The sequence below is a fragment of the Grampus griseus genome, assembly GCF_964374135.1.
Source record: "Grampus griseus genome assembly, chromosome: 3".
Lineage (NCBI taxonomy): Eukaryota > Metazoa > Chordata > Mammalia > Artiodactyla > Delphinidae > Grampus > Grampus griseus.
In genome coordinates this window covers 40,075,415-40,363,772 of record NC_139019.1, presented here as the reverse complement: position 1 = coordinate 40,363,772, position 288,358 = coordinate 40,075,415, and the positions used below count along the sequence as shown (strand labels likewise).

General features: G+C 39.4%; 3 protein-coding genes across 7 annotated transcripts; 2 read left to right on the top strand and 1 right to left on the bottom strand.

Annotated features, from left to right (window-relative positions):
- Window positions 1-151,791: 151,791 nt before the first annotated feature.
- On the top strand, window positions 151,792-153,531 carry LOC309821061 (elongation factor 1-alpha 1-like). The gene has a single exon (XM_082652157.1). It carries the CDS (start codon window positions 151,841-151,843, stop codon window positions 153,227-153,229), a length of 1,389 nt encoding a protein of 462 aa, XP_082508283.1. The 5' UTR covers window positions 151,792-151,840; the 3' UTR covers window positions 153,230-153,531.
- Window positions 153,532-156,697: 3,166 nt separating this feature from the next.
- Window positions 156,698-179,244, top strand: MOCS2 (molybdenum cofactor synthesis 2). Of its 5 annotated transcripts, none has more exons than XR_014296550.1 (8): window positions 156,698-156,757; window positions 159,049-159,193; window positions 162,124-162,251; window positions 162,808-162,958; window positions 163,829-163,952; window positions 175,409-175,539; window positions 175,948-178,643; window positions 179,196-179,244. XR_014296550.1 is itself a non-coding variant. In XM_082651871.1 (7 exons), exons 2-7 carry the CDS (start codon window positions 159,096-159,098, stop codon window positions 176,024-176,026), a joined length of 711 nt encoding a protein of 236 aa, XP_082507997.1. In that variant the 5' UTR covers window positions 157,756-157,876; window positions 159,049-159,095; the 3' UTR covers window positions 176,027-178,656. The 5 variants fall into 5 exon arrangements, 3 of the variants coding, with proteins under 3 accessions (XP_082507997.1, XP_082507996.1, XP_082507995.1); XR_014296551.1 differs by lacking the exon at window positions 156,698-156,757 and adding an exon at window positions 157,756-157,876; XM_082651871.1 differs by lacking the exons at window positions 156,698-156,757; window positions 179,196-179,244 and adding an exon at window positions 157,756-157,876 and having other exon boundaries at window positions 175,948-178,656.
- Window positions 179,245-179,916: 672 nt separating this feature from the next.
- Window positions 179,917-283,487, bottom strand: ITGA2 (integrin subunit alpha 2; the record flags this gene model as incomplete). Its single annotated transcript, XM_082652420.1, has 30 exons — window positions 179,917-179,997; window positions 180,454-180,570; window positions 183,246-183,335; window positions 188,050-188,163; window positions 190,234-190,338; window positions 191,312-191,422; window positions 192,907-193,009; window positions 196,334-196,417; window positions 196,504-196,580; window positions 197,560-197,652; window positions 198,964-199,105; window positions 200,975-201,057; window positions 201,649-201,759; window positions 204,143-204,294; window positions 207,617-207,756; window positions 209,156-209,292; window positions 210,466-210,669; window positions 212,953-213,096; window positions 214,684-214,829; window positions 215,937-216,075; window positions 218,344-218,420; window positions 220,312-220,477; window positions 220,772-220,922; window positions 225,668-225,816; window positions 228,167-228,294; window positions 228,456-228,570; window positions 231,671-231,762; window positions 233,375-233,484; window positions 258,310-258,430; window positions 283,430-283,487. 30 exons carry the CDS (start codon window positions 283,485-283,487, stop codon window positions 179,917-179,919), a joined length of 3,540 nt encoding a protein of 1,179 aa, XP_082508546.1.
- Between the last annotated feature and the right edge of the window lie 4,871 nt (window positions 283,488-288,358).

Genomic DNA, 288,358 nt, shown 5'->3' with positions numbered 1-288,358 from the left:
TAGACCAATAGGAGATTACACACTATTTTCGAGTGTACATGGAACGCTTCATAAGGTAGAACATGTTCTGGGACATAAAATGAGTCTCAGTAAATTTAAAATAATTGAAATCATAGAATATGTTCTCTGTCCACAACAAAATTAAACTAGAAGTCAATAATAAAATATTGCCTAGATAATTCTTAAATATTTGGAAATTAATAAACACTTTTTAAAAATATCAAATGAAAATGAAGAAGTCATTGTGGAAATTAAAAATATTTTAACTTAATGAAAATAAAAAACACAGTATATAAAGTTTTGTTGGATGCAGCTAGAGCCATGCTAGGGGAAATTTATAGCTTAATAATGTTCACATTAAAATGAAGAAAGTTTTAAAAACAATGATCTAAACTTCCTCCTTATGAAGGTAGAAAAATAATAAAGGCAATGTAGAAGAAAAGAAATAATGAAAATAAAATAGAAATCAATGAAATAGAATATGGACAACATAGAGAAAAATCAATTAAACCAAGAGCTGGATGCTTGGAGCCATTAACAAAATTGATAAAATTCTAGCTAGGTTGATCAGGAAAAAGGAGAAAGGACACATATGACAAATATCAGGAATGAAAGACAGGATAGTACTACAGATGCTATAGAAATCAAAACAACTTCATGCCAGTAATTCAACAACATAGTGAAATTGATAAGCTTGAAAGAAACATTATTAAAACAGCTTTAAAAAGAAGCTTTCATATGTGAATAGTCCTATACCTAGTAAAAAAATTTGAATAATTAAATCCTTTCTGTAAAGAAAATTCCAGTCCCAGGTAGATTTACTGATGAACTCTACCAAATATTTGAGGATGAGATAATACCAATCTTACCAACTGAAAATAGAGTAGAAGGGAATATCTCCAAATTCATCTTACGTGACCAGCATTACCTTGATATTAAAAAAAAGAAAACTATAGACAAATATTCCTCATGAACATAGCTGTAAAAATCCTTTATAAAATATTAGAAAATTGAATCCAGTTATGTCTGAAAAGGACAATACACTATGGCCATATGGAGTTTATTTCAGAAATAAAAGATTGGTTTAACGTTAAGAAATCAGTAAATGTAATTCACCATGTAAGCAGGATAAAATATAAGAACAATATGATTGCAATAGATGCAGACAAAATATCTGACAAAGTTTAACATTTATTCGTGGTAAAATTGTCTGCAAGTTATAAATAGAAGATAATCCTTCAAAATGAAAAATTTATGAAACTTTATAATCATCATATTACAGACTGATTCCTAAGGTGGGCAACAAGGCAAGGTTATTCACTCTCACCACTCCTATTATCATTTTATTCAAGATCCTAACCAGTGCAAAAAGGCAAGAAAATGAAAGAAGAGACATACACAATGGAAAAGAAGAAGTAAAACTTTTGTTTTCAGGGCTTCCCTGGTGGCGCAGTGGTTGAGAGTCTGCCTGCCGATGCAGGGGACACGTGTTCATGCCCCGGTCCAGGAAGATCCCACATGCGGCGGAGCGGCTGGGCCCGTGAGCCATGGCCGCTGAGCCTGTGCGTCCGGAGCCTGTGCTCCGCAGTGGGAGAGGCCACAACAGTGAGAGGCCCACATACCGCAAAAAAAAACAAAAACAAAAACTTTTATTTTCAGGTGACATGATGGTATCAGTAGAAAATACTAAGGAATCCACAGACACCAGAACCAGAAGGAAAGTTGGGAAGGTATTTGGATACAAGGTTAATATACAAAAGTTAATTGCATTTGTATATACTATCAATAAAAATTTTGAAAATGAAATGTCAAAAATTTAAGTTTTAATAGCCTCAAAATCTGGAGTATTTAGGACTAATGATAACAAAATATGTGCTAAACCTGTATACTGTTCCAAACATGGGTAGGAAAACCCAAGTAAGACCTAAATAATTAGAGAAATATGCTGATTGATTGGAAGACTCAATATTGTTAAAATGTTAGGTCTTCCCAAGTTGATTTGTGTATTCAACCTAATCCCAATCAAAATCCCTGCTGGCTTTTGGAAGAAGTGCACAGATGGATTCATACATATATATATATATATATATATATATATATATATATATGTGTGTGTGTATATATATATATATATATATATATATATATGTATTTGTGCAAAGAACCTAGAATTGTTAACACAAACTTTAAAAAGAGAACAAACCTTTCAAACACAACACAACTTTGTTTTAAGACTTACTGTAGCAACATCAATTCAAGACAGTATATTACTAGCATAAGGATGCATATATAGGTCAGTGAAACAGAATGGAGAAGCCCGTTGGTCAATTGATATTCAACAAAGGTGCCAAAGTAATTAAATAGGGAAAGGGTAATCTTTTCAAAAAATAGTGCTGGAAAAACTGGATATCCATATGGGAAAAAAAATGAATCTTAACCTTTATACCATGCACAAAATTTACTCTCCACACATAAAAATTAACTCAAAATGGATCATAGGCCTAAACATAGAAGCTAAAATTATACAACTGCAGGAAGAAAAAAAACCTTCAGGACTTTGAGGTAGGCACAGATTTCTTTAAATGGCATACCAAATGCATGACCCATTAAAAAATTATAAATTGGTAATAATCAAGATAAAAATTTACTTTTTATGAGAGACTTAATTTAAAAAGTTAAAAGGCAAGTCACATGTTGAGAAACATTTTACAGTACAGATACTTTTCAAAAGATTTGTATCCAGAATATATAAAGAATAGTTACAACTCAATAATAAGACAAACAGCTCAGTTAAAAATGGGGAAAAATATATAGACACTTCAAGAAAGAAGCCATAAAAATGATGAATAAGCACATGAAAAAATGTTCAACAACATTGTTTATCAGGCAAATGCTAAATAAAAGCACAGTGAGATACCACTACACACCATGTTCCAGTTAGAGTGGTTAAAATTTAAAAGACGGACAATACTGAGAGTTGGTGAGGATACTGAGGAACTGAAACTCTCACATTGCTGGTAGGAATGAAAAACAATAAAACCACTTCGGAAAACAGTTTGACAGATTTTTATAAAATATGGATATATTTACAACAAAACCCAGTTATTACACTGCAAGAGATCTACAGGGAGAAATGAAACTATGTATCCACACAAAGACTTGTCTGTGAATAAAGACGTCTTTGTTCATAATAGCTCAAACTGGAATTAACACAAATTTCCGTGACCAGGTAAATGGATAAATAAATTTTGTTTATATCCATACTATGGAAGACTCAGTCAGAAAAAGAATGAACCATTGATACATGCAATGATGCATGAGTCTCAAAATATGCTGAGTGGAAAAAGTCAGACACAAAAGAGTACATGTTGTATAATTTCACTCCTCTGAAATTCTGGAAAAAGGAAATCAGGTAAATACTGATAGAAAAAAAATTAGTGATTTTCTAGGGAAGATGGTGGGGTTGGGGTTGACTGTAAATGGTAATGAAGAAACTTTTTATACTGATATATTTTATATCTTGATTGTGGTTATAGTTACGTGGGTATATTTGTCAAAATGCAGTTGTTGAAACTCATTGAAGTGTACACTTAAAATTGGTGCATTTTATTGTTAGTAAATCATATCTCAGTAAATCTGAGAATTAAATATGTATATCATTTGAAACAATAATCTAATTTCTCAGACTATATCATAAGAAATTGGAGGACTGTGGTAAGATATATGAACAATATTATTTATTGTCATTGTCTTTAAAATCCTTACAAATTGAATTCAAATCCATTTCTGTCAACAGGAGATGGCTGAGTAAGTCCGTAGAATAGGATATTCTGCAGACATTGGAAAGTATGAACTAAAGCTATGTGTGTGGACAAAAGAAGTTGTCCATAATAGATAAAGAGGGAATAATGCAGAATACAGGATGGATTTGTACATAAATTATAAATTGTGTTTATCTCTGTCTATATACACATATATGCATGTGTATTAAAGTTCTCCAGAGAAACAAATAGGGTATGTGTTTATACACACACAGACACACACAAACACACACACACACACACACACAATGAGATTTATTTTAAGGAATTGATTCACACAATTGTGGCTGCTTGGTGACTGTACAATCTGATGGGGGAGGCTGGCAGACTGGAAATTCATGAAGGAGTTGCAGTTTGAGTCTAAAGACAGTCTGCTGTAGAAACAAGAAGAGCCAGTGTTACAGATGAAGTCCAAAGGCGGTCAGGTGGAGAAGTTTCTCTTGCTCCAGAGAGGTAAGCCTTTTGTTTGTTTCGGGCCTTCAACTGATTGGGTGAGGCCCACCCACATTGTGGATGGCAAACTAATACTTGGAGTCCACTGATTTAAATGTAAATCTCATCCAAAAACACCCTTGCAGAACATCCAGAATGATATTTGACCAAATATCTGGGCACCCCATAGCCCAACCAAGTTTACATATAAAATTAACCATCTCAGTACACATGTGCTTATCCACAGAAATATCACTTCGTCTTTTAATGGTAGTGTGGTGACTTTCTTAAAAATCAGGAGCATTTTTTACATTTGTAATCAGAAAAATCATTAAGATAGTTCTATTTTTTTTAACTGTTTTCATTGCATTTATTTTTATTGAGGTAAAGTTGATATATTACACTGCATAAGTTTAAGGTGTATGTGTTGATTTGATACATTTATATATTACATTTTTTTTACCACACTGATTTATTTATTATAGCTTTACAACTTTTAAAAAATATTTGATGGGACTATTGTTGCTTCATGTTGCTTATTTTTATAAATAAATAAATAATTTATTTTTAAACATCTTTATTGCAGTATAATTGCTTTATAATGGTGTGTTAGTTTCTGCTTTATAACAAAGTGAATCAGCTATACATACATATATATCTCCCCATATCTCTTCCCTCTTTCATCTCCCTCCTCCCACCCTCCATATCCCACCCCTCTAGGTGGTCACAAAGCACTGAGCTGATCTCTGTGTGCTATGCGGCTACTTCCCGCTAGCTATCTATTTTACATTTGGTAGTGTATATATGTCCATGCCACTCTCTCACTTTGTCACAGCTTACCCTTCCCCCTCCCCATATCCTCAAGTCCATTCTCTAGTAGGTGTGTGTCTTTATTCCCGTCTTGTCCCTAGGTTCTCCATGACCATTTTTTTTTTCTTAGATTCCATATATAAGTGTTAGTATATGGTATTTGTTTTTCTCTTTTGGACGTACTTCCCTCTGTATGACAGACTCTAGGTCCATCCACCTCACTACAAATAACTCAATTTCATTTCTTTTTATGGCTGAGTAATATTCCATTGTATATATGTGCCACATCTTCTTTATCCATTCATCTGTTGATGGACACTTAGGTTGCTTCCATGTCCTGGCTATTGTAAATAGAGCTGCAATGAACATTTTGGTACATGACTCTTTTTGAATTATGGTTTTCTCAGGGTATATGCCCAGTAGTGGGACTGCTGGGTCATATGGTGGTACTATTTGTAGTTTTTTAAGGAACCTCCATACTGTTCTCCAGAGTGGTTCTATCAATTTACATTGCCACCAAAAGTGCAAGAGGGTTCCCTTTTCTCCACACCCTCTCCAGCATTTATTGTTTGTAGATTTTTTTGATGATGGCTATTCTGACCGGTGTGAGATGATATCTCATTGTAATTTTGATTTGTATTTCTCTAATGATTAATGATGATGAGCATTCTTTCATGTGTTTGTTGGCAATCTGTATATCTTCTACGGAGAAATGTCTATTTAGGTCTCCTGCCCATTTTTGGATTGGGTTGTTTGTTTTTTTGACATTGAGCTGCATGAGCTGCTTGTAAATTTTGGAGATTACTCCTTTGTCAGTTGCTTCATTTGCAAATACTTTATCCCATTCTGAGGGTTGTCTTTTGGTCTTGTTTATGGTTTCCTTTGTTGTGCAAAAGCTTAGAAGTGTCATTAAGCCCCATTTGTCCATTATTGTTTTTATTTCCATTTCTCTAGGAGGTGGGTCAAAAAGGATCTTGCTGTGATTTATGTCATAGAGTGTTCTGCCTATGTTTTCCTCTAAGAATTTGACAGTGTCTGGCCTTACATTTAGGTCTTTAATCCATTTTGAACCTATTATTGTGTATGGTGTTAGGGAGTGTTCTAATTTCATTCTTTTACATGTAGCTCTCCAGTTTTCCCAGCACCACTTATTGAAGAGGCTGTCTTTTCTCCATTGTATATTCTTGCCTCCTTTATCAAAGATAAGGTGACCATATGTGCCTGGGTTTATCTTTGGGCTTTGTATTCTGTTCCATTGGTCTATCTTTCTGTTTTTGTGCCAGTACCATACTGTCTTGACTACTGTAGCTTTGTAGTATAGTCTGAAGTCAGGGAGCCTGATTCCTCCAGCTCTGATTTCTTTTCTCAAGACTGCTTTGGCTATTTGGGGTCTTTTGTGTTTCCATACAAATTGTGAAATTTTTTGTTCTACTTCTGTGAAAAATGCCAGTAGTAGTTTGATAGGGATTGCAATGAATCTGTAGATTGCTTTGGGTAGTAGAGTCATTTTCACAATGTTGATACTTCCAATCCAAGAACATGGTATATCTCTCCATCTATTTGTATCATCTTTAATTTCTTTCATCAGTGTCTTATAATTTTCTGCATACAGGTCTTTTGTCTCCTTAGGTAGGTTTATTCCTAGATATTTTATTCTTTTTGTTGCAGTAGTAAATGGGAGTGTTTTCTTAATTTCACTTTTAGAATTTTCATCATTAGTGTATAGGCATGCAAGAGATTTCTGTGCATTTTGTATCCTGCTACTTTACCAGATTCATTGATTAGCTGTAGTAGTTTTCTGGTAGCATCTTTAGGATTCTCTATGTGTAGTATCATGTCATCTGCAAAGAGTGACAGGTTTACTTCTTCTTTTTCAATTTGGATTTCTTTCATTTCTTTTTCTTCTCTGATTGCTGTGGCTAAAACTTCCAAAATTATGTTGAATAAGAGTGGTGAGAGTGGGCAACCTTGTCTTGTTCGTGATCTTAGTGGAAATGGATTCAGTTTTTCACCATTGAGGATGATGTTGGCTGTGGGTTTGTCATATTTGGCCTTTATTATGTTGAGGAAAATTCCCTCTATGCCTACTTTCTGGAGGGTTTTTGTCATAAATGGCTGTTGAATTTTGTTGAAAGCTTTCTCTGCATCTATTGAGATGATCTTGTGGTATTTATTCTTCAATTTGTTAATATGGTGTATCACATTGATTGATTTGCATATATTGAAGAATCCTTGCATTCCTGGAATAGACCCCACTTGATCATGGTGTATGATGCTTTTAATGTGCTGTTGGAGACTGTTTGCTGGTATTTTGTTGAGGATTTTTTGCATCTATGTTCATCAGTGATATTGGCCTGTAGTTTTCTTTCTTTGTGACATCTTTGTCTGGTTTTGGTATCAGGGTGATGTGGCCTCGTAGAATGAGTTTGGGAGTGTTCCTCCCTCTGCTATATTTTGGAAGAGTTTGAGAAGGATAGGTGTTAGCTCTTCTCTATATGTTTGATAGAATTCGCCTGTGAAACCATCTGGTCCTGGGCTTTTGTTTGTTGGAAGATTTTTAATCACAGTTTCCATTTCAGTGCTTGTGATTGGTCTGTTTGTATATTCTATTTCTTCCTGGTTCAGTCTCAGAACGTTGTGCATTTCTAAGAATTTGTCCATTTCTTCCAGGTTGTCCATTTTATTGGCATATAGTTGCTTGTAGTAATCTCTCATGATCCTTTGTATTTCTGTTGTGTCAGTTGTTACTTCTCCCTTTTCATTTCTAATTCTATTTATCTGAGTCTTCTCTCTTTTTTTCTTGATGAGTCTGGCTAATGGTTTATCAATTTTATTTATCTTCTCAAAGAACCAGCTTTTAATTTTATTGATCTTTGCTATCATTTCCTTCATTTCTTTTTCATTTATTTCTGATCTGATCTTTATGATTTCTTTCCTTCTGCTAACTTTGGGGTTTTTTTGTTCTTCTTTCTCTAATTGCTTTTGGGGTAAGGTTAGGTTGCTTCTTTGAGATGTTTCCTGTTTCTTAAGGTAGGATTGTATTTCTATAAACTTCCCTCTTAGAATTGCTTTTGCTGCATCCCATAGGTATTGGGTTATCATGTTTTCGATGTCTTTTGTTTCTAGCTATTTTTTGATTTCTTCTTTGATTTCTTTGATTTCTTCTTTAGATCTCTTGGTTATTAAACAGTATATTGTTTAGCCTCCATGTGTTTGTATTTTTTATAGATTTTTTCCTGTAATTGATATCTAGTCTCATAGCATTGTGGTCAGGAAAGATACTTGATACAATTTCAATTTTCTTAAATTTACCAAGGCTTGAATTGTGACCCAGGGTATGATCTATCCTGGAGAATGTTCCATGAGCACTTGAGAAGAATGTGTATTCTGTTGTTTTTGATGAATGTCCTATTAATATCAATTAACTCCATCTTGTTTAAGGTATCATTTAAAGCTTCTATTTCCTTTTTTATTTTCATTTTGGATGATCTGTCCATTGGTGAAAGTGGGGTGTTAAAATCCCCTACTCTGATTGTGTTACTGTCGATTTCCCCTTTTATGGCTGTTAGTATTTGCCTTATGTATTGAGGTGCTCCTATGTTGGGTGCGTAAATATTTCCAATTGTTATATCTTCTTCTTGGATTGATCCTTTGATCATTATGTAGTGTCCTTGTCTCTTGTAATAGTCTTTGTTTTAAAGTCTATTTTGTCTGATATGAGAATTGCTACTCCAGCTTTCTTTTGATTTCCATTTGCATGGAATATCTTTTTCCATCCCCTCACTTTCAGTCTGTATGTGTCCCTAGGTCTGAGGTGGGTCTCTTATAGACAGCATATATATGGGTCTTGTTTTTGTATCCATTTAGCCAGTCTGTGTCTTTTGGTTGGAGCATTTAATCCATTTGCTTTTAAGGTAATTATCCATATGTATGTTCTTATTACCATTTTCTTAATTGTTCTGGGTTTGTTATTGTAGGTCTTTTCCTTCTCTTGTGTTTCCTGCCTAGAGAAGTTCCTTTAGCATTTGTTGTAAAGCTGGTTTGGTGGTGCTGAATTCTCTTAGCTTTTGCTTGTCTGTAAAGGTTTTAATTTCTCTGTGAAATCTGAATGAGATCCTTGCTGGGTAGGGTAATCTTGGTTTTAGGTTTTTCTCCTTCATCACTTTAAATATGTCCTGCCTTTCCCTTCTGACTTGCAGAGTTTCTGCTGAAAGATCAGCTGTTAACCTTATGGGGGCATTCCCGTGTGTGTTATTAATTGTTTTTCCCTTGCTGCTTTTAATATTTTTTCTTTGTATTTAATTTTTGATAGTTTCATTAATACGTGTCTTGGCGTGTTTCTCCTTGGATTTATCCTGTATGGGGCTCTCTGTGCTTCTTTGACTTGATTAACTATTTCCTTTCTCATATTAGGGAAGTGTTCAACTATAATCTCTTCAAATATTTTCTCAGTCCCTTTCTTTTTCTCTTCTTCTTCTGGGATCCCTATAATTCGAATGTTGGTGCGTTAAATGTTGTCCCAGAGGTCTCTGAGACTGTCCTCAATTCTTGTCATTCTTTTTTCTTTATTCTGCTCTGCAGTAGTTATTTCCACTATTGTATCTTCCAGGTCACTTATCCGTTCTTTTGCCTCTGTTATTCTGCTATTGATCCCTTCTAGATAATTTTTAATTTCATTTATTGTGTTGTTCATCACTGTTTGCTGTTTAGTTCGTCTAGGTCCTTGTTAAACGTTTCTTGTATTTTCTCCATTCTATTTTCAAGATTTTGGATCATCTTTACTATCATTATTCTGAATTCTTTTTCAGGTAGACTGCTTATTTCCTCTTCATTTGTTAGGTCTGGTGGGTTTTTCTCCTGCTCCTTCATATGCTGTGTATTTCTCTGTCTTCTCATTTTGCTTAACTTACTGTAATTGGGGTTTCCTTTTCACAGGCTGCAGGTTCATAGTTCCCCTTGTTTTTGTTGTCTGTCCCCAGTGGCCAAGGTTGGTTCATTGTGTTGTGTAGGTTTCCTGGTGGAGGGGACTAGTGCCTGTGTTCTGGTGGATGAGGCTGGACCTTGTCTTTCTGGTGGTCAGGTCCACGTCTGGTGGTGTTTTGGGGTGTCTGTGGACTTATTATGATTTTAGGCATCCTCTCTGCTAATGGATGGGGTTGTGTTCCTGTCTTGCTAGTTGTTTGGCATAGGGTGTCCAGCACTGTAGCTTGCTGGTCGTTGAATGGAGCTGGGTCTTGGCGTTGAGATGGAGATCTCTGGGAGATTTTTGCCGTTTGATATTACGTGGAGCTGGGAGGTCTCTGTGGACCAGTGTCCTGAACTTGGCTCTCCCACCTCAGAGGCACAGCCCTGACGCCTGGCTGGAGCACCAAGAGCCTGTCATCCACACGGCTCAGAATAAAAGGGAGCAAAAAAAGAATGAAAGGAAGAAGAATATAAAATATAATAAAATAAAGTAAAATAAAATAGTTATTAAAAAATTATGAAATTTTTTTTTAAGTAATAAGAAAAAAAGAAGAGAGCAACCATACCAAAAAACAAATCAACCAATGGTAACAAATGCTAAAAACTATACTTAAAAAAAAAAAACCAAAAAAACTAGGGACAAATGGTAAAAGGAAAGCTATACAGAGAAAATCACACATAGAGGCATACACATACACACTCATAAAAAGAGAAAAAGGGGAAAAAACATGACTTTGTTCCCAAAGTCCACCTCCTCAATTTTGGGATGATTCGTTGTCTATACAGGTATTCCAGAGATGCAGGGTACATCAAGTTGATTGTGGAGATTTAATCCGCTGCTTCTGAGGCTGCTGGGAGACATTTCCCTTTCTCTTCTTTGTTCTCACAGCTCCCGGGCTTCAGCTTTGGATTTGGCCCCGCCTCTGCATGTAGGTCGCCTGAGGGCGTCTGTTCTTCGCTCAGACAGTACAGGATTAAAGGAGCCGCTGATTCGGGGCCTCTAGCTCACTCAGGCCTGGGGGAGGGAGGGTTACGGATGCGGGGGAGCCTGCGGTGGCAGAGGCCGGCGTGACGTTGCAACAGCCTGGGGCGTGCTGTGTGTTCTCCCAGGGAAGTTGTCCCTGGATCACGGGACCCTGGCAGTGGCGGGCTGCACAGGCTCCCCGGAAGGGGGTGTGGATAGTGACCTGTGCTTGCACACAGGCTTCTTGGTGGCGGCAGCAGCAGCCTTAGCGTCTCATGCCCGTCTCTGGGGTCTGCGCTGTTAGCCGCGGCTCGCGGCAGTCCCTGGAGCTCCTTTAAGCCACGCTCTTAATGCCCTCTCCTCGTGCACCAGGAAACAAAGAGGGAAGAAAAAGTCTCTTGTCTCTTCGGCAGCTCCAGACTTTTCCCGGACTCCCTCCCGGCTAGCGCCCGAGCCTCAGCTCCCAGCCCCCACCCATCCCGTCGGGTGAGCAGACGAGCCTCTCGGGCTGGTGAGTGCTGGTTGTTGCCAACCCTCTGTGCGGTTATCTCTCCACTTTGTCCTCCGCACGCCTGTGGCTGCGCGCTCCTCCGTGGCCCCGAAGCGTCCCCCCTCCGCCACCCACAGTGTCTGCCCGCGAAGGGGCTTCCTAGTGTGTGGAAACCTTTCCTCCTTCACAGCTCCCTCCCACTGGTGCAGGTCCTGTCCCTATGCTTTTGTCTGTTTTTCCTTTTTTCTTTTGCCCTACCCAGGTACGTGGGGAGTCTTGCCTTTTGGGAGGTCTGAGGTCTTCTGCCAGCGTTCAGTAGGTGTTCTGTAGGAGTTGTTCCACATGTAGATGTATTTCTGTTGTATTTGTGGGGAGGAAGGTGATCTCCATGTCTTATTCCTCATCCATCTTGAAGCTCCCTCTCTACATTAGTTTTTAAATTCCTTTTTATTGTGGTAAAATATACAATACATATTTACCATTTTAACCATTTTTATGTGTACAGTTAAGTGGCAGTTAAGTACCTTCACATAATTGTTCAGCCATCACCACTGGCCATCTACAGAACTTTTTCATCTTCCTAAATTGAATCTATATTTTTAAAAATCTATTTGTTTTTAAGGGTGGCATAAATCAGGTAAAAGATACATCTGTATAATCCCAAGATCTGATTCTTAAAGTGAAAATCGTGTGTCAACAGCTTAGATTAACTGGATTTCAAAAATCCTATTTGCTTATATTGTGTCTCACCTGCTTCCCAATCCCCCTTTTAAATTAGATAGTCCATTGATATATGTATAATTTTCCAGTAACAGAAATTGAGAGCCTGCATTAGGTTTTATTAGGGGTAAACATTTGTTTCTCATTTCTGCTATTTCTTTTCATGTGAAAGAATCTTCTATGAAAATAATCTTGGCCTCTCTCTGCCCTTTTCTTCACTCTTCCCCAGGGAAGGAGAAGTTATTTTCTTATCTGATTGGTATATTTTGGGAGAAGGACCTCTCCCTATCTTTCTTTGAGATCTGCCTGTCTGCAGAAAGCACATGTTCTAACCTTTGCCCACTTGATAACCTGTGCTTTTCCGCTCTAATTATGGAGTTCAGAAATCAGTTTTGTAGCACATCTAAGCCATGTTCTCCAACATCAGCTTTAATGGTAATAAAACTTACATTTTGCTTTTCCTCTGTCTGATGTCTATCTCTCAGTTGGTTTTGAACACCTGTGCGGAACTGAAGGGGTGTTATTTATTTATTTATTTACTTACCTCCTTAAATTCTAACAGGGTACAATAGATTCATCTTCACTATGAGTAGATACGCTCTACCCCCATTCCTCACCATAGAGCTTCTTTGATGCATATTTGCTGATGGGTGGTAAGTTGCCACATGATTACATTGTTCATGGATGTATCACAAGAATGCTCTGAACCATGGTTCGCTTGGTTTTTAGGATACATGAAACCTAGTGAATGGCAATAATAAGTCATCACCCTTTACGTATGAGTTCCTCTGTGAATATTTGTACCTGTAAAGGGCATGAATTGTGTTCTTGAATAAAATGGTTAGAATATGAATTCAGCAGTTTATATATAGGATGTCACCTAATCAAAGCATTCAAAATTGAGGTCAGAATATTAAAGTCCTAAATTCATGTATAACCCATTCAACTACTCTGTTTTTCTCAAATGGATAAGTTAGAATATTTTTAATTTCTATCTGCATTATTTTATGCATTCAGGAAAACTTGCCAAATCTTATAAATAGACATCTAGTTTTATTAGCCCACTACATTTTTTCGAGCAACCTACATTCCAATAAAAATGTCCCTAGGTGCTAAAAATAAAAATTGATATTCATAACTAGTCATCCAACAGAAATCATTATTAACATTAGAAAATCAATGAGTGGCTATTGGTATGGCAGTACACAGATTTAAAATGGCGAAAACAATGAAATCAATTTTTGTATTGTTAGTAATTGAGATGGATGCTGGGAACTATGTTCATATTACATGTCAAATCCCATTATAAAATATGTCGTTAGAATGGAAAGGTACATAGCAAAAAGCATGTCCACACCCCTGGCCAATGGCCCATTTATTTCAAACAACATTCAATGCAAAACAGAGACATTTCCATTGTCTTTGGAATTCACTAATAAAATTTGGCTTTTATTGCCATATACCTCCTGCCAAAGGATTCACGTCTAGTGCACATTTTCCTGTGCATTGATCCTAGAACTGCATTCTTCATGAACCCTTTCCACACTCTCTTGAATTCCCTCTCCACATTCCTGCTAGACTCTTGAACTAGACCATGGATTTTAATTCTGTTGAACTTTTCAAAATGAGTGAAAAGTATTTAAGGCAAGCCAGGAATTCTCTAAGAACTTTGCTGAGATCTAATTATTCCAGATGATAAAGCATTGCCTTCCAGTACATGTCAGGATTGGGTAGCATAATCTGCTGATATCTAAGGAATGCAGCTCAGCAAACACTTTGGTCTTAGGGCTTTCAGAGGATTGATTTAGATGGGTAATCGTTCTAATGCTGAATCAGAATCCAATTTTAAAGACAATTTCAGCATCTCTGGGAATATAATGGAGCAAAATATAATACAAATGTCCAGTTGTACAAATTCCCAATATAGGAAGTAGCAACTAATAGTTGCTGGGAACTTAAACTTCTTTCTTAATCTACTGATTTTACGTACGAAGGTTGTCACTTAATTTGTAAAGTGTCTCAAGTGGTATATGAGGAACTAGATCTCAAAGAGAGAAGTATTCCTTGGTATTCAAATGGGTACAAATAAGAAAACACTTGAATGATATCTGAGAGGCTGGATTTGTTTTTTTTCACCTTTTTAAAATTTTTTATTTTTTATTGAAGTATAGTTGATTTACAGTGTTTCAGGTGTACAGCAAGGTGATTCAGTTATATGTTTTGTACAGGTCCTTATTGTTTATCCTTTTTATGTATAGTAGTGTGTATTTGTTAACCCCAAGTTCCTAATTTATTCCTCCTCCCCTTTCCCTCTTGGTAACCATAAGCTTGTTTTCTGTGTGAGTCTATTTCTGTTTTGTAAGTTCATTTGTATCATTCTTTTAGATTCCACGTATGAGTGATATCGTATGATATTTGTCTTTCTCTGTCTTACTTCTCTTAGTATGTATGATATCTCTAGGTCCATCCATGTTGCTGCAAACGGCATTATTTCATTCTTTTTTATGGCTGAGTAATATTCCATTATATATATATTTTTATATATATATATATAATTACCACATCTTCTTTATTCATTCATTGGTCAATGGACATTTAGGTTGCTTCTACGTCTTGGTTATTGTAAATAGTGCTGCTATGAACATTGGGGTGCATGTATCTTTTTGAATTAGAGCGTTTGTCTTTTCTGGATGTATACCCAGGAGTGGGATTGCTGGATCCTATGGGAACTCTATTTTTAGTTTTTTAAGAAACCTCCATACTGTTCTGCATAGTGGCTGTACCAATTTACATTCCCACCAACAGTGTAGGAGGGTTCCCTTTTGAGAGGCTTAATTTGAAAGAATAGCCAAAGCATGGCTGTAGCTGCTCAAGACAGGTGTTGTACTTGCCAATGCTAACTACAGGATGCTTTCTTGAATGGAGATTATTTTTAAAAGCGGCAACATATTGGAAAAATAAAAAGTATGGACTAAATCCGAATTTAGATTTATCAATCCATTGTGCCATTCTCAGCAAAGCATTGAGTATTTGCTTGTCAAATGCATCTAAAGGCTCTCTTGGTAAAGGAATAGAAAATTTGAAGGTATCTGGTAGTTGTAAGTGGTTCTTGTTGGAGGAAACAATAGAAAAAAAAAAGAAGCCCTTTTTTTGATGTTGCTTTTGTGTATGAATCTTCTATTGTATCATGTTGAAGCTGTGTGAATAGATTTTCCTAGGGAGAATAGCTCTGTAGCTCAATTCAATAATGTTCCAGAAGAAAAATGGGTAGGAGAGTTAAAAAAATATTTCCAGGCACCCATTGGCTCCGGTAGGATATTATGCCTTCCACTCTCTGTGGGGTTCCAAGGTTTTGCCCTTCAGTTGGTCATAACATGATTTAGTGCTTTTGATGCCCCCCCAAAGTTTTGTCCTAGATTTCTTGTCCAACAGATAACAATGGTTCATTGTGTCACTCCTGATATAAAAGGGACCTTGGGAAGTTGCAATCCTACTTATTTATCAAAGACCAGTTCAGATGCTTGCCATGAACCTGAAAGTCAAAGATTCAAATTCAACACCCAAAGTCCTTTATTTTAGTACCAGAGGCTTTTTAAACAGACCCTTGACAGCTCTCAAAAGACAGCAGGGTAATAGCAGCTTTTGTCCTAAGGGTTTGTCTATTTTTTTTTTTTTTTTGTGGTACGCGGGCCTCTCATCGTCACGGCCTCTCCTGTTGCGGAGCACAGGCTCGGGACGCGCAGGCTCAGCGGCCATGGCTCACGGGCCCAGCCGCTCCGCGGCATGTGGGATCTTCCCGGACCGGGGCACGAAGCCGTGCCCCCTGCATCGGCAGGTGGACTCTCAACCACTGCGCCACCAGGGAAGCCCCGGTTTGTCTATTTTTTGTTGTTAAAAATCTTATCATGGAGATTCTGCTGAGCGCACATTGCTCCTTACCAACCTGTTCAGTTGAAATTAGAATTTTCTTTTTCCAATAGCACTTAGTATGACTCCTTTGGATAGTTACTTTGCTTTTATTTTTCTTATTTGTACTTTCAAACTTCCAATTTAATCACTAAATTTCAGGGCATTAGGCCATTCTCTATCTCTCTCTAAAAACCGCCAGAGAACAACCTTCATACAATGTTTCACTTGCCAAAGGAGGTAAATCATGTCCTACATATCACACTTTGGTTATTCATTAGTCTCAGAATTGTTTAGGGGTTGGTTACAGTCCATAAAACCTATTTATATATGGATCCAGATTAAAAACCACTTTCCTTATGTACATTTATATTAATCAAATAGACCTTTGTGCAACTACTGCAGATTCCAAAATACAAATATCGGGCAGCTAAGGGTGGAGCCTACATCCATTGCCTTGCAGTGATGTACTGTCCAAAGCAGTAACCACTAGTTATCTGTGGCTTATTGAATATAACTTAATTAAAATTAAATACAATTAAAAATTTAGTTCATTGGTCACATTTACCACCCCGTATGTTTAGAGTCTACCATGTTGAGCAGTGCAGATATGGAACATTTTCAATCATAGATCAGTGCTATTCTAGAACACTACATATAACATAATCACAATTTTTACCTTTTAATAAAAAGAAACAAACCCACATTATAATGTGTTTTTATTATCTCAAAGGGCAAGTGATATATGTCCCATTGCAGAAATTCTAGGCAATCATATAAGAAGTCCTTACACAATCATGTGAGTTTTACTCTGCATTGTTTATCTTATTACACTTCAGAAAACACCAAGAGGTCACAGGACTTCTTCTGTCATCCTCACAAGGTTAGTGAGTGGCTCAGGTAGAATGAAATCTGACAGCCCAGACCACTTAATCTATGGAGAATCCAGGTGCCAGACACAATGGGGATAAGCATCACAAATGAAGACAATCTCAAATGAGCCTCTGAAAACCCATCAATACACTGTGCAAGTGTTTGTTTTACAGACTGAAATGGAAGCGTGTTTATTGGTTTTCTTTTCAAATTGTCCTTGGAACTGAAGGCTTATTCACTTCATTTCCTCCGGTGGACTTGCAGTGACTATAGAGTTTATGAGCAAGTTATTTAATATGGAAATATGCAAATGTAGGAAATGGTTTTACATTTTTAAACTTGAAGGAGGACATTCAGACACTACGAAAAACTAATTAGCTCAGCCCTTGGTAATAAAATAACTGACATGATTTAAAACTGAGGCAGTGGTATACTGGAACTGGCTTGTATGGGCTCACAAGAGCCCAGTGTTAAACTTTCATGAATTCTGCAAACTGGTTGTTAAATACAGCCATTAGTAAAAATTAAATTATGTAAGCTTATTTATAATATAAATAAATTGTATTAAACACAAAGGTAAAAATACTCAAGAATAATCATTTCCTAATTATTTAACTACATTTTACTATGATCTGCACTCTTCAGGTTATTTATATTTAATATATCTGTACGGTGGAAATACTATATTATGGTGTGCTACTGCACATCTTTTCCCAACTACCTGTAACTGAAATGGTCTATCTACTTGCTGTTTCAACTCACACTACATCTGGTGCTCTTTTGTCAATGAGTCATGACATACAGAGATGAGGAAGAATTAGAAATGCTTTCTGGAGTCCTATATCTGCTGTTTCTTTTTGTAAGTTCCTAGAGAGCAAAATGAACATTTGAATTGAGTCACCAAGCATACGGATGATTCTAGGAGTCAGAGAAAGGATTAAGGATGGTCTTCCAGATTGAAAAAAATAGTATGATTATAAAAGTGAAGGAAAAGAAACATAGAACATGAGTAATATTCAAAAAGATCTCTGTAACCCAGAGGTCATCTAGATCTTCCCACCGTTTTGGACGTGCACACCCCTCTCTCTCTCTCCGTCTCTCTCTCTCTCTCTCGCTATATGTACATATCTATATATCTATCTATATCTATCTATCTATCTATCTATCTATCTATCTATCTATCTATATATTCTCGCCGCCACGTACCCTTCATGCTTCTCAAATTTTAATGTGCATATAAATTGAATTCTAATTCTGTAAGCTAGAGTTGGTGCCTGAGATTCTGCATTTTTAACAGACTCCCAGGCAAGGCTGATTTTATTCATCTGTGGCTCACACTTCACATAGCAAGGACCTAACATATACATGCATCCAGATAAATATACATATAGGTTTGACATAAGTGTTTGTTGTTGTTTTTGGTAGAATTTATGGGAAGGGGCTAAATAACACTCTTGGATGATAACATGTGCACCGGGGAGTAACCTGCACAGGTTGGAAAGAAAAATCCCTAAACTCAGCTACTTTAAAAGAAATAGAGACTCAGATCATCCATGATACTGTTACTATCTTGGAAATTCAAAGATTTATTGGAGTAGAGCATTGGACTTCTAGATGATGTGGACTCAGGTGTTGAATCTATCCAAAGGAGTAGAAAGAACTAGATGACATCTGGGTTACAGAAACTTTTTGACCATCATACATATTCTGTGTTTCTCCTTCTCCACTTTTATGATCATGTTATTTTCTCAGTCTGGAAGACCATCCTTAATCCTTTCTCTGACTCCTGGAATCATCAATATGCTTGAAGACTCAATTCAAATGTTCACTTTGCTCTCTAGGAACTTACAGAAAGAAACAAATATAGGACTGCAGAAAATATCTCTAATTCTTCCTCATCTCTGTATGGCATGGCTCCTTGACAAGAAAGCACTGGATGTAGTGCAAGTTGAAACAGCAGGTAGACAGACAATTTCAGTTACAAGTAGTTGTATGGGTCCTATTTAAAAGTGTATTTGCTGAGTGGATGTAAATACATAAGCCTTGAGTATTGACAACCTTTGAGAAAAGTGAGATCAATGATTAATTTACATTTGTATCTCCTTAAATGAGGTGGTCAGACCATTAGCCTAAAAACATCTTTATGTGGAGAGACAACTTCTCTTTAGTCTCTTCGTCTGAAGTTGCTTTAGTAAATTATTCATAGACAATGATAGGTAGTCATGGAGAGCATTTGGGAGAATGGCTTTGACTTTGTATTCCTAACGAGTTAACAAGTAGGACTAGGTTCCATGCAGAGTCATTCAAACTGTGAAGAGAGGGCAGTTATATGTCAGGGAATGTGGGAATAGGGGAAGGGTGTGAGCAGAAACAGCACTGGCCACACAGTAAGAAAGTTCAGAATCTGGTATTGGCTCCAGCACTGAGACTGTTTGGACGCTCTGCTTATTTGCCTCTGCGTCATATCCCCTCTCAAAATCAATCACAGGACCACAGAATTTCCTAATTCACCAAGAGCCCTCAGTATTATTTACTTTGAGACCTGATGGGACCCTCAGAACGGCTACAGCTCCTCTGAGCTTACGCAGTATTGAATGCAACACGTTTTTGTAACTTAGAGACCAATGATTTTTTTCATCTGCCCATTTGAAAAAAAAAGAAAAACCTCTTTTCCCTGAGTACCTACAACACTTTACTCTTATCTGGGCTCAGTTTTATCAGCACTGCTACTTTGTTTCATTTTTTGGGATAGAGTGGATGCATTAGTTCCCTGGATTTGAAATAAAAGCTATATAAAGACATTTTTCATTTTTTTCTTGGTGGCGCTATAACCTGGAATAACCTGTTTTCTTTCCTGGTAACAATATTACAGGAAAACTAAGAATAATTATCAGATATCAGGAATAATTCTTACCCTCCAGAGTGAACTGAGGTTTCTTCTGAGTCCAGCCTACCAAAGTAAAAAACAAATGAATTATTGTCGAAAATCTGGTGAGGTTTACTTTTGACTTCCTTTTGCCTTCCCACAAGGATATATCTAATGATGAACCTTTTTCAAAGATGTGGTTTCCTCATATTACATTTTGCTTTTCTAAATCTTCCTCAAGGGCCTGTCATCCTAAAGTTATTGTCTGTGTCTCAAATCTCCCTCCTTCTCCCTCATTTCTCCTTGAATATCTGTTCGAATACTGGTCCAGTTAGAAATACCTGATAACAGAATTCACAATAAAATATTAATGACTTTGATCCTGTCTAGAAAGTTTACATTTTAGGGCCCTTGGATTTAGCCAAAACAAATGAATACCTACGTTAGAATAATCAAGAGACTAGTTAGCACTCCTAAAATCCAAACCAAACCTCCAATTTCTCCTACATTTAAAGGTGATCCTTGTCCCAAATGGCAATTAAGGACAACCCGGTGTTTAATAGGACACAGGGTCTAAAAGGCATGAATCAGAGCCCCTAGGAGACTGCTGCTCAGTTTAACTAGCATTATTTCTCCAGCATATTCAGATATGTAGTAGACTCTTGGTACCCACCCAGATCCCATTTACCATGCTAGTGTATACCCATCCTTCAGCTACTATGAGTGTTAGCCCCTAGCAACTCACAGCAGGCTTCTTCTCTAAAGAATTGCTCTCAGACTAATGGGAGCTGTTTCACCTTGGATGTTATACCCCTGGAGGGAGTGGGGGTGTTGAAGAAGGCAGCCCACAGACCCTTTGCCTGGAGGTAGGAAAAGATCTGTGATATATTCATGCTCTAGAATTCCTTATAAATCAGGCGAAGTTGGTCTGCAACTGAGACTACATCTTTGTTTAGTTTTACCATGGCAGTTCCTGCTTCCTTTACTCCTCTTCTCCTGAAAGTAGTCCCCCAATAAATCATTCTTATAAGAATTTTCATCTCAGGCTCTGCATCTAGGTTATTTGGTACTAGGAATAGTTCTAAGAAGCAAATGCTACAGATGGGATTCTAAAATTGGATCTCTGGCCAGGTGGCAGTGAAAACCCCATCCTGGCTAGGTGAAGCCCCCGTAGTTCCTGACATACTGTAGAAGTACACTTGATAAAATGTTTACCAATGGTAAACTGGCATGGGATATAGATGAAAGCAGGTGCACTAACTGATTCTGTGTCTCTGGCATTTGAAAGGTACAAGGAGAAGAGTAACTCTGTGGACTGTGGAGTGGTTTGCTTTTGCTAAATGGCATTTATGTGTTGAGTAGAGTTCATGATAATCTTCAGTCTATTAATCAAGTTTAAAGGAAATTGGGACTTCCCTGGTGGTCCAGTGGGTAAGACTCCACACTCCCAGTGCAGGGGGCTCAGGTTCGACCCCTGATCAGGGAACTAGATCCCGCATGCATTTTGCAACTAAGAAGTCTGCATGCTGCAACTATGAGCCCTCATGCTGCAAGACCTGGTGTGGCTTATATAAATAAATAAATAAATATTTTTTAAAAAGATCTTTAAAGGAAATTATGCGTCAGAGATCCTCCTTGGTAGCATTTAAAGAAACGCTAATTTCTAATTTCCTAATTTCCATAGATGGAGGGCAGACAAAGCTGATGTCTTGGAATAGGACTTAATTGTAAGTGGCAGAAAACTTTAGAGAAAGTTGAATTCTCAGCCTAGGTTAAGTCTCCTAAGCTAAACTTAAAACTCTGATAGGAAAGGAGTGGGAGACTGAGGTGGGGATATCTGGGTAGATGCACTTGAGTACCTGAAACTCCAGATTTCCCTGAACCTTTTTGGTCTTTCGACTTGACTATTACCTTTCATTGGAAGATAAAATTTCCTCTTCCCTGTTATAAAACCATGTAGAGGTCTCAAAGGAGACAAGCATCTTTAGGAAAATCTTCCTCATGAGCTGTTCTCTCCCTGCCTACCAGACCCATAACTTGGGTCAAATTTTGGGAAAATTAGATTGGGGAAGTGTCAGACTCCTAAGGGAGAAGAGGTGCTAAATACCAAAAGAGCTACTGGATTTAGTTAACATGTACTGGGAGGATCAAAGAGATAGTGCCTGGGAGTAGATCCTGCAGCTAGCAGGGAGTAATCACAGCTGGATGAGGGACAATGTATTGGTATGGGGACACTCTGGCAAGGGACCCAAGAAGCAGTTTTAATACTCTATGCGTATGGCTTGTAAAAGATTAGAAAAAGCAATGCCTTATGTCAAATGTCAGCAAACTTTTCCTGTAATGGGCCAGATGGTAAATACTTTACACTTTGAGAGTCATATGGCCAATATATAAACAAATAAGTGTGGCCAACAAATTGGGTGTTTCAATAAAACTTTATTTACAAAAAAAGAAGGGCACTGGATCTGGCTCAAGGGCCATAGTTTGCCAACTGCTGCTCTAGAGTTAATGAAATAGAGGTGCCAACACTTCTGTGGCAGACGATGAAGCAATATATTAAAAGGTTCAGGAAGTAGGCATGCTAGAATGGACCTATCACATAAGAATGGAAAAGCCACCATCTGACTCTATTCCTTGGGAGGTCTTAAAGGAGACTTTATTTATTAAAACAATAGGGAATGTGCTGGTGAGGGAGAACCAGTATCTTTAAGAAGCATTGAGATGGCTGTCCTCTGTGTGTGTGTGTGTGTATTATATATACATGTATGTGTGTGTATTATATATACATGTATGTATATATATATAAAATATACATATGTACTGATGGCTATACTTACCATCACTTCCATCGACCCATTTGGGGAACTTGTGCTTCTCACTCCTGAAACTATAAGCTCTGTAGGTCTGGAGGTCCTGCTTCCCAGAGGAAGGACTCTTCCTCCAGAAGACACAATAAGAATCCCAATAATCATTTGTTATATGGTCATTTTGGGGCTTCTAATGCCAGTAGATCATCAGGCTAAGGAAATAGTTACATAATGGTAGGATAACTGACTATAGTCATGAGGAGGTAGGACTGCAGCTACATAATGGGAGCATGAAGATACTTTTGTCTTAAGTTAATCAATTTTGGCATTTTGGGTTTTCCCATGTTCAGTTCTAAGTGTAAATGCAACCACAGCAATCCCGGCCTGATAAGGACATGGTCACTAGGAACTTTTATTCTTAGGGATGAGGACCCACCAAGCAAACCACCTAGCCCTCCCCTCACCCCCTGAATTTTGCAATTAGAGCTATTACATTGATATAATAATTTGTGAAGAGCTGAAATGAAAAGGAGAGGTAAGATCATCTGCCCTACAGTGCATGCCTTATTCTCTGTCTCCTGACATCACCTTCTCAATAAATTGTTGCATAAGAATCCGCATCACAGGCTCTCTTTCTAGGGAACCTGACCTAGGATTAGGTGTAAAGCAAACTTCCAAGAATCTTACTGGTTACTAATTTCAAGCACAGTTATAACAGAAGGATTTCTCCATAAAGGAAAGTTTGATCCAGCAGCTATCCCAGAGAGTTGTATACACACACACACACACACACACACACACACACACACACACACACAAGTATGTGTGTATACAGATGGGTGTATGTGTGTATAAATCACAGATATTTTGTATGTTTCAGTGGGTGAATAAGCCAAAGTCCTCCTCACCCAAATGGCTTGGGAACCTTTACCTTTTAGCATCCAGGAAAAGTAAAGGCTCAAATCCTGAGTGGTGGGCATGCTTGTTTTAGGGACTTGTGGGCACTTGTATCTTCTTCTTAGAAAGGAATGTAGGCTGTATGCCTGCATGGGAGTGCCTGGGATGAATGCATGACTCAATCGCATGTCTTGGAAAAGAACCAGTAAGCACATGGCCTGCTGAGTAGAGCACAGGTGAAGTAGTTTTGATTTATAAATGTACTTTGGGAAGATTTTATGTTAGGCAATAATTGTGACCATTAAACTAGGCCTGGATCTAATTCTTTGGACTTGGATATAAGTGGATGTTTGAAATTAGAGATATTACATTAATACAATACTTTTTAAAATAGCTGAAGTGAAAAGAATAAGGTCATGTGCCCTGTTGACACAGATACATGTATACCTTAAAAGTTACGATAAGAGAAGATACTCAATGACTTGCAAAAGTCGACATCTCAGCAGGAATAAACAAGATAGATCAGAAGATCTGAATCTGAAAACTGTCCCAAATAAAAAACGGCTTTATTTGCATGCTAGAAGCTTTACTGAAGCCACATGTGTGGTTATTGAAATATTTGATAAACGTCAACATGAATCTGGCCCAACATTTTAGTACATTTAGTTTAGTTTCATTAACTATTTAATTTTGAAGTTGGCCTTGTCAGCAATCTCTCATATGCCAAGAATACCAAAAGAAAACTGAGACATTTGATTTTATCTAATAATAAATGAAAATTGCTCAGGTCCTTTTCTGTGAAGGCAGAGATTCTTCAAATCCCTTGGGGGATTTACCAACCAAGTTACTTAGGATGAGAAGAACAGATGAAAAGAATGTCAAAGAATGGCTGGTGTAGAGCATGAATCAGAAGGCTCCATAGGTATGAGAAGGGGGCCGGGAGAACAATGTCTGAACATTTGCTCTAGAAGGGTGAAAATTTGCAGCACAAAAAAGGAGTTATGGGTTGCAGTCTTTATAGATTCTACTCACTAAGGGCCTGATGGAATTTCTTTCATATCTTTGAAATCCTTTGAAATAGCATTTCCTCCAAGTTCAGCTGTATGTGGTTGCCCTGTTATTCCTTCCTGCTTGACTGTTTCTCACAAACTTGACCAAGAAAATATCACTCAGGAAGATCACTGCGGCAGGCTTTCCTTTTCTATTGCAGAACGACTCAGATAACACAACCCCTGTCCTGAGTCATCCAGCATGGGTTGGAGGTTTGGAATCTGGACAGGAAATGATCTAAGCAAGTGATAAGCTGACATCAAAAGACTTGGCGCTCAGGTCTATGGAAGCACCTAAGAGGATGGACAATTCTCTGAACCCAAAATGCTCTTGAGAGCCAGCAAATCTGGACTGGAAATCTTACAATAGGATGATTTCCCATGAAATTTCTGGTCCTTTGTTTCCTCTCAGGTCATAAATGTCATGAGAACAGCTTTTCTTGCTATATTTAAGTTAATCCAGTGCCAGTTTAGGTCTTGGCCAAGAGCCAAACACTCAGAAGGGAGAGACATTGGAAGAAAAGAAAGTAATTGACCATTTTGGAAGAGCCCAGAGAATTTTGTGCACGTTCTGATCTAGGAGATGCTGGGGGTTATTCTTAACTTTTGTAAGCTGGTTGCCTTATCCCTCTAGCAAATGAAGAGATGTGTACAGGTGGTGGTTATGACAGGCATCTAGCTGAGGGCCTCTACCAGAGTCATCCCTCTGCTGAGGAGCAACTGTTTCAAGTGAGCCATTTTGGAACTCAACTGGAATCTCAACTGGCACATGTACTTAGACTTGTAAATCCTTAGTCATGAGTAAACAGCCAAGAAACACACTCCAGCTGAAGATTTAAGTTGTCTTCTGAAATGTGAAGAACAACTGGGCTTGCAATTTTGGAACATACAGGAATAAAAAGACAAGGCCAGATTGTGAAGGTGGAACATTGTACTGCGAAGGGTATAGATGGGACCCTTTGGGTACAGATGACTCCCCAAAGAGTGATGGGTGTGGGAAAAGGGAGGCTGTGGTGGCCAAGAGGGGCCTGAGTGTGGAAGAAGTATACCTTTGCTATAAGCCCCCTAATTCTCTAACGACATATCAGAATCCAGTCTCTTGGAGATTGACATCTGTTGGGATCCTCTTTTACATATGAATTTTAACTTTTTAAAAGCCTCTGAAACAGGGCTTCCCTAGTGGAGCAGTGGTTAAGAATCTACCCGCCAATGCAGGGGACATGGGTTCGAGCCCTGGTCCGGGAAGATCCCACATGCCACGGAGCAACTAAGCCCGTGCGTCACAACTACTGAGCCTGCGTGCTGCAACTACCAAAGCCCATGTGGCTAGAGCCGTGCTCTGCAACAAGAGAAGCCACCGCAATGAGAAGCCCGCGCACGGTACCGAAGAGTAGCCCCCACTCGCTGCAACTAGAGAAAGCCCGCGTGCAGCAACGATGACCCAACGCAGACAAAAATAAATAAATAAATTTATATAAAAAAAGAAAAGCCTCTGAAACAAATAGAAAAGAGGACTGTAGATGTGAAGGTAGCAAGCATCCTCTAATTGATTTAATTAACCCCTCGTTTCGTCTACTGGAAATTCCAAGTAAAGTAACTGTACAAAATGGCACATTCTTATTTTTCATTGCAAATGAATTATACTTTTCTCTATAAGATACTGGAAAATGGTAGGGTCTAATTGTTTATTGGTTCAGTCTTTTAGCATTCATTTCCTGAGTGTTTATTCTCAGACACTGCAATAAGCTTTGGGGCTACAAATGTGAATAAGACATAGATGGTTGCCCTCAGAGCAGGGCTGGCTGCCTGGGTATGCGTCCTTTGCAGTGACATAGGGCTCCACTCTTAGGGGGCCCAATGCTTGGCTTGATGCTCAGGTGTTACTGTCCTGACATTCTTAAAAATTTTTGAACAAGGGGCCCTGCGTTTTCATTTGAACTGGACCTTGAAAATTATGTAGCTGGTCCTGCCTCTGAGGCTTGTTTGAGAAAAAAACCTTGTTAATAAATAACTACAGTACAATAATATCTCATACAATGTGATCATGTTTTAAGAAAAAGAAAGCAATAAGCATATACTGAGTGCTACACTGTGAATCCCAGAAGACCATGTACATACACGTGTTTTGGGGAGGTTATATGTTTTAATTTAGGATGTGTTATTGTAGTGAGAATTTAATACAAATTTACACCTTATAACTGTTTCCATTTTGCCAAGACACTGCAAAGTTGTATGAATTTCCACTGATTAGTTTAGTCTAGCAAAGTCCATAGCACAAAGAGCCAGAGATTATGATTTGTTAAATAACTTTACGTGTACCTTGTCACAGACTGTTTTTGCTTCTTATTCCCTGTCGTATGCAGCAAGCCTTGAGGGGAGGGGACAGAGAATATGATGCAAAGGAATGTGAATATGTGTGTTTGTGTGTAAATGTGCACACAGCATTTCAGCTAGGGACAGATAGACATTTGGTTATTAATTGCTTTGCTTTGAGTTGGCAATAAGCATAATTTAGTAAACTCCAGTGACAGGATTATTGGAGGGAACTGGTAAGTGTAAGTGAAGGTAGGGATTGGGTGCTGATAAAGATCTGTATTTAGCGACAGAAATTTAGGATAGATAAGGATAAAGATAACAAGAAACTAAAAGTAATGAAATTACCATATGTACAGTAATATAGTAACTATGTTTTGTATTCTAATTAGTTTCTTCAGCAAGTTAACAACAACAGCCTTTTGTCCTTTCATCAAGGATTTTTTTTTTTTTTAGGAAGCAATTTAAATGTCAGAGTTGAGCACTGGAATACCAAAAATTTCCATTCTCTTCTAAGATGTTTTTTGAAGCTGTTGACATATATCAATAGATTTTCTTTAAAGATGTTTTTACTACATTATGTGAGCAATGCTTTTTTTTTTATTATAGGAGTTTCCCCTTCATCCAATATCATCCCTCTTTAAAACTGAGCTCTCCTGCACTTCATCACCTAAAATAAAAATTAAAAAAATTTAAAAGAAGCAGTCAACCCAAATGCCATACCATTCATAAAAGAAGAGTAACATTGCTTTTTCTTTTCTTTCCATTTATTTTAAGAGGATTGGTTCTTGCCTAAGCTGTAGACTACACATCTAGAATTATGTTTGGTAAAAGGAGGAAAGAATAGATTTTGAAAGAGACAACGGAGGCCTTGATAACAATTTAATATGATAAAAATGGAGAAGAGATTATAAACCTACAGGCTTAGGCAGGAGAAAAGAGGTAAAATCAGATACATTGGGACTATTGTGTTTTGGTTACAAGCATTATGATAAAATGAGCATTGTCACCTTCAGAGCAACATTTGCAGATCCAAGTTATGAAGTGAGATGTTTCACAGAGATAAAAAAATTCAACATAGATACATCCTACAGAATGTTGTTATGTCACACTGAAGAGTGTCTGTGCAGGTATCTTCTCAGAAAATAAAGCCCCTGAATAATTTCTACAGTTTTGCATATCAGAAAGATGATTGATTAAAATGTGTGTTGATTTGAATAGGCCAGGAGTATCTGTCCCAGTTTCATATAGATAAGCATATATAGGTTTGTCATTTTAAAACCAAGGTGCCCACAGGCAAGAGCATACAGCTGGCTTGGTGGCTCTTTAGCCTTTCTCATTATCACCATCATCATCATTGGGCAATAAGGACACTGTACATTTTGGGATGTTGAGCCCCCACAAGTGTGATACAAATATCAGCTGCTTGGATGTTTCCAGTACTGAGGTCACCCTGTGCAGTCTTGATGTCAGCCGGGAAACCAACATCCTCGACTACATTCCTTATCTCCGAAATCTGTAATGATTCTGGGGGGTGCTATTTCTTCTCATTAGTACTACCTCTGCTCTGAATCTTGCCATATGTGACTGCTGCTCTCTCTCTTCTCCATACCACTTTGCCCCATTCTGGACATGGCCTTGATTATTTCAGTTCCCCACAATGCCAATAACACAAAGCTGAGTGTGTTTTGCTTTGCAGGTAATTGATATGGACTGAATATTTGTGTCCCATGAAATTCATATTTTGAAATTTTAATTCCCAATGTGATAGTATTTGGGAGGTGGGGCCTTGAAGATGTAATTAGGTCATGAGGGTGGAGCCCTCATGTTGGGATTAGTGCCCTTTTAAGAAGAGACCCAAGAGAGTTTGCTTCTTCTCTGTATGCGTGCACCAAAGAAAGGCCATGTGAGAACATAGCCAGGAAGAGAGGGCCCTTACCAGGAACCCAACCATGTTGGCACCCTGATCTCCAGAAGAATGAGAAATAAGTATTTGTTTAAGCCACCCACTCTATGGTAATTTGTTATAGCAGCCCAAACTAAGACAGTAATGGATTAATGGAGTTGATTACACAGTATAATTGTGGAGACAAAACAAGAAATAGAATATTAATCATCACTGCTCTAACATTCATTAGCAATTTCCTATCCTTCCACATTTTTTTCCTATCTATATGCCCTCCTTAAGTTTTGACTGCCTTCATCTTTTTGTCTCTGGTTCCACTGTACCTGCTAGCCTCCAGCCCCCAAAATCGCATTAATTTTTTATGAAATATAATTTAGCTTTCTGCCCCTACTCTAAGCTACGCTATGATTGAGCACATTTTAATATAAAAGACATTCTGTTGTGCGTGACTACCATTTCACAGCACAAAGTTTTAAGGAGCTCTGCTAACCTAAAAGACTTTCTGTTGTGGGTGTCTAAAATTTAGCAGTGCAAACAACAAACAGATAAACAAAAAACTAGCAGAAGCTGTGAAATTTCACTTTTTTCTTTTAACATGATCAAAAGCTTAGACAAGATTCCGTCTTCCTGGTTAGAGCACAGACATGGGGTATTTTGTTCTCCTTCTTTTAGAAGCACAGATTAAATACAAGTGATGCTTGTAGTCTTAATGATTACAAACTGAGACAATTCAGTGTAAATTGAGTAAATAGAAGAGTCTATTCATACAAAAAACTTTAATTAACTATCAAACATTTAGAGAAGAGTTAACACCTATTCTTCTGAAACTATTCCAAAAAATTGCAGAGGAAGGAATACCCCAAAATCATTCTGTGAGGCCACCATTACCCTGATACCAAAACCAGACAAAGATACCACAAAAAAAATTACAGGCCAGTATCACTAATGAACATAGATGCAAAAATCCTCAACAAAATACTAGCAAACAGAATCCAACAATACATTAAAAAGATCATACACCATGATCAAGTGGTATTTATCCCAGGGATGCAAGGATTTTTCAATATCTGCAAATCAATCAGTGTGATACACCACATCAACAGATTGAAGAATAAAAGCCATATGATCATCTCAATAGATGCAGAAAAAGCTTTTGACAAAATTCAACACCCATTTATGATAAAAAACTATCCAGAAAATGGGCATAGAGGGGACCTACCTCAACATAATAAAGGCCATATATGACAGACCTACACCTAACATCATACTCAGTGGTGAAAGCTGAAAGCATTTCCTCTAAGATTAAGAATAAGACAAGGTTGTCCACTCTGACCATCTTTATTCAATGTAGTTTTGGAAGTCCTAGACATGGGAATCAGAGAAGAAAAAGAAACAAAAGGAATCCAAATTGGAAAATAAGAAGTAAAACTGTCACTGTTTGCAGATGACATGATACTAATATATAGAAAATCCTAAAGATGCCACCAGAAAACTACTAGTGCCAATCAATGAATTTATATATAGAAAATCCTAAAGATGCCACCAGAAAACTACCAGTGCTAATCAATGAATTTAGTAAAGTCACAGGATACAACATTAATACACAGAACTCTCTTGCATTCCTATACACTAGCAACAAAAGATCAGAAACAGAAATTAAGGAAACAATCCCATTTACCATTGCAACAAAAAGAATAAAATATGTAAGAACAAACCTACCTAAGGAGGCAAAAGACTTGTATGCAGGAAACTATAAAATATTGATGAAAGAAATCAAAGATGTCACAAACAAATGGAGAGATATACCATGTCCTTGGATTGGAAGAATCAGTACTGTGAAAATGATTATACTACCCAAGGCAATCTCCAGATTCAATGCAATCCCTGTCAAATTACCAATGGCATTTTTTCACAGAACTAGATCAAAAAATCTTAAAATTTGTATGGAGACACAAAAGACCCTGAATAGCCAAAGCAATCTTGAGAAAGAAAAAGTGAGCTGGAGGAATCAGGTACCCTAACTTCAGACTATACTACAAAGCTACACTCATCAAAACAGTATGGTACTGGCACAAAAATAGAAATATAGACCAAAGGAACAGGATAGAAAGCCCAGAAATAAGCCTACACACCTATGGACAATTAATCTACAACAAAGGAGGTAAGAATATACAATGGAGAAAAGACAGTCTCTTCAGTAAAGAGTGCTGGGAAAACTGAACAGCTACATGTAAAAAAAATGGTACTAGAACATTCTTTGACACCACACACAAAAATAAGCTCAAAATGGATTAAAGACCTAAATGTAAGACCAGATACTATAAAACTCTTAGAGGAAAACATAGGCAGAACACTCTTGGGTGTAAATTGCAGCAATATGTTTTTTGATATGTTTCCCAGAATAATGGAAATAAAAACAAAAATAAACAAATGAGACCTAATGAAACTTCAAAGCCTTTGCACAGCCAAGGAAACCATAAACAAAATGAAAAGACAACCCTCAGAATGGGAGAAAATATTTGCAAACGAAGCAACTGACAAGAGATTAGTCTCAAAAATTTACAAACAGCTCATGCAGCTCAATATCCAAAAAGCAAGCAACCTAATCCAAAAATGGGCAGAAGACCTAAATAGACATTTCTCCAAAGAAGACATACAGATAGCCAAGAGACACATGAAAAGATGCTCAACATAGCTAATTATTAGAGAAATGCAAGTCAAAACTACAGTGAGATATCACCTCATACCAGTCAGAATGGCCATCATCAAAAAATCTACAAACAATAAATGCTGGAGAGGGTGTGGCAAAAAGGGAACCCTCTTGCACTGTTGGTGGGAATGTAAATTGGTACAGCTACTATGGAGAACAGTATGGATGTTTCCTTAAAAACTAAAAACAGAGCTACCATATGATCCAGCAATCCCACTCCTGGGCATATATCTGGAGAAAAACATGGTTTGAAAGGATACATGGACCCCAATGTGCATTACAGCACTGTTAACAATAGCCAAGACATGGAAGCAACCTAAATGTCTATCGACAGATGAATGGATAAAGAAGATGTGGTACATACATACAACGGAATATTACTCAACCATTAAAAAGAATAAAATAATGCCGTTTACAGCAACATGGATGGACCTGGAGATTATCATACTAAGTGAAGTAAGTCAGACAGAGAAAGACAAATATGATACCGCTAATATGTGGAATCTAAAATAAAATGATACAAATGAACTTATTTACAAAACAGAAACAGACTCACAGACTTAGAGAATGAATTTATGGTTACCAGTGGGGGAAGTGTGGAGGGAGGGATAGATTGGGAGTTTGGGGTTGACATACGCACACTGCTATATTTAAAATATATAACCAACAAGGACCTACTGTAAAATAAACAAAACTTTAATTAAGAAACTATATAAGTCAGACCTTGTGCTCAAGACTTTCACGTACATTTACATTTGCATACATTTACATATACATACATTTCTCTTTAATTTTTATAACACCCTGGTAGATAGTTTTTAGTCATCTAATTTCACATATTGCTAAGATATTGAGTGTCATGTAGTTGGAGGTGTTGAATAATGGGTCACTACATTTCAGGATGTGTACTCAGTTTAACAAATTAATAATCTATACAATTTAATATACTCTGAAATGATCAGGATTATACCACCTAAATCCACAAAAGTCTGATAAATAATCCAGAATGCCAAAATTTTAATTTATAATAGGACACATCTATTCCCAATGACCATACCTTTGTGTATTTCATCCTTGGAAACTATTTTCTCCCTCCTGGAATAAATATATTTGGGGATCAAGCTATTAATCAGAAATATGTAATTGGAAAATAGAAAGAAAAGTTGTTTGGAGATATTTTACCTAAATTCAGAAAACCTTGATGAACTATTACTACCCCAATGTTTCTTCCAAGGATTTTCCAGTGCAGGCCACCCTCTTTTCCTTGATACATATTTTCTTAAGATCAATTATATATTACTCGTTTATACGTAATCAGGTCATTAATTCATGGGACTGAGAAAGAGGTCATTCCTCCGACTCTGGATTACCCCCAAATCACAGTTTATATACACTACAGAGGAAACGGAAGGCTGAGATTAAATGACTCATCCAGTGTCCCACAGATAACAGGTGCCGGTGCTTTTAGCTTCTACACAACAGAGGGAGAGCCACTGTTTAGTTAACTAAGAGAGGCTGCAGCATCAAGAGCTATTCTGAGGGATAAATGAAATCAACACAAGTGAGTAGCCCTTGATTTATAAGAGGAATAAAATTATTAATATATAATTGGGGCACAAAGCATTGTTTTTGTAGTCTGTCCCTCCTCTCACTCTCATGAGAGGAAAAAATTCTTACCCTCTGCATCAGTTTCTGGGCTCCCCTTTGGGGTAGAGAACCTTAGTAATGGGCAAAGCAGAGGAAAAAAGGAACAGAAATCCAAGAGGCTGAACTGATTTATGCAAGAGCTGGGGGAGAAGTGGGGGGAGCGAGGAAAAAGCTTTATGGGCTTGGTGTCAGGGAGAACATTTTTTTGATGCAAGATGGCAAGTGAGAAACAAAGAATAAGACTCTACATCAGCTTCTATGCAGGAGGACTGGAGAACAGAAACGAGGAGCTTAAAAATTCTTGCTTTGAATTATGAATTAGGTTCTCCTTATTAGTCTTTGCATAATGCAAGCAAAGAGTGGAATTATTCTTAATTACTCTTGGTTATTTTACTGTACTGTTTCTTTGAGCAAGACACCTTGGCAAGGATGGATCACTTGGAGCCCCGGGGTTTTGGGATCACAGTTGGAGGAGACACTTTGTTCCTGAAGACATTCATTTCAAGTAGGGTTAGGGCTGTCTTCATGGGCATGTGGTCAGTGCAGCAACATAGGTTCCTGTGCTCAGAGGACACCATGTTTGCCAACTGTAGTGTGAAATTCTTGATAAATTTATGATGTATGAATTTGTGTCTTGCGAGTGAAGTCTGATGGGACATTGGAGCATGAGTGTAGAGAAAAGAGGGCTGGTGGCGGTCAGGCAGCCTCTGGGAGCGGGGCATGGTGTCTTGGTCCCAGTGCCTGAGATCTAGAGCCACTAGGTGGCACAACAGAGTTTAACTGCTTGCCCACCGCGATCTAGAAACTGAGTGATTCCTGGTGCAGAAGTTTAAAGATCCTCGGGGTCTGCCCAGAGTTGGGCCAGTGGGAAGGGGAAATGCCCGACCTGACTTCCTCCAGGATAGCTGGTAGGAGGGAGAACCTGGCAGCGTGAGACCCAAGGGAGTGCACGCTGTGCTCCATGTCGCAGGGCCGGATCCCCAGGGCCTGGGGTTGGGGGTGGGACTAGGCTGGGGTCTGCTGTCTCCTGGCAGGTATCTTTGTGGCCTGGAGTACTCCCTTGACCAGCTCTGTGCTTTTGGGCATACTCTTCCTACTTCCAGCCTTCCTGAGTCTGACTTGTGTTTGTTTCTTCTGGTCAGCTCAGAGGGCCACTGGGGAGGCATCACTGAATACAAATTGGATAATTCTGGTGATTCCCCATACCAGTTAAATCTCTAATATTTCCATGTAATACTGGCACTGCACAATATAAATGGATGGTAGTATTCATGCCAGTAATTTAAAAAAAATTTTTTTTTTACTTAGGATGACATTAAATAGCAAATAAAAAACAACATAGCAAGTTGAGAGAGATCATTTGGAAGAAAGGACAAAGCTTTATATTTTAGTACCTTCAGTAGCATTTCCCCCCTAATTTTTGAGCAGGGGGCCCTGTTTTTTTATTTTGCACTGGGACTCACAAATTACATAGCCAGCTTCCAGGAGGGAAGTTTGTAAGATGTCATTGCTAGAAGGAGGGAGAGCTAAAACTGATTCAGGCTTAAGATATAAATAGACGCAACATGCTTTACCGCTAGGAATGATGGAATTACTTTGGGTGGATAAAGTGCTGCAGAACTCAGAATCTCTCTAGGATTCTATAGTATGGCAGATTTTATCTCAAACCATGACTTCCTACAGTGTATTTAAAGAACTTCATATTTTTTGGGAAATGAACCATTTCATCAGTTGCAGCATGGGGCATTGCTTGAGTATAGGGGCCATTTGCTTATATTGATATTTATTGAATTTTCCCAAGATCTTTACTTCTTTATATAGAGCCACTGTCTCCTTTTAGGATGGTATCTGTTGGATTTTCCACCAAAACTTGTGTTCCCCCTTCCAGTGTCAGCCCAGCCAGGGACTACATTTCCCAGTCTCCTTGGATCTAGGTGGGATCATTCTGGCCAGTGGAAAACAAACGAGTGAAAATACAATGTGTCATTTCTAGGCAAATGTGTTTAAGAAGTGGGTGTCCTTTCCTTGATTCTTCTTTATACTTCGTGGATCAGCTGCAGAGGAATCCAAGGCTTAGAGAATGGTAAAGCCATAAGATGGAGGAAACTTCTCTTCCCCAATTGACACATGGAAGAAAGCTACCTGGAACATGCCCATTGAACCTGGTCATGTAATAAATACGGAATAAACTTCTCCGGCGTTAAGCCTCTGAATTTGGGAGATTTCCTTGTAACAACTAGCCTGCTCAAGTAGCTCTCACCAAAATCCAAAACAGACTGACTTAAGTGACCTTTAAAAAAATTGCATCTATGCTTCTAATTTTACAGGTGAGGAAATCAAGGTCTTGGAAGTTAACTTATTTTCTCACATAAGTGTAAATAGCTGGTAGCAGAACCAGAGAGCCTGTCCTTTAGTCCAGCTCACTTTCTACTTTGTTGGTGATAAATTCTAAAGGGCACACTTAGTAAACATCTATCTATGACATGCTTTTGGAAGCATTATTAGGTAGAGAACTGTAGTAGCATTTCTTACTTAAAAATCTCAATAGAAGCAAACTAGTCAATATATAATTTTTTCATGGTGTGATATTGAGTATTATTCAATGTTGTTAATTACAAAATCAATCTTTTTCTTTTTAATATAACTTTAAAGGTTTCACAAAATGCTAATCTTTTGGTATGCGTGTTTAATTTTTTTTTTTGTGGTACACGGGCCTCTCACTAACAATTTTCTTTATAGCAAACTTCTGTTAGAACATATTCATTAACATTTCCCAAATGAAATATGAACTGCCAGTCATGAATGCTATAGTTTAAAATTGAATGGCATTTTTGGAGAATGTTAGGAGATTTCTATGAACTCTATCACCAAAGACTCTGCTCCATCAAACAAAGGAATCAGACCAGGAAGGGAAAAAAGCACAAGAGAAAGAATGTGGAAGTTCTCTCCCTGTTTGAAAATTGAATGGGGAAGGGTGAAAATAGTCTTGTGCTCTGACTTTTTCATAAAAATTGTAGTCAAAGAATAATTTTGTAGAGACTATAATGTATGTTAGTGTAACATATTTTGGGTGAGAAATAGTGATATGCAGTGAATGTTGAGAGTGGTTCTCTTTTGGGTGGAAGGATTAGGAGGTTTTCATCTTCTGTGTTAAGTATTTCTGTAATAATAGTATTTTGAGAATTAAATAACTGCTTCTGTGAACACCAGACTTCAATTTTGCACAGACCTGAATCAGACCATACACCATGTCAATTCTGCAAGATATTGATTGAAAGGTACTGAAAATCTGTTGTATCTCATAGTGAAGGAAACTGTCAAAGGCAAGATTTTAAGGCATAAAGTTGTCCATATGGGAGAATTTACACAGTGGTGACATATGGAGGCTTCTATGTAAATAAAGTTTGTTAGAATTGTGTTTGTGATATGGATGTGTCATCCTCCCCTTTACTCAGATCTCCTTTCCCGGTTATTCGAAACTTTCTCATAACTATTTTCATAGTTAACATTAGTTTCACTACGTTTTTAGAATGGGGGTGGAGGTGGAGACAGGAAGGAGTGTATTAACCAGGAGAGAAAGCACTCTTCAAGGCAGGCCATGATCTGCAGAAATCTCTCAGAGGTATCTCTCTAAGGCACTCCTGTTCTTAATTTTTGTTGAAACCATGCACACCCCTTTGATGTACTGGGTCTAGTAATACACACCTTCTTCCTTTGCAGCCAACCATATGAACTTATTTATATCACAAGTCTCTGCCAAAGGCCAGGAAAGAGATCTGTACAGTAATTCCAAACATGGTCAAAAAAGGAAGTGGCTCAGTAGTTTTCATAAAATTCAATGACACCTATCAAATGGCATTAGAAATATTTAGGAAGGACTATTCACAGTTGCTTCAAACTGACATGATAGTACCTGTCTCAAATGAAATTGCACATTACTGGATAGTTTTTAAAACATTCATCTGAAGTCATGCAGTCAGAAAGACAGTTTCAACTGCCCAGAAAAACAGATGTTAAGTGGGGATTGTGCTTTGAAATAGAAATGAAGTCAAGGGTCTTCCATTGCTTTTGAGTAAGTCAAGCTGTCTAAAAAGGAAAACAATTTAAATGAAAAACATTCTTTTATATTGTGGTTTTTTACTCATAACTAACATTGTGTTGTCTTTGTGTGCAATCCTATTTCTATAATTAGGAGAAAATTCTAAAAGCAAAGACTCTACATAGTATTGCTAGTAGAATCAGCTGTATAACCTTAGGCATCCACTCACCTTGTTATATTTTATTAAAGGTAGACTTGGTTATAAAAACAACTGTATGAGGGGCAGGCAAGCATAAGATTATTAACTGTTCAATTTATAAATTAAACAACAATAAGTATGCCATAATATATCACACATTTGTGACTCAATTTTTAAAACCAAGTCTTTTTTATCTAAAAAAAGAGAAATTTTTGGATTCTCAAAATAATACTGCCCTTTTAAATTTCGTCACTAATCCTTATGTGCTGAATTCAGACATGTTCAATAGTGTCAAGAAGCATCTTGCTGTCAAAGCATTTATTTTTGCTCAGTTGCATTCTTTAAACCAGTCTTAGGGTACAAGCCTCTGAAAGGCAGTTTGCTCTCATAATCTGTACCCCTGCAATATTTCAATCCTCAGCTTGGAATGTCTTTCATTCACTCTCTCTTGTGGAGAAATCACCATCCAGGCTTCCTAAATGAGGGCAGAAGGCTCACTCAAAATTTTATCCCTAATATGAGATATTAGGGAAAACAATATTCCTCATTGTTTTGAGGGCAGTCCAACTTCATTATTAAGATGAGATCTAGTAAGAATATAGGACTCGGGCTTCCCTGGTAGCGTAGTGGTTGAGAGTCCGCCTGCCGATGGAGGGGACACGGGTTCGTGCCCCCGGTCCGGGAGGATCCCGCGTGACGCGGAGCGGCTGGGCCCGTGAGCCGTGGCCGCTGAGCCTGCGCACCCCGAGCCTGTGCTCCGCAACGGGAAAGGCCTCAACAGTGAGAGGCCCGCGTACCACAAAAAAAAAAAAAGAAAAAGAAAAAAAAGAATGTAGGACTCATGTCTTGTTCTAGCATCCTGTGGAGTTTGGCCAACTCATGTGTGTATGTGTATGTATGTATGCATACATGTTGTATGCATGTATTTGTATCTTTAGAAGAGTGATATGGATTTACATAGCACACTGATTTTAGAGGACCAGTTGGTTTTTAGATAGTAACGAGTATGTTCTCCATAAGTGTACAAACCTGAGGTGCAATTTAGTCCAGTACTGTCTTAGCATGCAGAGCACTGACAGCCAAAATCCTGTTTACCAAATCTGAGGCTGTTGCTCATGTGTTTCAAACAGTTTTGAAAAATGAATTAGGGCACTTCCTTAGAGACTATATTAACGACTTTCTAATATTTGAAAACCAAAAATTTAAAATAATCAGCTAATATATCCAAATACCCAGATATTTGCCATTATACATTAACATGCCTGGATATTTTTGTAGAGAACCCTTAAATCCCAATGTTTGAAATCAGGTAGCTATGGTCTATGCCAACTATGAAAATAAGCATTGGTCCACAGTGGACTTGACTTTGCACAGAGCTTATAAATGATCATTGTAAACTCACAGGAATCAGGCAATGCGCTTAATGGAAATCAGGTGTCATGCCTTAGAGACTTTATTAAAGTAGCCTCTCTTCATCACCTAAACATGGGATTTTATGTTTGGAAGAATCCCATAGATACTAGTATTTCCTTGGACTAGGATCCACTAAATGTAAATATATGATGTTTTGTTTTACTTCTTTTTTTTTTAAAGACAGGCCTCCTCTCTTTTTATCTCCCCTTCACCAAGTTTCATTGGATATTTCTGCTATGTTCTAGCTTCCAAACGTAGAGAACTGAATGTGCTTCCTCAAAGGCCAGCCCTAGGCTCTTTTAAAGAACTTAAACTGACTACTTTACCTTAATCAACATTAATATTTTATGGCATTACCCTTTCCAGTTAAAATTTGCAGAATTTTAACGATGACCTTCTTTACATCAGCTTTCAGACTGGTAATGTGGTCGAACTGAAAAAAATGTAGAATTTATAGCCAAAATGTTTGGGTCAAATGCTGATTTTTCTACTTTAAGGAGGCAACCTTCCAGAACTTCAGTTTTTTCATCTATAAAATAGAAACAGAAAGAAGAAAATTCTGTAATATGCGAAACATGGCTGAGCCTTGAGGACATTATGTTAGGTGAAATATACCAGTCACAGAAGGACAAATACAACATGGTTACACTTATGAGAGGTACCTAAAATAGTCAAACTCATAGAAGCCGAGTAGAGTGGTGGTTGCCAGGGCCTGGTGGAGGGGGAAATGGAAGGTTGCTAATAGCAGGGACAAAATTTCAGTTATGCAAAATGAATAAGTTCTAGAGGTCTGCTGTAAAACATAGTGCCTATAGATAATAATACTGTATCACACACTTAAAAATCTGTTAAAAGGATAGATCTCATGATAAGTGTTCTTACCACAGTAAAATAAAAAATTTAAAAAGCCAGGAACACTTACACTTGCCTCAAATGTAGTGGACACATTTTGGGATGATCTGCTTAACTTATTACAATCCAATTGCTCTGAAATCGCTCCTTGCCCACAGGTGGGCCTTGGCAGCCATGTTGGCAGTACAAGGCCCCACTCTGCTGGCCAAAGACGGTTGGACCAGGAAGGGGTATCTTTTCAAACTGGGCTGATCAGAGCTACGCTCTCCTGGGAACTTGGAAGTAAGACCAAGTAATTGTAGTTCAGCTGGACTGGTCTCTTGATCAGAGGTTAAGTAAACTGGGAGTCTTGATGGTCAGGTTGGACACAATGAAAAAGATGTATGAGAGAAGCAGAGTAAGTGATGACAAGTACTGCCCTTCATTCCTCCTGGCCTTCCAGGTCCTTGTTCTAGCCTTATCCTGAGGCTGGTTGCCCCTTGGATTTTATGAAATGATGATGATGATGATGATAAAATGTCTTTTTCTTAAAGTTTGACATTGATTTCTGTTATTTGCTTCTAAGAGGATTGACTAAGCCACCTAAGATGTGCTATGAGTATTAAGCTATAATATTTGGAAGACTTTGTAAGCCATATTGAACTATATAAATACTATATGATTGTTATTGGAAACCTAATTTAAGGAGGGCGAATATTAGGTAGGACAGTGTAGGAGGTACTTGGGAGCAGATAGGATCCTTAGTTAGAACCTCTTTAATATGCTATGTAGATGGGTATTACTCTACTACCTCTGGTCAATTTTGCTTTTAGTCAAGTGATAACATGAGAAGTAGAAATAAATTTGGCCTAAATGTGAAGGAAAGTAACCCTGAAAAATTTGAGAAAGGACTAATTCAACATTTTTAAGCCAAATAATTTTTGTCCTCTAAATATTGTTGAAAGTGACTTACAAAAATCCAGTAACATAATAACCTAAGAGAATTAGTGGAGATCCTGAAGCTTCATATATAAAAAGAGATCAAGCAATAGAACTGAAATTAATGATTCAGAAATGGAAGTATAATAGTAATTACTAACAAATATTCTTTTTTCTTATTTTTCTCTGTGACATGTAAATATGTACTTTTGTCAGTGGTTTCTGACCTGAGGGCCAAGGATGCCTGGTCTGAAGGTGTGGGGTTGCAGAGAGATTTAGAGAAAATGATCCTTAAGTTCATATATACACCTGACATTATCCATAGATGTGATAAATATATTAATTTGTATTAAAATAACTAATACTTATTAAATAGTTGCATGGATTATATAATTTAATTCTAACAACAAGCCTAGATATTATCCCCATGTTATGAATGAAATATCTGGGATTTAGAATGATTTAGTAACTTGTTCAGTATCAAACAGGTAGTGAGTGGTAGAACTGTCAGTATGACTCCCGAGGTCTTAACGACCATAGTCCTTTACTTCCAGTATAAATATTATTAGGTTGAACCATAAGAAACTGCCGTTTGTTTAGGCTGAGGTTGAGAACCTGCAAATATTAGCAATTTCAGGATTCAACCTTATTCATTTTTAACTATTAGCTTATATAAAGCACTAATTCACTTAAACACATAATTGAATCTAATATATTTTAGCAATATGTGTTTTCTTATAATGCAGAAGTCGAAAATATTGTCATATGGAGGATATCTTAGCCTGGGTTTCCTAGAAAATAGAACTGGAGACAGAGATTAAGTTCTTTGGCTTTACTGAGAGGTGAAAACTCAGAACAAGAGTAAGGGAAAAAAAGAAGTAAAGCAGGGAAGAAAGAAAAGCGAATACTAGATTGTAAATTTCTGAGCTGGCCACAGCTTAAAACACACACACACACACACACACACACACACACACACACACACACACACACACACACACAGCTGGCTACTCAGGCATACAGGGCATCTTCTTCTGCACACTCTGCCAGTACGTACAGTTTTTCAGAAACATGAAGGCAAAGGAGTTCATCCACTGGTTCCTTCCTGTTTTTTGACTCTCACTGGTCAAAGCTCTTTCTTTCCAGGTTAATTTATCTGGTCTCTGTGGGCAGATCTCCCTCTTGTCATCCGAGTGTGGAAGTTGTAGAAGCCAGAGCCTATCATGGGTTCGGTCTGCTGGACTATATCTGCTATGGGTGCTGACACAGCAGGTTGACTGAAGGTGGTGCTGACACCCAGTTCTCACCCCAGGGGATCCTGAGACATAGCATTGGTACATGAAACCAAGGCAGCAACAGCTGAGGTGCTTCATTGAGTGAGGAGTTGATGCCCAGAGGGCAGGGTGAACCAAGCAGATCTGGGCAGGGTCATAAACTAGACCTGGTATGGAAGAACCTCAATTTTATTGGAAGGTTTGAAGAATTCCTGGTACTCAAACTGAAAAATCACAGAAAAACAGCATTTTTCTTCTGCAAATATGTTGATAATTTTTTTCTACTTTTTTGGGTTGTCTTATTATAAGTCATTCCTAATGAAACCACAAAGTTTTGGCGTTATGCTTTTGGAAAGCGGACTCCTCCCACCCCCAGCCCTGCTCCTGCCACAAGAACAATAGCAAACAAAAAAACCTAGTTTGCTATTCAGGAAAGATTGATTAAGAATCTTATCTGGTACGAAAAGGGAAATTGTATCATTTCTAAATATCTAGGGCTTATCTCTATTTGAGAAAAAATGTTTGTAATTTTTAAAGCCCTCCAGTGACCATGACTTTGCTCTTTACTCCCATTGGAAAGACAGTACCTTCCATAATACAGTGCCCCCAGACACTGCTATATGGACTAGATCTCAAGAATACTCAATTCCCCAGGCCACATTTCTATTGTTGTTGGATGAGTCTCATTTCAATATTGGCCAGAACTGACCTTTCTTAGTTGATCCATTCTGAACAGCCCATGGCTTGAGGTATTAGGATGTCAGCCAAACTGAAGGAAATATAATCTTAGAACACAGTGTATTGCTAATTTTTTCCTCTCTTTTAGATAGGTTTTCAAGAAGAGGCTAGCAATAGGAAAATTGAGTGGGGAAGAGGAGGCAAGGGGAAGAAGATTTTCCGTAATCCCATGTTCTGAGGTTGCCATTGTAGTGTGCAGCTGCATGACAGCTGTCAGTAGTATTGCCCCTACTGTCCAGCTCAGTGATAGTAGGACATTCCGTTCAGGTGGAGAACAAATGATAAGATGATGTGTTTGCCTGAGTAAGGAGCCTATGTGCGAATACAACAGAGCTACTCACTTCATGAAAAATCTTGCTTGTTCTTTTTTTCATGAGCAAAACCCCGTTTTCTACCTAAGACCTGCCACAGAACAAAGACATGATGGAAAATGTTTCTACACCAGGGAGTTTGGGGTCCCTGGAAACCTATTTGGAGTGTACCTCTCAAAACTACCAGGTTTTGTAGTTTTAAGACTCCTTGTTAACTTTAATTGTAATTCACTGTGGAGCTGGCTAAAATTCAATAGCTAAAAGGACTAAAATTCAATAACTAAAAGGTCAAAATATAATTTCATAAAGAATGGGCAAACTAGGTCAGTTTGGAATTGGCTCAGATTTTCTATCTTATTCTTTCATGGCCCCAGATTTGAGTACTTCTTAGAGAGGAATATTTAAAAATATATATATAAGAGGAAAATGAAATTAATTCCCAACATTCTATGGTGATATGACAAGCTACAGCATGATTTTTTTTTTTAAAGTTAATAGTAGAAACTTGGACAATATATTATTTCCCCTGTAATTTCCCATTCCTCCATCCCCAAAATTATACTGCTTAGTTCCTCTGTATTTCATTTTTGAAATTTTAGAAACACGGAAATGGTCAAATGCATATAGGTTAAAAAAAAGACTGAAATGTGAATATCTGGCTACAAGTTTATTGATTAGACTGTAACAAAAATTAAGTCTTAGAAATAGCTTAGGTCAAAGTCCTGGAGTTTTTATATAAAATGCCAAACCTTTAGAATCATTTAACTCAGTACAATGTTAATATTTTTTCTTCTTCTTTTTTTCTTAATATTTATTTATTTATTTATTTTTGTCTGCGCTGGGTCTTAGTTGTGGCACATGGGACCTTTGTTGTGGCCCGCGGGATTTTAAGTTGCGGCATGTGAACTCCCAGCTGCAGCATGTGGGATCTAATTCCCTGACCAGGGATCGAACCTGGGCTCCCTGCATTGGGAGCACAAAGTCTTACCACTGGACCATCAGGGAAGTCCCCAATTCAATGTTATTATTTTTGTTAACACTTGATGCCTGGCCAGCGATAGGCAATTTGGAAGAGAAGGTATCTGACTTTGTCGCTGCCCTTAAATGAAGCAATATGCAAAGATAATTAGTGACCCTAGGGATGCTCTTCTACATTTCTAAAGCAGTTCACACTTTCCCAAGACTCTTTCATTTCACAGCAACCCTGTGACCTAGGTGGGTCAAATGTTGTTTTCCTCATTTACAGATAGGAAAACGGAAATTCCAAGGAAATACTTTACTTGCCTAAGATTATACAAGAAGTAAGTGCTGTGTGGGACTTAGATATAGGCAAGGTAACATATTTTTCAGTGTGGAACTCCAGTGGTAATGGACACAGATGTTGTTATGAACCACAGGGCAAGACACAAACATTTATACAAAGCTACAAACATAAAAACAGTAAGTAGGTTAATGGCAGCTATTTATGAATAATTCTGAGTAAGTTGTTTCCTCTGCTGAAGCTAGAGCTGCTCAGCTGGTGCTCTAAAGTTCTGGCAGGTCCACTGCTAAAAAGAGTCATGAAAATTGACAATTCATGTACTCTGTATATGTGTGTGTGTGTGTTGGTGTATGTAAACATGAGCATATATATACATGCATATATTCAATAAGCTCAAACATACATTTTTGTGCCTTATCAATCATCTACATTGTGTCAGACATTCTAAGTGCCAAGAGTACAGTGCTAAACAGTAATAAAAATATATATATTAAATTTACAATAAGATATGTTTCTTTTTGGCCTCTGTCAAAAATTTTGAAATTATGAATTTAAAAGTCATAATGGGGCTTCCCTGGTGGCACAGTGGTTGAGAGTCCGCCTGCCGATACAGAGGACATGGGTTCGTGCCCCGGTCCGGGAGGATCCCACATGCTGCGGAGCGGCTGGGCCCGTGAGCCATGGCCGCTGAGCCTGCGCGTCCAGAGCCTGTGCTCCGCAACGGGAGGGGCCACAGCAGTGAGAGGCCCGCGTACCGAAAAAAATAAAAAAATAAAAAAAAATAATGGACACTCAGGTTACCGGTCTTGAAAACATCAAGAGGTACCAACTTTAGGGAAAGAATGTTGGTAATATGTATCTAAAGCATTAAAAATATGCTGTAGAGCCAGCAGTTCAACTCCTAGGAATCTATCCTAAGGACATAAGGATGCACTCAACTATATTGTCCATTTAAAAGTTGCTAAGAGAGTAGATCTTAAAAGTTCTCATCACAGGGAAAAAAATTGTAACTATATGTGGTGATGGATGTTAACTAAACTTATTGTGGTGATCATTTTATAACATATACATAGATCATTTAGGTGTCATACACATAAAACTAGTACAATATGGCAGTTATATCTCAATGAAATTTTAAAAAATGAGGCTGTAGAACAGATCAGAAATTGCATATCGGTGGCCTGAGGAACACTTGAAGCCCACAGGCTGCATGTTTTGGTTTGGTTTGGTTTTTTTGGGCAGTGGGTTGTATTAAATTTCGTAATCTTAATTCCTTTAAGATGGCCAGTTCAGACACTGGCCCCACGATTCCTTATTGTCTTAAGTCTGATTCAAACATTTATGTACTCGCCTGGTCCCTATAGCCTTTTGAAATTGCAAATTTTGGATTAAATTATCTTTGAACCAATGTCAATTATGTTTATTTCCCACTGGAACTCCCATGTCCCCTCCCCCTAAAAATGATGTGCTCAAGATTTAACTTCTAAGAAGTTTATTTTAGTAATGTTTATAAGAGAGGAAAACTATAAATTTGAATGTAAAACAATAATAGTAATAACAAAGATAATGAGAGTTATATTTATTATGTGTCAGCAATATTCTAAATACTTTACATATATTAATGCATTTAATACATGCTGCAATCCTACAGTTCTAACAATAGTGGTAAGAACTATTATAACCCTTATTTTGTGGATGAGGAAACTGCCACATAGATACGTGAAGTATCTGGCCAAAGATTTAGGTAAAGTGTAGGATCAAGATTTGATTCCAGAGAGCCTGCCTCCCTTTGTAACCAATATACTTAATTCTGGTATGTTCATAAAATAGAATTCTATCCAGCCATTAAATATGTTAGGAAAGTGTCCAGAAGAACATACTTTAAAGTGTTTAAAGTAGTTCCCTTGGCATGTGAAATTCTGAGTATTATTTCATTTTTTTCTCTTTCAGATTTTCTAATATCTGATATGTATATAGTATTTTTAAAATTAGAAATAAGAAGTTATTTAAAGGGGAAAAAGAGCCAAGAGAAGGTTTTGTATTAAAACAACAATAACAACTCAAACTGGGCTGCCTTCTCTGGTCTCCACTGTGACACGCCACCTTTGAATGTGCACAAGGCAAGTGCAAGAGAATCATCCCTTACAAAGCTTTAAGCCTAGTCTGAAACAACCCAAATGCTCGTATTCTTTTTCTGATGCAAACCATACATTTTGTTACACCATGAACAATAGCATATGAATGTCCCAAGTAAAGTTTAGAGAACAAACTGAAACACTTAATACTCCCCTACAGAAGAAGGAGGTGGAATCAAAACTGTAGGATTCACCAGAAGTCCTCATTTTATTATGATAGACACTAAAGCAGTGACCCTGTAAGTCATTGTATCTGAGGTTCCAGCCACAGCACACTGAGGACACTACCTTGAAGCTTTGCTTATTTCTGGAATATTGCTGTATTCAACTTAGGATGTGGTAACCAATATTAATGTCCTTTGTGTCATCCATGGCATATGGGTATATGGGAATAATAGACAACCTCAGGGAGACGTGTTTGGGATGTCCAATCTCATATATATGCTCAATCCCTTCAAGACTAGGACCCTCTGAGTATGGTTTATCAAGAACCACTGCTAAACAGTAACATCAGAAAGTAATACCATGGATCCCAGCAGGTAGTAGATTCCAAGTCTCCAGAGTTTGCAGGCATGTTTGCCTTCAAAAACAAAATATCCAGATTGAGCAGAGCACCAGTGAAGTGGAAGACGTGGCACCATAGCAAGAGAAATGTGCAAGTCTGAAAAAAGTTGTCTATGAGTGGAGCACAAATACAAACAACTGGGATTGTGTGAAGAGCCCACAATGTTGGGACCACTGCTGTACACTTAGTTATATTTCAAGGTTTGTGTTGTTATACAAAATTTAGGTGTGAAAAATGCCATTCAGAGGAGCTGAGTGAGTTTACTTTTAAAACAGTGGGCGTGTGCTAATTTGTGTCATATACCAGTGAGGTACCCAAAAGTAGGCAAAGGCTAATTCTTAATAACTATCCTCCCCCATTCAAAAACAGTAAAAAGGGGGAAATTTGGTGCATCCTGAAGGAATTAGAGCAGAATTGGTTCATGCTAATTGCTTAGTCCTATACCTAACCACCTGTGAGATCAGGCCCCATCACATGGAAATGTGCTAGACAGTCCAAAGCAGAGAGATTGAACTGTGTTACCTTCTACGTCACCAGTGAAGAGTGCTAGTACTCTACTGATCTTGAAACCACAAACGGCCAAGCATGACCCTTTCTTGAACTTCTGTGTTTGTTATATGCCCAAACTACTGCTTGGAAAATCATAGCAACGGTCCCTGTTTAACCGCAGATTTTTTTTTTTTTTTTTTTTTGGCGGTACGCGGGCCTCTCACCGTTGTGGCCTCTCCCGTCGCAGAGCACAGGCTCCGGACGCGCAGGCTCAGCGGCCATGGCTCACGGGCCCAGCCGCTCCGCGGCATGTGGTATCCTCCCAGACCGGGACACGAACCCGTGTCCCCTGCATCGGCAGGTGGACTCTTAACCACTGCGCCACCAGGGAAGCCCTAAACGCAGATTTTGATGATTCCCAAGGTAGTTGATGCTCACTGGAGAACCACTCACCAGGTTTGACAGAGACCTTTGGTTTTGCTTGCACTGGGGTCACCTCCATGAGCTGGGTTCTTCTGTGCATAAGTAGAAATATCCTGAAATGTTTCACTAGATTCACTGGAATACTAATATATGGGAATTTTGGTAAAGCTGTGAAACATCCTGATACACTATTATTGATATTTTTGGAAGGTTCAGAATGTTCAACCAAACCTTTAGAAAATCATTACTGTCCTGGAGTTTGTTAAATAAGTGGTGAGATCTCTGAGTTCACCAACTTGGAGGCTCATCACTTTCTTCCTGAAATCTTTGGGTGTTAGACATACTCAGGCTCATTTTCTGGGAACATGTGGCCTAGACTGTATCCATTGAACCCATAAGTGTCAGCAGCAAATGGATGTCTAAAATCAATTTCAGCAAGGAAGGTGAATTTAAGGGGCTAACAGAAAGCAATTAGTGCCCCACTTAGTCACTGAAAATAAAAGGCAAATTAAAGTGACCTTTAGATAAGTTCATCCCAAAGCTGTGGGCATATCTTAATACTTCGGGGGAGTTCTGCTCTCACTAAGCACAAATCAGCCTTGGCAATCTAGCACTGTTTCATCTTGCTTTCTATTCCCTTTATCTATACACCTGAGATATTTACCAGTGAAGTGTGAAAGGCTATAGAAAATGTACAGCATTCTTAACAAAGAGGGACCATTGTAGTCTATGTGTCATACTTGATAAAATTGTGATGATTGGTACTTTGGCTATGGTAGCACTTTTCCTATAACAGATTATAACTAAAAGAGGAATATAATTAGCAGCATCTCCTTTGCAGGATGTAGGACTCATGAATACCTTCCCTTGTTTACTTAAATGCTATTCTTAAATCAGAGGAAAACAGAATGGTTGACAGCAAATCTCATTAGTTAGGAAAATTGAATTATGCAAGGAGAATTAGGTAAAATGAATAGTCATGATCCCAAGATCAGGGAAATTGAGGTGTAAACATCAAATTCTTAAAAATTCTCTCTACCTTCAAAACCAGGTTTGGAGTCTCCACCCTAAAAGCCTCTGGACTCATTCTGGAAATGGATCTACCACATCCCCCATGACTGACTTCTCACACCAGCTCTCTCACACGATGTACCAGGCTTGATGGAGTTCAAAAAGATTCTGTAATAGCGAATCATGGGGCAGTGGGTATCTTCTTGCTCTCAAGAGAAGTAACCAAGAAGGCTGTCCATGTGTGTGACCCTTCACAGGATAATAAAAGGTCAGTTTTTCTCATTTAAAACAATATATTACTCAACAATAAAAAGACAAATAACCCCATTAAAATATTGGCAAAGGGTTTGAATAAACATTTCTCCAAAGATGTACAAATAGCCATTAAGCACAAGAAAAGATGTTCAACATAATTAGTCATTAGAGGAGTGCAAATCAAAACCACCGTGAGGTACTACTCACTACCCATTAGCATGACTGTAATAATAATAATTAAAAAAAACAATAACAAGTGTTGGTAAGGATGTGAATAAATTAGAACCCTCGTATGCTGCTGGTGAGATTGTAAAATGGTGCAGTCAGTTTGGAAAATAGTCTGGTAGTTTCTCAAAAATTTAAATTTAGGGTTACCATATGACCTAAAAAAATCTACACCAAGAGATGAAAATTTAGGTGCATAAAAAAGCAGGTATACAAATGTTCATAGCAAGTTATTGATAATAGCCAAAATGTGGGAACAATCCAAATATCTGTCCGCTGATGAGTGGATAAATAAAATGTGGTATGTCTGTAAAATGGAATATTATTCTGTCATAAATAAGAGTGAAGTATTGATTAATGCTACAACATGTATGAACCCTGAAAAATTGTGCTAAGTGAAAGAAACCAGACACAGAAGGACAAATATTGTATGAATTCATTTACATGAAATGTCCAGAATAGGCAAATCTATAGAGACAGAAAGTAGATTGTTTACAGGGGCTGGGAGCAGAGGACGTGGGGAGTGGCTGCTAATAAGCATGAATTTGGGGGGTAGTGATGAAATGTTCCGGAACTGGATAGTGGTGATGGTTGCACAACTTTGTAAATACAGCAAACCACTGACTTCTATACTCTAAAAGGGTGAATTTTATGATATGTGAATTATATCTCAATTTAAGAAATATATTATGGTGCTTCAAGTCATTAGATAATCTGGCTTTAGTTCAAGATTGGTGAGTTGTTGTTAGTGAATTTTTGGAGATGATGTGAAACCTAGAATGAGAGAAAGCGGGAAATGCTCTGCAGAAGGTAAATTCTGGTTTGTTAAATATTCCCTTACCCTGCCCCCACCCCCCCATACACATGCACACACACACACTGTGCAGATTTTATATTATACTTCCATCACATGTAATTTAATTTCTTCTTTTCAAATTAGTCTATCCAAGTAATCCCACTATAACATGACTTTTTCCTTTAAAAAAATGCTTATAAAATAGGTAAATCTTTAAGATTAATTATTGTCATTTATTTTTCTAATGTTTCCGTTAAACAGTGAGATTATTGTGATTTAAAATATAACGATATTCACAAAATTTTATTTGGATGTACCTTAAGACATGTGACAAAAAGGTCACCACTATATTATAATTGATCTTTTTTTTTTTTTTTTTTGGCCATGTCAGGTCTTAGTTGTGGCACATTGGATCTTTGTTGAGGCATGAGGGATCTTTCATTGCAGCGTGTGGGCTCTCTCACTGAGGCATGCGAGCTCAGTAGTTGTGGGGCGTGGGCTTAGTTGCCCTGCGGCATGTGGAATCTTAGTTCCCCGGCCAGGGATCAAACTCACGTCCCCTGCATTGGAAAGCGGATTGTTTACCACTGGACCACCAGGGAAGTCCCTATAATTGGTCTTCTAAAAGGAGTTGCAAACTGGCAGCTTCTGAGCAATAATATCTGGCCTGCAAAGGTATTTGGTTTGGATTTGCAGAACATTTTGTAAATCAAAAATCTTCATAAAAATTTTGAATTTCTAGTTTCTCAAAAAAAAATTAGAAGGCTTGGCATTGCCAACTTCATTTTTCTCCAAGGAAATAGTAGACTGGAGCTAAGAGGTGGATGCCCCCTTTGGATGGGGCCTTCAGTCTCTATTTTGTCACAGTCCCTGCCATTGCCTATTGCATCTCACATTCCCCTCCATGTCATACATTTACAGCAACTCTCTGATTCTATATGCATTTGAATTTATGACTTCTTTGAAAATTTGAGTTTATCAGAATTTTTAGTTCTTTTCTTTTTCTCCCTTCTATTTTTCTTTGTTTTCTTCCCTCCTCCCCTCCTCTCCCTCTCTCTTCCTCTCCCCTCTCCTCCCCTCCCTCCCTCCCTTTCTTTCTTTCTTCCTTCCTCTCTCCCTCTTTCTTGTGCATGCAGATTTGTGCTTGTCACCTAATTAGCTCAAATTCAGAGATTGGATTTAGGTTCATTAATTCCTTTATTTTTTGGTCAGCATAGCTCAACTTGAGTGAGGCCGTATATACAGAAACTCCCCAGTGTAGGTTTCCATATATATCAGGGTGATTCATCCCTTGCTGTATTATATTAAATTACTTACAACTTTTATTATAATGGTAGTGATAAAGGCATCAGCATTTTCTCTCCCACTTTAACTAAATCAGTCACAGTAATGACTTTCTCTGTTATATTATCCAAACAGAAACACAAAGCAGAGGCATTGGGAGCTTGGAGTGGCCAATGAGTTTAAGAATATTGGACAGTTTTTATAGGGAAAGATGGGCTGTTCTTTACTTACATTTTTCACATTATTTGGTTTAGTAAGATAAAGGACACTTAAATGTGAATCCAACATGATCACATGTTTGGTCTTTCTGGAGGGAGACTCTGAGACTGAGTGTGGTGTGTGGTGTATTTACTGAGGAGTGCCTTGGGATCAACACCCATGGAAGGGAGAAGTCAAGCTGTGATGCAGCCCAGGGGCAGTCATGGTTGACCCTGATGGAGCTCTGGAGCTAGAATGGCCCTTCAAAGTTGTTCCCCATTTAGCCAGGATGGCCAATCCCGTATACTCCCATATCAATAAATTATTAGATGTCAGTTGTCCTGGGAAAAGGTGACCTTGGGTGGGGTCACTGCAGCTAAGACAGTCCCTGAAAAGACTGACAGCAATAAGCGTCTGCTGACAGAACACCCAGCAGCTGGGGCAGTAGGTCCCTCATTGAAGGGGCATCTGGGTGATGCATTATGGTCACCACCACAGTTCACACATAGAGTATCAGTTTCAAGCAATCAACGAATCAATTAATAGATGGTTTATGCACATAGTAGGTATTTAAGAGAATGGACTTTATTTTGCTTTCAAGTTTGCTTTCAATCACTTGGTGATTGAATTTTAAGTCTGTTTCTCCCTCTGTCTCTGTCTCTGTCTCTTTCTTTCTCTTTTTCATTTTTAAGCTGGGAGTAGAATGTGCAAACCAGTGTAGACAGAAATGCCAACAACCTACACGTCAACTCTTTTGAAATCATAATAAGCCAGTCCAGGAATCCTCTCACCTAAATACCAATACCTTTAATAGGACTGGAAAGAAAAGCAAAATGAAGCCAATAAAAGCTGCTCTGAGAACATCCCAGATCTTTGGAAGCATGAGCTCTTCAGGATGTGTCTCAGTCATGATACATCTGCTTTACGTCTTCAGTAACTGACTCCTTGCGAATTTGAGTGATACTGTGACAGGCTCCTCACTGATGTGCAAAAGACTTGGTGAGCTAAGGAAGGACCATTTACTTCTATGCTCTTTTTATCCCTTTCTCCCTCTTCTTGTTTATTCCAACAGTATGTTTTGATGTTCTTGTTGCGTTTGGAAAACTCAAACAATAACTCACAAATTATTATTTATAATTTTTTTCCTTCTGTGCTTCATTTGAAATGATTTACACAGAATTTTCTTCAGTGGTAATCTTCATGTTTCAAAGAGTGAGATACTTGTTTTGGTTTCAAAATAGTCTCACAGTCTTTTTCTTTATAACCATGCTTGGTGTCTTTGCAAAGGTCAAGTCTTTTTTTTTTTTTTTGCGGTACGCGGGCCTCTCACTGCTGTGGCCTCTCCCGTTGCGGAGCACAGGCTCCAGACGCGCAGGCTCAGCGGCCATGGCTCACGGGCCCAGCCGCTCCGCGGCATGTGGGATCTTCCCGGACCGGGGCACGAACCCGTGTCCCCTGCATTGGCAAGCGGACTCTCAACCACTGCGCCACCTGGGAAGCCCGCAAATGTCAACTCTTTTACATAGGCTTTTCCTTATTTTATTGAACACCAAATATGCATGCATAAATAAAGTCTTCATATTACATTTTGAAGTATTATTAAGCTTTCTAAAGCTTTATTTCAAACATACCCTGGACATTAGTAGGTTCAGTATGCACACAGTCATTTAAAATAGCCCCTAAAACAGATTTATTTTCAAATTCAAGACTGCCAAAATCACAGTATGGACTTACAGTATGGAATATAGTTTAAGCCAGATAATAGGCTTTTTACACCTTCTTTGCAGCAGATTTTGCTCTGCATCATTTTTTTCACTTTATTTCTTTAGGTGTGGACTTCACGTGTCTTTTTTTTTTTTTTTTTTTTTTTTTTGTGGTACACGGGCCTCTACCGTTGTGGCCTCTCCCGTTGCGGAGCACAGGCTCCGGACGTGCAGGCTCAGCGGCCATGATTCACGGGCCTAGCCGCTCCGTGGCATGTGGGATCTTCCCGGACCGGGGCATGAACCCGTGTCCCCTGCATCGGCAGGCGGACTATCAACCACTGCGCCACCAGGGAAGCCCACGTGTCTTTGTTTTTAGCTCAGATGCCTCTGATACTTAAGAAGAAATCATCTTCAACAGGAAAAACTTATATTTTCCCCCAATTTACATTTTGTACCAACTAGTTCCTTTGTATAGCCATTACTGTTGCATTCCAGACTACTTGTAAACTTTCATTAACCAGCAGTCTGTTCTCATTTAAAATATTTCAAAATTTAAAAATAATAAATCAGTTTAGAGTGTACATTCCTCTTTGTGCTTGAAACTTTCCTAAATATTGACAAAATAGAACTTAAAGACAGTTTTGTCTACTATAAACTTATTCATCTAATTACAATACATGTAGTTGTGATAGTCATAAATGTATCATGACAGAGAGAATAAAAAGGTAATATTGATTAAATACAGATCAAAAATGCCAATGAGGGCTTCCCTGGTGGCGCAGTGGTTGGGAGTCCGCCTGCCGATTCAGGGAACACGGGTTCGTGCCCCGGTCCGGGAAGATCCCACATGCCGCGGAGCAGCTGGGTCCGTGAGCCATGGCCGTTGAGCCTGCGCGTCCGGAGCCTGTGCTCCGCAAACGGGAGAGGCCACAACAGTGAGAGGCCCACATACCACAAAAAAAAAAAAAAAAAAAAATTGCCAATGAACACTTGCTTGCCATAGGACATTTGAAGCTGAATTTTACTTAAGTATTTTACTTGGATTTGTTAGTGGGCTGAATTGTAATGGGAGCATGTACCTTAAAGGGCATGGAAAGATTGTTAGAGACTCGTTTGAGAATGGAGAAATTGAATGACAAATAGAAATCACTCACCTATTAAGTTTTTTTCATGTGCAAAAGGCAACATTTAAAAATATATGACTTTTGGGACTTCCCTGGTGGTCCAGTGGGTAAGACTCTGCACTCCCCATGCAGGGGGCCTGGGTTCTATCCCTGGTTGGAAAACTAGATCCTGCATGCATGCTGCAACTAAGAGTCTGCGTGCCGAAACTAAAACCCGGTGCAGCCAAAATAAATTAAAAAAAAAAATATGTGACTTTTATTACATCTGCTAAGTTAGAATAACATTTCTTCACTCGATGTCACGGTACCATATCTCTGCCTTTCCCTTTCTTGCATGCAGGGAAATTCCAGATAAGTTGAGGGAAATGAACCTCCTACTCTCCATAATCAGTGATCATGGAGGGAAGAGGAAAGAAAAGATTGACTTAATCAGTGAGAAAATATTTCATTTCCTAGAACACTGACATAAAAAGAGAGCAAACTCATGTACTGCTGCTGACTCAGTGTTGACAGGAAAGCCTACAAAGGCTTTTCTAACAGTGAATCATATGGTAATGTCATGTTAGGTAGCAAATCATTTAATTGCCCTTAATAATTTACAATTCCAGTGGTCAGCTTATATGTTGCAGATGTGAAATGCATAAAAACACATTTTATATTATTGCACATTTTTAGTTTGCTTTTTTCATAAAATCCTGAATGCTTTTCTCTGTCTTCTGTGCATTAGAGTTGAGTACAAAAATCCACTGTTTTTGTAGTACTGTGTCTTCAGTCCCTGCCTTAGTCTGTTCAGGCTGCTATAACAAAAATACCATGAACTGGATGGCTTAAACAAGAACCATTTATTCTGTAGTCTGAGCAGCCCAAGATCAGGATGCCAGCATACTCCTTGTTTGGTGAGAGTCCCCTTTTTGGTTCATAGATGGCTGTCTTCTTGCTGTGTCCTCACAAGGGAGCTCTCTGGGGTCTCTTATAAGAGCACTAATCCTGTTCATGAGAACTTCAGTCTCATGACCTAATCACCTCCCATAGCCTCTACCTCCAAATACCACATTGGAGATTAGTTCTCAACATGTGAATTTGAGGGTGGAGGGGACACACAAGCATTTATTCTACAGTAGTCTCCTATACATCTACTTTTTTTTCTCTTCACCGGAAAATATTTCAAAGAACAAAGATTGTTGTTTTTGAGGTACTCTCTGGAGATCCACCCCCCTCTAGTTTGTTTGGAACTGTGTTAGATGCTGTGAAAAATGTAGTAGAATTAAAACATGTGTTTCCTATTGGGGCTGCCCACAGCCTATAAAAATTCTTTGTGTAAATTTGAAAAAGGTGCCCCTTCCCCTGGCAGCCACAGCCCCGCAGGGCCCAAGGCTGGAGGGCAGAGCACCAGCTAGATTTCAGCCTCCACTCAGTTCTCATCTGGGTGCCTGCATGGGACGACCTGACCAGGAACACACAGGGCCTTGTTCCTATCTTCCCTTCAGGAGTCTTCACTGCAGTTGGGGAGAATGATAGATAGGCAACAGCTAGAATACCCTGTGGTGTGTAACTAAATGTGGGATAATGTGGTATGAACTTGGAGTGGAAACCTGGAGAAAATAAAAACAGTGGAGAGGAAGAGTGGGTTTCTACTCTGAGTAAGAGCTTTTGATTTCATTTCAAAACATGGAAGTCCATTTGGGTCTTGCTAAGCATGGTTCAAGATTACCCTGGCTACCACTTGTTGAGAAGCAAAGGCCCCTTTCTAAAGCGTAGGATCTCCTGAGGTTCATGTGCTTTCCAAGGGAGAAGGAAGGGGCTTTCCAAATGACTGATACTGGATTTTCCACCACGTTTTGGCAGATGGAGGTTCAAGCTGGTTCTAATTAAATCTGAGAAAATCAAGAAATGTGCCAGGCATTATGCTAAGTATTGAACATACATTTGAACATACACGTGATCCTCACAATACCCTTATGAGGAAACTGCTTTTCGTGTCATCTGCATTTTACAGATGAGAAAACTGAAGTTTAAAAGAGTTCAGTAACTTGTTGAGGGTCACCAGCTGGTAAATGGCAGATCCTGAATTCAAACTGGGGCAGCACCCACAGGTATCACCACGTGGCCACACTGCCTGGACTCACTAGGGCTGATTCCACAAGTCTTACACTTCACAGCAGGCCTACAGGCTCAGCAAGTAACTTTATGAACTAGTAGTTCTGGCACAAACTGAAGGACTTATGTTAAAATATTGGTATTGTGAATAGAGGAAAAATAGCAGTAACACATGACTGATATCCATATCGGTCATGTGCTTGTTATTCCGTGAGGTCAACAGAGACTAAACTGGATGTAGTTATGGCATGTAATACAAGATAAGCCTGTGTACATATGACAGATGTGGAGCATGTCATCTACACATGCTAATGATGACATACATAAAAACAGCACAAGTGTTTTTCAAAGCCCTTAAAGGCTTCCTAGGTCCTGTTTGTTAATTGGTGATCTTTTGAGTTAACATTTATTTTATATCTTTCCCACATATATTTTCTTTTCTTTTTTTAATTTTTAAAGTTAATTTTATTTATTTATTTTTTATACAGCAGGTTCTTATTAGTTATCCATTTTATACATATTAGTGTATATATGTCAATCCCAATCTCCCAGTTCATCCCACCACCACCACCTCCCCCCACCACCAGTTTCCCCCCTTGGTATCCATACGTTTGTTCTCTACATCTGTGTCTCTATTTCTGCCCTGCCAACTGGTTCATCTGTACCACTTTTCTAAATACCACATATATGCATTAATATATGATATTTGTTTTTCTCTTTCTGACTTACTTCACTCTGTATGACAGTCTCTATGTCCATCCACGTCTCTACAAATGACCCAGTTTCATTCCTTTTTATGGCTGAGTAATATTCCATTGTATATATGTACCACATCTTCTTTATCCATTCATCTGTCGATGGGCATTTAAGTTGCTTCCATGACCTGGCTATAGTAAATAGTGCTGCAATGAACATTGGGGTACATGTGTGTTTTTGAATTATGGTTTTCCCTGGGTATATGCCCAGTAGTGGGATTGCTGGGTCATATGGTAATTTTACTTTTAGTTTTTTAAGGAACCTCCATACTGTTCTCCATAGCGCTGTATCAATTTACATTCCCGCCAAGAGTGCAAGAGGGTTCCCTTTTCTCCACACCCTCTCCAGCATTTGTTGTTTGTAGATTTTTTGATGATGGCCATTCTGACTGGTGTGAGGTGATACCTCATTGTAGTTTTGATTTGCATTTCTCTAATAATTAGTGATGTTGAACAGCTTTTCATGTCCCTCTTGGCCATCTGTATGTCTTCTTTGGAGAGATGTCTATTTAGGTCTTCTGCCCATTTTTTGATTGGGTTTTTTGTTTTTTTAATATTGAGCTACATGGAGCTGTTTATATATTTTGGAGATTAATGCTTTGACCGATGACTCATTTGCAAATATTTTCCCCCATTCTGAGGGTTGTCTTTTTGTCTTGTTTTATAGTTTCCTTTGCTGTGCAAAAGCTTTTAAGTTTCATTAGGTTTCATTTGTTTATTTTTGTTTTTATTTCCATTACTCTAGGAGGTGGGTTGAAAAAGATCTTACTGTGATTTATGTCCAAGAGTGTTCTGCCTGTGTTTTCCTCTAAGACTTTTATAGTGTCAGGTCTTACATTTAGGTCTTTAATCCATTTTGAGTTTATTTTTGTGTATGGTGTTAGGGAGTGTTCTAATTTCATTCTTTTACATGTAGCTGTCCAGTTTTCCCAGCACCACTTATTAAAGAGACTGTCTTTACTCCATTGTATATTCTTGCCTCCTTTGTCAAATATAAGGTCACCATATGTGTGTGGGTTTATCTCTGGGCTTTCTATCCTGTTCCATTGATCTGTATTTCTGTTTTTGTGCCAGTACCATATTGTCTTGATTACTGTAGCTTTGTAGTATAGTCTGAAGTCAGGGAGTCTGATTCCTCCAGCTCTGTTTTTTTTTTTCCCTCAAGACTGCTTTGGCTATTTGGGGTCTTTTTGTATCTCCATACAAATTTTAAGATTTTTTGTTCTAGTTCTGTAAAAATTGCCAATGGTAATTTGATAGGGATTGCATTGAATCTGTAGATTGCTTTGGGTAGTATAGTCATTTTCCAAGAACATGATATATCTCTCCATCTGTTTGTGTCATCTTTGATTTCTTTCATCAGTGTCTATTGTTTTCTGAGTACAGGTCTTTTACCTCCTTAGGCAGGTTTATTCCTAGGTATTCTTTTTGTTGCAATGGTGAATGGGATTATTTCCTTAATTTCTCTTTCTGATCTTTCGTTGTTAGTATATAAGAATGCAAGAGATTTCTGTGCATTAATTTTGTATCCTGCAACTGTACCAAATTCATTGATTAGCTCTCATAGTTTTCTGGTGACATCTATACTATACTATGTATAGTATCATGTCATCTGGAAACAGTGACAGTTTTACTTCTTCTTTTCCAATTTGTATTCCTTTTATTTCTTTTTCTTCTCTGATTGCCATGGCTAGGACTTCCAGAACCATGTTGAGTAATAGTGGCGAGAGTGGACATCCTTGTCTTGTTCCTGATCTTAGAGAAAATACTTTCAGTTTTTCACCATTGAGAATGATGTTTGCTGTGGGTTTGTCATATATGGCCTTTATTATTTTGATGTAGGTTCCCTCTATGCTCTTTTTCTGGAGAGTTTTTTTTATCACAAATGGGTGTTGAATTTTGTCAAAAGCTTTTTCTGCATGTATTGAGATGATCATATGGTTTTTATTCTTCAGTTTGTTAATATGGTGTATCACATTGATTGAGTTGCATATATTGAAGAATCCTTGCATCCCTGGGATATATCCCACTTGATCATGATGTATGATCCTTTCAGTGTGTTGTTGGATTCTGTTTGCTAGTATTTTGTTGAGGATTTTTGCATCTATATTTATCAGTGATATTGATCTGTAATTTTCTTTTTTTGTAGTATCTCTGTCTGGTTTTGGTATCAAGGTGATGGTGGCCTTGTAGAATGAGTTTGGGAGTGTTCCTTCTTCCCCAGTTTTTGGAAAGGTTTGAGAAAGATGGGTGTTGGCTCTTCTCTAAACGTTTGATAGAATTCACCTGTGAAGCCATCTGGTCCTGGACTTTTGTTTGTTGGAAGATTTTTAATCAGAGTTTCAATTTCATTACTTATGATTGGTCTGTTCATATTTTCTATTTCTTCCTGGTTCAGTCTTGGAGGGTTATACCTTTCTAAGAATTTGTCCATTTCCTCCAGGTTGTCCATTTTATTGGCATAGAGTTGCTTGTTGTAGTCTCTTAGGATGCTTTGTATTTCTGTGGTGTCCATTGTAACTTCTCCTTTTTTATTTTTAATTTCCTGATTTGAGTCCTCTCCCTCTTTTTCTTGATGAGTCTGGCTAAAGTTTTATCCATTTTGTTTATCTTCTCAAAGAACCAGCGTTTAGTTTTATTGATCTTTGCTATGGTTTTCTTTGTTTCTATTTCATTATTTCTTCTCTGATCTTTATGATTTCTTTCCTTCTACTATCTTTGGGTTTTGTTTGTTCTTCTTTCTCTAGTTCCTTAGGTATAAGGTTAGATTGCTTATTTGAGATTTTTCTTGTTTCTTGAGGTAGGCTTGTATTGCTATAAACTTCCCTCTTAGAACTGCTTTTGCTGCATCCCATAAGTTTTGGATTGTCGTGTTTTCATTGTCATTTGTCTCTAGGTATTTTTTAATTTCCTCTTTGATTTCTTCAGTTATCTCTTGGTTATTTGTAATATATTGTTTTCCCACATGTATTTTCCATTCATATCTCTATTACCGAGCGGGAATAAAGCTTCGGTGTAGGAGTATGGGCAAGAATTATATATTAATTCTGAAGCCTGGGCAACCTGTACAAGGGCCGTTGGAAGGTGATGCTCAGCCAGGCTGAAGGGTGTTGCTGGCCTGCATGGAGAGCTTGAGGGGGCTTTGACACATGAACCCATGAAGTTTTCATTCTGTCCAAGGTAAGAGGAGAAGGGCTCTCAAATGACTGATCCTGAACTTCACATCAATTTTTTGTCAGAATCACATTCAAGTTGGTTTCAATTAAATCTGAGAGAAGAAGGAAAATGAAAGAAGGTGAAATTACCTCCATCGTGAATGTCATAGGAAGGGAGACCACAGAATTTATCATCCTAGCTGAGATCCTTTTGAGGGTAAAAGGGGATTCTATAGGCATGAACAAGTACGTGGAGCACAGTGAGAAGTGCAGCTCACATCTGCCATATCTATAGTTATTTTCCTTTGTACAATATTTTAGAGTTTGGCAGGGTATCCGTTTCCATATATGGAATGTAATAAGCATCCGCCACCATCGATGGCTGATGCTCAGGTGAACAGCTATCATATTCTACCTGGGATATTCCTTTTTTAAAAACATTTTTATTTGAAGCTTATCAAGAATCCTCTATCTCACCCATATGTATATTTGTCTGTTTTATGAATTGGGATATCCAAGATTTGGGCTAGAAAGTCAAAGGTAAGAGGAAGAGCTAATCAGGGAAGTCAAGTGCACTGCTCCTCCAAGTGAACTCCTTAAATGGATACTCCCCAGGTGGGTCTTCAAAGCCCTCAATAATGTATCCTGTCAGTCTTCCTTCTGCTTCTCTGCTCTCTCCACTGCTCTGCCCCCCAACCCCTACAACACTTACCTTAATCTGCCTACTAATCTCCAAAATGTCATACTTCTACCTTGGATCTTTGCTCAGACTCAGAACTGGAATGCACTTCACCCCAAATCTCACCTGCCCCGCTATCTCCCTAGCAGAACACTGTATTTTAAGTTTTAGTTCCAATGATCAAATCCTGTTAGTAGGATTATTTATATCTCCCCAATGCCATATGTGTCTCCTGTACTATTTATCATACCTTCTCTCTGTAGGGTAACTGTGTAATTTATCATCCAAACCAATATACTTCTGAAAGTGAAAGGATGTGCTAAAAATAATTAACAGGTGTGAATGAATATATAACAAGTTTGAAAAAAGTGAGATGTGTCATCAGCCAATTGGAAGTTTTTAGATGTGTGACTATTTGCTCTCGCTATTATGTGAGCTCCAGAAAGGCAAGTGTGTTGGTCAAGATAGGTCAGGTTTATTCTTCAGTAACAAACTACTCCAAAATGTCAGTGGCTTAATTGAAAAAAAAAAAAAAGATTATTTATCATACTATATGTCCAGCATGTGGCAGTGGGAAGAGCCCATCTATCCAGTTACTCGAAATTCCAGCTGATAAAGGCTCTACTGTGGAACTGCACCATCTAGAACAGCCTTCTTGGTTGTCAAGGAAGGGGAAGAGAAACAGGGAAAGTAATGAGCCAGCTCTTCTATGCTTTGGCCTTCCTTCCACTCACAGATCTTTGGCAGAGCTGACCACATGGTCTTGCCTAACTCCAGGGAGGCTGATAAATGCAGCAGAGCAGATCAAATATAGGGTGCACACCATTTTCTCTGTTAACGAAAAGATCCTTGAGGGCTCTATTATTGTGTATTTATATCCCCACAGTGCCAAGCATAGTGCTGTATATGTGGAAAACAGTCAATAATTATTTGTTGCCTTAAATATGTTAAGTAGTTTGCCTTGCCTTGCTTTCCCTTGTATATTATTTGCCTACATTAAGAGGAAACCTGACATATTGAAAGTCAGGTTTATGTCTGGAAAACTTACCTCTGTATATCAGAAATGAATGCTTTAACATAAAACTGAAAACAAAAATGAGGAAAGGGTGGGAATTGGTTCTTACCATGAGATACTGCCACTAATAAACATATGGAGACTCCTCTCTTTGCCAAAACATCTGTTTGCTGTTGTGTAGACATGGCCTCTCCGATGTGATCTACATTTAAAAGTATGTTATTACATATTGATCTATGACTAAAGGTTACATGTGGAATCTTGTAAAATTTACTGATGGCTTTATGACTGGGAGGTAGAGAGTAAAATCCATTCAAGTAACCCTCAAGCTGAATCTTAGAGATAGCAGGCAAAGAGCTGGAGATAGAAACATGTACTTGTTCTTTACACATGGGCAGAGGTATTTCATGTGGGGGGCAGGATTTCTGGTGCATCTGACTGTGAGAGGACCACATCTATGCACACTCTTGGATGGGACTGGCATGGGAAGTGGAAGGAATTGTGAAAGAAACAATCTTTGATACTGTTGACAGCCCCTTACCCCTTGATCTTCAAATTTTTTCCTCTTTTTTCTTGTGACTCTCCTTCTCCCTGTTTCTCCTCTTATCTCTCTAGCCATTTTCTCTCTTTTTTCTTCCCTAGCTCCTCTTCCCCCAGCTGCACATTTAATATAGTCCCCAGGGGAATTTTATCAGCTTCCATAGTTTTACGTGTCACCTTTCTGCAGTAGATCCAATCTATATATTTGCAAACAATAAATGAAAAATTCCAGTTTCCCAGTGCTCAGTGTCTAGCAGATATCAGCATAATTCAGAAGGTGTAAGTCTATTTCTGGTCTTAGCATTATCTTCCAATGTGACCTTGGGGCAAATTAGTTAACATCTCTGAGTGTTGGTTTCTTTTCATGTAAAATGGAAATAAAATTTGTTCTGCTTACTCTTGTAGAACTGTAGCGTGGGTAAAATGTGAAAATGGTGAGGATGTACTTTGATGTACAGAACTATTAAAAACATCACTCTAAATATTACCAAGGAAAACAGATCTAAAGCTATAGTCCCAACTACTCTCCTCACCATTAATTCTGAATTTTTACCTACTTGCTGGACACTTATCTCCACACCATTGTATTCCAGGCAATTTAAATTCAACATTTTCGGAAGCAAATTCTATCTTCCCTTCCCATGGGGCTTCCCTTCACCTTGTCCTCTGCATCCTGCATTTCCTCTATTAGTTCTTGGCCATTTTTCTCAACTGGGAGCTTTGGGGTCATCTCTAACACATGTCTGTATTGAATCTTCATACTTGCTTCATCCAATCAGTTTACACATCTTGTTGATTCTTCCTCTAAAATGCCTCTTGAATCCACCCCACCGTTCCATTTAGAATGCTGCTAGTCTTCTGCCCTGTTCAGATCCTGATCATTTTTCTTCTTCTTCCAATCTATCAACAGTATATTACCTCTATACCAGTTATGGCTCATTATGAGAGAGGATCAGTAGATGTTCCTGGGCCCTTCCCTTTGGCAGTGCTGTACACAGCCTGGCACTGCCAAAGGGAAGGGCCAGGTATTTTGGTCCTTTCTGATGTGACCATCTGCCTCAGAGTCTGCAGTCATGATATATTTCAGCCAACCAAAAAATATTCCCTTAAATAAAATACAGAGGCATCTTTGAGGCCCTGGTCCAGGGGATTTGGTGTGTAGTGAACCTATTGAGGGAAGAAATGGGCTGGTACGTTTCCTGTAGTGCAACCAACATCTTACCTACAACCAAGGACAACAATGATGGGATAGCAGCAAAGCTACAAAACTACACTAGTATCACTTGTTTCCAAGTTCCTAATGTCCATGAGTTACAATGGGGGTTTTGGTTACTTAAGTTCAGGCAATGCTTTCTACATCTTACGTTTTAAGCCATGCATCTTTGTGCCCTGAAATAAGTGTTCGTTGTAAAAAAATCTTGTGTTTACTCTGTGAGACGAGCAACAAATGAAGATAAAACAAAACCAGCCTCAAAACTTTTTAGTGTGTTTATTCTTTCATCTGTATGTCTTCTGAAAGGCCTTGTTTTTCACTTATTATATAAAAACTTGGGAATCAATTAAAAACGTCAGGTCTCACACATGTAAACAGAAGAATCGTTCTTTCTTCTCCACATGTTTCAAATTAGTCCAGTTTGTTCAATCGGTGAGAAATAAAGCAGTAGACTGAGTTCCTGGCAGAGGATAATCTAGGAATATCAAAGTACTGAAAGAATAATACAACATTAGGACTCAGAGTCAATAAGATTCCTTTCCTGGGAATTTCACTTGAGATTTTCCATAATGATGTATATTGGTATTTCTGAAATGCTATTTTTCCCACTTTAGGTTTAAGTGAGAGACTGTAAAGGCACTGACCTTTCCAGTTTTATCTTACTGCTAACGTTGTGTTAAGTATTTATTTCAGAGTTAAATTTGTCATCTTGAGATTGGTTCTGTTTTCTAACAAATCACAAAATTATAAAAATTAATTGTAGCTTTAAAGCTTCTTAGATAATTTATTCATTTACTTTCCAGAAAAAAGCCTTCTCTCTTTACTAACAAAAAGGAGTTGAGAAAAATTATAAATAGAGAATACATAGTTCTGATTCTGTGTCAGTTCTAAGCCTTTTACATATATGAACTCATTTAATAGTCACACTAACTCTAGAAAGTAGATACTGTTACTATACCCATTTACCTATGAGGAAACTGAGGCAGTATAAAAAATGAAAAGTGATGACTCCCCATCTTGCATCTCACCTTGCTTGAACATGGAACTCCAAAGACCCTCACTCTCACTAATGTAAGCTTATTTATTCTTGTGTTTATTTAGGTGTTAATGTGACATAATTCATTCATTCTACAAATATTTTTAAGCACAGACACTTACCAGACACTAGGTAGAGCTGGAGATCAAAGATAAAGGCACAGACCCTGCCATAGGAGAGCTTATAGTCTAGCGAGGAGAAAGACGAGCCAAAAGACAAGTGCATGAGTGAGACCAGAGTAAAAGAGCATGTAAATGGGACCCTCAAACCAGGGGTGGGGGTCAGGAAAGAGGGTGAAGTGACATATGTCTTTAAGGTCACGTATGAGAGGGCATCTGGTGCAGGGAGCAAAACATGGATAGTGGGGAGATGGGAAAATGCATTTGAATAAGTCTGTGGGGCTGGCATATAGAGTGTGAGAAAAGAGCTTCAGCTTTGGAATTCAACTAAACTTGACTTGTCTACCACTTATGTGTCAGGTGACTTCAGATACTTATTCTGACCCTCAGTTTGCTCATCTATAAAATAGGGATAGTAGCTACCACAAAAGGTCATGAGGATAAGTGCAATAGCATATTTGTGTCCTGTAGCTGTTATAAAAAGTTACCACAAATTTGGTGGCTTAGAACAACAGAAATTTATCCTCTTACAGTTCGGGGAGGCCAGCAGTCTGACATCACTATCACTGGGCTGAAATCAAGGTGTCAGCAGAGCTGCACTCCCTCTGGAGGTTCTGGAGGGAATCCATTCCTTTTTCTCTTCTGGCTCCTGGGGATGCTGGCATTCCTTGGCTTGTGGCTGCATCACTCCAATCTCTGCTTCCATGGCCACATTTTCTTACCATCTTTGGTATGATCTCCCTCTGCCTCTCTCTTATGAGGACACTTATGACTGCATTTAGGGCCCACCTGGATAATCCAGGATAATCTTCCCATCTCAAGATCCTTAACTTAGTTCCGTGGGCAAAGACCTCTTTCCATATAAGGTAACATTTACAGGTTCCAGGGATTAGAATCTGATTCTTTAGGGAGCCACTATTCAGCCTCCTCCAATATGTAAAGGATATTGGCAAACCAGAGGTCCTTCATACATTCAAATTCCTACTGTCCCACTATTATGCGTCCGCTAGGCCACTGATGGGCCTTAATCTCAATGGTCAGACTTTATATCTGCTGGCCTTTCTATTTCTAAGCAAGGGATAGACAGCTTGGTCTTCTAGACAAGTCTGGTCACTACACAAATAAAAAGAACACAAAGATGAATAACTTCATGTTAATGCAGGAAATAATTTTGTTTGTTGTGCTAATGAAGTCTAAACTATTAAGATTATTGTGTTGAGGACCCAGTGATACATTTCAGAGAGGGCTTCTCTTCCAGGCTTCATTTTGCCAGATATGGCAATGGGCTTTGTGTACAATTTAGAGTAGTTGTATATTGATCTTTTTTTCTCTAAGCATTACTCATTCTCCTTTGCCTGTCAGTGTATGGGAAGAATAGTCACTGCAGAGGCCAAGTAGCACTTAGGAGCAATTTAAGAGTCATAGCCCTTGGCTATGAACTTTGGGATATTGCTCAACTTTATAGACTCATCAACTCTTACATTTATTTTGACAAAGAGACAAATATTTTCATAACTCACCAATCCGAAGTCAAGAGGGAAAATCTCAAGGATTTGAAATAAAATATTCATTGCCCTGAAAAAGTAAAAATTTGAATTCACTTACAAAATTACTGTTAACGGAATAAAAAACAATTGGGTATCTGGAATGAATAATGACTAAAAGAATATATATGTCAAGGATGTGATCCATTCTAGGTTCCAATGGTTGGCTGACTTGAAATTCTTTTACTTTGGCCAGTGGGCCTAACTCACCACATTAGCGCTTTAATAGTCATCTGTTTACTCAGAACTGTACCATCTAACACATTTGTCTGCCCACATACTTGTCCCACTTTAGTAGTCATCTTTATCGGTCACTTTTTCCTTTCACTCAGATTATAACAATGGATATATCTTGGGTACCCTCACGTACTAGAGATGTTGAGCTTGCCTCTGAAGAACAGTTAGTCTTAACCTGATTTTCCCCTGAAAATAGAAGCTGAGGCAGGGGCTTGAGGACAAGTGGTTTATTTGGGCAGCTGATTTCAAGGAGCAGGAATGAGGCATTGAGAAGTTAAAACAGGAACTGAGGGAAAGTCAGTCCAAGAGTTGTGATCAGCTGGTTACTACTGTGGGCAATTGGGGCTCAATCCTCTTTAGAACCAGCTGAGAATTCATGTAGAATGTGCATTGGAATTTTTGGCTCAGGAGACAGTAAAGGGGGATATTTATGTGTTGGCTGCTGTCCCCTGTTGGTCAAGGATCCCTTGCACTTTCCATGTTGACATCAGGATGGCTGAGTGGGTCCCTGCTGCAAGGATCCAGAGTGATCATGGCAAAGGGGCCGTGGGGCTGAAAGTGAGCTAGTCCATTTAGCTGAGATGCATGAGGTGCCGCCAGGTTATACTGGCCATAGCTGATGGCTGCACCAGTGCCTGGTCTGAAAAGGTAAGCCGTGAGAACATGAAGCTGGGCACAATATCTAATACCCACATGTGAAGCTAAGAGTACAAAGTATAAATAGTAATTTATGACAGCTAGGGTATCGCATGCTGTGCAGAAGTTATTGCCAAAGGAGTGATAGAGACAGTAAGTATATTTGGGGGTTCATTATAGAGTCCTTCAGGCCTGCATGTTCAGAAAAGCTTACCTGGAAAGGATGGGTTTCAATCTAGGATCTGAAGGAGGGGTAATATAGTGGACATCAATTGTGTCTGCCACTCTGCATCCATTTGCCCTTTTTCTGATAACCAGATCAAAATCCCTCTCAAGAATGACTTCTCTCCCCTCAGCCTTGGTGCTTCAGCTTCCTCCAGCTCAGGGGTGGAGCATGTGGCTCGAGCCTATGAAAATCGGAGCATGGTGCTTCCTGGCCACTGGTATTGGCACGTGACCCGGTGAGAGCTGTTACAATGAAATGAGACTTTTGCTGAAATTGCTGGGCTTGCTCTTATTTGCTGGATTGAAAGCAAAAAGGATGCAAAGTTTAGACATGTTAAAGTTGTCCTGCTCCTTCAAGGTGTGAGGCTGCCTGAGGAGGTGGAGTTGAGAAATGGAGAGAGAGAAACTAAGACATAGAGACGATGTTTGAGCCCTGGCATTAAGCACTATTTGAAGCCAGAAGTTCCTCTGGACTTTTCAAGTCTATGAACAAATAATTTCCCTTTAATGTTTAAGCCAGATTCAAAGGGGTTTTCAGTTGCCTCCAACAACAAAAGCAGCAACAGATCTAATAACTTAGGTAACTTTTCGGCAATTTTGTCTTCTCTATAATTTATTCAATTTTTCTTACTTTACTTACAACGATGCCAGTGTTTTCTTCCCTAACTTTTTCACTGGAGGATGAATAAAGAGAGGAGAATGTAAACACAAAGAATCAAAATAGGGTAGGGGTAGTAAAGTGTGACTTGAAAGTTTGATTCTATAAATACAGTAGATAGGTCCGTGTGTGTGTGATATTATTAAATTATCTTGTAGCTTTATCATGTAGATGATAAATACAGTAAGACTATACTACCTTGCTCCATATGCACTGACCTTATAAATTTGTTGTTGGCTTTATTTGAAAACCGTGAAGGTTATAGTATTGACCAAAAGTCTAAACCAGACTGTTTCTGAAGGAGCTATGGTACAAGAGCTATGGTTCCAAGTGGTACACAAGAAACATGAAGATGAATTTTCAGAAAAGAAAATTTAGCCTGCATGCCAGGCTAGACATTCTAGACAATGAGATGGTTATTACTTATTTATCATATTTATTGGATTTGCCATCACTTACTAGCTTGTAGGCACAGTTGTGTATCAAAAAATCTAAAAGGTTGAACGTCCATGTCTGACATTATAGCTCACAGTCTATAGTACACATAAAAAGTAAATTCAGGATGCAAACAACATTTCAAATAAAGCCAAGCAGAGCCAGAGGCTTCAGGAAGGCAACTTGCAATGACAGTGCTGGTTTGTCAGCATTCCTTAGCTTAGGATGCTAAGTGGAAGGCAGCCTGGTCAACCTCACCTTTGCTGTAATTTCAGATTCTTAACATGAACTGGAAACGCAGCTGCTTTTGTATTCAGACATTACTTTTTCATCAGAGTTATCTAAACACTTAATAAGCCATGACCAGTCTACATAATCCTGACCTTCGGCCCCTATAACACACTTTGCTCTTATTAATATATTATAAACGAGTGAAATCACATGAGCGGCCATTTGTGCTGATCACACTTATAGCCTTTGTCTTATGGAAAACAGATATTGTATGGTCATTATTTTTGCCCAAAGTCATATTCGAAGCAGGAATATTACATGTAAATATCTACAGAGTAAACATTAAATTAGAAGGTTGGGGCTGTTTTCTTGGATCTACAATCTCTGGTTTGAAAGTTTAAACTGTCCAAATCAAGCTCTAGCCATCTTTTCTTTACCCACCGGATCTTTGCACGTACTTAGAGCTTAATACATATTTCTCAAGTAAATTAATGATATAAAATGTGAACCTTCTTTCAGTAGTAGAAATTGATATGGTGTTCAAGCCTCGAATGACACACAGCATTGTTTTTTATTGAACTATAGTTGATGTACAATATTATATAAGTTATAGGTGTACAATATGGTGATTCACAATTTTAAAGGCTATGCTCCATTTATAGTCATTATAAAATATTGGCTATATTCCCAGTGTTGTACAATATATCTTTGTAGCTTCTTTTATAGCTAATAGTTTGTACCTCTGAATCCCCTACCCCTATTCACCCCTCCCCCCTTCCCTCTCCCGACTGGTAACCACTAATTTGTTCTCTGTATCTGCGAATTTGTGTCTCTTTTGTTATATTCACTAGTTTCTTGTATTTTTTAGATTCCATATATAAGTGATATAACACAGTATTTGTCTTCTCTAGTTATTTCACTTAGCATTAATACTCTTTAAGTTCATCTATGTCATTTAAATGGCAAAATTTCATTCTTTCTTATGGCTGAGTAGTATTCCATTGTGTGTGTGTGTGTGTGTGTGTATGTGTATGTGTGTGTGTGTGTGTGTGTATATATATATATATATACACACACATACACTACATTGTCTTTATCCATTCATCTGTTGATGGACACTTAGGTTGCTTCCATATCTTGACAATTGTAAATAATGCTGCTTTGAACACTGGGGTACATGTATGTTTTCAAATTAATGTTTTTGTCTTGGGATTATTTTTGGTATATATAACTAGGAGTGGAATTGCTGGGTCATATTGTAGTTTTATTTTTAGTTTTTTTGGGAACATCCACACTGTTTTCCACACTGGCTGAACCAATTTACATTCCCACCAACAGTGTAGGAGGGTTCCCTTTTCTCCACATCTTTGCCAACATTTGTTATTTGTTATCATCTTTTTCATGATAGCCATTCTGACCAGTGTAAGGTGATATCTGATTGTGGTTTTAATTTGCATTTCCCTGATGATTAGCAGTGTTGAGCATCTTTTCATGTGCCTGTTGGCCATCTGCATGTCCTTTTTGGAAAAAATGTCTGTTCAGGTCTTCTGCCCATTTTTTAATCAGGTTGTTTGTTTTTTTGATGTTGAGTTGTATGAGCTGTATATTTTGGATATTAACCCCTTATCAATCATATCATTAGCATATATTTTTTCCCATTCTGTAGGTTGTCTTTTCGTTTTGCTTATGGTTTCCTTTGCTGTGCAAAAGCTTGTAAGTTTAATTAGGTCCCATTTGTTTGTTTTTGCTTTTCTTCCTTTACTTTAGGAGACAGATCCAAAAAAATATTGCTGTGATCTATGTCAAAGAGTGTTCTGCCTATGTTTTCCTCTAGGAGTTTTATGGTTTCTGGTCTTACATTTAGGTCTTTAATCCATTTTGAGTTTATTTTTGAATATGGTGTGAGAGAATGTTCTAATTTTATTCTTTTACATGTAGCTGTCTAGTTTCCCCAGCACTGCTTATTGAAGAGACTCTTTTATTTTCTCCATTGTAGATTCTTGCCTCCTTTGTCATAGAGTGATTGACCCTAAGTGTGTGGGTTTATTTCTGGGCTCTCTATTCTGTTCCATTGATCTATGTGTCTGTTGTAACACACAACATTTTGTTTCTGTTTAATCTTAAAATCCCATGAAAAAATAGATATTTTAGAGACAGTATTGTCAATCCTCAAACCTGACATAGTGTCATCTAATATGTCTCCAATTATTCCAATATGAAGCAAGAAAGTCCTAGAAATGATTTCTGAAACAGAGTAAAATTTCATTTTAAAAAAGGAATGCCATACAATATTTGGGATTAAAAATAAAAGGTCACAAAATCAAATAGCATGCTTCCTTCTAAAACAGCAAAGAATCATTGCCCTGAACCAATGAGGAGGTAGCTTGGTTAAACAAAAATATTTGGGATTATTTTGGCTTAATTTAGGATCTCAGAAATACCATGTTAACATGGGAATCATTTTGAAGATGATTTGGGTATTTAAAATTCTTCACTGGGGCTTCCCTGGTGGCGCAGTGGTTGAGAATCTGCCTGCCAATGCAGGGGACACGGGTTCGAGCCCTGGTCCGGGAAGATCCCGCATGCCGCGGAGCAACTAGGCCCGTGAGCCACAACTACTGAGCCTGTGCGTCTGGAGCCTGTGCTCCCAACAAGAGAGGCCACGATAGTGAGAGGCCCGCGCACCACTATGAAGAGTGGCCCCCCACTTGCCGCAACTAGCGAAAGCCCTTGCACAGAAACAAAGACCCAACACAGCCAAAAATAAATTAAATAAATAAATAAATTAATTAAAAAATATTAAAAAAAAGAAACTGCCAAAGTGTTTAAAAAACAAATTGCTCACTGAATGACTTTAATCCCTTCTGATGGGATATTTCACTACATCTGAGACCAGCTTGATTTTGTTAAACTTCTATGTCCCGTGTTTGGCCACATTAACCTGAGAACATGATTAGAGTTAGAAAAGCGACTCTGTACAAGATGTCACCTTCCTACTGAACCATATCTGCAGCTCCCCGTGTGTCTCTGGATCACATCTGTTTACTGACAGTGATCCAACCAATGTCCTCATTCACTCACACACAACATCAATGAGGGTTGCGTGCATGTTCTGACAGTACATGTTGACCCCAAACACAAGTTGTTCAACTGTTAGCCTTGGAGTCCATACAAAAGTGACCTGGATTCTATCTACTCACCTCTGTACATCATCAAAATAATGCCTATCCAAGTTCCTACCCCTGAAGCTTTACCTTCATGGTAGGAGGAAAAACAAATACTGCAGTATGCTTTTATTTTCAGATTTCAAGGAGGGCTATTTTAAGTTGGCTGAAATAATAAAGTTTGTCTTTCTAGCAAATTAAGTTACTTTGGTACAGGGGTAAAATTTACTGGTTAAAATTAAAAGTATTTCTTTCTTCAAAATGTATAAAGGTACATTTCTCCATAGTTTTTTCCCCACCAACCCTTGACACCCGCAAATAGAGTTAAATTTTTTTTTAAAAAAGAGGAGTTTTTGGAGTTTAAAAAAAAGAGTCTGAGACTTTGCCTCAGATAATCTCAGCATATTTTACAGAGAAAGGATATAGGAGTATTTGAATGATGATAGATGTGGAATCCTACCCTTATCTTCAAATGAATGGTTTGTTTAATGTGTTTTTCTTTATGATAGACAAAAGTAAGATTATGCCTTTTCCTTTCAAGACTGGCAAAATTTTCTTTTCTTTGGTAACTTTTTCTAGTTTTAAAAGTTAGCTTTTCAAAAATAATACCAAAGCATGACTATATAACTTTTACTTTGGTAACTTTACTTGCAGAGCAGCAGTGGATACACATGATTAACGTTACAGTCGGTGACCCAGTTTGAGCCAAATTCGTTCTTTTTGCTTACAAGAAAGAGAGGTCTGCAAATCACCACAGACTCATGGGCAAATGTAAGTAGGAGTCAAATGAGAGCTATGACTACACCCAGGGCACTGGTCACACACCAGTCTTTGCAAACACATTTATTTATGTGGGAAGTAGAGCAGACAAAAGCATCTTTTTTCAACATAATATTTCCAAGCTAGAAATAATATGCTACATAAGTAGTAAATATATGGAAGAGTAAATTTAGGAATTGAAATTTTTTTTTTGGCGGTACGCGGGCCTCTCACTGTTGTGGCCTCTCCCATTGCGGAGCACAGGCTCCGGACGCACAGGCTCAGCAGCCATGGCTCACGGGCCCAGCCGCTCCGCGGCATGTGGGATCTTCCCGGACCGGGACACGAACCCGTGTCCCCTGCATCGGCAGGCAGACTCTCAACCACTGCGCCACAAGGGAAGCCCAGGAATTGAAATTTTTAGATGATTGACCAATTTTACTTTTTTGTTTATATATTGGTTTCTCAAAACTTTATGAATTTCTTAAGGCTAGGTACCACATTGACTCACCATTTGGTGTGCAGATTACTAGTTAAGGATTTACAACCCATTCAGGTATTCACTGTGTATTTAGTAAGCACCTATTATGTGCCAGGCACTATGTTAAGTGATGGGTATAGAGTATTGAATGAGGAGGATGAGGAAGAAGTGCCTACCCCAGGTGATGAGGTTGTAATCTGATTTATAAATTTGGAAGAAAAAGTCAGACATATCTAATGCAATGTCTTCCATTTGGGGTCAGCCTACTGGCAGAGACAATGTTTTATGGTCTACTCTTTCATCTCTAGGTAAAAGTCCCTATTAGGGACTTTCACCTAGAGGAGGAGGCCTGAAGTTGCTCACCCAATGACTAGGTGAGATTCCTAATTCAGGAACAAAAGTATTGGCCTGCCCATTTGGTCTTATGCTTAAGATTTGTTTTCCCCAAAGATTCTCATCATTAATAAAGTTAACATTTTATCTGCATAACTCTTAAGTCTATCTCTCACTTGGTTCTAAACTTAAGTGGTTAAGAGCAGGGTAGTAATATTGACCCTTTAAAACACTAAAATAGGCTTACCTCTGCCATTAACTAGCAGGATGACCTGTGGCAAATTACTTAACCTCTGAGTTTCTCTATCTGTAAAATAAGACTAGGAAGTGATTTCTAAACGTCCTGGTTGTTCAAATATTCTGTGATTCTATGATTGTTTTTAGCAGAAATTGTTTAGAAATTTGATTGAAATTATTTTTTATTATTGAGAGTTTAGAAAATTTCTAGCTTCAAAACTTATTGGTTATGCAGTGCAAGTGTTTAAGACCATGGTCAACTTTGGGAAAATACCTATCAAGTTTCTTTCACATGTGAAATGTTACAGATATACTTGATTTTTGTTGCATTGCTGCTGGTGAGCCCTATAGACACAGGAATTCTGATAAATTTTGTTTTGCATGATTTCCATCAAAAAACTTTCAAAAGTATGGTGCATTTATCATTGTATTCACTGTATTATTTAGTATATTCCTAAAGGAAAGAACTTCCCTTTTGATGAAGCATCAAAGAGAACCAAATCTTCTGCTTCCAATTTACATGTATGATGATTAGACAAATTTTCCACAGACTAGCTTCTGGGTTCTCTTGAATTGTCCAAATACTTCCAACTGCTGTTGGAAGTATGTGAAATTGACCTTCCCGTGAATAGTACTCACGAAGTGACTATGAACTTCCTAATTATATATCACTAAACCCTAACTAAATATATCCCCAGATTGGGTTCACTTCACCTAGATCTCAGGTGTGCCCAGGACTACCCCTGCTCCATGTAACACAAGGGTAAATGTGACAGAGGGTGTCATGGACTGAATTGTGTCTCCCCCAAATTCATATCTTGAAGCCCTAACATCCAACATGACTGTACTTGAAAAAAAGGCCTGTAAACAGGTAATTAAGCTTAAATGAGGTCCTAAGGGTTGGGCCCTAATTCGATAGAACTAGTGTCCTTATAAGAAGAGGAGGAGACAGCAGGGATACTCGTGTGCATACTGAGGAAAGACTATGTGAAGACATGACAAGAAAGTGGCCATCTGCTCTGAGAGTCAGGAAGTGATGACTCAGGAGAAGCCAGGCTGCTGACACCTTGATCATGGATTACCAGCTTCCAGACTGTGAGAGAATAAATTTCTGTTGTTTAAGCCACTCAGTCAGTGGTATTTTATCATAGCAGCCCTAGCAAACTAAGTAAGACTGTGGGGAAAGTAAAGTGGAAAGAGTCAGTGATCTTAACTGATTTTGATTAAAATGTCTTAATTCTGCAACTTCTACAAAAATACGTGAGTGGAGGTTCTCCTTCCACTTAGGATGTAGGAAGATGCAGGAGAACATTGATCTCAACCTAACAACAGGTAAAATCTATACAATCTACATACTCACAACTTTTCTGGGGCCTATCAAGGAGTGAGATTGCAAGGCAACCAGGTGGACTGAATTCCAGTGGGTGACAAGCTCCTCTTATAAAAGATGGACACAGGAACTATTTCACCTTTGACAGAGCATTGGAGGAAGAGTCAGGAACCATAAAAGAGGGTAAGAAGGAAACAGCTGAAAATTCAACAAATTCTCCATGGTAGAGTCCAGGCTAACATGACAGTATAGAGCAAGGGTTAGCAAACCTCGACCCATGAGGTAAATCCAGCTTTCTGCATTTTAAAATATTTTATATTATTGGGAAAAACTCAAAAAATAATATTTCGTGACACATGGAAATTATATGAAATTCAAATTGCAGTGTCTCTAAATAAAGTTTTTGGGAACATAGTCACACTTATTGTTTATGCTTTGTCTGTGTCTGCTTTTGCACAATGGCAGAGTTAAGTAGTTACAATAGACCATATGGCCTGCAGAGCCTGAAATATTTACTGTGTGGCCCCTTACAAAACATGTTTTTTGATCCCTGATTTAGAGTCCTGTAAACCCAAGACACAGGAAAGTTGCACTTACTTGTCAGCTCTCTTCCATGCCAGGTCTCTACCATGTTCTCATGAGAAAGGTTGGGGGCAGGACAGGAGAGCTGAGAGTTCCTTGGCAGTGCACAGACATAAAACCACTTCCTCATCCCCAGAACTTTCTCTCATAAGAAGCAAAAGCTGCAAGCCACCATAGAAGTGCAAGGAAATACTTCTACACACTAGGCCAGGAGAAGATCTAACACCTATGGGGGAAGGGTAGGAGTAAAACCCACAGGACAGTATGGAGAGATAGGAAACTCTCCTTCTCCCCTAGTCTTCCCACTGAGGAAGAGGTAGAAGTCTGAGTGCATTGAAAGGAACTAAGTCAATGGCAAATCCAAACTCAGCTCAGGAATTGAGTAGATTGATTCAACTCCTTATACTAACAGCCTTTCAGAAGAAGAAATGTTTCCTTTTCCAGGTGTATATACTATTGACCTCAGTCTCTACTGCTTTTTTCCCCCACAAAATAACCAACATATTGTACTACAAAAAAATTGTCAGACATTTAAGAAGAAGCAAGGAAAAGAAAACCTGACCTACAGTCAAGAGAAAAGTAGTCAATAGAACCAGATGAAGAGATGACTTACATGTTAGAATTCTTATTATTTTTTTTACATCTTTATTGGAGTATAATTGCTTTACAATGGTGTGTCAGTTTCTGCTTTATAACAGAGTGAATCAGTTATACATATACATATGTTCCCATATCTCCTCCCTCTTGCGTCTCCCTCCCTCCCACCCTCTCTATCCCACCCATCCAGGTGGTCATAAGCACCGATCTGATCTTCCTGTGCTATGCGGCTGCTTCCCACTAGATATCTATTTTACGTTTGGTAGTGTATATATGCCACTCTCTCACTTTGTCACAGCTTACCCTTCCCCATCCCCATATCCTCAAGTCCATTCTCTAGTAGGTCTGTGTCTTTATTCCCATCTTACCCTAGGTTCTTCATGACATATTTTTTTCTTAGATTCCATATATATGTGTTAGCATACGGTATTTGTCTTTCTCTTTCTAACTTACTTCACTCTGTATGACAGACTCTAGGTCCATCCACCTCACTACAAATAACTCAGTTGCATTTCTTTTTATGACTGAGTAATATTCCATTGTATATATGTGCCTCATCTTTTTTTTTTAACATCTTTATTGGGGTATAATTGCTTTACAATGGTGTGTTAGTTTCTGCTTTATAACAAAGTAAATCAGTTATACATATACATATGTTCCCATATCTCTTCCCTCTTGAGTCTCCCTCCCTCCTACCCTCCCTATCCCACCCCTCCAGGCGGTCACAAAGCACCGAGCTGATATCCCTGTGCTATATGGCTGCTTCCCACTAGCTATCTACTTTACGTTTGGTAGTGTATATATGTCCATGCCTCTCTCTCGCTTTGTCTCAGCTCACCCTTCCCCCTCCCCATATCCTCAAGTCCGTTCTCCTGTAGGTCTGTGTCTTTATTCCTGTCTTACCCCTAGGTTCTTCATGACATTTTTTTTTCTTAAATTCCATATATATGTGTTAGCATACAGTATTTGTCTTTCTCTTTCTGATTTACATCACTCTGTATGACAGACTCTAGGTCTATCCACCTCATTACAAATAGCTCAATTTCATTTCTTTTTATGGCTGAGTAATATTCCATTGTATATATGTGCCACATCTTCTTTATCCATTCATCCAATGATGGGCACTAAGGTTGTTTCCATCTCCAGGCTATTGTAAATAGAGCTGCAATGAACATTTTGGTACATGACTCTTTTTGAATTATGGTTTTCTCAGGGTACATGCCCAGTAGTGGGATTACTGGGTCATATGAAAGTTCTGTTTGTAGTTTTTTAAAGAATCTCCATACTGTTCTCCATAGTGGCTGTACCAATTCACATTTCCACCAGCAGTGCAAGAGTGTTCCCTTTTCTCCACACCCTCTGCAGCATTTATTGTTTCTAGATTTTTTGATTATGGCCATTCTGACTGGTGTGAGATGATATCTCATTGTAGTTTTGATTTGTATTTCTCTAATGATTAATGATGATGAGCATTCTTTCATGTGTTTGTTGGCAATCTGTATATCTTCTTGGAGAAACGTCTATTAAGGTCTTCTGCCCATTTTTGGATTGGGTTGTTTGTTTTTTTGTTATTGAGCTGCATGAGCTGCTTGTAAATTTTGGAGATTAATCCTTTGTCAGTTGCTTCATTTGCAAATATTTTCTCCCATTCTGAGGGTTGTCTTTTGGTCTTGTTTATGGTTTCCTTTGCTGTGCAAAAGCTTTGAAGTTTCATTAGGCCCCATTTGTTTATTTTTGTTTTTATTTCCATTTCTCTAGGAGGTGGGTCAAAGAGGATCTTGCTGTGATTTATGTCCTAGAGTGTTCTGTCTATGTTTTCCTCTAAGAGTTTGACAGTTTCTGGCCTTACATTTAGGTCTTTAATCCATTTTGAGCTTATTTTTGCGTATGGTGTTAGGGAGTGTTCTAATCTCGTACTTTTACATGTACCTGTCCAGTTTTCCCAGCACCACTTATTGAAGAGGCTGTCCTTTCTCCACTGTACATTCCTGCCTCCTTTACCAAAGATAAGGTGACCATATGTGTGTGGGTTTATCTCTGGGCTTTCTATCCTGTTCCATTGATCTATATTTCTGTTTTTGTGCCAGTACCATACTGCCTTGATTACTGTAGCTTCATAGTATACTCTGAAGTCAGCGAGCCTCATGCCTCCAGCTCCGTTTTTCGTTCTCAAGATTGCTTTGACTATTCGGGGTCTTTTGTGTTTCCATACAAGTTGTGAAATTTTTTGTTCTAGTTCTGTGAGAAATGCCAGTGGTAGTTTGATAGGGATTGCATTGAATCTGTAGATTGCTTTGGGTAGTAGAGTCATTTTCACAATGTTGATTCTTCCAATCCAACAACAAGGTATGTCTCTCCATCTATTTGTATCATCTTTAATTTCTTTCATCAGTGTCTTATAATTTTCTGCATACAGGTCTTTTGTCTCCTTAGGTAGGTTTATTCCTAGATATTTTATTCTTTTTGTTTCAGTGGTAAATGGGAGTGTTTTCTTGATTTCACTTTCAGATTTTTCATCATTAGTGTATAGGAATGCCAGAGATTTCTGTGCATTAATTTTGTATCCTGCTTCTTTACCCAATTCATTGATTAGCTCTAGTAGTTTTCTGGTAGCATCTTTAGGATTCTCTATGTATAGTATCATGTCATCTGCAAACAGTGACAGCTTTACTTCTTCTTTTCCGATTTAGATTCCTTTTATTTCCTTTTCTTCTCTGATTGCTGTGGCTAAAACTTCCAAAACTATGTTGAATAAGAATGGTGAGAGTGGCAACTTTGTCTTGTTCCTGATCTTAGTGGAAATGCTTTCAGTTTTTCACCATTGAGGATGATGTTGGCTGTGGGTTTGTCATATATGGCCTTTATTATGTTGAGGAAGTTTCCCTCTATGCCTACTTTCTGGAGGGTTTTTATCATAAATGGGTGTTGCCTTTGTTGAAAGCTTTTTCTGCATCTATTGAGATGATCATATGGTTTTTCTCCTTCAATTTGTTAATACAGTGTATCACGTTGATGATTTGCGTATATTGAAGAATCCTTGCATTCCTGGAATAAACCCCACTCGATCATGGTGTATGATCCTTTTAATGTGCTGTTGGATTCTGTTTGCTAGTATTTTGTTGAGGATTTTTGCATCTGTGTTCATCAGTGATATTGGCCTGTAGTTTTCTTTCTTTGTGACATCCTTGTATGGTTTTGGTATCAGGGTGCGGTGGCCTCGTAGAATGAGTTTGGGAGTGTTCCTCTCTCTGCTATATTTTGGAAGAGTTTGAGAAGGATAGGTGTTAGCTCTTCTCTAAATGTTTGATAGAATTCGCCTGTGAAGCCATCTGGTCCTGGGCTTTTGTTTGTTGGAAGATTTTTAATCACAGTTTCGATTTCAGTGCTTGTGATTGGTCTGTTCATATTTTCTATTTCTTCCTGATTCAGTCTTTGCAGGTTGTGCATTTCTAAGAATTTGTCCATTTCTTCCAGGTTGTCCATTGTATTGGCATAGAGTTGCTTGTAGTAATCTCTCATGATCTTTTGTATTTCTGCAGTGTCAGTTGTTACTTCTCCTTTTTCATTTCTAATTCTATTGATTCGAGTCTTCTCCCTTTTTTTCATGATGAGTCTGGCTAATGGTTTATCAATTTTGTTTATCTTCTCAAAGAACCACCTTTTAGTTTTATTGATCTTTGCTATCGTTTCCTTCATTTCTTTTTCAATTATTTCTTATCTGATCTTTATGATTTCTTTCCTTCTGCTAACTTTGGGGGTTTTTTGTTCTTCTTTCTCTAATTGCTTTAGGTGCAAGGTTAGGTTGTTTATTTGAGATGTTTCCTGTTTCTTAAGGTAGGATTGTATTGCTATAAACCTCCCTCTTAGAAATGCTGTTTCTGCATCCCATAGGCTTTGGGTCGTCGTGTCTCCATTGTCATTTGTTTCTAGGTATTTTTTGATATCCTCTTTGTTTTCTTCAGTGATCACTTCGTTATTAAGTAGTGTATTGTTTAGCCTCCATGTGTTTGTATTTTTTACAGATCTTTTCCTGTATTGATACCTAGTGTCATAGAGTTGTGGTCAGAAAAGATACTTGATACGATTTCAATTTTCTTAAATTTACCAAGGCTTGATTTGTGACCCATATGATCTATCCTGGAGAATGTTCCATGAGCACTTGAGAAAACTGTGTATTCTGGTTTTTTTGGATGGAATGTCCTATAAATATCAATTAAGTCCATCTTGTTTAATGTATCATTTAAGGCTTGTGTTTCCTTATTTATTTTCATTTTGGATGATCTGTCCATTGGTGAAAGTGTGGTGTTAAAGTTCCCTACTATGTGTTACTGTCGATTTCCCCTTTAATGGCTGTTAGTATTTGCCTTATGTATTGAGGTGCTCCTATGTTGGGTGCATAAATATTTACAATTGTTATATCTTCTTCTTGGATCGATCCCTTGATCATTCTGTAGTGTCCTTCTTTGTCTCTTCTTATAGTCTTTATTTTAAAGTCTATTTTGTCTGATATGAGAATTTCTACTCCAGCTTTCTTTTGGTTTCCATTTGCATGGAATATCTTTTTCCATCCATTCACTTTCAGTCTGTATGTGTTTCTAGGTCTGAAGTGGGTCTCTTGTAGACAGCATATATATGGGTCTTGTTTTTGTATCCATTCAGCCAGTCTGTGTCTTTTGGTGGGAACATTTAATCCATTTACATTTAAGGTAATTATCGATATGTGTGTTCCTATTCCCATTTTCTTAATTGTTGTGGGTTTGTTATCGTAGGTCTTTTCTTTCTCTTGTGTTTCTTGCCTAGAGAAGATCCTTTAGCATTTGTTGTAAAGCTGGTTTGGTGGTGCTGAACTCTCTCAGCTTTTGCTTGTGTGTAAAGGTTTTAATTTCTCCATCAAATCTGAATGAGATCGTTGCTGGGTAGAGTAATCTTGGTTGTAGGTTTTTCTCCTTCATCACTTTAAATATGTCCTGCCTGTCCCTTCTGGCTTGCAGAGTTTCTGCTGAAAGATCAGCGGTTAACCTTATGGGGATTCCTTTATGTGTTATTTGTTGTTTTTCCCTTGCTGCTTTTAATATGTTTTCCTTGTATTTAATTTTTGACAGTTTGATTAATATATGTCTTGGTGTGTTTCTTCTTGGATTTATCCTGTATGGGACTGTGTGCTTCCTGGACTTGACTTGATTAACTATTTCCTTTCCCGTATTAGGGAAATTTTCAACTATAATCTCTTCAAATATTTTCTCAGTTCCTTTCTTTTTCTCTTCTTCTTCTGGCACCCCTATAATTCGAATGTTGGTGCGTTTAATGTTGTCCCAGAGGTCTCTGAGAGTGTCCTCAGTTCTTTTCATTCTTTTTTGTTTATTCTGCTCTGCAGTAGTTATTTCCACTACTTTATCTTCCAGGTCACTTATCCGTTCTTCTGCCTCAGTTATTCTGCTATTGATCCCTTCTAGAGTATTTTAAATTTAATTTATTGTGTTGTTCATCATTGCTTGTTTCATCTTTACTTCTTCTAGGTCCTTGTTAAATGTTTTTTGCATTTTCTCTAATCTATTTCCAAGATATTGGATCATGTTTACTATCATCATTCTGAATACTTTCTCAGGTAGACTGCCTATTTCCTCTTCATTTGTTAGGTCTTTGGGTTTTTATCTTGCTCCTTCATCTGCTGTTTGTTTTTCTGTCTTCTCATTTTGCTTATCGTACTGTGTTTGGAGTCTCCTTTTTGCAGGCTGCATGTTCATAGTTCCCGTTGTTTCTGGTGTCTGTCCCCAGTGGCTAAAGTTTGTTCAGTGGGTTATGTAGGCTTCCTGGTGGAGGGGACTAGTGCCTGTGTTCTGGTGGATGAGTCTGAATCTTGTCTTTCTGGTGGGCAGGTCACATCTGATGGTGTGTTTTGGGGTGTCTGTGGACTTATTATGATTTTAGGCAGCCTCTCTGCTAATGGGTGGGGTTTTGTTCCTGTCTTGCTAGTTGTTTGGCATAGGGTGTCCAGTACTGTAGCTTGCTGGTCGTTGTGTGAAGCTGGGTGCTGGTGATGAGGTGGAGATCTCTGGGAGATTTTCACCGTTTGATATTATGTGGAGCTGGGAGGTCTCTTGTTGACCAGTGTCCTGAAGTTGGCTCTCCCACCTCAGAGGCACAGCACTGACGCCTTGCTGCAGCACCGAGAGCCTTTCATCCACATGGCTCAGAATAAAAGGGAGAAAAAGTAGAAAGAAGGAAACAAAGAAAGAAAGAGGGTAAAATAAAATAAAATAAAATAAAGTTATTAAAATAAAAAATAGTTATTAAGGAAAAAATTTTTAAAAACTGAAAAACAAAACAAGAAAACGGATGGATAGAACCCTAGGACAAATGGTGAAAGCAAAGCTATACAGAAAAAGTCTCTCACAGAAGCATACACATACACACTCACAAAAAGCGGAAAAGGGGAAAAAATAATAAATCTTGCTCTCAAAGTCCACCTCCTCAATTTGGGATGATTCGTTGTGTATTCATGTATTCCACAGATGCAGGGTACATCAAGTTGATTGTGGAGATTTAATTTGCTGCTTCTGAGGCTGCTAGGAGAGATTTCCCTTTCTCTTCTTTGTTCGCACAGCTCCCGGGGCTCAGCTTTGGATTTGGCCCCGCCTCTGCGTGTAGGTCACTTGAAGGCGTCGGTTCTTTGCTCAGACAGGACGAGGTTAAAGGAGCAGCTGACTCGGGGGCTGTGGCTCACTCAGGCCGGGGGGAGGGAGGGGTACGGAGTGCTGGGCGAGCCAGCGGTGGCAGAGGCCGGCGGGACGTTGCACCAGCCTGAGGCGCGCCGTGTGTTCTTCCGGGGAAGTTGTCCCTGGATCCCGGGACCCAGACAGTGACGGGCTGCACAGGCTACCCGGAACAGAGGTGTGGATAGTGACCTGTGCTCGTACACAGGCTTCTTGGTGGTGGTAGCAGCAGCCTTAGCGTCTCATTCCTGTCTCTGGAGTCCGCCCTGTTAGCCGCGGCTCGCGCCCGTCTCTGGAGCTCCTTTAAGCAATGCTCCTAATCCCCTCTCCTCGCGCACCAGGAAACAAAGAGGGAAGAAAAAGTCTCTTGCCTCTTCGGCAGGTCCAGACTTTTCCCCGGAATCCATTCCGACTAGCCGTGGCGCACTAACTCCCTGCAGGCTGTGTTCACTCCGCCAACCCCAGTCCTCTCTGTGTGCTCTGACGGAAGCCCGAGCCTCAGCTCCCAGCCCCGCCCGCCCCGGCAGGTGAGCAGACAAGTCTCTCGGGCTGGTGAGTGCTGGTCGGCACCGATCCTCTGTGCGGGAATCTCTCTCCGCTTTGCCCTCCACACCCCTGTTGCTGTGCTCTCCTCCGCGGCTCTGAAGCTTCCCCCCTCTGCCACCCACAGTCTCCGCCCGTGAAGTGGCTTCTAGTGTGTGGAAACCTTTCCTCCTTCACGGCTCCCTCCCACTGGTGCAGGTCCCGTCCCTATTCTTTTGTCTCTGTTTATTCCTTTTTCTTTTGCCCTACCTAGGTACGTGGGGAGTTTCTTGCCTTTTGGGAGGTCTAAGGTCTTCTGCCAGTGTTCAGTAGGTGTTCTGTAGGAGCTGTTCCACGTGTAGATGTATTTCTGATGTATCTGTGGGGAGGAAGGTGATCTCCGCGTCTTACTCTTCCACCATCTTCCCCCTCTCCTTTCCATGTTAGAATTATCTAATGAAGGCTTTAAAATAATTATAATTCACATGTTAAAGGCTTGGTGGAAAAGATAGACAAAATGCACAAACATATAAGATATTACAGTAGAGAGATGGAAACTATTTTAAAAAGTCAAATGGAAATCCTAGGAATAGTTGGATTATTAGAGTTGAATAATTCTTTTGACAGGTTAATTAGCAGAGCAGACACAGCTGAAGAAAAAGAAAACATGGTTAGTCAATAGAAATTATCCAAATTGAAATACAAAGTGGGGGGGAACAGGAAAAAAGGTAGAACAGTGCCCACCATCAAGTGGGCTGACATGAGTAACTGGCGTCTCAGAGGGAGAAAAGATAGAGAATGGGTGGAAGAAATATTAAAAGAGTTAATGGCAAGAACTTACAAATTATGAATCTCAAGAATGAAATAGAATTCGTTGATATAGATCCTACAGACATTTAAAGGATGATAAGGGACTATTTTCTACCTTCTCCATTTCTGCTATTTCATGTACATATACCTGACACCTTAGAAGAAAAGTATAAATCCACTTAAAGGCACAAATTCTCAAAGCTCTTTCAAGAAAAAAATATACAATCTGAATAGACCTGTACTTATTAAATAAATTCGATTCATATTTTTACAAACTCTTTCATTGGTGAACTTTACCAAGCATTTAACGTTAAGGCTTCAACTTGGGGAGGGGGTCGCAATTCAGTCCATATCAAGGATTAGGAAGGGCACTTTGTAGAGGTGGCATCTAAGGATCTGAGGTTTGGGGTGGAGCCAACCATGAAGAATGAGGAAAAGAGCATCGTGGGTGGGGGAAACTATGGACATAGGACACCTTCACGTATTAGAATTTCGGGTTATCAGGAGAAAAAAATAAATCCAGCTATTTCTAGCCTGTCAGTGGTGAGAATTTACAGTCAAACCTCTCGTCTTCAGATTTGTATTCAAAAGTGACTGCACCAGCATTTGAAACTGGCATTTGGACAAGGTCAGGACGAATACTAAGAGACTAATTATGGGCAGATGGGAATTGCAGCTTTATTTCCATCCCAAACCAACACTACTACTCACTGAAACCGGTTCACTTAAAAGTCACCTCAGTGAAGAATGACTTCTTGGGATGTCTCAATAAGTCTTCAGTGGCTGTATGCCTGCTCCACTGATGGTGATTTTAAAGCATTACCCAATTCCACTGTGAAGGAAGATGCCTCAGAAAGCTCTAAAGTTCTCGTTGGCTAATGTTTACACAGATTCTTAATCTCAGTCTTTCTAAGTCAACTGAAAAATATTTGACATCACATGTTGGCAAAGACTTCTTATGGGCACCGGTTGAAGATTTTAGCTGTAGTTTCCCACTCTTTACCAAGCATCAGTGCCCAGCAGATTATGGTTGAGACGTGCTCCAGGCAGGAATGGGGAATGTGAAACACTGAAATCCTTCCACATCTATTCAACCACACCCCATTTTTATTATCTCCACACAGAGAGGTGAACAGAGAGAACTACTAAGTACAACAGTAGACATGGTTTGTGTTTGATTCATTCTTTCCTTCCTCTGATGGCATAATTATCAACAGTAACATCAGGGCACTATAAATGAGCATCTTGTTGAGTTCAGGCCCGAGGCAGTGTTCCTTTGAAGACAGGCCTTTAAAGGCTTGAAGTCTTAGCTTAATTCACTCAGACTCTTCATGTAACCTTACGGTATTACTTTTTAGCAATCCTCTAATCAAGAATTATATCTTTAAAAAATTATCTTAAATATCTTTACAGTGCATGGGATTCTGTTGTTTGTTAAAAAGAAATATACAGTATAGTACAGGGATCTATATTCAATATCTTGTAATAACCTATAATGGAAAATTATCTAAAAAAATACATATATATATATATATAACTGAATCACTTTGCTATACACCTGAAACTACTTTGCTATACACCTGAAACTAACACAGTATTTTAAATCAACATACTTCAATAGAAAAAAAAGAAATATACAAATATAATGCACACTATATGTTCTGTTACCAATGGGTAAATTGTATTCTTGTTTGATAGATTCTATAAGTCATACTCCTTTGATATCCAGGAAATGGGTTGGTTTCTTTAAGTAATGGCCAAGGAAAATTAAAATTTAAGTTTCTTTACATTGCATTTTGTACTTACACAAATGATAAATAGAGTAATTGCTTATCTAGTTTTCTGTGGTTTAATTTGTACTTGTGGTTTAATTTGATCTTTACTGGCAAATTGGAAGAGACTTTTAAGAATACTTCTGAAAATCTGTTCAATCGTAAGTATTACAATCAAACAGAATCTTACATTTTCCATCAAGAGATATATAAAAATATTTACTTACACATGAACATGAACCTTTAAAACTTGAGTATGTATGTTATAATGTATACATTTATTTAAATTTAGCTTCTTTTTAATGGACTATAATTTTTCTTTCTATTAAAATCATTAAGAATCATTTAAGCAATTATTTAGTGAGTTACATTGCCCTAAAACTACTACTGTGGATTGATCAATTGTAAATGACAGTTATTTAGTTGAAAAATCCACTTGCTGTAAAGGTTGTCAACAAAACCTGAATATTCTAGCTTTTCTCGAAGGACCAATTTTGGGATCTTTTTCTGTTTTTGGTTAGTACTAATAATCTTTTCTTCTTACAAATAATTCCAAGTTTACTTTGTTACAGATGGTATTTGTCTATAGCCAAAAACACTTTCCAGAATGCACCCTAGCTTAATAAACTAGTTTAAAAAGCATCTTTAATAAAATAAACAGAGATTAACAAGAATCAAAACCCCTAAGAGCATCATAAATGGCCGTTCCCACATTACTAGTCCTAGTTTTTTTAAAAAAAATCTAATCTAGAATACAAACGTATAAAAAAATAGAAAATTGATTGTGTGACTGTATACATGATTTAATGGGGCATGGTCACTTGAACGGCTGCCACCTCTGCAGTTTTAAAAACAGGATCTTGCACATCTCTCTAAGCAGTGCCAGATAAAAATGATCACTGAATTTACTACAGTTTAGATGGTTTAGGCTGAAATCCTGGACAGTTGGTTGAATAGACAGGAATAATAATTTTTCTGAACTCAGAATTTTTCTTTAGATTTTTTTTTTTTTTGCTGTACACGGGCCTCTCACTGTTGTGGCCTCTCCCGTTGTGGAGCACAGGCTCCGGACGCGCAGGCTCAGTGGCCATGGCTCACAGGCCCAGCCGCTCCACGGCATGTGGGATCTTCCCAGACCAGGGCACGAACCCATGTCCCCTGCATCGTCAGGCGGACTCTCAACCACTGCACCACCAGGGAAGCCCGTGTCTTTAGATTTTTATATTGGCAGAAAGTTGTGTTTTTAAAAAACATTTTGAATGCCCACTACTTGCCAGGCACTGAACTAGATATCCATAAATAAAATATATATGGTCTCTGCAATCATTAATTAAATATATAAAAACATCTGAAAGATAGTTTCATTCCTGATCATCTTTCATCAGTTATATGGCCAATGAATGGACTTTATAAAGAGATTGTTATTAGAATTTAAGAAAATGAAGTACAAACTCCATCTAAAAAATAATATGTTAAACTAGAAGTGTTAGGTTGTTCTGAACATGTACTGCCACCCAATGGAGATGTGCCCCAATGGCACCAGTTTGTAGGTTTGGAGACCATACATCCTTCTGGATACCATTGTGCAAATCATTCAGTGTGGTGGATGCTTTACCCAGAATGAACTGGATTGTCCTGGGAGAGAGGGTGGGGTGTGGAACTTTAGCTAAAAATGTTTTCCACTCTAAACCCAGCAAAAAAAAAGCTTCATTCAACATCTAATCTGAGATGACTATAGTGAAATAGTGAAATTGCCTATGAATATCTTGAGTGATAGCAAGTAACAGTAACCATTTCATAGAAACATTACTAACATGCTACAGATAACCTTTCCACGTTATGTATAAATTGTATCATGAATTGAGGCTGGAAATAAACAACAGAATAGACCACAGTTTTTATGGTCTGCAGGACTCTAAATTTTCAGCCTTATTCCTGATTTTGTTTTGTTTTATTTTTGTGGAATCACCCTGATTCTTATGTATCAAGGGCAGTTTGTTAGGAGTCCTGAGTACTCAAGAGGAGGAATGGACTAGAATGTTCCTCAGTGTCCCTTCCACCCTTGTGATTACATTATCAATGTCATTGTTCAAACCTCTGATAAAAAGTATTTAAAGGGAGGGAATTTGTAACTTACCTCAAAAGTTCTTGAAATCACTTGTATGTTAGGTGCTTTTAAAAAGATGTTGAATAGGCATTTTCATATTTTTATTGATTAAGAAATTGAGGTAGACTGTACTACCTAAAGCAATCTACAGATTCAATGCAATTCCTATCAAACTGCCAATGGCATTTTTCACAGAACTAGGACAAAAAATTTCACAATTTTTATGGAAACACAAAAGACCCCGAATAGCCAAAGCAGTCTTGAAAAGGAAAAACGGAGCTGGAGGAATCAGGCTCCCAGACTTCGAACTATACTACAAAGCTACAGTAATCAAGACAGTGTGGTACTGGCACAAAAACAGAAATATAGATCAATGGAACAGGATAGAAAGCTCAGAGATAAACCCACGCACATATGGTCACCTTATTTTTGATAAAGGAGGCAAGAATATACAGTGGAGAAAAGACAGCCTCTTCAATAAGTGGTGCTGGGAAAACTGGACAGCTACATGTAAAAGAATGAAATTAGAACACTCCCTAACACCATACACAAAAATAAGCTCAAAATGGATTAAAGACCTAAATATAAGGCCAGACACTATAAAACTCTTAGAGGAAAACATAGGCAGAACACTCTAGAACATAAATCACAGCAAGATCCTTTTTGACCCACCTCCTGGAGAAGTGGAAATAAAAACAAAAATAAACAAATGGGACCTAATGAAACTTCAGAGCTTTTGCACAGCAAAGGAAACCATAAACAAGACCAAAAGACAGCCCTCAGAATGGGAGAAAATATTTGCAAATGAAGCAACTGACAAAGGATTAATCTCCAAAATTTACAAGCAACTCATGCAGCTCAATATCAAAAAAAACCCAACCCAATCCAAAAGTGGGCAGAAGACCTAAATAGACATTTTTCCAAAGAAGATATACAGATTGCCAACAAACACATGAAAGAATGCTCAACATCACTAATCATTAGAGAAATGCAAATCAAAACTACAATTAGGTGTCAACTCACACCAGTCAGAATGGCCATCATCAAGAAATCTACAAACAATAAATGCTGGAGAGGGTGTGGAGAAAAGGGAACCCTCTTGCACTGTTGGTGGGAATCTAAATTGATACAGCCACTATGGAGAACACTATGGAGGGTCCTTAAAAAACTAAAAACAGAACTACTGTACGACCCAGCAATCACACTACTGGGCATATACCCTGAGAAAACCATAATTCAAAAAGAGACATGTAGCACAATGTTCACTGCAGCACTATTTACAATAGCCAGGACATGGAAATAACCTAAGTGTCCATCGACAGATGAATGGATAAAGAAGATGTGGCACATATATGCAATGGAATATTACTCAGCCATAAAAAGAAACGAAATTGAGTTATTTGCAGTGAGGTGGATGGACCTAGAGTCTGTCATACAGAGTGAAGTAAGTCAGAAAGAGAAAACCAAATATCTTATGCTAACACATATATATGGAATAAAAAAAAAATGGTTCTGACGAACCTAGGGGCAGGACAGAAATAAAGGTGCAGACATGGAGAATGGAGTTGAGGACACGGGGAAGGGGAAAGGGAAGCTGGGAAGAAGTGAGAGAGTGGCATGGACATATATATACACTACCAAATGTAAAATAGATAGCTAGTGGGAAGCAGCCACATAGCACAGGGAGATCAGCTCGGTGCTTTGTGACCAACTAGAGGAGTAGGATAGGGAGGGTGGGAGGGAGACGCAAGAGGGAGGAGATATGGGGATATATGTATATGTGTAGTTGATTCACTTTGTTATAAAGCAGAAACTAACACACCATTGTAGAGCAATTATACTCCAATAAAGATGTTAAAAAAAAAAAAAAGGAAAAATTGAGATAACCAGTATATTGTTCCATGGCGAGTTTTTAAATAAGATAGTTTGGTGTCAGAGGCTTGCTTTGTTAAGGGAATTCATCATTCAGGAAGAGTTAAAGTAATTTCCAGTTCAGTGAGAATGTTGCTATGAAGGCTCTTTATGTCCAAAACACCACTTCTGCTTTTCCCATAGGAAGTAACAGAGGAAATTGGATGGGACCCCAATGCATAGGAACCAGAGCTCCCTTTTTTTAAAATAGATTTTATTCATTTATTTATTTTTGGCTGTGTTGGGTCTTTGTTGCTGCGTGTGGGCTTTCTCTAGTTGCGACTAGCAGGGGCTACTCTTCGTTGTCGTGGGCGGGCTTCTCATTGCGGTGGCTTCTCTTGTTGCGGAGCACGGGCTCTTGGTGCATGGGCTTCAGTAGTTGTGGCTCACGGGCTCTAGAGCACAGGCTCAGTAGTTGTGGCACACAGGCTTAGTTGCTCCGCGGCATGTGGGATCTTCCTGGACCAGGGATCGAACCCGTGTCCCCTGCATTGGCAGGTAGATTCTTAACCACTGCGCCACCAGGGAAGCCCACAGAGCTCCCTTTTTAACTTTAGCTGTTAAGAAGGTATGAGCATAGTAATATCCTGATGGGCATGCTGAAAATTTTTTCAGGGCAGCAATTACCTTACTGAATTTATCATTTGATTACCTTAACACCCCAGTCTCCAAAGGGAATAATTACCTAACAATGTAACATGTGACTATTCAACTTATATTATGAAATGTGACAAGAGAGATTAAGTTGGTTTAATGAAGAATATTAGAATGTTAGGTAAATTTCTTGTATGGATTTCCTGAATAGGTGATTAAAGCTAGGCTTCATGGGGGCTTTGCAGAGTTTTCCTGTTTATCGAGGTGTCAGAAGTGATAAACATCATTTAGTCATTCGACAAACATCAGTTGCACACTTACTATGTGCTCTGTGTAGATATCTTGCTGTACATGTAGATATAAAGATAAGTAACGAGACAGAATCTTTGCCCAGTCAGGGTGGAGCACTACCACGTCTTGGCCAGCATGCGCTGACTGATGGTCTAAGACAGAAGTTAGTTCAAAATATGAATCCCACCTACTGAATGGAAGAGTGATGGGACATTACATTAATTGATCATCACGCAAATTAGTACAACATTGCTATAATTAGGAGCTACTCTGTTCCATTAAAAAATACCTATTAAATTTTTAACAAAAATTGTACCAAGGATAGCAGCTTTTAGTCAGCAGAAAGTTTCTGTGATCAAACCAGATTACTTTAATAATGATAAAGTACTCTGCTAAAAAAGTTATAAATGTTGTATGTATGTCAGATACATAGTGATACTCTAATGACAAACTAAACACATGGGAGTACAATTGCTCTGCTGGGTCCTCATGAATAAATTTGTCTCAAAGGAAGTTGCTAGAGGGCTACAGGGGAATCTACAGGCCTAGTCAAGAGAAAGGCTCTTCTGTCTCACTTGTAATTCATTGGAATTGAGAATCACTAGAGAAGTGCATGTAAATCATGACCCTACTTTTGACTTGCACGAGTCACAAAAGGATCTGTCTTACCCGCTATTTGTCTTACTCTTGGCCAAATTCTCCAAGTACAGAAGTCACTTGCATCTTAATTCTTATAAGCTCCTCAGGGTATCAGTTAGCAAATTCACTCTTTCACTAATAGCTCTCAAATGACATTGCAGTTGAAAACTTTCTAAAGTTGCCCAGCTGACTCCCAGGGAGTAATTTATGAACAGGAAGTTACTGGTTTTGATCTGTGTGGGGGCCCACTCTATAGATCAGAAGATGAATGGATGAATAAATATCTTCATAGACTGTTCATATTTTGGATCTTGATTTACAGTGTTAGAGTTACTTTAATTTGCCTAATTTTATTCCATTATATCTAACTTTGTCATCCATCATTAATAACATCAACTACACATCCACTGTTTGTAGAACCCTCTGTTATCCTTTTAGTTTTCTAACTCCTTTTAAGGGAGATATTTTGTTTTCTTTTGACAAAATTTATATCTGTTCTTCTCCCTTCAAGTGGACTGAGGAAACAAACTGTTCTGTGGGGGAGAAATATTTAATGTGAAAAGATTTCTATTCTACGACCTCATCTGGACTTTCTAATTTGGACAGTATACAATAAAACTTGATTACTTTGGAAAATGAAAAGAATGTCTTTGGATTGATTTCATTTATGATAAATCAGTGCTTTATGAATGGGTAAACCCCTCAAGTAGTTAATTAAGGAATAGCAGTGGTTCAAAAACCATGTCATACTTCATATGCCCTTAGTGACAAAATGAAAACAGCATTTTGAGTATTTATGATTTCTCCAGAGCCACCCTCATCCTTTACTCTCCACGGACCCACTCATAAAAATCACCTTGTCCTTTCTTTTGATTCTGAGGCTTTTTCTGTGTCTTTAAGACCATGCAGTGTTTCTTGTTTGTCTGTTCCTTCCTATGGTCATTGCCCAATGACACCAGGTCCAGCAAACTTCCATCCACAAGGATCTGAGTTTGCCCACAGCTATGTCTCTCATCTGTCCCTGATTTCTGTTCTCAGTTCTGTTTTCTGTCCTCAGCTGCAGCTTGTCCCTGGAACTAGTCCCAGTTTTAGGAACTAGTCAGAAGACGCTGACCAACAAAATGAGAGGAATAGAAGAGAGATTTCCTCAGCTCTCTCCAACTCTGTGGACCCGGGGCTGTGGTGGTAGGCAGTGAAGGGTATCAACTTCCAGCAATGCCCTTCCATTCTTATTATGGGCATTAGTCCCTTGAATCTTCACAACAACCCCATAAAGTAGATAATTCTTTTATAGATAAGGAAACTGAGATCTCAGGAGGTTAAATCACAGGCCCAGACTGGCACAGCTAGTAAGAATCAGAGCCAGCATTTGAACCTGACACTGGGTATCACGCTCTTAATCACTACAGGTCAGATACCCTATCATGTAAACAGCACCTATGACATTTGGGTTTACCAGCTAAAACAAATGAAATTTAATACAAATGACCTAATCAATTATGTTTTATGTTTGGACTTTAGAGACTCTTGCATTAATATATGAATTTATGGTAGCTAATATTTTTGAGTAGATATGTGCTAGACACTAGAGCTTTACATATATTTTCTCATTTGAATCTCACAAACATGATGTAGAAAGGCAGGTACTACTGTTATTTTTTTAATAAATATTCTACTGAAATAACACATATGGAAAAATGTACAGAATCATAGATGTACAATTCAATAATTTTTTACACATTGAAAGCACTATCCAAGTCAAAAAATGAACATTACCATCATCCAAGGAGACCCCTCATTCTCTCTTCCAGTCACTATCCCCCCACCGAGGTTGCAGTTACTACTGCTCTTTTGCACTTAAAATAATTGAAAACAGAGGCACAGGGTGCTTAAATGACTTGCTCCAAATCAAAGATCTGGGAAGAACTGAGGGTTGAACTAGATATTTCTTCTCCACTGTACTTTACCCCTTCTGATAGAATTTTATGGCTTCAATTGTAAGTGCTTCCTATGAGTAGGTATTAGGCAAAGACTTGTTTACTCATAATACATTGAGTCCTCAAATCAATCCAAAGAGGTAATAACTATAATTCACCTTTTACAGAGGAAGAAATCAAGGATAAAAGACTTGCAGTGATGCCTTCATAGAAAGTAGTAGAACTAGGATTTGAACCTAAATCTGATTCATTCAGAGTTGATACTTATGGGAAGTAATCTGAAAAATAAATAATGCCGCCCAAATAACTTAAAATTTCTGAAGAGGAGATTTCAAAAGAACTCCTTCATTCTCCTGCGAGTCCTTTCATCTCAGGTTTCACACTTGAGACCTCCACAGCACTTTTTCCCATGAGCAGCACCATTTGTATCATAAAAAAATAAAACTTACTCGACTGGATTCTGCCTATTGGTCATAGTTAAGCAGTTGTGGCATTAGCATGTTATTTTTACCTTCTATTTAAGGGATTGTATCATCCATTTTAATGCTTTGAGTCTTAATTGCACACAGGTTGATTGTCATAGGCAGACCATTAAAATGCCTGTCACTTGCTACCTATTCCATGTTCCCGGAGTCCGAAAACCTTTCTACTGTGTGTGGAAAGGCTGAGGCTATCGAATAGATTTGCTAATGCAATTCTGGCTTTTCTGGAAGTGCTACCAGCTCATTCTGTGTTGCTATTAGAGTGGCCTCACGTGGTTCTTGACCTGATGTGCCCTTCTGTGGTCTTGCTACAACGCTCTCAGCTACACACTCTGGCTCATATAATATTTGCAAATATGTGAAGTGGCAGATCCCATCCGGGAATGCAAAGTATTGTGATTTTTGTTACGTGCTCCATTTTCTCCCTTCAGACCAGATTTTGGACAGTTTCCCTGTTTTATATTATAATTCCCAATTGTATGGGCATTCATATTTCCAAGTTGAATCTCATTTCACGACTTTCTGCCATATTTCTAACCTCTTTTTTCCATGGTGCATTATATCATCTATTGTTACAAGTTCATACAGCTGCCAACTTTACACATTTATCAAACTAGCAGGGGATACACTTTACCCCCACCCTCTACCAAAAACAAATAAAGATATTAAATTAACCTGGGTCTACTCCAGTAGTATAGAGGCCTTACTGGACACCTTCCCCTGTCTGGGGATGGCCATTTATCACTGTTTTTGGATGCGATACTATGGCTTGTTTCCAGCCCATGAGACAGGGCTTCCATATGAATAAATCTACTTCAAGGGAGATTTTTGTGCTGCAGTATATTAGCTGTGATATTAAAGATCGGTTCTATTAGGTCTACTTAATACTTTCCTTTACACTAATTTTGGTAATTCATTCAAAAGAGGGATTAAGTGTGCCTGGCATTATGCACACTGTATTTTGTTTAGAGTTCCATTGTTACAGATGTGTAGAATAAGCAGATGTGGGCACTTTGGAAGAGAAAAGTAAAATATTTCCAGGCACCCCATTATGTGCATAAATGCTGGAAATGGTTGATGGCATATATATGTGAATCTCTCTATATACATTCATAGACATGCTTGTCTGAGAGAGCATATGGTGGTGTGCGAAGAGGAACCACAAAAGAGAGAAAGCACTGAACAGTTTGTCGCGAGATCTCTCTTCTACACCAGGCTCTGACACTGTTTGACCCAATTTAAAATAACTGATCTTATAAAGTCTCAGTTTCTTCATAAATGAAGTGTCTAGGTGGGTCAAAATTATTTCTAATGTCCAATGTGGCATCTAAATGTGTGGTTTTTTTCTTTTAATCTTCAGTTTTTATATCGGAACAAACAATATTCCTTTGAGATAGTCTGAGCAAACTTGTATATTGTACGACTCTGTGTCTTTTCTCTGCAGTACTAGATTAGGGGATTCAGGCTTTCTTGGTACATGAGCAGAAAATATTTGATTCTGGAACCAAACTATAGGGAATAAGTGGAGGAATTGCCAATAGTGTTATTTGCAGAACAGAGGAGTTACATCGCATACCCTGGACTGGAAGATTCAACCTTAAGTTTGCTCCTAAAGGTTCCTGACAATAAAATGGAAACTTCCTTGCTTCTGCAGAGCTTCTGCCTTAGAGATGCACAGAATTTTAGACAGGGAGGATATTTGAAGGTCAACTATCCAGTCCCTCATTTTAGGACAGCTAACTGCTCTTAACTTTCCTCTGCATGCTAGAGAGGGAGAGGCAAAAGTTCATAGCAGAGAGGTGGGCCTGCCTTTAAATTCCACTTGGAGCAGGAACCGGGGTCTGCCTCCCACAAGTGGGTCAGCAAGAGGCACAAAGCAACGCGTTAGACACCCTCCACATCTCCGGGGCATGGGTAGGGAAGACAAGGCCAACCAACCCACCTCCAAAGCCAGAGGACAAGACTTTGTCCTTGGATTTTCATCAGGCTTTAATTCACAATTTGAAGGTAAGACAAGTGGCCATGACCTCCCACCCTGGTTCATCTCTCAGAGCTTAGAGTTCAGTGAAAATACAGGTGAGGCAAACACTGAAGGGACATGTCACCCGCAAAGCATAAGAGAGTTGCGGAGTTGTTTATTCACAAAAGTGCTAAAACCAAAGAAAAGTCTGTACTTTATTTAATCAAATGCATGTCATTTAAAGCCAAGTTTCCCAGAGTAAATTATGTCAATTTCTATTACCAGTGAAATCTCTCTATCCTTTAATTAAGTGATCTGCAACACATGAAGTAATGAGATGCTGAATGTTTCAAAAATTATGCAAATACTTTGCAATCACTGGATCCTAAAAACAGTTCCATAAACTATCAAGTGTGCAAACTAGAAAAAGAGAAATAATCTCCTATTTTCATAAAAATGTATAATTGCATGGAAAGGTGACTAGGAGAATGCTCACCAAAAAATAAGGTGTTTACCTCAAGGTCACAAGATTTTGGATGATTTTTTTCTTTCTCTTTAAACTTTTCATGTATGGCTTAAACAGTTTAAGTAAAAAATTCTTTTGTACTCTAAAAAAGACAAACTTGTATTTTGAGAAATGTTAATGTAGAGCTAACTTTCGAGTATCTATAGAACACCTGAGCTTGCTGTTTGTGGCATGTACTTCCATTTCTCATCAATTCAATCTCTTCTTTTCTTTTCTTTATTTTTTTTAACATCTTTCTTGGAGTATAATTGCTTTACATTGTTGTGTTAGTTGCTGCTGTATAACAAAGTAAATCAGCTATACGTATACATATATCCCCATATCTCCGCCCTCTTGCGTCTCCCTCCCACCCTCCCTATCCCACTGGTCTAGGTGGTCACAAAGCACCGAGCTGATCTCCCTGTGCTATGTGGCTGCTTCCCACTAGCTATCTATTTTATATTTGGTAGTGTACATATGTTAGTGCCACTCTGTCACTTCGTCCCAGCTTACCCTTCCCCCTCCCCGTGTCCTCAAGTCCATTCTCTACGTCTGCGTCTTTATTCCTGTCCTGCCCCTAGGTTCTTCAGAACCTTTTTTTTTTTAGATTCCATATATATATGTTAGCATACAGTATTTGTTTTTCTCTTTCTGACTTACTTCACTCTGTATGACAGAGTCTAGGTCCATCCGCCCCACTACAAATAACTCAATTTCGTTTCTTTTTATGGCTGAGTAATATTCCATTGCATATATGTGCCACATCTTCTTTACCCATTCATCTGTCAATAGACACTTAGGTTGCTTCCATGTCCTGGCTATGGTAAATAGTGCTGCAGTGAACGTTGTGGTACATGACTCTTTTTGAATTATGATTTTCTCAGGGTATATGCCCAGTAGTGGGATTGCTGGGTCATATGGTAGTTCTATTTTTAGTTTTTTAAGGAACCTCCATATTGTTCTCCATAGTGGCTATATCAATTTAGATTCCCACCAACGGTGCAAGAGGGTTCCCTTTTCTCCACACCCTCTCCAGCATTTATTGTTTGTAGATTTCTTGATGATGGCCATTCTGACTGGTATGAGGTGATACTTCATTGTAGTTTTGATTTGCATTTCTCTAATGATTAATGATGTTGAGCATCCTTTCATGTGTTTGTTAGCAATCTGTATATCTTCTTTGTAGAAATGTCTGTTTAGGTCTTCTGCCCATTTTTGGATTAGGTTGTTTGTTTTTTTGATATTGAGCTGCATGAGCTGCTTGTATATTTTGGAGGTTAATCCTTTGTCAGTTGCTTCGTTTGCAAATATGTTCTACCATTCTGAGGGTTGTCTTTTCATCTTGTTTATGGTTTCCTTTGCTGTGCAAAAGCTTTTAAGTTTCATTAGGTCCCATTTGTTTATTTTGGTTTTTATTTCCATTTCTCTAGGAGGTGGGTCAAAAAGGATCTTGCTGTGATTTATGTCATCAACCTCTTCTTTTTCTGTTCCTCTTCAACCCCACTCTGATGGAACTCTCTTTTGAATCTCACCAATGATTTGTCCGTTTTAAAGACCTGATGTTCTTTTATCTTAATTCTCTCAGTTTTCTACATATAGCCAGAAACCAACTGGCTATATATTCCTTGAATATCTCTTCCCATAATTTTCAATGACACTGAAATTTTCTCTTTCTCCTTCATCCTATGTGAACATTCCTTCTCCATGCTACCACTGAAATGAGCTATTTTTTTCTCCTGCTCATCACTCCCTTCTTTTGTAAATCCATCCACTTCCACGAGTCTAACTGCTCAAGATTCCACCACATGGAAAGTGAGAGCCACTGAGTGCCAGGCATTGTGCTTGGTGATGAAGATTCAATCCCCAAGAAGACACAGTGTCTTCAAGGAACTCACAAAAAATGCAGCAGGAGCTATCAGCAGCATGGTGTTGATGAGCCTGGAAGGCAGGGATGCCCTCAGAGGGCAGAAAGTGGAGGACCTTATGTGATGTGCTAGTGCTATGGGCCGAATTGTGTCTCCACCAAAATTCATATGTTGAAGAACTTACCCACAATGTGACTGTACTTGGGGACAGGACCTTTATGGAAGTAATTAAGGTTAAATGAAGTCATAAGCGTAGGGCCTTCATCCAATAGGATTAGTGACCTTATAAAAGAGACACTAGAGGGCTTGCCCTCTCTTTCTTTCCACGATGTGAGGGCTCAGTGAGAAGGCAACCTTTTGTAAGCCAGGAAGAATGTACTCATAGAACTGCTGACACCCTGATCTTAGACTTCTAGTCTCCAGGACTGTGAGAAAATAAATTTCTGTTGTTTAAGCCACCCAATCTCTGATATTTTGTTATGGCAGCCCAAGCTGACTAAAGCAGCAAGGGAGTCTGGACTTCATCCTGCAGACCCAGGATTCTTCGCAGGGAAGTACTGCTGCCAGGGGCATTTTGGAAATTTGAGATAGGGTTTTTTGTTGTTGTTGTTGTTGTTTTTACTGTTACAGTGATTGCCAGGTGCTATTGGCATTTACTCAGTAGGGGCCAATGGTGTTAGGTGTTTTCTGCTTCATGGAACATTCCCATGCAGTGAAGAAATGTCCCACATCTACCAGACATTTATGTAGGTGAAAAACATGTTTATCCTTTCTGGGTCCAGAACCAATCTCCATTTTACCCAAAAATACCTAGTGTTTTTATATAATTTAATATACATTGAAATTTTCAGGAATGTCACTACCTGTAAATTGAAAAAAAAATTTTTTTAAATGTCTAAACATTATTCAGAATTTCAGAAAATCATGTTGCTACAATAAAGCGACTCTTGGTGTTCATGATTCCAATATGTATGCCTGTATCAGTCGGCATATATAATTGTCACATGTGATGGCTGAACACATAGATGTAAACATCTGTCTGCTTTATTATATCTTTAGTGTTTGGTGTCTGGGCTTTGACTATTGAAATATATATTATTTTGTTATAAGTACTTTCTTTATGTTTCTATTTCATAATACCATTAGAAAAAATTCTAGATTTTTGCATTGTTTTGTTTTAAATAGGTACAGGAAGGTTCTACTTGTCTATAAATTTTATTTCAGGGTAATGAAAAGGACATTGCAAAATATTTGTTATAAAAATAGGAGGATTAAGAACTACTGCTGAGGAAGATTGGGACCTTGTGAAGAATTTTAAGACAATGATGTAGCTTTTTTTTTTTTTTTTTGGTGTATCTTAATCTATTCAGAGCCCTTAACTTTCTCCTCTCTCCCCAAGGGGTTCAGAGGTGGACAAGACATAAAAGTCCCTCTTCCTGCCTCCCTCCCACCCCAGGGTGCTGTTGCCACAGGAAATCTGTCCAAGCTCCCACTTTGGAAGTCACTGAATTAAGGCCTTGGGCTTGACTATAGTGCCATAGACCAAACCTAGGGAGAGGCCACCACCCATTTCAATACTATGTCAGCCAGCTTCTTCAAAACCCTGCTCCCTGCTACTGTCAACCTCAGAGGGATGGTGGTAACCTGAAGAACCTTCTGTCCCTTCTGAAGATGTACTTATTTCAGGATGAAGCAAGTTCTGGGCTCGTGGGAGCCAGAAGGATATGTGGCCACAGTGGCTTTGTGTTTGGCAAGGGTACTAAGGATCAGGGTGTCTTTCAGCCACACTAAGTCACACAGCAACATCTCTGTGAATTGGATACCAGTACTACCTGAGGGTCCTACTGAGGTCACCTCCCAACCACATTGCATAATTCAGCTTCTTTGCCCAAATATAGCTCTGTGACTGCTGCTCTAGGAAAGACTTAGAACTGTCCATGCAATGACATAATAAAGCTCTGAAAACCCCACTTCTACGGGCTGATGAACTTTGCCTTGATGTCAGATATGAGACTGGCAGAAGTATCACGTTTTGCTCACCACCTCTTCCATCCATACCAAGAGGAAGAAGATGCTTTGATGCTGGGGATTCTGCCCCCTCCCCTCCCCTCTCACCAGATTCTGCAGCTGGAGCCACTTGTGCTGCATGCTAGGCCTCAACTCCCTGAAGGGGGAGTTACAGTTCCAGTGGATTTCCAGGAGATGGGGGTTGGCTCCAGGTTATGACAATAGAAACATTGGCATGGGCTGAACTTTGATTGCTAGTCCAGGCTGACTGTCTACATCAAGACTGTAGCATTTGGGATATACTTCACTAATGGTTGGGTTAGTGACCCAGGAGACCACATCCATTTAGAGAGGTGCGAGGAAAATCCTGAGATGTTAGGACCATTGATCACATACTCCCTACACCGTACTTCAGTCTTCACCTGCTTGGCTAGAGGTCCATGATTTGACCTTCTTGTAAATGAGCTACCCTTTCTGCTTCTTTTCAGACTTCTGCTAGCATGGACTAGGTTCTCCCACAAAGCCCCATGCAACCTCTGTTCCATAGGTTGTGAACAAACATGCCACTTATGAGGAAGCATATTCCCCAATGCTGGTCGCCTTGCCCTTATTTTCATCATGAATAAAACTGTGTGATTGACTTAGGGTCCATCTTCAAGGCAAGAAGATATACAAACTCTTTTAGACTTCGCAAGTGCATTGACACAAATTTAACAGAGTTTCATTGAGGTCCCAACCACTTTTGGGAGAAACATAGTATTCTGTTTGAAGAAAAATTTTGTGCAGCTCTGCTTCTGGAAATAGACCATGGCCTAAACATGGTCATACTCTTTTAACTGGTATCAATTTCCCTGATTCCTAAGCTCTTGGATCAGATCTTGGGATGCCCTCCAGAGATTTTTCAACCTCATCTAATTTTGGAACGGTGATAAATGGAAGGTCTTGCAGACATGCCTTGTCTAGTATGAGTATACTCTAACACTGTGTGTGGAGACTGTGGTGCCCCACCCAGATTCCCCTTCAGGAATGAAGGATTTATTACTCTAGCTGCTGGGTGTGCTATCAAAAATACTCTTTGGCTGTTAGCCTCCTTCAAGTTTGCCTCAGCTGAAGAAAACAGCCTCACTCAGTGCCATATGCCCTTCCTAGGGTGGTCAACATTCAATGTGGCGAAGAGATAAGGGCCTCGCCCTTTCTCCCCAACTTTTTATTGCTAAGGGAGGATCCCATCTTCAGAGTTACCTAGAGGATCAGCTGAGGCTTCTCTTGAGACTATATCCCAGTTCAGCTTTTCTGTCTGACCTATCTTGCTCCTTTCCACAGATCTTGGTCCCAAGAGCACTACCTAATAATATCCTATTTGCCAATCTTAGACTCAGGGTCTGCTTCCCAAAGAACACAAACTTCAGTAGTTGGTGCTAGGAGGGCTCTGAGAAAGCAGATGCTGAGATGTGATTTTTGGAGCTGAGTCACCCACGATGGTCCTGAGCCAGGAGCGTATGCATTGGGCTGGATTCTGAGGCTGTTGATCAAGGGAGGAGGAGCATAGGTTTAGAAAAGAGAGAGATTATCAATTTGGGATCGTGTTCCTAAGATACAGCATTTAACATCCAGGAGATGGTGTACACTAGTTACTAGGACAATCCTTAAGAGTTTGGGGAAAATGATGGCCCACAGTAAGTGAGGCAGAAGGGTCAAAATGCCATGGCTTGTGGGGAGAGAAGAGATTGAAAGGCTCAGAGAAGTGGGCATGCTGGAGTGGATATACCATCAGGCAAAAAACCCACCAAGACTGTGTTGCACTGGAATGTCCAGAGGATACACCATTTACTCAAGCAGTAAAGCATGTACTGGTGAAAGGAGCACCAGCGTCACTCGAAAGCTCCATCAATAGTACCCCTTTGTAGCCTGGGGGGATGGTGGGTAATGCCATTACAGAATTAGACCCAAAATAGTGATGTGGATGACAGGACTCTGAAACAATATAGGTGAGATAGATCACTTTACCAACAGAATCCTAGTAGTTGAAATGACTGTCATGAGGGGCAAGGAGGGTGCTAACCCACAGAGAGTTACGGATATGGTTAAAGGAACATAGTGTCCTTAATGACAGATAAAATCCAGGATGGGTAATCAAGAAACTGGGCAGTTTCCCAGTTTTCACATCTGGGGCTGTTCTTGGAACTAGAATCCATTGACTGAAGAAGAGATCAGGTACCCAGGAGGAAGGCTTTGCAAACAATGTAAACAATAATAATTCCCTAATCTTTCCCAAAGGAACCTACAGCCATTTCCTGAGGTAAATATATTCTGGGGAAAGAGTAATACACGTATATTTTGAGGACTTTTGGATACAGTGTCCGAGCTGACATTGATATCTGAGGTGGCTTTATGGGCCCTGGTTAAAGTCAGGGCATGTAAGGGGCAGGTGATAAATGGAGACCTGGTCCACATCTGGTTCCCAGTGGGTCTACTTAGGGTCCATGGACTATCCGTGGCCATTTACCTGGTCTCAAGTGCATAACTGAAATAAACAAATTGGTAGTTGACACAACCCATATTGGTTCCTGGGCCTCTGGGGTAAGAGCAGTCATAGTAGGGAAAGCCAAGTGGAGCCTCTGAAACTACCTTAGCTTAAGCCAAGAGAGTAAATCACAAATAATACATCTGGGGGTTGTAACAGAAACCAATGCCACCCTTAAAAACATAAACACTGCTATATTTAAAATACATAACCAACAAGGACCCACTGTATAGCACAGGAAACTCTGCTCAATATTTTGTAATAACCAAAATGGGAAAACAATTTGAAAAAGAACAGATACATGTATATGTAATACTGAATCACTTTGCTGTACACCCGAAACTAACACAACACTGCTAATCAACTATATTCCAACATGAAATAAATTTTTTTAAAAAAGTTGCAGGGGTAGTGGTCCCCATCGTATCTCTGTTTAATTCAGGAGCCTGGCTCCTGCAGAAATCAGACAGATCCTAGAGGATAACAGTAGAGTACTATGGAATCTTCCAAATAGTTGCCCCTATTGAAGCTACTGTGCTGGTTGTATTATTATCTTTGCTAGAGCAGATAAACAAATCCAGGAACATGATAATTTACCATTGATTTTGTGAATGCATTATTTTTTCATCCCTATCAGAAAAGAAGTTCAGAATCATTTTGCATTTATTTGGAACAAACCACACTATACATCTTCAGTCTTGCTTCAGGGCTATATCAATTCTCCTGGCCTTTATCATAATATAAAGAGACCTGGGCTTACTAGACACCCTGCAGAACATCACATACGGGCATCATGCAAATCAGACCCTATGAGTACAAAGTAGAAGGCCTTCATAAAATACATGTACTACAGAGGGAAAGAGATGAAACTTAACAAAAATTCAGGGGCCCACCACCATTTTAGGTTGCTAGTGGTCTGGGGCATGCTGGGACATCCCCTTCAAAGTCAAAGCCACATTATTGATTATTGTAGCTCCCACCCAGTGGCAATACCATGCCTATTAATACTGCTTCAACTAATATAGGGGGTGACAAAAAGGCTGACAGGTTTGAGGGAGGCCAGAGCAGGAAAAGACTCGGCATCAGTTCCAGGTTGCAGTGCAAGGAGATCTCCTCCTCTAATCATATGATCAGTAAGACATTATGTTATTAGAAGCATAGCTGGTGGGAACAGACACTGTTTAGAGTTTATGGCAAACTTCAATGGGGGATTCATAATACAGATATCTTCAGTTCTGGGGCAAAGCCATGCCATCTGCAGTGTAAAATTATATACCTTTCAAAAAATAAGGTCTATTGTTGAGCCCTGGTAGAGACAGAGCACATGACCATGGGACATCAAATAGCCACATCACCAGAACTACTCTCGTAAGTATTATCAAGCCTACCAAACCTGAGAGTCAAATGAGTACAGTATCAATCAGTCTTAAAATGGAAGTGGTACCTCCAAGATAAAGCACAAGTGGGACCAGTAGAGGAAGTGCAAGCATTGTGAGCAGGTAGCCCAGACTCCCATGTCATCTAACACTGTTGCACTTGGGCCTTCCTTGGTTTGCACCTATGGGGGAATTCCTTATGGCCAGGAAATGAAGGAGAATAAAGGCCCAAACTTGGTTCATGGATAAATCAGGTTAGGAATGTGAGCATAAGCCAAAAATGAATGGTGGCTACACTATAGCCTCACTCGGGCATGGCTTTGAAAGTCAGTGGTAAAGGAAAATCTTCATGATGGACAGAACTTTAGGCAGCAGGTCCACCTTTTTTAGAAGGAGAAGTAGCCTGAGGTTAGAGTATACACAGTATACATGGACTTACTGGCAGTGCCAAATGGTTTGCCTCAGTCTGTAGGAAGCTGGAAATGAGAAAGTTTCAAGCCAGAGACAAGTGGACCTATGGGAATGGACATAAAGGGTGAATATCTTTGTAGTTCATGTTGCTGTCTACCAGAGAGCATCTCTCACAGAAGAGGCACTAAACTGTTAGGCAATCAAAAGGACTTGGCAGTAGACATCAGCCAGACTGTGTCATTGGCCACCCCAGTGCTATCATAATGGACATGTGAATCGAGTAACCACATTGGCAAGGATGGAGGCTATTCATGGGCCCAACAACATGAGCTTTCAAGGCTGAACTAACTACTCTTGCTAGCAACAAAGATTAATGGTGAGTCCCCAGTGAATTATTAGATGTATGGTCTGGAACTTAGGAAAGAAGTGTAGGTTGGTGGTATACCTTTAGTACTTATTGGAATAGGATTAGTGTGTTATGGGGGAGAGAAGATGGTAAAGCCTAGGGAGTAACAATAGGTAAATTTATCTCCCTTGGCCTGCTAAAGGGCAGGCCAAGGGAGATAAATTTTAAAGGGAGGCCGAAAAGGAGAAGTTAGAAAAAAAATAAACGAAGAACCAAAGGAGGAGAGCTTTATAAGGAAAAAGGTATAGACAGGTAAAATTGGGATTAGAAAATATCCATTGGTTTTAGCAACAAAGAGGACATTAAAAAAAATTGGCGAGACCAATTTCAAAGCAAACTAGATAGAGCGCATGGAAGTTGAGATGTGATTGGGAACTGAAGAAAGGGATACAGTGAGCGTTAGTTGAATTTTAAAGCATCATACTAGTATGGGAAAAGAACAGATAAGGTGATACATATAGAGGAAAGTAGTATAGGTTTAAACTAGCTGCTACGGAAAAATAAGAAAGATAGCCAGCTATGTGCACATATAAAGATCATCACGTAGGCATGAAGCCAAGACAAAGTTGAAGTCCACAAATCAGCACAGGCACCAATCAATATCATTTATATACTTTTTCTCTGGGGATGCTTGACTCCCGGGGGTGGGGGGCTGGAATGTATATGGTTGGATTGGCCTAAGAATTGATATAAAGGTAAAGGTTGTCACTGTGAGTGTAGTGGAAAAAATGGGACCAAAAATGTTCAGGGTGCTGGCAAGTGAGATTATAGTGTGACTCACTGTGGTGGGAAGGACAGGAAACCACGAGGATGTGACAGTCTAGGAAGAAGAGGGAGGGCCCAGATGTCTAAGACCAAGAGCTCTGGAAGCTAGGGAGTGAAAGAGATGGCGAGATGAGAGGTTATGGTCAGTTACTGATATACCAGAGTTCATGCTTTCATAGGTCATTCACTTCCAACTGATGGTAATGCCTACCTGAGGTACCAGTATCCTGTGAAGAAGAGCCTTTTATGGATCACCAGCCCTGGTAGTCTGTGACTGAAGTACAACAAATTCAAAAACTATTAAAAGTGAGGAAGTCAATAGAGGTTGAATAAATCTTAAATACAGATGCTGATGACACCGAGTAATTGAGCTCTGAGCATCCCAGCACCTAAGGCACAGTGGAGAGTCCATAAGGTTATTTAGCTCTTATCTTATTTTAAACAGTTATCGTATTAATCTGAAAAGATACTGAATTCTAGAAAGAATGTATTGGGTAGATAACTTTCAGCATGACTCAGATGAAGCTCATGAAATTGTTCCAGGAGCAGCTCCTGAGCTCTGTAACAGGCCAGGACAGTACCACTGCTACCCCCACCATGCCCAGCAACTAGGAGTACACTGATCTTTTTTTTCTTAAATATTCAAAGTGTAAAATTGTCATTTTTCTGTGAATCCTCCAAAGACAACAGTAGAGTGTGCAGATGAGGTGTCAATCATGTGACTCAGATGTCATCAAGAGCGTCCCTGCTGCTTGAACCTTCCAAATTTCATGATCTGTGGGAATTCAAAGCGTTCCCAAGAGTGTCTGCTAATCCACAGGTGGTTTCTATTTCCTAAACCTCCCTTAACTCTTAGATTTTTCATTCATCACCTTTATCCTATACCATAATGACCCCAAAATGAAATTCAGTCCTTTCTGCAGTTTTCAGTATTAAGAGACCACAAAGAAATTACTCAAATTAATCACTCTTTCTTAGGAGTCAAAACTTACAACTTAAGTCAAATAATGGATAGAAAACCAAGAGATAGCACATAGAATGCCTTTCCAAGTCAACCAAGCCATGGCCTAAACAAAACTTTATTTTGTCAACTCTAAAATATCATGTTTCTAAACTCTAAAACTTCATCATAGCTGTGATGATATCCAACTTTGTCAATAGTTTCTTTCTTTTTCTATTTTTTAATCTTTTTTTATTGAAGTATAGTTGATGTACAATATTATGTTAGTTACAAGTGTACAGTATAGTGGTTCACAATTTTTAAAGGTTATACTTTATTTATAGTTACTATAAAATATTTGCCATATTCCCCGTGTTGTACAATATATCCTTGTAGCTTATTTTATACATAGTAGTTTCTACCTCTTAATCCCCTACCCCCATATTGCCCCTCCTCCTTCCCTCTCCCCACTGGTAACTAGTTTGTTCTCTATTCTTTTTTTGTTATATTCACTAGTTTGTTGTATTTTTTAGATTCTACATGTAAGTGATATCATACAGTATTTGTCTTACTCTATTTGACTTATTTCACTTAACATACTGCCCTCCAAGTTTGTCCATGTTGTTGCATATGGCAAAATTTCAATCCTTATCATGGATGAGTAGTATTCCACTGTATATATATATACCACATCTTTTTTTTTTTACATCTTTATTTCAGTATAATGGCTTTACAATGGTGTGTTAGTTTCTGCTTTAAAACAAAGTGAATCAGTTATACATATACATATGTTCCCATATCTCTTCCCTCTTGCGTCTCCCTCCCACCCTCCCACCCTCCCTATCCCACCCCTCTAGGTGGTCACAAAGCACTGAGCTGATCTCCCTGTGCTATGCGGCTGCTTCCCACTAGCTATCTATTTTACGTTTGGTAGTGTATATATGTCCATGTCACTCTCTCACTTTGTCACAACTTACCCTTCCCCCTCCCCATATCCTCAAGTCCATTCTCTAGTAGGTCTGTGTCTTTATTCCTGTCTTATCCCTAGGTTCTTCATGACATTTTTTTCCCCTTAAATTCCATATATATGTGTTAGCATACGGTATTTGTCTTTCTCTTTCTGACTTACTTCACTCTGTATGACAAACTCTAGGTCCATCCACCTCATTACAAATAGCTCAATTTCGTTTCTTTTTATGGCTGAGTAATATTCCATTGTATATATGTGCCACATCTTCTTTAGCCATTCAACCGATGATGGACACATAGGTTGTTTCTATCTCCGGGCTATTGCAAATAGAGCTGCAATGAACATTTTGGTACATGAATCTTTTTGAATTATGGTTTTCTCAGGGTATATGCCCAGTAGTGGGATTGCTGGGTCATATGGTAGTTCTATTTGTAGTGTTTTTCTTTTTTTTTTTTTTTTTTTTTTTTTTTTTTGCAGTACGCGGGCCTCTAACTGTCGTGGGCTCTCCTGTTGTGGAGCACAGGCTCCGGACGCGCAGGCTCAGCGGCCATGGCTCACGGGCCCAGCCACTCCGCGGCATGTGGGATCCTCCCAGACCGGGGCATGAAACCGTGTCCCCTGCATCGGCCTGCGGATTCCCAACCACTGCGCCACCAGGGAAGCCCCCTATTTGTAGTTTTCTAAGGAACCTCCATACTGTTCTCCATAGTGGCTGTATCAATTTACATTCCCACCAGCAGTGCAAGAGTGTTCCCTTTTCTCCACACCCTCTCCAGCATTTATTGTTTCCAGATATTTTGATGATGGCTATTCTGACTGGTATGAGATGATATCTCATTCTAGTTTTGATTTGCATTTCTCTAATGATTAATGATGTTGAGAATTCTTTCACGTGTTTGTTAGCGGTCTGTATATCTTCTTTGGAGAAATGTCTATTTAGGTCTTCTGCCCATTTTTGGATTGGGTTGTTTGTTTTTTTGTTATTGAGCTGCATGAGCTGCTTGTAAATTTTGGAGATTAATCCTTTGTCAGTTGCTTCATTGCAAATATTTTCTCCCATTCTGAGGGTTGTCTTTTGGTCTTGTATATGGTTTCCTTTGCTGTGCAAAAGCTTTGAAGTTTCATTAGGTCCCATATGTTTATTTTGGTTTTTATTTCCATTTCTCTAGGAGGTGGGTCAAAAAGGATCTTGCTGCGATTTATGTCCTAGAGTGTTCTGCCTATGTTTTCCTCTAAGAGTTTGATAGTTTCTGGCCTTACATTTAGGTCTTTAATCCATTTTGAGCTTATTTTTGTGTATGGTGTTAGGGAGTGATCTAATCTCATACTTTTACATGTAGCTGTCCAGTTTTCCCAGCACCACTTATTGAAGAGGCTGTCCTTTCTCCACTGTACATTCCTGCCTCCTTTATCAAAGATAAGGTGACCATATGTGTGTGGGTTTATCTCTGGGCTTTCTATCCTGTTCCATTCATCTGTCTTTCTGTTTTTGTGCCAGTACCATACTGTCTTGATTACTGTAGCTTTGTAGTATAGTCTGAAGTCAGGGAGCCTGATTCCTCCAGCTCCTTTTTTCGTTTTCAAGATTGCTTTGGGTATTGGGGGTCTTTTGTGTTTCCATACAAATTGTGAAATTTTTTGTTCTAGTTCTGTGAAAATTGCTAGTGGTAGTTTGATAGGGATTGCATTGAATCTGTAGATTGCTTTGGGTAATAAAGTCATTTTCACAATGTTGATTCTTCCAATCCAAGAACATGGTATGTCTCTCCATCTATTTGTATCATCTTTAATTTCTTTCATCAGTGTCTTATAATTTTCTGCATACAGGTCTTTTGTCTCCTTAGGTAGGTTTATTCCTAGATATTTTATTCTTTTTTGTTTCAGTGGTAAATGGGAGTGTTTTCTTGATTTCACTTTCAGATTTTTCATCATTAGTGTATAGGAATGCCAGAGATTTCTGTGCATTAATTTTGTACCCTGCTGCTTTACCCAAATCATTGATTAGCTCTAGTAGTTTTCTGGTAGCATCTTTAGGATTCTCTATGTATAGTGTCATGTCATCTGCAAACAGTGACAGCTTTACTTCTTCTTTTCCTATTTGGATTCCTTTTATTTCCTCTTCTTCTCTGCTTGCTGTGGCTAAAACTTCCAAAACTATGTTGAATAAGAGTGGTGAGAGTGGCAACTTTGTCTTGTTCCTGATCTTAGTGGAAATGCTTTCAGTTTTTCACCATTGAGGATGATGTTGGCTGTGGGTTTGTCATATATGGCCTTTATTATGTTGAGGAAGTTTCCCTCTATGCCTACTTTATGCAGGGTTTTTATCATAAATGGGTGTTGCCTTTGTTGAAAGCTTTTTCTGCATCTATTGAGATGATCATATGGTTTTTCTCCTTCAATTTGTTAATACAGTGTATCACGTTGATGATTTGCGTATATTGAAGAATCCTTGCATTCCTGGAATAAACCCCACTCGATCATGGTGTATGATCCTTTTAATGTGCTGTTGGATTCTGTTTGCTAGTATTTTGTTGAGGATTTTTGCATCTGTGTTCATCAGTGATATTGGCCTGTAGTTTTCTTTCTTTGTGACATCTTTGTCTGGTTTTGGTATCAGGGTGATGGTGGCCTCGTAGAATGAGTTTGGGAGTGTTCCTCCCTCTGCTATATTTTGGAAGAGTTTGAGAATGATAGGTGTTAGCTCTTCTCTAAATGTTTGAAAGAATTCACCTGTGAAGCCATCTGGTCCTGGGCTTTTGTTTGTTGGAAGATTTTTAATCACAGTTTCCATTTCAGTGCTTGTGATTGGTCTGTTCATATTTTCTATTTCTCCCTGGTTTAGTCTTGTCAGGTTGTGCAGTCCTAAGAATTTGTCCATTTCTTCCTGGTTGTCCATTTTATTGGCATACAGTTGCTTGTAGTAACCTCTCATGATCTTTTGTATTTCTGCAGTGTCAGTTGTTACTTCTTTTTAATTTCTAATTCTATTGTTTTCAGTCTTCTTCCTTTTTTTCTTGATCAGTCTGGCTAATGGATTATCAATTTTGTTTATCTTCTCAAAAAACCAGCTTTTACTTTTATTGATCTTTGCTGTCGTTTCCTTCATTTCTTTTTCATTTATTTCTGACCAGATCTTTAGGGTTTCTTTCCTTCTGCTAGCTTTGTGGTTTTTTTGTTCTTCTTTCTCTAATTGCTTGAGGTGCAAGGTTAGGTTGTTTATTCGAGATATTTCCTGCTTCTTAAGGTGGGCTTGTATTGCTATAAACTTCCCCCTTAGAACTGCTTTTGCTGCATCCCATAGGTTTTGGGTCATTGTGTCTCCATTGTCATTTGTTTCTAGGTATTTTTTTATTTCCTCTTTGATTTCTTCAGTGATCACTTCATTATTAAGTAGTGTATTGTTTAGCCTCCATGTGTTTGTATTTTTTACAGATCTTTTCCTGTAATTGATATCTAGTCTCATGGCATTGTGGTCAGAAAAGATACTTGATACAATTTCAATTTTCTTAAATTTACCAAGGCTTGATTTGTGACCCAAGATATGATCTATCCTGGAGAATGTTCCATGAGCACTTGAGAAAAATGTGTATTCTGTTGTTTTTGGATTGAATGTCCTATAACTATCAATTAAGTCCATCTTGTTTAATGTATCATTTAAAGCTTGTGTTTCCTTATTTATTTTCATTTTGGATGATCTGTCCATGGGTGAAAGTGGGGTGTTAAAGTCCCCTACTATGAATGTGTTACTGTCGATTTCCCCTTTTATGGCTGTTAGTATTTGCCTTATGTATTGAGGTGCTCCTATGTTGGGTGCATAAATATTTACAATTGTTATATCTTCTTCTTGGATCGATCCCTTGATCATTCTGTAGTGTCCTTCTTTGTCTCTTTTAATAGTCCTTATTTTAAAGTCTATTTTGTCTGATATGAGAATTTCTACTCCAGCTTTCTTTTGGTTTCCATTTGCATGGAATATCTTTTTCCATCCCCTTACTTTCAGTCTGTATGTGTCTCTAGGTCTGAAGTGGGTCTCTTGTAGACAGCATATATACGTGTCTTGTTTTTGTATCCATTCAGCCAGTCTGTGTCTTTTGGTGGGAGCATTTAATCCATTTACATTTAAGGTAATTATCAATATGTATGTTCGTATTCCCATTTTCTAAATTGTTTTGGGTTCATTATTGTAGGTCTTTTCCTTCCATTGTGTTTCTTGCCTAGAGAAGTTCCTTTAGCATTTGTTGTAAAGCTGGTTTGGTGATGCTGAACTCTCTCAGCTTTTGCTTGTGTGTAAAGGTTTTAATTTCTCCATCAAATCTGAATGAGATCGTTGCTGGGTAGAGTAATCTTGGTTGTAGGTTTTTCTCCTTCATCTCTTTAAATATGTCCTGCCACTCCCTTCTGGCTTGTAGGGTTTCTGCTGAGAGATCAGCTGTTAACCTTATGGGGATTCCCTTGTGTGTTATTTGTTGTTTTTCCCTTGCTGCTTTTAATATGCTTTCTTTGTATTTAATTTTTGACAGTTTGATTAATATGTGTCTTGGCGTATTTCTCCTTGTATTTATCCTGTATGGGACTCTCTGTGCTTCCTGGACTTGATTAACTATTTCCTTTCCCATATTAGGGAAGTTTTCAACTATAATCTCTTCAAATATTTTCTCGGTCCCTTTCTTTTTCTCTTCTTCTTCTGGAACCCCTATAATTCAAATGTTGGTGTGTTTAATGTTGTCCCAGAGGTCTCTGAGACTGTCGTCAGTTCTTTTCATTCTTTTTTCTTTATTCTGCTCTGCAGTAGTTATTTCCACTATTTTATCTTCCAGGTCACTTATCCATTCTTCTGCCTCAGTTATTCTGCTATTGATCCCATCTAGAGTACTTTTAATTTCATTTATTGTGTTGTTCATCGTTGCTTGTTTCATCTTTATTTTTTCTAGGTCCTTGTTAACTGTTTCTTGCATTTTGTCCATTCTATTTCCAAGATTTCGAATCATCCTTACTATCATTATTCTGAATTCTTTTTCAGGTAGACTGCCTATTTCCTCTTCATTTGTTAGGTCTGGTGCATTTTTATCTTGCTCCTTTATCTGCTGTGTGTTTTTCTGTCTTCTCATTTTGCTTATCTTACTGTGTTTGGGGTTTCCTTTTTGCAGGCTGCACGTTTGTAGTTTCCGCTGTTTTTGATGTCTGTCTCCAGTGGTTCAGTGGGTTGTGTAGGCTTCCTGGTGGAGGGGACTAGTGCCTGTGTTCTGGTGGATGAGGATGGATCTTGTCTCTCTAGTGGGCAGGTTCACGTCTGGTGGTGTGTTTTGCGGTGTCTGTGGACTTATTATGATTTTAGGCAGCCTCTCTGCTAATGGGTGGGGTTGTGTTCCTGTCTTGTTAGTTGTTTGGCATAGGTTGTCCAGCACTGTTGCTTGCTGGTCGTTGAGTGAAGCTGGGTGCTGGTGTTAAGATGGAGGTCTCTGGGAGATTTTCGCCGTTTAATATTATGTGGAGCTGGGAGGTCTCTTGTTGACCAGTGTCCTGAAGTTGGCTCCTCTACCTCAGAGGCAGAGCCCTGACTCCTGGCTGGAGCACCAAGAGCCTTTCATCCACACAGCTCAGAGTAAAAGGGAGAAAAAGTAGAGAGAATTAGTAGAAGTATGAGGAAAGAAAGAAGGAAAGGAGGGAAGGAAGGAAGGAAGAAAGAAGCAAAGAAGGAAAGAAGGCAAGAAGGAAAGAAAGGAGGGAGGGAGGGAGGAAGGAAGGAAGGAGGGAAGGAAGGAAAAAAGACAGAAAGAAAGAAGATACAGTAAAAACAAAATAAAGTATAATAAAGTTATTGAATTAAAAAATACTTATTTAGGAAAAAAAAGAAGGGACGTATAGAACGTTAGGACAAATGTTGGAAGCAAAGCTATACAGAGAAAATCTTACACAGAAGCGTACACATACACCCTCACAAAAAGAGGTAAAGGGGGGAAAATCATAAATCTTGCTCTCACAGACCACCTCCTCAATTTGGGGTGATTCATTGTCTAAAGGAGGGAAGGAAGGAAGGAAAGAAAGAAAGAAAGAACGAAGGTAAAGTATAATAAAGTTATTACAATTAAAATTAATTATTAAGAAAAAAAATTTTAGAAAAAACCATGAACAGTTAGACCCCTAGGACAAATGGTGGAAGCAAGACTATACAGACAAGATCTCACACAGAAGCATACACATACACACTCACAAAAAGAGGAAAAGGGAAAAAAATCATAGATCTCGCTCCTAAATTCCACCTCCTCAATTTGGGATCATTCCTTGTCTATTCAGGTATTCCACAGATGCAGTGCATATCAAGTTGATTGTGGAGCTTTAATCCGCTGCTTCTGAGGCTGCTGGGAGAGATTTTCCTTTCTCTTCTTTGTTCTCACAGCTCACAGGGGCTCAGCTTTGGATTTGGCCCTGCCTCTGCGTGTAGGTCGCTGGAGGGCGTCTGTTTTTTGCTCAGACAGGACGGGGTTAAAGGAGCCGCTAATTCGGGGGCTCTGGCGCACTCAGGCCGGGGGGAGGGAGGGGCACTGCGTGCGGGGCGGGCCTGCGGCGGCAGAGGCCGGCATGTCTTTGCACCAGCCTGAGGCCCGCCGTGCGTTCTCCCGGGGAAGTTGTCCCTGGATCCCGGGACCCTGGCAGTGGCGGGCTGCACAGGCTCCGCGGAAGAGGGGTGTGGAGAGTGACCTGTGCTCGCACACAGGCCCCTTGGTGGCGGCAGCAGCAGCTTTAGCGGCTCGCGCCCGTCTCTGGAGTTCCTTTAAGCAGCGCTCTTAAACCCCTCTCCTCGCGGACCAGGAAACAAAGAGGGAAGAAAAAGTCTCTTGCCTCTTCGGCAGGTGCAGACTTTTCCCCGGACTCCCTCCCGGCTAGCCGTGGTGCACTAACCCCTTCAGGCTATGTTCAAGCCGCCAACCCCAGTCCTCTCCCTGCGCTCGGTCCGAAACCGAAACCCGAGCCTCAGCTCGCAGCCCCGCCCGCCCTGGCGGGTGAGCAGACAAGCCTCTCGGGCTGGTGAGTGCTGGTCGGCACCGATCCTCTGTGCGGGAATCTCTCCGCTTTGCCCTCCGCACCCGTTGCTGTGCACTCCTCCGCGGCTTCGAAGCTCCCCCCTCCGCCACCCGCAGTCTCCGCCCGCGAAGGGGCTTATAGTGTGTGGAAACTTTTCCTCCTTCACAGCTCCCTCCCACTGGTGCAGGTGCCGTCCTTATTCTTTTGTCTCTGTTTTTTCTTTTTTTCTTTTGCCCTATCCAGGTACGTGGGGAGTTTCTTGCCTTTTGGGAGGTCTGAGGTCTTCTGCCAGCGTTCAGTAGGTGTTCTGTAGGAGTTGTTCCACATGTAGATGTATTTCTGTTGTATCTGTGGGGAGGAAGGTGATCTCCGCGTCTTACTCTTCCGCCATCTTCAAGGTCCCCCGGTTTTTTTTAATATTGAGCTATATGAGCTGTTTATATATTTTGGAGATGAATCCTTTGTCCATTGATTCGTTTGCAAATATTTTCTCCCATTCTGAGGGTTGTCTTTTCGTCTTGTTTGTAGTTTCCTTTGCTGTGCAAAAGCTTTTAAGTTTCATTAGGTCCCATTTGTTTATTTTTGTTTTTATTTCCATTACTCTAGAAGGTGGGTCAAAAAAGATCTCACTGTGATTTATGTCCAAGAGGGTTCTGCCTATGTTTTCCTCTAAGAGTTTTATAGTGTCCGGTCTTACATTTAGGTCTCTAATCCATTTTGAGTTTATTTTTGTGTGTTGTGTTAGGGAGTGTTCTAATTTCACTCTTTTACATGTAGCTGTCCAGTTTTCCCAGTACCACTTACTGAAGAAACTATCTTCTCTCCATTGTATATCCTTGCCTCCTTTGTCATAGATTAGTTGACCATAGTTGTGTGGGTTTATCTCTGGGCTTTCTATCTTGTTCCATAGATCTATATTTCTCTTTTTGTGCCAGTACCATACTGTCTTGATTACTGTAGCTCTGTAGTATAGTCTGAAGTCAGGGAGTCTGATTCCTCCAGCTCCGTTTTTTTCCTTCAAGACTGCTTTGGCTATTCAGGGTCTTTTGTGTCTCCATACAAATTTTAAGAGTTTTGGTTCTAGTTCCATAAAAAATGCCATTGGTAATTTGATGGGGATTGCATTGAATCTGTACATTGTTTTGGGTAGTATAGTCATTTTCACAATGTTGATTCTTCCAATCTAAGAACATGGTATATCTCTCCAGCTGTTGATATCATCTTTAATTTCTTTGATCAGTGTTTTATAGTTTTCTGCATACAGGTCTTTTTTCTCCCTAGGTAGGTTTATTCCTAGGTATTTTATTCTTTTTGTTGCAATGGTAAATTGGAGTGTTTCCTTAATTTCTCTTTCAGATTTTTCATCATTAGTGTATAGGAATGCAAGAGATTTCTGTGCATTAATTTTGTATCCTACAAATTTACCAAATTCATTGATTAGCTCTAGTAGTTTTCTGGTGGCATCTATACTATACTATGTATAGTATGATGTCATCTGGAAACGGTGACAGTTTTACTTCGTCTTTTCCAATTTGGATTCCTTTTATTTCTTTTACTTCTCTGATTGCCATAGCTAGGACTTCCAAAACTATGTTGAATAATAGTGGTGAGAGTGGCCATCCTTGTCTTGTTCCTGATCATAAAGGAAATGCTTTCAGTTTTTCACCATTGAGAATGATGTTTGCTGTGGGTTTGTCATATATGGCCTTTATTATGTTGAAGTAGGTTCCCTCTATGCCCACTTTCTGGAGAGTTTTTATCATAAATGGGTGTTGAATTATGTCAGAAGCTTTTTCTGCATGTATTGAGATGATCATATGGTTTTTCTCCTTCAGTTTGTTAATATGGTGTATCGCATTGATTGATTTGTGTATATTGAAGAATCCTTGCATCCCTGGGATAAATCCCACTTGATCATGCTGTATGATCCTTTTAATGTGTTGTTGGATTCTGTTTGGTAGTATTTTGTTGAGGAGTTTTGCATCTATATTCATCAGTGATATTGGTCTGTAATTTTCTTTTTGTGTAGTATCTTTGTCTGGTTTTGGTATCAGGGTGATGGTGGCCTCATAGAATGAGTTTGGGAGTGTTTCTTCCTCCACAATTTTTTTTTTTTTTTTTTTTTTTTTTTTTTGCCATACACGGACCTCTCACTGCTGTGGCCTCTCCCGTTGTGGAGCACAGGCTCCAGATGTGCAGGCTCAGCGGCCATGCCTCACGGGCCCAGCCGCTCCGTGGCATGTGGGATCTTCCCAGACTGGGGCACGAACTCATGTCCCCTGCATCGGCAGGCGGACTCTCAACCACTGCGCCACCAGGGAAGCCCCCTCCACAATTTTTTGGAAGAGTTTGTGAAGGATGGGTGTTAGCTCTTCTCTAAATGTTTGATAGAATTCACCTGTGAAGCCATCTGGTCCTGGACTTTTGTTTGTTGGAAGATTTTTAATTACAGTTTCAATTTCATTATTTGTGATTGGTCTGTTCATATTTTCTATTTCTTCCTGGTTCAGTCTTGGAAGGTTATATCTTTCTAAGAATTTGTCCATTTCTTCCAGGTTGTCCATTTTATTGGCATAGAGTTGCTTGTAGTAGTCTCTTAGGATGCTTTGTTTTCTGTGGTGTCTGTTGTAACTTCTCCTTTTTCATTTCTAATTTTATTGATTTGAGTCCTCTCCCTCACTTTCTTGATGAGTCTGGCTAATGGTTTATCAATTGTGTTTATCTTCTCAAAGAACCAAGTTTTAGTTTTATTGATCTTTGCTATTCTTTTGTTTGTTTCTATTTCATTTATTTCTGCTGTGATCTTTATGATTTCCTTCCTCTGCTAACTTTGTGTTTTGTTTCTTCTTCTTTCTCTAGTTCCTTTACGTGTAAGGTTAGATTGTTTATCTGAGATTTTTCTTGTTTCTTGAGGTAGGCTTGTATAGTTGTAAACTTCCCTCTTAGAACTGCTTTTGCTGCATCCAATATGTTTTGGATCATCATGTTTTCATTGTCATTTGTCTCTAGGTATTTTTTTATTTCCTCTTTGATTTCTTCAGTGATCTCTTGGTTGTTTAATAACGCATTGTTTAGCCTCCATGTGTTTGTATTTTTTACATTTTTTTCCCTGTAATTCATTTCTAATCTCATAGCGTTGTGGTCAGAATAGGTGCTTGATATAATTTCAGTTTTCTTAAATTTACTGAGGCTTGATTTGTGACCCAAGATGTGATCTATCCTGGAGAATGTTCCATGCTCACTTGAGAAGAAAGTGTAATCTGCTGTTTTTGGATGGAATGTCCTATTAATATCAATTAAATCTATCTGCTCTATTGTGTCTTTTAAAGCTTCTGTTTCCTTATTAATTTTCTGTTTGGATGATCTGTCCATTGGTGTAAGTGAGGTGTTAAAGTCCCCCACTATTGTTGTGTTACTGTCGATTTCCTCTTTTATGGCTGTTAACAGTTGCCTTATGTGTTGAGGTGCTGCTATGTTGGGTGCATATATATTTATAATTGTTATATCTTCTTCTTGGATTGATCCCCTGATCATTATGTAGTGTCCTTTGTTGTCTCTTGTAACATTCTTTATTTTAAAGTCTATTTTATTGGATATGAGTATTGCTACTCCAGCTTTCTTTTGATTTCCATTTACATGGCATATCTTTTTCCGTCCCCTCATTTTCAGTCTGTATGTGTCCCTAGATCTGAAGTGGGTCTCTTGTAGACAGCATATATATGGGTCTTGTTTTTGTATCCATTCAGCAAGCCTGTGTCTTTTGGTTAGAGCATTTAATCCATTTTAGTTTAAGGTAATTATCGATATGAATGTTCCTATAACCATTTTCTTGATTGTTTTGCATTTGTTTTTGTAGATCCTTTTCTTCTCTTGTGTTTCCCACTTAGAGAAGTTCCTTTCGCATTTATTGTCGACCTGGTTTGGTGGTGCTGAATTCTCTTAGCTTTTGCTTATCTGTAAAGCTTTTGATTTCTCCTTTGAATCTGAATGAGATCCTTGCTGGGTAGAGTAATCTTGGTTGTAGTTTCTTCCTTTTCATCACTTTAAGTATATCATGCCACTCCCTTCTGGCTTGTAGCGTTTCTGCTGAGAAATCAGCTGTTAACCTTATGGGAGTTCCCTTGTATGGTATTTGTCGTTTTTCCCTTGCTGCTTTCAATAATTTTTCTCTGTGTTTAATTTTTGCCAATTTGATTACTATGTGTCTCGGCATGTTTCTCCTTAAGTTTATCCTGCCTGGGACTCTGTGTACTTCCTGGACTTGGGTGCCTATTTCCTTTCCCATGTTAGGGAATTTTTCGACTATAATCTCTTCAAATATTTTCTCGGGTCCTTTCTCTCTCTGTTCTTCTGGGACCCCTATAATGCGAATGTTGTTGGATTTAATGTTGTCCCAGAGGTCTCTTAGGCTGTCTTCATTTCTTTTCATTCTTTTTTCTTTAGTCTGTTCCTCAGCAGTGCATTCCACCATTCTGTCTTCCAGGTCACTTATCTGTTCTTCTGCCTCAGTTATTCTGCTATTGATTCCTTCTAGTTTAGTTTTCATTTCAGTTATTGCATTGTTCATCTCTGTTTGTTCTTTAATTCTTCTAGGTCTTTGTTAAACATTTCTTGCATCTTCTCGATCTTTGCCTCCATTCTTTTTCTGGGGTCCTGGATCATCTTCACTATCATTATTCTGAATTCTTTTTCTGGAAGGTTGCCTATCTCTACTTCATTTAGTTGTTTTTCTGGGGTTTTATCTTGTTCCTTTATCTGGTACATAGCCCTCTGCCTTTTCATCTTGTCTATCTTTCTGTGAATGTGGTTTTTGTTCCACAGCCTGCAGGGTTGTAGGTCTTCTTGCTTCTGCTCTCTGCCCTCTGTTGGATGAGGCTATCTAAGAGGCTTGTGCAAGCTTCCTGATGGGAGGGACTGATGGTGGGTAGAGCTGGGTGTTGCTCTGGTGGGCGGAGATCAGTAAAACTTTAATCTGCTTGACTGCTGATGGGTAGGGCTGGGTTCCCTCCCTGTTGATTGTTTGGCCTGAGTCAACCCAACACTGGGGCCTACCTGGGCTCTTTGTTGGGGCTAATTGCAGACTCTGGGAGGCCTCACGCCAAGGAGTACTTCCCAGAACCTCTGCTGCCAGTTTCCTTATCCTCACAGTGAGCCACAGCCACCCCCTGCCTCTGCAGGAGACCCTCCAACACTAGCAGGTAGGTCTGGTTCAGTCTCCCCTTGGGTCACTGCTCCTTCCCCTAGGTCCTGATGCGCACACTACTTTGTGTGTACCCTCCAAGAGTGGAGTCTCTGTTTCCCCCAGTCCTGTCGAAGTCTTGCAATGAAATCCTGCTAGCCTTCAAAGTCTGATTCTCTAGGAATTCCTCCTCCCGTTGCCAGACCCCCAGGTTTGGAAGCCTGACGTGGGGCTCAGAACCTTCACTCCAGTGGGTGGACTTTTGTGGTATAAGTGTTCTCCAGTCTGCGAGTCACCCACCCAGCAGTTATGGGATTTGATTTTACTGTGACTGCGCCCCTCCTAGCATCTCATTGTGGCTTCTCCTTTGTCTTTGGATGTGGGGTATCTTTTTTTGTGAGTTCCAGTGTCTTCCTGTTGATGATTGTCCCGCAGCTAGTTGTGATTCTGGTGTTCTTGCAAGAGGGAGTGAGAGCACGTCCTTCTACCCTGCCATCTTGGTTCAGGGCCCTGCCCACTTTTTAATCAGGTTGTTTGTTTGTTTGATGTTGAGTTGTATGAGCTGTTTATATATTTTGGATATTAACTTCTTATTGGTCATATTAGTTGCAAATATTTTCTCCCATTCGGTAGGTTGTCTTTTCATTTTATAAATGGTTTCTTTTGCTGTGCAAAAGCTTTTAAATTTAATTAAATCCCATTTGTTTAATTTTGCTTTATTTCCCTTGCTTTAGGAGGTAGATCCAAAAAAAATTGCTATGATTTATGTCAAAAGTGTTCTGCCTGTGTTTTCCTCTAGGAGTTTTGTGGTTTCTGGTCTTATATTTAGGTGTCAACAGTTTCTTTATTCACTTGGTAATGCAAAGAAACTTCCTTCTTTGTGAGTAAGAATTTTGTTCTTATTGATTGAAAGCATACATGTATATCATTTTGTCACTAAGAGGGCAATTTACAAACCTGTTACTTTGACTGTCCTCCTATCTAGCCTAACTAAATGGGAGAGGGGTGGACTGAGGATGCTGTGTGAGGGCATAATAAAAAATTTCTATAGGGGCAAGAAAACTTCACTGTATAAAGTAATTATAGCTATTATCGTTATAGGAATTGGCAAGGGGCAAATGAGTTGTCACAAATTGATCCTTTCAGTTCTATAACAGTAATAACCTTCTTGACACAATTTACAGGGCAACAAACCGTACTCCAAAATTTTTTTTTAATTTACTGATTGATGATTCCACACATTCCACACATAGAAAATGGTGGTGTTCCCTCCTATGTATCAGGATAGATAACCATATAAAAGATAGTGTGATGAAGAGAAAATCTCCTGTTACCAAGTGCATATTACTTTCAACCCTTTCCCTAATCATATTCCCTGAAACTAACCAGTGGTACTTCTGTTAACTTACGTAGGTGGATATTATTTGGCAAATTATGAAACAGTTTGTTATACTTTTTAAAAAGTCAATAACACAGCATCTGATTCTTTTTAACAAAAAGTTTGTTCCCTTGAATACTTTTATTACTTTTGTCTGTAGATTATAACCAGTTGTTATTTCCATTGAGTAACCCAACTTTTCTAGTTTCTGGTTCCACATAACTGGAGCCCAGTAGACGTAATTATATTAAAAGATGACTTCAGTTAAGTAGCTGAACTCTGCCTTAGCTTAAAGATGTGAGTTTAACTGTGCCTTGATATGTATTAGCTGCCTAATCGATCACTCAGGGGGCTACATATTGTACTGTAGAAGAGTTTGGCTACGTGTTCATGTGAAAATTAATGGAACTGGGTCCAAAAGAATACCCAATGGATTCTCAAATCATTAGTTTTTGGATTATGTCTTTACTTTGGCAACATGTTACAAATAAGCAAGCATGACTGAAATTAATTTATTGTATTCAAGAAACATCTGTAATTCTGCAGTTACTCGGCAAGAAAGAATTAAACAATTTCATCTTTGACCATTCCCCTTCTTATTCCAGCTAAACAAACCTCTCCTTCCCAAATTACTCAGATCCTCTCTTCCAGCTAATAGGAAAACAAAGGGCCTCATAAATAAGCCTCTGTATTGGGTTGGCCAAAAAGTTCATCCGGGTTTTTCTGTAACATCTTACAGAAAATCCCGAAAGAACTTTTTGTCCAACCCAGTATTTATAAATATTAATACATATAAAAACACAAGGATGACATTAAAGTGTCATGAAAAGCCAGCTTAGAGACAAATTAAAGACAAACGCTTCTCGCTTCAAGTGAATCAGGGGCATGTGTGCCAAAGTGTTGTAGCACATGCTATGTGAGAGAACAGGAAATGAGCTCATCTCTTTCTAGTTCTGAAATACGAGCACTGGGGTACAAATCACTTTTGAATATCTTATGGATCCTGGGGAATTATATTCAACAGGACTTTATTTCAATTTTTTTTCCTATTTTATTTTCCTTTCCTTTAAAGAAAGAGAAAAACTATGACTAAAGGAAGCCAAAAAGTACAGTCTATGAAATTGTCATAATGCCTTCTGTCTCATTAGGAGTACTCTCAGCAAAGCTGCAGGGCTAGCTGAGGGATGGGTCGGCCTCTTCTGACCCAGGAACAGTAACCAAAGGCCGAAGGGGATCAAAAATAAATCCTAATAAATGATAATCCTGCTCCAATAACTGACCAACATAATGTTCAAGGGTATTTACTGTGGACTTAGAAAGAAAAGTCTTGAGATTTCGCCAAGGTCAGAAAACTTTTTAATCCCAGCTGATTAACTAGGAAAATGTTCATGGAAATGTTCATGAGTATGTGTTATTGGAAGGTCCATAGGAAGAAGGGAAAAGGAAGAGAAGGAAGAAGATAAATCCAGGTGGTAGGATAAAAAAGAGGGGTGGGGAGCCATTTAATAATAATAATAACAATAATGGAAGGAAACAACAAAATAAAAAGGCAACCTTTTTATTGGTAGAAAATATTTGCAAACCACATATCTGATAAGGGGTTAGTATGCAACATATATAAGTCACTCATACAACACAATAGCAAAAAAAAAAAAAACCCAAACCCAAAAAGCAAAACAAAAACAAAAAATCGAAAACATCCACACAACCTTATTTAATAATGGGCAAAATACCTGAATAGACATTTCTCCAAAGAAGATATACAAACGGCAAACAGATATATGTAAAGATGCTCAACATCACTAATCATCAGGGAAATGAAAATCAAAACCACAATGAGATAGCACCTCACACCTATTAGGATGGCTTTTATCAAAAAATCAAAAGATAACAAGTGTTGGTGAAGTTGTGGTGGAAAAGGAACTCTTACACACTGTTGGTGGGAACATAAATTGATACAGCCATTATGGTATATATGGTTTGCAGCCATTATGGAAAACAGTATGGAGGTTCCTAAAAAAATTAAAAACAGAATTACCGTACGATCTAGCAATCCTACTTCTGGGTATATATTTAAAGGAAATTGTCAGTATCTCCAAGAGATATCTGTACTTCCATGTTGATCGCAGCATTATTTATCATAGCCAAGACATGGAAACAAGCTAAGTGTCCATCTACAGATGAATGAATAAAGGAAATGTGATATATCACAGTATATATATGCATATACATGTATATATCTATAAATACATATATATGCATATATATGTATATATAAATACATATATATATATATGCAGTTTTTTCTTTCTACACAGAAACCTTTTTGCCACTTGGTATTGTTTTGAGAGTTTTAAAATATATATTTATTTGTTTATTTATTTGGTTGAGCCGGGTCTTAGTTGAGGCAGGCAGCCTCCTTAGTTGCGGCTCGTGGGCTCCTTAGTTTTGGCATGCGAACTCTTAGTTGGCTCCCTAGTTGTGGCATGTGAACTCTTAGTTGTGGCATGCATGTGGGATCTAGTTCCCTGACCAGGGATGGAACCCGTGCCCCCTGCACTGGGAGCGCAGAGTCTTAATCACTGTGCCACCAGGAAGTCCCCTGTTTTGAGAGTTTTATGGAAGTAAATTGAATGGAATAGGTTCCATTTATTGAATAGCTAACATATATTCCTTTTACAGCAACATCTGAAGGGGTCTTATCCGGATTTTATAGATAAGGAAACTAAACCTCTGGAAAGTTAATATATTAAGAGATTTGCTCAAATCACACATATAATAGGAAGAGAGTTGGGGTTGAACTTGGGTCAGGCTTTAAAGCCTGACTATCTTACATTACCCCCACCAGAGATCCAACTTCCCCAACCACAAATTGAAGTCTCTGCATTGGTATTTAATTTTTTAAGATTATCTTTCTTTAAATAAGATTTATTATATGAAAATGTCATCTTCTTAATGTAGTTCTTATTCCATAGAATGTTATTTTCTAGGTTCATTTAGGACTTGGTTGACAACAAAATGATGTAGAAGACAGACATAGGGTCAGAAAACAAAGGCTGTGATGTCTGTTGAGCATTGTTTAGACAACCTCATGGTATGTTATTTATGCTTTTATTTTATTTTAAATTATATTTAACTTATAGAGTTAAAGATATGAAATTAAATTGACTTGTGGAGTTAAAAATAATTTATAACTCATCTTGTTCTAGAAAGTATTTCAGGTGCCATGAATCAGAGTTAGCTAAGTGTTTCTATACTTCTTCATCTCTTCAAACTAGATTGTCCAATCCTTGGGGCCAGAGACTGTCCTAGCCATCTTTGTTTCTCCAGCAGTACCCAGCAGTTCTTGATGTGGTAAGTCACAAACATTTGTTGAATTCATTCCTGCTGAGATGGCCTGACATGTGGAGTGTACAATGAGGGACTTGTGTAGAAAAGAACTGTGCTGAGTGTGTCCCAAATGAAGTAGGATAGTTTAGAATCAAGGCTAGATGGAATGATTCAAGTTCAAAAATCAGTACTCTTTTTGGATTAGTAGATGACACTTTTGAGTCTTTTAATATCAGTAACATGTTGAATGAAAAACATTTCTACATTTAAAAATCTGTCACTTTGTAAATATTTTCCTGGGCCAGCAACTGTCATCACTGTACCCTTATACAGTAATAGGTATTATTTCTTCTCTTTTATCAGGGGACAAAAGAGGCAGGTGCCCTGAAAGCACATGGGCTGTTTTTATCCATAGGTTGTTCTTTTATCTATCTACAAGTTTGTGGGTGTTAATGGTTGCCTTCTGCCTATATTCCTTTTATTTGTTCATTTGTTGGCAGATCTTATTTATATTTTGAGAAAATAAAAAGGGCACTTCAAAGACTTTGGTTTTACCTTATTCTTGTACTATTTTTTCACTTGCACAATATGAATGCTCTAGTTAAAATGGAAATTAAAATACAATACTACATTGTGTATATTTAAAGCTCTATTATCTGCGACAGTGCAAGGTACATAATAAATAGCGATGGATTAAGAGATTGATCATCATAAATATCCTCTGAAGCCCTAGTTCTGCAGCTCACTTGCTGTTGACTTTGGACGAGTTATATCATCCCTCCAGGTTTCAGTTTTAACATCTGAAAAATGAAGAGAATAAAGCAAACAATATATAAGGACCGTTGAAACTTTAGCATCCTCTGATCAACTGTGGAGCATAGTTAGTTCATTACCTCTGATTTTCCACTAGGAGAGTCAAGTTATATGTATTTTTATGGGGTAGATGAGTTTAGAATCTAGCTTTATATATTTTCTGATTTTCAGAGTAAAGGCCAAATTCAGGGCAAATTATATTAAGATGTTTTTGATAGTATCATAAATGTTCTTTCTTCTTCAACCACTTAGTGTAGGCCTAGGGCAGGAAGCATGGATTCTTTCTGGAATATCATTTCACTAATGGCATAAAGCCTTTCAGAAATATCACTACTCCCACTGATATTCAAGCTACCCTGACTATAAAAAAATTTCTTAGCCTGCTAAAACTGCCCAATAAGGAAAAGAAATACCCAGCATGAACCTGACTTTAGATGAAAACATAAACTAATCCAAACACAAGTTAACTTGGAAAGAAATTAAACCCTGTCACAGTGAACTCCTAAAGTCTGTGAAAGTGGTTGCTTTTTTTCAGAAGGGTATTGGGTGGGGAGGCCACCAAGCTACAAATTACAGTATAAGGGTTTGTGGGCCTGTAAATTATTTCTAAAGGATTGATGGTGATATTCTTCTGTTATACAAAACAAATTTCCAGCAAGAGGATTACCAGAGTTGATATCTGATATCAAGCAAGATGAAAAGAAAAAACAGAAAACTTATTATAAGTGCCAGTAAAATACTCAGCATTTCCCCCTTCTTTTTAAGATGGATAATTTAAGTGTGATTTCTTTTACTTTTTTTGTCCCTGGGAATCATTTTTCTGACTCTGGTGATATGTTGATCAACAATGTCATGTGCTCTAAAGATGGAGATGAATTGCAGAAGTCAGACAGGCATTTATTTTAAAAGCTTAGACTACCCAGAGGATCAGAAAATATATCTTGGGTTTCTGGGGATTCTGGAATAAACTTGGATTATACGCTGCTACCAGTAGGTAACTAACACACTCTGCATACATTACTACTATATGCTGACATCTTTACTGAGTTATAGAAAAATCTCCAGATAGCCCCTTAGGTACCTGCTTGCTCTCGCACACTTACTGTTGCTCCCCACAATTAGCAATAAAATAGTTGCTAATCACTGGTAGATGATACTAATCAACTCTGTAAAATATGTTTTAGATCCATTTGAGTATCATATGGAAATCAGTATGTCCTGAGTTGCTCCCTTCCATGCAAAGTGTAACTATCTGAGTTGGGAATTAATGTTTAAGTATATGCTTATGGGTTAATATTTAAATTTTTAAAGAAAAATCTATAAATAATTTAAATGAAAACATCTCATGAATAGATGAAAGAAAGGCTGAATGAATGGCTCTCTGTATCTTATTAAAAAAAGATGTGTTGTAGTCTTATAATCTGCTCCAGTATCGTGTGCTACTATCGAAAGAAAACAACAAATATTCGGAGATGGCCATTGCCTTCCCTGGACAGCCTGACTTTGGGAGATTTTTATTCTCAAAGGTTATATACAATTCTGGAAGTTTATCCCATGAGAAGGTTAAGGCCTCTGCAGTCTCTCAAAAACAAACAAAATAAAGACCACTTTCTAAACTGTGGTCACAGAGAGATTTGCAACCACTCAAGTCTGTTTGAATTGATTAGCAGGCTCTCTGTACTCTGATTCCAGCAGGCAGCCCATTCTGACCTTGACTCAAAGAGCAGAAGGGTGACTTGCATTTATATCAGAATTTGGATGCCCATGGATGGATTTAGTGTGTAAAACATTGAACATGATAGAGTTAATAGAGAAAGATGGGTGGATAGGTAGGTAGAGAGAGTCATAAATGGACAGAGATCACCAGAATTTATTTTTGTGATATTGAGTAAATTCACCACAAGGAGAAAAAATTATTTGTAAGAATACCTTCTCCAGCCAATCTGTAGTTTCTGGTATTTAGTAGAAATAATAGGTGCCTGGGACTTTCCCATGCCCTCACTGGTATCAGATGTTAGGAGACTTTTGCACCTGAGTGAACTTGGCTGCAGTTCTGCACCAGGAATTCTGCTAGTCTCTACAGAAAACTGCCCAGGTTTGGCTGGTGCCCGTAATACTGTCGTCAAATTGGACTTGACTTTTAAGTGCTGGTTTGACCTAAGGCATGGCTTCTCCTATTTGTAGTGATCTTAATGTGGCTACAGGAGAATCACGATCGAAGGTTATGTTGCGTGCATCTGCTTTATATAAATGCTCTATTTCACTTGGAAAAAGTTCAAGTGTTCGAGAGACCACAATTTTTGATTATTATAGACAGACAAATGATGCTCTGGAACTTCAAGAGATAATAAGGAAGTGTTTAGTTTTTCAGGGATAATTGAAAGCCGTCCCTCTTCTTTACATAAGACGTAGTTATCTTAGAGGCACACGTTGCTTTCTTCCTGCTTGGAGCCAGCATACGCATCACTCTGATTTCCTGGAGTTTCTTCACTCCTCCTTCTGCCAAATTACATCCCAGGCTCCTTTCAAAACGCTGCGTAAAACACACATCCTTTGGGGAGCTTTGTGGACTAACCCCACGAAGCTTCAGTCACTCTCACAATATTCCTGTTGGGCTTTACTTTTTAAGACTCAGACATTCATTCATTGAGTCATCTAACATGTGCACCAACTTTATGCTAGGCCTAGTTATAGGCACTTGAGATATATTACTGAACAAAATAAAGATTTCTTTCCTCGAGGAGGCTATATTTCAGTAAAAAGAGTGTGATGCTTAATTTTATGTTACTTTGGCTAGGTCATGGCATCCAGATATTTGGCCCAATACCAGTCCGGACATTGCTGTGAAGATGTTTTTAAGATGAGATTGACAGACTTTGAGTAAAGCAGATTACCCTCTGTAATTTGGGTGACCCCATCCGATAAATGAAGGCCTTAAGAGGGAAAGACTGAGGAAGAAGGCATTTTTGTCTCCAGACTGCCTTTGGATTTGAGCTGCAACATCAAATTTTCCCTGGGTCTCCAACCTACCCTGCAGAATTCAAATTTGCTAGCCCCTACCTCACATGAACAAATTTCTTAAAATAAATCTTCCTCTCTATGTCACTCCTTATATATATATATATATATATGTAAATTATATGCTATATTAGAAGATAGTAAGTGTGAAAGGAAAAGTGGGGAAAGTAGAGTAGGATAAGGGGGACTGGGAATGTTGGGAATGGGAATAAGACTGTTTTATTAAATAGAGGAGGCCTCATTGAGAAGATGAGATTTGAGAGAATATTGGAAGATACTGGGAGGGTTAGCCGAGTGGCTCTCTGGAGAAAGAGCATTTCAGGCAGAACAACCAACTGGAGTAAAGATCCTAATGCAGGAGTGTGTTCAGGTAACAGCAAGGAAGCTGGTGTGGCTGGAATGGAGAGCACAAAGGGTTGAGTAGTAGGAGATGTGAGCAGCATCGTAACAGGAAGCCAGGTGAAGTAGAGCCTTACAGGTTCATTGTAGAGTGTTGAGCCAAAGCGAGATGTGACTCTGATTTTTTTTTTTTCTTTTTCTTTTTGGCTGTGTTGGGTCTTCGTTGCTGCGCGCAGGCTTTCTTTAGTTGCGGCGAGCGGGGGCCACTCTTCATTGCAGTGCACGGGCTTCTCATTGCAGTGGCTTCTCTTGTTGCGGAGCACGGGCTGTAGGCACGCGGGCTTCAGTAGTTGTGGCACATGGGCTCAGTAGTTGTGACTCATGGGCTCTAGAGTGCAGGCTCAGTAGTTATGGTGCACAGGCTTAGTTGCTCCGTGGCATGTGGGATCTTCCTGGACCAGGGATCGAACCCGTGTCCCCTGCATTGGCAGGCAGATTCTTAACCACTTGCCACCAGGGAAACCCTGTGATTCTGATTTATGTTTTTAGAAAAGTTATTTCTGTCTGCTGTACTGAGAATAGACTTTAAAGCCCAAGGGTAGTAGCAGGGACATGTGTTAGCATGTGTTAGCAAAGTGTATCCCTCACCTATTTTTTAGTTGCTGAAAACAGGAACCATTATTTAGCTCACAATTCCTTGGATTGGCAAATTAGACAGGGCTCAAATGGGCAGTCTTCTAGTCTTGTCTGCAGTCAGCTACAGGTCAGCTAAGTGTCTGTGTTTCAGGGAGCTGCCTAGCTATTGGCTTGGACAATGAGGGTGACTGGACCATATGCTTATTCACATGATGGCAGCAGGATTTCAAGAGAAGGAGCAGAAGTGTTCAAGGGCTTTTGGGGTCTAGGCTCAAAACTGACATACCATCACTTGGGGTATATTATATTAGTTGAAACAAGTCATGGGGTGTTCACAGATTGAAGGATTAGAAGGAGCAGATTACACATCTTGATAGGAAAAGCTACAAAGACAGATTATGAAGGAGTATGATATAGTGAGGGAAATAATTGCTGCCTTTTGGCAAACCATCTGCCACAGAGACTATTTTGGATGTCCAGGTGAGAGATGATTGTTGCTTGGACCAAGGTAGTAGCGTGGAGGTGGTGTGAATTGGTCAGAGCCCACATCTACTTTCAATGTTGGGACAACAGGATTTCTTGATGAACAGGTGTAGGGTGGAGAAGAGGAACGGAGAAGAGTCAAGGATCAGTCTAAGGTTTTTGGCTTGAATGACTAGAATGATGGAGTTGCCATACACAGAAATAGGGAAGATTGTGTGTGGAGCAGATTTCTTGGGAGGAGATCAGGAATTTCATTTTAGTCATATTATTTCAAATGTCTGTTAGACATCAAAGTTGAAATGTGAAATAAGCAGTTTGAAATCAAGACTAATGTTTGATAGCTCACACAACTTAATAATAAAAAACCAAACAACCCAATCAAAAAATGGGCAGAAGACCTAAATAGACTTTTCTCCAAAGAAGACATACAGATGGCCAGTAAGCACATGAAAAGATGCTCAACATCACTAATTGTTAGAGAAATGCAAATCAGCACTACCATGAAGTACCACCTCACACCAGTCAGAATGGCCATCATCCAAAAGTCTACAAATAACAAATGCTGGAGAGGGTGTGGAGAAAAGGGAACCCTCCTGCACTGTTGGTAGGAATGTAAATTGGTGCAGCCACCATAGAGAACAGTACGGAGGTTCCTAAAAAACTAAAAATAGAGTTGCCATTTGCTCCAGCAATCCCACTCCTGGGCATATATCTGGAGAAAACTCCAATTTGAAAAGACATGTGCACCCCAATGTTCATAGCAGCACTATTTACGATAGCCAAGACATGGAAGTGACCTGAATGTCCATTGACAGGTGAATAGGTAAAGAAGATGTAGTATTTATATTTATATATATATGTGTGTGTGTGTGTGTGTGTGTGTGTGTGTGTGTGTATATATATATATATATATATATATATATATATACTTATACACACACACATTGGAATACTACTCAGCCATATAAAAGAATGAAATAATGCCATTTGCAGCAACATGGATGGACCTAGCGATATCATACATACTAAGAGAAGTAAGACAAAGACAAATATCATATGATATCACTTATATGTGGAATCTAAAATATGATACAAATGAACTTATTTACAAAACAGAAACAGAGACATAGAAAACAAACTTATGGTTATCAAAGGGGAAAGGGGGTGGGGAGGGATAAATTAGGAGTTTGGGATTAGCAGATACAGACTACTATATATAAAATATATAAACATCAAGGTCCTACTGTATAGCATAGGGAACTATATTCAATATTTGTAATAAACTATAATGGAAAAGAATATGGAAAAGAATCTATATATGTATAACTGAATCACTTTGCTGTACCTGGGAAACTAACACAACATTGTGAATTAACTATACTTCAATTAAAAAAAATTTTTTAAAGGGCTAACATTTGAGAGAGAGGTTTGGGCAGGAGTCCTCAGCAAATAGCTGATATTTAAAACCATGGGACTGAACAATATATCTTCAGGAATGACTACAGATACAACGAAAGAACCAACTATTGAGCCCAGAACTAATACACTAATACAAATACTAATACTGTAGTGTACTAGGAGTTCAGGAAGAAGAAGAAGAACCAATAATGGAGGCTGAGAAGGAATAGCCAGTGATATGGGGGAAAAACAGACCAAAAGAGTGCAGTGTCCTGGAAGCCAAGAGAAGACAGTGATTTGAGGAGTAGGAAAGGACTACGCCGGATCTGCTGACAGGTCACCTGAGGTCATTGCCAGCCAGATCATTGGAGGATTTTTTTTAAAAAAAAGCTTTGGGATTCTCTTGTTATTTTTTCTATCAAGAAATGTTTTCACTTTGGCTGTCACAGGAGTGGCAGTGGTAGTAGTAGTTGTAGTAGTGGTGGTGGTAGTAATATAACAGTGGTTGTAGTGGTGGTAATAGTAGCAGCAGCAGCAGGAGCAGCACTAGTAGCAATAGTAGTAGTGGTGGTGGTGTAGTAATAGTAATGTAATAGCAGTAGCAGTGTAGTAACAGTAGTAGTAGCAGTGCTGCTGGTGGTGGTGGTTTTGGGGTAGTAGTGTGGTAGCAGCAGTAGTGGTAGTGGTAGTTGTGGTAGTTCTGTAGTAGTAGCAGCGCCATGTTAGTAGTAGTAGTATGTTAGTAGTAGTGGTAGTGGTAGTTGTGTAGTAGTAGCAGTGCCATGTTAGTAGCAGTAGTATGTTAGTAGTAGTGGTAGCGGTAGTCGTGGTAGTCGTGTAGTAGTAGCAGCGCCGTGTTAGTAGTAGTAGTATGTTAGTAGTAGTGGTAGCGGTAGTTGTGGTAGCTGTGCAGTAGTAGCAGCAGCAGCGGCACCCTGCTCCAGGCACTGTTCCTCGGGCTCCATGTGGATAATCTCATTGCATCCTCACAGTAATCATTTTCTTTATGGATGAGGAAATTAAGTCACAGAAAAGTTAACTAACTTTTCCAGAGTCACACAGCCATAATGTAATGGGTCCAGAATTCAAACCCAGCCCTTCTGATGCCATAGCCTTTCTGCTCACCACTCTGCTCTACTGACACACAGGGAGCAGGACAAGTGCTGTTGTAGTGCTGAGGTTCAACAGATTACATTTTAGGCATCAGATTCCGTCATCCTTTTTTATGAAAACCAGGCTTCTGATCCCGTAACCATTTTTCTAGCATATCTTGTTCTTATTTATTTACTTAATTATCTCCATTTCAATCTAAAACCAATTTGAAGCAGCTTATACAAATTATACAGCATAATCACATAAAGAATAAGTGATGTGATGGGGAAGACACCTTGCTTCCATCAGGCATTCTAATAACTGGCATAGTCGTGGTAAGGAAATTATAACTTTTATTGCCTCAAAATTTGCTTGCCAACCAGATTCAGAAGGTAATATGCAAATTTTGAGAGACTCTTCGTAATTGTCTATTTTTTTAATATGGTGAATGGTAAATTTCCTATGTCATTTAAGTATAAACAGCATGTTGAACTTTTTGCACTGTACATAATCGAAATATTATCTTTGAATTTAAACACATTATAATTGTGGATAGCACAACAAATGAATACAGTTTATTCCAATTCAAATTTAGCCTTAGAGTCATTTGTGTCTATTTCATGTTTCTCTAAAATAATACAAACAGACTTCCTATTCTTTCTAATAATGTAAAATGCTATAACACAATACAAAAATATGCCTTTGGCCACGAATTATTTTAGTCATAGTGGCCATTTAAATTCATTGTTGGAAGTAATAAATTGGATACGGTTGGTGGGATATTCAAGTGGAGATGCCTGCAGACAGGCAGGTAAGCATCTGTAACTTTGGTCCAGTGATGCCCCCCTACAGCACAGTGTGGTGGACGAAGTGTGAGTGCAAACCCAGTCAAAGGCAGGAGACACAAACTGACACAAATCCACTCCCATCATCAAACTGTTCCACTTGGGAATGGATATACATGTACATATGTGTGCATGTATGTATGTGTGTACAAAAAGACCTCAAATTCAACATGTTTAAAATGGGGTGTGCTCTGAATTTTTCTTTTTGCCTCCAGTCTCTCAGCTTTCTCTCCATTCTTCGTACCACTACCAGATCAATCATATTAAAGCCTGTGTGTTGTTTTTCTTCTGAAATCTTTAATGACTGTCTATTGCCAGTAAGACCCACGGAATCCATCCTTGCTTGGGCAGGTTGGCTTGCTAAAACAACAGCCATTCCCAACACTTTTCTTCTTCGCCACCCCACTACAAAAGTTGGAAAGCAGATACTTCTTTTACTCTGCCTCTGTTTCCCTTGCAAGTGGCCATTGACTCATTTTTAGATAATGAGATATGACTACCAGAGATTCTTGGAAAGACTTTGCTTTTCTGATAAAAAGAACATATGTGGTTGTTGCTGTTCTTTCTCCCTGCTTCCTATATTGAATATAGTTATAATGCATATAGATTATGCATCCATTTTGCCACCATGAGGAGACAGATATAAGGATAAAAAGTCCCTGCAGATGGCAGAGTGGTAGAAAGACTGTGTTCTGTGAGAACTCTTGAACTGCTGACACAACCCTGAGGCTGCCTACTTCTGGATTTATTGTTAAGAAAACAATAAATTGTCTTTATGTTTTAACCAGACTTTCTGTTTCTTGCAGATGACATTATTCCTAATTCAGCTTTGCATTCAAACATTTACACTATCTGATTTGAAGTTGTCCTTCCATACACATCTGTGTTTTCTTGGCTGCTTGATCACCATGTTTCAGAAGAATCTTCACTGTTCCCATTTCTAGAACACTCTCTGGCCTTTCCTGCTTCAGTGACTTAGCTCATGTTATTTCTTCCATGTGGAATTCATTTTTTGTATTCTTCTGCCAACACTGCCCTCCTTTCTTTGCCTCTCATCTTGCTGTATAGTCTTGGATATCCAGCTTACATGTCACCTCCTCCATGAAAACTTTCCTGCTCTTCCTGGAGGTGATAGCTTCCTTCTTGAATTCCCCTGAAACTTGGCTCTGTACAACAAAGATCATACCAAGCCCCAGAATATAATTATTTATGTTCTAAATTGTAATCCTTGACTAAAATTTGACTTATATGTCATTATTTCTCCTTGGGAATGGGTTGAACGTAGGTGTTTATTTATTTGTTTATTTTTCTAAATGAGTAGATCAGTGAATAAAGGAAATGGATTTTAGGTGTCTACCATGTAAAGTAGGTTGGGAGCAACAGAAATTCAGAAGTTTTGAAATAGAGGGGACTCCATAGATAGAGTCGAAGAGTAGAGTATTCACTTACTGTAAAGAGGCCATGAAAAGTTCCATCCATTTCAGGACAACCTAATGAGGTTTTTGTCGATTGCAAAGAATGAAGCAACTCTTGTGTCTCAAGGCCCATTTTGACTGTTGAGTGGTTGTGCTTTCGTACATTGTTTTTGTTACGTGTAATGAGATTTGGGCACATAATTCTATATATGCTACAAGGAATACTGGGCCCATAAAATATTCTAATAAAAAATTATACTCTTTGAGGTTTTATTCACATGTTTTCTTCATGTTATAACCTAATATGCTTGCTTAGAAAAACACATTTTATTGTTTTTGAGTCATTTCCCCATCTTGAGTTTATTAAACTTGAATTAAAAGAAATTATTCTAAAAACAAAGCTGTTTCCTACACTGCAGCTTGAAAAACTTTTGAAACTAAATAAAGTTAAAATTCAAAACATTAAGCAAATATAAATCTTAAAATTGATAAGGCCTTTCCCATATCAAATATAGACATTTATTATAGCAACATGAGAGTTAGTTTTGTCCCTTGGTCTTTTCTAGTTGAGGCCATTTGATTAAAGTGATGTTAAATGCCTAATATTGGGTAATGAACTAAGTTACTCATCCTGTGCCTAGCCCCTTCCCACCCACTTCTAGAAGCAAAGTGTGGATGAGGATAAACAATTCCATGAGGGGAAATAAATATACTTACACATATGTACAGACAGACATATCTATGGCCTTAAAGAGAGAGAGAGAGTAGACAAAAAAAGCTTTGGGAGAAAATATTTCAAATATTTGCCTCTCTCTCCCCATCATGTTTTATAAATATGTATTACAGAGGAAAAAATGCTTAGCAAATAAGGAAAGCCCACTAGCACTCCCTAAAGACTGCTGTCACTACTAGGTCTTGATGACAGCCAGCATTCTGAAGCAATATATCTAAATCATGGACTTTTTTTTTTAAAGTTAAGAAATCCAGAAAAGTCACAGGTCCTGATTACAGATTCTGGCGCAATCTCACTAACAGTTTTTAGACATAATGTCCTCTGAGTTGTAAACCCACATATGGGTCCTTTCAGAGCCAATTTCTTCATGCAAGCCTGGAACTCTATCTGCTCCTTTCAGATCTCTCAACAGTTTTCAAGGAGTCAGCCTTCCTTCTTTCCAGAAAGGAACCACCCATTCTTTCAACTTCGTGTCACTAACATTAGTCATCACAGTGGAGGAATAGACAAGGGTAATCATGTTTTTTTAAATTTGGAAACAGCCCAAAGGTTCCAAATTTCTTCCAGAATTAAGTCATTTCCTCGTCTATGACTGTCAGTCTTCTCAGATGTTATTGGAAGTTTCCCTACTTTGTTCACTCACTCATTCACTTCTTCATTCAATAACTTTTTATCAAGCACCTACTATGTGTCAGGCAGTGTTCTGGACTCTGAGGTTACATCAATGGACAAAATCCTAATGGAGTTTGCATTCTAGTGGGAAGAGATGATTATAAACAAATAAATGAAAAACAATATACCAGGTAGTGATAAGTGATACAAGAAAAATAAGCAGATTTATGGGGAAAGAGAATGCTAGGTGGGAGGGCTGCTGTTTTGCCTTGGGTGGTCAGTGAAGGCTGCTCTGAGAGTGCACGCTGAGCAGGAAGTGAGGGGGTGCACAGTTTAGTTATCTGGGAGAAGAGCCCTTCGGGCAGAGGAAACAGGATGTGCAAAGGTCCTGAGTGTGTTGGTGTGTTCAGGGAATGACTGGGAGTCAGCGTGGCTGGAGCAGAACGGGCAAGGTGTGTGGGGCTGGAGGAAATGACATTAGATAAGAGAGAGCTGAGGCCAGATCAAGGCCTTGTTGTCCATTTTAAGTGTTCTGGCGTTTATTCCAAGTGACTGGGAAGCAATGGAAGATTTTTTCGAAGAGTGATATCAGATTTAAGTCTTAAAAAATCACTTTGGCTTGCTATGTTGAGAACAGACTGTAGAGGGCCAAGTTCATAAGCAGGGAGACAAGTTAGGAGGCTATTACAGTAATTCAAATGCTAGATGAGCTTTTGTCTTAGAAATTTATGACTCCAGCCTTGTCTGGGTTAGATGTCTAACCAAGATGCTCACCTCACGGCCAGCGTCTGGGCATAGCATTTTCTCAGAACAGTTCATAACCCGCTCTGATTTCATTGCTGTACATATCCCCTATCCACCTACACCACATTCAGCTTCTGTGATGCTCTGCTGGGGGAGGAAGACATTTGGCCTTTGGGCTTTCAAAGATTCTTCCTCTGTGCTTCAGATGTTTTTGCAGGAACTTTGCATTTGTATATTTCTCCTCTTCCAAGGTGTCTCTCTCTCTCTCTCTCCCCCTCTTTTTCTGGGTAATGTGTTTTTTGTCTTTTTTAAAAATTTTTATTGGAGTATAGTTGATTTACAATGTTGTGTTAGTTTCTGCTGTACTGAAAAGTGCATCAGTTATACATATACATATATCCACTCTTTTTTAGATTCTTTCCCCGAATAGGCCATTACAGAGTATTGAGTAGAGTTCCCTGTGCTATACAGTAGGTCCTTATTAGTTATCTGTTTTATATATACTAGTGTGTGTATGTCAATCCCAGTCTCCCAATTTATCCCTCTCCCCTTTCCCCCCTGGTAACCATAAGTTTGTTTTCTACATCTGCGACTCTATTTCTGTTTTGTGAATAAGTTTATTTGTACCATCCAGGGTGTCTCTGATACCTCTGTCTTTGAGAAATTCTCTTACATCCCTTGGTCCATTTAAAAACAAATCTTCTTGGTCTTATCTGCAGCACATTCATTTATATGTTACCAAAGCAGGTTCTAGCTTTAGCTGGATCTCAGTCTCCTCACCTGTTCTGAGTGGTGCTTGAAATTAGTCAGTAGCTGATTTGCAGCAGATGACATTGTCCTAGGGGCACTAGTGCCTCATTCTTAGCATGAGCAGAATTTGTCCTGCTTTCCTGTACCCCTCAGACCTCCTACAAAATTCCTATTTCCAGTCTGAGAGATGCCTCTGGTCCAGAACTCATTTTAGGAGCAATAATGATTGATAGGCCCTGAGCCTTCATTCCTTTTTCAGTTCCGACCACCTTCTCACGTTACCTATGGCCTAGGTTGCTAGCAGCCCACCAGCCATATCAGCTCATAGATAGGTTTCTTTTAGCCCATACAGCACTGTTTAAAATTTTTTGAATAATTGCCAATACTTAAAAATGATGAGATTTATATAATAACCTGAATTTTTCATTTCTCTTAAAAAAGTGTAGACTTGGCCAAACTGAGTATGCACGCTTACATGGCAACACCATATTGCAGTTCAGCAGCCGCTGCGTCATAGGATGAGGCATGCGCACTGTGCCCCTCCCAGCCCCTTTCACTGCCACGTCCCCTGCTTGGTGGTTCCTCTGGATATCTGAGTGCAAAACCTTGGTCAGTGCTCTCATTCTCCCATATCCCACTAGCCTTTAAAATTATTCTAGAGGTTCCCATTGCCCATGCAGAATTTTTAAGGATGAGAGTAATCTTTTAAAATTATACAAAAGCAACAACAACACATCCGAACATATAGAAAATAAGAGACAACTTTCACATAGGAAAGAGCAGCTGATTTCTTATGGCTTCTCAAAATGAGTCTCAATAGATTTTGGCTAGTTATCCAGTTTAATGCAACCTGGGTAGCCACTGGATATACACCTTGACCTTCCCCTTGGCCTAGCCTTCCCCACCCCAAATCTGTTCTAGCAAAGTCTTCTGAAATAGGATTTATAGGAAGACCCTCAGTGCAGTGCAACCGTGGACGGAGATATTGGTGCCGCATTTGCCATGGCCACTTCTGACCTAATGCCAAAGTTTCTATTGCCTCTTGGTCCGTTTTCAGATGTCTGTATGGTGAGGGAGGAATTCTCCAATATCCCATTAGAGTTTCTGAACAGTCTCAACTCTGTGGAGTGGAAATTTATAAAGAGTTTATTTCTTCCAGTCACTGCCTTGAACTATGCCTCATTCATTCTTCATTTCTTGTCACTTAATACCATCTGGGATCGATCACATAAATTTCCAGTCACTTCGAGTCATTAAAACTCATTTATTTTAAAGCATCAATCTCAAATTTGATTTAAATCCCATCCCTTCCTTGTAATCTTTCTTGTGTGGTCCGTGGATGAGTCCTTCAGAGGGTCCTGTAGGACCTGTCCACTCCACAGTTCCCTGACCAGGAGATCCAGCTCTCACTCCACTTCTCCCACCTCCCATCTGCTGGTGCCAACACCTCACAGCTTCTCGTTACTGGACTCCCCTTGCCAGGAGGCCACCACTGTGGGCAGAGCAAGATGCCTAAAACCTGGCTACTTTCTGTGGTACCCACTTGACCCACAGTCAACTCGCTCATCTTTGCTACCAAACAGTGGAAGAGGAGACCGCCCCCTCTCTCCCTTCTGCTGTCTCTCTTTCGGTCCCCCACCCAGATAGGCACAGGGACAAATCAGCCAGTTCACTGCCTAGGCAGACGTCTCACCAGGGCATCCATCCATTCTGCTGAGAGTGTGAGTCACGCAGGTCCCAGTCTGAGCTGTTCTCTTGCAGCCTCACTCTCACTTGTCTTGGTGACAGGAGTACCCTCCCCTTCTCCCTGGGGAAGGGGAAGAATCATCTTTCATTTAAACCCTACAGTTTCCCTGAGGACAAGCAATCCATTGGCTCTCACCCATTCCTCTCCGCAGTCCTCTGCCCTCCAGACTGGAGGGCCGGGGACAGTCGCGTGTGGGTGGGTCAGTTCTGCGGACTCTTCGTGCGCCCTGCGGGAACTGTCTGGTCCATTGTTGGCCGCTGTCTTCAGAATGCAGGCACTTCATGATTTCACATGTGGTGTTTTCTGTTCTTGGTGCCAAGCTTGGGAAAGTCTGCTCAGTGTCTGCTGCACTGTTGTATTTGAGCTGGATGAATCAGCTCAAGCACATCGAGGTATGAGAGGCAGAAAGCTCAACCCAAGATGGCTCTGCCAGTGAGGAAGTGTATTGTGTCACCTAACTTCGGCTCGTATGGATTCCTGGTTCACGTGGTGTCCTTAGGTCCCCAGCTCCACTGTGTTTTCTCTGGGTGAGAAATGGTAGATGGAGGAGTCTTGGGGTCCTTATGGAGGCTCACTCAAGGCTCACCTCATCAGACGCCAGCAGAGGAGAATTCACTTTCCCAGGTGCTCAAACAAAAATCCTGGAATGTGACCTAGGTCACGTGCCCATTCCTGACCCAGTAACAGTGTTTGGAGGTGGCTGATGCCACTCAGATCCACCTGAAGTTTGGAAATGACTTTCCTCCATCTCTCCCACATCCTATGACATCCATCAAAGGAGGTCATAGATTTTCCAGATCTACCCTTGTTCAAACATTTCAGAGGGGTATGAAGAATAATGGTTTAAAGTTTAGGACCTTGGAATAGGATAGAACTGGATCCAAATCCTGGCTCTACCAGAGCAAGGGAACGTGACCAAGTACTTAAATTCTCTGAGACTCAGTTTCTCAGTTTTCCCAGCTGTAAAATGAGAGTGTTAATAATACCTAAGTCATTGGGTTGTTAAGAGGATAAAATAAATTGTGCCTTGTATGATTATTATTCTATAATGCCTGACACAATTAGGTGCTCAATAAATACTATTTTTATTGCTAAGAACTTCCTCCTTTGTGGACAGAGACCAACACTATGGAAAAACATACTAAATTATGAAGATTCTCCTTGCATTTCCTAGAAGGGACCAATTTGACACTGTTGTCCCAGGGAGTAAGCAGATTTTCCTGTCAAGTTTCCTGTTATTCTTTGTATGCAGCAAGTGGAGGACTCAATGTGAAAGATGGAGGGTGGGGGAAAACTAAGTATATGAAATGTCTTAAGCATCGGTGTGAGTGTGTGTGTGTGTGTGTGTGTGTGTGTGTGTGTGTGTGTGAACTAGGAAGCTTATGCTAGGAGTAACTACCAGAGATTCATTAATCATTTCCAAAGAGCAACATAGGGCGCTTTGGAGAACCTGCCAGATTTTGAGCCACCTCTGAATTTAGCAACACCCCTAGACATTGCCCAGACCTTCTCTTAGATTTGTCCATAAAATGGGGAAAATTGAGGCATTTTTGTTTTGTCATTTAAAGCAAAGCAATATTGCCCAAATTTCATATTTTAAGGAAATTGTAAAAATATTAATAACATGAATTCAGTTGTAAAATGCATTTTGTATTTATCTTAAAGAATTAAACAATACTGGAATTAAAGGTGAGAGAACATTTTTTTAATATCAACTAGGAACTGCACCTTTCTGAAAAGTAAAATGTTATTTTTTTGAGAGACAGCAACAGTGGAGGTAATTTCCCAAGTAAAATATGTGAATTACGTTGAAATATATGGTGTGACTATGTAAATATAAAATGTGACAGCCCGTTTTGTATTCCAAAACTGAGCTCCCGTTTGTTGAGATTAAGATAGCTACTGGCGCCCTCTTGTGGAAATGATTATTTTAGCTATTATTATTTTAGGTGTTTAGTTAGAAAGGAAAATCAACACAATTATTAAGGCATACCTGTCATAAATGTGTTTTTTCCAGGCACTTTTGATGACTTCAGATTAATCATATAGTTTTGTTTATACACGAAGTCCAGGAGGAGATTTTAATATGTAGCGTAATGATGGTCTTTGCAGATTTACATTATGACTGTTTTTTTCTTAAGTAGATTTTGATCTGTCATCTGATTCAGCTGTTCTAAGAACCTTCATCAGACCTGGTTTATGTACATTTATATGTCACCTCAAAAGGTTGAACCAGATAGGTACATTAAAATAAAAATACTTTTCACAAGCTTTAAACTTCCGTCTAGCATGTGCCCTGCCAAAACTTCTCTTGATGGCCCTCCTCCAGAGATAGGTTTTGACCCAGCACCTGAACCAGTTTCGATCAAGTGGGAAATCCTCTGCCAACTTTAGCTGCCATGGCCACCTCCATCTCCTTAGCAGCTGGCTATCCCTGCTATATGTCAGAACATAAAGAAGAACGGTCACACCGGTCCAAGACTGAAAGGAACTCTTGGGCTACAGAGTTCTCTGGTATTCAGGGTATTCAAGGAGTGGGTGGCCAACTGCTTGGTAGGCGCACGGCAGAGTGCATTCAAGGTCATTTATTTGGACTCAGTGATCTTCGTCATCCCTTCTAACTCTGAGATTCTAAAGCTCCTCTGTGTAATGTGATGTCCAGCCCTGCTGAATGAACTAACTGCAGATTTGAACCCACTCATTGCAGGTCTATATGTCCCTCTGGAATTACTCTATCAAGTAAACTCTCGGAACCTCCACAGGACCATTCAAAGTGCACATTAATCAGGGCACTGGAGCATAATAGACATATGATGCCCTTTCACCATTATTTTTAAACAGTTGTGAATAATTATGGAATATATAAGTTATTTTTAGCAGAAAACTGTTAAGCATAATAACTGGTGGATGCCAGTTAAGATAGGGAAATGGTAGAAGGTGTAGGGTCACATATTCAAGGGAAACGTTAAGCATCCTGAGTGAAGGTTTGAATGTGTGGGTTTGGGAGCACAAAGGAGCCGGATTCAAACCCTGCTTCTGTTATTTACTAGATGAATGACCCCAGATAAATGTCTGAGCTTCCTTCATCTATTGATAGAAGAATTATTATGCTTGCCTCACAGGGTTGCAGTAAGAATTAAATGGCATAAGAACATGTGAAGCACTGAGCATGGCATGTAGAAGGCTCTCATAAAATGCTAGGTGTTCTCATTAAGGGACAGAAACAATACAAAAGGTGGAGCCATAGCCAGCAAGGGTCCTTGGTGTTTAAGGCCCCTTAAGCATGGAGAAAGCACACTGAAGTGTTTCCTGTATATAATTAAATTGTGTTCATTGGTTATCCCAGATAAGCTTACCTTATGAATCAGGGGACTATCTCCATCTTCCCTGATATTTTATCTTTGATTATTGACCGGGACACATTTTAATCTCTCAGCATTTGGATTCACACAGTAAGCACTCTTATCTGACTTAATTATATATCGATAAGAGCAGGGCACTGTAATCTGTATAACTCACTGGGCTTTTCATAAGGACATCTCTAAACTCGACAGCAAAAGCTTTTAGGAATCAACAGCTTCAGGTCCCCACAGTGAAGGATCTGTGGAGAACCTTGATAGATTAGCCCTGACTGTTCCATAGTTCAAAGTCAAACTGTTGGATTGGTCAGGCCTACAAACTGGGCGATCACAGTTTATATATACAAAAGGATAATTTACAAAGATAGTAGCATTCAGAAGATGCATAATTTAAGACAAAACTCTTTTGGAGAATGATATTTGTAATTATTAGCTAAAGTGATGCCATCATGTGGCAAAAGCAAAAATCGCATGCACTCAGAGCCAATTCTAAGAGTAGCAATCTTGGACTGATTTTAATTCATTCATTTTGATAATTGAATTAATGGATTTTCATTAATTTATTTTCATTTACATTATTGTTATTTCAAATATTTTACAGAGTGAAACTTTATTACTGTCATTTAGTTGGATGACTTCAAATGCATGTAATTCAGATGTGCATAAAATGTGTATAAAAGTGCATAAGATATGTAAAATGATTAAATGGACTCCTGAAGCTAAGTGAAACGTGAGGAAGTCCGGACTTGGATAATGTTAACTGAGCATTAGATTGCTTTGCTATTTTTAGAACTCTGTTAAATAATTTGATTCCCTGAGTAAAAATAAATATATAGAGTGCTAAAAGAATTGACCAGCATTAAAAATATAAAGGCAAGGTCTTGTCAGTATGGCAGGCTGAGTGCATGCAAATGTAAAGAAAAGTGAGAAAGATACAGCTGAGGAGGTTTAGATTGGGCGTCAGAAACCTGGAGCTGGAGAAAATGGTGTGTGGGAATGAGAACAGAGAGAAAAACTAGAGTTTTAAATTAAAATATATACTTAGAAAGTTGACCCCTGAATTCCCAGCCACCACACCCTCTGTATGCACAGAACTCCAGGCAGCCAGACTGTCATGCCCCAAGAAACAAACTGGAATATATTGATACCTCTCTGGCTTTTATACCAAAATGGTATGGAAAAACCCTCTTCTTCTGGTTAAGATTAACATGGGCAAGATTTATCCTTCCAATTGAAACAGCTAAAAAACAGGACAAAACATATGAAACAACAGTTCTCAGGACACTAAAGCAGAGAAAACTAAAAAGCAGACAGAGGCAAAAAAACAAACAAAGAAACATTAGGTAAAGAGGAAGAAAGGTAAAGTAACAAGCAAAAATAAAAACAAGACGCTGTAGAGAAATGTCTTTAAAGTACCTAAAGAAAAATAACTATCAACCTAGAATTAGGTTGGATATAGTGTTCTATATGTTAATGAGATCAAATTGATTAACTTGTATCCAAATCATCTCTATGCTTACTGATCTTTGTCTGCTCGTTTGTCTATTAGTTGATAGACTTGTGTTCATAGACGTTGGTTAATATCCTCAACTATGATTGTGGATTTATCTACCTTTGCTTTAATTCTGTCAATATTTGTTTTATGTATTTTGAAGCCATGTTTATGATATACACTAATTTAGGGCTGTTGTACCTTCTTCTTGAATTGACCTTTTTATTATGATGTATTATCCTTCAGTTCTTACACTTCGTGCCCTGTATTTTGTTCTATGTGAATATAGTCACATCAGGTTTCTTCTAGTTAGTGTTTTATTTTTGATTTGCCTGTTCTCTTCTTGAGCTCTATTTCCTTGTGCCAGGGTGTGGAGAACACCCTCAAAGAGAAAGCTGGAATTAAAGTGAGGCTCACCACATGTGCTTTCCTTCCCTCAAGGACCTTAGCCCTTTCTATCTAGTGCCTGTAGAGAGCTGTTTAATGTGGCTGAATTCTCTTTCACTCCATTCTTTTTTCCTTACTTTATAAGTGACACTGCAAGGATCAGCAAATATGGCCTGAGGGACAAAGTGGCCCATCTCCAGTTTTTACAAATCATTTTATTGAAACAAGCCCTACTCATTCACTTACATATTATCACCGGCTGCACGACAACAGAGTTGAGCAGCTGTAATGGAGATCATATGGTTGGAATGTCTAAATATTTACTATCTGGCTCTTTACAGAAAAAGTTTGTTGACCCCTGAGGTACAGAGAAGGAAAAATTATGTGTAGCCTGAGGGCATGGGGTGGGGTGTCAGTTAGGGCTGGAAGAGATTTTTCTCAGCTAGGCCTGCCTGCAACCTTCATTGGCCAGAACAGGCTCTGTTCTCTCTTCTGGGGCTTTATTAAAGGTCTTCAGCCGGGTTTACTTCATAATGCCAGGGGTGTCCTCTTTACATCTAGGGGTAAACTCGGGCTTCAGATCATCCTCAACTTCTACCTGGATTTGGGCCTCTGGAACTTTTGTTACTTTTAAGGAAATGCAGCCCCGCTTGTGCTCTTGCCGGGTATTCAGGCGTCAGTCATTTCTACTCTCATACTGCTGACAGGTGTGTGAAAAGTGAATTGGCTCCCTTCTTGAGCGCCTTTAAGACGAGGAGGACTTTTCCTGGCCTGTCTACCAAGGACTCTGGGCTCAGCCTCTCCCTGCACCTGCAGCTGCCTCAGATCTCTTTTTTATTTCTGAGGGCGTGGGTCTTCCAATTCTATAGGTTTCTGCTTCACCAAATCCCTTTTGGTAATGTTTTTCAGATTTTTGTTTCCCTCAGCCCCCTCTCTTAATGACTCCAGAAAGTGAGTTCTAGGAGCTGTCCTAGAGCCCATACCGCGCTCCTTAAGGGAGCTTTGCTTTTCATTGGTTATCAACCCTTATTGGGGGCATTTTTCTCTGTTTTTTAACCAATTTGTTGTGTATGTCTTAGATTTTACAGTAATGAAACTTTGAGATCTGGTTTTCCTCTACCATCTGAAACTGGGAGATTCTATATTGGTTTCAGAATATGGTCGGTAAAGAACATATTTGCAAAAAGCTCTTTTGTATCTAATTTCTTTCCACTTGTAAGGTGAAGGATTTGCAATTGGAATAATTAACCACAAGGGGGAGTGTTTCTTTTGATTTTCATTTCCTTCAATAAAACTAACAAATACATATAGTTTATGCTGGGTTTTATGTTTGTGACCAGTGAATAAAACTACACCAGTAGAGGGGTTCCCTGGTGGCGCAGTGGTTGAGCGTTAGCCCGCCGATGCGGGGGACGCGGGTTCGTGCCTCCGTCTGGGAGGATCCCACATGCCTCGGAGCAGCAGGGCCTGTGAGCCATGGCCACTGAGCCTGCGTGTCCGGAGCCTGTGCTCCGCAACGGGAGAGGCCACAACAGTGAGAGGCCTGCGTACCGCAAAAAAAAAAAAAAAAAAAAAAAAAATTACACGAGTAGAATGTGATATTTTGTAAATAATTCTATCCAATCACAAAGCCTAATCAACAATTTTTTTGTACACCTACAAGGTGCAAGGCTCTCCGCTAGGCTGTTAGTAGATGCTACAATCGGTCTTTACAAGCCAGATATATAGAAAGGAGCTTGAAATATTGGGTGATTTGTTAAAATGAGCAATTCCAGTTGGGTTTATGTTGAACTAATAATTTACACAATAACTACTGCATCATCTTTTTTTTTTTTTTTTTTTTTTTTTTGCGGTACGCGGGCCTCTCACTGTTGTGGCCTCTCCTGTTGTGGAGCCCAGGCTCCGGACGCGCAGGCTCAGCGGCCATGGCTCACGGGCCCAGCCGCTCCGCGGCATGTGGGATCTTCCCGGACCGGGGCACGAACCCGTGTCCCCTGCATCGGCAGGCGGACTCTCAACCACTGCGCCACCAGGGAAGCCCGCATCATCTATTTTTAATGAGAAATTCAAATACCACCAAAAATATCTTAAAGATATGAGTCAAATGTCTACAGATCTCCTACCACACAGTTCAAACTTCCTCATAGAGAAATATTTTCACTTTCCAGAAATTCTGCTACACTTAATAAAAAGGTAAATGTGGACTGAGATTTGAAAATCTATTTCCTCTATTTTTTTAACATAGCATACAGGCTTCAACTTGCTTAAAGTCACTGAAGCTAAGTAGCATTTCATGGAGAGCTCCTGATAATGGGCCCAAACATATGACAAGTTACCTGGGGCTAGATACCATTTAATAGCTGAAAATGATGACAGAAAATATTTGAGCAAAATAAGGAATTTATTATCTTGCATAAGTGAAGTGTCCAGGGATGAGGCTTTGTTGGCTTCCTTTTCAGAACTGTTTGAGCTCAGGCTCCTCAAAAATGGCTCCAAGCAGATGCAGTCATATCTGAAAAAGCGTGTGTGTGTGTGTGTGTGTGTGTGTGTGTGTGTGTGTGTGTGTGTCTTGCTAATGAAAGTGGAATAAAATCCAAACTGGCTTTCAGGACCTCCCAGGTTCTATATGTTCAGATTCCCTTTAATCTCTTAAAAATCATCCCACCAAGCTCTCTCCCTTATATTTCAGACACACTAGCCTCTCTTCTATTCTTCAAATGTGCTGAGTCTTTTCCTACCCCGAAGCCAGGTTGCCTCTGTCCAGAATGCTCTTCCCCCAGCACTGCACAGGCTGGCTCCTCTGCTGCTTCAGGTCTCAGCTCAGCTCAATGTTCATTCCCTCCTGATCCTAACGAATGTGCACTCTGCTCCTCCCCTTCTCATTTCCTTCATATCACTCATCATAAACTACCCTTATTTGTTTTCTTACATATAGTCTGTCTTCCTAACTAGAAAGCAAGCTCCGTGATGCAAGGACTTTATTTTTATAGTTCACAGTGTATCCCCAGTGCTTAAATAACAATAAACACTCAATAAATATTTATAGAATAAACATATTACTTTTTAAAAATGTCTTTATTGGAGTATAATTGCTATAAATGTTGTTTTAGTTTCTGCTGTATAACAAAGTGAGTCAGCTATACATACACATATATCCCCGTAACCCCATGCTCTTGACCCTCCCTCCCACCCTCCCTATCCCACACCTCTAGGTGGTCACAGAGCAGTGAGCAGATCTCCCTCTGCTATGCGGCTGCTTCTCACTAGCTATCTATTTTACATTTGGTAGTGTATATATGTCCATGCCACTCTCTCACTTCGTCCCAGCTTACACTTCCCCCTCCCCGTGTGCTGAGCTCCATTCTCCCTGTCTGCATCTTTATTTCTGTCCTGCCTCTAGGTCCATCAGAACCATTTTGTTTTTTCTTTTACATTCCATATATATTTGTTAGCATACGGTATTTGGTTTTCTCTTTCTGACTTACCTTACTCTGTATGACAGACTCTAGGTCCATCCACCTCACTACAAAAAACTCAATTGCGTTTCTTTTCATGGCTGAGTAATATTCCATTGCATATATGTGCCACATCTTCTTTATCCATTCGTCTGTCAATGGACACTTAGGGTATTTCCATGTCCTGGCTATCATAAATAGTGCTGCAATGAACATTGTGGTACATGACTCTTTGAATTATGGTTTTCTCAGGGTATATGCCCAGTAGTGGGATTGCTGGGTCATGTGGTAGTTCTATTTGTAGTTTTTTAAGGAACCTCCATACTGTTCTCCATAGTGGCTGTATGAATTTAGATTCCCACCAACGGTGCAAGATGGTTCCCTTTTCTCCACACCCTCTCCAGCATTTATTGTTTGTAGATTTCTTGATGATGGCCATTCTGACTGGTGTGAGGTGATACCTCATTGTAGTTTTGATTTGCATTTCACTAATGATTAGTGATGCTGAGCATCCTTTCATGTGTTTGTTGGCAATCTGTATATCTTCTTTGGAGAAATGTCTATTTAGGTCTTCTGCCCATTGTTGGATTGGGTTGTTTGGTTTTTTGATATTGAGCTGCATGAGCTGCTTGTATATTTTGGAGATTAATCCTTTGTCAGTTGCTTCATTTGCAAATATTTTCTCCCATTCTGAGGGTTGTCTTTTCATCTTGTTTATGATTTCCTTTGCTGTGCAAAAGCATTTAAGTTTCATTAGGTCCCATTTGTTTATTTTTGTTTTTATTTCCATTTCTCTAGGAGGTGAGTCAAAAAGGATCTTGCTGTGATTTATGTCAAAGAGTGTTCTACCTATGTTTTCCTCTAAGAGCTTTATAGTGTCTGGCCTTACTTTTAGGTCTCTAATCCATTTTGAGTTTATTTTTGTGTATGGTGTTAGGGAGTGTTCTAATCTCATACTTTTACATGTAGCTGTCCAGTTTTCCCAGCACCACTTATTGAAGAGGCTGTCTTTTCTCCACTGTATATTCTTGCCTCCTTTCTCAAAGATAAGGTGACCATATGTGTGTGGGTTTATCTCTGGACTTTCTATCCTGTTCCATTGATCTATATTTCTGTTTTTGTGCCAGAACTGTACTGTCTTGATTACTGTAGCTTTGTAGTATAGTCTGAAGTCAGGGAGCCTGATTCCGCCAGCTCCGTTTTTCTTTCTCAAGATTGCTTTGGCTATTAGGGGTCTTTTGTGTTTCCATACAAATTGTGAATTTTTTTGTTCTAGTTCTGTGAAAAATGCCATTGGTAGTTTGATAGGGATTGCATTGAATCTGTAGATTGCTTTAGGTAGTATAGTCATTTTCACAATGTTGATTCTTCCAATCCAAGAACATGGTACATCTCTCCATCTGTTTGTATCATCTTTAATTTCTTTCATCAGTGTTTTATAGTTTTCTGCATACAGGTCTTTTGTCTCCTTAGGTAGGTTTATTCCTAGGTATTTTATTCTTTTTGTTGCAGTGGTAAATGGGAGTGTTTCCTTAATTTCTCTTTCAGATTTTTCATCATTACTCTATAGGAATGCCAGAGATTTCTGTGCATTAATTTTTTATCCTGCTACTTTACCAAATTCATTGATTAGCTCTAGTAGTTTTCTGGTAGCATCTTTAGGATTCTGCAAAAAAAACATGTCATCTGCAAACAGTGACAGTTTTACTTCTTTTTTTCTAATTTGGATTCCTTTAATTTCTTTTTCTTCTCTGATTGCTGTGGCTAAAACTTCCAAAACTATGTTGATAGTAGTGGTGAGAGTGGGCAACCTTGTCTTGTTCCTGATCTTAGTGGAATTTTTCACCATTGGGAACGATGTTGGCTTTGGGTTTGTCATATAATGACCTTTTTTATGTCGAGGTAGGTTCTCTCTATGCCTACTTTTTGGAGAGTTTTTGTCATAAATTGGTGTTGAATTTTGTTGAAAGCTTTTTCTGCATCTGTTGATATTGTAGTATGTTTTTTATCCTTCAATTTGTTAATATGGTGTATCACATTGATTGATTGCATATATTGAAGAATCCTTGCATTCCTGGGATAAACCCCACTTGATCATGGTATATGATCCTTTTAATGTGTGTTGGATTCTGTTTGCTAGTATTTTGTTGAGGATTTTTGCATCTATGTTCATCAGTGATCTTGGCCTGTAGTTTTCTTTTTTTGTGACATCTTTCTCTGGTTTTGGTGTCAGGGTAATGGTGGCCTCAATATATTTTAAAAATCAAAGAAATTTACAAGAGGAAGCAAAATATTTTTTTATATTATCCACAGTTCTACCACCCAGATACAGTAACTGTTGTTATTTGGTGAATGTTATTCCATCCCTTTTCTTTGGGCATTAAAGTTATATATATATAATATATATGTAATGCAATTATACTATATACACTTCTTCTTTTCAAATTTTACTCTAATTTCACTTTTATTTTTACTTTTAGTTTATTTACAACAAAATAACTCAAGTGAAACTGAAGGAAGTAATAATCATCAGATTATCTACTCACAAGACACAGTCACCCCTAAAATACCCTTCTAAACTTAACAAGACTGTGAGAACTATTAAGAGGCTTGAACCAATGTTTTGTTAACTACATGTTCCAATTTGGGGCCGTTTCTATTATTATTTTTTTAATATTGTGATGTCACTTACATTTTATTCCATAACCATAATCCCACAATTGTTTTTGTTTTATATTTAAAGGGATTAAAATCTCACCTCCAGTTTTTGTTTTTGTTTTTGTTTTTGTTTTTTACCATTAACTTCCTTATCACTGAGTTTTAAAGTTTGATTACCCTCTTGATTGACTGGATTTTTGCTGAAGGAGATTTTTAAAAAAGAGCTCTTGGTTATTGTATTTTTGAGTTTTTGTGGGTTTAGGAATGTCAGTTTGCCCTTTGTCAACACCAGCTTGGCTGTATGTAATAATTTGGGTCATGCTTTTGCTCTCAGCCTTTTTAAGATATTTCACACCACCATCTTCTGGCATCACATGTTTCAGACAAGTCTAAGTTCGTTGTCATCATTCCCCTGTTTTTCTGTCTGGATGGGAAGAAAATTCTTTATCCTTGACAACTTTGCCAGAACATACATTCGTGTTAGTCCTTGTCAATTTCTTCTGCCGTGGGCTACTACTTGATATCTCCAGCCTCATTTCCCACTACTTCCTTGCAGGGGGCTTGCCCACCTTGCCAACTTTTTGCCCTTCTGTGACCTCGTTATGCTGCTTTAATATTCTTCTGGCTTGGCACAGGCTAGTAAAATTCCCTCATCCCTACCCTCCACCCTGCTGTTTGCTGCCGCTCTTTCCAGCAGATTTAGCTCAAGCAACTCTCTCCTCAATGAGGACTTCCAGAGCACACTCCTCAGGTGACCGGCCACTCTCCCCTTCCACCCCTATGAAATGTAACATGTACCCCTAGTATTACATTTGGTGCACTGATCTACCATCACTGGTTTATGACTGTCTCACATCCAGGACTGTGAGCTCCAAGGGGAGTGCCACCTAGTTTATACCCACATAACTATGCAATTTAAAAGAGTTTATCTTTTTTCGCAAAGGGTTTGCCGCCAGGATACAGGTGTCGTGAAAACCACCGCTAAACCTAAGCAAAAATGGGAAAGGAGAAGACGCACATCAACATCGTTGTCATCGGAAACGTAGATTTGGGCAAGTCCACCACTACTGGCCATCTGATCTACAAATGTGGTGGGATCGACGAGAGAACCATTGAAAAGTTCGAGAAGGAGGCTGCCGAGATGGGGAAGGGCTCCTTCAAGTACGCCTGGGTCTTGGACAAACTGAAAGCTGAACGAGAGCATGGTATCACCATTGATATCTCCCTATGGAAGTTCAAGAGCAGCAAGTACTATGTGACCATCATTGATGCCCCAGGACACAGAGACTTCATCAAAAACATGATTACAGGCACATCCCAGGCTGACTGTGCTGTCCTGATTGTTGCTGCTGGTGTTGGTGAATTTGAAGCAGGTATTTCCAAGAATGGGCAGACCCGTGAGCATGCCCTTCTGGCCTACACTCTGGGTGTGAAACAGCTAATTGTTGGAGTTAACAAAATGGATTCCACCGAGCCACCCTACAGCCAGAAGAGATACGAGGAAATTGTAAAGGAAGTCGGCACCTACATTAAGAAAGTTGGCTACAACCCTGACACAGTAGCATTTGTGCCAGTTTCTGGCTGGAACGGTGAAAACATGCTGGAGCCAAGTGCTAACGTGCCGTGGTTCAAGGGATGGAGAGTCACCCGTAAGGATGGCAATGCCAGTGGAAGCACGCTGCTTGAAGCTCTGGATTGCATCCTGCCACCAACTCACCCAACTGACAGACCCTTGCGTTTGCCACTCCAGGACGTCTACAAAATTGGTGGTATTGGCACTGTCCCTGTGGGCCGAGTGGAGACTGGTGTTCTCAAACCTGGCATGGTGGTCACCTTTGCTCCAGTCAACGTGACAACTGAAGTGAAGTCTGTTGAAATGCACCATGAAGCTTTGAGTGAGGCCCTTCCTGGGGACAGTGTGGGCTTCAATGTCAAGAACGTGTCTGTCAAAGATGTTCGTCGTGGCAATGTGGCTGGTGACAGCAAAAATGACCCACCGATGGAAGCAGCTGGCTTCACAGCTCAGGTGATTATCTTGAACCATCCAGGCCAAGTCAGTGCTGGCTATGCACCTGTGCTAGATTGTCACACAGCTCACGTTGCCTGCACGTTTGCTGAGCTGAAGGAGAAGATTGATCGTCGTTCTGGGAAAAAGCTGGAAGATGACCCCAAATTCTTGAAATCTGGTGATGCTGCCATCGTTAATATGGTTCCTGGCAAACCCTTGTGTGTTGAGAGCTTCTCTGACTATCCTCCTCTGGGCCACTTTGCTGTTCATGACATGAGACAGACGGTTGCTGTGGGTGTCATCAAAGCAGTGGACAAGAAGGCAGCCGGAGCTGGCAAGGTCACCAAGTCTGCCCAGAAAGCTCAGAAGGCTAAATGAATATTATCCCCAATACCTGCCACCCCAGTCTTAATCAGTGGTGGAAGAATGGTCTCAGAGCTGTTTGTCTCAATTGGCCATTTAAGTTTAATAGCAAAAGACTGGTTAATGATAACAATGCATCGTAAAACCTTCAAAAGGAAAGGAGAATGTGTTGTGGACCATTTGTCTTGTGTGTGGCAGTTTTAAGTTATTAGTTTTTAAAATCAGTACTTTTTAATGGAAACAACTTGACCAAAAATCTGTCACAGAATTTGAGACCCATTAAAAAAGTTTAATGAGGAAAAAATAAATAAATAAAAGAGTTTATGTTGGTAAAATATTGGAGATTTTAGATCAGGAGTCCCCAACCCCTGGACCATGGACCAGTACTGGTCCGTGGCCTGTTAGGAACCGGGCCGCACAGCAGGAGGTGAGCAGCGGGCGAGCTGATAGAAGAAAGCTTCATGTGTATTCACAGCCGCTCCCCATCACTCGCATTACTGCCTGAGCTCCACCTCCTGTCAGATGAGCAGCAGAATTAGATTCTCATAGGAGCGCAAATCCTACTGTGAACTGCACATGTGAGGGATCTAGGTTGCGAGCTCCTTATGAGAATCTAACGCCTGATGATCTGAGGTGGAGCTGAGGTAATGATGCTAGTGCTGGGGAGCGGCTGCAAACACAGATTATCATCAGCAGAGAGGTTTGACTGCACAGAGACCATAATAAATCAACTGCTTGCAGACTCACATCAAAACCCTATCAGTGAGTGGCAAGCGACGACAATTAAGCTGCATCTGGTGGCAGGCTTTAAGTCAGAATCCGACACTTATTTTAGTCTGCGCTTGGCCCGCCCATTATTTTATTTACCACTTCCATCTGCGCCTCTTTCCGGCACTGCACACTTGTCTCAGTCACAGTTTTGGTAAGCCCACAAGCTAACCCTACCCAAAATGTGTAAAAAACAAACATCACTGGAGAGCTTCTTTGAAAAGGGGGAAAGACCCAATGATGACACAGCAGAAGACTCTAAGACTGCCAACAAAAAGAAAGCTGCATTTAAAAGAAAATACCAAGAGTCCTACGTAAATTACAGGTTCATTGCCACAGGTGATTCACATTCTCCAAGCCAGCTTTGTATAATATGTGGCGACTGGCTATCCAAGGAAGCCGTGAAACCTTCAAAACTGCTTCACCACGTGGAGGTCAAGCATCCTGCATTAAAAGACAAGCCTGTGGAGTTTTTCAAAAAGAAAAAAAGCGTGAACACAAATAACAGAAGGAATTATTGAAGTAACAGAAGGAATTATTGAAGTTCATCAAATGTGTCTGCCCTGAAAGCATCATTCTTAGTGGCTAACCGCATTGCTAAAGCTAAGAAGCCCTTTACTATTGGTGAAGAGTTGATCCTGCCTGCTGCTAAGGACATCTGTTGTGAACTTTTAGGATAGGCTGCAGTTCAAAAGATGACACGTATTCCTCTTCTGGCTAGCACCGTAACTAGATGAATTGATGAAATAGCAGAGGATATTGAGGCACAATTGTTAGGATTAATGAGTCACTGTGGTACACAGTCCAGGTTGACAAGTCTACTGATGTTGACAACAAGGCAACAATGCTTGTTTTTGTGTAATCTATTTTTCAGGAGGATGTGCATGAGGATATGTTATGTGTACTTTTGTTGCCAACACCACAGCTGTAGAACTATTCAAGTCTTTGAATGATTACATATCAGGAAAACTGAATTGGTCATTTTGTGTCCGTATATGCATGGACGGAGCTGCTGCCATGACTTCACGGCCTTCTGGTTTCACTACTCGGGTCAAAGAGGTCGCTTCTGAATGTGAGTCTATGCACTGTGTCATCCACAGAGAAATGCTGGCTAGCTGGAAAATGTCACCTGAACTTAACAACGTTTTGCAGGATGTGATTAAAATTATGAACCACATTAAAGTACATGCCCTTAACTCATGTCTGTTCATGCAGCTCTGTGAGGAGAAGGACGCAGAGCACACACGTCTTCTCTTATACACAGAAGTGAGATGGCTTTCTAGAGGTAGATCACTGGCCAGAGTTTCTGAGTTATGAGAGCCACTCCAGAGATTTCTTTTAGAAAAACAGTCACCCCTGGCAGCACATTTCAGTGACACAGATGGGTCGCAAAACTTGCTTAGTTGTGTGACACATTCAACCTGCTCAACAAACTCAACCTGTCACTTCAGGGGAGAACAACAACTGTGTTCAAATCAGCAGATAACGTGGCTGCATTCAAAGCCAAACTGGAATTATGGGGGCGATGAGTGAACATTGGGATTTTTGACATGTCTCAAACATTAGCGGAGATTTTGAGAGACTGATCCAGGGCCTTCTTTCTCCCAGCTGGTGCGTGATCACTCTTCTCAGCTTTCAAGAGTTTGAGCATTACTTCCCAACCACAAAAGACCCCCGAACTGGGAAGGAATGGATCTGAGACCCATTTGTGAATAAGCCAGGTGAATCAACTTTGTCCGTGCTAGAAGAGGATCAGCTGCTTGAGATCGCAAATGACGGTGCCCTTAAAATTATGTTTGAGACAACTTCAAATCTCCATACGCTGTGGATTAAAGTCAAGGTGGAATATCCTGAGATTGCCACAAAAGCACTGAAAAGCCTGCTTGCATTTCCAACATCCTGTCTTTGTGAAGCAGGGTTTTCTGCAGTGACAGCAACGAAAACGAGATCACAGAGGAGACTGGACATTAGCAACACACTTGGGGTGTCACTGTCTCCCATCACCCCCAGATGGGACCATCTAGTTGCAGGAAAACAAGCTCAGGACTCCCACTGATTCTGCATTATGGTGAGTTGTATAATTATTTCATTATATATTACAATGTAATAATAATAGAAATAAAGTACACAATGAATGCAATGCACTTGAATCATCCTGAAACCACCGCCACACCCCTTCCGTGGAAAAATTGTCTTCTACAAAACTGGCCCCTGGTGCCAAAAATGTTGGGGACCACTGTTTTAGATGGCGTGTGGACAAATTACTAAGCAGGCAAAGTGTAAATGTGATACAGTTCGAGTGCTCAGATACGTTGAATGCTTTAAGTCTTTAGGGAACAGTAATCATTAAGCAGAAGGTTGGGTAGATAAAGTGTTAAAGAGAACCCTGCAGTTGGGCGGCGAAAACAGTCGAGCTTCTATAAGGGAGGTGGCAGGTGTCCAGGAGAGTCCGGGGTCAGCTCTCTCACACTTCAGCCTCTCAGCTGAGGGTAAAGACATGCGTGGCCAGCCCTTTTCCCATTTAGCGACACCTACAGCTCTCGCCCGCCACCGCGACCCATCTCCGCGAGTGAACACCAAGTTCTAGGAGCCTGCTTAGCAAACGAAGCGGGGAGAACAGCGGGGAGGAGCTAGCTCTGCGCATGCTCTTTGTGGGCGGGGCGGGGGGGCGGTGGCAGGCAGGTTGCGCCTGCGCGCTGCGTCGATCAGACGCCTCGGCTTCCGCGCCGGGATACCCGGCTAGGGTTCGCTGGCGGGATGGTGCCGCGGTGCCAGGTAAGAATGGGGAAGCCCTCTGGGCTTGTGTCTGTCCTCGCCTTTTCCCTCCACAGACCCGGTCCTGCTCGGCCAGACCCCGGCGACCGCCACCGCCGCGGTAGGCCCTCCCGACTTCGGAGGCTTTGCTCTGGTCTCCCCAGCGAAAGTCAAGTCCATAACGCGAACGCTTGTTCTGCAGGTGACGGCCTGGAAGACCAGCTGGTTTCTAAATCACCCTTGATATTTGCCCTTGCTTCTCAGATTGTTCGTTTCTAAGACAAGTTTTCAATATAGAAAGAAATGCCCTTAACTAAGCATTCTTTGATGAAATGTGCTCCATCTGTGCATTTGCGAACCTTGATTATTTGCAGACCTCTGATTATTTCGTAGAGAATGATTTGCTTTCATTCACAGGTGGGTTATTTTACTTGGTCGGATCGCTTAGATACCAGGCTGTCTGCATAGGTTTGTCCTAGGAAATAGAAGTTTATCCTGTTTTTCAGACTCATCTGCTTTTGTAAATATCAGGGTTTGTATGTTGCATAACTTAATCCTGGACAGCTGGGTTCAATGTAATGTAGACTGGAATCAAAGGTCATACGACAACCGTGAAGGACGTGTCTTTCATTTATTTGGTCATTTATTTGTGTAATTCATCTCTTGACTCAGACATTTGTTCACTGCTGAAGTATAAAAGGTGCTATAATTTTATGTCAGTTAAAGGCCAACCTCATGGTTTCTAAGAAGATATTGTTAGGATTTTAGTTGTGGCACACATAACATTTATAAAACTAAAAAGCATCTGGAAATTAGTCTGACTTGTACTTAAAACATAAAAATTTTTCAAAATTTGAGCTTGTAGGTATGCTGAAATTTTTATGGGCACTTTAAATTTTTTCTGATTTATAAAAAGTGTCTTTGATTAAAGTAATATATTTGAAAAACAAAACCCAGCATGGACAGTAAGAAAAGGACTATGGGTTGTTATTGTTAAAAACATATCCTTTCTTTTCAGGTGGAAGTGTTGTATTTTGCAGAAAGTGCTGAAATAACAGGAGTTCGCTCAGAGACCATTTCTGTGCCACAAGAAATAAAAGCATTGCAGCTGTGGAATGAGATAGAAATGCGCCATCCTGGGTAGTTAAAAATTTGCAGAATGTATATGATTAACACTTTTTAATATTTAAAAATGTGTGAGTAAATGATAAAAGTAAAAAGTTAACTTAGATTTCCATGTTTAATGTCCAAAGGATCATTAGTTGTATTTTTTCCTGAAAACTTAAGTTCTAGTATTTAAAAATGCAAAATTCCTTAATAAAGGTTAAAGATATTTTACTTAAAATGCACAGTGAGCTGTGATACTCCCAAAGGGACATGATTATATTTGCTTTTATAATTTACAAAATACTGAAAATGTAGATTCTGCATTTTTGTAACATTAAATGAAACTGTTACGTATTCTGTTAAAAGTGTGTGCTTTAAACTTTGATGTCCTGCCCCTTCTTTAGAGAACTCAAAATAGAAATTTTTAAGATTGAAAGAAAAATGAAAGATAACAAACAGCTGCTGCTGAATTTGAGTTTTTACAATATTTGATTTTTTTTCTGGTTCTCGAAAATGTATCATTTTACTGCTGTTGTTCGTACCTCACTGAGCCTTTTTTGAAACAAAATATAAAAGTGGCCTGTTTGAACGTGTTCAAGGTATATTAGTAGTGTCACTTAAATTGTGTGAATGTTTAACTTGGAAGTCTTAGTGCTGTGTAAAAGACAGCCCACAATGTATGTTCATAAAGAAAATTATTCCTTCTTGATTTCATATCTTTTTAAGTTCTTAAAATGCTCTGATAATCAATGAAACGTAGTGGGGCCTCTTCCTACTTTCCCTTTAACGTTATACCTACTGAGAGGCACCTGGTGTTTTGGAACCTTTCAGGGTATACTTAGTATACTTGTATGCTTAGATGGAAAGCTCCTGGGGAGGGCATGTACTGATTAAGAAATTGTCCTTTTTTTTTTTTTGACCTGGTCTGAATGTTGTCTCCAGTCTAGTGTTTTTTTGTTTGTTTCTTTAATTCCCCAAGACACCCAACATCCAGTAAAGAGTTGTTAGCAGTTTACTGCATTCTTTGTGGTGAATAAGTATGTTCTTCAGTGGATATATCCTTTCTCTGCAAAATATGAGTTTAATTAGTGATTTTGCAGATGATGCTTCATAAAGTAATATTTATGTAATTTTGATTGCAGCTAGCTGAGGAGATTTGGAGTCTAACAGCATTGATACATCTAATTATACTTTTTTCCCTTCAGATTGGCTGACATCAGAAATCAGGTGATATTTGCTGTTCGTCAAGAATATGTCGAGCTTGGAGATCAACTCCTCATCCTTCAATCAGGAGACGAAATTGCCATTATCCCCCCCATTAGTGGAGGATAGTGCTTTTGAGCCACCTGGGTATGTGAGATAGGTTTTTCTTAGCCAGTCTCGTGGAGAAGGATCATACAGATAATAACTTATATATGGTTTCCTTTAACTGTATACTCTTTGTCAGGCTGTCTGTACCAACTCTTGGTAAAGCAGCAACTCTTTATTGGTGCAGATGGACTTATAAATACCTATCATCTCTGCATCAGTTGTGTTGTAAGCAGTTTAATGTCATCTTGATTTGTTCATTTTATTGATTTAACATGGTTTATTGAGATTTTGTGTCGGGCACAGCGCTAGACACTGGAGTTTTAATACTCCTATTTTGCAGGAGGGAGAAGTTAAGAAACTTGTCCAAGATCACATAGCTAATAAGTGGCAGAGCCAACATTTGAACTCAGATTATTATTGGACTCTGTGTAGTTTTCCACAAATATGCTTGTTAATACTGGATAATAGCTCTCCTGGGCACAGAGAAATGTAGAAAAATTGCATAGCTGGAAAGTAAAAAGATCACTCTTCCTGAAAAACGCTTACCATTTTCCAGGTATAAAAAACAGCTTTATTATTGCTAGTGGCTCTAGGACCCATGTCATCTTTCCATCTTTCCAAATAAAGTAAGCCATGCCTGAGTAGGATAATGTGTAAGAACATTTCTGTTTTTTTAAATTTAACCCATTATTATTTTTATTTATTTTTTTAACATCTTTATTGGAGTATAATTGCTTTACAATGTTGTGTTAGTTTCTGCTTTATAACAAAGTGAATCAGCTCTACGTATACATATATTCCCATATCCCCTCCCTCTTGCGTCTCCCTCCCACCCTCCCTACCCCACCCCACTATGTGGTCACAAAGCACCGAGCTGATCTCCCTGTGCTATGTGGCTGCTTCCCACTAACTATCTATTTTACATTTGGTAGTGTATATATGTCCGTGCCACTCTCTCACTTTGTCCCAGCTTACCCTTCCCCCTCCCCGTGTCCTCAAGTCCATTGTGTATGTCTGCGTCTTTTTCCTGTCCTGCCCTTAGGTTCTTCAGAACCTTTTTTTTTTTTTTTTTTTAGATTCCATATATATGTTTTAGCATATGGTATTTGTTTTTCTCTTTCTGACTGACTTCCCTCTGTATGATAGACTCTAGGTCCATCCACCTCACTCCAAATAACTCAATTTCGTTTTTTTTCCTATGGCTGAGTAATATTCCATTGTATATATGTACCATATCTTCTTTATCCATTCATCCAATGATGGACACTTAGGTTGCTTCCATGTCCTGGCTATTGTAAATAGAGCTGCAATGAACATTGTGGTGCATGACTCTTTTTGAATTATGGTTTTCTCAGGGTATATGCCCAGTAGTGGGATTGCTGGGTTGTATGGTAGTTCTGTTTTTAGTTTTTTAAGGCTCCTTCACACTGAGGAACATTTCTTAGTATGGTCTGGAGAGGCAGACAGAATGAGGCTTAATTTGTCAACTGAGAAATAAATAATGTAGAAATTAATAATCATCCCTAATTGAAAACCCTTATAAGTTAGGAATGAAAGAAAACTTCCTTAATTTGATAGTGTTTTTCTCCAAAATCAAGTAAATATCATATTGGATGACAAAACTTTGGTTTTATTAAAGAAAAGAACAAGCCAAGGATGCTTATTTATTTTTTTCACCCATTTCTTCCCCACTCTTCTGGAGGGTAGTGCCTCAGAAGTGAAGAATAAATATTGTAAAGCCAACTGCCTGGCATTGATAGAGATTGGATTTTCTTAGTCCTATTATTTGGAAATAATAGAATTCTCCATTAGATATGTATCTCAGTTTTATTTGGAAACTGTGGTCACCATATCACCACCATGATATAGAAAAATACTATTGTTTTTGATTTTGTAATTTATTCAGAAAACAATGGGCTGCCATAGGTGTGTGTTTGTGTGTGATGGTTAGAGCTGTTCTTTGGGAAGACTAGGAAGATACTCAGCAACATTGTGTATGATTTGAGTGTGTTTGACAGGGTTTGTAACATGCAGTTTTAGAATCTATGTTATTGTAGAATCAAGTTGTGGGAACTCAGTGTGGTCTGAAGTTCATAGACGATGCTTGGGTTACCTATATCGTATTGCAAGATGAATTGGAAGAAGCTCAGGTGACATGTACAGGAGGTTGAAGCATCTTGGAATCCAGTAGCATCTGAATGGTTTTTTTTCAGTAGCATGGTCCTCTTATCTTAAACACACCTTCCCCAGCCCCCATGCTCTGTCTTAGAACGCTGTTTGTTTCCATAAGTTATCCCTATTTGTAATTCCTATTTATTGCTTTGTTCCTCCTCTAGCGTAAGTGCCTGAGCACGGAGCCAGGTCTTTTGTTCCCTGGTCTGTATCCAGTGTGTGGGCTTAGTCTCTGACCCTTAGTGAGTACGAAATAAACGCTTGATGAATGAAATGAGAAGTGCATGGCAAAGGACTTCTACAGCATCTGGTGAATAGGCGTGCAGTCAATTCCTTTATTTCCTCAGTTACTTAACTGAGGTTGTGCCTGATTATGAAATGAACCCAGTTCCTGTGGAGTCATCATTCTGCTTGCCCTCCTTTTTTGGGTAAAGAAAAAGGCAGTTCTGAGTGTGGTGCTTGGTAATCCAGTGGTTAGAGGTGATGTGTGTGTGGATGCAGGAGATAAGACTAGCAATTCCAGAGTTTGGAATGTGTTGGCAAATGAAATAGATTTCATTTTAAGTGATCATGTTAATGGTAAGTTCCTTTTTATATCATGCTTGATTCGTTAGGGATATTTGTAAAATTACTGAGTTTTGCTCGAACTTTACACTTGCTTATTTTTATCATTCAGATCAAATCATGCCTCCTAACGCATCTAATGTAGAAAACATATATAAATTGAAACATAGCCTATAAGTTGGGTGTTTTTACTCTAGTACCAATGTTAAGGTTTGGTAATATTTTATTTCCAGGAAAGATATAAATGAAGTTGAAGAGAAATCAAAAGATATAATAAAATTCACATCTGAGCAACTTTCAGTAGATGAAGTCTCACAGCTGGTGATTTCTCCATTCTGTGGTGCAATATCCCTATTTGTAGGTGAGTTGTAATTTTCATAGCATCTATTGACTATACAGGACAGTAGAAATTAGCAGGTGTTTCTCATGTTCAGTGTTAATAGTAAGAGGATTTTAAGATACGGAGCAGTTAGCCAAGATTACCCATGGTGGTGAGTAGAAATTTTTTTAGTTCTTGTTTTGTGTTAGTAATCTTCAAATTAACATATGTTAAAGGCGAAAAAAAAAAAAAAAGTAGACTAAAAGTCATTATTAGCAGAGAGAATTCTGGTAATCCTGGGAACATAATATTTTCCTTTTAAGGGTCAAATTCTAATTGTTACAGAGGGCATATATACTGGTTTGTCATTTGAATGTTTTCAGTAAACCTGGCTAATCAGTGTCATTTTATTTCCTCATCTTTGTGATGATTATCTTGATTTTCTAATCAAGTTTTTGTGTTTAGAAAATTTCAAAGTAATTTTTATACAAATTGGTATGCTACTTGTCTATTCAAAAATAATCCTTTTTTATTCTATTAGTGTGCTTTTTCTACTGTAGGAAGAAAGCTTATTTTGTAATTTTGTTTTTAATTTTAGGAACTACAAGGAATAACTTCGAAGGGAAAAAAGTCATTAGCTTAGAGTATGAAGCATATCTACCAATGGCAGAAAATGAAGTCAGAAAACTTTGTAGTGACATTAGACAGAAATGGCCAGTCAAACACATAGCAGTGTTCCATCGGCTTGGGTATGATTTCCTTTATCAGTTTAAAAGTTTAAGTGTAGTCGTTTTCCGCCTTTGTACTAATTCTGATTCTGGAATCCTTCATTGGCATCCTGTGTTACCCTGAGAGGGAGGTTTGTTTATCATTCTGGCAGACAGTGCCTTTAAGGCTGCTTGTTACATTGTAACATTTGGAGAATGGCTGATGCTGTAACAAAGTCCAAATGTGCAAGATTCTTTGGCCCTGTGCCCAACAGCCTGTGCTGATGTGTGTTCAAGGCCATGAGACCTTTTCAGAACTGTTTTGTAGTCTGTACCCTGTTTATATGACAGTCTGAGATTGTTTTGATGTAAAAGCCTTTTAAGGTCATTAGATTAGTTTGCTGTTTTGTATCACTAAGAAGAGTGGAGTTCCAGGCTTTGAAAAGAACCCAGCAATGGGACTAAATCTATCATCTATTAGTTATTGGTAACTATAATTTTATTAATGTTATCAATTCTGTTATTTACTATTCATTGCTATTTAATACTTTAAATTCTACCTTATACTCATCATGCGATTAGTTTGTATTTCTAGGCATTACCTGGCACTGTGCCTTGTTTGTTTGATGAGATATTTGTTGAATCAGTGAGGTACTTTTCATCTTGTTGCCCATTCGATAAATTTAGTGGATACATGCTTACAGATTAGTCACAAGCTTGGTACTTCCTGCTAAATGCAACTGGGATGAATTACTGTTTTCTAACTAAATGGGATGTTCAGGTAAAACAGAACTGGATATTTAGTTCTAGGAATGCTTCACTGGAATTTTTATTTTTTTTCACATGTCTAGTAGATTTCTTAACATGTAGCTTCAGAGGAGATGATGAATTTTTTCCTTCATTTTGTTAAAGCTTAGTTCCAGTGTCAGAAGCAAGCATTATCATTGCTGTGTCCTCAGCCCATAGGACTGCATCCCTCGAAGCTGTGAGCTATGCCATTGATACTTTAAAAGCCAAGGTGCCCATATGGAAAAAGGTAAGTTAGGAAAATATCTAATTTTGTCTTTGGACATGATTTTTCTCAGGAATTTTTAAAGAACAAGGAAGAAGAGTACATACAGAGTATGTACTTCCCTGACTTTATAGAATCTTGTTTTCTTTTTCTAGGAAATAGGATGTTTATGTAATAATCTCCTTTCCAGGGTTTATTAAGCATGAAAAATATGTGCCCCAAAGAATGCATGGCCTGGAGAAGACCTCAACAAGTGGTAACAGTTAGAATTCCTAGTCTAGAACGTTCCAGTGGTTCATATATGAAGTATTATCCCTTATATTAGAATTCCCTTGAGTTAGAGGGTCTTTCCTTTGGAGAGCAGGAATAATGCATGGCTATGTAGTCACTGGCTAAAATAGAGACTTCTCAAGGCAAAAGAGCCTTCTCCTAGAACTCCTTCATTTTACGAAAAGAAAAGTGGGATATATTCCCTCCTTGGAGAAAATGCATAGTAAGTGGACTTAAAAAACCTAAGTAGGAAATTCTAGCTTGTTTTCCATCCATACATCAAACCCATCAATAAAAGCAAACAAGTCCCTGCTTAAATAGAGCATTCTGAAGATAGGAAAAGGCCCAGCTCCCTGATTTCTCCCTTGGTGTAGTAACCTCAACAGTGGGATCACTCTGTATTCTCAGAAATGTGTAATTACACTTAAGAGCCTCAAATTGCCCACAACATTGTGGCTGATAGCAAAGCTGAGGAATGGATTCACTGCCCAGTACAGCAGAAGGCCAGAGTGAAGGACCAGTGGTGAGATGAGCAAATTGGACTCTGAACCAGCACCTGTGAAATTTAGTGACCATATTTTCTGGATAAAAACTGAAACCCATTGTTATAAGGGGATACTTAGGGATTAGAGGATAGGATATGTGAAAGGAATCTGTCTTAGTGAAGCTCAGATATCTGGTTGCTTTGCTGTGAACAAGGCTGCCACAATTTTGATAGACCATGAGACCCTGGAGAGAGCAAGGTAGGAAAAGTATTCCAGAATGAATTGTGAGCCTGGCTGGAAGAGATTCTTTGCCTTGGAGCAAAGAATGGACAGCCAGCTGACAAAGTAGATGAGACGGTAGGCCCCCCAAATAAGGGAGTGGGTAGGAGTTGGGGGTATACTCATTGTGGTGCTTCAAGAACTGGCTGGGCTTTCTATTTACTTCTCTGTGTGTAGAGGGTGGGAGGGTGTACAGGTGTTCAGAGGATAATTGAATTTGGATTTCTACCCCTGCAGAAATAGAACCTGACTAGAGAGTGAGAAGAGAAAGTGATATATTCTTATTCCCCTTCTGTCCAAAAATTATCTGAATTCTAGTCTGGTTCTGGTTTCAGCCTGTGCTTTGAGATCATCTGTGATACAGGCAAGGGATGGGCAGGTGGGTAGGGCACGCACTTACAGGGTGTTTGCCAACAGCACGCAGCTCAGACCTGTTTAGGAACCTTTGGGGTGGTCTGTTAATTTCAAAGCTAATGGAAATACCCCTTTGGCCTTTGGAAACGCATATTTAGAAATGTGGAAGTAGTAGGTGTGTCTGGAAAGAAAAAAGTGTTGAAAGACCTTCCATCTTCCGTACATAACCTTGCCCAGGCTGTCTCCTGTCATGATCCCAAGTGGAATTAATTGTTTATTCCTTTCTGTGTTTGCCCCTTGTCTTGTTAAGGCTTCTTATCTGTCGTTTCTCCTACTTGACTGAGTCCTTGAGTGTAGGGAGCACGTTTATTCCTTTGTTTGCTGTTAATGCCTTATGCAAATGGCCATTGGATTGTTAAAAGAGGAGCAGATATAAATAGTTGTGATGTTCATTTGCCTGATTTATTCAGATATATTTGCATTTATTAAAATGCTCTCCTTTAAATTGTTATTATCGTTCTGCTTTTTAGGAAATGTATGAAGAATCATCATCATCTTGGAAAAGAAACAAAGAATGCTTTTGGGCAACCGATGATTAAACCACTTAGGTTTTTAGAGTCTTAGAATTTGAACTTGGTAAATTCTTTGATCATGTTTTGATTTTTCTTCTCCAGAAGATAGTTTACTGAACATAAACTCTTATGTTACACCAGTGGAACAAGAGAGAAAAAAATAAATAAATGAGTGTTCAGGATGAGGGCTTATTCAGGAACTAGAGATAGAGGAAAGAAAGGCTTTAGGGAAAAAATGGAAGAATAATTTAAATTTAAGGAAAGATGCCTGTGGTAGACATATTATTCTATGACTAAGCTCTAACTGTAACTTGACTCACATTGAGGTGTGGCCCCTCCTCAGTGACTGTCTCAGAGGCTGCCCCCAACCCCCTATGCCCAGTGATATCATTGGTGTCAGGGATGCGTTTTGGGAATGTAGGCAGAACTGGAAGGTGTAAAAAGTCCTTATCGGTTACTCTTGGTATGATATATTTTTAGAATTTATATATTTTTAAAATAAGCTAAATAAACATGATTTTAAAAGTTAAAAAGCAATATCCTGTTTTTAAAAATTCAGTGATAATACCTAAGATTCATCATATGAAGCTTTCTAGTATTTCAGAATCAATAATCTTACCATAATACTTATATTTTATTAGTTATTAGTATTGTATCAATATATAAATTAGCATAAAATTGTAAAACAAAGCAGACTAGCAGCAAGGGTGCTTTGTGTTATAATGTTAGTTATAAAATTGTACCCACAACCAATTAAAAGGGGAAATTATATGATTATTTGGTAAAGTATTTTCAGATAGTTTTTTTTAGCTTAAGCAACATTATCATTAATAAAGTTATGTTTTCTGCAAAATCTTTATACTAAATAATGGTCCAGTTTTTGCTTGGTCGACCTATATACTATCTTGGTAGATCTTAGTATATAAGTTCCATATAGTTCTTTTTTTTTTAATTGAAGTATTGACTTATAATATTTTGTTAGTTTTATGTGTACAGCATAGTGATTTGGGGGTTTTTGCATAATATATTCCATTATAGGTTATGACAAGATTTTGGTATAATTCCCTATGCTGTACAGTAAATCCTTGTTTCTTATCTGTTTTATGTATAGTAGTTCATATCTGTTAATCCCATACTCGTAATCTGTCCTTCCCCTTCATCCTCTCCCCTTTGGTAAACATAAGTTTGTTTTCTATGTCTGTGAGTGTTTCTGTTTTGTATATAGATTCATTTGTGTTATTTTTTTAGATTCCATATATAAGTGATATCATATAGCATTTGTCTTTCTCTGTCTGACTTATTTCACTAAGCATAAGATTCCATAAATCCATCCATGTTGCTGCAAATGGTGATTTTGTTTTTTGTGTGTGGTGAGTAATATTCCATTGTATGCGTATGTGTATATATGTCACATCTTCTTAAGCCAGTCATCTGTTGGGTTGCTTCCCTGTCTTGGCTATTATGTAATAAATAGTGCTGCTGTGAACATTGTGGTGCATGTATCTTTTCGAATTAGAGTTTTCATGTTTTCTGGATATATACCCAGGAGTGGAATTGCTCAATCATGTGGTACTTCTATTTTTAGTTTTTTAAGGAACCTCCATATTGTTTTCCATAGTGGCTGCACCAGTTTACATTACCACCAACAGTGTTCAAGCGTTCCTCTTTCTCCACATCCTCTCCAGTATTTATTACTTGTAGACTGTTCGATGATAGCCATTCTGACTGTGATAACTCAGTGAGGTGATACCTCATTGTGGTTTTGATTTGCATTTCTTTAATAATTAATGGTGTTTCATGTGCTTGTTAGTCATCTGTATGTCTTCTTTCGAAAAGTGTCTATTTGGGTCTTCTGCCCAATTTTTGATTGGGTCATTTGTTTTTTCGATATTATATGAGCTGTTTATAAATATACTTTTGATATTAACACCTTGTCAGTTGCATCATTGCAAATATTTTCTCTCATTACGTAGGTTTTCATTTTGTTGATGGTTTCCTTTGTTGTGCAAGAGCTTTTAACTTTCATTAGGTCCCATTTGTTTATTTTTATTTCTTTTGCCTTGGGAGACCTAAGAAAATAATTGCTGAGACTTATGTCAAAAAATATTTTGCCTATGTTTTCTTTTAGGAGTTTTATGGTGTCATGTCGTATATTTAGGTCTTTAAACCATTTTGAGTTTATTTTTGTATATGGTGTGAGGGAATATTCTAATTTCATTGTTTTACATATAGCTGTCCAGCTTTTGCAACACTTGTTGAAGAGATTGTCTTTTCTCTATTGTACATTCTTGTCTCCTTTGTTGTGGATTAACTGACCATAGGTGTGTGGGTTTCTTTCTGCGCTCTCTATTTTGTTCCATTGATCTATTTGTGTGTATTTGTGCCAATACCATGCTGTTTTGAGTACTGTAGCTTTGTAGTATAGTCTGAAGTCTGGAAGGGTTATACCTCCAGCTTTGTTCTTTTTTCTCAGGATTGGTTTAGCAGTTCTGGGTCTTTTGTGGTTCCTTATAAATTTTAGGGTTTTTTTGTTCTAATTCTGTGAAAAATGTCATGGGTATTTTGATAGGGATCGCACTAAATCTGTAGATTGCTTTGAATGATTTTTTTTTTTTTTTGTATTTCTGTGGTATCAGTTGTTACTTCTCCTCTTTCATTTATTATTTTGTTTGTTTGAGTCCTCTCTCATTTCTTCCTGGTGAGCCTGCCTAGAGGTTTGTCACTTTTGTTTATCTTTAAAAAAAAACCAGCTCTTGGTTTTATTGATCTTTTCTATTGTTTTTGATCTCTATTTTATTTATTCCCTCTCTGATCTTTATTATTTCCTTCCTTATGTTGACTTTGAGCTTTGTTTGTTTTTCTTCTAATTCTTTTAGGTGATAAGTATTTATTTGAGATTTTCCTTGTTTCTCGAGGAAGGCTTGTATCACTATGAACTTCCCTCTTAGAACTGCTTTTACTGTATCCCATAAATCTTGTAAGGTTGTTTTCATTGTTGTTTGTCTTCAGGTATTTTCTTACTTCTTCTCTGATTTCGTCATTGACTCACTGTTTTTTTTAAAAGCATGTTGTTTAGTCTCCATATCTTTGTGTTTTTCTCGTTTTTCTTTCTGTAGCTCATTTCTAGTTTTATACCATTATGTTCATAAAAGATGCTTGATATAATTTCTACCGCCTTAAATTTTTCAAGGCTGTTTTGTGTCCTAGTATGTGGTCCAGCCAAGAGAACATTCCATGCATGCTTAAAAAGAATGTGTTTTCTGCTTTTTTTTTTGGATGTAGTGTCCTATACATATCAGTTAAGTCCAGCAGGTCGTTTGTGTCATTTAGGACCTCTGTTGCCTTATTGATTTTCTGTCTGGATGATCAGTCCTTTGATGTCAGTGGGCTGTTAAAGTCTCCTACTGTTACTGTGTTCCTGTCAATTGCTCCCTTTATGTCTGTTAGTATTTGCTTTATATAGTTAGGTGCTCCTGTATTGGGTGTGTATATGTTAACAAGTGTAATATCCTTTTCTTGTATTGATCCCTTTATTATTATATAATACCCTCCTTTGTCTTTTCTTATGGCCTTTGTTTGTTTGATTTTTTAAAAAATTTATTTATTTTATTTATTTTTGGGTGCATTGGATCTTTGTTGCTGTGGGCGGGCTTTCTCTTGTTGCAGCGAGCAGGCTTCTCATTGCAGTGGCTTCTCTTGTTGCAGAGCACAGGTTCTAGGCGCACGGGCTTCAGTGGTTGTGGCTCGTGGGCTCTAGAGCGCAGGCTTAGTAGTTGTGGTGCGCGGGCTTAGTTGCTCCGCGGCATGTGGGATCTTCCCGGACCAGGGCTCGAACCCATGTCCCCTGCATTGGCAGGTAGATTCCCAACCACTGCGCCACCAGGGAAGCCCCTGGCCTTTGTTTTAAAGTCTATTTTGTCTGATATGAGTATTGCTACCCCCAGCTTCTTGTCATTTCCATTTGTATGAAATATCTTTTTCCATCCTTTCACTTTCAGTCTGGTATGTCTTTTGCCCTGAAGTGAGTCTCTTTTAGGCAGCATATTGCAGTTTCTCGTTCTTTTATACAATAGCCACTCTATGTCTTTTGATTAGAGCATTTAGTCCATTGACATTTAAGGTAATTATTGATATGTATATACTTATTGCCATTTTATTCCTTGTTTTCCAGTTCTACTTTATTCTTTTTCATTTTGTGGTTTGGTGAGTTTCTTTTGTAGTATGCTTGAGTTCCTTTCTTTTTGCTTTTTTGTGAATCTGTTGTATGTTTTTGATTTGTGGTTACCATGGGGTTCATGTATGTTGATCCATAACTATATCTACTTGCTTTAAACTAAGTTATTCAAGTCCAAACACATTCTAAAAGATCTACATTTTTTACTCCCCTCCTCCACATTTTGTGATTTTGATCACAAAATGTGGAGGAGGGGAGTAAGAACTATATAAGCAGTAAAAGAATAAGCATAAAGACGTAAAATAGTAGTTATAATCGCTTTTACATTTTCTGTTTGTTTTTTAATCTATGTACTGATTTATTTAAGTGATCTTCAATCCTTACTTTATATTTGCCTTTCCTATTGGTATTTTCCCTTTCCTATAGATTCTTTTTTTCCATTTAGAGAAGACCCTTCAGTATTTTTTATAGTGTAGGTTTAGTATTGCTGAATTTTTTTAGTTTTTGCTTGTCTGAGAAATTCTCTGTTTCTCCTTCTATTCTAAGTGATAGTCTTGTCGGATAGAGTATCACAGGTTGCAGGTTTTACCCTTTCAGGAATTTGTATATGTCATGCCACTCCCTTCTGGTCTGCAAAGTTTCTGCAGAGAAATCAGCTTATGATGTTGGGGGGGGGGGTTCCCTCGTAACTGACTCTGTTTTTCTCTCATTACCTTTAGAATCCTCTCTTTATCTTTAACTTTTGCCATTTTAACTATGACATGTCTTGGTGTGGGTCTCTTTGGGTTCATCTTGTTTGGGAACCTCCATGCTTCTGGTACCTGGATATCTGTTTCCTTCTTCAGGTTTGGGAATTTTTCAGCCATAATTTCTTTAAGTACATTTTTGGTCCCCTTCTCTCTTTTTTCTCCTTCTGGAACCCCTGTTATGTGTAGGTTGGCCTGTTCTATATTATCCCATAGATCTCATATGGTGCTTTCATGTTTTTAAATTTTTCATTCTGTCTGCTGTTCTGATTGGGTGATTTCCATTATTCCATCTTCCAGATCACTTATTCGTTCTCCTGTGTCATTTAGTTGTCTATTCATTGCTTCTGGATTGTTTTTCATCTACGAAATTGAATTATCTATTTTTGATTGGTTCATCTTTAGGGTTTCTAGTTCCTTCTTAATGTGTTCTGTGTTTATAGCAATAATCTGTCTTAATTCAGTTATTATTTTTATTACCAACTTTTTAGACTCAGGGTCTGGTAGACTGATGAACTCTGTTTCATTATTTATTCTTTCAGGGAATTCCTCTCTTTTAATTGGTGCTACTTCCCCTGCCTTTTCATTTTACTTAACTTTCTCTGTCTCTATGAACTTAGGAGAAAGTTATCTATTTTGGTCTTGAAGGGGTGTTTTTATGTGGGAGCACCCCTGTGTAGACTGTGTGTGTCCAAAGTCTTGGGTGTAGGGGCTGGTTTTGATATGGACGCCAGCCACGTCTTCCCTCAGAGTGTGCTGGCCACTATCACGTTGATAGGGGGTGTGGTTGGTGTCGGAGGATCTAAAGCCTGTGCAGGGTGTGAGGCAGGACTTCCTCTCTGCCCTGTGGCCATCACCACACTGATAAGGGTGGAGTCTGACCCCCAGTTGCTGGAATAGAAGCTCTGAGGGTCAGGCTCAATCAGGCTCCCTTCCCCTTGAGTGTGTGCTCTGCCCCAGAGGAGGGGAGTGCTGAAGCAAGTGAGAGGACTGAGGTGGTGTCTGTGTAGGTGTCTGTGGCTCTGCTCACACACAGCCCAAGGTTCCGTCTCTTCCCCCATTGTGTTTGTCCCAGATCTAGTGCAGGGCTGTGGCTTGGAGTGGGTGGGGCCGGAGCGTTTGCTAAGCTGGGGCTGGAGGTTGGGGCGTGTGGCTGCAGGAATTGAGGTGGCTGTTCTGCCACCAGAGGTCTGGGCTGCCTCAGTGGCAGTCTTCCCAGGACCTGTCTGCCCCAGATCCAGTGCCAGGTTGTGGAGTGGGTGGGGCCAGGGTGCTTGCTCGGGCGGGAGACTGACTGCAGCGTGCTCCAGTGGCACTGCCTGTGCATGTGCTTACAGTGGCCGTTGCTGCCCCACCTGGATCACCCCTGGACCCCCGGACTGTCTCTGCATAGCAAGAATGAATATTTTCCCAGGGTCCGGCTGGCTGAGCTCTTGTGCCAAGATGTGATGTGGAGTGAGCAGGGCCCAGGGTGTTCACCCTGCTTGGACTGGGGAGTGCAGCGAGGCGGCAGCCACCGGTGCAAGGCCCTCTCCACCCTGATTGTTGGCAAGCCAGCACGCGTGCACTCCTCAAGAACAGAGTTTAGGCTTCTCCAGCCCTTCTGTCTGCCCCAACAGTTTTCCCAGCAACCAACCAGGCAGGACCCCGGGACTGGGATGCCCAGTCTGTGGCTCAGCCTGCTCGCACCCCAGGAGGAGGGTTCACCTGTGCGGACCTTATCTTCCTTTCAGATCCCTTCCACGGGCGGAGGCCCCAACTTTATGCTTCTTTTCCATCCTACCCAGTTATGTGGAAATCTTTCTTGCCATTTCAGTTGTATAGGAGTTCTTTTGCCAAGTTTCCAGTTGGTTTTCTGTGTGAATTGTTCCACATGTAGATGTATTTTGATATGTTTGTCAGGGGAGGTGAGCTCCATGTCCTCCTACTTTGGCATCTTGATCTGACCTCCATATAGTTTTTAAAGTAATAATATATTGGCATAATTTTGGGCAGTTGACATCATCATAAAATTTTCATTATGCATTTTGGGAACAAAGACTTATACTTTCACACCCAAAGATTTTTTTTTCAGTAACATCACTAGTTACATCTAGTGAAGCATTTTTTACCTAAGGAATTCATTTATTCAACAAATACTGAATGCCTGTTCTGTGCCAGGCACCCACCAGTGGTCTTTGTCTGCCAATTTTAGATACCATGGGGAAGATCCTGCATCCTGTCTTTGGCTGGGACCTATGGAACAGCCTTATGGACACTAGGAATCTCCTGCTTATTTGGTGTTTATTCCTTCACCTATTCAGACATTGGACCAGAAGAATCGTGGGAAGGCTGACAAATCCTCCACCAACTGTTCCTTTACTGAGATGGGGTTGTCTGCCTGGTCTCAACCTTACCCTTTCTGAATCCATTGCCTGCCTCCCTCCCACCAAACTTTGTCCTGCTCCTGTTTGAGAAAAGGGGCTGGTGGTTGGACGACAGTCAGTTACATTCTGTGTGAAAGCACAGTATCATGAGATTACTGGGCCACCAGATACTCCTGGGATTTTGCACCCATGTTGTTCATATGTTGTTTATTATGTCATATATGTCTGTATGAGGTATATGTGGATTTCAGGATTTTTCTACTCAAATATTTAGAGGATCTTTATTGATGGTAATTAAATATTTAAAGAACATAAAGTATTCTCTATGCATGTTTTATTAAAGAATCATGTCTTAATTTTGAGTAGGTTTTGTTCTAAGTCAGGAACACAGACTATTATGCTTTTAAGTCTCCATTACAGAGGTTAAGGAGTTAATCTGGGGCATGCTAAAACTGGGATGGAACATCTCTGACAGTTTTTAGCGCATTGCACTGGATTTAAATAGGGTCTTTGATCCCCAGTTTCTTAGGTGTGGCAGTGTTAATTGGTGGTGAGGTAATAAGGGGCTAGCATCACTTTGACACAGCCTTTTTATACCTGTAACTTAGTTGCTTCACTAATTAGAATAGTAACCTAAAAAAATCGGCCTTTAAGTGGATTGTAATGTTTAAAGTCACTTTGGAACTGTGGCTTTGTATGACAGCCTATGTAAATTCACCCAAGAAGTAGGAAACTCAGATTACTTGTGTTTCAAGTTTTTTAACAGGTAGCAAAATTTAAAGAATTTTATCTTTGAATGAAAGTAATAGCAGATGGTCAACAAATGAAGTGTTTTGGGATTTTGTGGATATTTTTGTCCTTTAGATATGATGTTGAGCCACTGTATTCTCAGCATGTTTTGAGAAATAGTGATTAAGGAGCCAGAAGTTTGAATCTTGATCTTAGATCCCTGAATGAACCTACTGGAGAATTAGAAAACAATTCCTGGATATCTTTTGAATCCACTCATTTCTTTTTTCCGCTGCTACATTTGTCATCCAAGCCACCACTCCATTTCTCTTGGACTGTTGCTGTGGCCTGGTGACAGTCCCCCTTCCTTCTCCCACTTAGGTCACTTCATCATCCTACTTGAACCTTCTGATCGGTAATCACATCCTAGAACTTCAGTGTTCTCACCATGACCTACAGCCTACATGATTGGGCTCCTGCCTGCCCCTCTCACCTCCTCTCTTGCACCAGGCTCCCTGCTTTGCTATGGTGCCTTGTGGCAGGCTTATTCTCCCTAAGAGTCCTTGCCAGTCTCTTTGTCTAGAATGCCCTTCCTCCAGGAATTCCTATAGTCTGCTTCCTCACTTTATTTCCTCACTTCCTCCCTAATTAAGTGTCACCTCCTCAGAGAGCCTTCTCTGACTACCCTATTTAAAACTGGATTCCTGTTCCCTTCCCTTGCTCTACTTTATATCTTGCAGTGGCACTTAACCACTACCTCATGTACTCCATCTGTTCGTTTATCTCCATCACTAGACTGTCAGCTTCCTGAGGCCAGGGATTTTTTGTCTCCATCACCACAGTGTCTAACCATGACATGCACTCAAGAGTGCTCAGAAGTTCTGCCCGTGTTAAGTATTGTGTGTGTAGTTGTAGTGCTTACAGATGTGTAAAAGTATCTGGCTAGATGAATGAGTGGATAGGTGCAGCTTTTTCTTCTGCACTCTCTTCCTCACTCCCATCCTGCAATGTCTCTCCTACATAGTTCCTGAGCACCTAGCTGTAGTAAAGGGCTCTCTTAAGGCAGTAATGATTTGTGTGGTGTAGTTAGGTAGCTCACCCAGCAGAGGGCAGTAGAGCTAGGGCTATAGTAAGAACAACTTGAGTTAGCTTTTTACCTTCATTTTGCACAGAATCAAGAAGTTCAGTTTAGTTAGTAGCCTTTTTCTTTTAGTTAGGTTGGAGTGGTCCTAAGATGAAAATCAGTCCCTCCTTTTGAATAAGATTATTTCCAATCTTTAATTGGTATCTTAATTTAAAATATTAAAGGATTATGATAGGATGAGGAATTTTTTTTAAATGTTCTGTGTAGTTTTTAAAAGATGATATAGAATGAATAAAAGGAATTACTTTTTAAAAATACATAAATATAAAACTTCCGATTTGGGACAGAATGGTAGATTTGATACAGGTCTTTAACCTACTCTGTGACAATCCAAAGAAAAATGAATGTTCTTTTTCTTCAGAGTTGTATTTTAATGTACGAAGCATACCAGATACGCTTACTGGTGGTGGTTCTGCAATCAGCTGCCCTCATGATGTGCTTCACCAGAACTGAGATGGGCCAAACTGAGGAAGGCACGTGGGAGTTCACCTGGTAGGAATTGGAGGTGTTTGTTTGTGCATAGGTGTGAAAGGCGACACGTACCCAGCAACCTTTGCACTGATGTGCCAGCTATAGAATGAGGGCCAGTCTACGAGCCTGATATGTATCTTGTTTTATAATTTCAGCACGTTCATCTCAGCATATTTAATCCTTCAGATATAAACCCTCTAGCTCACTATTAAAATTTTTTTAAAAACTATGCAGGTGACTACTCATATAGGCTGCAGCGGTTTGACCGATTTTTTTTTTCTATACCAAGCACATATTTATATCTAGAGGTAAGTTGTGCTTTAGAGTAGTGTTTCTCAAACTTTAACATAATATGAATCATCTGGTGATCTTAAACGTCCAATTGGAATTCAGTTCTGTGTGGCAGCTGAGATCTGCATTTTGTAACAGCCTCCAGGTGATGCAGCGCTGCCTACCCATCGACCACATTGTGAGGAGCAAGCCTTTACACCTCGTCTCTAAGCTATGAAGGCAGTTTAAGGTTCCTGCAAAAGCATCCTTGTGGCCACTGCTACTGGCGGAAGAGGTTAGATACATCCTCACTCTTCTACTGAGTCTTGAATGTGTTCTGAAGCACAGTGAGTGCATAAGATAAATACAGTGAAATACGTTAAGTCGTAAAATTCAAATTCCAAAGTAAATAGCTTTATTTTCAAAATGATTTTAATTGTATTCAGTAATGTGGTATTTAAAGAGGGGTTTACAATTAAATAATAACTTTTCTGTTTGATTCTTATACTTTAATAGGAGAAAAGCTCTTAACTAGTTTGTTGATTACTGCTCCAATTTGATCTTTTGCTTCTCAAAAATCAAACGAATTGTGAAACTTCATATACAAACATGCATATTCATTTTTATATTTTTGGTGGAGAGAAAAAAGACAAAACCCAGTTTATCAAAAAAGCAAATATACTTAACAAAGATTTATACATTATGTGTGAAGGAAACTATCCTAGACAATTTGTCTTTAAAAAAATAATACAATTTAACATAGTTGTGCAATATATACATTTACATTTTGACTTTATCTGCCAAAATAAATCAGGTACGAATGAAACCATTTTTTAATATTTACATAATGGCTACATTTTCATTCTTTAAGGTTCAAAGAAATAGTTAATATTTTTGTTTCAAACTTTACCCCCATGTATACCTTTTACCTCTAGAGGTCTAGTCTTTCGAATTGATTGAAATGAGTATGCGTTAATGAGGGCATAGTCCTAAGAGCTGTGTCTATAATTATTTACTGTGTGCAAATTGTATTCATGATGGATCAGGGAGCTCAGTTTGAGGAATCCTGTTTAATGCTTTCTGCTTAATGATGTCTTAATTTATGGGACTGTCATATTACATTATAGCTGTATATCAGAATAGATTATAAAATTATACCTTCTATAATAACTTGTAGTATAATCACTTGTGTGATTATGATAAAATGGTTTTAGTTTTTTCACATTTAATAACTTTTACTATTTTATAAAAATAGCACAGCCAGCTAGGAATCTGTCCAGTTCTCATTTTGCTGCTAAAATGGACAATGCACAAATTCAAATCTCAATGCAATTTTTTCACAGGCTGTTTCTACTTTAGTATTTTGTAAGGCTTGTGTGGCAGCCATGCATGAAGCAACTCAATTCTTATCACATTCTATACATATTGTCTATACACCATTTATGAAATGGAAACTTTGAAAGATGACATCTTTTAAGCCCCATATTCTACTTACTTTTAAAATAAAAGTATGGCTGAATAGGAATACAGAGCTATTTTTCTCAATTTTTTAATTTCTTGGATGAATACTCAACCTTTGCTTAAAAGTGCTTGAGAAATACTCCTCACTAGAGCCTCTGCCTCAAATCTGTGATCTGGTAACAGAAGTTGTATATTTAGGCCACTTGCTTAGTGCAGTGGTTCTCAGTCGGGGTGCTTTTGCCTTCCAGGAGGCGTTAGCCAATGTCTGGGGACACTTTTTGATCACCACGATGAGGGGGAGAGGGAGCGTCTGGTATTCGTAGGTAGAGGCCATAGCCAGAGGCCAGGGATGTTGCTGAACGTCCCACAATGCACAGGTCAGGCCCCCCGCAAGAAAGAATTACCTGGCTCCAAATGTCAGTAGTGCCCAGGCTGAGAAACCCTGCCCCAGTGTGATCAATGGTGCAGAGACAAATGGCTAATTTTTTAGTTTATAGTAATCCAACTCCTTCGTGGAAACAGTGCCGTCAAGGCGGCTCATCCAAGGCAAGGCTTGCCAGAGCTCGCAAGCTCCCTGTGAGTATGTGACCTCAGATTAGGGTTTATCATCTAAGGAAGGGGAGGCAGAGTAAAATAAAAGGATGACTTCCAATGTTCTCAGTATATTACATTAAAAAACTAGTAAATATATACAGCAGTTACCCAGTTTATTAAATAGTCTTTATCAACTTAATGACCAGTTTCCCCTCCACTCTTTTTTTAAAACAATTTTTCTTGGAATGAAACAGTGTTTGAATCAAGCTGTTAAAAGAATTGGGCTCTAGCACATGTAACTAGAGAATACCATGCTGTTTTTGCTGTAAACCCCTGATGTTTTATTTCTAATTGTGTTTTTTTCCCCCCTTTGTCAGATGCAAAATAAATTCTGTAATTGTGCAGACAGCCCTGCACTGCCATCACAGGCACCCATGGGCAAAATACCTGTTTTCCTCCAAATTCTTTTCAGTGTCAGATTCTTGGAGGATTGTCTATTTGTGTTATAAGAAACCCAGATAGTTAGTAGGTTTTTAAAGTTAAAAGCGTCGCTACTGAGCTCCGCCCCAGTCTCCCCATTTTATAACAAGGACACTGAAGTTTACAGAGGCTAAGTGACTTGTCTGAAGCTTTAGGTATGTACTTTTTGACATAACTGCCCTTTTTCTCCCAGTCCCTCCTAGAGGATAGGTGGGCTCAGAAGTAGAGAAAAGGTGCAGAAGGAGAAATGGGTGGTGGTCCTCACAGTGGCCCATTTACATCATAGGACCGGGATGCTTGTAAAATACAGGTCACCAGGCTTCATCCCGATCTGATGACTAAATAAGACTCTGAGGAATTGGGGCGTGAGACTCTACCAGGTGAGCAAACTCCCAGGTCCTTCTGGAAGTGTAAGTTCTCCAGAAACAGACAAGCACAGCAGGTGCACATGCTGATTTGGTGGTTTCTAATGTCTCCTTGTAACTTCTTGCAAATTCCTGAGATGTTTATACTTTGCCTTGTTTACCCTGCCTGAAATCTCAACAATTAGAAATTCACTTGGGCTTTTCTTGCATATTTAGCAATAAATGAAAATAGCTCCCTGAAGTTAAGGGGATTATACAGTAATTCACGCAAGTGTGGAAGTGAAACAGATGACTTCCTTCTCACACCTGGAGAAGAGCAGCTGCCCTGGGAGTGGGAGATTTGGACAAGGAGGGTGGAAAACTCCGGACTCCTGGAGAGGAAGGTGGGCAGCAGCAGGCATCGAGAATATGGGGGCATCAGGAGGTGGGAGGGGTTCATTGTGGAAGGAGGAAGGATTCCAAAGAAATTACTCATCTTTCAAAAATTCACAAGGTCCCCCCGCAGCCCGTCAGGGTCAGCCAGTTAGTTATGCATCCTAAAGGAGAAAAATTTCCTCCTTCTTCCAGGCGGGGCCTCCAGCAGACAAGATTCTACCATAAATGATGTTACAGAGTTTAAACCAAGGTTTGTGCTTTGGCCTCTAAGTCCTTTAGGCCCCTAACCCTCCCCCAGTGAAATGGAGATTTCCTCTGCAGGAGGCCCCTACCAGTCATCAAGCATGTTTTGATAAGTACATCATCTCAAGAAAGGGACTCTAAGGAAGCAGCTGTGGGCTGACAACAGCAAATTTTACCTAGTGTATCAACAAAATTATCACTGAAAATATCCTCTGTGGCAACTTTGGATAAGCAGCATTAAGTTGAAGACCTGTGGGGGTTTTTTTGCCCATCAGCATCAATATATCCAAGCTAATTATATACCTATACCGAGTACTTCCACTTCTGTTGTTTAAAAACAATCATTTTAAATGACTGGGCTTTTCCCCAAAAAATATTCTGAGAAAGGTTATATTTTTCTTTAAGAGTTCTCCTGTTAGGAAGCATTTCATGTAAACTCTGGACCAGCCAACGTAAAGATCACTTTCCCCCCAACATAAAATAGTCTTTTACCCTTTATACTCCTGCCCTCCCAAATCCCTCACAGTTTCTTTCCAAACTGACCTGCAGTTCTAGTTTACCTATTACATTATTAAGTTACACTGGGATTTTTAAGAAACCCATTCATGCGAATAGTAAACCCTGGCTGTGATGCTGCCCCTTCCCACTGCAGTGGGAACTGCTGGGTGATTCAGCTGTTGAGTTCTGTGGTCTCATCAATTTCATCTGGATTTTTGGTCATTTTTTCATATTTTCTTTTGAAGAATCCAAGCTGTAAGATGATGATGTAAAAACATTACCACTTCTGGCTTATTTTGAATGGACCCAGACTCTCCCCTCCTTGCACCTCTGGGAATCGTGGGGAGCTGGATAGGTCAGTGTGCAGAGTATTGACCTGGCATCAGCCCTTCAGTGAGGAGATTAATACCCAGAGTTGAAATGAATTGCATAAAGTTAAATTTTTCAGGGTCTGCTTACTTGCAGGTGAACAAAACATTCAGTGTCTGGATGAAAGAAGGTTGGAGAAAAGGGACCAAGACCAAGGAGATAAAATCCTTACTGATTGTTTTCAAGAACATGAGTGAGAATTTGCAAATAAACTTGCATTTCCTTTTTTCTTATGATAGACGAGGAGGTACCATATAAAACAGGTTTGCTCTGTGATAAGGAAATTCAAGACAGAGGTCTTCAGGACCCCTGTATCTTTTAAATATGAAACATTTCTTACCTTCCATAAAACTGCAACCAGAGCTAATAACAGAAGGATTCCAGCAATTGCACTTCCTACTATAACCCCGGTTGGTACTTCAGCTTTCTCGTGGGGTTTCATTATGGTAATGGGAATCTGTAAGTGTATATACAAAACAATTGCGTTAATTTTAGCACTGAAAAAAAGTGAGATGGTCAAATCCTCTAATTTTACAAGTGACGGTCTGGAAAGGGGATGTGACTTCCTCACGATCACATTCCTCGGTTAAATATTGTACAGTACAATCTCGAGAGAAAACGCTCCTGCAAATACAGGCAAGGCATGCAAGTCTTCCCATTTCCTTCCTTTAACTGCACTGCGTCAGTATGTAGTGGATATGTCATCTCTGACAGTCTCAGATGCTTTAATCACTTATGAAACTTGGAACTTTAGTTTCTGGCATCCACCAGTCTTGGGGAGGCGAGTCAAAAAATTAGCAACACAAATCCCTTGTGATTAAACAGTAACAACAACAACTACTTTGAATTGGGCTCCTAAAATGTTGATTTACTTGATATGGATTGTTAACAAGTAGAAGTAATGTCTCAGGGCTCAAGGTGACCTTTTCAGTGATAAATTGCCCTTGAGGTTACACATGATTCTTAACGTCCACTTCCTGGCAGTCTTTGTGGCTTTGTAATAGCACGGCTGCCGTAAGAGTTCTAACAATAAAACTGTATATTCTTTTTTTGTTGTTTTAATTGGGGAAAGAATCACAACCATTTTTAAAGAGTTAATTTTGGAGCCAAACAAGGGGAGAAAACCTAATTTATTTACTTGATTTAACACTGAATTACAGTGGCAGATAAGCTGCTTTTCACCACAGAATTTATGAGTTGGGCTAAACTTGAGTCTGGCCTTTTGGTGACTATATTTCTTCTCATTTGGATTTTTAAGAGCTAAACTAAGGCTTTATAAATTTAGGAATAAAATAACTAGACTCATGCAGTTCACTGCTTAGGGGCAGTCATATCCTTACTTCTCTCTCTTCTAGAACTTCCTAATCCAGGCTCCATGGCTCTTTAGGGAACTATGAGTACATGATTTTTGTATCGGCTTTTTAAGTGGGCTTGGAATTCAAATAAATTTAAGAATCACTTGTCTACCTATAGGGATAGGTCAATTTATTATTTGGATTCCAAAATATAATTTTAAAATTTATTTAATTTATTTGGATTCAAAAAATATTTTTATAGACACAAGTAATAGTTGGCCTCGGGCTTCCCTGGTGGTGCAGTGGTTGAGAGTCCGCCTGCCGATGCAGGGGACACGGGTTTGTGCCCCAGTCCAGGAAGATCCCACATGCCACGGAGCGGCTGGGCCCGTGAGTCATGGCCGCTGAGCCTGCGCGTCCGGAGCCTGTGCTCCGCAACGGGAGAGGCCACAACAGTGAGAGGCCCACATAGCGCAAAAAAAAAAAAAAAAAAAAAAAAAAAAATAGTTGGCCTCTATTACTTATCAATATTGCTCAGAGAAAACCATGAAAAGAAAAATCTCCCAAAAGGTTCACTGAAATTGTTAACTTGAATTTTTAATTAATGCATTTATTTAATACTGCTTTCTAAAAAAAACCCAGATTTCAGCAGAGGTCCAGGTATTGTCTGAACACTACATTTTTCTGAAATGAACTTTTAAAATATCTATAGTACTTCCCCCCTCCCGAGGCTTAGTTCATAGCACTCTGAATTTGAAGGCCACGTTTCCTTTGGCTCCGTTTCTGATTTTCCGCACCCCAGCCTCTGAAGAGAAGGTGCGGGCCTTCGCTGATAGTCCTAAACCAGAAGCAGAGCAGCATCCTCTGTGTGGCATCATTTTTGCTGGGGCAATAGCGGGACAGCAGGGCTGTGAGCTCCACTCTCAGGCATCGAGAGAGGTCCAGAGTTCACAAGGCCATTGGCTTTTTAGCCAAGTCCATAGACTGCAGCAGTGGACTAGTGGCCTGGGGCCAGCTGCCAAGCTGTCCTCGGGGCGGAGCCTTGAACTGGCTTCCAATTCCTAACAAAAGCGTTGGGAGGAAGATGCCCAGGGCTCTGCCAGCAGATTAGCTGAGCATGGAAATCCTGCTATATCTAAATATGGCATATTCTAACCAGAGTTCCAGTGCAAAGGAAGGTTGTCCCGTGCCAGCTCTTGGAACAGTGAGCCTTTGTTTTCTGTGAACGTACATTTCTTTGCCAAACGCTTTTTTTTTTTAAATCAAGAGAAGCATTTATAGTTTTCTAGACTGAAGATCTAATGAATGAATGGATGTTTCACAGTGTCAGTGTCTAGTTTTAAGGAGTACTGCTAAAAACAAGAAAAAGCCCTCTAATAAATGCCTTATTTATTAAGCACACTTAAGCACTTTCAAAAATGCTCTAAAATACTATGTATGATTCAAAGGAGCATAACTTAGATTTCATGGCCGAGGATGTAAACTGCTTTGTATAAGCATGAGCAGAAAGGAGGAGCCATGGTGCTGGTTGACGCCTGGAGCAGGGAGGAGGGAGCCACAGCAAGATGGGGCCCCTTGTGCCTCCTGTCAGATCATCACTTCTGATCCAGCTTTGCCAGCGTGGGCACGAGGGGGAGGGCAAGTACACCAGGGGCCTTTTTTGAGTAGCAAACAAACACCCTTATCAAAAGCTCAGCATGATAAACATCAGCCTTTCAGAGTTTCAGTAAGATACTTCTATATACATGTAGATGCGAACGTGACCGTTGTAAATGGTCAGAAATGGAATGCCCGTCAGAGACTCCAGCGCCCACAGGTAGGGATGTGATGCACTCACCGTGACGGTGTTTTCTTCGATCGCATATATCTGAGGGTTATAGGTGTCGATTTCTGCTGCTGCCGTCAGCTGTACTGTCTGAAAAGTCGACTGGAACATAAGAAGAATAAAGAGTATATTTTATCCTAGCAGAAGTTAATGTATAAAACTTGGCATGTTCCTTATTTATGTTCTTGTGGAAAGTGACAAGAGCAAATGCCAACTCTGAAGACTCAAGCATCTGCGTGTGCTTAAATCGCCGATATGCTGGGACCCCATGTGGGAACTTAAACCGTGCGGGTGACTGGGCCCTGCCGTAGCAAATTAAACGAAGTCTCTTCTTTTCCAATTTGGATTCATTTCCTTTTCTTCTCTGACTGCTGTGGCTAAAACTTCCAAAACTACGTTGAATAAGAGTGGTGAGAGTGGGCAACCTTGTCTTGTTCCTGATCTTAGTGGAAATGGTTTCAGTTTTTCACCACTGAGGATGATGTTGGCTGTGGGTTTGTCATATATGGCCTTTATTATGTTGAGGAAAGTTCCCTCTGTGTCTACTTTCTGCAGGGTTTTTATCATAAGTAGGTGTTGAATTTTGTCAAAAGCTTTCTGGCCTAACCCTAAATGTAAGGCCAGAAACTATCAAACTCTTAGAGGAAAACATAGGCAGAACAATCTATGACATAAATCACAGCAAGATCCTTTTTGACCCACCTCCTAGAGAAATGGAAATAAAAACCAAAATAAACAAATGGGACCTAATGAAACTTAAAAGCTTTTGCACAGCAAAGGAAACCATAAACAGAACCAAAAGACAACCCTAGAATGGGAGAGAAAATATTTGCAAATGAAGCAACCGACAAAGGATTAATCTCCAAAATTTACAAGCAGCTCATGCAGCTCAATAACAAAAAAACAAACAACCCAATCCAAAAATGGCCAGAAGACCTAAATAGACATTTCTCCAAAGAAGATATACAGATTGCCAACAGACACATGAAAGGATGCTCAACATCACTAACGTTAGAGAAATGCAAATCAAAACTACAATGAGATATCATCTCACACCAGTCAGAATGGCCATCATCAAAAAATCTACAAACAATAAATGCTGGAGAGGGTGTGGAGAAAAGGGAACACTCTTGCACTGCTGGTGGGAATGTCAATTGGTACAGCCACTATGGAGAACAGTATAGAGGTTCCTTAAAAAACTACAAATAGAACTACCATATGACCCAGCAATCCCACTACTGGGCATATACCCTGAGAAAACCATAATTCAAAAAGAGTCATGTACCAAAATGTTCATTGCAGCTCTATTTACAATAGCTAGGAGATGGAAGCAACCTAAGTGTCCATCATCGGATGAATGGATAAAGAAGATGTGGCACATATATACAATGGAATATTACTCAGTCATAAAAAGGAATGAAATTGAGTTATTTGTAGTGAGGTGGATGGACCTAGAGTCTGTCATACAGAGGGAAGTAAGTGAGAAAGAGAAAGACAAATACCGTATGCTAACACATATATATGGAATCTAAGAAAAAAATGTCATGAAGAACCTAGGAGTAAGACGGGAATAAAGAGACAGACCTACTAGAGAATGGACTTGAAGATAAGCGGGGGGGGAAGCGTAAGCGGTGACAAAGCAAGAGAGTGGCATGGACATATATACACCACCAAATGTAAAATAGATAGCTAGTGGGAAGCAGCTGCATAGCAAAGGGAGATCAGCTCAGTGCTTTGTGACCATCTAGAGGGGTGGGATAGGGAGGGTGGGAGGGAGGGAGACGCAAGAGGGAAGAGATATGGGAACATATGTATATGTATAACTGATTCACTTTGTTATAAAGCAGAAACTAACACACCATTATAAAGCAATTATACTCCAATAAAGATGTTTAAAAAAAAAAGTCTCTGGGGGGTGGGGTTTAGATACCAGCTGGTTAAAGCGTCTCTCCCAGTAACTCTAACTTGTAAACGGGGGTGAAAAACAAGGGTTTAGAAACGAAGTTTTTAATTGGGAAAGATCATAGTTTAGGTTTTTAAAAACAACGAAGTTTGTGACATGAGAGAAAATTGAAAACTTGGTGTTTTTAAATATTTACCTGAATCACAAAACAATGTGAAATCAGATTCAAAAGGAAGAGAATTTCTCTTCTGGGTACACATGTGTAAAATAATACTGTTTAAAGGCCATGCATGTCAGTGGCAGACATCCTAAACCTTGTGTCCGTGCTAGATAACATGAGTAATAATTTCAGCTTTCCTAATCTAAGCATTTTTATAAAAAATACTGGATTGGGGGCAGGCATATAGGAAGGACATACATTTTATGCTGATGTTATTAGTAACCTCCAAAAATGAAATAATTTTACATGCATTCCTGAATCTAGTTACAGAAAAATAATCTTTTTTTCAGTGGATACATTACTGATGTGTATATTGTTTTCTCTATAATCAAGTATTGGGACTGACACTACTTCGAGATGGAATACAATGCCCAGATCTGAGAACTGCCTTCACGTGATCTGGCTACTAGGATTTAGTTTTTGTGGTTACTAGGGCACATAATTCAATACACTCCATGAGGTAATTTGCTAAACTATATCTAGGAGCCAGAAAGAGAGAATGCATATCCAAAAAGTGAGCAATTTATTTCCTTTCCACTGGCTCAGTCTCTGATTAGCCTTAATTTTCTCAAGATGGAAGATTGCAGTAGAAGTTAACCCTGATCACTGGTGTCTCAAACATACATTATTTGGGGAACATTAGGAGTATTGATGATGGTTTAAATTTAAAAAGGAGTAACAGTTAAGTGAATGTTCTTACTTAATAGTCCCTGCAGACTAGAGATGAAAGAATTTCCTTACAACACTGATATATCTGCCCTCCTAAGTCTGGCCCTTTGCACGGGTACGCAGTATCCTGCAGGGTTAACAAGTAACGGTAGGGGTACCATGCACACCCAGGAGATTGAAGTCACACACCTGCTGGCATTCAACAAGCCTTTTCCTTACAAAGGGCAACCAACAATGCCACTGATTTGGAAGCCTGAGCAATCACTTTGTGATGAAATTACTTGAAATGTTGACTTGCACTGCCTCAGAAAAAGGGCAAAAGGTAGTATATACATGGGCTCTAATACAGGCAGTATGATTCGTATTTCAGACTGGATCTCCTAGATGGTCTGAGAACATCCACTGTTGAAATGGTTCAAAACAAGGTGGGGATAAACATTTGACCTTTCATGAAGGAGGAAGATGTGTAGGACATGATATGCAATAACTCTCATGGGTGTTTTTCAGCTTAACTATCATAATAACCATGTTGAAAAAGTATAAATAATACACTTCTTCAGAATTTTGCTTCCAGAAATGAAACTGCTGCTTCTGAAAACCTTGGGGGAAGGTACTATAAAAAGTCTTACAGTTAAAATGATGTAGCTTTAAACAAACTCAAGAAAAACCAGATGCTTTTTACAGAGCCGGGGTGATTGCCTTTTGATTTGCAACAGTGAGTTTTCCTTCCCAGCTGGCAAAGGTTACTATGAAAACATTTGTTCCTCAAATCCAAGGAGCCAAGATCCAATGGGTAAAACTGAGCGCCAAACTGCAGCAGCTGGGATGATGGTATAACTGCCTGCTTTGCAGTCTTACAGGACTTAGAGGCATCCTGAAGGCTTGAAAGCAAATGCAACTAACAAGAAAACCAAATAAAGGCAAACAAGGAGAAAACCCAACTCCTCACTCCTCCACTTCTCTAGTTTTTCACCTGCCTTTCACCATTCCTCTTTCTACTGTGTCTTTATCGAAGAATATTGCTTATATTTTGGTTCCGGGGCCAAGTTCGGAGGGAGCCAAGTTCTCTGATGTGACACAGAACTCCATAGCAGGGAGGGGTTTGTTGGAGAGATCATGAAGTGGTTAGAAAATAGGGAATAGGGTACGGTTGGTAAGCACCTTGAAGACTGATTTATGCGTTTAAAAAAAATTCACTGTGAGCCACAAGGCCCCCTGGAGGTTTCAAACTAATTTCTGTTTTGCTGCCTCGATCACAGCCAGTGTTAGTAAAATGAACAGCTCGCCGCTTATGTAGTCAGACTTAAGGAGCTCTGTCCATCCTTACTCTTCCCGTGCCAGACTGACATTCTGGCTACCGAAATCTCTGCTGAAAGCAGGTATCGCTACTGCCAAGTCACACCTGCCAATTGGAAAAACACTCTGACATTGTTCTGGCACATTCCTCAAACTTGTGAGACTGAAATGACTTAAAAAAAACTGTAAGCACACTGGGGCTTTCACCAGAGAAGGGATGAAAAACAGGAGGGCAGAGTGGTTACACCTGGCTCTAATAGAGGGCGATGGGGTCTTAGGTTAGATTCATCTATCAGGTAGTTTGAGACCAATCAACCGTCACCTGGGAGCACAGGGAATGGAGGCGCTTTGATCTGGGTGTGGTGGAGACCATAAGTCAGACAAGTCAAGAGCAGGGGGAGGAAGACAGAGCAGGTGGCCCACTGCACCCCAGGCAGCTGAGGGGATCCTGACACCATTTCCAGAGATTCTGCTCTAGTAGGTTGGCATGGAGTCTAAGAAGCAGATGCTTTACCAGCAGCCCAGGTGATTCTGAGGCACAGCCAGGTTGGGCAAGCTTTGGAAAGGGATGGAAGCACACTGCCTTCCAAGGTAAGACTGCTCTGGGTCACTGGGCACGGCTGACGTTAGTCAGAATGCTGATTTTGTCAGAGGGCGCGACCTTATTGACGGTGAAGGCTTATGTTTCAATGCTATCAATGAGCCGAATAAACAAAGCTGATACTTACTACTGCGAAAGTCCCGTTCCAGATTCTGGTAGACACATTAAGGAAGTATTCTCCTTTCACCTGAAGGTCTTTCAGCCAGCAGGTGATGTTACTACATGAAGCGGTTCTGCAGTTCTTTCAGGTTGGAGTCAAGGGTAAAAGAAGAGAGAGTTAGTACAAGCTTTAAAAAATAAACACCAAAATTTTACAAAGATAAAACCCAGTACTGGGAAGGAGCTAAGGAAATGAGCAATCTCATGAACTATTAGTAGTAGTTACAACCCTTCTTCTGGAGATTTTAGCACTTTGCCTCGAAATGTAAAAAGTGCATGTCCTTTGCCCCTGCCGCTGCCCATCTGTGTGGAAGGCCTCAGGAGATAATAAGTGTGTGCAGAAGAGTACAGCAGGCCTGTTTATTGAACTACTGTTTATCAGAGTTAAAGAGAAACAACAACCCTCGCCAAGACTGTTAATCAACTATAGTGTAAGATTAAAAAAAAACTCCAAAGACTAAACAATCCGTGTTTATCAACAGTGTACTAGTTAAGTAAATTACTGAGTATACACACACAAAATGTAGTACAATTTAGTCAGTGACCTCATGATACAGATGCATTCCTTGAATTTTAAAAAAGTTGTCAGTAAAAGAATCAGTGGTTGCCAAGAGTTAGGGGGGAAGGAGGGATGAATAGGGGGAGCACAGAGGAGCTTCTGGGCAGTGAACTGTTCTGCACCCCGTAATTGTGGATCCATGTCATCATACGTCCATCCAAACCGATAGAACACGCATCCAGGGTAGCCTAACGTAAACCATGGACTTTGGGTAATTATGATGCGTCAGTGTAGGTTCATCAATTGAAACAAATGTACCACTCTGGGCGGGGGGGGGGGGGGGGGGGGGTGCTGGTTCATAGTGTAGGAGGCTGTGGGTAAGTGGGGCAAGAGGTATATGGGAAATTTCTGTAATTTAAACTCAATTTTGCTGTGAACCTAAAATTGCTCTAAAAATAAAGCCTATTAAAAGATCTGTGACATATCGGCCAATGAAAAAAGGCAGCTTGGTCCATTTATGTAACAGTGCACATGTGCTTATATGTAGGTTAATGATTAGAGGTAAGGAAGAATGTTCATAAATGTTAAGGGCCCGCTGTTAGATTTCTGGAGAACTTTAGTGTTTTCTTTGTTTTTCGTCTTATGTTTCCTCTATACTGTTCACAGAAGTTGCCTTTTTTACAAAATCAAAACATTTTCATACCCTGAGATGAGTTTCTCCTGAACATTTTTACATACCTCTGTTCACATTTAGACCACATTTGCACTGTAATTACACTATAGTTACTTAAATAAGAAACTGTTCATTCTGTTTTCCCATCCTTCCTGAAATAAAATAATTGCAATAAAAGAAAAACAGGAGAATTTCAATGTTGTTCATAGGGGAGAACTGAGGTTGGGTTAGGTTTTGCTGTTTACTAAATGTTTGCTTATTTGAATACTTCATATGTGCCAAGCGCCATGCTAGATGCTAGACAAGTGTCTTTCCCAAAACAGTGGCATAACTCTCGAGCAGGAGATGAGAAAATATTGAAAACAGAGAAGGGTGGTCAGAGAGTCAAATTTAACAGCTCAATAAAAGACGTCAGTGATTATGTGGAGGAGGTGAGGCGGGCTTCACCTCCCACACATGCCCAGCTCCCGCTCAGCTCTTTGCAACGTTTCCACTGTGCACGACACAAAACCAGTTGGACATGGAGTCCTGTTAATATCATGAAATTTGGAACATGTATTTTATAATAATGGCATAAATAATAATTCCAATAACCTAGATTTCAGCTTTTTTTTTTTTTTTTTTTGCCATACGCCATACGCGGGCCTCTTACTGCTGTGGCCTCTCCCCCTGCGGAGCACCGGCTCCGGACGCGCAGGCTCAGCGGCCATGGCTCACGGGCCCAGCTGCTCCGCGGCATGTGGGATCTTCCCGGACCGCGGCACGAACCCGTGTCCCCTGCATCGGCAGGCGGACTCCCAACCACTGCGCCACCCGGGAAGCCCATCAGCCTGTATTTTCTTGATTCACACAGATCATCAAAGGCAAAATAGGAAAGTTCTACCACCTGAGGTGGCAGGAAAAAAGAAGTGCCTCAATTTCCAGGTAAAACAAACAATGAATCACTAAAGGAAGTTTTCACCCCATTAACCTGTCCTCACCAGTTCTTTTACATGGCGGAAATTTTCACTCTTGAAAGATACAGAAGAAGATGTCTGTCCTATTTTCAGTGGATTTATTTCGGCTTTGCAACTGATGTCACCAGCCTACAAAGAAGGACATCAAATCAGTCTTAGGAAGCAAGATGGTTTACGATGTTATTTTTTACTCGTTAGGAAATCCTATTGTCACATGTTGGGGCAGGGGAGGGGCTCCCAGGATTCTCTGCACTGTGCTGACCCGGCCACACTTCTGTTCATCACTAATGTAAACCCTGAAGTATTCAGATCCTCCTGGCGTGACTCGATGGCATGGCGCTGGTTCTTGCAGCCCACATGTGATGACACAAATTTGTAATAACAGTTGTCTGTGAGTGGTTTATTTAATTCAGGGTTTTTTCCTGTGGAACAGTTTAGGATTTTGCTTTCCTGTGGTCACCTATAAACAGCGCAGAAGTAACACTGCTGTAGCATTAGCTAAGTGCTAGACCACGGCTGAGCCACTGTCAGGGGTTTGCCTACAGCATCCCTGTAGCCGGAGGGCTTTTAGAGAAATACCCAGAGGGCTTTTAAAGAAAAACACGGGTCCTACAGCCTTAGCCCTGGAGATTCTGATTTAATTGCCTGGGGTAGGTCTGGGCATCACGTATTTAAAAAGCAACCCAGGTGATTAAATGAGCAACCAGGGTTGGCAACTACCAGTTGAAAGTCCAGGCTGGCAGCTTGAAGACCAGCTACTGACTGCAGCTGTGTAGACCAACTACTCTCCCACTATGGATTCAACCTCTCACTTCCCAGCCAACTAACTTCTCTATAAACAGGGCTCTGACGAAGTCAGATGTTCAGCTGGTCAGGAGGTTTTAATAATTTCTGCCATCTGTACATCCCTAGACTCAGACATTTCTTATAATAATATCCTACTTCTAATATGAAATTAACTGCTTGTTTCCTAGCACCCAGGGTGCATAGGGGTTATCTTTTCAGTTTCTTGTCTGTATGATGCAGACATGACCACCCCCACTTCATGGAACATTTCTGTACGGAAGGTACACGTTCTTATAGGCAGTTTGGCTGCACGTACCTGGTCCGTGTGCACCCCAGTCAGGTACATCAGCGGGTTCTTGCCTCTGGTGTATTGAGGGATATGGATGATTACAGATGCCATGCTGACTGGAACACTTCCTGTTGTTACCTATGTAGTAAGAACACACTCTGATTGCCGCTACATCATACACACGTTGGAAGGAATGGGATCAATAACCCCAGTGTTGATGAAGGGCAGCTATTAAGTGGTAAGAGTGAGTCCATATGAAAGGGAGTCCTTACTTTATGGTCACTCTTTGGCTCACTGTGTTTTACCTCTTGGAAGAATCTCAACATCTACAGTTTTAACTGGTAAATAATTTGTGGCTCAGGAGATGATTAAAAACACCTACCATCTGTGGGTTTGGTCTGCTAGGGCATGAAGTCCCACTCTGCCCCTGACTAGCAGTGTGGCTTGGGCAAGGTACTTCACCTCTTTATGCTTCAGTTTTCTCATTTGTAAAATAAAGATAATTGGCATATCAGTAGGCATGCACAGATACAGCCTCTGTTCTCGCTGTTGGAAAGTCTGTCCTAATTGTCCAGGGCTCATGCCCTACTGGTTGTTAAACATTTTAAAGAACACTCATAGGAATAATAATCCTATCAATCTCATAACTGATCTGGGAATTAAATGGGTTAACATACATAAAGCACTTCATACAAAGGCGGATACTTATTACATGTTCTCTGAATATTATATACTACTAATTGACTAAATGTTTCATTAAAGAAGTAGTTGCCAAATACCGTGTACATTTTATAAATTCCAGTATCTGAATCACAAATCAAGACTCCTTTAAGAACTTTTTAAATCACTGAATTATAGAGTTGCAACCATGTGACAGACTTATAGGAAATGTACAAAAATAAAGTGGTAATGACTAAGGGTGGTGGACGGATTCTTCCCTTTTTATTTTCCAAAGTTCATGCAATGTTATTATAAAATATCATTCTCTCATAAATTCATTTCTCTTTATATAACTGAAAACAAACTTTAAATTTGTACTTTGTACTTTACTAATAGCCAATAGAAACTGATTTTAAAATATTTTTATATACTACTTAGCATGACTGTACAAAATAAATATTTGTATACAAATGGTGAGCTTCTCAAATAGAAGTGGTTGCCAAGGATAAATTGGCATACTGATTATATTTCAGAGACTTTTGTCCATAGTAATATTATTATATTACTGCTCTGTTGATTAATGTGCAACATTTGCTTTCAAAATACATCAATTATCTCTTACCCAGGACACATAACTATGTACAAAGCCCACCTGTTTACTTATCAATGGTCTACCTTAGTAGTTCTCAAAGTATGGCACCCGGACCAGAAGCATCAGCGTCACCTGGGAACTTGTTAGAACTGCACATTGTTAGGTCCACCCCAGACCTTTTGAATCAGAAACACTGGAGATGGAGCCCAGTGACATGTGTTTTAACAAGACTCCAGGTGATTCTAATGCGTGCTCAAGTTTGAGAACCACTGGTATATTTCAACTTCTTTTTACTTTCTTCTTCTCCTCCTGCCCTCATTTTTTTACCCCCTTTCTCTTGATTTTCCATTCTTATGTCAGATTTACCAACCTTAATGAAGAAGATGAATTTTGGACCAATATCTTCAAAACTGTTCACAATAGAAGGAATATTCCCATCCGAGGAGACTTCATAAAAATTTATGTTGGTAGATCTGTTGGATGATGTTTGTAAAGCCGAACATTTTAGTTATGCTATTGTTCTTGAAGTTTAATATTTCTTTTATCTAAATATCTTCTAGCTTATTTTACAAGTGAAAGAGTTTACATTTAGGTACAAAACGTTAAATGAAAACAAATGGCTTATTATGGACTTATGATCCAGTTATACATTTCTAAGGCTAAAACAAGTTCCTTTCAAAACATATCCCTTAATGATCACTCTGCTGAGATTCTTTGTGTTATATGTGTATCAGTTGTAAAGTTTCTAAAATAAGTACAAATGTATTAAGAATTTGTAGTGAAACTCTTCTCAAGATATTATATCTTGACAGGTATGTCAAGATATATTGACAGGTGTGTTAATATAGTGGACACTTGGTCCTTATTGATTGGATGAATGGATTTATAAGGCAGAGGATTTTCCACTTGGTATGATGGCTGAAATACCATGATAAGATATCGGGCATTAGCTCCTACACTACTCATCACTGGACGCCTGTGAAACGGGGTATACATTTTATTTATTATTCCTTCTCCCTGTCTTCCCTAGTTCCAAACCAGCTCTGACACTTTGGTCTGAATTGGGGTTGGTCAGTCTGTTTCCACCACTGACCATACAGACCATCTCTAAGGTGGCTGACCCAGGAGTTTTATTAGACTAGGCCTAGAGGCACTGGCCTAATTGGACTTCTTTGCTTGGGGCTGCTGAGTAGGGTTTGCAAGTGAAGTGATGACCAGGCCAGAGGGAACCCCACAGGACCACTCAGACTGGAAGGTAACTGAATACCATTCCCTCTCTTCACTCATTTCTGGGAATCTGAGGATGGATTTCAACTAGGGTAGCTTCATTGAGGGGTGGAGGGTAGATAGCAGGGATGGGAGTCTGAGAAGCAATATTTATTCCCAACAGAATTTATCCTAACTACAGGATGTTGATTCTATTTCCTTAAAAAAAAAAAAATTGGACTGGATATTTTCTGAGATAGAGTTGTTTGGTTTCTTTACTGAAAATCTTGCCTTTTTCTTTTTTTATGCCTTAGAATTTTTTCCCAAATTCTCAAAAGGAAAATATGCCATAGGGACTTAAATAGATGTAGTATTTGTCAAGGTTATGTCTATGAGAGGAAACAATGATTTGTCAGCCTTACATGGAAAATGGGAAAATGGACTAGGATTTAAAACAGAAAGCCTGACCCCAATAAAAATTAATTACAATAAAAGAAAATAAAACAGAAAGTCTGGCTGTGTGTCCATGAATTATTCCCTTTGCCTTCCAGAAGATCTTTGTGTGAGCCCCTAAGTATGGCCAGTTTTTAAATTGATTAATATGCTCTGTTTTTGCATTTTAAAGAGATCCAGTATTTTTCCATGTTACTTAAGTGCTCCTTCAGTTACTTAAATATTGATCAATATATTTATATTAGCAGTTAGCTATACTAGGCGGATCTTGTTTTAGAAGTAATTCTACTGTCATCTATTTCCATCCATCATATTTGTACAAAATAATTACCCACTTAGTATCAAAGTGATTCCTAAGGGATATACTCAATAATTGGGTAGGACTTGTTTTCAAAAAAGTAAACTCTGTGTGTGTGTGTGTGTGTGTGTGTGTGTGTGTGTGTGTGTGTGTGTGTGTGTGTGTGTGTGTGTGTGTGTGTGTGTGTGTGTGTGTGTGTGTGTGTGTGTGTGTGTGATGCATATATCCTGGTAGATAAATAAACCCTGTATCTGGAAGGTATTCTGAAAACAGTCAAGTTAGTCATCTACAAAATGACCAGAGGAGATGCGGAGGGATGACTTCACTTTTCGTTGTGTACGTTTCTGTCATGTTTGGATTTTCTATCCATGTACATTTAATATCTTTTTTTACAAAAGACATTAAGAGAAATTACCTGAGAGGCAGGATTAGGAGCCACTTTAGTTTTAGTCTTTATAATTCTCCATACTTTTTTTAACTGCATGATATAATTAAAAGAATATGAGAATGTCTGAGAATCCAATTTACCATCACAAAAAATACATAGCTAAGATGTTAGTAAAAGTGAAGTTCCACTTCAGTATTTTATTTATTTCATCTTAAAATATCTGAAAAAATTGGCCATGGTGGGAGAATGGAATTAGAAAAAGGCTCTATTAACAAAAAGCATTTAGGATGAGAAAGAAGCATTGAAGGTAGGAAGAAAAAGAATCAGGTAATGTGGTGCTATCAATCTCTTTGGCTGCATCTGTTTTCAGTTACTTATTTTAGCAGCTGAGGGCCCTTTGAAATCTGCAGTTACTGAATAATTTTTCAGGGATGGATGACTTGGGCTATACTTCGTTTCTGCTTTTGCTGTTTGCAACTCACTTGATAAGGAAGCATTCTTTTCATCTTCGCTCATGTGTCTCTAGCTCTAGACATAATGACATATTTTCCTTTTTGTTTTTGCTCAGGGATCTGTTGGATGATCTACATATTCCATGCTGTAGGGGCTGGAGTGATGTTAGAGAAATCTGCGGTCACTGGACACTTTGAAGTGTGGCTCCTTGGGGATACGCTGCTGCGTGTTTTCCAGGGGTCACTGATCTGTGCTGCGAAGCTGCCTCAGTGTTTCAGCAGGTAGAGAACTCTGGTTCCCAGGCTCGGAAATGGGTGTTCCCTGCAGCCTGTGTACCTGCATAGCTGTGCCCCAATGTGTCTGTGCCCATGAACCCACTTCCCTTCTTGAAGTGATCCTATTAGCACCTGTGGTGTCTATACGTTATTCACCTCTCAAGACACATGTCTCTGAACAATTCAAGATAACTGGTATCAACTAGTACCATTTTGAAACATGCCTAATTTTCTCCTGGTTGGAAGAAACCCCTAGTCTGCTATGTCAGGAATTTTCCAACCAGAAACTAATTTTCTGTAACTAGATTCAGTATTTGTGTTTGGGGCTTCAACGTCCAGGAGTGGGGACATTGCTTGAGATCTCACGTGGACAGTAGGACACAGGCGTGGAGAAGGAAGTGGTGGCAGCTCCTCGGGGCCCTGCGAGTTCTGCTTTGACAGCTTGTCCGAGGGCCTGCGGGGGAGTTACCCTTGGCATGTGACAGAGGATTATTCCTTTGTCTTTCTGGTGTTGCTCTTAGTCAATAAACCTAAAGGGTCCCTCAAGATTCCCCTAGGCACCAGTTTGTCCCTGGACTTCTGTTTTAGTTGACAAGGAGGAAATATTTTAATTCAAATTCCCCAGTTAAGAATGAGCATATAGAGGACTTGTTCAGTCATGAACCAAATATGTTAAGAGCCAGAGTGATGTCCATGGTCACAGGCTGCCCACTGTTTGACCTACCTTGTTATGTGAATTTCGGCATCATACAGCAGAGAGAGTTTGAAGTTGACTGAATTATCTGCTTTGTTTTCCTCGTAGCTTTCACTATTGAAAGGAACATGAGGAAATTACTGAAAGAGAAATATTAGAAAAGCCTCCCATCATTAATTCATGACTTCATCATGTTTTACCTTAAGGCTTGGAAACTGACAGAGGCCTGATTCTGAAGGTTTTGAAGATTGAAGTCGAAGTTAATAGTGAAAGTCACCTATACACAGAATGAAAATTCATCAATCTATGACGCTTTGTGCTCCGGGACCAACATGAAAAAAAAAAGTGGCCCATAAAAGTAAACTCACTCCCATTTGATTCTGAATTTTATAAACCTTAAGCTTTATAATTTGTAGAATATCTATGTATTTGTCCACCTTGCCTTACCTTCAGAATAGAACTGAATTCACCTGACATATATATACAACACATCACAGGCACTTACACTTATCTGAATTTGAAGGCTTTGTGCTGATGTAAAATTTGCTTACCAGGGGTTAAAAATGATATCCATGACTCTGTAAAGCACTTTGACCAGTGTTGGTCAATGTGTTCAGAAATAAAGAACTTTCTATATCATATGTGCCTTTGGGAATGAACTGCACAGGGGAAAATCCCACTTTTATTAATAACTTAAGGAAAACATGCAGATATTTAAAAACTTCCTCTAAATATGCAGGCAACGTTGATAGTCAAATGGATAAAGAAGATGTGGTACATATATACAATGGAATATTACTCAGCCATAAAAAGGAACGAAATTGGGTCATTTGAAGAGATGTGGATGGACACAGAGACTGTCATACAGAGTGAAGTAAGTCAGAAAGAAAAACAAATATCGTATATTAACGCATATATGTGGAACCTAGAAAAATGGTACAGATGAACCAGTTTGCAGGGCAGAAACTGAGACACAGATGTAGAGAACAAACGTATGGACACCAAGGGGGGAAAGCGGCGGGGCAGTGGTGGTGGGATGAATTGGGAGATTGGGATGAACATATATATACTGATGTGTATAAAATCGGTAACTAATAAGAACCTGCTGTATAAAAAATATAAATTAAAAAAAACACATGCAGGCAGTTATTTTGTGGTGCCTATCAAATGACGATACCTAATAAAGATGGTTCATTGGTTAACACCGATGGCAAGGAGGGGTCAGCATGGATTTAAAGATAAAATGCAAGGTGTACCTGTTGTTCCCTTTTTAAAGCAGGGTAGCCCACATTGCAGGTAACAGACTTCTGAGATGAAGCAATCTGGCATGTCACTTCTGTCCCATCAACCTGAATGAGACCAAGGAAACAATTATCAATTAGTATGCAATGTGTGTATGCGCACACACATACATGCTGAAGGATGTATAAACCACCTGGAAATTCCAGCAGAAAGGTTGGTTCACACCAAGACTTGAAAATTTTATATGAATTGTCCAAGTGGCTAACATACTATTTTTTTTTTTTTGCGGTACGCGGGCTTCTCACTGTTGTGGCCTCTCCCGTTGCGGAGCACAGGCTCCGGACGTGCAGGCTCAGTGACCATGGCTCACGGGCCCAGCCGCTCCGCGGCATGTGGGATCTTCCCGGACTGGGGCACGAACCCGTATCCCTTGCATCGGCAGGCGGACTCTCAACCACTGCGCCACCAGGGAAGCCCCTAACATACTATTTTTTATTGCTAAGCAGGACACCCAACAAGACAAAGGAGAGGTCAAATACTGGAATTTTACCGAGAAATAAATTATATTTCTTATATTTTAGAAGCACAAAATAACTTTAATCCAGTATTTAGAAATGCTGTCTTTAATGCATACTTTTCTCTCAGTATATTTTCAAAGTTGTAGTTTCAAGAGAAAGACAAATACAGTTTTTGTTTATACCTTAAATAATTTAAAGAATCATTTTAGTTTTCCTCAGGATTTTTTCTCTTTAAAATAAGTTGTCATTTGGCACAAGAAATTTAAACACTTAAGTCAGAATAGGTTTAGAACACTAAATCTATTAAGTTCACATTGACTTTAAACTGGATGAAACTATTTTTTAATCCTTTCATCAAACAGTGAATTTGGAAAATCTCAGCTTTTTCCTTCTCTCCTTTTCACTGCTTGGTGGCAGAGGAGGGACCAGAGGGACATTCATGGGCAAGTGTGTTCCTGCTATAGCGATCAAGTCAACATGATTAACTGATCTCATTGGAATGCGGCATCTTGGCAGCAGCAAGACCTGTGGTTACTAAGCTCTGGCTGAGCTGTGGGACTCTAATTTCTCAGAGCAAGTGCAGCTCCCAGCATCTGTGCGGCACCGAGGAAGCCTCATCACACAGATGGCTTGAGGAGAGTTTATGGTAGAGTCTGGCTACTACTGCCAAGTGTCAGGGCAAAGGAAAACTGACCCCAGCTGTGAAGCAGAATTGGTCTAGATACACAGCCAGGATATGTTCCCAAGTGGTTAAACTAGTTGGGAGCCACAAGTCAGGACTGATCATGCTCAGGGTTAAGGTGTTTCTTCAGAAAACACAGAGGAGATTTGAGTATAAGGGAGACGGTAATTGACAACAAGTAGGAAACAGATCAGTTAACACAGGGTGCTTTCACATACCGGCATGGACCAGGAAGCAAAAAACAGATTTTCTGAAAAATCAACAACAATCCCACTGTTGTATGCACTTTCCTTTTTGTTTTTCAGTGTTACTGAAAATGTTAACCTTTTGTTTTGGTTGCTGACAATGAAGGGCTGTTGTCTGTTAAAAGTAAAAAGGAGAAAAAGAAAGTCATTACAGTTTTTTTTTAAAAAAGCTAGTATTCAAATACTTTACTCATTAAAAAAAAACTCTTTAGATTTACTATTTAGAGGACTGAGAAAATTGCTTAATCATAAATTATCTTCATAGTAAAATAATATTGACAATGAATGACTAAATGCTACTGGATTTTTTTTTGTTGCTTTTAATTACATTGCAGAAAAAAGCACCATCCAAATACAAGTGGTTTTATATTTCTTAGTGTTTTACTTCTATATGGATGAGAGAAATTGAAATTTATGTTTTTATTTAATTTTTTTTATTGATGTATAGTTGATTTACAATATTATATTAGTTTCAGGTGTACAACATAGCAATTCAATCTTTTCAGAGATTATACTCCATTTAAAGTTATTACAAAATAATGGCTATATTTTGCTGTGCTGTACAATATATGCTTATTACTTATCTATTTTATACATGGTAGTTTGTATCGCTTAATCCCCTACCTCTGTCTTTCCCCTTCCTCCTTCCCTCTGCCCACTGGTAACCACTAGTTTATTATTTTTAACTGTGAGTCTATTTCTGTCTTGCTATATACGTTTGTTTTATTTTTTAGATTCTCTATATAAGTTAGAACATAAAGTATTTGTCTTTCTCTGACTTATTTCATGAAGCATAATATGCTCTAGGTCCATCTGTGTTTATTACAAGTGGCAGAATTTTATCCTTTCTACGGCTGAGTAATATTCCACGGGCCCAGCTGCTCCACGGTATGTGGGATCCTCCCGGACCGAGGCATGAACCCGTGTCCCCTGCATCGGCAGGCGGACTCTCAACCACTGCGCCACCAGGGAAGCCCCAGTTGTTTGGTTTTTTGAGTTGTATGAGTTGTTTATATAGTTTGGATATTAACCCCTTATTGGTCATATCATTTACAAATATTTTCTCCCATTCAGTGGGTTGTCTTTTTGTTTTGTCAGTGGTTTCCTTTGCTGTGCATAAGCCCTTAAATTTAATTAGATCCCATTTATTTATTTTTGCTTTTATTTCTTTTGTCTTAGGAGACAGAAAAAATACTGCTACAATTTATGTCAAAGAGTGTTCTGCCTATGTACTCTTCTAGGAGTTTTATGGTTTCAGGTCCTTACTCCATTTTGTGTTTATTTTTGTATATGATGTGAGAAAATGTTCTAATTTTATTCTTTTACATGTAGCTGTCCAGCCTTCTCAGCACCACTTATTGAAGGGATTGTCTTTTCTCCATTGTATATTCTTGCCTGTGTCATAGACTAATTGATCATAAATACATGGGTTTATTTCAGGACTCTCTATTATGTTCCAATGACCTATATATGTGTTTTTGTGCCAGTACCATGCTCTTTTAATTACTGTAGCTTTGTAGCATAGTCTGAAGACACTTCTAACTTTGTTTTTTTTCTCAAGATTGCTTTGACAATTTGGGGTCTTCTGTGGTTCCATATAAATTTTAGAATTATTTGTTCTAGTTCTGTGAAAAATGTCATGGGCATTTTGATAGAGATTGCATTAAGTCTGTAGTTTGCTTTGGGCAGTATGGACATTTTAACAAAATTAATTCTTCCAATCCAAGAGCACAGGATATCTTTCCATTTCTTTGGATCATTTTCAGATTCCTTCATCAATGTTTTATAGTTTTCAGAGTATAAGTCTTTCACCTCCTTGGTTAAGTTTATTCCTAGATACTTTGAAATTTAGATTTTAAAGGTTTTTAAGAGTTATAGATGTTTCTTTTATAGAAAAAAATCTCTATAAACATTCACCCAAATGAAGTAATCTAATGTGTCTTTTATTTCTACAGTTTTCACTGAACTTTAAAGGAAAACTTACTGAGCTGCTGGCAGCTGTTGAACATCTAGAACTAGATCAGAGATGCAAACTCCATCATCACCACAATCTTTATAGAAAGGGATCTACAAAAAAGGAAAAATAATCCCAGAAATTTACTCTTGAGTTAAGAAAGCAAATTGTGGAAGAACACATATAGTATTACTCCATTTACATAAAGTTCAAAACCATGCAAAACTAAACAATGTTTTAGGAATATATACATGTTTAGCAACATCAGAAAGAAAAGCATTGATAAATGCAAAATTCAAGATGATGATTTGCTTTAGGGGAACAAGATAAAAGTGGGTATGATGGGGTGGGGAGTGATACAGAGAATTTCAGAGGTATTGGTACCATTTTATTTTTTTTAAGTGGGTGGTGAGCACAAGGTGTTCACTTTATTGTTATTTATTTCTTCAACAAACATTTATTGAGCACCTGTGGTGGGCCAAACACTGCTCAAGGTGCTGGGAATAGAGCAGGGAACAAGGAAAACAAAAATCCCTGCCTTCATGGAAATTACATGCTGGTAAACTTTACATATAAGTAACTGTATTTCAATTAGAAAATTAACAACTTAAAAGCTATGTCCTAAGTATCCTTCAAACACTAAGGCAGTGACTGTGAAACTTTGTCAGCTAGTCTGAATTCCAAGAAGGGCAAACCACACTTACACTGAAGACCTTGACTGTCTCAGAGTAGGCCTCAAGGGCAGGGTTAGTGCCAGGGTTTTCCAGACTGATGTTCACACACAGATCCAGAGAGCTAACAACATCAGAGGGCTCCTAAACACACACATGCACAGAGTCAATTAATTAGGGCACGGCAGCTTCAAAACAAGAAAACAACCACAAATGTGTTCATGATTAAGGACACAGTCTACTCTCAATCATGCAGAATAGCTCTGTTTTGAATTTTCAAGGGTCTTGCTTCTTCACTTCTGTTCTAAGTCTGCTCTTAGCCTCTCCACTTCTAAGAGACTTAAAAACCTGGGCTCAGTAAAAATTTGAAGCAATAAGTTCTTAGTTAAGCTCATCAGTAATCTCATTATTTATACACAAGTAATTATCAATATTTAGATGAGATGTCCAGTTTTAAATGCTCAGAAGACCCCTCTGTCATTACCAAGCTCTGGGGCTGTTGGCCATGTTCTTCCAATTCCTATTGCCAAGACTTACGGAGTCCTTAGGTGTCCTGACCAAATCTCTGGAAGAGAATATTAGGACCTACAAGGGAAAGAAGTGCCCAGGGTTGGCTGTCAGGAATGGACAAGGGGGCTCCCTTCCTTAGAACCTATAGTCTACAAAACCAGATAAAGTGTTTCCCACACTTCAAACCAAGCTCCCCAACTTCTGGCCTAGCTGACTGTTAGTGGCTGAACTGCTCTTTGCACATTGAAGATGATGCACGTATCACTCCACAGACATTAAAACCAACACTGTCCAGCTACAAGTACGACATTTCCTCTTTGTCTTTAGTAAAAACAGTGGAGGATTTGCAGTGTTCCAGGAGGCCTGGGCCGCTTCCGATTTTTGAGGTTTCCTGTCTATTGAAAAATGAAAATAATGCTAAAACAGAGTTGCAAATGCCATCTAGCATTCTTCTTCAAGAAAGAACAATGTCTGTACAATGGTAAGCACTAAAAATGAAGTCTGCATTTTCCTAGAAGTGGTGTCTTTATTATCTCTTAGTTCATTCACAGGCAGGACTTACTCCTATCTTGAGCCCTTTTGGAGGGGCCTGACCACTACAATGGCTTCCTGACTACAAGGAAATGTGTCCTCGGCTGGCTGTAGGGTTGGCACATAGGATGGACTTTGGTATTGATAGCAAATGTGGTGTGTTACGTGGAACACCTGTGGTCTTAGCTGACCACAATAACATCTCGTAAAAACTTCACCAATATACATGTCAGAGAACAGGAGATATATCTATATACACACATACATACATACACCACAGCCTGGCTGTCTTCATTCCCCCACAATGGATTACACATTTAATTTGATCCACCACTTAGCACAAGGGTAAGAGAAAATGGAATCTGGCTTTTAGTCCTTTAAAGAAGCTGTATAATTGGCACATTAACAACAACAAAAAAGTCCAGGCCTTCACAAAGAAGAACGCTTCAACTTGAATATAAATAACTCAACTGATTTTAGTCCATCCGACCATTAACTTTGTTTTCCCAACTCTTATACTTAGCATTTCTTGAGATGTTATCTCTGTACCATCCATCTACATCAGAAGTATTTGGGGATGCCCCTTAGACCTACGCATTCCTTGGACCTTCAAACCCAAATTTCTGGTGGTGGGGTTCCAGAATATCCATTTTATAAAAGTTTCCTAGGGCTTCCCTGGTGGCACAGTGGTTGAGAGTCCGCCTGCCGATGCAGGGGACACGGGTTCGTGCCCCGGTCCGGGAAGATCCCACATGCTGCGGAGCGGCTGGGCCCGTGAGCCATGGCCGCTGAGTCTGTGCATCCGGAGCCTGTGCTCCGCAACGGGAGAGGCCACAACAGTGAGAGGCCCACGTACCGCAAAAAAAAAAAAAAAGTTTCCTGAGTAAATTACACTTTCAAATACCATTACATGGTTTCTAGGGGGAACTATTCATGTAATTTATAAAATAGATTTTCTTTTAGTTTTCTCCTGAGAAGCACTTTTCCTACTTGGGAGAGTTTCAAAATCCATGTGAACTGTAGTAATTATGGCATAAGATTATAGCCAATAATTTTTACCTCATAATCTACCATCCTTCACCTATATCAATTTAATCCAATAATGGAAAGGACAATTAGAATTGTCCTTTTCAGTCGTTTAAAAATAAAATTTCTCCTCATATGAAAATGTCAACATAAAATTTATTGTCAACTAAAAGTTCTTCCTGTTAAACAGTTAAGAAAGCACTGTCCTTGATTTCTTTAAGAATCTTATTTTCAGCCCTTTTACTTGCAATCCCAAATAAAATTTAATGCAACTAACTTACACAATAATAGAATGTGACCATATATACTAGTATAAAGGAAATACACTCCTGTTCATAGGTAAGAAAAGCATTAACTAGAAGAACAAGCATTTATCTAACCCATAAGCTTCCATTTTAGGCTTTCGCCATTCATTAGTCTTTAAGAAGAAATGAGATGAAAGGGATGACTGAGGCCTCACCTGTATGTGGATGACGTACTCAGAGCAACTCTCTGCTTGACTTACTATCATGGTCTTCTGCAAGCACCTTTCATTATTTTCTTTAAATAATCCCCTGGAGGTTACTCTGGGTGAATATTGGTCTGCATCAATTGTGATGTTATATACAATGGCTGTAATAAAAGTCATAAAGAAATGTTATTACAAATAAACTTCTAAGGAAAAAGCATCCCTGTTTTATCGTGTCTTACTGGGTAAAGTCTTTGACTTCAAGAAAACAAAAACCAGTCTTTCTATTGATGGCCTGTGAACCATGGATGGCCTATGATATTTGTAATTCTAGTTCTGGTATGATGTGTCAATACGTGACTATGGATGCAAAGAAATGTGATTCAAAGAAACATGGCTTGATGCAGTGGAAGGAAAAGTAGATTCGCCCCCAGGAAATCTACTGAATGAAGTTGGTCAAATTACTTCCTCAAATACCGGTTTCATTGTCCATAAAGTGGTGACGTGAAAAGGAAAGGAACTGTTGAGTGCCTACAATTGAACACATTCTTATATGTTATCTTATACAAGTTTTACAATAAACCTGGAACAGGGATATTATTATCCTATTTTTCAGATTATGAGCAGAATATGATCCTATTTTTCAAAATAATTCACCTCAGTTCATACAGCTAGGGCATGGTCAGAAATAAAGTTTGGGTAATTTTGAAATCAGATCCCATGTTCCTGCTGTTTCTATGCAGTTTTGAGGATTCACTGTTATTTGAGGATGAAGTTAGATACTCTAAGGGGACATGTATAGTGCCTGGCATATTCTAGATGCCTACTTGGGGAAAGGCATGTAACACTGCAGTAACAAGTTTTGAATCAGACGGATGCTTTGAATCCTAATCCCACCATTTACGAGCTTTAGGCAATTTGCTTAACCTCTTTGAACCTCCATTTCCTCACCTATCAAACAGAGATAATAATACTATCCTAGGGAAATGGAAATGAGAAATGTGATAAAAATTGAGGTCAGTAGCCAATGTCCAAACTATCAGAACCTTCAATAAAGTCTGCTGGCTACATGTCCAAAACTGAGAGAGAAGATCTGATACTATTAATAGCATCAAATGCCTTATTTGGGAGTACTCTGTCTTATTACTTCCACTATTTTAAAGGTTGAATATACTTCCAAAAGCATTCTATGTGTTACCTTTCAAATATCTGTTAGAAGTGATGTATAATTTTTCTTGCTCCGATGACTTAATGAGGTTAACAAAGATAAAACACAAAGGAATCAAGAACTAAAAATAAATGGTGAAAATAAAGCAAAGGACAAGTTATGCTGGGGAAGTGACTGTGGCTAGGACAAAGTTAGTAGGTGTGGTAATTATACTGTTTTATTTTTTTTCCAGCAGCTTGGTAAAAATGATACATAGTCACGTAGGCAATATAATAATCCTTCTAATGTTATTAGCTTTAAACTGGAGTGTGTACCTGACGCAATAAATAATAGAAGCCACACGCTTTATAAATTCACTTTTCAAAGTCACAGAGTTGGGATTCCTGTCTTACATACTATTATTGCCAGGTAATTAAGTGACAAATGATCATGACTGTGTGGACCTAAGGCATTAAGAAGAAGGATTCAAAGGGAAAGATGCCCAGTAGCAGGAGACCCTAGACAGTGAGTGGAAGGGAATGAAATTCTCGAAGCAAAACGCCCTTTTTGAGTGTGTGGCAACAGAAGAGGTGAAGTACAGTCAAAAATTGGGAGGAAGGGCTTCCCTGGTGGCGCAGTAGTTGAGAGTCCGCCTGCCGATGCAGGGGACATGGGTTCGTGCCCCGGTCCAGGAAGATCCCACATGCCGCAGAGCAGCTGGGTCCGTGAGCCATGGCCGCTGAGCCTGCGCGTCCGGAGACTGTGCTCCGCAACGGGAGAAGCCACAACAGTGAGAGGCCCACGTACCGCAAAAAATAAAAACAAACAAACAAACAAAAAATTGGGAGGAAGATACATGAGACAAATCCATGCTTCAGGGCCAGGAGAGGTGACCTACCAGTCTTTTCTGCCAACTAATAGATTTTCCAAATTTATCTTTTATATTTAATGTTTTATTCTCCCAGATTCATTGAAATATCATTGACATATAACATTGTGTAAGTTTAAGGTATACAACATAGCGATTTTATATATTGCAAAATAATTACCACGATAAAGTGAGTTAACATACCCATCACTTCAAACAATTACAATTTTTTTGTGTGTGGCGAGAACTTTTAAACTCTCTCAGCAACTTTCAAATATACAATACAGTATTGTTAATGAAAATCACGATGCTCTACGTTCCATCTAGCCACTTCATGTTTATACAGTAATGGTTTTTGACTCAACTATCACGGCTACTGAGATGGACGTGCTACAAGGCAGGTCTGTGAGATGTGCTACTCAGAGTTGGGTCTGTGTTTGAACACCTGAAAGGAAAAATTCCAGATGAATATGAAAAGCAGGAAATATGGAAAGCGTGCCAAGATGTGAATCTAACTTTTTTTGTTCGTAAGCTACTTATTTCTTGGTATGAATCGTGACAAATAACCTACCTCTTATGTTTTTACCCTTTAAGCTAGTTTATTTGTTCACCACCTAATGAAATAGCTGTAGGAACTACGGGTTTCTAAATTTTAGAGCCAAAAATCTGATGAAGGGGGATTAGGACCCATGAAACAGTAGCAAATGAAAGAAGGTAGTGTTGGATCAAGTGCTAAATCAATGGCTACGTATTGAGGGAGCTGAGACAATTGGAGCAGGAGAGATGGAGGTGAGATGCAGTGGTTACAAAGACGTCAGAGAACTTGTGGGACCTCAGTCAGGCCCTGGAAAATGACTGGACCCATCCAGGGAGAGAAAACAACAGCTTCTGCTGACATCTGCACACAGCCTTCCCTACTCTCTCCTGCTGACAGGACATGCTTCAGACTTGCACTCACTTCTTTGGATTATTTAGAAAATGTAAAACATTGGGCACAAATTATATATTGTTTTATACTTTCTCATTATTTCATGCTTATTAAATTTTTAAGAATAGGAATATTTGATCCTTGTACTGAACACACTCTATCGAGATCATGGCAAAGCCAACATACAGTGTACTCATTTCATACGGGCTTGAGCTCAGTGTAATCTGTGCGTGCCCATGGCTTTCAGTTAGGAAGGTGTGGGTAAGAGAGACTTAAAGGACAGATTGGGAGAGCCTATGATTATGTCATTGAAATTATGACCTTCAGCAGCAGAATGTTATGTTCTAGAGATGACGGACGAAGGTCTAAACAAACCTTCCATGCCAAATTAACCGTTCTCAGGCACCTCAAATATGTGGCAATTCAAATGTCTGCAAGACCCTTATTTCTTTCGGTTTCCAAATCCAAAGTGTGGGTTATGTTCAGGACTAAAACTCTATAAGCAAACCTATCTGTTGTATAGATTATTTCAGGTTTACTCACCCACTTGATTGTTTTGCTTAGCAGGTCTAAACTTGGCGCTGAAACAGAGTTTAAGGTTTATCTCAGCGTTCTTGTTGAGCAAAGTGATTTTTTCTGGTGTGAATGAAGCAACTACAGATACATCAGCAATACTCTGTGACCTGAAAGACATAAATGTTAAAAAAGTTATTCTCAGGAAGTTACCCAGAAAAACCAGTCTTAGCACCTTATAGGAATGTGACCAAAAAACGGCATTAACCTAGCTTAACTGATCCCCTCAATAAACTGATTTGACTCCATGTGTCTTGACTTTTTAGAAGAATCAAATTCACCTTCAAAGAAAAGAGTTTGGCCACCATGGACTATCTAAAAAGGGAATGTCATAATATAGTAAGTATACAGCCTACCAAGCGTGAGGCCAACCAAGGTGGCTACAGGGTGATGTTCACTGAAAGGTATGATTTCTTACAAAATTGTTTACAAATCAGCCATATACTTATGTGTAATCATACCTTGTATTACTTTAATGCTACTTTTAACTGATTTTAACTGATTTTATTCAGTAAATATATTTTCTTTTTTTCAAAGTCTTAAATATTATCCTTGAGTTTTATTTTTTCCACATGAAGTTTTCATTAAAATGATGCACTAAGGGACTTCCCTGGTGGTCCGGTGGTTAAGAGTCCATACTTCCACTGCAGGGGACATGGGTTCGATCCCTGGTTGGGGAACTAAGATCCCACATGCCGCGCACAGTGCAGCCAAAAAAAAAACCAATGCTGCGCTGAAAACAATGCATTTCATCCTTTAAAAGCACAAGTGAGATACTGTAAATAGCTTCATTGAACTCAATGTAATTTACTCAATAGGTAATTTTTTTTCTGTTCTTGATGTATTTGGACATTTAAAAAAGCACATTTTTCAGCAGACATGAATGGATAATTGAACTATATTTTCTTGGGGACTCTTGATCAAATTCTCTATTTCTTTTTGATTCCAGTCCTTCGCCAGCCCAATGTATTTACTTTTGTCCTTGACTCACATGAACCTTGAATCCCTTATTGTTCCCCACATGCTCTTAAACTCCTCCTGAGGTCAACGAGAGGTCAGCTAAACCTAAATAATGGCTTCTTGTTTATGACCAATAATTGTAAAAGACACCTTTTAACCACATGAGAAGTTGCACTTTACTTGTGTGGTCTCAGTGTTCAGTATTTTTAGAGCATTCTCATGAGAATTCTTTTCTGCAAGCTGAGGTAAGGCTATTTGGAAGGTAGTAATCAGAAATATCCTGAACACCATTTCAAGACCTTTGTCTTTTCATTGTACTTTTCCTGCTCACTATATAGAGAAGAGAAACTTGATTCTAATGTTAAGCAAATATTTTTTTCCTCCCACCAGGAAAAACATATTCCTTCCTCTATGCAAACTATGACATATAAATGCCTTAGAGTCTTATATAACGCATGTGACGTTTCAATAATACTGGCACAGCAATCTTCTCTACTTAGCAGCCCATTTGTTCGGTAGCTAATTTGTGTCTGTCTCTCACTGACTCACCAGAGCTGAATGACCTGTCCAAAGGCACCAACAGACACATCAGTGATGGAATCCCCATTTAAATCTCCATAGCCATCCAGGGATCTCCCGAAGTACTGGAGGTGGCTCCTAAAGGCGCCATCAGACCCCAAGATTTTCTAAAAGAGCAAGTTTGAGACGAAATCATAGTGCATGACGACTGAAACAGAAAAAAGGCAGCATCGACATTGCCCTGGTATGTTTTTTTTTAAATTTTATACTTTAGATTTATTACAAGAATAATCATACTTTTAAAATTTATTTATTTACTTATTTTTAACATCTTTATTGGAGTATAATTGCTTTACAATGTTGTGTGTGTTTGTGCTTTATAACAAAGTGAATCAGCTATACGTACCCATATATCCCCATATCCCTTCCCTCTTGCGTCTCCCTCCCTCCCACTCTCCCTATCCCACCCATCTAGGTGGTCACAAACCACCGAGCTGATCTCCCTGTGCTATGTGGCTGCTTCCCTCTAGTTATCTATTTTACGTTTGGTAGTGTATATATGTCCATGCCACTCTCTCACTTTGTCCCAGCTTACCCTTCCCCCTCCCCATGTCCTCGAGTCCATTCTCTGCTTCTGTGTCTTTGTTCCTGTCCTGCCCCTAGGTTCTTCAGAACCATTTTTTAGATTCCATATATATGTGTTAGCATACGGTATTTGGTATGTTCTTTATATGGCCGTTTCTCAGGTTGTTTTATTCTCCACAGAATTCCATTGACTTTTCAATCACATCTTATCTGATTATCATTCTTGCAGCCACATTTTCTTCAAAGAAATAGCATGAATCTCTCACATAAAATAACAAAGCAGTGAAAGATCAGTGGACTGGGAAGGAGCTGATGCAAGTTTGGGTCCTGACTCTTCTCCTCACTCACTTCCTTCAGGTCTTTATTCAAAAGCTGCCTTCTCAGTGAGGCTTTCTTGGTCACCCACTCAAATACCTGATATCTCCCAGCCCTGAAAATTTATTCCCTATTTTAGTTTTTTAAAATTCCTTATCATTTATTATTATCTGGATTATTTTATCTTATTTATCTCATTTTCCCCGTCTCCTCCACAAAAATGGAAGATCTACAAAGAGCACAATTTTGTCTGTCCAGTACTTTGCAGCATTCCCAGAGACTTATCAGCACTTGACACACAGCAGAGGTTCACCAAGCATCTGATGAACGAGTGCATGAAGTTATAAAACAAGAGGGGTGGATTGGATGGTCCGCACGATACTCTCTAGCTCTAAAGGAATGATACTCACATGTAAATAATCACCACGAAACTGGATTACCTGGGAATACCTCAGGCGAATGGTGCCCTCACGACCATTGTAGATGTACACAGCTCCAGAGTTCTGATTTTCCAAAGGTGAACCAACGATCACATCATTAAAGCCATCCATATTGATGTCTGAAAGAGCTGCAATCGCTGAACCAAACCGAGCATTTTCAGCACCCTCGGGGCCTTCCAGAAATTGGTGCCAATTCAAAACGCCCTTGCAAAGGGGAAAGGGGACAATTAAAGCAAACCTTACGTTAACATATACACACTACTATATATAAAATAGATAACCAACAAGGACCTACTGTATGGCACAGGGAATTATACTCAATATTTTGTAATAACCTAAAAGGGAAAAGCATCTGAAAAAGAATATATCTATATCTGTTTATATATGTATAACTGAATCACTGTGCTGAACTGAAACTAACATGACATTGTAAATCAACTATACTTCAATTAAAAAAAGAGAAAAACTTACAATTTTTATAATTAAAATTCACAGCAAATGATGCCCAAACCAATTTGCAAACCGTTAAAAATGGATAGGATTTTAAACCTAGAATTCAAAATTCTCTATTTATGATGAGACATACAAAATATTTTTTTAGCAAGTAAGGTCATAGGCAATCGATCTGCTCATAAAGCAAGGTGAAAGGAAGCAACTCTCTTTACTGTGGCTGCACAACCTACATAAAAGTGTCCATTTCTTTGTCTTTTTTCCCCCTTAGTATTAGAATCCTCACTCATCTGTTTCCAAATTTTTTGATTTAAAAATTTTCTGGTAAAAATCTACTAATCTCTTCAATAAAATTAAGGTAGAGACAAAATAAAACACAGTATCTTAATTTAGTCCTTATTTAAAAACTACTGAACAACAGAGGCATAATTATAATGGCACAGAAAGTGAAAAATGAGGTTGTTAATATCCCATTATAAGACACACTGAATAATTCTGCCAAAGAAAAGACATTTTCTTGTGAAAGACACAGTCGTGTGGTTTTTTTCCTTCAGATTTTGAAATCAAGAATGGAAATATTTCATGACCTCATAAGAAAGCAATGCTTCTCACCCATGAAACTGGGTCAGTGTTGATTCCTTCTCCTCTATAATAACCTTATGGAAATCAATTTGTTGCTGAGTCTGGTAAAATACTGGAAGATCTTCTCACCTTCAACAATTAATGATAATTCAGACTGACTAGCAAGAAACATTTAAGAAATTGGGGATTTGTTAAATTTCCAAACTAGTAGATATGCTCTTCCCTTATTAAATACTCAATTGCACATTCTTTATATGCTTTAAAGTTGTTTTAACTGCTTCTGATAAAGGGCTAACTCTTACATTAATTTAAATAAATAAGGTAGGACAAACTATCACAACAGATAAATATAATATTTACTATATTAATATTAGCTTCTCTTTTTCCATCCTTTCTGTATCTGGTCATCTAATTTTCTAGGTCAACCTGTGCCTTTAATTTTGGTTTTCTTTCAGGTTTCACTAAGTTCTCTATACTTATGTGCATGGATTTAGAGAGTTCAGTCTGCAAGTTGGAAAAACTGGGCTTTTCCATGTTAGAGTATGCTTAGTTTTATGTGCAAGAACTGGAATTTCCAAGACTTGGATATATACCTAAATGTTACACTAAGCAATGGAATTTCCTGACAAACTACTGTAGAAAGCATCCAGGAATATATGGAGGTTTCTAAAGTGCCTGGTAAAATTTGTACTTACCACTGTAAAATATTAACAAGGTAGCTTTGCCCTGTTATTGATATACCTTTATAGCAAAGTAGAATAATTGAATGGGATACTTGGGAAATACTCAGATGTTTGTGCGCGCGCATGTGTGTGTGTGTGTGTATTTCAAAAAGCAGTGTGCATTTATAATGACTTTATTTGTAAAGAGAATATGTATTCAAAGACCTCGTGGAAAATGGCAGGGCACTATAAGTTAAGCTCTAAGTTATGATTATCAATGTGATTTTTAACACTATAACTTAATGGTGACATCCTCAAAATGATGAAATATAAACCATACTCTAGGACTTCCCTGGTGGCTCAGCAATTAAGAATCCGCCTGCCAATGCAGGGGCACAGGTTCGATTCCTGGCCCGGGAAGATCCCACATGCCTCGGAGCAACCAAGCCCGTGTGCCACAACTACTGAGCCTGTGCTCTACAGCCTGTGGGCCACAACTACTGAAGCCCACACACCTAGAGCCCGTGCTCCACAACAAGAGAAGCCACCGTAACGAGAAGCCCGTGCACCACAACGAAGAGTAGCCCCCGCTCGCCGCAACTAGAGAAAGCCCGTGAGCAGCAACCAACGCAGCCCCAAATAAATAAATTTATCAATAAACAAACCATACTCTATATGAAAATTATCATTCAATAATAAATTTTCTTAATTCTGCAAGAATGTAGATTAACTTTTATCTACCAATACTAAAGCAAATCAAACAAAGTCAGTTTAATAATTTTTTCTTTTTTACCTTTGTGATAGTAAACAGGTAGACTCTTCCTTCCTCTTTCTTTAGGTCATTCATGTACATTGGCGCACCTACCAAGAGCACATCTGTAATGGTGTCTTTGTCCACATCGACTGCACACAGCACACTACCAAAATAGGAGCCAATCTGGAGTAACAAAGCATACCGGCCTTAGGATTCCTATACTCCTAGTATCACGTTGAACTTCTGTGTACTCACTCAACAAGCAAAACTCGAGCATTCGTTGCCTGCGAGGTGCTAGGTACCTAAAGATGGATAACATAGCCCCTCCTCTCCGGTTGTATCACAATCTAACATTTGGTTCTTAGACCTCAGGGTGCACAAAAAACACCAAAAAAGTATCTGTAAAATACAGATTCCTGAGACCCATTTCCAGAGATGCTGATACCATGTCCATGGGGTGATCAAGAAAACAGTATTTTAAGTAAGCACTCCAGGTGCTTCTGATGCTGGTGGGTAAAAGACCACATTTAAGCAACACTTAGAAACTTTGTGAGAGGTTGTACACAAAGGCAGGAGGGGAAGAGGGAGGCGGAGCAAATAATTGTGCTTCCGTGGTAAAATATATGATAATAGAGGCAAGTAGCAAATGCTGTGTGATCAGAGTGCACAGGAGTCAGAAGGGCTTAGAAAGATTCAGTATTATTTGAATTTCATCTTAGAAGATGGCAAGGAAGTCGCTAGGTGGAGTGGAGTGGGAAAGCATGAGCGACGTAAGGTCCATGGCATGATCTGGGACAGTGGAGTAGTTCCCAGATAGATTGGGCTGGAGAACTAGTTGCTGATAAAAGGAAATGAGAGGCTGGGAATCTGAATGATCATCATTCCATCCAACCAAGGTTCAACGTATGCCTACGTGAATGCCTCTTGAGGATTCAGAAATGAATCAGAAATGAGTCCTTCCATAACACTTGCATTACTTTTCTCAAAATAAAAGCACCCTTCTTTAAAATATTAAAGAGGAGGGAAAAGTATGTGACCATAGCTGGTTTGTGGTCAAGGAAGTCAAAGACTCAGATCTTCTTACTCCTGGAAAGTCCATAGAGACAGTGGATCAGTTTTAATCCCAGAGAAGGGAAATCTGTGGATAGTCGGTTTCTCTGATTTAAGGAGGAAAATTTTCTGTTGGCTGTTAGAGTTCAGTGATGCTCATTTCAAATATGTGCTAAGTCCATGAGTCAAAACTACGTCGCAAGGAAATAGGAATCTATCAGCTGGCCTTTGCTCTCGTGGGCCATGACTGGGTGGCGTCACAGGTTCTGACTACCAAACCATCACACATCAGAAGAAAGCGGCAGAGAAGGGAGTTGTTTTACTTTCAGAAATGTCAAAGCCACAGGACACCTCGACAAGCCCAGACGTCGCAGCTCAGTCTTTATAATGCTATCCTGCTCCCTTCTCCTTATTCCTCCTTGTAGGGGCTTGCCTACAAAGCGCTGGTTAGGTGCCTGTCATCACTGGGCTTTAATGACAGCTTCACCCCATGAAAGCTATGTGGCCTTAGAAAGGTAGTTACACCCTCAGTAACCTGTCAAAAGGGGATGGCAGATCTCAATACCGTTGTGAAGATTTAAGGAATATTCAAGTAAACACAGATTACAGAGCCAGCTACAGGATAGGCACTCAATAAATGTTAGTTTCCATTTCTGCTAACTCCCCACCTGTCCTGTTGTCCCTGAAATTAATTTCATCTTCTTAAACAATGGAATTTACCTGGTCACCTCTGTGAGACTGAATAACTGTGATATTGCCACTCTCATTAACACTGTACAGCACTATCTGGCCGGTATAATTTGCCCGAGGAGCTCCAGCAACGAAGTGGACACTTTTTCCAGTAGAAATTGAAGCCACAGAGTAACCTAGGAGAGAAGGGGTCACAGAGTAGGTACTACTGAATATCTTGGCCAGATAGGCTTGTGAATCTAGCAGAGGTGATCAGAGGTCCTCTTCGTTAGTGTGACGCACAATTGCTAGTGATCCTGAGTGCACATCCTCCTTTTTCTAAGATAAACTGCTTCTGCCCCTTGGCCACCAGCACTGCCCAGTGGAGGCGGGGCATCTCCCTATAAAGCTGGCCCTAGATTCTGGGTTGTCCCCATCAGCCACTCATGAATCTGACACTCAACCAATATTTCTTGAATGAATAACTAAATGAATTTTAAAAGGTGGAAATTTGCACAGTTGAAAGAACATAAGCTTTGGAGTCAGACAGTCCCAGGTTCAAATTTTGGACTTGCCACTTAGTAAGTTTTTTATCTTTAGGCAAGTAATTAACCTCTTTGGCTCTCAAAGGTAAAATGAGGATAATAATATTTCCTTCAAAGGGTAGTTGGGGCTTCCCTGGTGGCGCAGTGGTTGAGAGTCTGCCTGCCGATGCAGGGGACGCGGGTTCGTGCCCTGGTCCGGAAAGATCCCACATGCCGCGGAGCGGCTGGGCCCGTGAGCCATGGCCGCTGAGCCTGCGCGTCCGGAGCCTGTGCTCCGCAACAGGAGAGGCCACAACAGTGAGAGGCCCGCATACCGCAAGAATAAAAGAAGGGTAGTTGGAAGGATTAAATGTTACGTAGATAGAACAGCCAACTCAGGAGCTGTCCCGTAGTAGGTGCTCGAAATTGGTGGCTGCTTATTATACGAACAAAAAGACTAGGAACTCCAAATTGATATAAGACTACCACTTACCGTATTGATTCTTAGGAACTATTTCTATTTTGGAGAAACACAATCATGTCCCAGGAATAACAACTGCTGGAACAGCCAGAAGAGATTAATGAGTCAAATACGCAGCGTTTCATGAAGTAGTTACGGGCTAAGGGCTGACTGGCAAAGAGGCAACAGAAATATGTGCAACAAATACACCAATTAGAGGATAGCTCAAGCACTTTGCCGAACTGACCCTGAGATTCAACAAGACGCTCGTTTAAAGGATGGGATTTAAATTTGCTGAGCCAAAGGCTGCTAGGCCTTACCTAAATATGAACTGTGATTTCTGTCTTGCAGAATTTGGTCAAAGGCTTGTTTCGGAAAGATCAAATGTCCATGAGGTGTCTGCTGGACAACAGTCCCACTCCAGTCATAAGCTCCTACTGCACCCAGCATCAGAATATCCTAAAATAATCGAAAAATGGAAAGCATTAACATCACCTGTAAAGCGTAAGAGTGTAGTGTGTGCCAAACACTGAAACAAATGGTCTAAATTTAAAGAAAAAAAACTAAGCATGATGAAGTAAAATGTATAGGAATTGCTAAGAAGAAAAGAGACAACAGCCCCAAAATGGAAACGCTTGTGCCAAGCCCACATCACCAAACCCAGACTTAATACCGAAACTAATTGCAGTTTCAAAGGCCCCCCTCCCAGGAATGTGATCTTAACGGGTCAGTTTGGAATTTCCCGGTCAGCACTAGTGAGGTAAGCCACCCGATAGAGCCCTTCTGTCCCCTACAGGAAGGCGAACTTGCCTGAACCAACTGTTTCCCCTTCCGCCTGTAAAAGCCTTCTATTTTCTACAGCTCCTTGGAGCTCCTCTCTGTCTGTTAGATGGGACGCTGCCTGATTCATGAATCATTAAATAAAGCTGCTTAGATCTTCAAATTCACTCAGCTGAATTTGGTTTTTTTAACAGACTGTGTGTTGATATATCTCTGAATTGTTTTGATACATTTTGTGCCGGAAAAAAAGCCTTCCCACGGGCCACGTTACCTTGGGTTTCGTTTAGTACAACACATTTTAAAGATAAATCTGCACCACAGCACAGGAGGGGCACATAGCCATCTTCAAATTTCCATGCAAAGGCACATGTTTGCAAATGCCAAACAGTTGTGAGCATTTAGAAAGGAGTCAGAAGCGAGCCTCCAGCCTCACATACTCCTAAGAAGAGCTCAGGATGTGAGGCATCCTCCAGAAACAGGAAGTGCTGCTGCCAGAGGAGGAGAGGTGGGCGCTGCTACCCCAGACCCATCCTGCTGGCCCTCTTCTGACCCGGTCTATCTTCAACTTCTTTCTCTTCTTTACTCCTTCTCAAATGTTCCTCTAATCCTCTCTATCCTATCCCATCTATTTGAATATGGCACCGCTACAAAAGGAACCTGAAGCTGTGACACTGGATATGAGAAGAAACTGCCATTGGTCAGCACCAGTGGGGAGGGGCCAAAGAGGACAGGCCACTGGGGATTGACTCAAAACCCAATCTGAATATTCAAAGGTACAAGTCATCGCAGAAGGTAGGGTTGGTCAGGATGGGACTTCTTATTTTTAAGTTTTTGATCTTAGATCTTAGAAAACATCAAAGATACGATTTGGGGGTTTTTTTTGTTAATTTTTTTAAACTTATTTTATCGAAGTATTTACAATGTTGAATTAATTTCTACTGTACAGCAAAGTGATTTGGTTATACATACATTCTTTTTCATTTTCTTTTCCATTATGGTTTATCAAGATATGATTTTGGAATGAAAAATACAAAGCCATTAAAAACATAGCAAACAGGGAAATAATGTGTCCCATTTTGAGGATAAGAGACCATGAAATTATGTGAATGATTGTCATAAATCCAGGACTCTGAATCTGGGTGCAGGAAGGGGCTTCAGGGAGTGTACAAAACCTCAAGAAATTGTGTGAAAAATTCTCTCTGCGTGGGTTCACTTAGATTTTTTCTGAGGGAAAGACCTGTAACTTTAATCTCTAACAATTGATACAGAAAAGGTTAGTACACCTTTTATTATAGAGAGAAATAAGGTAATCCTGGTCCTTTTTTCTGCCAATCAAATCCTCTGAGTTCATTCTGTTCCCCGAGCATTTCCCAGTGTCACCTCTTTTCCTCTTTTACTATTATTACTACTGCACTCATATCCTGAGTAGAATTAGAATCAGAGGCCTGGAAGATGGATGTTTCTAAGAAAGAATGGACTTCCCTGAGCTAAGAAGATGTCCCATCTCACTCTTTTCCTAACTCCTTACTTTTTCAACTATTTTTTTCTGTCTCTGCTCTTAGAAAAAAGATACGCCGGCAACTCAGAATTCAACAACAGTGATGACAAGAGTGTGTGTTTTTAGCAAATTTTTCCAGTAGTTAATTGATATAAAGAAAACTCCTGCAGTGATAATACCTTGAATTAATATAGTGCCTGTTCCCTGGAGCACTCAAAAGCTTTCTTGTATATTATCATTTTTCTTCCCATAAAAAAATCCCTGTGAAATACGGAAGGGAAGGCATTATTAACCCCTGTTTTTCAGATGATAAGCCAGCAGAGCAAAGAAGCTAAATGACTGTGACTAGAAATGAGCACTGCTGATCACTAGATGGCTGTTTTTCCCACTTTAGTATGGTGGTTACTGCACCCAGAAGTATTAAGGCAAATGTTATCTGATATACACACATTTTGAGGAGAGTAATCTGCGCTGAATCCCACTTGTGACATTTCCATTTGGAAGTTGTCTCCTCCTTGAACAGTACCTAGGAAGCAGTTTCAAAAATCATATCACTGTTATCAGTCTTAAATAAAATTTTGAAACACATGTGCACGCACGCACGCACACACACACACACACACACAGTGTTCTGATGTCCACTCAAAAATATAGAGCTGGCAGATTCTGAGAGAGAGGCATCTCTAAGGAAGGGTTCTAACAGACGTAGAAATCCATAATGCTTCTGAGGTAGTGTCTGAAGTTGTTATTAATCTTGATCATACATTAATGTATTTGTTGGCATACTTATGAAATTTCTGATATCAGAGAACACTCAGCATAGGGGATGAGGTAAGATGAAAACTGACATGATTATCTTTTTTAAGAAAATTATCATTACTTGCTAAGAACCTAACTGAATTTTTAGCTTTTAAATATTTGTAGTAATAAATGCACATATATCTCAGATGCAGTTGGAGGAGCCAGGCAATTGCTCTGTAGTGAAGACTGTGCTGAGAGATATTTGGATTAGGCTTCAGGAACTAGGATTCAAGACTGAGTAGGAATTTTACCAATTGGGAAGTTGGTCCAAGTTCTACATATGTGCTTGCCTCTGACACTAGCACCATAAGACTCAATTAGAACTCATTTTCCATACATGTGGCCAAAGCGGTTACATTTCACTAATCTTCGCAAAAAGGAAGCTAAATTTCTGGACTGCCACATTAATGTAGAGAAGAATAAAAGTTTTTAGATAGACCCTTACAGTGGATAATCGGGAGATAAAGATCTGACTATAGGGATTAATACTTAATTTACACAATCCCCTTGGATCCAGCTTCTGAAGCAGTACTTGATCATAGTAGATGCTCAATAAAATATGAGAGTTATTTGGGTTAACCATCAGGAACCAGGATTTGGGTCATGTGGGACTTTTTACCAACTGGGAATTGTGTTCTAGTCCTGCTTATAGTGAGCTCTTGAACACATGATATTTCTATAGAGACTAGACCTTCCAAGGCCATAGAAGTAAATTATTGTAGATCTGGTTAAGTAAAACGTTTCCTCAAAATCTGAACAATTAAAAATCTTCACTGTATTTTTCTAATTTTAAAAGTAGACATGTTTGTTGCAAACAAATTCAAGAATTTCAGAAATTATGTAGCAGTGTAAAAAGGTAACATTTTTTATGATTACAAAAACCGTTTACAATATGGAAAGGTAAAACTATTTACGATTATAATAGATACTACTAAGCTGCCACCCCAAAAGGTTATACAGTTTATAATCTTATAGTGTATGAGCTTTTTTGCTTCCCCATAATCTCTCCCAGATTAAACATTACTAATCTTTGTTATCTTTTAGACACAAAGTAACATTGATTTCATTTATACTTTAAAATAATTACTAAAATTGGGAATATTTTCTTATGTTTATTGGCCATTTGTATTTTATCTTTTATAAACTACTTATTCATCATTCTTTGTCTATTTTTCTTACTGATGCTATTTAGGAGTTCTCTTTATATAAGGTATATAAGTTAACATTAATAGAACAAGTATGGTAATAAAGAATTCTTTTTTTTTAAGGTTTTTGAAGAACATGTTATTTTATTTGTAATTTTTATTAGAGTATAGTTGATTTACAATATTGTGTTACTTTCAGGTATAAAGCAAAGTGAGTCAGTTATACATATACATATATCCACTCTTTTTTAGATTCTTTTCCCATATAGGCCATTACAGAGTATTGAGTAGAGTCCCTTGTGCTATACAGTAGGTCCTTATTAGTTATCTATTTTATATACTGTATAGTAGTGTATATATGTCAATCCCAATCTCCCAATTTATCCCTCCCCCCCTTACAACCTGGTAAACATCAGTTTGTTTTCTTGAAAAAAATTTGAAAAAAATTCTGGAAAGAAGGAGTTCATTTACCTTCAATGCTGAAAATTTGTTCTCCTAATGTCCCAGCCTTTTCTAGTAGAGCTGCTTCATCAGAAACATTGAAAAAGTATCTTTCTGTTGGAATACTGGCAATTGCTTTAATTTCTTTTATTAAATTTTTAGTATCAAGGGCATTTCTGTTTAAGTACCCAAGAACCTTGAAAATAGAGGAAGAGGGGAGAAGGCCATTAGTGTTGTACTTCAATTTTCCTATTCGTATTTTCTAGGCTATTTCTGAACAAGATAGGCCCTCTAGAGAAATAAATCAAGTAACACTTCCATATCCTCTTCATTGACAGGACTGCAAATCAGCAAGAAGCAGAGGTAGAGAAAAATATTCTTTTATATTAAGCTATGAACAGCCAATAAGAAAGTGCAGTCTTCAGAAGTGATGTTATAAAGGAATATTAACCCATCAACTGAAAGACAAGTAAAAAGAAAAGCCACTTACTGCTATGCCAAACCTCAGTATATTGTCATTGTTACATTGATCAATTACGGCTTTCAACATTGAACCATCATGGGATTCACCATCAGTTACAACCACCATGACTTTGGTAGCACCTGGTCGTCCACCAGCAGCTGCTGAATAAGCAGAATCTCTGTGGCAGATAAAAGAAAAACTCGATCAAAAAATAAACTAAACACGTGGACCTCTGGTTAGAAATATAAATATGAAACTGACTTCTTTGAGCATAACCTATCGTGACTTAGAATTTCTCTATCAGTGCTGGTGACTTCTGAACTACGTTCTATTCGTAGCTCGTAGCGAAACATATAAAAATATAAATCTTGCTTGGCATTAAAAATAACTTCCATGGTTTCCATGGTGTGTGGGTGTGTGTGTATTTACATCAGGAATCCTTAGAATTATCTTCTGCTAATAAGATTAAACTCATTAAAACTAATCAACAGGGTAAAGATATTCATTCCTGTCATAAATACTACTCATTGGATCTGCATTTATTTTTTTCAACAGTAAATTCTTTTTTAAAAGGTAACAAATATACGTGGTAAAAGAAATCCAAAGCATTTGGAAATGTGTAAAACAAAAATTTCACACAAAGCCACTACTGCAAAGGTAATCACTATTATCAGTTTATGTTTCCTTCTAGAAAATGTTTCATCTAGAGAAATATATGCAAAAGTTACTCCTTAAACTTCTATAAAAATGGGAACATATTCTCTGCAGCTGTTTTTCATTTTGATGGAGACCTTTCCATATCAGCAAATATAGAACTCTTTGTCTTTGATTTTCTGATTTTATTTCTGTACAATTTTTAAAGGTTAATTTCCATTTACAGTTATTACAAGATATTGGCTCTATTCCCCATGGTGTACATCCTTGAGCCCATCTTACACCCAGTAGTTTGTGCCTCCCCATCCTTCACCCTTATGTTGCCCCTCCCCCACCACTGGTAACCACTAGTTTAGACTTCTCCTTTTTTAATGGCTACATAGTATTTCATTATTTTGAGGAACCATAGTTTATTTAACCAATTCCCATTATTATGCATTTAGGCCATTTTGAGTTTTACAAATAATGCTATAATGAATGTCCTTGTGTATCTATCTTGGCATACTTTTTTGAATGTGTCAGTAGGATAAAATCTTAGCAGAGAAATTATTTAGACAAAGTATTTACACATTTCAAATTTTGATAAATAAAATACTAAATTGCTCTTCAAAAATTCCACCAATTTAGGGCTTCCCTGGTGGCGCAGTGGTTAAGAATCCACCTGCCAATGCAGGGGACACGGGTTCGAGCCCTGGTCCGGGAAGATCCCACATACCATGGAGCAACTAAGCCCGTGCGCTACAACTACTGAGCCTGTGCTCTAGAGCCCACAAGCCAAAACTACTGAGCCCACATGCTGCAACTACTGAAGCCCGTGTGCCTAGAGCCCGTGCTCCGCAACAAGAGAAGCCACAACAATGAGAAGCCCACGCACCGCAACAAAGGGTAGCCCCTGCTCGCTGTAACTAAAGAAAGCCCGTGTGCAGCAATGAAGACCCAATGCAGCCAAAAGTAAAAAACAAACAAATAAATAAATAAATTTATAAAAAAAATAATTCCACCAATTTATACTGCCATCAGTGTACAAGAATGCAATTTTCTCCACCTCCTTTCCATAACAATGAGAATTATTAACTTTTTAATCTGGGATATTCTTATAAGTGAGAAATAATATATAATTGTTATTTTAATATGTACTTTTTCACTATGAAGGATGATGAGTATTTTTAATATGTTTATTAGCCATTTATATTTCTTCCTTCATGAACTCTTGATTTTTCTTTATCTTTGCCCATTTTTCTTTGTTTTTCATCACTTTCCTGACAAGTAAGACTTCTGTTAATAAAGAAAATTATCCTTGGTCATATATATTGTAAATAATTGTCAGTTCATCAATCACTGTTTGAAGTTTAGTGATATTAATTCTGTACAGAAATTTTATATTTTGATATAATCAAATCCATTAACTTTTGCGTGTGTGTCTTTTATATTTGACATGGTATTTTAAAAGGACTTATCTCTAAGACTTTTCTCTTTAATCACCCAAGTTTTCTCATAGTCTTTTAATGGTTTCATTTTCTTAGATTTAAATTGGTGGTCCAGCTGAAATTTATTTTGATTCAAGGAGTGAGGCAGGGATTCAGCTTTATTTTGTTTCCAGATGTTTAACAAGTTGTCCAACAACTTTTTTTTCTGTCTGTTGGATTCTCTTGTTGCACATTCTTTCTGGGGTCATCATATAGGTTCACTGCCACCACCTACATGATGGCAATTTAAAGTCTATATTTGCTTCCATTCATCCCTACTATCTTCAAGTTTGTATATTCAATGCATTGAATATTTTCACCTGAAAGTATAAGGAGCTCTTTAAATTCAACATGTGTAAAACTGAGACTATCATTTTATTTCCTAAAGCTTTTTTTGTATTCTATATAGCAGAATATAGAAATATGGAAAAATATTTCTCAGCCAAATCTGAATTCTTGTACTCACATCAAATAATTTTTGAGTGAATTATACTCTTCATGACATACAGTAGAGCTCATGTAGGATTATAAGTTTGCTGAGGGTAGAAACTATGCCTCATTTAGTTTTGATTCCCTGCAGGGCTTGGAACAGTAAATTGTAAGTGTAGGCACTCAGATAAGATCAATGGAAAATGGCAATATTTACTAAAAGAGTATCGGAATGCTATTTGTTCTTATAAAGAAACCGATGAAGGGCTTCCCTGGTGGCACAGTGGTTGAGAGTCCGCCTGCCAATGCAGGGGACACGGGTTCGTGCCCCGGTCCGGAAAGATCCCACATGCCGCGGAGCGGCTGGGCCCGTGAGCCATGGCCCCTGAGCCTGCATGTCCGGAGCCTGTGCTCTGCAACAGGAGAGGCCACAACAGTGAGAGGCCCGTGTACCGCAAAAAAAAAAAAGAAAAAAGAAACCGATGAAGAAGGAGGAAGAAGAAGAAGAAGAGAAAGAAAATAGAAGTAATTAAATTCCAGAAGGCGTGAGAAGTTAGGTGACTCTCCTAACAATGGAAAGAGTCCTGTTAGCTCGGGAAATTGTGGTGAGACAGGGATGCTGGGGAGAAAAAGTTTTGAAAAGATCATGAAAGCCATATGAGTCCCATTTTAACAGAAAGTGGCCATTCTCCTTGAGAAGGAAGCTTGCCAGGCCCCAGGGCTTTTACCAGGGAAAAATGCAACACCCACATTCCCTGCGAAAAATACAGGCCCTTTGCTGTTTCTAACTCCTACGAGGCCATTTTTCTATGTCATCTTAGTCTTCTCCTAAGTCTACTTTACTGGAACAGGACGGGTACTTCACATAATGGCAATTGGCCAGCGGCCTCTGAGATGGCTTGGCTCCAAAGGACATCTTAATAGGGACAAAAGAGGTTAACCAAACCAATCATATCTTCTCTTGTAGGGAATCTACTTTTGAGATATATAGGGAGAGTAGGCAGTTGATAGAAGCAGCAACTAGAACACAGAATATACTAAAAAAAAGAAGGGACAGATAAAATAGGAAATTCAGAAAAAGAAAGGACAGGATGTGGTGACTGACCAGATATGTGACCTAAGAAGGAGCAGAAAGAGTAAAGTAAACCATCAAGTTTTTAGTCTGAATGACTAGGGGCAAAGGTGGACACATGAATCAAAATGGCAGAGTCATGAGGAGGGGCAGGGAAAAGAGTAAGGCCAGTTTCGAATGCACTGAATTTGATTAGTGAGCCAACACTCCAAATAAGGATTTTCAGCATCAGCTGTATGCCTGTGTGCATTGTAGGAGAGAGGTCAGGGCTAATGACAAAGCAATGGGGTAACCCAGGCAGGGCTGATGGCTCATGTGTATACAATGGATACAATGCCTAAGAGAACAGGGCTATAGAAGAGCGGGCTCTGTTTGGTGAAGACAAATTAGGAAAAGGAGCCAGTGAAGATGCAAACTTGTTGACAAAAAGTTGGCAGGTTTTCTAGAAGTGTGTGGTGTCATGGCAACTGGAGTAGAAACAGCAGTGCGTGCTCCTTATTGTCAAATGTTCAGGGAAGCTAAAGAGGATGAGGCTTAAGGCAGGACCATGTTTACCTGATGGCAGAGCCATAGGTTTCAAGGATGTGGAGAAGGGAGCATAGACACTTCTTTCAAGGAGTTATGGCAGTGGAAGGAAGGAACTCACAACTCGATGAAAAAGGGCAGGAAGTAGGTTTAAGGGAAGGTGAACCTACAGTTCTCATTTCTTTTTTAACAGTAGGAGAATAGTTAGCATTTTTTGTAAAGGTATCTGATTAAAGCAGAGTGAAGATGAAGGTCAGCAGTGCTGAGAAAATAAGAGACACTGAGCAAAGAATTAGGAGAATGTTACACAGCTGTGAAATTCACACCGCCCCAGCCTGTTATAAGCAGAATGAGCCCTTCAATTCAATTCAGACTTCTAGGTCATTAACACTTAGGAATCTATGGCCCTTCTAAATTTGCATGAAGTGCTCCAGTAGCTCAAGTTGTCTGTGGCCTTGATAAATATTAACAGATAAATGCAGATTGCTCCATTGCCAACTTAAACTAAGGTCTTTTAATTTCACTGTACTTACTTCATGTAAAATCTTAAAAAATTATGTAATATCTTATAAAAGTTCTAGAAATCAAAGATTTAAACATGTCATCCCCTACTGCCTTCTCAAAGTATTCAAGTAACAGAATGTTCAGACTTTTCTTCTCTACTAGTTCTGATTTAAGTGTAGGTACCACGTATTTGCTTTTCTTCGTCTTTCCTTTATAGTACTTATGAGCACCTCTATTTTATCAAAATATTAGCCTATTAGCAACATAACTTACCTTGCATACTGAATTGCTTTGAATGTATTTGTGAGGTCTCCACCATACTGGGATGTCTGGGATGTTGCTTTAATCATTTCATCTTTGGTTTTAAAAGTGTTCAGGTTAAACACCACTCTTGGATAATTGGCATATTGAATTAAACCCACCTTCAAGAGAAAAGAAGTTTATTACAGGTTTGTCATTAAGTTATAAATCACTCCTATTTAACCAATATAATAAAAATCGAAAGTGCATTTAGACATGGGCTGATAGCTTAAGGGAATCATTTCCAACATTTTTCTTAAGAATAGTTATTTTTCTTCCAGTGGAATAACTTCCTGGTCAGAGGCCATCAGTGCAGGGCAGCCTTACTTACTGACAAGCAAGATAATGTGCCATTTGTGTACCATTTGATTCTCAAGAGTAATAGTTGTAGATTTTTAAGCACTGCCATATGGATGAATATTAAGTTCTTAACAGGAAGATTCAAATGATATAAATAGATTTTCTAGTTACTAATGGATATAAACATGTAAACAATTATAAGCAGTCATGGACAGAACAGAACATCTCATCAAGTGAGGATAATTATATAATAAACAAAGAATTATAGTTGAATACAAGAAAAAGTGATGTGCTAATCAATGCGGTCAACATGAATGTTTTTGTTGTGCTGGATTTCCTCTAATCACAGACGTTAGAAAGAAAGCTGCTCTATGTGCATTTAGGGCAGGAAGTTTCTGGTCTTCAGGGAAAATGCCATTGGAGAGGGTCTTATTTGAGAGGGCCGAGAGGCAGAACAACTTCTGACCAAGATGTTTGGGCACATACCCTAATCCTTCAGATCAAGGAGGTCAGACACTTCTGTTAACGTCCTTGTTCTCAGCACTGAGATCACCCTCTATGCCTAGGATTTGGGGCTTCCAGAATAGGAATGGTGATGAGGGATTAGTGGTAAAAAGGTCTCTGAAATAGAGGTCAATGTGTAAGGAAGACAGGAAGGGCAAGGCCTGGATTTCTGAGTTCAATCAGCTACTTTCTCTAGGAAGGCTGTTAACTAGGCACTGGAAAAATGACAAAAAATATATTACTGAACCCTCCTCTTTAGGATAGGATGTAAGATTTGAGAGAGAGGAAACGATCAAAAATAACTCTAAGGATTTCAAAATCTAAGGTGATAGGAAGAGAATGGTGACCCCCTGACACAGCCCCATAACTTCTATGTGTAAAAAATAAAGGTGGAAGAGAAGATTTAAAGGAATGTGGTATAGTAGGGCTTAGAGAAAGGTCACATTTAGAACGGAAGAGAAGATACTGAGTAAAACCACCTCTAGAGATGAAGAAGGTGCATCGGGATTGGAAGATAGAAGAGGAAGGCCAGGAATTCCACACAAGAGACTATTAAATACAATAAGTCACGTTATGGGGGAAACCCATTCAGAAACAGAGAAAATAAGCAGATACAGATGAAAACTTCTCTTATGAGGGCCTTAACAGTGATGCTCTCCAGAAACCAGTACTATACCTAGTCTTATTTAACAGAAATTTTATTTTATTTTCTGGTGAAAGCCCACAGTGAAACCTCCAAAGTTTTGACAGATACTAATGTCCTCTTGGTATTGAAAAGCAATGTCAATAGGGAAAATATATAACAATATTTTATAATACTGTATAGGGAAGCAGAAAAGCAAATTTCAATATAGATAACTGGAAAGCTTTTCAGAAAAGTGTTCCAACAATTGTTGGCCCCTGGAGCACCAGATGCAACCCAGGAACTAGTAACTCTGTGAATTGATTCCTGTTGATATTGGGTCAATGTCCTGCTACAACCAGGATGGCCCACGAAATAGCAGATCCAACAAGAAAGAAAGAAAGAAAAAACCCTGAAACTTAAAAAATGCTATTCAGCGTTATAAAAGCATGACGTTTCTGCTCCTGAGTTTTGCTTGCCTACCTCAGGAAGACAGAAAACCAAATTAAAGACTCTTTAAAACATAAAAAGTTATTCAAAAGTATTGAAAAGACTTGTCCTGTGTGAAAAATGGAAGGCTAGACTAGAATATGACAAAAGACTATAGAATAATAAATGGTAGAATTATGCTGTCTATGAACTTACTTATAAAAATTCAAAGATAATTTTTTCACCAGTAAAGAGTAAGTAAAAGAAAGTCATCATTCGTCCAAGCGTGTGTAAAAAAAATACATATTGGATTTCTAAATGTATTGATTAGTTCATGAGTTAGTGGAGGAAAAAATAAGCATCTAAAGAGAATTAAGATGCTATACACATATCTGATGCCTGAATCAGGAATAGAAATCCAAGCTTAAAGACTAGCATTAGGGGAAGTCATAGATAGAATAACTCAGCGTAGCACAAATTTCAGTTAACTTTCAAGATTACCAGTAAATGCCTTTAACATGGGGATTTGACAAATGCAAAGATAAAGACCTCATCTCTAATAATATTTTCTCAGAATGAAAGCCGTGGGTTAGTGTATATATAATGGATGTCCATACCTGTGTCTTTGTGGGGCCTATATCCAGGCCTTGCACAAATTTTTCCAAAAAGTTCTTTACTGCATCCCAGGGGTAAATACTGTTTGATTCATCACATACAACCACAACATCTATGAGGGAAGGGCAGGCTACACAGGAAACGACGAAAGAAACATATATCCATAGGTAAGGCAAAATCACATCCACATACAAATGAGACAAAGTAAAAAAGGATGGCACTTGTTGATACAATTTTTCCCCTCCTTTAAGGTAAGGCATTGCTCAGACCCTCTGCACATTCATAACTTACTCTGAACTGCAGGTGAAAAGCTGGTCAGGAGCTGAAAATTGGGACTGACATCAGAGCATAACCCGGTTGTGTAAAACTGATTTCCGCACTGCTGTGCCCACAGGGGACCACAGGTCTTAAAAGAAATGAAAACAATGACAAAACACATGGAAAACGTTAACCCTCCACCTCGCCATTTGTGAAACTCAGGACTATTTCTATTCTCTTATAAGACTCTAGGAATCGTCAACTCTTGAAACTAACAAGTCAACAGTGCCTTTGAGAGAAAGTGCACTGGAGCCCACAGACGGGAGGGAGAGGGTGGCAGATGTGCTGTGCCTGGTGTCAGGCGTCTTGGGGACTGGAGCACTGGGACTGTCAGTGTAGGGAGGAGCCCATCAGGTCACCCACCAAGCTCGACAAAAGGGGTGCTGTCCTTCCAGAGAACACCCAGGAGAAAAATGCGTGCAAGGTTCATTTTTTGTCTCTCAGATACCTGGGTCTCAGCTGCTTCATCTGTAAAATGAGGATGACCAGACCTCCTCCTAACTTAAGGCTGCTGTGAAGACGAAATGAGTCTATAGCTATAAACACTTAGAACAGTGCTGGGTAAATAGCAAGGGATATATAATTGTTAGCCAGCATCATTATCATTGTTATTCCTTGAACATAGGTCTCCTCCTGTCCCTTCCATTTATACTCTTCAGCAGAAACCCTAAGTCCTCATGTCCCCATGGGCCAGGCAGGCAGCCTGGAAGAGAGCTCCAGCCAGGTGTAGACACCATGGTGAATGAAGAGCCCACGCTTTCTGTGCAGGGCAGACCATTGTGGCTCCTGCCTGTGGGCTGGTATGCAACAGGCCCCGTGTGGCCAGACCTCCCAAATTCTCAAGGAGAGTCAAAGAGAGAATTTTGTGTGAAAATTTATAGTTAACAAAAACCTGAAACACTCTACATGCTAAACAAACACAAAGGAGGTTCATGAACTGCCAGTTTTTAACTCTGTAGTTATCAAAGTATTTCTTTGAGGACTTCAGAACCCCATACTTCTGGCCCCTAGAACCTTCAGTTATCAAAGCTGGCGTTTGTCTTCTTGTGCACATCATACTCCAACTATTAATATCTCCACTGACCTGACCCCAAAGCTCTCCCTTTCAGCAGCCCTTGAATACCAAGAACTCCTGATTAAATCATGATTAAATCACGTGGGAAACATTAGATTAAATAATATTCAAATCGTTAGATGTGAAAGGAGAAAAAATGGCGAAGAGAAGTCTAGTGATGATCTTAAAAACAAATCTATACAGTTTAACCTTATGTAAAGCTGTGGAACAATTATTAAAACTTAACTGAAAAGTGTGGACTTGCAAAGAGTGATTGGAAGAATGAAAGGGAACTTATTTGACCCACTTTAATTGTTGGTAGCTCAAAGGAGAAGCAGCTGTGGTCGTATTTCATGCTCAATGAACAAGGCATAGTTTTTCCCTTATAAAACTGGTTCATTTTGCCAATTAGTTAGGGAGAAATCGCTATTGATGCCTTGGGTTAGTATACCGAATAAGATACCAACTACTGATTCCTATATCCCCACCCCCAAGTTGGTTTATCTTAATCACCCTTAAAAATACTAACTCATGAAGTATTAAAAAAGATTTTTTTGTTTTAAAAGCAATGGAAAACAGCATTAAGGAGTTGAAATTAGAATATGCCAATTGTTAATGCCAGAACAACATTCCTGCTTTAAGCCCGGAACTTAAGAAGGTTCAAAAAAAAAAAAAAGTGATGATTGTCAGTCTTTTCCACAGAATTCTTAAGAGTATCTTAAGATTTTGACCTTTTAGGTATGGAAAGAAGACTTTGGCTTTTTTCTTTTCTTTTTTTTTCTCTTTCCCTCCCTCCCTCCTTCCTTCTACTTGCTACATTGACTGTTAATCTCTCAAATTCTCTTGCAATTTTATTTTATAAATAAGATTTACAAAATGTTTTATTTTGCATATAAAAATCTATAGTTACACATTAAAAATCTGAAGTTACAGACTAAAAACTTTGAAGCACATTCTATAATCCCTGTATCTTAATGTTTTTCTTTCTTAATTTATTCAACTTAAAAAAAAAGACAAAAGCAACCTTATGATAAAGACTTCAGAAGATCATAAACAGGAAGATTCATTGCAATATTCATTTATGCATTGATCTAACACATATTATAAGCAACACTTAATTCAGTTAGTGGTACCAAGGTCTCTCTAATATCTCTCAGTAAAAACAGAATGATATTGTTCAAAATTGATTACATTTTTAGAGCAATCTGCTTATACACCGAGGCTTTTAAGTTAGCATATCAATGTAGCATGCCGTAACCAATGTAAAGTTAAAGTAAACTTTCTAAGACTACTTTAACAGGGCTATACAACTAGGTTACACCTACATGGACTGGCAGAAATGTCAAATGAGACTGGGTTTTTGTTTGCCTTTAAACACTTTTTTCTTTTTTTTTTTTGGCGTGTGATGGTTTTCATTTTTTTACAGTTGCATCTTTTCAACAGTTTTCTATGTTATTTTTTTGTTAGTCCCAAGCTCAGGAATTATTCTCTTTCAGAAAACTTCCATTTTCTTCTAGTTTTTTATATTAACTTTTTAATTCACTCAGAATTATATTTGGATATGCAAGTTATTCACCAATTAATTGTCCCCGGACCTCTTGTTAAATAAGGCATTCTCTTTTACTGATTTGTGGTGGTCTTTTCACAGCTTTCTAGAAACTAAATGAGAGTACACATTAACATGAAATAAGATGAGATCAAGCCATGCCTTAAATAATATCAGATTGGTCAATGATTATCAGAAACGATTAAAAATAAAAGTACTTTATAGCTTTGAAACCTACTTTCTGAATTTGCAGTACCTATCCTGAATGTTCCTACAGGAAGGAGAAATGAGAGCTAGAATTCTGCTGTTATCAACAAATACAAAGCACATTTTCCAAGGGTAAAGAATCGGTGTTCCTTCTGATCCCTTTTTCCAAAACATTCTGTGGCAATGGTTTTACTAAATATCTTAAGACATCTACATATCAACATATTGTTCTTTCATGTTGGCTCTCCATCTAGCAAGTCTTATCCAAAATCAAGCTCAAACATTTAAACCTCAAGATCTGGCTTGCTAGGAGGGATGGTGAGAAGACACTGACTTCATCCTTTCTTGAGAGGAATGAGGATTTGAAAAGTAAACACTCACGAGAAATCCACCCGTTCCCACGTTCCTTGTCAGTGTCAAGCCAAGGCTCATGTTGGTTTTCATCTCAGTAACGTTGGAAATGCTCGTGGAAGCTTTCAAAGGGGAGAAGATTTTTAAGAGTGGTTAAATCATCATTTATTTAAAGCCATTTTTTTTCAACGTACACTCAGGTTTACATGTAGCATTGAATTTAGTGCTCGTGTTATATAATGAAGTGTATGGAAATGAGATGCCTTCAGTGATCTGGCAGCTCATTTAAATATGTGATCACATCTGCAGAATGTGATCCTAGGGGGTGGAGTCTGCAAAGGTCATGGTGGCTCCAGCTAAAGCTTTATTCTGGATCGGAAAAAAATATCCTTAAAGTGTTATCAAAGGATGCCGTATGGTAGAATCTGGCTCAAAGCAATAGTGAATGAACTTTAAGAGGAAATCATGACACTAGCATGTAGAATAGTAGATAAATCTCTCCAACCTTCTCTCTCCCACTCAAATAGGGCATCATCTGCTGCATCCATTCTTGAGCTACTGAACACTGAAATTCTTCTCAATAAATATCATTATTTTCTCATATCCTCTAATCTCTGCCAAGGTGTATACATATATGTACACATACAGGTATACATATACATAAAATTACACTGTTTATGTATATGTGTATACACATAAATTATGCTAAGTCATCTGCTCATATGTATATATACATATGCATAAAATTTCTAAAATAATAAAAAGATATATATTAGGGGTGAGTATTCAAAAGTTTTATTATATAGTTTATGCCCCATTTCCCAGGATACCTGTTTTAAAACTTCACCCTTCTTCTCAAGCCTCCAAACTCAACCCAGATCCCATCACTCTCTACTGCAAAGAAGATAATCACACTTGAAAGATAATCTCAACTTCTCTCATCTTTACCTAAAGGTCCTTCTAGAATTCTGACTCCTCTCTTTCCTTTGTGTTTCAGAGAAGAGAGCATTCTTCCTAAGACTCATTTTCCCAGGTACCAGAGACATTAATTCCATCCAGTTAACTTTATTCTTGACCAGGAGTCACTCCCTTTTTATTGCCTCCTTCCACTCTCCCTACCAATAGGATCATCTCTTTTTTATTAGAAAAATTGTCTCTTAACTCTGCTACCTTATCCAACTATTTTCCCAATTCTCCTTCACTACTTAACTTCTGGAAACAGAGGTCTACTTTTGTGGATAATTAAAACAGCAATTGCAAACAATTACAAAGAATTCCAAACTGTGAATTTTTTTTAGTAGAATGAAATCACTTAGACATGACCAGAAATAAAGAGTGTTCCTCAGCACGCCCAAAATCAGCCCTAGTACTGATGTTTCTATACTTAATGGTTTGTTTTGAGGAGGGAGAGAAGTAAGGATAGTCTCAGATTTCTGTAAGTAACCAGCAAAATAATCCTACATGTCGGTGGAAACCGGTCCACAGTCTGGGGATAGATGGCCCAGGAGGCAGCACGTTTCCCATGCAACCATCTTTCTTAATCAGGTCATCAAACTGTGTTGGAAATTTGAATACAGTTGGGCCCCATATGACTACAGACATAAAGGCAACAAAAGCTGTCTACATTCCTTAAACACAAAACTATGATTGGTTTTGTTGTTATTTTCCAGCTGGGTATATAACAAATGAGATTTTGTTACGTGTAAAATAATCACATTGCTAATTATAACTTACTTTGCAAATTCAGTTTTTCACATGTAGTGGTGGATAGATCAACAGGACATTTATACACATCTCCCATTCGGTTCTCAGGAAAGCCACTCCATGGTGAACCAACCAGTAACCTAGAAATAGGGATTTTATTTTCCATTAGACATAAAATGTTAGCTATAGTTTCTTAAAGATAAAGCTGACCACAAAACAGTAAAAAAAAAAAACAAATTTAATTTCAATTTTTAATAAGTGAACAGTTTCTATTTGCTCAGCTATAATTTGCTCTCCTTCTTTTCCTCTTAGATGATCAAGATCCCTGATGAACATCTACAGTACAGCTGTCTTTCCACACACCTGGGAGTCTCTCTAAAGCAGTTCTGTCCAACAGAAATATAATGCAAGTCATAAGTGTGGGCACATATGTAATTTTAAGTTTTCTAGTGGTCACATTAATAAAACAAAAAAGCAACAGGTGAAATTAACTTAAATAATATATTTTATTTAACTCAATATATCCACACTACCATGCAATCAATATTAAAGTTATTAATGAGCTAGTTGATATCCTTTTTTCCATACTAAGTGTTTGAAATTCAGTGTGTATATTTTGAGCACATATCAATGTAGACAAGTAATATTTCAAGTGTTCAGTACCCATGGGCGGCCAGTGGCTCTTTGGTCAGCATAGCTCTAAAGAACGAAACGATATTAAAAGCTAAAGTGAAAACTAATATTTGTCCAGTGCTTTCTATGCCCTAAGCACTTTTATATGTTATTTAGGGAGCAGATGAGCTATCTAAATGGCTTTATGCTTACCGTCTATATAAGGGAATCCTCAGCAAAAATAAAGAGCAAGTGTACTGTGGGGCTCTCCTTATGTGTATCATAATGAAATCATGATTTCATTGATGTGTATCCTATGTGTTTATAGCCGGAATACAGAACACTGAGGTCAGAGACGGGTGCTAACATCTTCCCTTTGGTTAGTTCACTCCCTACAGAATTTTTCCAGTAAGAGACTATGCATTTCCCTGTAGAACCACTCACTCGACATTTCTGGCCACAGAAGAATGGACAGAAAGAGTCCATGTAACAGCCTGATCTTTAGAAACTCCTGTATGTTAATTACTCAGCAGCATCCAGTGACTAAGGAAGCGTATTTGACTCAACATTTTTTCCTTGTCAAAGTTGGGAAGGATTAGATTATTGATCTATGAAACTTAAATTCTTTCATGTCGGGCTTCCCTGGTGGCGCAGTGGTTGAGAGTCGGCCTGCTGATGCAGGGGACACGGGTTCGTGCCCTGGTCCGGGAGGATCCCACATGCCGCGGAGCGGCTGGGCCCGTGAGCCACGGCCGCTGAGGCTGCGCGTCCGGAGCCTGTGCTCCGCAACGGGAGAGGCCACAGCAGTGAGAGGCCCGCATACCGCCAAAAAAAAAAAAAAAAAATTCTTTCATGAGGCTTCTGTCTAAATATTTTAACATTACTGATTAAACAACATGTGCCCAATTAAGTGCTACAGTGGATAAAAAAGTCTACGGTACATTTCTACTAACTTAGTAAAACTGTTTAAAATACATAACAAGTAAAATAATAATCATACAGGGCTTCCCTGGTGGCGCAGTGGTTGAGAGTCCACCTGCCGATGCAGGGGACACGGGTTCGTGCCCCGGTCCGGAAAGATCCCACATGCCGCGGAGCAGCTGGGCCCGTGAGCCATGGCCGCTGAGCCTGCGCGTCCGGAGCCTGTGCTCCGCAACAGGAAAGGCCACAGCAGTGAGAGGCCCACGTACCACAAAACAAAACAAAACAAAAAATAATAATAATCATACAAATGAGTAGAAAGATACGAATAAGTTCCCCTTCCTGAAAAAAAGTAAAATGGTCTAAGGAAGCAAAAATGGACATCAAAGGATGAGGCTGGTAGTCAGCATTCTTAACAGAGGGAACACCATGAACAATCATGGAAAGAGGAAAATACAAATTATTTTGAAAGAGAGTTAATGATTCAGTAATAGTCTTCTCCCCTTATTCATCTTATATAATTATTTTCAAACTAATATTTTATAGAGCATTCTAGGATACTTTTTTTGAATATTCGTTTTATTTATTTTCTTTATTTTTTTGGCTGTGTCAGTTCTTAGTTCTGGCACATGAGATCTTTGCTGAGGCATCCAGGATCTTTCATTACAGCGCATGGGCTCTTCATTGTGGTGCGCGGGCTTCTCTCTAGTTGTGTCATGCGGGTTTTCTCTCTCTAGTTGTGGTGTGCAGGCTCCAGGGTTCATGGGCTCTGTGGTTTGCAGCACGCAGGCTCTCTTGTTGAGGTACACAAGCTCAGTAGTTGTGGCACAAGGGCTTAGTTGCCCGGCTGCATGTGGGATCTTAGTTCCCCAACCAGGGACTGAACGTGCATCCCCTGCATTGGAAGGCAGATCCTTTACCACTGGACCACCAGGGAAGTTCCTAGAATACTTTAAAACAGCTAACTTTGATTAAGGTTACAGTTGAAAGTTTTTTTCTTCTTCTGAGCAGATATTTTACCTAATTTACCTGTTAAAATACTGCCTATAGAAATCATCAACAAAACAAAAAGACAACCTACTGAATGGGAGAAAATATTTGCAAATGATAAGACTGATAAGGGGTTAATATACAAAATATATAAACAGCTCATACAACTCAACATCAAAGAAAAAAAAACAATAAAAAAAAAGGGGAGGGAGGAACTTCAAGATGGTGGAGGAGAAAGACATGGAGATCACCTTCCTTCCATAACTACATCAAAAATACACCTACATGTGGAGCAACTCCTACAGAACACCTACTGAATTCTTGCAGAAGACCTCAGACTTCCCAAAAGGCAAGAAACTTCCCACATACCTGGGTAGGGCAAAAGAAAAAAGAAAAAACAGAGACAAAAGGATAGGCACGGGACTTGCACCAGTGGGAGGGAGCCGTGAAGGAGGAAGTTTCCACACACTAGGAAGCCCTTTCACTGGTGGGGATGGAGGGTGGGCAGGGGGGGAAGCTTCGGAGTCATGGAGGAGAGCGCAGCAACAGGGGTGCAGAGGGCAAAGTGGACAGATTCCCGCACAGCGGATCAGTGCCGACCAGCACTCACCAACCTGAAAGACTTGTCTGCTCAACCGCTGGGTCGGGTGGGGGCTGGGAGCTGAGGCTCGGGCTGCGGAGGTCAGATCCCAGGGACGGGACTGGTGGTGGCTGCATGAACACAGTCTGAAGGGGGCTAGTGCACCACAGCTAGCCGGAAGGGAGTCTGGGAAAAAGTATGGATTTGCCTAAGAGGCAAGAGACCATTGTTTCGGGGTGTGCAAGGAGAGGGGATTCAGAGCACTGCCTAAATGAACCCCAGAGACAGGCATGAGCCACAGCTATCAGCGTGGACACCAGAGACGGGCATGAAATACTAACGCTGCTGCTGCAGCCACCAAGAAGCCTATGTGCAAGCACAGGTCACTATCCACACCTCCCGTCCTGGGAGCCTGTGCAGCCCGCCATTGCCAGTGTTCCGTGATCCACGGACAACTTCCCTGGGAGAACACACAGCGTTCCTCAGGCTGTTGCAATGTCTTGCCAGCCTCTGCCACTGCAGGCTCACCCTGCATTCCAGTTATAACTACCATACCCCTCCCTTCCCCCAGCCTGAGTGAGCCAGAGCCCCGGAATCATTGCTCCTTTAACACCCTCCTGTCTGGGTGAAGAACAGATGCCAAAGGGCGACCTACCTGCAGAGGCAGGGGGAAATCCAAAGCTGAACCCCAGGAGCTGTGCGAACAAAGAAGAGAAAGGGAAATCTCTCCATGCAGCATCAGGAGCAGCGGATTAAATCTCCACAATCAACTTGATGTACCCTGCATCTGTGGAATACCTGAATAGACAACGAATCATCCCAAAACTGAGGCGGTGGACTTTGGGAGCAACTGTAGACTTGGAATTTGCTTTCTGTGTCTAATTTGTTTCTACTTTTATGTTTATCTTAGTTTAGTATTTACAGCTTATTATCATTGGTAGATTTGTTTATTGATTTGTTTGCTCTCTTCTTTTATATATATATGTATATATATTTTTCTTTTTCTTTTTGTGATTGTGTATGTGTACGCTTCCTTGTGTGATTTTGTCTGTATAGGTTTACTTTTACCATCTGTCCTAGGGTTCTTTCTGTCCGTTTCTTTTTAGTATAGTTTTTAGTGCTTGTTATCATTGGTGGATTTGTTTGTGGGATTGGTTGCTCTCTCTTTTTTTTAAACTTTTTATTTATTTATTTTAATAATTTTTTTATTTTAATAACTTTATTTTTAATTTTTCTTTCTTTCGTTTTTATTTCTTTTCTCCCTTTTCTTCTGAGCCGTGTGGCTGACAGGGTCTTAGTGTTCCACCCAGGTGTCAGGCCTGAGCCTCTGAGGGGGGACAGCCAAGTTCAGGACACTGGTCCACCAGAGACTTCCTGGCCCCTCATAATATCAATCGGTGAGAACTCTCCCAGAGATCTCCATCTCAATGCTAAGACCCAGCTCCACTCAACAATCAGTAAGCTCCAGTGCTGGATATCCCATGTCAAACAAGTAGCAAGACAGGAACACAACACCACCCATTAGCAGAGAGGCTGCCTAAAATCATAATAAGGTCACAGACACCCCAAAACACACCACTGGACGTGGTCCTGCCCACCAGAAAGACAAGATCCAGACTCACCCATCAGAACACAAGCACCAGTCCCCTCCACCAGGAAGCCTACACAGCCCACTGAACCAAACTTACCCACTGGGGGCACACACCAAAAACAATGGGAACTATGAACTTGTAGCCTGTTAAAAGGAAACCCCAAACACAGTAAGTTAAGCAAATTAAGAAGACAGAGAAATACACAGCAGATGAAGGAGCAAGGTAAAAACCCACCAAACAAATGAAGAGGAAATATGCAGTCTACCTGAAAAAGAATTCAGAGTAATGATAGTAAAGATGATGCAAAATCTTGGAAATAGAATGGAGAAAATACAAGAAACATTTTAACAGGGACCAGGAAGAACTAAAGAGCAAACAAACAATGATGAACAGCACAATAAATGAAATTAAAAATTCTCTAGAAGGAATCAATAGCAGAATAACTGAGGCAGAAGAATGGATAAGTGACCTGGATGATAAAATAGTTGAAATAACTACTGCAGAGCAGAATAAAGAAAAAGAATGAAAAGAATTTAGGGCAGTCTCGGAGACCACTGGGACAACATTAAATGCACCAACATTCCAGTTATAGGGGTCCCAGAAGATGAAGTGAAAAAGAAAAGGACTGAGAAAATATTTTGAAGAGATTATAGTTGAAAACTTCCCTAATATGGGAAAGGAAATAGTCAATCAAGTCCAGGAAGTGCAGAGAGTCCCATACAGGATAAATCAAGGAGAAACATGCCAAGACACATAGTAATCAAACTATCAAAAATTAAATACAAAGAAAAAATATTAAAAGCAGCAAGGGAAAACCAACAAATAACATACAAGGGAATCCCCATAATGTTAAGAGCTGATCTTTCAGGAGAAACTCTACAAGCCAGAAGGGAGTGGTAGGACATATTTAAAGTGATGAAAGGGAAAAACGTACAACCAAGATTACTCTACCCAGCAAGGATCTCGTTCAGATTTGATGGAGAAATTAAAACTTTTACAAACAAGCAAAAGCTAAGAGAATTCAGCACCACCAAAGCAGCTTTACAACAAATGCTAAAGGAACTTCTCTAGGCAGGAAACACAAGAGAAGGAAAAGACCTACAACAACAAACCAAAAACAATTAAGAAAACGGTAATAGGAACATACATATGGATAATTACCTTAAAGCAAATGGATTAAATGCTCCAACCAAAAGACACAGACTGGTTGAATGGATACAAAAACAAGACCCATATATAAGCTGTCTACAAGAGATCCACCTCAGACATACATAGAGACTGAAAGTGAGGAGATGGAGAAAGATAATCCATGCAAATGGAAATCAAAAGAAAGCTGGAGTAGCAATTCTCATATCAGACAAAATAGACTTTAAAACAAAGACTATTACAAGAGACAAGGACACTAAATAATGATCAAGGGATCAATCCAAGAAGAAGATATAACAATTGTAAATACTTATGCACCCAACATAGGAGCACCTCAATACATAAGGCAAATACTAACAGCCATAAAAGGGGAAATCGACAGTAACACAAACAGAGTAGGGGACTTTAACACCCCACTTTCACCCATGGACAGATCATCCAAAATGAAAATAAATAAGGAAACACAAGCCTTAAATGATACATTAAAAAAGATGGACTTAATTGATATTTATAGGACATTCCATCCAGAAAAACCAGAATACACGTTTTTCTCAAGTGCTCATGGAACATTCTCCAGGATAGATCATATATTGGGTCACAAATCAAGCCTTGGTAAATTTAAGAAAATTGAAATCGTATCAAGTATCTTTTCTGACCACAATGCTATGAGCCAAGATATCAATTACAGGAAAAGATCTGTAAAAAATACAAACACATGGAGGCTAAACCATACACTACTAAATAACCAAGAGGTCACTGAGGAAATCAAAATATATCTAGGAACAAATGACAATGAAAACACAACAACCCAACACCTATGGGATGCAGCAAAAGCAGTTCTAAGAGGGAAGTATATAGCAATACAATCCTACCTAAGAAAAATCTCAAATAAACAACCTAAACTTACACCTAAAGCAATTAGAGAAAGAACAAAAAAACCCCCAAAGTTAGCCCAAGGAAAGAAGTCATAAAGATCAGATCAGAAATAAATGAAAACGAAATGAAGGAAACGATAGCAAAGGTCAATAAAACTAAAAGGTGGTTCTCTGAGAAGATAAAGAAGATTGATAAACCATTAGCCAGGCTCATCAAGAAAAAAACAGAAAAGACTCAAATCAACAGAATTAGAAATGAATAAGGAGAAGTAACAACGGACACTGCAGAAATACAAAGGATCGTGAGAGATTACTACAAGCTACTATATGCCAATAAAATGGATAACCTGGAAGAAATGGACAAATTCTTAGAAAAGCACAATCTTCTGAGACTGAACCAGGAAGAAATAGAAAATATAAACAGACCAATCACAAGCACTGAAATTGAAACTATGATTAAAAATCTTCCAACAAACAAAAGCCCAGGACAAGACAGCTTCACAGGCCAATTTTATCAAACATTTAGAGAAGAGCTAATACCTATCTTTCTCAAACTCTTCCAAAATAGAGCAGAGCGAGGAACACTCCCAAACTCATTTGATGAGGTCACCATTACCCTGATATGAAAACCAGACAAAGATGTCACAAAAAAACGACAACTACAGGCCCATAGCACTGATGAACATAGGTGAAAAATCCTCAACAAAATGCTAGCAAACAGAATCCAACAGCACACTAAAAGGATCATACACCATGATCAAGTGGGGTTTATTCCAGGAATGCAAGGATTCTTCAATATATGCAAATCTATCAATGTGATAAACCATATTAACAAATTGAAGGAGAAAAAGCATATGATTATCTCAATAGATGCAGAAAAAGCTTTTGACAAAATTCAACACCGATTTATGATAAAAACCCACCAGAAAGTAGGCATAGGGGGAACTTACCTCAACATAATAAAGGCCACATATGACAAACCCACAGCCAACATCATTCTCAATGGTGAAAAACTGAAACCATTTCCTCTAAGATCAGGAACAAGACAAGGTTGCCCACTCTCACCACTATTATTCAACACAGTTTGGAAGTCCTAGCCACGGTAATCAGGGAAGAAAAAGAAATTAAAGGAATCCAAATCGGAAAAGAAGAAGTAAAACTGTCACTCTTAGCAGATGACATGTTACTATTCACAGAGAATCCTAAATATGTTACCAGAAAACTACTAGAGCTATCAATGAATTTGGTAAAGTAGCAGGATACAAAATTAATGCACAGAAATCTCTTGCATTTCTACACACTAATGATGAAAAATCTGAAAGAGAAATTAAGGGAACACTCCCATTTACCACTGCAACAAAAAGAATAAAATACCTAGGAATAAACCTACCTAGGTAGACCTGTATGCAGAAAACTGTAAGACACTGATGAAAGAAACTAAAGATGATACAGACAGATGGAGAGATATACCATGTTCTTGGATTGGAAGAATCAACATTGTGAAAATGACTATACTATAGGATTCAGTGCAATCCCTATCAAACTACCAATGGCATTTTTCACAGAACAGAACAAAAAATTGCACAATTTGCATGGGAACACAAAAGATCCCAAATAGCCAAAGCAATCTTGAGAAAGAAAAACGGAGCTTGAGGAATCAGGCTCCTGGACTTCAGACTATACTACAAAGCTACAGTAATCAAGACAGTACAGTACTGGCACAAAAACAGAAATATATATCAATGGAACAGGATAGAAAGCCCAGAGATAAACCCACCCACATATGGTCACCTTATCTTTGACAAAGGAGCCAAGGATATACAATGGAGAAAAGAAAGCCTCTTCAATAAATGGTGCTGGGGAAACAGGATAGCTACATGTAAAAGAATGAAATTAGAACACTACCTAACACCATACACAAAAATAAACTCAAAATGGATTAGAGACCTAAATGTAAGACACTATAAATCTCTTAGAGGAAAATATAGGCAGAACACTGTATGACTTAAATCACATCAAGATCCTTTTTGACCCACCTCCTGGAGAAATGGAAATAAAAACAAAAATATACAAATGGGACCTAATGAAATTTAAAAGCTTTTGCACAGCAAAGGAAACCGTAGAGGAGATGAAAAGACAACCCTCAGAATGGTAGAAAATATTTGCAAATGAAGCAACTGACAAAGGATTAATCTCCAAAATATACAAGCAGCTCATGCAGTTCAACATCAAAGAACAAACAACCCAATCCAAAAATGGGCAGAAGAGCTAAATAGACATTTCTCCAAAGAAGATATACAGATTGTCAACAAACACATGAAATGATGCTCAACATCACTAATCGTTAGAGAAATGTAAATCAAAACTACAATGAGGTATCACCTCACAGTGGTCAGAATGGCCATCATCAAAAAAATCTACAAACGATAAATGCTGGAGAGGGTGTGGAGAAAAGGGAACACTTCTACGCTGTTGGTGGGAATGTAAATTGATACAGCCACTATGGAGAACACTATGGAGTTTCCTTAAAAAACTAAAAATAGAATTACCATACGACCCAGCAATCCCACTACTGGGCATATATCCTGAGAAAACCATAATTCTAAAAGAGTCATGTACCACATTGTTCACTGCAGCACTATTTACAATAGCCAGGACATGGAAGCAACCTAAGTTTCCACTGACAGATGAATGGATAAAGAAGGTGTGGCACATATATACAATGGAATATTATTCGCTATAAAAGGAAACAAAATTGAGTTATTTGTAGTGAGGTGGATGGACCTAGAGTCTGTCATACAGAGTGAAGTAAGTCAGAAAGAGAAAAACAACTACCATAAGCTAACACATATGTATGGAATCTAAAAATAAATAAATAAATAAATAATGGTTCTGAAGAACTAGGGGCAGGACAGGAATAAAGACACAGACATAGAGAATGGACTTGAGGACACGGGGAGGGGGAAGGGTAAGCTGGGATGAAGTGAGAGAGTGGCATGGACATATATACACTACCAAACGTAAAATAGATAGCTAGTGGGAAGCAGCCACATAGCACAGGGAGATCAGCTCGGTGCTTTGTGCCCACCTAGAGGGGTGGGATAGGGAAGGTGGGAGGGAGACGCAAGAGGGAGGGGATATGGGGATATATGTATATGTATAGCTGATTCACTTTGTTATACAGCAGCACCTAACACACCATTGTGAAGCAATTATACTCCAAAAAAGACGTTAAAAAAAAATAAAGGGCAGAAGACCTGAATAAACGCTTTTCCAAAGACATACAGATGGCCAATAGGCACATGGAAAGATCCTTAACATAATCAATCATCAGAGAAATGCAAATTAAAACCACAATGAAATAGCACTTCATACCTGTCAGAATAGCTATCATCAAAAACCCCACAAATAACAAATGTTGGTGAGGATGTGGAGAAAAGAGAGCCCTTATACACTCTTGGTGGGAATGTAAATTGGTGCAGCCACTATGGAAAACAGTATGGAGGTTTCTCAAAAAACTAAAAATAGAACTACCATATGACCCAGCAATTCTACTTCTGGGTATTTATCTGGGGAAAAAACAAGAACAAAAACCCCCACTAATTTGAAAAGATATGTGCACCCCAATGTTCAAATCAGCATTTTTTACAATTTCCAAGATATGAAAGCAACCTAAGTGTCCATCAACAGATGAATGGATAAAGAAGATGTGGTATACACACACACACACACACACACACACACAAACACACACACACACACACTAGAATACTATTTAGCCATAAAAAATGAATGAAATTTTGCCATTTGCAACAACATGAATGAACTTGGAGGGTATTATGCTTAGTGAAATAAGTCAGACAGAGAAAGACAAATACTGTATGATATCACTTCTATGTGGACTCTAAAAAGTAAAACACACTTGTGAATACAACAAAAAGGAAACAGACTCACAGATACAGAGAACAAACTAGTGGTTACCAGTGCGGAGAGGGAAGGGAGGAGGGGCAATATAGGGGTAGAGGATTAAGAGGCACTAATTACTATGTATAAATAAATAAGCTATTAAGGATATATAGTACAACACAGGGAATATAGTCAATATTTTATAGTAACTATAAATGGAACATAACCTTTAAAAATTGTGAACCACAATCTGTATACCTGAAATACAAATAGAAATAGGATTGAAATATTGGCTATTAGTAAGTCCCAATATTCACTTTAATGGAGGGAGAGAATCATAGAGCAGGATTTGAAGTGCATGTTTGAACATATCTGATGTTCTTCAAATTCATGACAACTCGGAGGAAGTTAGGAAACTTATGAAGACTCTGTATTGTAATAACTATCTTCTAGGGCTTCCCTGGTGGCGCAGTGGTTGAGAGTCTGCCTGCCGATGCAGGGGACACGTGTTCGTGCCCCGGTCCGGGAGGATCCCACATGCCGCGGAGCGGCTGGGCCCGTGAGCCATGGCCGCTGAGCCTGCGTTTCTGGAGCCTGTGCTCCGCAACGGGAGAGGCCACAGCAGTGAGAGGCCCGCGTACCACAAAAAAAAAAAAACCAAAAAAAAACTGTCTTCCAGCAGCTCAATTTTTCTCCATTTGTACAAATCTCTGGTCTTCATTCCATAGTGGAAATACACAGTATTACCTCTGATCTTTGTGTGCAGGATACATCTTAAAATTTAAGAAAGAAAGAAAGAGACTGAAAAAGAATATACATACACACACACACACACACACACACACACACACACACACATATATAATCACTTAGCTGTACACCTGAAACTAACATTATAAATTAACTATACATCAATAAAAATTTCTTTAATAAAGAAAGAAAGAGATAATCTGGCCCTTGCTTACTTTTCCAGCCCTGTTTTCTCCTGGTACATTCCTGAAATTCTGTATTTTAGTCACTAGACTCTGATCTGGTGGAGGAGCTGAGTTCTTCTTGCTTCTAAACCTTCACACATGCTGTTCCCTGCCTGGGAAATTCTGCTCATTAGTTATGTCTCCCATTAGACAACCACTTCTTCCAGGAAGTCCCCTGGTTCTTCCACATTTGAGCAAGGTGGATTTCCTGAAGACTTTCATAGCCTCTGAGCTTTCCCTGTCCCAGTTTTCATCACGTTACCCTGGAAGTGCTTGCCTCCTGATTAAATCCCCCCTAGAGAGGAAAAGTCCATGGGGACTAGGAATTGAGACTATAGCACTGAGTGACTAGGTGTTGAACAAATGAATGAAAACACAAGTGAACAAACGAATGGATGATTCTACATTATTTTTAAAAAATTTTTATTGGAGTATAGTTGATTTACAATGTTGTATTGATTCTACATTATTACCTAAGAGAATTCTCTTACTTGAGGAAAAGTTGAGTAGAAAATTTTTAGTTCTGTTTTTATTGAGGAGCATTTCTTTCTGTCCAAATTGAAGAAAAAACAGACAAACAACAAGAGGTGAAAAAACTCCACCAAGTTGAGAGGAAAGCATTATATGGTCACTGCTCTGTCTGCTGTTCCTGATTCAGTCTCCACATATCCATGATGCGTCTAACTTGTGTCTTTATTTTTTAAACAAAAGCTGACTGAGGAGTCTGTAGGGAACAACATGGCACCTGATAGCAAGAAACTATCATAGGAAGTGTGGCTTTGCCCCTTTACATGCTGGGAATTGATATTAATTACAGCAAATCTTACGACAGCTGGTACTGAATGAGAGTCTTTCTGAACATTATTAACTTCCTGTGCAAAACGAGTCTGAGATTATGTTATCTCCATTTTCCATACAGAATCGCTGAGACACAGAGAGATGAGCAACTTACTCATATTCACCTAGGTCGTGAGAGCCAAGCATAACTGATTCTGACGCCCAAGCTCGTGACCCTTTCCTATTAGGGGCAAGAAGGCCTGGCAAAGGGCCCGGGTTGGGAAAACTGTCTGAACAGATGGGTTGGGCTCCAGAATCATCAAGGAGTAGGAACTGGAACTTGAGGGTCAGGCCACACCTACTGAGATGGGGGTCGTACTGTTTACAGACAGGGAAGAGCAGCGTATGTTCAGATGGTCCCAAATGTGGCCATTTGCGCGGCTTCTGCTGTGCACCTTTCCCACCCACCCTCAGCATATTCCAGAGAAACACACTGAGAAACAAAAGTTTAGTGTTTCTCACCTAAAATTGAACCATTTTGTTCCTCAGAGCCTCCAGCAGTAAAGCTGCATCACTAGCTACCTGTTTTCTCAGTGAGAAAGCTCAAAAGCCCACTTGCTGTTTCCTATCGACATTCCCTGGACACTCTCCCCCCACCCCCTCCTATCCCCTCCCAGAATTCATGATTTGACAACCTCGAGGCTCTGGGAGATGATGACATCTCCACCACCACCGTGAAAGTTACCCCCATCCCCACCCCATTCATCAGACAGGAAGAAGAGAAGGCAAGCATCTGTGCAGCTGTGTGCCCCTCAACAAGGAATTTATGAAAGGACCTGAGATTCTCACACAGAACACATAAATCTCTGGCAGCGTTATGCCATATTGAACTCTTAACCCCAAACAATGGATGACGGTGGCAACCAGACCATTTTGGTGACTGCTGAAGAACAGCAAGGATATCCTCATCGTGTATGATTCATTCTTTAAATACTGTGAACCACATTGGGAAGTCGCAGGTCATACTAGTGACTACAGAGAATGTTTGTAAAACCATTGCTCACCTCCTTTATTGGCAGTGTTTCCAGTAGATTCTCCTCCTCCCTTGCACCTAGTGAAATCCTTGTTCCTGACAACTCATCCTCACAAGGAAAGGCTATGACATCACCCATGGTTACTCCGAGGGAACTGTGACATTCTCAAATTAATCAGACAGAAAGATGAGGGAGGCAGATATATTTATCTATAAACTTTTATGTAATCAGCTGTAGCAGGAAGAAACATGCCAGGAGAGAATGTTATAAAGGTTTGGAATAGGATACGTTGGTAGGTAAACCCTGCTGAAATGCGGCAAAGCCTCTTTGAAGTTATGGATTTAATTTAATCACAACCAGACAAAGAGCTGCGTGAACAGTCGTGCATGCTGATTCTCAAAACAAAACAAAATCCCAAGATATAAACTCCTCTTTTCCTACAGTGGAACTGGGAATTCTTCCAAGACGACTTAAAATAACACTTACTGTTCAATTATCTTGTGGGAAAATAGTGATTATATAGAGTTCCAAAACATAGCAAATCTGCCCACCTCCAGTGGAATTCAAAATACTTTGTTTAGTTAGTAAACAGTATTTACGGTGGTGTAGGTAGTTTTAAACCCACAATCTGGGGGCTGTTATAAATATCTCCCTTTGGTCTGTGATTTTCTAAACTCTCCAAGCGTTCCTTCGATACTAGAGACTTTTCCAGAGATTATGGACAGAGGTGCACTTAAAAATATTGACTAGGGCAAAGCATGTTTTGTTTGATTCAATAAATGTTTTTTAAGATCTTTGGGGGCTGACATGTTGCACAGCTCTAGCAGGTACCATTCCCACATGCATGGTGTGCCCTGGCCTTGTGCAGTATACAACCTGTGACGCTGTACCTGGTGGCCAGGCCAACTGTGTGCCAGACTCAATTCTAGGCACTGGGGAGATATTAGAGAGTAAGTCAGTCAAAAATTTATGGCCTCACAGAGGCTACATTCTAGTGGGAAAAGACAGACAATAAGTGTAATAAGTAAGTAAAACATATGGTGATAGTGATCAGTGCTTTGTGGGAAAAGTGAGGAGGATAAAGTTAGGAGCGTGAGGTGGAGGGTGTTATAATCTTTATTAGGAGGGCCAGGGAAGGCCTCACTGAGGTGACATTTAAGTAAAGAGTAGATGGAGGGAAAGGAGTAAAACCGTAAGAGCCAGGAATAGTCCTGGCTATGGGAACAGCAAGTGCAAAAGCCCTGTGGCTGGACCAGAATGCACAAGGGGGAAATTGTAAGAGATGAGGTCATGCTGGTAATGGGCCCAGATCTTGCAGAGCCTTGTATGAAATCATAAGGACTCAGTTTTCCCTCTGAGTGAACTATGAGAAAGAAAGTCATTGGAGTGTTCTGAGCACAGTAGCGGTATGATCTGACATATTTTAGAAGGATTTTGAAGGCTTCTCTGTTGAGAATGATTGCATGGGGGTAAAGGCAGAACAGGTGAAGCGCTTAGAAGGCACCTGGGATAGTACAGGCAAGAGGTGATGCCAGGCTCCTACGGGGCTGGCAGAAGGGAAGGTGGTGACAAGTGTCCTTATTTCAGATATATTTTGAAGGTAGGGCCAGCAGGATTTCTTGAGAGGTTAGTGTTTGAATAATAATAAAAAAAAAACCCCAAAGGATGACCCCAAGGTTTTCAGCTAGAACTAAAAGCAACCGAGCGGCCATCATCAGATAAGGGGGATATGGTCAGTAGAGCAAGATTTTGAGGCAAGGGAAGCTCAGAAGGTCAGGAGGAGGTGTTTTCAGTTGGCAATGTCTATCAGCCATCCATGGTGGTATTTTGTTTGCCATTAGAAGCTTACTACATATAATACCCACATTAAGATGAGAAATTTCAAAGCCTACAGCTTATAAATATAAATACTATTCCTTATATTTAGTTCCAGGCCATTGACAACACAAGGAGTCCGCTGAGTTCCCTATGGCTACCTGCTTGGAACATAAAAGGAGCTGGTGATGGGAAGAATTCACCTGTAAGACTTCACATCTCTAGGAAGGGAGAAGATGGGTAAGAGAGTTCATTTTCAGCTCTTGGCTGGGAAACACTGCAATTATAAATTTAATAGCTAAACTCTTTGGCATACGTTGAAAGGCAGTTTCAGTCTCCTGGCCTCATCATGCTGCCTCAGACTTCTGTGGCCGCCAGATCACTTCCTCAAACAGTGGGACGGCTACACTCTCAAGGTCTTTCAGTTCCCCAGTGCGAAGTCCACCGACTTCATTACTGCTAGAACATCTTAAGCCTACTGTTCTGTCTCACAAAAATCCTGGAAATTAGCTTTTGCACTGGAAGCAATTGAATCCATAAAAACTGATTCTGTTACGTTGACTCATCCAACATGCAGTTTTCCTGAAGTTAAACTCAAAAGCCAAAATAGTCCATTTAAAGTCTTGTGATGGTATAAATTCCACATTCTTGTGCCCCGGCGGGGAGGAAAGGAATGCTTTTAAGGTCACACATTTTTATAAGTCAAAGCCCATGAGATAGTACCTTTTAAATAGGTGCTTCGGCAGATGGCTATCAGTGCTAAGAACTGGAAAAGCAACCATATTTGTAAACTACTTTACACTTTATAAAGCACATTTTATCCTTTATTTTATAAGGATCTTCTTTGATCCTTATAAATACTCTGTGAGATCAAATATTATGACTACTCCTGTTTTCATATAAAGAAACTGACTCTGTCTGATGAGCAGCAAAGTCTAGATCTGCCCTTTCACTGCAAACCTCCAATTCTTTCTGCCGTATTAAGCTGACTTAGAACTCTTCCAGGAGAGCTACTCACTGTTGTCCTGTCACCTGGGCCCTAAGTAAATTAACAAATAGGTTCCACCTGTGCCACTTAGCATTAACCAGATCCTTCTTCGGACGGAGTTGATGGATGGAAAAGTTTCAGACAAGTAGCCGCCAGGAAGGTGTGTGTGTGTGTGTGTGTGAGTCCCAGCACCATCGTGAATGAACTCATTCTAAAAACAGACATTCAGGCATTAACACAGAGGAAAGCTTAAAATGATAAGACTAGCTGGCGAGGCACAGAGGAGTTCCACAGATCACTGAAGGTCTCCAGATACTCCGGAGCAGCAGATCTATTCCACATGCAAGTCACAAAAGATGGGCATACAAATTTGTGTCCACAGCAGGGAACATTTCAAGTGCCCTTTCTACTATAATGCAAACCATTTAAAAAATTTAGCTATAAAGATAACCTTAACTTAGTGGAAAAAAATTAACAACTATGATGTGACAAAGGTAGGTGAATCAACTAGAATCAACTCAACTAGAGTGGTCCATGGGGGTCTAAAAGGTACTTGGTTCCCTACTTACCCTGCCCCTACTGCCAGCCAAGGGAAAGTCATTGTTGATAGGAAACACGCCACTTTGTATACCTATATTAATAGTGTTGGTTTAAGTACATGACAATAGCGTAATAATTAGTTATAAAAATGTTAACAGTAAGTTTTTTAAACTTAAAACTGCAAGGATATATTACAGTCAGACTTCTAATGCCTTTGCGGAATCAAAAATATGACTAAGTTAGAAGTTGGTGAAAATAACTAAAATGTAATGGAAGAACAGAAAGGAATATATATGTCATGGATTTAAAGTAAAAGCAAACCTTGTGAATAAGCAACGTAAGCATGTTAAATGGCACTACCAGGAAAACCTGTCAAGAGAATTTTACCTTTGGAAAGAGACATAAAGGAGGATATTGGCTAACATTTAAAGGCTACATAATGAAAGACGAAGACATGATTATTTTGGAAAAGGGATCAGAATAGCATCCTTGGCCAAGAAGAAGAAGAAATGGACCAAAGCTAAAGTGACAGATGAGAAATGGCTGAGGATGAGGCAGTGGGGGGAGGTGGGGAGGAACTAGTTATTTAAAATCCTGATTTTCCTCCTGTATATTTTTACAAGGAGCTAATGAGAGTACCTCATATGTGCACAGTAGTTTAGTTTTTGAAGTGTTTTATTCTCTCACAAGGTGCTAAAAACTTCTGGTTTGGTCAGGATGGCATTTTCTTTGTGCTCTAGAGAGGTTGTGTGACTTTCCCAAAGTCCCCCAGCTAGTGATGGGGAAGCTGAGGGTAAAGCCCTTCTGTTCTGGCTCTTGATTTATATGACAAATCCCTGTCTATGAGAGAATGAAAAGACAGATGGGAACTGTCATCCCAGGCAACCCTTTTCTGTAACAATTTTTCATTCAAAATGCTAAATGAAGTTTATCTTACTTTATAAAGTTTAAATGAAAATTATATTTAAATATTATTTATAAATGCCAATTACATTCTGCCACTTTCTTCCCTGGTTGCTTATAAAAATATGTCCACTTGGAACACCTTAGCTCTGTTTGCATTCATCTGCCCTATGCTTATTACTTCTTAGCTCTGTAAACTTAGGCGGACTAATAAAGCTTTCTAAGTCTCACTCCTCTCCTCTCATTCGTAAAATGGGTAATTATTTGACAAAGCTCTTAAAGATTCATCATGAGTATTAGGTGTTTGGCAAAGAACTTACCAGTATTGGTATTACCAATGTACTATACAACATAATCTTTGATGTCTGTTGCAGAATTGAATGTTACTTCTTTATTATTTATCTAAAATTCTCTACAAGAGATATTTTGTACAATCTGTTATATTTGTAACACACATAATGCTTTACTACAATTTTTCTTAATTAAAAAGTAAAAATGGGGACTTCCCTCATGGCTCAGTGGTTAAGAATCCACCTGCCGATGCAGGGGACATGGGTTCGAGCCCTGGTCCAGGAAGATCCCATGTGTCGTGGAGCAACTAAGCCCGTGTGCCACAACTACTGAGCCTGCGCTCTAGAGCCCATGAGCCACAACTACTGAGCCCGCTCCGCAACAAGAGAAGCCACCGCAATGAGAAGCCCATGCACCTCAACAAAGAGTAGCCCCCGCTCAACGCATCTAGAGGAAGCCCATGTGCAGCAATGAGGACCCAATGCAGCCAAAATAAATTAAATAAATAAATAAATTTATAAAAAGTAAAAGCTATACTATATATAGATGGAAGGTTTTTTTTTTTTGGCTATGACACTTGTTCATTATATTTCTCCTCTTAAAGAACAAGCATGCACTGGTCCTCAATAGAACAAGAAAATACATTTCTACAACTGGAAATACCCTCAATTCCCAGACAGTCCTCGTCACACAAGCGATTACAGTGTCCTAAGGTTTTTGAGTCATACAATGAGCTCAAACGGTTCTTGGGACAGGCCCTCAGATGAGACAAACAGAAAGAGTGCATATCACCACAAGATTCCAGGAAATGACTTTAACCATATCACGATCCTTTGTGTAACTGTTCGTGATAAGGATTGCATCACCTACATTCGGACATCCTGTGTATAAAGCGAGGGCTCCAAAGCGGAATGACCCTCTGTGGGTCTCACTCAGGGGAGAAGAGACCACAGCTTTCCACACAGGTAGAGTGCTCTGGTGCTCTATTTGTGAGGTAATCTTGCTCTTAAAGTCATCCAGCTCATGGGAGACCATGAGAAAGTTTCAAGAATTTGCAAAGCCGTATTACTACTGTTTTTAGAATAAAAGTCCACAGTGTAATAAAAGTATAATAAATAAAACTAGCAAAGGAGTCAAGATTATTTTGTTAAAATCTTGTAGATCCCAGTGCAAAATATGCCTATAAATTCTTAGAAAAATGGGACATATGGAACAGTTAAAGTTGTACTTTAAAAATAGTGGAGTGTGATTTAAGAAAACTCAGACTAGAGCTCTAAACGAGTTGTCAGAAGGCAGGAAAGGGCTGAAAGATAGAGTCAGGGCTCAACAAGACAGATTGTAAAGGAAGTCCAAGCGATCAGAGGAAAACACGGCCAAGATAGCAGCTTCACAACAGGCAGTAGGGAGTAAAAAAAATAAAGGGATGTGTGTGTGAGTGTGTACTACGTATATAAAGTCTAAGGGAAAAACACTCACAGTTTATTAAAGAAATTCATAGTAAAATCACTTTCTGTGCCCGAGGTTAACTTGATTAGTATCAGAAGAAAAGTTAATGTTTAAACAGTCTTTCCCACATCTGCTACTCCCATAATGTCTGTGCAATTGTCATAAATTAGGAGTGGGGAAGGGCACGGTGCCAATTGTCAAAGCAAACAGGCAACTCTGGATTCCAAGTTTCCTGTTATGTTCCTTGAGCCGCAGGATTGTGAACGCTGCTGGACCTACCCACGGCCACCCCAGCACTGGAGCGGGAAAGCCCACTCACCTGGATCGTGCTCATCCCTGCCCTCTAAGCAAGGCACCTTAGCAGGGCCAGCTAGTGAGAGAGGTCAGGATGGAACCCTGTCCCTTTAGTGTCCCAGGACTTGGTTTCTGTCTACTGGCTTCATTCTAAGTCAGCGTTCCCTACTCCAGGTGACAAAGGGTCCTCACAAGCATTCATGCTCCCTTTTGCAGCAGAAGCCTTCAGACAGATCCTAGCTCAACTAGAACTCTTTCCAAAGAATAAATGGGCTGTTGTTGGCTTATCAAATAAGGGCTATAATTTATACCTGTCAACTAAAAAAATTATTCACACCCTAAAAGATGAGAGTTATGTTTTATCCGGTGGGAAATTTTAGGACTTCAAGCCCTGGAGGCCGCATCTCAAGTAACCCTGAGAGCACTGCTCCCAGGAGGCGAGGGGGGAGCCAGGATATATAAGAGTTTTGCAACAAAGGGCAGGTAGTCTGAACGTGAAAAGATGACTGTTCATTAAAGAAAACCAGATATGTCAAGTTAAAGAATTTAGCTTCTTTAGAGAGCTAGATCTTCAGAAAATTTAGCTTCACTTTCAGAAAAGGAGCTTTTAATAGGAAGTTAATATAGCAAGTGACACTAAAGGCACACACATGCTGTTGACTATGGGGTTGGCACTTATGCCTCTGGCGCTATTCACGACTGCCTGCTCTGCACATCCATCTTCCTCACTGACTCGACTCCACGTGCCTTAAAGTCAAGGTCTCTGTTTTGTACTTCCTGCACCTCACATAGCATCCAGCCTGTGGTGCGTTAGAAAATCACGTCCGTGACTTGGATGTTACAAGGCCAGATCAGTGAGGGACCCAGGCTGGCATGCCAGGCCAAGTTCTGTTCTCTTTCCCTTCTGCTTCACACCTTCACAGGCTGTAGCCCTCAGGTAAGATGCTCCCTTCTCTTCTTCCTGGGGGTGGGGTATGCACATACCAGCTGGTGGTTATACGGAGGCTTGAGGGAAGGAAGGCCTCAGTAAGCCTCATACTACATCTAACCAGAAAGCTCTATAGTGGAGCTAAAAGCACAGCCCAGCCAATAGTAGAGTGCTACCTTGTTGGCCACTAACCATTGTCTTGTGTTTATGTATCTTTCCAGAATGTCATGAGAAGGTCAAGGCTGGATTTAGGAATGCCTGGTGTCCCCGGTCTTGACATAACACCATCAGCACCAGAATCTCACCATAAACTGTTAACATATTTGTCTTTTAGCAACACTTTGTGTGCTTAGAGGGAGTCCTGGAAAGAGAAAGGAGATGTGGCTCACTTTGCCAGGACTCTGCCTGCTAGGTTCCTGTCAACTTTGTCCCTTTTGGTCTTAACTTCCAACCTGCAGTGTGGCCAGTGCTTGAGTTGCCTACAATCCTTGACAGACTTATCATCCCTATCAGCATCTATTGCTAATGGTGCCTCTTTCTCTGTCCCAGAAAAACTGTTACTTAAAAAGAATAACCTCAAGTTTAATGCCAGGTTGTCCTCAGCAAGGCCACACTTATGAAGTGGACCATGAGAGTGCGTCTGAAGGTCTTGTCCAGCGCCTACGTAAGTCTGTCTGCTAGAGATCACTTTGTAGACTACCTCGGGTGAATCAGTGGGGACTAGGGCTTTCATTCAGTAATTCAACAAGTAGTTAGTGACCCCTCTACTCTATGCCAGGTGGTACTCTGTGTTCTGAGCACGTACCAGTGCACAAAGCAATGTCCCTATCCTCGGAGACAGAGCAGAAGATGCATAATGAGCACACAAACATATAAAGATAATTTCAGATAGTACTAACTGCTATTTAGAAAAAAAACCAACATAAAAGGCTAGAGGGTGACTGGGAGGTGTTGTGAAGTGCTAATTGCTGGCTCTGAAAGGTCTCTCTGAGCAAGGCATTTGAGCAAAACTGAGAAATAAGAGACAAAATCTTGGGAAGACTGTCCCTTCCAGGAGAAAAGCATGTGCACCGAAGCTCTGAAGCAGGAATGAGTTCACAATATTCTCCCACCTGTTCAGCTCCACTCTTAAGACCCACCTCATGATTCACCTCCTCCAAGATGTCTTCTGTGACACACTACCCGTATGAGTGATAATTTCATTTTGCTTCCCCATCATACAGACAGGCACGCTTCAAAATGTGGATAAGTGTTTCTTTGAATTCCATTTTTTACATAAGTTCACACAGGAAAAAGGGTATGAAAGATGGAATACTGCCTGCCATGTCAGTAAACAAAGGATGCCACAGTCATCAGCATTGCAGCCACAGCCGATGATGAGCTGATGAGCCCTGAGGGCACAGGAAGGAAAGAACACCTGCCATCTGGCAGCCAACAGACTGCAGCCACTCCCTTCCGTGAGCCCTGAGGAAACTCAGGGTACGAAAACACAGGATACTGGCCCCAGATAGCTGAGGTGCACATCAAAGGAATGATTTCAGTGAGTTCAGATTCTTGCATCTTCCCTACATAGAAAAGCGCTAAATTCTTTAACTTGACATATCTGGCTTTCTTTAATTAACAGTAATCTTTTTTTTTAATTAAGTTTTTTACATCTTTATTGGAATATAATTGCTTTACAATGGTGTGTTAGTTTCTGCTTTATAACAAAGTGAATCAGTTATACGTATACATATGTTCCCATATCTCTTCCTTCTTGCGTCTCCCACCCTCCCACCCTCCCTATCCCACCCCTCTAGGTGGTCACAGAGCACCGAGCTGATCTCCCTGTGCTATGCGGCTGCTTCCCACTAGCTATCTATTTTACGTTTGGTGGTGTATATATGTCCATGCCACTCTCTCGCTTTGTCACAGCTTACCCTTCCCCCTCCCCATATCCTCAAGTCCATTCTCTAGTAGGTCTGTGTCTTCTTTACTCCCGTCCTACCCCTAGGTTCTTCATGACGTTTTTTTTCCCCCTTAGATTCCATATATATGTGTTAGCATACGGTATTTGTCTTTCTCTTTCTGACTTACTTCACTCTGTATGACAGACTCTAGGTCCATCCACCTCACTACAATTAACTCAATTTCTTTTCTTTCTATGCCTGAGTAATATTCCATTGTATATATGTGCCACATCTTCTTTATCCATTCATCCGATGATGGACACTTAGGTTGCTTCCATCTCCTGGCTACTGTAAATAGAGCAGCAATGAACATTTTGGTACATGACTCTTTTTGAATTATGGTTTTCTCAGGGTATATGCCCAGTAGTGGGATTGCTGGGTCGTATGGTACTTCCATTTGTAGCTTTTTAAGGAACCTCTATACTGTTCTCCATAGTGGCTGTACCAATTGACATTCCCACCAGCAGTGCAAGAGTGTTCCCTTTTCTCCACACCCTCTCCAGCATTTATTGTTTGTAGATTTTTTGATGATGGCCATTCTGACTGGTGTGAGATGATATCTCATTGTAGTTTTGATTTGCATTTCTCTAATGATTAATGATGTTGAGCATTCTTTCATGTGTTTGTTGGCAACCTGTATATCTTCTTTGGAGAAGTGTCTATTTAGATCTTCTGCCCATTTTTGGATTGGGTTGTTTGTTTTTTTGTTATTGAGCTGCATGAGCTGCTTATAAATTTTGGAGATTAATCCTTTGTCAGTTTCTTCATTTGCAAATATTTTCTCCCATTCTGAGGGTTGTCTTTTGGTCTTGTTTATGGTTTCCTTTGCTGTGCAAAAGATTTTAAGTTTCATTAGGTCCCATTTGTTTATTTTTCTTTTTATTTCCATTTCTCTAGGAGGTGGGTCAAAAAGGATCTTGCTGTGATTTATGTCATAGATTGTTCTGCTTATGTTTTCCTCTAAGAGTTTGATAGTTTCTGGCCTTACATTTAGGTCTTTAATCCATTTTGAGCTTATTTTTGTGTATGGTGTTAGGGAGTGATCTAATCTCATACTTTTACATGTAGCTGTCCAGTTTTCCCAGCGCCACTTATTGAAGAGGCTGTCCTTTCTCCACTGTACATTCCTGCCTCCTTTATAAAAGATAAGGTGACCATATGTGTGTGGGTTTATCTCTGGGCTTTCTATCCTGTTCCATTGATCTGTCTTTCTGTTTTTGTGCCAGTACCATACTGTCTTGATTACTGTAGCTTTGTAGTATAGTCGGAAGTCAGGGAGCCTGATTCCTCCAGCTCCGTTTTTCATTCTCAAGATTGTTGTTTTGGCTATTCGGGGCATTTTGTGTTTCCATACAAACTGTGAAATTTTTTGTTCTAGTTCTGTGAAAAATGCCAGTGGTAGTTTGATAGGGATTGCATTGAATCTGTAGATTGCTTTGGGTAGTAGAGTCATGTTCACAATGTTGATTTTTCCAATCCAAGAACATGGTATATCTCTCCATCTGTTTGTATCATCTTTAATTTCTTTCATCAGTGTCTTATAATTTTCTGCATACAGGTCTTTTGTCTCCTTAGATAGGTTTATTCCTATATATTTTATTCTTTTCCTTCTTTTGACATTCAGACTACCTGCTCTTTGTTGCAAAACTCTTATATATCCTGGCTGCCCCCTCGCCTCCTGGGAGCAGTGCTCTCAGGGTTACTTGAGATGCGGCCTCCAGGGCTTGAAGTCCTAAAATTTCCCACCAGATAAAACGTAACTCTCATCTTTTAGGGTGTGAATAATTTTTTTAGTTGACAGGTATAAATTATAGCCCTTATTTGATAAGCCAACAACAGCCCATTTATTCTTTGGAAAGAGTTCTAGTTGAGCTAGGGTCTGTCTGGAGCCTTCTGCTGCAAAAGGGAGCATGAATGCTTGTGAGGACCCTTTGTCACCTGGAGTAGGGAAGGCTGACTTAGAATGAAGCCAGTAGACAAAGCTTTGCTCAAGGAGAAAATTTAGGGAACAATTCTACCACCTAGAAATGGTCCAGCGGCAGCACTAGCCAGCTGAGCATTTACAAGGCCTAATGGATACCAGTTTACAGAGTAAGAAAGGAAGACAAATCTATTTATCTATCTATCTATCTAACATCAAATGGTCAAAACCTGGTATTATGAATTTACTATGGAATATTTATAGAAAAATTTCTATCTAGGTTTAAAAAAAGTACCTTTATGCCATCCCATCAGTTATTAATCTGAGAGTTACCGACTCCCAAAGAAAAATCCTTCATTTAAGGATATTTGAGGACTACCCATTAATAACATATACATGCACCAATCTGAACAAGCAATTGTAGTCAAATATTAAATTTATTTAGTGTTTTTACTGAAGTCATAAAGAAGAGACTATTCTTACCAGTTGCCTTCTGGATTTATGAACTGCTGCACTGCATAGCCAAACTGTTCACTTGAAGGACCAGAAAATATCTTTGCTTCCGGGAGACCAACATTGTACGCCACACAGCAATTTAAAATGCCTATGAAGGAAAAAATGAAAACGTAGTCCATATTTACAATTTGTGAATAAAAGTTTGTAATATAATTATCAAAGGCCACTTAAAAAAAGTGTTTGAAGTAGTAATTATTCTCTTTATCAATGTTTACCAAGAAATAGTGGCTACTGATTTTTAAGTACTAATTTGGGGCCCTGACACCATGCTAAGTACTCTACTTCCATGATTCATTATTTCATTCATCTTCATAGAAATCCTAAAATATGATTTTTTTTTTTTTTTTGGCCACACAGCACGGCTTGCAGGATCTCAGTTCCCCAACCAGGGATCAAACCTGTGTCCGCTGCAACAGAAGCATGGAGTCCTAAGCACTGGACAGCCAGGGAATTCCCTGATTGCTAATATTATATTTGTTTTGCAGAAATTTCTGAGGTTCCTGGAGATAAGTGTGTCTCACAGGTAGAAAGTGATAAGGGAAGGGCAGGATTTGAACACAGGGCTGTCTGACTGAAGAGCTTGAATTCTTAAACAACATATTACCTCTAGGGATTAAGTAACTTCAGTTCTATTTGTCCTTCCTAATGCAAGACTCTAAACCACCCAAGGGCAGGGTTGGAAGGTTATCTTCTATTTCTTCTGAATCTCCCTGAAGACCTTGACACGAACTCTATATGAAATGTCTGTTGAAAGAGCATTGCTGAATACATCAAAGGAGGTAAAAAAAAAAAAAATCACAGCTGCTTGAAAATTGTATCATTTTTTTCAGAAAGGATCATTTCTGAGAATGAAATGTAAGGGAAAGGGGTCATATCTTTTATTCCAGCAGGAACTGCAAAAGTGGTTTTGCTTTTTGATGCTTCTTTCTGAGTGTTCGAGAAATCATATTCATTTTCAGAAACAACAAAGGCCTTGATAGGATAAAGCCTGGATAGACCTTTTTAAAAAACCTTGTTTGTGATGGAAAGGGAAAGAGGGGAAAGAGTAAGGTTGATGAAGTCTCCCCCTCTGACACTGATAGCATTAATGCTGGTCATCCTATGTTCTAGAGAAAGAAGATTGTGTGGATATTAACATTCTCTATGGAGATGGGAACAGACTTCAAGCTGTTTGAGATCAGGAGTTACCTTAGCAGACACTGAAGGCAGAGTGGACTTTTCAAAACTGACATCGAAGTTCCATCAATATGTGTTTTCACAAAGGAATAACCCACCTTCTGGGCCACATTGAAAGTGCACAGTATTTCATAAATCTATTGTTTCAGGCATTGAAAGGATGGAGGAAAAGGGCTGGCTCTTCCATTATGCCCGTGTACTTCTGGGGACAGATTCTGAAATGTGCTCCAAAGGAATAATGAGGTCAGTGATGAAGCTTTGGGGACTTAAAGTAGTTGACGTGCCTCTTTACCTGCCAAAATCATTCTACTGTGGATCTGTTCACTCAAGAGTGCTCAGGTCACTATTATTTTTTAGAAATAAATGTGTTGCCAGGAAGAGAAGGACAAATCATAATTTTCAAATACTCTGTAGCAAAATCTACACGGCTTCACATGTGCACATTTTCTCCTTAATATCTATTTTTGATATGCACCACTGCTTCTTTATACTTTTCAGGAAATAAAATGCAAACGAAAATAATGTAGCAAAGTAAGCAGAGAACCAGAACTGACATTCAGAATATTGGTGTTTCCAATCAACAGTTTAACTTTACCCCACAGTGCAGAACTCAATAAATCCTATTTAAATACGTTACCAATTATCTAACAAACTAGTAAAAGCTTGGGGAGGTGATATCAAACTGTCTCCTCTTTTAAAATATCTTTTGCTAGAAAGACCACATATGGTTATATATATAATGACCTCACTTTTTTCCCTATTAATTAGACCTTGGCAGATCATGGCATGACATGAAATCACGATGGAGTCCATTTTATCACGTAGCAGTTAAATTTTATTATATATACGCCCAAATGTGTACATACATACTTATATGTATATACTATGTGTTTACATACATATATACATGTGTCTATACATACATATATAAACTATTAAAAAATGTAAATCATATTATTTCATCTCTCTGCTTAAAATACCCCAATGTCTGAGAATAAAATCCAATTTCCTTACCACAGTTTCAAAAGCCCTTCATGATCTGGCCCTTGTGTATCTGGTGACTTTCACTTTCCACCACTGTCCTCGCTCACTGTGCTCCAGCCACTCTGGCTCTCCTTCTGTCCCTTGAACACATCCGGTTCATTCTGCTTATGGCCTTTGCAGCGGCTTGACCCACTGCCTACAGCACTCTTCCCCACTCGGTATTTGTGTCCTGCCACCTATTCACCATTTAAGTCTTTGCTCAAGTCTCTGCTGTTCTCGTAGAGACCTCCCCTCACTCCTCTACCAGCAACATCCTTCTCCATCATTACCCCAACATCGCAGCGCTTATCATCTGAAGTGATCTTATGTATCTGTATTGTTCTGTGTCTCTCTGCCTACTAAAATCTAAGTGACTTGAGAGCTCAGATCTTATTTCTTTTATTCACTCCTACTTTCCCAGCACCTAGGGTAATATTTGTTGAATGAAATGAATTTTTAATGAATATGTGTTCTTTGATAATGATATGGAATATAGACAAAATTAGGGGGAGAAAGATCACTCATAATCATATCATTCTCATGCAAGTGCAGTTAATTTCCTTCCAGTATTTTTTCCAATATTTAAACCATAATGTATATTCCAATTTGTAGCCTACTATTTCTTAATGCTTATGTTTGTCTGCCTATGTCAGAATCATCTTGATTCATTTGATCCCCACCAACCTTGTGAAACAGCAAAACCTAGCTATTATTACCAATGTACAAATATGGAAACTGCAACTCATGGAGATTAGATGTCTTTCTTGCTCAGTGTCACACAATTGGTAGCTGATATCTGAGTCTTGGTCTGGCTCATCTTCTCAAACTTATTGTCCAGAATTTCCATTCATAAACGGTCTGCTCATTTTTCTCACAAAACATGTCCTTCTCCATCACCACTCCTTCATTCCTTGATACTAAATCTCTTCTTTCCTGTACTTCAATCCTTCCCTCAAGAGCCTGCCACTTTTGATAAATCTGGACAATCTCAGTTCACTATACTTATTTTTCTCAAATATATATTTAAAACTCACTATGTCACCATTTCACACTTTGCCTATGATAGCTAATTAGCTTCTATAAATTTAATGTAAGTATTCGGTCTAATTCAATGTCTATTTCCTCTTTACAATCCCACTGGTCATAGTAATGTGTTCCTATGTCTGTTCTCATAAATTAACTGAATCATATGGAAAATAACAACCCTATTTGGTTCATTGTGTTTCCTTACCCCCCAAACATGCCCACACACTAAGAAATGAATCATTCAAAAAATATTTATCCAACTCCTTTGTGCGAGGCATTTTCCTAGGTCCTGGAGATATAGCAATGAACAAAACAGACAAGATCTCTGCTGTCTTTGAGCTTTCATTCTGGTAATTGGAATAAAATAATGAACAATTATATCATCATGGGATAAGCATTAAATTTCAGAAAGCTAAAAGAACCCTAATCCAAAAGTTGAGAAGAGGGTACATCTGAGTTTGAAGCCTTCATAGAAGAGGTGGCAATCCATGGACCTTGGAGGATGAGCTGGAATTCACTGCATAAAGAGGAAGGCCAAGGTCATTCCAGGCCCAAGGAACATCCTGCTCAGTATTATGGAGAAGTGAAAGAGAAGAGTATGGGGATGGTGAGAAACTGGCCCAGCAAGTCATAGATTATTAATTTATACATTCCAGGTCTATATTAGATGCAGTGAGTTTCAAGGTGACTTCAGCCTTGTCCTGTCAGGGTCATGTCAGAGTGTAACTCTTCCCCCCTGTCCTCATGCGGATGCCTGTGAACGCAGTAATAGTGCAGCAAAGTACTTATCCAAGGTGACCTTGCTGTATATTTGTTGATAGTAACCGAGCCCAAGTATTCAGTGAATCTCACGAAACTTTACTGCCATGTATGTCCTGGAGGGTTAACTAATTTCCTCTCTGTCCACAATTAAAAGGGTGTCATGTTTCATCCTTGATTATAACCTGGCTTGCTGTCATTTTTATATCCACAGGCAAACCAGATAGTTAATTGCACTGATTAATGCAAACTTCTTTTTTCTTCCACTCATTTAAAAATTTTATAGCACCTCCTGCCCTGAGAGTTCCTGCTCATCTCTGAAACAGATTTCTGGGAAACTTTAATAATTAAGAATTAGTTTAAGTAAAAATGGAGTTCATTCTCCCACTTTATTCTGGAACCTGATTTTAAATTATAAGATAATTCAAAAGAGAAATAAATATATGTTTGGTAATGAGATATAGTTAACCCAGTTTTGTTCTCAATATGTAGTGAAGCTCAGAAAGGAACAAAATCTTTGGAAAACAAGGGCAGAAATAAATGTATTAAACAAAATATATCATTCTATATGCAACACAAGATTTTGTCAGGAAGTGTCTTGATTTCCATGATATCACTGTCAGAGCTCAATGACACACATTTGTAGTAGAAGATGGTAGGAAAGTCTAATTTGTGTGGCTAATGCAAAACTTAAGCATATCTACATACGTTGAAGGGCAGGTGGGGCTGGCTTTTCACGGAAGGGGTTCATTTGCAAAAAGATCCAGAGAGTTAAAGGGGAAAAAATTTCATGTTAAGAGAAGAGAATTAAGGCCCAAAGCAAGAGGTAGAATTGGGAAGAGAGGAGTATTTTTAACTAGGACTCTCTTATTGCATTCTAGCCCATTCCTGCAGATGTATGCTGGCATTTTTGGGAGGAAATGTCTGTTAAGTAGTAAACAAAAATACAAGAACTCTTTTAGTTATAAAATAAGTCAGGGGGGTGTAAGGTACAGCATGGTGACTATAGTTAATAATACTGTATTGTACGTTTGAATGTTGCTAAGAGAATAGATCTTAAAAGCTCTCAACACAAGAAAAAAATCTGTAATTATGTGTGGTAATAGATGTTAACTAGTCTTACTGTGGCAATCATTTTGCAATATATACATGTATCAAATCATTGTGTTGAAAACAAACAACCTAATCAAAAATGGGCAGAAGACCTAAATAGACATTTCTCCAAAGAAGACATACAGATGGCCAAGAAGCACATGAAAAGCTGCTCAACATCACTAATTATTAGAGACACGCAAATTGAAACTACAATGAGGTATCACCTCACACCAATCAGAATGGCCATCATCAAAAAAATCTACAAACAATAAATGCTGGAGAGGGTGTGGAGAAAAGGGAACCCTCCTACACTGTTGCTGGGAATGTAAAGTGATACAACCACTATGGAGAACAGTATGGAGGTTCCTTAAAAAACTAAATATAGGGCTTCCCTCGTGGCGCAGTGGTTAAGAACCCGCCTGCCAATGTAGGGGACACGGGTTCAAGCCCTGGTCCGGGAAGATCCCACATGCCATGGAGCAACTAAGCCCGTGTGCTACAACTACTGAGCCTGTGCTCTAGAGCCCACAAGCCACAACTACTGAGCCTGTGTGCCACAATTACTGAAGCCCATGCGCCTAGAGCTCGTGCTCCACAGCGAGAGAAGCCACCGCAATGAGTAGCCCGCGCATCACAACAAAGAGTAGCCTCCCCTTGCCGCAACTAGAGAAAGCCCGCATATAGCAACAAAGACCCAACGCAGGCATAAAAAAACAAAACCAAAAACAAAACTAAATATAAAACTACCATGTGATCCAGCAATCCCACAACCAGGCATATATCCGGAGAAAATCATAATTTGAAAAGATACATGCACCCCGATGTTCACTGCAGCACTATTTACAATAGGAAAGACATGTAAACAATCTAAATGTCCATCAACAGAGGAATGGATAAAAAAGGTGTGGTACATATATAGAATGGAATATTACTCAGCCATGAAAAAGAACAAAATGATGCCATTTGCAGCAACATGGATGAACCCAGAGATTATCATACTAAGTAATGTCAGACAGAAAGACAGATATCATATGATATCACTTACATGTGGAATCTAATAAAAAATGATACAAATAAACTTATTTATGAAACAGAAACTCACAGATCTCAAAATCAAACATATGGTTACCAAAGGGGAAATGTGGGGGGAAAGTGATAAATTAGAAGATTGGGATTAACATATACACATTACTATATATAAAATAGATAAGTAATAAGGACCCACTGATTAGCACAGGGAACTCTATCAGTATTCTGTAATAACCTACATGGGAAAAGAATCTGAATGGAGATATATATATATATATATATATATATATATATATATATGTGTGTGTGTGTGTGTGTATATATATATATATATATATGAATGTGTATATATATATATATAAAAAACTGATTCACTTTGCTGTACACCAGAAACTAACATAAGATTAAGTCAAATATACTCCAATAAAAATTCTAAAAGTTAATTGTGCTGTACACTTGAAGCTAATATGTCAATTATATCTCAATAAAAATAAAATAAAATCCAAATTACTCATATACATGAACTCTAAGGTCTGAATGTCTATGAAAGTGCAAGCACAGGGTGTCACTGATTTAAGAATGTGGAGCAAATCTCTATCCCATGGCTGGTGGGGACTGGTCCTCAGAAGCTGCAGAGGTATTGGCAAAGGCAGGGGAGCAGGAAGGTCCAGTTATCACCAAGACATGGGGGAACTCTCTTAGGGGACAGCAAAGGTTCCCAGAAGAACTGTGCTTAAGAGTCCAGGAGAAACACTCTCATCTAAATCAGGGATGGGTGAAACTCCAGGTATGATCTGTCTTGGGGCAAATTTCTCCCTATCTGGGGGTCTGTGAACCTAGAAAATAATTTCTCTGCTTCTAAACAAGGATGGTGTGACAGGCATGTGAGAGACATTTCCATTTAAAAGGGAGATTAGAAGGAATAAAGGAGTCGCTGGTACCAAGAAAGTTTAACATAGCAGGTCAAATTCCATTAGGTTTTCAGGCCTGAAAGTAGTCCTCTGTTGCTCAAGGCTCTGTCCTCTGGGCCTGCAACAGCTCTATTGGCCTCTTCTTCTTTGTCCCCTTCAGTTCAAGAGCAGCATTTCTGCTGAGACAACATTCCTGAAAACCTTGTAGGTCTCCTGTGTATGTCATGGGGATCTGTGCCATTTGACAAGAGAGCTATCCACAGATCTTTCCTGGATAACTCTTTCTCTCTTCCTGGCCTCTGCGGAGACGGTTGAGAGGATCCAGGAATCACACGCCTAATCCATTTAGCAAAACGTTTTCCAACGACACTCTTGGCCTTCCCTTCAGAGCACACTTTCCTAACAATGAGTCCCCTAATATTTGCTCTTTTTTTTTTGAATCTGGATAGACTAAGGATTTCTCAAATCATTAAGTACTGTTCTTATTTTGTTTAATGCTTCCTTCCTCAATTTATCTCTTTCCTCTTGCACTTTACTACCTTCAGCAAGGAAAAAAGCAGCCTGCACCCTCCGCATTTTGCTTGGAAATCTCCTCAGCTAAATATCTAAGTTAATTGCTTGAAAGCTTCCCACACAACAGCAGGACACGGTTAGGCCAAACTTTCTGCCACTATATAACAGGGATCACCATTCCTTCAGTTTCCAACAACATGTTCCTCATTTCCTTCCGAGCCCTCACTGGAAGTGGCTTCGACATTCATGTTTCTGCCAACAGTTTCCACAAGGTGATCTTCAAAGCCCCTCTATCTAAATAAGGTAATATTCACAGATTTTGAGGACTGAGATATAGAAATATCTTTGGGGGACCACCATTCAATTCAATATGACGGGTATGCCAGTAAAGTTAGATCCTGCCCGATGTCTACCTGGGCCATTTTTTCAGGGTTGTGTTTGCAGCAAGAAAGCTTGAGGGTAAGGTAAATCTCACCTCCAGGACAAAGAATGGGTTTGCTGAATTCTTGCTGTGAAACAGCAGGTCACCAAACTCAGTTTTCCTCTCTCATAATGCAACCTACTCAACGTGTGCAGGCTTCCATTTGCATCCCTTCCCGTTGCCCTCATGATACTTTGTGGGGAAGCGCAGGGAAACGGATGTAAACATGCTCGTGCTACCTGTCATGCTATGAGTAATAAAGTCCTTGGTCTCTGACTCAGGCACCTCATGTCATTTGTCAGCATCCATGAAACTGTAACGAGCTAATGTATTAGTTTTTACAGAGCGTAAAATCAAATATCAGACTTGTCAGGGTGGAGAACAAAAACTCCCCCGTCTGGGTATTGAGGGCTGAATGACAATGAAAATGGATAACTCCTGGGGGTTCAGAGAAATCTTGGGAGAGCACTATATTTTCCTATAAGGGTGGAATAGGGATCCAAAAGAATTATATTTCAATTTTAAGAAGCAAAGAGATTACAGCTAATATCTGGGTAATGATTTCATAATTTGTTCTGCTTCATAATTCATGACCACTTTTTTAAAAATGATGTGTGCATGTATCATTTATTTGACATTTACTCTGCATGCATATTAAAGAAACATGCGCATCACTTCCGTGCAGAAATAAATGCATTACTATGTAGTTAAGCCTAAAGGGGCATTATGGATGAATTACATCTTCCCCCAATTCCCATGTTGAACCCCTAATTCCTAATGTGACTATATATGAAGATAGGACCTTTAAGGAGGTAATTCGGTTAAAAGAGGTCATAAACGTGGGAACCTAATCTGATAGGACTGGTGTTCATATAAAAAGAGGAAGAGACACCAGATCTCTCTCTCTGCATGTACATACAGAGGAAAGGGCACATGAAGACACAGACAAAAGGCAGCAGTCTACAAGCCAGGAAGAGAGGCATCACCAGAAATCAACCTTAATGACCTCTTGATCTTGGACTACTATCTCCAGAGCCGTGAGAAAATAAATTTCTGTTGTTAAAGCCACCCATTCAGTAGTGTCTTGCTACGGCGGCTCCAGCAGACTAAGATGGGGGAAATTGGATAATATCAGAAATTTTCAATTTACTATGCTGCGTTTCAAAGATAAGCCTGTCAATATACAGATGTGCATATATAAATACAGGAGAGATATATACTAATTCAAGTTATATCATTTAAGGTTCACATTTTGTATGAAAAAAATACAAGTCGTTCTTTTCTGACAAAGTAACTACATCAAGTATTAGAGTATTGCGCACATTGTTGGGTGATTTTGATGCCCTTTCACAACTTTTGATCTTGCAGGCAATGAACATCTTCAAAAGTCTATAGCAATTGCTTCTGAAGTCCATTTATTATGACAGTGCTTCCTAACAGCTCAATATATTCTCTTTTTTTCATGAGGATGTTGGAGGATGAGTTGCCATCTGGCAGACTCACTGGCTCCCAATGGCCGAGAGGATGGGGTTAAGTAGTGGAATACCAGCTCATCAATTCACTTTCTATTTTAACAGTATCTTCCTAAATTCCTTTTATGTGAAAGGAGAAACTCCTCTCTCTTCCTCTCCCTCTCAGAATAGCATTTTTGTGCATTTAGCAAGTCAGCGCCTGTTGAATAGCTTGCTCATTAACAAGATATGCCTGACACATCTCAAGGCCATGTATGGAAACAATAGACATAACTGAGGTAGTATTTCTTCTATTATATCTCTGTTCACAGGCCACTTCTCTATAAACTTTTGGTTTGGGTCTTCCCCTATCATTTTAGCCTGTACGCACCCATCTTATAATTCACCATCTGCATCTCTTATTGTGATGTACTACCTCGAAATGTTACTTACTGTTCTCTTGTGTATGTTTTGTCTCTTGATAATTGCATACTCATTGCCCCCCCACCCTACCTGACCTCACCTCCTATCCTATCTTTTTAGCTCACTCACCTGGCTCTTCCTTAAACTCACTCTGACCTTAACCTTTTGCCTTTGTTTCTTCTGCATGAAACACTCTTCCCAGAGAGTGTTCTGTTTCTACATCAAACATCAACCCATCAGAGCTGCCATTCCTCGTTACCTGTGGTAGTCAGGGGGCTCCCAGGGATCCCCCTCTCCTGTTATCCATGCCTTTGTGTGATCCTCTCTCCTTGAGGGCAGGATCTATGACTTCAAACCAATAGAAATGAAGATTCAAAATGCAGAATCAAATATCACAGAGTATCACTTCTGTAATTACATTACATAAGATTGTAACGTCCGTCTTGCTAGTAGATGCCTTCTCTTCTTGGCTTTGATGAAGCAAAGAGGCCCACACGGCAAGGAACTCAAGGCAGCCTTCCACTGAGAACCAATGGGGAACTGAGGCCCTCAGTCTAATAGTCCTGGAGAAAATTAATTCTGCCAACAATTAAAATGAGCAGAAGTGGATCCTTCCTCAGTTAAGAATTCAGATGAGACCCCTGCCCTGGCCGACACCTTGTTGCAGCCTTATGAGAGAACCTGAAGCAGAGGACCTCAGTGAAGCCATGCCCAAATTCCTGACCCACAGAAATTGTAAGATAATAAATGTATATTAAGTTACCCCATGTGTGGTAATTTGTTATATAGCAATAGATATAATATAAGCCCAAGCAAAAAAATATCTTCCTGCTTCCCACTCCCTGCCTAGCATTCTCTGTCCCCCTTACTGTGCATTGCTACCTCTTATGTGATGTATTTATGTTTTTAATTTGTCTTCCACCCTCATTAGAACCTGTATTAGAAGAGTTAAGTTTTGTAGGGATTGACATGTCTACAATTTGGGACAGAATGTCTCTTTAAGGAAAAAATTATAAAATTGTGAAACAAATTCAGGTATAAAATTAACTTTTGTTTAGAATGAGAAAAGTAATCCTAGCAAATAAATAGTTTTAAAACCTGAAAAATATATTTTTTAAAAAACATACCTTTTACTGATTGCCTGACATACTTCTGTAATACATTTTGCCTTGGCCGGTACACGGGCCTCTCACTGCTGTGGCCTCTCCCGTTGCGGAGCACAGGCTCCAGACGCGCAGGCTCAGCGGCCATGGCTCACAGGCCCAGCCGCTCCGCGGCATGTGGGATCTCCCCGGACCGGGGCACGAACCCGCGGCCCCTGCATCGGCAGGCAGACTCTCAACCACTGTGCCACCAGGGAAGCCCAGCTCTACATCTTTTGATCACCTCTTTACTTGATAACTTTATGAAATCATACTCTCTAAAAAGTAATTTTTTTGGCATGATAAATTGAATGTTTAAAATTATTATTATTTACAGTTAAGGAAAGTTTCTTTCATTTTCATAACACCTTATTTGTAATGTCATGTAAATGTTTAGGACTGTTTTCCAGTATCATACAGGAGCTATAATATTTCAAGGTACCTCAAATTTTCTTTTAAAGGGATTAATCCAGAAACTTTTTGAACTGATGACGTTGATCAAACAGTTTGCTGTTGATGTCTTTGTTGAAATATGTTATTTTAGGGTATAAAAGAGACAATGATCTGAACTTTTGCATATTTAATAAAAATATCAGGCATGTGAATACATGGGAAGAGGCCTGCAGAGTGAGGGTGCCTGAAGCTTAAGCTTCCCCTGTTTTATGGTAAATCTGTCTTTGTCCCGAAAAGTAGGGACTTTGTTTTGTTTACTGCTATATTCCCCCCTACTCAGAGTATCTACATGGTTGTAGATCAATAATCAACTGAATTAACAGATGGACTGCTGATTGTTTCACCTTTCCACATAATAATAAGTTATACATATAATGGGATATCAGTAAAGACCAGGTTTATCAATAAATATAAGTTCTGGACTGATTCAAAGGAAGATGCTTGAATGCAGGTTACTGAGAAGATACATATAGAGGTAGATTAAAAGATTAATAAATATGTACATACATATGTATATACAAATATACACACATTTTATTTTTTTTTAGAATTTTCGAGGACATTTAACTTTGCTCTTTATCTAGCTTTAGGAGAACCCTATATTTTGGGGTGATGTAGTGGCAGAAGTATGCCAGTGCTGGAAGTACAAGGATTTTTTTTTTTTAACTGAAACATCCACATACCGGGCAAGACCAACAGTACCTTGTAGAGCCTAAAAGCTTGGCCTCTGAGGTTGGAATAGCTCTGTGACCTTGGACAAGATCCTCATCCTATATAAGCCACTGCTTTTTCACCCGTGATATAGACCTAATCTATGAGCCTACCTTATTGTGATGAGACAGTATATATAAAACCCTAACCCAGTGTCCAGCAAATGATGAGCACTCAGTAAAGACAGCTTGTTTTCGTTATTTTCTTTTACTATTCATATCATTATATATTACTGATAATGGCATACTTTTTGAGAAATTGTAAAAGGCATGTTAATTTGTGATCCTACTTTCACCTCTCACATAAAAAAATATATCCTAAATAAGTTTCCATTTAAGCTTCTGAGAACTGCTGTGCAATGGATAGGAGGACAGCATGTCTACATTTTGCTGAGACACACTCACCATGAGAGCCAAGAAAACATTATCAGCCCATGGACCCTCCAGGAAACCACAAACACAGGAAATGGGGTTACTCAGACCCTGACTTTGAAACTAAGAAAACAGACTTCATGGGACTTCCCTGGTGGCACAGTGGTTGAGGATCCACGTGCCAATGCAGGTCTGGGAAGATCCCACATGTCACGGAGCAACTAAGCCCGTGAGCCACAACTACTGAGCCTGTGCTCTAGAGCCCGCGAGCTACAACTACTGAAGCCCATGCACCTGGAGCCCGTGCTCCGCAACATGAGAAGCCACCGCAAGGAGAAGCCCCAGCACACCGCAACTAGAGAAAGCCCGTGCACAGCAAGGAAGACCCAATGCAGCCAAAATTAAATAAATAAATAAATAACAGTACATTAGGGAAAAAAAGAAAACAGACTTCAAACTCTCAAGTGTAGCTAATCATTACCGAGAATATGTACAACAGAAAATGGTCATAGGTTGCATTAGATCCTTTGAACATGTACAAAATTACAGGAAATCATTCTCAATAGCATTGTCTTCATGCTGAAAGGACAATACTGCAGAAATAATTTAGAAAGCCCATCCCCCCTCCTCTCAAAAAAAAATAAAGCAACTAAACTTAGAAACTGTAGGCCCTTTGAAAAGAACCACACATTCACTGTACATACAGATTTAAGCTCTAGAGTGTCTGGCTTATAGCTATAGTGCTTAAAAGAAAAAATAAAAGTAGTGCAAAAGCCAAAAGCATAAAACTGCGTTTGGAGTATAGCAGCATAACATTCTCCTGCTTTTATTAAGAAAGAAAAATGCAACTTTTCCTTAAAAGTCTTTGTTTTGAGTGTTAAATTTTACATTCAGTAAGGATCTAGATCCTCCTCCACAGGTAACATTAGAAATGGAAAGCAGAGCTCCTGGAGGGACTGCCTTGAATCCTCCAGTTCCTCCCATGTCTGACACTCTACTAGCCTCTGATAGACACTCCACTGGGGTCCCTTAAAATAATGAATGATGATAAAAATGGATGAATACCAAGGATATGAATTTTGAAAAGTAACATTATATACGCTTTTACAGTTCACAAAATACTTTTCCATTCATAATTCCATTTGATCCTCCCAATGACCCAGCAAGGTAGGGAAGAGTCTGACTGTGATTTATCCAAAGTCAGCCAGAAAAATGGCATTAAAATTAAAATTTACTCTTCAGAGCTAGAGTTCCTTTCAGGATGCCATGAACATTAATACATGTTTGTTTAATGTAGTGCTTCTCAACTGGGAGCAATTTTGTCCCTCAGGGGGCTTTTGGTAATGTCTGGACAAATTTTTGATTGTCACACTGTTGTGGGGAAGGGGAGTGTCTACTGGCATTTAGTGGGTGGAGGCCAGTGAAGTTGCTCAACATCCTAAAGTGCGAAGGACAGCCCCTCCTGCCACTGCCACTGCTCCATCCCCCAAAAGAATTATCTAGTCCCCAAATGTCAATAATGTTGAAGTTGAACAACTATGATATAAACAAGCAACAGTCTTGTAAACACCATTAAGTTGACTAAGTCACTGTGGTGGTTTCAAAACATGTCTGGGACTTACTTGACATTCTTCCCATCAAGACGCTGAGTAAGTCTCCTCCCCTAGAATCTAGGTATGGCTTGGTAATTTCTTTGATGAATAGATGTAGTTGTATGATTTCTGAGTCTAGGTTAGAAAAGACAGTGCAAGTTTCTGCCAGTTTTGAGGGGGACACTTGCCTTTAAATCCCTGAGTCGCCTTGCAAGAAATCAGGCCACCCAGAGGGCGCCATGCTGAAGAGACCCCTTGATGGGACCACATGAACAGAGAGAGCTGCCTACCCTCTGAAGGTAACTACATGAGAGATCTCAAGCCAGAACTGCCCAGCCAAGCTCTTCTCAAAGTCCTACGCAAGAAACCAGGAGAGATAACAAATGATGGGCGTCATTTTAAGCCACTAAGTTTTAGGGTGATTGGTTACATGGCAATAGTTAACCAGAACAATCTCCAGATTTGGAGACTCAAAGTCAAGTGCTCCGGCAAACAGAATGTCTTCTCTTTCCCCCTAAAAGGTTCTGACCCACGGAAGGATGGAAATCTTAACCAGAGGACTGCCGCTCCTCAAATGAAAATGGACTGTGATCAATCTGTGGGAAATAGCTGACAAGGAGAAGTTTGACAAAGAGATTTTCAGAGGAAATTCTGAAGGCTATCTTGAAATGATGGACTGCAGGTTAGAGTCCTGGGCTTTAGTCATTTTCAAAAGCTGGTTACTGTAAAAATGAGGCATTTACTAGATGATCTCTTGAGGTTTCTTCTAGGCCTAAATTCTACAATATCCTACTCTCCATATATTTTTCAAAAGATAGGCATTTTAAAATTGTAACTTAGAAAGACACCCTGATGAATATAAAGCACGAGAATTAAACTAAATATGAAGCAGCAGGTTACACTCGTCAACCTATAAGAAGTTAAAAAAACCTACAAAAAGTAAATTAAAATCTAACGTTGGTAAAATTGGTAAAAATCACACATTACTGATGACCACAGTGTTCAGTATGCAACAGGAGCTAAAAAATACAGATAATCTTTGATCCAGTAATGTTGCTTTTGGAAATTGTCCAAAAGGAAAAAAGAAAGAAAAAGCTTCTTGTACAATGATATTTATAGCCACATTACTTGCAGTAGGGGGAAAAAAACCCCACAGGAAACAACCTAAATATACAACAATGGGACAATAGTTAACCATGACATGGCAGGATGTATTAATGTAAAGTTATAAATATGAGGGCCACAGGGAAAAGTATATACAAAAGATACCAAGTGAAAAAAGTAAATGAGTCATTTTCATATAAATGGCAAGTATATCTATGAAAATTTACATTCACACTTACGAACATCAAAAGGAAGAAATATAAATATTTTTTCTGTTTACGAGAATGTTAGTGTATGTCATTTTCTATAAGGATATTGAAATATTCTGCTTTATAAAAAAAGCTATAAACTGAAAGTATTAATCAAGTTTAGTACTTTGATGAACATACTTACCTCATATTATCAAAATTCTATTTTTATTTTAAAATTTTTTTACCAACCATTTTCTGGGTGCTTACTATATGCTAGGTCCTGAGAATACAATGATAAATAGGATGAAAGGTGATCTTAAAAATGTATTCAGTGGGAGAGAGCGTCAAGCTGAAGATAAATTATGGTACTGCTTTATGAGGACAGAAGAGGGGAACAAGAGGGTTTTTTAGGGGAAAAAAAGATGTCTGCACTGTCCTAATACTTTTATTCATCTTATTACTTGTCAATAGCGCTATCCTAGTTAGACATTTCAAGACAAAGGAGAAATATTCCAAAAGCAAACAAACTCTCTCAAGGAAGTAAAAAAATAAATAAATAAATTGATCAACTAAAGGAATATTTTAGCAAATTTGGATTTAGCAAACAGAAGCATTTTGGCATATACGAGTTGGAAAGAACTAGGAGGTTTTTGGCTTGGCATTCATTCGGAAAGTGTGCCTTTAACCCGTGTTACAATAGCTGTCATACGTGTTTCATTCATTCAACAAAACTCAACTTGGCACAAGTGAAGAAGACATGGCCCCCGTCTTCTCAGAGTTTGCGATCTATAGGATTTAGAGCCAAGTAAACATGTCATTGAGGTAGAATGTGACAACTGCTATGAAAGGGTCCACGTGAGGAGGACAACTAAATTGGATTAGTGGTTGGGAAGGCTTCCTGGGGTGCATAAGCCTCAGTGAAATTGAGACTTACTTAAAGGATGTATAGAATACGGGTTGGGGGCTAAATTGTATTTTAAAAAGAGAGAACACAGATTAAGGTAAGAGACTAAGGGACTATACTGTTAAAAAGGGTTAAGGTCATATTTCACTGGAACCACAGCCAAGGAAAAAAATGATACTAATATGTTAAAGTCTGATTCCTTGGGGGCAAAAATTAGATACTGTAATAATAAAAGGGACTTCTTAATTACTACATACTATGGTCTGAATGTTTGTGTTCCGTCAGACTTCATATGGTGAAATTCTAACCCCCAAAGATGATGGTATTAGGAGGTGGGAGCCTTTGGGAGGTGCTTAGGCTTTGCCCTCATGAATTGGATGAGTGCCTCATAAAACAGGCTCCGGAGAGACCCCTAGCCCCTTCCACCATACGAGGACATCGCAAAAAGGCACCAGCTATGAACCAGGAAGAGGGCTCTCACCACAATGCGACCACGCTGGCGCCTTGATCTTAGACTCCCCAGCCTCCAGAACGGTGAGAAATACGCTTCTGTTGTTTGTAAGCCATCCAGTCTGCGGTATTTTGTTATAGCAGCCTGAAAGAACTACGACACTATGACATTTACATAAATTATTTAACCATCTTTCCACTTTGCATTAAGACTTTTTTATCTGGGCTATTACATTTTTATACTGAAAGGAAAATAAAGATCACATAAAAGTATCCCAATTACCAAGGCTATGTCCTCCCTCCCCACCCCCCCAAACAATAAGTACACAGAAGACTAAGTCAATTTCTCTGAAATATCTATTTTATGCACTAGTATTCAGAATATGGTTACAAAAAGGTTATACAATTCAGAAGGTTCATTGTCCATATTCTAATAAGCGTCCAAGAAGCTATTTGGTTAAAGGACCTGAAGGAAACTGGTAAACAATTTGGAATAGAGTTATCTTACTGAACTGGCCAAGAGCCAGCTTGCATTCAGTCTGCATTTCTACATGGTATCCATGGAAATGAGATCAGGCCTACACAAAGACAAACAAAGGCCACCTTCGAATGAATCAGGAGAATGACAACTGCCAATGTTCAAGGCATGCAGGGGCACAATAGCTTTGTACACGCTCTTCAGAACACAATGAAATCATCTCTTACACTGACAATACAGTGTCCGACACTCTTTCTTTTCCCCTTTGCTCATTTAAACATTAACCTCATTTTTATACAGAAAGCCTTTCAATGATCAGGAGTTATGTACGGTTTCTGCAGTAAAAACTGCTCCAGTCCCTTTAAACTAATAAAAGGAAGAATTGCAGTTACCCTTTCAGAACATGGAATAATAATGCAGGAATCTTCATTGACAAAGTTGCCCAGTTTCTATGAACTGTTTGGTCAACAGAACAGACAATTCTCTCCAAGGAGGAAAAAATGTATTTGAAAATTATGAACAGTTCCAATATTCAATGGACCTGAAAACATTACAAAAATATGCAGTTCGAGTTTATACTGGTTAGTAAATGTAATTTACGTGTACAAGAGTCAGCAGGCATAGACTGGATAAAACACTTGAACAGTACCTTGAACTAATTATAACTTTAACAAAATTAAGAGTAGACATTAATTTATTTCTAATTTATATTAAATAGAAATGTTTAAAACGCCTTGGAAAAAACCCACTGTTATGCAGAATAAAAGGCTTTAATATTTTATGACCAGAACCTTTCAAAGACAACACAATTCTCTGTGCTATATGGGACTGTGATTTCTGAAAAGTTTGTTTTGAGTTTTCTCTCTGTGTGCCTTGGTCAGCTTCACCTTTCTCTCATCAATTAATATCCTCTCCATTCCATAGCCCAGAACCTGCTTCGACTTCCTTCACGTGATCACCTGTGGTTTCTAATCTGTCCGGAGCTGCTGCTCTTGTGGGTCATCCAGTTTCCCCCCTCCTTCTTCTTTCTCCCTGACAGCATCCTTTCCATGGACACGCGTGCCCCTTTTCTCCTCTTTGCTTCTCTCATGTCACGGACTCCTGCCACATACGGATGCCTCAATGTAAATTTCAAAACTTACAAGTACCATGCAGTACCGTGACAGAAGTAAAAAAAAAAAACCACAATAATGTTTATGCAAGTTTCTCCAATGCTTGCTTGTTTGTTTTTAGGCAGCCCCTCCCACCTCATCCCTCTAGCTCCTGCCTTCCTGCCAAAGTTCCTGGCACTGTCCCCATCCCTCACCTTCCATTGACTCCTCAGCTGGCTCCACTCTGGTTCTGTTCTTTCCCCTCAGCAGAGACTGCCCTCACGCAGGAGGTCAGACATGCCTGACTTCTGTGAAGAGTTTGATCCTGTGGACCGACTCTTCCTTCTCGAAACACTTCCGCGGTGCCCAGTCTGCGCTGTCCTCTTTCTCCTCCTCCAGCTGCATCTTCTCTCTCCCTTGGCATCTCCGTTTCCTCACCCGACCTTCTAAGGGAGCTCCTCAGGTTGCAGCCAAAGTCATCCTCTAGTCTCTCTTCGTCTGACTCATCAACGTCATGTCTTCAATCCCTCTCCAGATGCCCATGACTCCTAAATCTCTATCCCCATGTTGCTCTCACTCCTGTTCCTAACACCGCTACACATCACCATCTAGTAACTACACGTATTCACGTGGATGTCTCGAACTCAAGCTGTCAAGCTGAACTGCTCTCTTTTTCCTCTAGCCTTGCTGTCCTTTAGTGCTCCTGTCTTGGTGAATGGCATCCCCCGAGCTGTTTACGTCAGAAACCCAGGTCTCAGTCTTAACCTTCTTCCTCTCTCCCTGCTACCCTCGTACATCAATCACCAAATCCTGTCCATTCTTCCTTAATACCTTTCACATCTGTCCTCAGCTATCTTTCCCTACTGCCACTATCTGGGTTTTTACCACTGCCATCTTTTTTTTTTTTTTTTTTTTATACGGGAGTATAGTTGAACCACCGCCGTCTCTAACACCGAACCTAGACCCAGTTCTTTCCTAAGTGGTCTTGGTGCCTTCAGTCTGGCTTCCATTCACTCCACCATCACCCTGCTGCCAGAGTGATCTGTCAAGGGGCCAACCGGAGCATGTCACTGTCCCTTAACAACCTTCAGAGCCTTCCCACTGTCCTCCAGATAAACTCCATGCTCCTTTCCAGGGTTTACAAGGCCTTTCACGGTTGGGCACTCACTCACCTCCCAGCTCTCGCTTTCTGTGAATACCTTGAGTAATGTGTTCCGGGCCTTCTCCTTTCCTATTTAAGTATCTAAAACATCTGGCCCCAGGAACTAGGAGACTTGGGGCCTATTAGTGATTACGTTACTGTATTACCACTTACAGTCATTTACAAAGAACTGAACTTTGATCTCTAAGGCCCTTCACAGTAGATCTGAATGGTAACAATTATTTCCTGCCCCCAGGACGGCCTCTCTAGAGGCCTGATACTTAAACGTGTCACAGTGATATTTCTCCATCCTCTGAACTCAACATCTAGTTCTGTATCATTCATTCAGCAATTAACTGCATGAGACCATATGACACCTATTATGTTATAGAAACTTACATTACATCTTTATGTTATAGGCATAGACAACACAACAACAACAGGAACAACACAAGTTGTAAATTACACGGAAATTTTTCAAGACACCAAGATGTATGATGGCTCGAAATTTCAGTAACTATCAATAAAAGACAATAGGAAGGACCCTCTTCTTCCTCTCTTTCCACTAGGCCAGTGTCCTGGCTTTATCTCCAAGCTAGTCCTGACATCATGGTTGCAAGATGGCTATAGCTGCTCCAAGATTTACATCTAGACCTGACAGTATGTTTATTAACTAGCATCTCCCTTAGGAATGAAAAATTCTTGCCCCAAAGTCCCTGAGCGGATGTCACTCCATATCTCATTGGTCAAAATTCCATTATATGCCCACGTCTAAATCAGACACTGGCGAGAGGTCTGGGACCACCAGCACTGCCTCAGTCCAATTACCGTTCAACATTCCCTGGATCTCCTAGCTGTGCAGAGGAGGGGTTAACCCAGTACTTGGGCTTCTGTCAGAAAGGAGGATGGTAGGGTATGAAATTGGTTAGGCAATCCCCAGGGACTGAGACAATGTCTTTCCCTCATGTGTGGACTTGTTTCCAAATGGACTGCAACCTCTCCGGACCACATTTCAAGTTTCCAGTGGTTCTACACTGGATCCAGCACGTTGCCTTACATAAAGCAAGTGTTGCATAAAGATATGATCAAAAACTAGTTTTCTGGAATTCACTGTATCCAGAGCAACAAAGCACCTATGTATCATCAGAAGGGAGAATCATAGGGGTCACTTTCACACAGGGGACCTATTGTTGTCTCGGGATTTGTGGTATCAAGATTCTTCTCTTTAAGAGTCATTATTCTGTGTGTTCCTCCAGGTAAATCATTAGTTACCATAAGATACAAAAGCACACACACATACACACACCCTCCACATCTTTGACTTGTTGACTGGAGTAACAGCTTTCCATAGTTCTTTCTCTTATGCTGTGCTCGATCTTTCTGTAATGTCCCAAGTTAAGCAGGGCTGATAGTGACTTTAGTGGTAACATTTACATGATGTCAAGATGACACTTTCGGTCCCAAATATCTTTCCTATTCTTCCTGAAACTTTATTTTCAACACACAGACTGAATGGCCTTTATTTTGCTGAATGTCTAAAATTCCACCATTAGCAGCTCATCTCTTTGCATTAACAGGCTTTTCCCTTTTTATACACCCATGGCTTTCAGCACACTAAGAAAAGAGCAGTCATCACATACTTTAGAAGGAAGTCACTTGAACTGACGCATTCTCTGACTCTTGGTGGTGAAATACACCTGACTTGGTGGTCATCACAAAACAAGGTGGTACAGGCAATTCTGGAATTTTAATTTGCTAGGAAAGAGAAGGTGCAGTGCTAATATTTAAGCAGTTACTTCCAAACCTGGATGCACATCAGAAACGTATGAGTAATTGTTTTTAAATACTGAATCCAGAGCCCCAATCTATTAATGTGAATCAAAACAGTGGCTTGTGAACCAGTATGTAGGAAAGCAAAGCTTAGTCGAGGTTGGGCCGGTGTAGCTGGAGAGCCATGGGGGAGGGGAGTTACCATATCAGCTGGTGGTCTAAGGTGGTTGAGGGGCTGAGATGAGAGAGGTCGTTGAGGGTGGGTCCCAGAAATGAGAGATTACTTCAAACTTCCCTTTTTGTTATAAAAACTTCCCTACTTTATAATTTTACTTGGGGTCATCTCTTTTAACATAGGACAATGGTGAGTTGCAAAGGGATGAGAAAAAAAAAGGGGGAAAAGCATCAAGGCAGTGAAGGCCAAGAAAATAGTCTGGAAAATATTCTAACACCAAATATCTGATGATCAGGTGCAGTCAGAACACAGAAGGGTGTGTATAGGTGCATGTCCATGGCTCTGGGGTGTGTGTATTGTGAGTGTGTATATGTGCAGTGTGTGTGCTTGTGTGTAAGTGTGCACGGGGGAGTGTGGTAGAGAAGAAGCTGAACAGGCAGGCTGCGACCAGATGGCGAAGGACTTTTTCTGACGTGTCACAAAATTTGGACCGTGCACCACGTGAGCTGGGAAGCCACCAAACGTTTGACGCAAAGGGGTGATTGGATACAGATAAGTGTTTAGAAAGATACCATTCGTGACAAAGCAGAGAATGGACTGGAGGGATAAGAGACAAACACAGGAGAACCAGCTTAAAGACGGTGGGAGTCCAGACACAAAAAAGCGAGGGCCTGAACTGGGCAGTAGCAGAAGGCACATGAGTTGGGGAGAGCAGACAGAACTTAGAGACAGTTTGTGAGGTTGCAGACAAGGGAAGAGATCCCTGGTTTCCATGTTTGCAGGATAATGCTGCCATTAAACAATAATAGACAACGCAGGAAAAAATTTCAGAGGACAGATATCTACTTCGGTTGGGGACATGTGGAGTGGGACGTGCATAGAGGGCATCTAGGTGGAGATATTTGCTAACAGATGGAAACACTGATCTGGAACTCAGGAGAGGAATCTGGCTGGAGATGCTGACTTGAGTGGGGAGCAGGCCCAGAGGGAACTGGTAAAATGAAGAGGAGGATCCAGCATGGAACTCTGCAAACACCAACAAGGACCGGGCCAAACAGCTGAGCCTGGGAAGGAGACTACGAAAGAACAGCCAGGAAAATAGGAGACAAACAGGGAGAACAGAAGCCAGGGGTGGAGGGTGCTTCAGGAGGAAACAGCTGCCAGATTACACACTAAAGGAGGACCTGCTTACTAAGAGGGAAATTAGAATATGTACCGCCTGAGGGGAAATTAGGGATCTGAAAATAGGGGGTGATTCGGGCAGGGTACCAGAGATAACAAGAGATGAGGCTAGGCAAGTAATCCTTAGCCAAGCAACACACTAGACAGTGTAAGTGACGTCGTGCGTTTTAAAATCACATTTCCCTTTTCCCTATGGACCTATTACAGTTTATGGATTATCCAGGCCTCTTATGGTCTTTCTTTTCCATCCTCAACCTGCCGGTTACCATTTCAATGATTGCGAGCACTTAAACTAAGGAATGATCAATGAAAAGCGATAAATATGAAACCAAACCATGAGCACTGCTTTTTCTTAAATACCTGTGAGAATGTTTATAGAAAGCGAATTTGAATCTACGTGTTAAAGTGAGATTTGATGGTTTTAAGTTTCTACAGTGGTTGGTGTGTGCTAGATGTAGAAACGCATACACACATGCGCCTTTTACATTTTAATTTTTGGTATTTATATTACACAAATATATATGGATATAACTTACAAGCAACTACATGTGTGTCTGTTTAGTAATGATGAGTACTCAAAATTTTATACAGATAGGGTCATGCCATAAAAAACTGCAGCTGTCACAAACCTAGAGCTTTCAATTATTCATTTTAATCTTGGATATTCATGGTATCAAAAAATGATGCTGTTTCCCTGGGAACTTGGGTTCAGATAACAAATGACAAAGTTTTATCATGATTACCCGGAATTAAGAGAAAACCTGTTCCTTGAGTATGTAAATATCTGGAGCAGGAGGAAGGAGGAAATATACAAACTATTTGGACAGATGTCATTTTAAATCACTTCTGCTGGCTTGCAGCGAGTTGCGCTTGTTAACCAACTCCAGGTAAAGTCTCTGTACCTGACTTCATGCCTTGCGGCACTACATTCCTCTGAAGTATTTCTCACTGCTGTTTAAAGAACAAGCCTCAACACTTCAAAGATAAGAAAATGATGTTATATTTCCATAGCTTCTGTTAATAATGGGTAATTAAAGAGTGATGAAAGGCTTGCATTGAAATGTCCATTAGCTCTTGGGAAGGTGGTGGTGTCCAGGAACTGATTCTCAAGGTGAATCCAACTTTCTCCGAAACCCCTAAGTTAGGGTTGATGGCCCCTCAAAACACTCTTGGGGTCCCAGGAGAGAATATCTGTGAAGCACCAGATCCAGGGTTAGACAGGAAAACTAACGATGCCTATTCTCCGCTGGGGTCGTGTTATTTCTCTTTCTCTAACCTGGAGAAAATGCTACAGGGTCTTCTGCATTAGAATTCTTTCATGATAACAACTGGTTAAATGCCTCATAGGAGGGCAGTCTAAGAAAGATTTCTCCTCTTGGTAAAAACACTTGAAAATCAGAGACCACTTTTTTGTTTGGTTTGCTTTGATAGCTATTCAAACTATGATATACAAATGCGACTCCCCCCACCCCACCTAACCCCAAAAGTAAACTAAAGTTCTTGAAGTAAGCACACACGAGGCTCTGGAAAATGGTCTGGAGAAAGTAGCTTTTTTTTTTTTTTTTTGGCCGCACCTGGCGGCACGCGTGATCTTAGCTCCTCGACTAGGGATCGAACCCGCGCTCCCTCCACTGGACCGCCAGGGAAGTCCCCTGGGGAAAGTACTCTTGATGAACTGTGGTTGCGCCGCAGCTGGGTACCCCCAGCCTCATTTCCCCACTTCGTGCAAAAGGAGTCAGGCGACGGGTGGGCCCGGCTCTCAACGCCCTGCCGTTGGAGCTGCAGCTGCGGGTAAATCTCTCGTTGCGGCGCCTACGATCCAGAAAGCGGAAAAGAACTTTTCCTGGCCTAAGTTTACATTCGTCGAACAGACGACGTTACAACAGTAAGAAGAAGGCAGAAGGGCGTGAAGAATTCCCCTCTGCCAAGTATTGAAGAGGCGCTTGGTTTTCCTACGTCCCCTAAGGGAAGAAACATCCGTGCTGCGTCCTGAAGAAATAGGGACATTATTCACACCCTGGGGTTGAAAAATAAGCATATTGGGCTCTCAGGCTCCTGCAAAGCCACCAGGCAGCGCCCTGAGGGGCAGGCTGTCGCCTAGGACCGGATTCCCGGGACGCACAGAACCTCCGGGTCCGGGTCTGGCGGGGCACCTGTCTGAGCCCGGCAGCAGGATTCTGGATCTCCAGGCGCTCCACTAATCTTTACTCCCCCATGCATGTGTGCGCGTGCGTGTGTACCTAAGAGCGAAGCGCGTATCGAGCTGACTTTGAAAGGTGCTTTACAGACAGGGTGAGCCGTGCCTTATGGGGACATCAGGCGAGGGAGAGCGGGAATGGGGAGTCTCTCTCCATCCTGCTGGGATGGCTAGGCGCCTGGGTCCACGTGGAATCAGAGCAGAGACGCGCGCCACCTGTGCCTCGCTGGCGCAGAACTCCTCGCTTTCGCCCCCAGGACCCACGCAAGTTCCTCCTGCAACTCATGCGGAGCAAACCCGTCGCTTACCTTGATTGAGCACTAACACCAGCCGCAGCAGTGTGCCGCCTGTCCGTCCTGGCCACATCCTGAGCCCGCCGCCCCGGGCAGTGGAGCTGCTCTGGGTTTGCACGGGGGCCCAAGGACCCGGAGACTCCCCAGGAGCCGTCCCGAGGTCTTCTCTCCCGCGCCCGGGTGTGAGCAGGAAAAAGTTGCCGGGCAGCTCCCGGGGCGCCAAGGCCCGCCCCTTCGCCTCAGCAAACACCCGACCTGCCCCGGCCCCGCCCCAGCCCCGCCCCGCCGCCCGGAGAGCTGCACCTGGGCTCCTCCACACCCCCGCAGACCTCACCTCCACCCCCGCACACCCTCCCAGCCCAGGGATCCAGGAAGTGGTGGGGGTGGGAACCTCGCCCCTGGGGGCTTTTCCTGCCGGGCGCAGCAGACGGGCGAAAGCTAGCTGGTCTACTACCCCACCCCTGACAGCCTGACGCTGGCCCGCGGGGGACCCGGGGTCCCCGAGCGGCCCCAGCCGTCGTACAGGCCTTCCGGCTCCCGGCTCCTGGCAGGGGTGGGAGGGCTGGGGGGAGCCGTGAGCCTCAGCCACAGTTCTCAGGGGCTGCTCGGTGCATGCCTGCTCTGCCTTTCCCAAGTGGGTGGAAAAACGGACAAAAATAAGCACAATGACCAGGTTAGAAACTAACTCGACAGGAAAGAAGATCTGCCCAAAAGTTATGATTATCCCGAAGTGATATTTAAGCAAGAGCTGCTGCAAGAGCGCCGTGTGTGTGTGTGTGTGTGTGTGTGTGTGTTATAAATCCTCATACCTTCCTCTCCAAATAAGGAGCTGATTTGATTGCCAACTTTAAGCGATTTACTTCAAGACACACAGAAGAGTGAGAACCCCCGTATGAACTCGTGATTCTTTCTGTTTGTCTACATTACATCGTGAGCATTTTCTTCCATTATTTCAGGCTCAGATCTGGAAAGAGAACATTCCATAACCACTTCTGAGATTTTTACTTCCCAACCTAAGAAATAGAATATTCACTTTTCTCTAAATCTGATTTTTCCTCCGAAAGTTCACCCACAAATTCCCAGCACATTGTTGAAACCAGAATCCTTCCAGTGACTACTTTTATGAAGTAATCAAAAGTTTTAATAAACTAAACTTAAGGATTTGCTGGTCTAATCATTATTATTATCACCATTCCAAATCTTTATGGAGCAGGTACTATTAGGAGGATGGGATACTAGCATACTGGCATACTGCCACTAGGAAGCAAAGTGGTTCAAGATGGGAAGGATGTAACTGGTAAAAATCAAATGCTCCCCTTTACCATAGCTAGGGCTGGAGTCTCAAATAGTTAAAGTATTAAATTGGTATTCATCAGATGCTACTGCTTATAAATCATGACTATAAACTCAATACATTTGAAACCAAAATCTATGGCCCCTGGTTGTTTCCTGTTTTCTTATCTGTCACTTACTACTTACTAATCCTGACAAACACCTGAAGGCATTTTTTTTCTGCGCTGTGGATGGTACTCACCTGCTGACTAAGACTCCATATAACACCTGAGAATTTGTAGGTGGCCGCTCACTAACCCTGACACCCAATCGTGGCTCTCCTCACAGACTTCTTGCAGGAAGTCAGCCAGGTTTCAGGGAGATGAATATCTGTCTGTTTCCTTCTGACTCACTGAAATGTGAGTAAGTGTTTGGAACAGACCCTTGTTTGGGAGGCAGGAGAGTTCCCTTCATGTGAGACAGGAATCTGTGCTTTGTCTCAGAGCGCTGGAGAGGAAAATGCACCCTTCTTTGCTTTTGTGCTCAGAACCAGACAAATTAACATCCTGGCATGAGGTACAGGATAAATCAGGAGCTATATTTTTCCAGAGCAGGCAACAATTTCAAATTTCAAGAAACAAAGAGCCAACTCCTGCCCCGCATTAACTTTTTAAGAGTGTAAAGGGTTCCTGACACAAAACAGTTTGAGAACTTCTGCCTTAAACTTCCTAGGAGATATCCTGCCTAAGTGTGATTTTTCTGGACACCACATTCTGAGCTGGAAATAAGATTAAGGGAGGGCTTCTCAAACTCTTTGGTCTCAGGATCCCTCGGATGAATGAATATAAAAAAATGTGATTGTATATATGATGGAATATTATTCAGCCATAAAAAAGAAGGAAATTCTGCCCTTTGCAGTGACATAGATGAATCTAAAAGACATTATGCTGAGTGAAATGAGCCAGATAAAGACAAATACTGTATGATCTCACTTACATGTGAAACCTTAAAAAGTCAACTTATTGTACAGAGAGTAGAATGGTGGTTACAAGGAGCTGGGGTGTGGGGAATATGGGGTGATGTTGGTCAAACGGTACAAACTTTCAGTTAGAACATGACTAAGTTCTGGAGATCTAATGTACCTCATGGTGCCTATAGTTAATAATACTGTCTCATATGCTTGAAATTTGCTAAGAGAATAGATCTTAAGTGTTCTTACCACACACACAGGAAAAGTAAATATTATGAGGTGATGAATATGTTAATGAGCTTGGTTGCGGTTATCATTTCACAATGTATATGTATCAAAACTTAATTTGTCCATTTTAAATATGTACATAAATTTTAACTGTCAACTACCCCCTCAATAGAGCTGGAAAAAAATATTGAAGATCTCAAAGAACTTTTGTATATGTGAATTGTTTCTATCAATGTTTACCATGGAAGAAATTGAAATGGATAAATTTTTCAATATTTTTGTGTTAATTCATCTTAAAATAACAATAAAACTATTACATGTTAACATAAATAATACATTTTATGAAAAATAACTCTTTCCCAAAATAAAAGAATTCACGAGAAAATGACATTGTTTTACATTTTTGCCAAACTTTTTAATATCTGGCTTAAAAAATAAACACTTGGATTCTCTTATCCGCTTCTGCAGTCAATCATTGTAGATACATAATTTTGGTGAAATTATGTGAATTACTCTGTCATTGCACAGATTTATAGCTGGAAAAATAGAACGTACTTGTGGCTATTCCTCTGATACTGCACCAAGATTCAACAAGTGGTGTTTTTAAAAGACTAGTTGTGAAACTGTGGGTTAAATCCATTTTACCTGCCTTCACTCATCAAAGTCTTTTTAAGACTTGCATGCCCTCCAAGCTGCACGTAGCCTAAACCATAAGATGTTTGCCCCAGTGAGTTGTTTTCTAGAAACTTAGAGTCTGCTGTGTCCAGTCTGAGCTGAGCTGGTTGAGACTGGATAGGACCACTGATCCTTCAACTGGGCAAGTGTCCTGGGTGACCTTTGGAAGGTGCAGAGGCCTGTAGCTTCTTTATGCTGGTGCAGGACAACGATTACCGCACGTTTTTCCAATCACATTTCCCCATGCTCTCCACACTCCCCATGCTTCAGACCGCCCTGCTTCTTTATTCATTATCCCATAAATAGCCCCAGCCCCTTGCCTTCAGGGATGTGGACTTGAGATTTGCTCTCCCATCTCCTCACTTGGCTGCCTTGCAAATAAACCCTCTCTGTGCTGTAAACCTCAGTGTCTCAGCCTTTTGGCTTGCCATGGGTCGGACAAGATGCACCTGGTTTGGTAACAGTTGCAGTGTGAAACAGGAAGCCATATCAATGAACTTTTCCTACCCTAGTTCTGGTTTGCAACCTGGGAAGTACCCTGGGTGAAATTCGAAATTGGCCCTTCACAGAGAGAGTATAATCTAGTGGGGGAGACGGGGAAATAAACCACCAGCCGCAGGATAACTGCCAATGGATACAGGCAGAGAGTAGCTTAGGGTCACAAAGGGGGCCATCTGACTCAGACCTGGAGGATCTTGGAAGACTTTCTTGTATAAGGAACACTTATGCTAAATTTAAAAGGACTCCACGTGGAGTCAGCTGCATCTAGTTCAAACTGAGCTGGTTAAGACTGGATAGGAACATTGATCCTTCAGCTGGGCATGCACATACAGTCAGCACACGGAGGGCAAGGTGAGACCCAAGAAAGAGGCAGGCCACTACAGATTGGTAGGTGGCAGTTTTAATAAGCAAGGGAACTTGCATATGAGGCTTGTCTTGGGTAAGATGAGTGGATCTCTGTGCCCTCCTGCAAGATGATGAGTTTATATAGAGGCCTTAATAGCATTCAGTCACATGTACAGTTCAGATGGTCTCAGTAACATTACTCTCTCAAGGCTTGGAGTGACTCCTGCTGTGGGAACAGTGGGTAGAAGGTACTGGGGGGCGGGGAAAGCCTGTGAAATTGCCTTGGTCCAGCTCACAGTTATCCTCTCAGTGACCTCCTCCAGCACCTGGTGCACTAAACTTCATTGGTCCGTTGAGTATTTTGACTAGATCTCATGCAAGATTTTGTCCCATTGTGGCTTGCATTGTTCATTCGGAAAACACTAGTTCATGGAGTGATGCAGCTCTTTGTTGATACATCTCATTACACGATATCAAAAAAATCACATTGCCACCTATCTCATGAGAAAAGTCTTTACATATCGGAAAGCTGTCGAGCTCATGCTGGCAGATACACATTTTCCAAACTTCTCATTTTCATTTGAAAGCTTGAATTTTATCATTGGCAAAATAGACGATCGGTTGTTTCACTTGAAATGAAAGGCCCACTTTGTTCATTTTTGAGAAATGTCTGTGAAATACCCAAGTCTGGATAATCATAGTTTGTCTACAAGTTGCTCTTTCAAGTAAAACTGGGCTTCCATGTGCATTCCTGAGACCACCGTTCAACTTCAGTGCGCAGCAGGAGTGCTTTGTACGTACCACCCGATTTCCTCATGCAAAATATAAGACATGTACTCGAGTCAAGATTTAATGAAAGTAATAATTTTTACGGGTTTGTCAAGGACATTCTCAAGTAAAACTAGCCTTCCTTCCCTCGCTCCCTCCCTCCGTTCCTTCCTTCCTTCCTTCCT

Excerpts from the sequence above, each read along its gene's own strand:
- MOCS2 (XM_082651871.1), top strand. The coding sequence starts at position 159,096 with ATGTCGAGCTTGGAGATCAACTCCTCATCCTTCAATCAGGAGACGAAA. Across the intron at positions 162,959-163,828 it reads GCAGTGTTCCATCGGCTTGG|CTTAGTTCCAGTGTCAGAAG; the intron begins GTATGATTTCCT and ends ATTTTGTTAAAG. Across the intron at positions 163,953-175,408 it reads AGGTGCCCATATGGAAAAAG|AGTTGTATTTTAATGTACGA; the intron begins GTAAGTTAGGAA and ends CTTTTTCTTCAG.
- LOC309821061 (XM_082652157.1), top strand. The coding sequence starts at position 151,841 with ATGGGAAAGGAGAAGACGCACATCAACATCGTTGTCATCGGAAACGTA.